The sequence below is a fragment of the Rattus norvegicus genome, chromosome 20, assembly GCF_021556685.1.
Source record: "Rattus norvegicus strain SHRSP/BbbUtx chromosome 20, alternate assembly SHRSP_T2T, whole genome shotgun sequence".
Taxonomy (NCBI): domain Eukaryota; kingdom Metazoa; phylum Chordata; class Mammalia; order Rodentia; family Muridae; genus Rattus; species Rattus norvegicus.
In genome coordinates, this window is record NC_141553.1 from 11944215 (window position 1) to 12230743 (window position 286529).

The window sequence follows — 286529 nt, forward strand, 5'->3', positions numbered from 1 at the left end:
TTAAACCACAGACCCATCTCTTTCTCGGCACTCTCCACTGAATCACTGCCATGGATGATGTTCATGCCAACTTGAATACAGAAATCCCCATGAACGGTGCCTGGTTTCGAATCAGCTGGACTGGTCTCCCCCACCATCACTCAGCCTGTTTTCACCACATCGAGCCCCTCCCAGACCACAGGCCCTGAGCTCATGTACTTCAGCAGCCCTGGGAAGAAAGGACGGTCTTTCAGGTCAATATAGTGCTGCTTCAGGTGATCCTCAGAAGCCTGAAGGAACTTCATGGCCACCAGGCGGAACCCCTTCTGCTCGAACCGCTTGATGATCTCACCCACCAGGCCACGCTGCACGCCATCTGGCTTGATGGCAATGAAGGTACGCTCAAGGTTGGCCATGGTCCGAAAGCTGGTGGGTCGGCTGGTGTCTGCGATGAGCGATGAGAGCAAAGAGCTGACTGACGTATTCTTAACGCCCTAAGGTCAGCTGCCCTCAGCAGTGGCAATCCCAACTCCTGCCTGGCCTGGACTTCATTTTGTCCTTTAGTTCCTTTGAACCTGTAACTAGATTTAGGGTATCCTGAGAGCAAGAATCCTCAACGCCTATGCTTCGGAAAGTGGCAGTTAAGTTCCAGGGTCGGGTTGTGAGCCGATCTCTTGATGATGTCAGGACTAGGGAGCTCAGGAGGTGATGGGAGGGGCAGGCTGACAAGATCTGAATGGGTGCCACCGTGACCCTTGGAGGCTTGGCAGGGTCTGTCTGGGTCTCATCAGAGTGGATCTTCAACCCATGCTCCTCTTTTGAGAGCCCGCCCTGGCTCCTCCCCTCCAGCAGGCTTTGTGTGGGGCTAAATGAGGCGCTCGAGAGCTCAAGAGCTGGAACTAATAGGACAAGGGGTGCTGAGGACAAAGGACAAAGGGGTCTTCAGTGATGTCCCCACCGTAGTGGCTTGTGCTGGCGCTCACCCTGCGGCGGCGGCAGCCTCACGAGGAGGAACCCTGTATTTCCCAGACCTGAGCAAACACGGCCCACGTAGCCCTGCATCAGCTTTACCATAACAGGACTCCGTTTTCACAGAAACATGCTGGTGAGCTCAGCTCACTCTCTGGCCAGTTGTCCCCCGGCCCCACCAGCCTCCCTTGACACTGCCACTTTGGCAAGGCTGCTCTGTGGTCTTGTCTTCTTGCCAAACTAGGCAGTGTCCGACCCTAAGGGCTCCATTGGAAACGGCATCCACTGAACACGGAGCCACCCAAACAGGTGACGTCATAGACGGGGCACAAATGTCAGGGTCTAGTAGTTCACAGTATTCGAGAATGACTTCCCAGTTCCAAAGCATGTCCCATGCCACGGGACTCTCTTCCACCCCCAGTGCTCCTTTCCTTCTCCTTCCAAGGGTATGTCCTCAGAGGATGCTGCATCTTCTCCTGGCTGCCTTCAGATCAAGATGTAGAACTCTCGCTTCTTCTCCAGCACTGTGTCTGCCTGGATGCTGCCATGTTCCCACCATGATGATAATGGACTGGACTTCTGAAACCGTAAGCCAGCCCCAGTTAAATGTTGTCCTTTATAAAAGTTGCCTTGGGGGCTGGGGATTTAGCTCAGTGGTAGAGCGCTTGCCTAGCAAGCGCAAGGCCCTGGGTTCGGTCCCCAGCTCCGAAAAAAAAAAAAAAAAAAAAAAAAAAGAAAAGGAAAAAAAAAAGTTGCCTTGATCATGGTGTCTCTTCTCAGAAATGAAAACCATAACCAAGACACCGAGTAAGGTCAAACTGTGGTCCGCCGTAGCCCTATTCTGGTACCCATGTGTTCTAGTCCCTGAAGCTGGCTCCCCTGGCCCCTGGGGAGGAAGCTTGTATAAAGAAGACGCTGTGGCTAGGAGAGTGGCTGTCACCAGAGACCAAAGGGACAGTCTTAGCACACACCAGCCAACCCCACCGGGCAACACCAGGCAGGACCAGCAGTGGATAGAAATCAGCCTTCTGTAAGGGCTTGGTACATGGTCTCTGCTGGTTGTCTCCAGACCTCAAGAAAATTTGCCAGGAGTCTCGGAAAGGTGCTCCTGCCTCCTAAATCCCGAAAAGTCCATTGAGTGGCCACGTCAGAAGTTGGAGAGCAGACACTGGGACCTCTGTTAAACCTGGAGGAATGGAGAGAGACTGCTCCTAGTAAGTACAGTCTCTGGAACCAGCTCTCCTCAGCCAATGGAGGGGAGTGGGGTGCCCACCCTAAAAGTCCTCCAACGAGGCAACAGCAACTTTTGGGGCACTGAACTCCCTCTTACCCATCCAACCTGCCTTTGTTAAGTGTGCCCAGCTTGGAAAGTAGGCCGCCCTGGGCTGGCCAGGGAGGGCTTGGACCCCACTCCGTGGAGCTGCTGGGCAGACTGACTGCCTGGCTGGAGGCCTTTGATTTTCTGTCTCAGATGTGTATTTATAGCAGGCAGCCGCTCCAAGGACGTACTCTCCTCTGTGGCGGGAGCTCTGCGGGAGCATCAGACAGTGCTGTCCTTTCCCCGCTGCGCTGAGAAGATGCCTGCCCGAGGGAACAGACGGAGGGCTTGAAAATGGGGTCACTCGGGCCTCAGAGGGACAGCCCAGGAGCAGGGACCAACTGTGTATCCCACGTGGGCAGCAGGATGCTACCCTTCCGAGCACCTGCCTGTTGTCCCTCTGCCTGCAAGCCAGTCCTTCCCCACATAGGTCCCCATAGGTCCTCAGGACAGAGTGTCTGAAGACCATGTTGCCCTGTGTTGACAAGGCTGGTCCCTCCTTCTGTGTCCTGGGAACAGATATCTGGGACAGTACTGGTGTCGTTCACTCTGTGTTCGCTCCCCTTGTGGGGATCCTGCTCCTGACGGGAGACGGAAAGTCAATGGGCAAGATTACAGAAGTGCTTGTCTGTCAAGCTTTAGGGTAACCTCATGGGGCTCCCCTCTCCCTCCAGTTGTCCCTCTGTGACCCCAAAGGCAGAGGAGGAGTGTTGACGGCCCCCAGGTGTCAGATATGGATGGGGCAAGCCAATAGTCCCAGCACCTTGGAACTTGAGTGCTTTTGGGGTCGAAAGCTCATTTCTCCTAACCCCAGCCTCTAGCCAGCTGTGTTCAAGGACAAACACCCTACCCCAAGATGAAGGAACAGGCCTCTGTTACTGACCTCCAACCCGACAGGGCATGCCCAAGCACCCCTTTCTGTTCCTTGCACCTGACCCTCATGAAAGCCAGGGCACCTCACTGCAGGCTGAGCCTCTGAGGAGCAGCACAGGACTTTAGGTTTCTCAGTGTCTCCATTGTTTGGCTTTGCCAAAGGAATGGATGCTTCTGCTCTGTTTTCAGGCCATGAGGGGTTTGCGAGTCCTCTCACCCAGACAGATTGGACATCTCAAGGCATGGGGAATACTGGATGTCTTGGTATGAGCCCAAGCCAGTGTTGCCTGTGTCTGGGGAACACCACTGGTCCATGGAGATGCTAGGACACAAGGCAGCCACAGCCCTTTCCTGCATGGCCGTCTGACAGCCCCTTCACAGAGGGATTTGCAGCCACAGAGCTCTTGGCCAGGGCCTTTTCGTCTTAGGAAATGTCGGGTTTTGTGCTTATTTTTAGCTTCAGGAATGTGACGTTTGATAGTATTTGGGTTTTCAAGAGGGACCAGCTTTAAGATAGACTTGTGTCCCTTGACCCCATGCCAGCCCTGGAACGTTCATGACTAAAGGCAAGAGTGGCAGTCCCCCGACTGGAAAATACAAGCAATCCCCATCTATCCCTGACAAGAAGCAGTGCGGGAGCCCCACATCTCTGGCCAGGAGAAGCTGGATTCCGCTTCCCAACAAGCAATGCTCCAGGCTGCTTCTGTGACTGTCTCCCCACCCTGGGGAGCTGCGGCTGCATGCCTACAGACTGGTAGCTTCCTGTTGGGCCCCGGGAAGGTAAGGAGGCCAGCCTGGAGGGAGGCAGCTAAGGACATCTCCAGACGTTTGAGGAAGAGAGAGCAGGATCTGTAACCGTGTGACAGAAAGGACTTCTGGAGGTTTACAGGAAAGCTGGGACATCTGAGGGCTCCCCCCAGGACACTGAAACTCCAGCCATCTCATAGACCTCCCTTCAGTCCTTGACTCTGGCATGTTTTATTTGTGACACCCGGGCGCCACAGCCCCCGACCTTACACTGCCCATCTGTCACGCATCTGTCTCCCACATTGTTTGACAGCTCCTCTCGGTCCCTCAGTACTAGAAGCTCAGCATTTCTTGGCCTGGCACCCATCACAGAAGCAGACTCATAAGAGCCAAACCAAAAATAAGTAAGGAACTAAAAATAAAATATTAAATGCCAAGTGATCAAATAATATAATCAATAAATGGGCAAATGAATTTAAATGACCATGCTTTTTTTTTTAATAAAAAAAAGTACGTAGCTAGTAAATACACTGAAAAGCTTTTATCCATGGCCACCAGGGAAATGCAAATCAAAACCACTCAGCAAGTAGACCTCGCCCATGGGAATGGCTGCCGTTCAGAAAGACTCGGGACAATAATGCTAGGGGGGTGGGGAGAGAGAGAGAGAGAGAGAGAGAGAGAGAGAGAGAGAGAGAGAGAGAAGAGAGGAGAGACAGAGAGACAGCAGAGACAGAGAGACAGAGAGAGACAGAGAGGAGAGAGAGAAGAGACAGAGACAGAGACAGAAAGAGAACACGTGCATTCTGCACACTGCTTTAGCCACTATAGAACTCTCTGGAAACAGAAACGTGATGCACCATCCTACTCCTGGGCCTTTCCTCAGAAAATCAAAGTCAGCACTCAGCCAAGGAATGCACCTGAGCACTCATGTTTAACACAACACCATTCCCAATAGCCAAGCTGTGGAACCAGACCAAGAGCGCACACCACAGAGGTGTGGCCAGGAGAATACCCACGGTGGAATATTAGTCAGCCATGAAGAATGAAGTCATAGCACTTGCAGGAGAACAGACAGAACCAGAGGTCATTGTGCTAAGTGAAATGATCCAGATCTGGGAAGACAAACACCTCATCTCTTCCGTCACAGGTGGAACCTAGATGGAAAATAAAACTGTGGAAGAGGGCTATTCAAGAAGAGGGGGTTTCTGGGAGAAGCGGGGCAAGAGTGAGTGAGTATTGCCAGGTGGGTGATATGCATGACAGAGATATCACAACAAAACCCATTGTTTTCCACGTTTTTTTTTAAATCCAATCAGAGAAAGAAATTTGAAGTCTTTATTGAACCAATTGCATGTTAGGTTACAAAGGTATTTCACTTTTCCAAAATGCTGTTTCTCTTTGTAGACCAATCTGGCCACAAAAGGCTACCTGGCTAAGTATTAGCCAGAAACTTCTAAATCCCAGTGTGATCTTCTTGTGGCATTTTTCCAACAAATAATGCAGACCAAATCACAAGATGGCCACCTCACTGGTCACATGGTCCTTAGGTTAATGAGCAGAGGCTGACAGGCTGTCTCCTCACTCTTCCAAGAACCGCCCAAGTGCACACTGCAGAAGGAAAGTTTGTTGTGAATACCACAGGACAGAAGGACAGACAGCTCATAACTCCAGTGGAAAAACATATAGGAGAGCTGAGTGGCAACAGCAGGCACTGTGATAACCTGGGCTGTCAAAGTCTCTCCGTTACTCTGGCATGCAGTTGTTTTCCACGTTTAATATAATAAAATGTCCCCAAATTAACTACTTGAGTCTTGACTACTATGGCCTGAACGTTTGCGGGTTCCACTCTCGTTATGTTGAGAGGAGGAACATCCCTGACAGGTAGACATCTACAAAACAACCTCCTCACCTAGGGCTCAGGGAATGTTGTGGAAGAGGGGGCAGGACAATTTAAGAGCCAGAGTATCAGGGAGTTTGCCCCGAGACTGTTTTCTAGTGATCTGGGAATCTACAGGCATCCCATAAAATCTCACCAACAAGACTGCCTAAATGTAAGCAAAACAAAGGCAGCAGTGTAGATGTGCCAAAGCAGACAAGGGAAACACCATTCATCCATAACTGTATGTATGTATGTATGTATGTATGCATGTATGTATGTATGTATGTATGTATGTATAGTCTTCCCCAGAGAAGAGTGCACTGATTGGCTATCCAATGCTACATAGTCAGCCCCGAAAACATGTGTATGAGTAACACTATTCAAACCAAGCAGGATGTATTTAGAAATATATATATGGGGGCTGGAGAGATGGCTCAGCGGTTAAGAGCACTGGCTGCTCCTTCAAAGGTCCTGAGTTCAGTTCCCAGCAACCACACAATGGCTCACAACCCTCCGTCATGGGATCCGATGCCCTCTTCTGTCTGATGTGCTCGTCTGTCATGCAGGCATACATGAAACGGGGCGCTCAAACACATAAGTAAATAAATCTGTAAATAAAGGGAAAGAAATATATAAGTGCACACACACACATGTAGGCGTGAAATACCAATGAACTCAGAAAGAGGTCATGAACTTGAAAGAGAGCAAGGAGGGCACATGGGAGGGCTTGAAGGAAGGGAAGAACAGGGGGAAATAAAATGGAAATTTCTGGTTTCTTTGGAGACTTGGTTAGGTGATAATGAGGTTTTGTCTGGCGCACAGGTGAAAGGATGTTTTGCTGAAGCAGACACAGGTGAAAGGATGTTTTGCTATAGAAGATATATGAGAGGACATATGATGCTTCGAAGGGATATAAATATGACTCCACAGACAGTGGGAGCTCACACACTGGTTTGCTTTGCCCTGCCTCCGTAGTCTTCGATACGCATGTATTGGTTTGCCTTACACTGGGTTGCCGAGCTCTGCTTCGGGTGACACCACTAAGAGAAACTCATCAAAGAACTTCTTTGGAGATACCTGTGGTTTCTTGCTGCTTCTGCAAATCCGGGCCAGTTGGTGGGCCTCTCGGTTTCTTCTGGATTGAACTGTCCCTGAAGATTCCTGTATAGTGTCCGCCGAGTGGACTGGACTGCAGCTGCTGATTCGTGTTTGGTGTTTGCTAGTGGACCGGACTGAGAACAGCGAAGGTTGGAATCATCCCCAAAGAACTATTTCTAAACAGGCCTGCTTCCCTCATATTCTAATAGCCTTTCTTTTCCATTACCTCTGGTGGGTGGTGGACTAGAGTGGAGGTTGAACCTTATTAAAGTAGGTTGTGAAAAATATATGTCTACGGGAAATGATGCAATTATGTTCTAATCCCAACAAGTAAATAACACATCAGGTGGACCATCTAGGCAGTACTAGGCCTGAGTACTGCCGTCAGCTAAGAATGGAGCCCTATCTCAGGAGGTTTTACATACCAGGAAAGGGGAGAACCCTGCCCTAGGTGAATTCTCTGGTGAAGGGAAGGGAAGGAAGGCCACAGTCTGCACCACAGCATGGGGGAAGGAGCCTGGGCCTGGCTTCTCTTCCTCATTTGGTTGCACGTCCATTTTCTGCACCGATTGGAGAAACCGGAAGTTACATAACACTTTTGTCCTGTGAGCCAAACAAGAGTTCCAGGAGAGGCACGGGGTAGGTGCACATGCAGCAAGATCAAACCAAGTGTGAAGTGACCTCTGCTCTTGACTTTCACGGGTGGGTCTCAGGCATGTCAGCCAGTGTGTCTGGTCTGCCTCAACCTGTGGACACAACCTCATCAGGAGTGACTGCATAAGAAAGGGGTCCAGGTCTTGGCCCCACTCAGGCTACAAACGCCAGCAGCCTGTGCAAGACGGAGGCTGCATTTCATCTCCTGGCCACAGAACTTGGCACCGTTCTTGGGCCTTTTCGCTACTGCCCACAGCCCAGGCCTGAAGCAAGCCAGCCTGTGGTCTGTTCTGCTTGAGGAAGTGAAGAATGTAAATGGTTGATCCTTAAAGTGCAGGAGGAATGCTACAGCTCAGGGGCTCTGGGAGGACGGGTGATCAGACAGCAGGAGAGGGGCAGTCGAGGAGGGGAGGAGAGGAGAGGGAGGGGAGAGCCATCCTCACTCCGGGTCCTCAGGGAGAGCAGGATGGGGGAACCAGAGCCATCTGAATTCAGGGAAACAGAGGTCTGGAATCCCCATGGATGGTCTAGGGGGCTCAGGGAGGGTAGGAGATGGAAGGCAGAACCATCCCAGAGCCTGGGACTGGGGTCTGGAGTTCCTATGTACTTGGCTGGCTAGGATAGTCCCCTTATTTCCCCCACCCCTGCCAAGGATCAAAATCAACGACAAAGAGGAAGCAGATGTTTAGGCCTCACCATCTGGAAACTGAAGCACCTGTCTGATGCTCTAGACCAAGGGGACAAGGGAACAAGGGGGGAAACCACTGGGAAATTAGTTCATGGAGCAGCTGAGGGGGTCTGAAAAGAGGTTCTAGAATGTGTCACAAAGCAGCAGGATCCAATGGGAGGGCCAGAGAGTTTCTGCAGAGTAGAAAGCCCAGGAGAGGTACACAGGGCACACAATATGGTGGTTCTTAAGAGACGCCTCACGTTGGGGATTTAGCTCAGTGGTAGAGCACTTGCCTAGGAGGCACAAGGCCCTGGGTTCGGTCCCCAGCTCCGGAAAAAAAAAAAAAAAAAAAAAGAGACACCTCACACCTGATAACAGACGGCTCTGGTCAATCTAGTGAGACTCAGCTGTAAAATAGGAACAGAAGGAGGAGAGACCTGAGGAAGTAGCTCAGTGGTTGGGCCTTGGGTTCAGTCAGCAGTGTAAGTTGGGAGAGACAGGCTAGGGCCTGGAGATGGGAGAACAAATATGACCATGACCCAGGAAGAGGCCAGCTCAGGCCAGTCCACCAGGAGACCCCAGAGCTCAGGCCAACTTTCACGATGAGAAAAGACATTCCTTAGGCCTGAGAGATTTCAATCTTGTTCTTTACCCAGCTGGCTGGGTCACTGGGCGGGGGCAGTTCCACTATGGTCACTGGTTAGTCTTGGTAGCCTGTGAACCCTGACCTACGGTATCTGCAGCAGCCGCCAGAGGCACTGTCCCCACAAGAGTCGTGGCTTATATAACAGGGAGAAAGCAACCCTGCAGCTACACACAGAAGGGAAGTAGCAGATGTCTCGGAGCAGGACGCCTGGGATCGGCAGCTTGGGGCAGGTGGGCACTGGCTCCAGGGGCTCACCTAAGCCTCAGAGGCACAGCTGTCAGGGTCCTAGGGAAGCCTAGGTGTAGCCAGCCTGCCAGCCAGCCAGGGCTTCTGCAAAGTGTCCTGATGTTCACTTGTGTGTGTGTGCGCTCTCCTGGCCCAGGCATTGCAAGGCCCCTGTTTCAAGGGTGTGGCTGTTGGGGATTGGGGTTTGTGCCCTGCAGATGTTTATTCCCAGCCTGGAGAGAGATTCATGTTTCACAGTTTAACAGAGCTACTCTAGTATTTGAGTTTATGCGAGGCGACAAATTCTGCACTTGCCACCTTAACAACATCCCCTCCTCAGCTTCGCCCGCTCTGCCCACAGACAAATCAAAACCAGCTCAGACATAAAATGTTGGAAGGGTTTTTTTTTTTTTTTTTTTTTTTTGGTCTGCTCCTCTGGGCCATTTTTGGGAAGAAAAAGAGAAAAAATAACAAAATCACAGGAGATGGGGCAGCCTCTGGCCACAGTCAGTTTGGAATCTCAGAAATGCTGGGAGCTCTGTGCCATGACCCTACCCTGTGACTGAGGCCACCTTCCTTCTAGAAACGCTGTGGCTTCAGGGTGAGAATCTGCCGTTAACTCACACGCCTGCCCCAAATAACACACTCAAAGAGAAAGAGAGCTGAGAACGGCCCAAGCCCTGGGCTTCCAGGGATTGTGAACTCGCCCGATGCTGCCTGGTTCCCACAGCCCCAGGCGTCCTCACAGTACCACGTCATCCAGATATAGTGCAGGAAGCCACAGCGGCTGAGGTGGGCGTCTGCTGTGCGGTGCTGATAGCGCACGCATGGGATAGCAAGTGTGACAAAGGGCAGGCTGTTCTGTGGGTGGGACTTGCACCGCTGAGCAACATGCGAGAAGTTCTTGCTGGCGGCACGACTCTTCAGGGAAGTTGTAAAGACCTGTCTGCTCACCAGCTAGAGAGGCCACACCAACGCACCAAAGGCAGGATTCTACTGAGCCCAGCTGGGCGAGCCAGTGAGTTTATTGGGGTTATTTACAGGAGCAGAGGAGTGAGGAGCTAGCTACACAAGGGGTATAGCCCCCACCCTAATCCATTGTCCATTGTCTACTCTTTTTTTTTTTCAAAGATTTATTCATTCCACGTATGTGGGTACATTGTCACTGTCTTCGGACACATCAGAAGAGAGAATCAGATGGATGTGAGCCACCATGTGGTTGCTGGGATTTGAACTCAGGACCTCTGGAAGAGCAGTCGGTGTTCTTTTTTTTTTTTTTTTTTTTTTTTTTTTTTTTTTAAGATTTATTTATTTATTATATACAAGTACACTGTAGCTGTCCTCAGATACACCAGAAGAGGGCATCAGATCTCTTTACAGATGGTTGTGAGCCACCATGTGGTTGCTGGGAATTGAACTCATGACCTCTGGAAGAGCAGTCGGGTGCTCTTAACCGCTGAGCCATCTCTCCAGCCCGTCGGTGTTCTTAATAATGCTGAGCCACCTCTCCAGCTCCATTGTCTCCTCTTATATGGTGACTGCGATCTGGGGAGAGGAAGGGCCCTGTGAAGACCTGCTGAGGAATGTGAGCCCCAATGGTGAGCCTCCCTCCTCCGTCCACAAGAGAACATTACTACACACTATCCTGTGGGGTCACATGCTGGTGATCACAGCTGCTCTGCTTCAAGAAGATGATGGTCCCATTGACCCGGAGGGGACAGCTACACTTTAGATCCCAGGGACTGGCTGTACAGGGGCTGCTGTCCAAGAGGTGAACTGACTAGGCCAGCAATGGAGGCTTTCCCCAGCTTCTGGGGGCTCTCTGTCTCTCCCCACAATCCAAAGTCCACACGAAGCAGAGAGAGACAGTGATTGATCAAAGGTGACAACGTTTGTGACTAGATTTGCTATAACCCATATTTAACAAAGTTGCAATACCCAGGCAGGAACCTGGAATGCAGACCCCGGGACCAGGGCTCTGGGGCAAGCAGAAGTGCTGTGGTGAGAGGGTTAGGGGAATGGAAAACCACAGGGAGCAATGACTGTTCCAGTGAGGCAGACTCCCCTCAGAGGTGGACAGCAGGTCACCACCGGAAGCCACCTCAGGACTGCCTGTAACACTGTGAGTGTATGTTGTGAGGCCAAGCTCTGCTCAGTCTCTTATCTAGGTCTTGGTGGCTCCTCAGCCTCACCAGGTCCTCTTGGCTCGGGGCATGGGCTGTTGTCTGCCCTTGGGCTGGGTTGGCTGAACTTGGGAGGAGAAGGTGGTTCCGGATCAGACCTGCATCGCACAGCAAGAGCGGCTGAATCTGGATGCTGATACTCAGCTATTGCCAACCTTCTGTGTATCGATAATTGGGATGGAGAAAGATCTAGAATGCACGATGCCTCTCTGGGCTGTAGAAACATGGCAGGTTCTAACATATACTGAGCTACCCTGGGGCAGGGCAAGAAATGACAGCTGAAAGTCCCAAGTCTTGGTGGATTTAAGTCCAGAAAACCCAGAGAATAAATAGGAAGAAAACCAGCCAAGGTGTAGCACAGTGAAAGCTTCAGATTTCAGCAATGGTGTGAGACTTCAGCAGCCGGGCAAACCCTGGTCCCCGGGGACCGGGGGATAATCCGCCAAGACTGGGGCCTGGAGGCGGCAGGCTGGCATGCCGAAGAGGCTGAGAAAGAGGAAGCCCCTGTCCTCCCGTGACCTCCCTGACCTTCCATAGCAGAGAGGAATGTAGCTGCTCTCAGAAACAGTCAGCAGGACTTGTCCATCGTCGACCTGCATGATGGGAACGTATGGAAAGCCTCTAGGAGAAGAGCAGGTCTCTAGCACGATGGGAGAGTCTAAGGGTTACTGAGTGGTGGCCACAAAAAAGATCCTTTCCTACTTCCGTTTACAGGAGCATCTGAAAATAAAGTCTTTTTGTATTTTATTTTATTTATTTCTGAGAGAGGGTCTCACTATGTAACACTGGCTGGCCTACAACTTGCTCTGTAGACCAGGCTGGCCTTGAACTCGGGGAGATTTGCCTGCCTCTGTTTTCCAAGTTTGTCCTGGGACTAAAGGCGGGTGCCACCCTAACCAGTTTGATGATGAAACCTCTGACAGGGCATTGGGTGACTTTCCACACATGCAGGCGTGATTCGTGTATGAGGCTACAACAGGAGGGAAAGGTCACGCCGCTCATGCGACTGCAAAGGTTCTGCATTATCCGTGGACTCTGACAACTGTGACCATGCGAGGAAAGGGTGGGTGTTGTGAAGGCTGGGTGGGGTTCCAATGAAGAGTGATTCGGGGGACACCGCTGTGGGAAGTCACAGGGTGTAGGCTGTATGAGTTTGTAGAAAGGGAGTCAGCCAGGACACCTCAGCACATGGGGACAAACTCAAGACAGTGGCTTCTTTGTGAGACTGGGGGTTACCTGGGAGTGGTATAGGAGGTCCTCCCAGGGAGATGAGCTGTTTCTACACCAAGACAAGTCTGTGACTTACAGGGCTGGATATGTTCACGACAGCTTGTGAGAACAAAGTCGGGGGGACCGGCACGTCCCACCTTCATGGCTTCCCGTGAAGCTACACTCATCAGGATGGTATGGCGTTGTCGAGAGAGCAGAAACATAGACCAGGGGGACAGAACAGCAAGCCCAGAAATAGATCCCCACAGAGAGTGTGAGAGAGCGAGTGAGCGAGCTGACAAACAGAGAAAGGAAGGAGAAACAGCAACGCACAGGGAAGAACGCCCTTGCCACAAACGGTACCACCGGAAGAACCAGACAGGAGAGGAGTGAGTGGAAACACACGGGACAAACCCTTCCCCATACTGTCTCCCAGTGGATCACTGACTTAGATGTAAACTGCAAAACTATAAAACTCCTAGATGACAGGGCAGCGGAAGCCTGGGTGACTCTGTGCTCAGAGAAGACTGTTAGAAAGACGGATGGTGACACAGACAGCACAGAGGTCACCGCCCAACGCTCCACTCACTCAGTAAGGACACTTGATAAGCTATTCTTCAGTGAAACACAAAAACAAATAGGCAGGGGGTGGGGGCTTGCCAGGAGAATGAGAGGATGGTGAGCCAAGACTGAGGCTGAGAGAAGGTATTTCCAAAGGAAAATATCTGAGCAAAGATTACTATCCAAAATATGGAAAGGGCTCCTAGAACTCAAAAAGAAAACAGAGAATGGAATTCAAAGACCCATTTTTTAAAAAAAAAATGTTATTGGGGAATGCAGACTGGAGTCCAGTGGTTCATGGGAGGGATGCTGAACATTGCGTGCCATTGGGGAAATGCAAATTAAAGTTACACTGTATCCCTGCTAAGAGGTCTCAAACCAATGCCCAGCACTGGCAAGACATGGCCCAGCAGGTGCCCTTCTTCATGACTGGCAGGAATGAAAATAGTCCCACTGTGGAAGGCAGCTTGGCAGGGTTGTTTTTTTTTTTTTTTGTTGTTGTTGTTATTTTTGTTGTTTCGTTTTATTTTGTTTCATTTGTTTCCTATTTGTCTTCTTACGAAGCCAAACATGGGCTTGCCATACAACCCAATTTGTGTCCACACAAGCCTCCCTGACCCCATGTTTGTAACATTTATAATTGCCAAAAGCTGAGGGAGATCTATGGCACCTCCATCCAAAAGTGTGTTACTCAGCGCTAAAATTCAATGTGTTTTCAAGCTATATGTAGCTTTGTGCTGCTATACTATTACGGCACACATGGAGCGACTTGTAAACAACAGCATTTTATTTCTTAAAGTATTAGAGGTTGTAGTTCAGGACCAAGGAAAGCACCTGAAGGATGTGTGTCTGGTGGGAGACTCTTTCCAATACAACCCCATGACTTGGCTATTTAGACTATCCTGCCTCCATCCCCTGAACTCCGCCCTTTTGACACATCATTTCCCTATTCATCTCCTAACCTTCCAACACCAGCACCTTGGGATAAGGATTTCAACATCTGGGTTTGGAGGGGTCCGTTCAGCCCACAGCATGATGAAAAGATACAGAGGAGGTATGGGTACCTATGAGGGAGTGAAGGAGACGCTCTAAATGAAAGGCTACACATTGCTTGATCCAAGCATCTTAGAAAGGCCTTCTCAGGGCTCAAGGAAGGGATGGGTGTTCCGGCAGAGTTTAGAGGACTTATTCTGTAGTGAAAATGCTGTGTGATACAGTAGTGGGGCCATATTTTCTTCAACCTCAGCCAAAACTTACAGAGCACACAGAACCTAGGTGAATCAGAGCAGGCTGATGGACTATACTGAGTCATTGGGGTAAGAGATGTAGGTAGTGAGTAACCTGGGGGATAGGAACTACATAGAAAAGTTCTCAACTTCCCACTCGGTTTTATAGTGATCTTAAAACCCCAGAAGGGCGTGAAGGTCAATTTTATACCCAGCTAAGATGCCTATGCAACGGAAGGCAGTGGACAGTTATACTAGGCAAAATTTCAAGGACATTATCATTACTATGAGTTTAAGGATCCCTCCAGCCAACTGAGAATTGAATTTTTAAAAACATCACCACAGGGCTGGAGAGATGGCTCAGCGGCTAAGAACACTGGCTGCTCTTCAGACGTTCTGAGGTCAGTTCCAAGCAACCACATGGTGGCTCACAACCATCTGTCATGGGATATGATGCCCTCTTCTGATGTGTCTGAAGACAGTGACAGTGTACTCCTATAAATGAAATAAGTAAATCGTAAAAAAAAAAAAATCAAATCAACCAAACAAAAACAAAACAAAACAAACAAGCAAACAAACCCTCCACTACAGGAAGCTTTGAGACCATTTGACTCTGGGACTAAGACCGGAACAAAAGTAGCTAAAAATGATTTCTAGAAAATGGGATAAATGTATGACCATAGAGAAGTCATAAAACTGAAAGAGTCTTTGATGAAAGTAGATGGAAAAGGGAGTGACTTACAAAAAGGAAAGTAATTAAGTACAGTTCAAATACACTTGACCATGAGAGGCAAGAACCCAAAAGGGTAAAGGTGAAGGGGATAGAGTTACCAGATCTCCAAGTCACTCACAGAACGTCATACCAGTAGATCCTGCTCAAAGATCAAGCACAATATCATACAGATTAATGAATGCTAGTCATTGAAAATGTAAACTCAAATGCTATGGAAGGTTATTCTTAAAATAGTTGTTTGGTCCATAAAATGTGATGGGGGTGGGAAAGATTGCCAGTGCACCGACATCCCTTTTAGGCTGGTTTTTAAAATTATATATCCAACAGTTACAGCGGTTAAGACTGGTAGCCAGAAGCCGTAGCCAAAAGGCCACTTCCAATTCTGTGATTGCTTAATTCCGTTCTCAGAAGAGTGTAACAAAATAGAATTTGGGAGTTGTTTTCGTCTTCCCTGGAGATGACGTTTCTTAGGCCAAGGTGAGGTTAGATGGTGAATGTTAGATTGTACTGTGGAATACATTCCAATGTTTTTCAGGCCCTAGGCCTGAGGATTTGGCTGTGAGCTACACCAGATCTAAGGCCTGGCTTTCTCAAATTCCAGCTGTGGTCTTCTGGCATTCATTATCTGATTCTTTGCTGTTGTATTTTAAGAGAGGGTCTTACGGTATATCCCAGGCTGGCCAAGAACATGCAACCCTCCTGCCTCAGGATCCGGAGTGCTGTGATTACAGGGCTTCTCCACTATGGATGCTCAGTAGCTGAAGAAAGTAAACACCTGAAATAGACCCCCATCTCTGCAGGTTGTATCCGTTCGCAAGAAGTCCTTACCCAGGAGAATTCCATACTCAGTAGCCGCAGTTCTGAGAGCTTATTCAGGGGCCCTCCATGCAGAAAGTATATTATCGACTAAGAAGGTGATGATCACTCTTGCAAGCTGAATCTGTCAGTGTATGTGTTACCACACGTGGGTCCATGTGTGTACAGGTATGCATGTGTGTGTAGGTGTGTGTAGGTGCACATACGTGCATGTGGAAGCAGAAAGTATATTATCGACTAAGAAGGTCATGATCCCACTTGCAAATTGAATCTATCAGAGTATGTGTTACCACACGTATGTTTATGTGTGTACATGTGTGCGTAGGTGTGACTTGGGCATCATTCCCCAGGCTTTGCACTGGCTTGAATCATGGCCACCGAGAGAGACTCTGGGGTCCAGCCATTTCTGGCTCTCCAAGGCTAGGATTACAAGCGCTCAGACATGCCTAGCTTTTCTATGTTGGCTCTGGGAGTCCAACTCAACGGCCCTTGACAAGCTTGCAGTATGAACATTGAACCAATAGCACCATCTCTCAACCGCAAATTCTATTTATTTATTTGTTTACTTATTGATTGATTGATCAGGATTTCCCACCAGATGTCCTCCAGGCTTGTGATCACTTTGGTGGTGGTGGGGAGGCTATCTTCTCCTCCCAGTAAAAACTTCTCCATTTCCAGAATCAGAGGGCGTGAGGTCTGCTCATCTCACCCCCTGAATGCATTTTTAGGCCTCGGCATAACCAAGTGGGCAGGACCTGGGTGTGTTTTGCTGGGAGCAAAGGCGCCAGGCCATCTGGTGGACATTAGTCTCTGGGCTTCTCGGTCGAGGTAACTTTCACGTCATTTCAGTACGAACAGAAAATACAGTATTCTGTTACAAAAGAACCTAAGAAAATGAATGTGGTCAGGACAAAGTTGCACAGAGGTCAAAAACTTAAAAAAAAGAAACCATAAAAAACACATTGGAAGAAAACAGGAAATTTTCTTTTTTTTTATTTTTATTTTTATTTATATGAGTACACTATAACTGTTCAGACACACCAGAAGAGGGTGTCAGATCAATTACATATGGTTGTGAACCGTAAAGTGGTTGCTGGGAATTGAACTCAGGACCTCTGGAAGAGCAGTCAGTGCTCTTAATCACTGAGCCAGCTCTCCAGCCCAGGAAATTTTCTTAAAAAATTAAAGCCATTGGAAGACATATGATGTTTCCTTAAACCCTCTTCGGCGAAGTAGAAATTTTCATACGGCATTTAAATTAATTGTAGTTGAGAAGGACACATGAATATATCCAGCGAGTGAGTTTTAAAATCAGAATAAAATACGCAGGGGTCAAAAAAATGGCATTTAGCCGAGAGAAACAGAATGGCAAGATGGCACACTGCGTCAGGGGCAGCGCTGATGGTGTTGGCCTCCCTGTGGGCGAGACAGCCCCCTCACAGTTCAGCTGTGTCTGCACACAACCATTGCAAGCATCTGTTAACTATTACATTCCCTCAGAGGAGGTGGTGGGGAGTGTGATCCATTGGTCTCTCCTCTGAGTTTCGGCTGGCCTGAGTCTTTGTGTGCAGTTTTGCCTGAATTGCATGGGGCCTCCCGGAGGAGCCGGAGTACCTAAGGTTTGTGAAGGTTAACTGGGAGGGGAGTGGGGTTTAACAACCGACTTCACCTCTACAGCTGTGGTGAAGTCTTCCATGCTGGGAGAGACTTTCTGGGGATGCAGCTGCTTTGAGGGGGGAGGGGGTCACCCATGCTCCTGTGAGTAACCCCTTACCCTTGCTTTGTAAGCAAGTCCAATAAACTCACGGGCTCCCAAGTTGGACTTTGGTGGAATCAGACTTTGGTTTGCAGTTAGGGAGAGGGCAGGCAAACTCAGAACATCTGAATAGAGAGGGATTGAGGGGCGGTTGTTTTAGAGAGGATCGGGGGCTGGGCAGAACCTGTAGACTGCAAATCTGTTTACTGGGGGGGCTGATTGGGCTCACCCAGCTGAGGGGTGCTGAAAGGCTGGCACCAACTCCAGTTGTCACTGATATTTACTGAAACACTCCTCGGTTGACTTTTAGTGGGTGAGGTGTCCGGCTTCGCTTTGGAGACACAGAGGTTTATTCCCTCATTTTCTTTTTTTCTCCAATGCTAAAATGCAGCAAACAAAAAAGCAAACAAAACCTACCTATATATGCTCATGGAGAAGCAAAGCTTGCTGATAAATGTCAGGTCTGTGGGTCCAGAAATGCCCTGCGCTCTCATGTGCGCGTAGCGGTGTGAAACTTTGAGAGCTGCTGGGTAAACCTAGATCTTGTGGCTTTGCCAAAGTTCAAAGAGAGTCGCCATGTTCCCGAAGCCACAGAGGCTCCTCAGGTACTGAGTCTCTGGAGCACTGTTAAGGTTTGTTGATGCCCTGAGGTCAGGGAGGCCTGCTGTCCTTGAGCCAACCGTGGGTGGGCCGTGTCAAGGGATCAACCAGCAGACCTTGAATAGAAGAACTGCTGACTCCAGATGGGCTCACAGAGTCCTGCTCGCCCCCGGCCAGCAGGCTGCACCAGTGGGAAGCCCTAACCATTAGTGGGCAAAGATAACCTAGCCTGGGTTCCTGTCTCCCCGCCCTCTGCAGTGGGGATATTCCTCCGAGCTTCGTTGTGCATTTTTGTGTGATATTTGTTTTAACACCCTCCCCTAACACACCCAGCAAACTAGGATTGCCCTTCTCGCCTCTGTCCTAAAACGGCGCAGAGCAGAGTGCCGCTTCAGTTCTGTAGCCAGAGCTGCTAGGAAAGTGTTATTCCCGGACACTGGGTTTTGGCGTGTTTTTTGTTCCAAACACCATGTCATTACAGATGCTTTTCCAGCAGTCACGGATGTATGCAGCTCTGGTCAAGCTCTTCTATGATATACTATGGGTCTTTTTTTTTTTTTTTTTTTTTTTTGTCCATCTTGGGATTGGGACAGGGGTGCCTGTGCCAGACCTGCCACTGTGGTTACAGAACATTCTGTCCCAGGATGTCTAAACACATGGCAAGTGCTCAGAGAGGTTAAGTGACCGGCTCAGACTCAGTCAGATGTGCTCAGCAAAGAGCCCAGAATTGACAGTAAACTCCTCCACAGCCCCTCCCTCACTGCAGCAGAGCCAGGAGCAGCCATGAGGCAAGACTCTGGAGGGTTAGCTGTCCTAGTGGCTGAGCAACAATGTGCAGACATTTTTTTTTTTACTTATTTATTTTTTATCCCTTTTGGCAGATACTTTACATATTTGCTATGGGAAAACAAAAGTAAGGAGCAAAAACAGAAAGTGACTCTACCCTACCACACAAGTAACCGTTCATGTATCTGTGCTTATGAGAAGCCCCAAGCAGGCATCCTGGACCCTGTGTACACATTCACTTAGAGGATGGCACCTTGCACTGCACATAGCTGTTGTGTTATGTGTTGGTCTCCTGGGTCTTTCGCTGAGCTGCACAGAGCTGCACAGAGAGCTCTGGCCTGAGCACGTGGCTGGTCTTAAGTAATATTTCGGGGCTGGCCGCTTAGGTCTTCAGACTCTGGTTATGAAAACAGCATCGCAGATGTGTTTTGGGGGGGGGGTGCGTCTCAGGTTACAGTCTCAGGGTACATCCTAAGCTGCAGGAACAAATGACAAGGCCGGCCAACGTCCTCTGCTCCCCACTGGAACGATAGTCTTTTTAGATTTTGTTCCTCTGTTTTTGCTTTTTTTTTTTTTTTTTTTTTTTTTTTTTTTTGGTTCTTTTTTTTTCGGAACTGGGGACCAAACCCAGGGCCTTGCGCTTCCTAGGTAAGCGGTCTACCACTGAGCTAAATCCCCAGCCCCTATTTTTGCTTTTTAATATGCTTATTTGCAGTACTGCTGACTTGATTGCTCTCAAAGTTAGGCAAGACATTAACCTTTTGTTTCCCACACCTGCTGCAAATATTCACACATATGTGCACATTCACACATACACACACATGCACATGTGCATGCACATACATGGTTCCCCACCACACATGCACATATGTGCACATTTGCACACCCGCACATGGTTCCCCACCACATGCATATGCACAGTTCCCCACCACAATACATACATGCATGTACACACACGCACACACACATGCTCATAAATTGTTCCCCACCCCACATGCATTCACACATGCGCGCGCACACACACACACACACACACACACACACATGTGCACTTGTACACACCCCTCTGCTTGTTACTCTACCTTGCCCATTGTGACTTTCCTTCTGTTGGGATCTGTGTCTTTGCCCTCAGTGGTTATGGTCAGGGTACCTGGCTTCCGTACATGCTCACACCTCTGTGTTAACTTTCCCGTGTTGTTCTGTAAAAGGCAGGGTACCTTCCTGGTGGGACAGGAGCACCACAGCAGGTGGAGGTGTAAGTAAATGCCTTTCTCAAGTCAGGCTTCAGGGAGACCAGACATGCTTTGCTGTGTGAAGAATAGCTATGGTGTGGTTTGTATGTGCCTGTTGGTACCGTGAATGTGAGGCTGGACTCCACTCAACCGTCCATAGCTACAACACTCTCTTTGTCTGTAAACCTTCTCACTGGTAAGAGTCACTGCCATACTGCTGGCTTCTGAGGGGACTTACTGCAGTCTCTGGCAGAGTGAGTGGGATTCAGGTGTCATTAAGTGGGATGTAATCCGAGCCCCAAGAAGCCATGTGGTTGATTAATTGCATATAATCATGAGTTAGTGTTTTATAAGTTCTCCAAGTCATTGGGTCCATTAGGCTTTGAAAGACACCACTCAAAGACAACAGCGTGTGCCATTTACCCTCTGATAACCACTGTTCATTCCTCTGAGACCCAGGCCTTGAACAGCTCATGTTGTGGGGTAAGCCACACCTTGGTCTGGCTGCTTCCTGGTCCTGCTGGTGGGAGAATGATTGACAAGGTTCTGTTCTGAGAAAGGAGAAGCCTAGAAGGAAACCAAAGGCCTCCAGAGACTATTAAGTGTACAGTTGCCCTTTGGATGCCAATTTGCCTCTGCAGGCTGGGGCAATAATGGAGCAAGGCTTTAAGCAACTGCAGCACACACAGACAGAGCCTGCCCAGGAGCTTCCAGACATAGTCATGCTTCGAAGCGAGCATATCCCCTTGGCTGAGGCAGACATGTCTTTAAAAAAATAACTTTTAGGATGGAGAGTTAGTATAGTGGTTAAGAGCATTTTCTGTTCTTCCAGAGGACCCAAGTTCAGTTCCTAGCCCCCATGTCAAGAGGTTCACAACTGCTTGTAACTCCAGCTCCAGATGATCTGATGGTATCTTCTGGTATATGTAGGTATTTCACATATGTGCACATGCCAGCTCTCCCCACAATGCCCATCCCTGCTCCTGAAACCTATGTGGATATGGAGGCTGAAGCAAGAGGATCTCTGCTTCAAGACCGACTTGGGCTGTGAAGTAAACTCCTTCCCACCCCCATCTCAGGGGAAACAAGCTGCCAGGAGGATTTGTCATCTTGAAGAAGAGAGGGTGTAAATATTTCCATTCAGGGTGGCCCTCAACTGACTTTAAGGGCAGGCCCATGCCCTTAAAGGACAGCTGTTTCGCGCAGTTCTGCTGAATACCAAAATATCCTAGATGTCTAAGCAGCTATCTGAATGGCAACCTTTTTTTTCTTTTCTTTTCTTTTTTTTGGAGCTGGGGACCGAACCCAGGGCCTTGTGCTTGCTAGGCAAGCGCTCTACCGCTGAGCTAAATCCCCAACCCCGATGGCAACCTTGATAATGGAAATCAACCAGCAAGACAGCTAGCTGCCCACAGACCTCCCATCTGGTTGACTTCTGGACCCTCAAAACATACAAATGAAAGGTGAAGGGCTGCTTCCCCTCCCCACCCTAAGCCTCTCTCCCTACCTTGTCTCTCACCAGCTCTGCCCTAAGCCCTTCTCTCTGCCTGTCCCTTACTAGAATGTGTCTTGTCTGCTCCACCTGAGAAGCATACTTGGAGACCAGCCTCTTATTATTACCCCTTGTGATGGTTTTCGTATGCTTGCCCAGGGAGTGGCACTATTAGAAGGTGTGGCCTTGTTGGAGGAAATGCGTCACTGTGGGGGTAGGCTTGGAGAGCCTCCACCTAGCTGCCTGAGGATGCTCAGCCTATTCCTGGCTTCCTTCAGGTGAGGATGTAGAACTCAGCTCCTCCTGCACCATGCCTGCCTAGATGCTGCCATGTTTCCACCTTGATGATGATGGACTGAACCTCTGAACCTGTAAGCCAGCCCCAAGTAAATGTTGACCCTTACAATACTTGCATTGGTCATGGTGTCTGTTCACAGTGGTAAACCCTAAAAGGCACCCCTGCTCCACAGCACTGTGGCCATCATCCAACTTCCTTGCAGCAACTCCCGGCTAAAGCCATACTTCCCAGGGTTGGGGAGAGAATCCTTGCTGTCTTCATCAGGGTTTAACTGCTGTGAACAGACACCATGACCAAGGCAACTCTTAGAAGGACAACATTTAATTGGTTCTAGCTTACAGGTTCAGTTTATTATCATCAAGGCAGGAGCATGGCAGCATCCAGTCAGGCGTGGGGCTGGAGGAGCTGAGATTTTTCACTTCTTGTTCTGAAGGTAGCTAGAAGACTGACTTCCAGGCAACTAGGATGAGGGTATTAAAGCCCATGCCAATGGTGATACACCTACTCCAACAAGGCCACACTTACTCCAATAAGGCCACACCTTCTAAATAGTGCCATTCCCTGGGCCAAACAAATACAAACCCTTGGTGATAGGGTGTGAAGTGGAATCCCACCTCTGCTTGTCAACAGAATGATCTTCCAGCTATGTTTCTTCCATATGCTTCCACATGGTCTACAAGGGCAAGAGCATACTTCATTCCCTAGATGGACTTTATTCCCATCAGCTGCCCTGGAGGCAGGGTCACAGTCTTCTGCCAGCCATGTTGGTGCTCATCTGCTGAATGAGTGCATTATGAGTTGTAAATGCAGAGCAAAAAGTAGTGTGTGTGACCATCCTTGCTTTTGGAGAGAGAGGTGACTCTCTTGCAGCTTGGTATGAAGTGACTCTCTTGCAGCTTGGCATATGCTTCTGAGCTCTCCAGAAGCTTAGAGTAGAGAAAATCTTGGGGCAGGGGACACTTGCCATTTTTTTCTATGTTGGTCAGTGTTTGATCCAACAATAACACATGCAAGAAAATTAAAATTTTTATAACTAAATGAACAACCAAAGAGATGGGCCCCCACCAAAATGTGTGGAGTCCTGACTGGCAGTACTAGATCATGAAAGATAGGAGGGGAGCTGAAGTGAATCCCTGGTGAAATCCAGCCTGGCTATTAGCTGCTACTCTCAAAACTTCCTGGGGAATGTGGAGGATGGCCTGGGTAGAAACATATCGTTGGGGCCTTTCTCCCTTGAATTTCTGGGATCAGATGTAGACCATGTGGTCAGCTGAGTTCATCTCCAGGCAGCTTCTGAAGGGATCAGCTGACAGCCACAAGAATGAGGTAATCTCAGGGCAGCCTGTCTCAGGTGATGACATTCTACCTGCCTCTCACTGAAAACAGCCAAGGCAGCAGTCCTACAGTATAGTCCTACAGTATAGTTGGGGGAGAGAGAGGGGGTAGACAAGGTATGCCTGTGATGATCTCTGACAGGGACAGGGAGCCAAGCAGGGATGTTAGGTAAGTACACTAGGTAAGCATGAGGAGTGGGCACTGGGGCAGAGCCCTGCAAAACTCTGCTGTATCCAGTGTCACAGCATTGAATCCCACAGCAAGGAAACTGAATTATGTAGGAACAGGCCCAGGCCTGGGGTCTGATTAGACCACTTATTCCTTTGCCCACAAACAAACATTCATATGTCCAGTGTCTTGGGAAGATTATCCATCTCTCTCTTCCCTCTCCAGGGATGCTTTGATGGGAGATTGGGCTGAGCTGTGATAAGATAGATGTCACCTCACCTGGTAGCAAAGACCTCACGGTGTGAAACTCCTCTCCTGAGGATCAGTTCAGAGCTAGGCAAGCCATAGTCCAGGAGCCGTTGAATCCATGCTGAGCACACCAAGGCCATGCTCTGCTGTAGGTCAGAGGACAGCTTCTCATTCACAGAACAAACTAGTCAGCCTGGGTCCTCTGTCTACAGAGATGTTGGGGTCTGAGGAGATTGCTCTGTGGTAAGAGAATATGGAGATGAGATGACCCGAACCAGGGCTTCACTGACAACCCTGATAGAGTAGCAAGGATCATCCCCTCTGAAGAGACCATAAGTAACCAAAAGAGATAAAATACACAGCAATAGCTTTTGAGACCTGGCATCGGACAAGGAAGGACAGATGCTGCTGAGAGATGGGGACAGGCAAGTGACTCCCGAAGGGTTTGCAGGCTGCTACATGGGGAGGGAATGCAGGTGTTTATCCAACACTAGGTTCTCCTGGAAAGCAGGGGTTCCACACCACTGTGAGGGACGCAAGAGCGACCTAAGGACTCTGTGCCCAGCTGCATAGCCTTTTGAGGACACACAGGGAGCTCTCTACATGAAGCCCCTCAAAGCTGTGCTGTCCACATACACCCACCAGCGGTGCCTTCAGACACAGAGCTAGTGTAGGGCAATGGAGTGGACTCTGATCCTGGGGTCTTGGAGTATCCGTCCAAGAACCGAAGTGAGTCTGAGGCACTTTTTGTTTTCCTCACAGACAGGTTTTCTCTGTGTGGCCTTGGCTGTCCTGAAACTCACTCTGTAGATCAGCCTGGCCTCAAACTCAGAGATCCTGCCTCTGTATCCCTGCCTCCCTGCCTCCCTGCTCCCTGCCTCCCTGCCTCCCTGCCTCCCTGCCTCCCTGCCTCCCTGCCTCCCTGCCTCCCAGCCTCCCTGCCTCCCTGCCTCCCTGCCTCCCTGCCTCCCTGCCTCCCTGCCTCCCTGCCTCTGCCTCTGCCTCTGCCTCTGCCTCTGCCTCTGCCTCTGCCTCTGCCTCTGCCTCTGCCTCTGCCTCTGCCTCTGCCTCTGCCTCTGCCTCTGCCTCTGCCTCCTGAGTGCTGAGATTAAAGGCATGCACCACCACTGCCTGGTAAAAGACTCCTTTTAAAGCCGTACTCCCTGCTCCTGAATTGGGCTCTCCTGAGGCAAAGACTGCCCCAGCAGGAACAACGCAGGCCATGAAGCTCTCTAGACCCTGAACATCGTGCCTAGGGGCTTCTCTCTATGCATTGGCCGCAAATCAGAAAGAAGGGTTATTTTGGCATTTTTGTCCTGAAGCCTCTATGCATAACTGGCCAGAATGTAACCAGCCAGCCTGAGGGGGTCATCCCAGGGACCAGATCTGTGGTTATCATCATTCTAATGGCTGTGAAGGTTGGGCAGAGGAATTTCTTCTCTGGTCCTAAGATCCTCGGGCCCACTCTCAGGACTACCCACAAGAATGTTTTCCCCAAATGGAGAAGGTGATCATCCAACAGGGTCAGAGTCCTTACAGACCAGGGACGGAAAGCACAGGCTAGAAAAACTCATTGTCTTTGCAGGGTGCACGGGTCCTAAAGGACAGAAGAGCCCACCTGACAGCTATTGCCAGAAACATAAGACGGTGGGTCCTCTGGCTGTGGGGACAGACTAGGGCAGCCTCATGCTCAGCAGCCTGTCCAGAGGCTGTGCAGCCAGGGGTAGTGGCCTCAGCGCCCAGATGCTCCAAGAACCCTGGGCTCCCTCCAGCAGACAACGGCAAGCTGCGGCTTCTGTCCATTCCGGTGAACAGAAGCTGCTCTGATGGGCAAGCACAGTATTTTTAGACCGAGCGAGCTCCCTGCCACGTGGTCCGGTGTCTGAGCGGCAGCTTCAGGCGTGAGGAGCAAGTTGTGAACAGTCACGCTGGTCCACGCTCTCACAAACTGAGAGGTCTTTTAAGGAAATCCCTCCCCATGGCGGGGCTGAGTCATCTGGCTTCCATCTCTGGCTCCTTAAATAACCGGAATCTCAAATTAGCCACGAGAGGGGAAAAAAAAAAACAATCATGAAACTCTTTCTTTATTATAAAAAGGAAGACAAAAAACCCAGGAGCTGACACGCAGGGCAGAGGGTGCTCCATTTGTCAGCGTTAATCTCACTTCCTGCACTTGCAGGAAGATTTCCTCTCTTCCCGGAAGGTGGCTTGGAGTTGGCGCAGAATGAGAGGAAACCGGGGAAGGAGCCTCTGCCACGGCCCTATTGCTGCCCCAGGAATCCTCAAGTTAAAAAGTCTCTTGAACACTGGCCGGCAGGAGATGCAAATGAGGGGTATTTTTAGGGCAAATTAAAGCACCGAGCTGTAATTTGCCGACGGAACGCTGCCCCTCCCCTCCTCGCGGAAAGCTACGGGAGAGGCGGCTCCGGATTTTAAAAACCCTGCTTTGGGAGTGACTTGGCTGTTCCACCCAGGAGGAAAGTATGCTCATTGTGCAGACAAACAATACCACGAGCTACAAGACAAAGCATCGAGGAGGCAAAAAAACCGTCACTCCTGGTCCTGCCTAGGAATTTTACCCATTCACAAGGGTGAGCCGGGTGTGGCCCAGTACCAAGTACCAGAGGAAGACAGAGGACCAAAGGTCTCTTTTAGTTCCAGAAGAAAAGCAATGGGGAGAAACTAAAGGTCACTGAGCATCCCATCCGTGGATCTTTGCCACGACTCACGGGGTTTACTCTGTGAGATCCTCAGAGACAGCTGGAAAAATCGTGACAAGGTCTGCAGAGGGTGCCAGCTCAGCGGTTCTTCCAGAGGTGACCTTGGTCTTGGGTCAGAACGGGAGAGAACCTGGGATAGAGAAGGGATCCAGAAACAGGCCAAGGACACTGGAATCTACCTAGGACAAAGGGGATGTTGCACATCTCTGGGAAGAGTCCTTGAGGGGTGTACTCTGGGCATGCGTGAAAGTGATGAGACTGACCTCTTTCCCTCACCCTCGGGATCGGATGTGAGACATGAACTCATATCAGTGCTGGGAGAAAGTGGGTGTCTTACCTGGATATTGGAAGTGGTGCTGTCATTGTGGCTCAAAGAAAGGGCCACACACGAGGGCAAAACTTTTTGAACAGTATATATGCAAACATTCATTATATATTTATATATATGTGTGTGTGTATGTATATATATACATATATATGTGTATATATATATATATGTGTGTGTGTGTGTGTGTGTGTGTGTGTGTGTGTGTGTGAATGACAGGCTGGAGAGATGGCTCACTAGTTAAGAGCACCTGTTGCTTTTGCAGAAGACTCAGGTTCAGTGGCCAGCACCCACAGGGTGATTTATACCCAACTGTAACTCCAGTTCCGGGGAATCAGATGCCCTCTTTTAACCCCCACAGGACCAGACCCTCACATGGTACACATGTATGCCTGCAGGTAAAGCATTCGTACACATAAAAATAGAGTAAATAAAATAAATCTAAGAAAAACCATAGACGAGTAGCCAGGCTTTTTAATACTAGCATTAGAGTTGGGGTGGGGGTAGAGGCAGGCCTATTTCTGTGAGAGTTTGAGGCTAGCCTGGGCTACATGGTGAGTTCCAAGATAGCCTGGGCTATGTAGAAAGACCCTGTTTCAAAGAAAGAAAGAAAGAAAGAAAGAAAGAAAGAAAGAAAGAAAGAAAGAGAGAGGGAGAGAGAGAAAGAAAGAAAGAAAGGAAGGAAGAAAAGAAAACCATAAGTGACATTAAAAAAAAACAACTAAAGCAACAGGAGGAAATATTTGTGACATACATGACAAGGTAGGAAGTCATAGAAATCTAGGACAAAGAACAGAAGGGAAATGTTAAGAAAAGAGACAAAGGACATGTTGAAATGAGCTGTCTGCCAGAAGATGTCCTCTTCTGTCAGTATTCTGAGAATGAGAGGGAACCTCAGGAAGAACCCATTCTTCATCTAGTCGGTGCTCAGAGTTCTGAACAGAACACTTCCCTAGTGGGCAGTGGCAAGCAGGCCCCTTCTGCAGCCCTGGGGCCCAAGTCTTGAACTGCCATAGCTTATGGGACTTCCTGGGGTGTCTCAGCCTATCCTCTTGTGCCACTTTCCCATTAACTCTGTCACTGGCTCAGTGCCCCTGCAGAACAGGTCCTAGCCAGGACAGTGAGCTAAGAGCATGAACAAAGAGTCCCACGGGTGCCTGAGAGGCGGGTCTATTCCGCTCACAGACAACACAACTGTGGCCTAAGTCATCAAAAGCATAGCAGTTTCTCCGGACCGAGAAAGGTGAGCGAACACAGCGAAGACCAATATAGAAAGAAGATCAAATTGGGTGTGGTGACACAGGGTTGTATAGTGACAGTTTTGGGGGTCTTGGTTTCTTTTAAAAACACAGAAATATAAGACTATGTTGGGACTGGAGAGATGGCTCAGAGGTTTAGAGCACTGACTGTTCTTCCAGAGGTCCTGAGTTCAATTCCCAGCAAGCACATGGTGGCTCACAACCATCTGTAACGGGGATCCCATGCCCTCTTCTGGTGTGTCTGAAGACAGCGACAGTGTACTCGCATACATGAAATAAATAAATTAATTTTTAAAAAAGAATATGTTTCCGTTTTAATCCCAGGTGTGGGATGTGGAGCCGCTTCAGATTGTCCACAGCAGCTGACTGTGATTTGCCTCGAGCTCTGGGAGGGGTGTGATTTTTACCACCTGCAGATAGTTTGGGCAATTGTGTGACATTTGGAATTCTGGGGACTTTCCAGAGGGTATATAAAAGCTAGAGCTCTGGGGTTGGGGATTTAGCTCAGTGGTAGAGCGCTTGCCTAGGAAGCGCAAGGCCCTGGGTTCGGTCCCCAGCTCCGAAAAAAAGAACCAAAAAAAAAAAAAAAAAAGCTAGAGCTCTAAGAGGTACTGGGTAGCTGTTAAGTATCTGTGTGCAAAGAAGAAACAACAGAAAGAAATTAGATATCCTGATGATGACGTTCAAACTTGCCCCCAAGAAACAACACTCTTAATCAGCAGAAAGTAGTCTAACAGTAGCGTCATCCCCTTTCTGACCCCTGGCTCTATTTGGAGATCTCTTCCCTTTCCCCTCTGTCCCCTTTTCTCTCTTATCTAGTGTTAGGGGGCTGAAAGGGTGGAAGAAAGGGGGTGGGCAAGAGTGAAAGAGAGAAGAACCCACAAAATAACAAAAGCAAGCTACAGGCTTGACATCCCAGCACTTGGAGGGGATGGAGTTTAGAAGGTCAGGGGTTCAAGATCACCCTCGGCCACAGAGACTTCAAGAGCAGCATAGTCTTTCCGAGACAGACTCAGAGACAGTAACAGAGAGTAAAAGAGAAAAGTGCTACCACTTTTCTGCTACCGAGAAACAATTAGAAATGAGTCTTAAGGGTGTCATTTACTGTACCAACAAGTGCATAAGATCCTCCCAGGCTAACTAAAAGATGCGCAGAGCCTCAAAGGTTGGTACCTTCTGCAGCCTTTGTCATGGCTCCCTGGGTGTCTCTGAGGCTCTCACAGAGTGACTCCCATGAATCATGGTCATGATTCATATGTGTGAGGCTCAGTGGCCTTTTATTTCTCTCCTTTGCTTTTCTCCTGTGAAACTGAAGGACACTGGTAAATTGTCCCTCTGTGTCACATTGGGAGTTGGTGCTGGACCGCACTCTGAAAACTGCAAAACAGCTGTGGTGGTTTAAATATGCTTGACCCAGGGAGTGGCACTATTTGGAGGTGTGGCCTTGTTGGAGTAGGTGTGGTCTTATTAGAGTGGGTGTGGTCTTATTGGAGTCGGTGTAGCCTTGTTGGAGTGGGTGTGGCTTTGTTGTACTACGTGTGTCACTGTGGGTATGGGCCTGGAAACCAGTCTTCTCCTAGCAGCCTTCAGATGAAGCTGTAGAACTCTTAGCTCCTGTTGCACTGTGCCTGCCTAGATGCTGCCGTGCTCCCACCTTGCTGATAATGGACTGAACCTCTGGACCTGTAAGACAGTCCCAATTAAATGTTGTCCTTTATAAGACTTGCCTTGGTCATGGTGTCTGTTCACAGCAGCAAAACTTGACTAAGACAATAGGAAATAAATAAAAAAAATGATTATTTTAGAAATTAAAAACAATCTAAGTCTTTGGGGAGTGCAGTGCTGTTTATGTCCACGTTCTTCCAACATTCACATGCTACAATCTTCCAAGTCCCAAGGTAGTAGAATTAGGAGGAGATTTGAACTTGAGGATGGAGCCATCACTAGGGTTAGTGTCTGTATAGAAGGGACCACGGAGAGCCACACAGCCCCCTCTACTACATAAGGTCATGACAGTGAAACAGAAAACAGACAGTCACTAGATACCAGGTCTGTAGTCACCATGACCTTAGACCTCCAGGCTCCTGAACTGGGAGGAGCTCATTTCCGACTGTCATGTCTCCACTTGTATTCTCCCCCTCACACTTTCTCCACAGGAGCTCGTGAAGCAAGGCTCTGGGTGGGTAGCCAAGCAGAGAAGGATCTCTGCTGGACTCCTGGGCTCTCTCTGGGGCTAGTTCCAGGTTGGCTTATTTCTGAAATGTCAGGTTGGTTTAACGTTTGACCCTCAGTCACCTTGACCCAGTCTTTTAATAGAACAAAAAAGAAACATCCAGGCATCCTTCGGAAGGCCGAAGAAAGCAAGGCACAGAATTCAGTATGTGTTTATGAGAAGGAAAGAAAAACCTCCTAGGAAAGTAAGGGTAGGAAGAGACTTCCTTTATTTCACAGAGGACACCTTTCATTAGCCCCCTGACACACACACACTCACACACACACACCCCCCCCACACACACATCCACATATACACCCACCCTCACCCCCCACTTACACACACACACCCTTGCTACATACACACATCCTCACCCCCCACATTCACACACCCACACACATACACATACTCTCACCCCCCACACATACACCTGCCCTTACCCTCCACACACATATACACACACACCCAGACACACACCCAGACACACACACACACACACACACCCTTGCTATATACACACATCCTCACCCCCCACAATCACACACCCACACACATACACATACTCTCACCCACATACATATGTACATACACATACCCCCCCACACACATATACCCACCCTCAATCTCCACACACGCATACACACACACACCCTCACACACACATATATACACACACATACACCCACTCTCACCCCCCCACATACACACACATACCCACACACATACACACAGTTCCTCACACATACATACCTACCCCCATACAGTTGCACATACACACACACTCACCCCACACACACATACATGCAGACAACACACACATATAACCCCATACACGCAACATACAACCACATACACACACACTTACACTCACTCCCATACACAGGCATGCATATAGCACACACATACATACTCACATACACCCCCACCACACACACACACACACACACACACACACACACACTTACACTCACTCCCATACACAGGCATGCATATAGCACACACATACATACTCACATACACCCCCACCACACACACACACACACACACACACTCACCCCCATACACAGGCATGCATACAACACACATACCCACATACACCCCCACCACACACACACACACACACACACACACACACACACAGACACACACAGACACACACACACACACTGAGACAGAAAAATACCATGATCATGGAGTGGAAGGCCTAGCAGTCTTCAAGACATCCAGTCCAGGTCCAGCTGTCCTTATCAAAATCCCAGCAGAACCCGCTCTAGACGCTGCCCAGTGGAGTAAGCGCTAATTAGATGGGAAGGCCTCAGAACAGCCCTGACAGGCCTACAAGATTTAGCAGTTTCATTTGTGCGAGGACTCAAGGCAGTGTGGTACTGGCCCGAAGAGAAACAGATCAATGGGACAGAATGGGAGTGCAGGAATAGACTGGTGAGAAACCCCAAGGATGGCTTCCCTTGGCTGGAGGCCTGACTCGAGTGGAGTTTTCTAGGGTAACAGCTGCTCTGGCTCGAGGATGGGGTTCTAATTCCAGTCTATATGAGGCATTACAACTGAGTTTAGACGCCTGTGTTTAACTGTATGTAAATTGTATGTTAATGAACTGAATTAGTGACTGGTGAGAAGAGGGTCTGGCGGCGTGGGCGGCATGGGCGTGGGCGTGGGCGTGGGCGTGGGTGTGGGCGCGGGCGTGGGCGTGGCGGATAGAGCTGCGCAGTGCTGGGAGACTGGATCGGATGGAGGACCTGGCTTTTCTGGTACGTGGACAGGGAGGAGAGAGTACCACTACAGCTCTGAGCTCTGCTACTCTCTAGGAACAGGTCTCCTTGCGGAGGAGCTCAAACCCTCTTGTTTCACAGACCTGTGACATTAAGCATCGTGGCAGGGGTTTGAGCCACCTGTTCCTGGCTCTTCCTCATTTCCAGCCCCGAGGGGATGGTGGCTGAACTAGGACACCCCTGCCTCCCACACATATGAATCTAGCTGAAGTTCTGATTATTCACTTCATTCCTTCATTCCAACAATCGCTCTTCCAGTCAGTGTCTCCCTTACACCCTATAGTCCATACAAGGAAGGTGGTATCCTCCCCCCTTATCCCCTCCTCTTCCTTCTCCTCCTTTTCCTCCTCCTCCTCCTTCTCCTTCTCCTCCTCCTTCTCCTTCTGCTCTTCCTCCTCCTCTTCCTCCTCCTTCTCCTTCTCCTCCTCTTCTTCCTCCTCCTTCTCCTCCTCCCCCTCCTCCCTCCTCCCTCCCTCCCTCCCTCCCTCCCTTCTTCTTCTTCTTTTATAATAACACTTATTCACCAGCATGTGGTAGATGCTGGAACTAGAGTCCTGGATCCTCATGGAGGGGCTACCTTGGAATGCCTAGCCGAGTGACAGGCACACCTTATTCAAATCCACCAATGGGATCCTGGCAAGCAGGGCTTGAGAACCCCGTCTGTGTGGTGTACCCAGGCAGCTGCCACTTGGGAGAGAGGGAGGGGTTCCACAGAGCTCCCTGTCAGTGCAGACCAAATGCAACGAAGATATTACCAGGCAGTCAAGGGAGGAAATCTGTTTTTCCATTTTGGGAAATAGTCAAAAGATTTTATATTCCACCAAAAATAGAAGTGGAATTCTTGAAAGAAAGAAAAAAAAATAGGTGGGCTGATGTATGTATGTATGGGACTCAGACAGATATGCACAGACTGTAAATGCTCTCATCTCTCTGGAATGGGGCCCTGGAACCAGCGAGCCAGAGGGAAGCTGGCCCTGATCCTGGGCCTGCACAGGCTGCCGCTCTCCAAATCCTCTCCCAGGCAGGCCTGGCTGTCCTCTCCTTCTCATGGGGACATCTGGGGGCTCTCCCTCACTCCCACTTGTGATCTGACCCTCCCCTGCATTGTCTTGTTGATGTACAAGTTAGTAGCTCTAGTGCACGATCCCATGGTTCTCAGCATGGACAGATGGACAGGTGGGGATATTTCCCCCTTTAGATCTGAATCTTTTAAAATACCGACTGCCACATCCCATGGCAGGTAAGAAGGGCCCCTGGGACTCAGTTTAGGTAGAAAGAATGGCTTCCATTTAGAAGTCTGGTTTCGGGGTTGGGGATTTAGCTCAGTGGTAGAGCGCTTGCCTAGCAAGCGCAAGGCCCTGGGTTCGGTCCCCAGCTCCGAAAAAAAGGAAAAAAAAAAAAAAGAAGTCTGGTTTCTATGTTCAGATTTTTTTGAGTACTTTGTTTAAAGTAGTTCATTTTCCTTTGACAAAATGGTACCATCTCTGATGAGGAATCTGAAAACACGAGGAAGGACTCAGGTCCAGCGAGTGACCTATTTTTAGCACTGCCGGAGCTACCTGCAATGGCTTCATAGAAAATGATGCTTGACAGCCTCATCTCCTAAGCCCAGCCACAGCATTCTCAGGACTAGCAGCCAGACCACAGCGGGTCCAGTTGTAGCTCCAAGATGTCTCCGTCACTTTCATGCCTCCACAGTAACCCACGAAGCCAGACTTTGGGTGGGTAGCCAAGCAGAGAGGTCGCTGACCAGAATTCTCTCTTTCTGGCCAGTGTTAAGTTGGCTTATTCCTGAAATGCATGATGGGCTTGACCTTTGAACCTCATCGATAGGACTTACTCGGGCTCAAGGCACTTTTGAAAAACGGGTCATTATCTTTTCTTTCTTTCTTTCTTTCTTTTTTTTTTTCTTCTTTTTTCCGGAGCTGGGGACCTAACCCAGGGCCTTGCGCTTCCTAGGCAAGCGCTCTACCACTGAGCTAAATCCCCAACCCCTATCTTTTATTTCTTACATCTGTAAAATATCTCTGCAGACGTTTATGAACACAACTGAAGAATATTTAAAGAAACGTAGGGATAAACAAGCCAGGCAGTGGTGTGCACGTTTAATCCCAGCATTCGGTAGACAGAGGCAGGCAGATCTTTATGAGTTTAAGGTCAGCCTGGTCTACAGAGCGAGTTCCAGGACAGTCAGGGCTACACAGAGAAACCCTGTCTCTGAAAAGAATAAATAGGGCTGGAGAGATGGCTCAGTGGTTAGAGCACTGACTGCTCTTCCAGAGGTCCTGAGTTTAATTCCCAGCAACCACATGGTGGCTCACAACCATCTGTAAAGAGATCCGATGCCCTCTTCTGGTGTGCCTGAAGACAGCTATAGTGTACTTATATATAATAAATAAATAAATCTTTTTTAAAAAAAAGAATAAACAAACATGAATTAACACCTTAAAAAAGATTTGTTTATTTTATGTATTTTATGTACACTGTCGCTGTCTTCAGACACACCAGAAGAGGGCATCGGATCCCATTACAGATGGTCATGAGCCACTACGTGGTTGCTGGGAATTGAACTCAGGACCTCGGGAAGAGTAGTCAGTGCTCTTAACTACTGAGCCATCTCTCCAGCCCAGACTGAGGATATTCATTGTCCAAAAATTGACCTATTACCTATTAAGTTTTTTGACAGCACTAGAAGTTGATCATAGGACGTCAAGCACGCCCTAGGTTCTACAGAGGCACATCAGAGCCTCTGGGACAGTAGTTACAGAGGATTGTGAGCCACCATGTGGGTGCTGGGGCTGGGACCTGGGTCCTGTGGAAGAGCAGCCAGAGGTCTTCAAGGTTGAGCCATCACTCCAGGCCCCTAATATTTAATTAAAAACATTTAAATTTTGTATTTATGTGTATGTTTTACCCGAATATATATCTGGGTACCACATATGTGCTTGGTGCCCGTGTAGTAAGAAAAGGGTATCAGATCCCCTGAAAACGGAGTTACAGTTGGTTGTGAGCCTCTGTGTGGTGGGTGCTGGGAATGGGACCTGAGTCCTCTTCGAGAGCAGCCACTGCTCCTGACTGCTGAGTCACCTGGGCCCTAATTTTACAATTTTGATACAGGTCTAAGTTGCCCAGGCTGGCTTTAAGCTATCTCAGGCAGTCCTTGATTGCAATCCTCCTGCCTCAGCCTCCTAAGGATCTAGAATTACAGGTTTGTCCATCAGGCCTGGTGATGTCAGTGTAATTAATTCAAAGGAAAATTCTAGCAGGCCTTTTGAGCAACCTGATGGGACCATTAAAAACCAACAACAACAACAACAAAAAAAAAAAAAAGCAAAACAAAACAAAAAACCAGTGGTACTGGGCATAGTGTTGGGAATGTGATCCCAGCACACTGGGATTCCAGTACTGGGGTGAGGGGCAAGACTGGCACGAGTTCAAAGCCAGCCCAGAGTAGTGCAACTTCCAGGCCAACCAGGAATTCATAGTTAGGCTCCATCTCAAAACAAGTAAGTTCCTCGGGAAATATAAAATACCAACAGCAGTCAAGAAAATAATAAAAAAAAACATAACAGAGCTGAATGATGACCCTGTAGTGAAAACATTTACTATAAGCTTCAGTGTTTAAGGAAGCAAGTATTGGTGCAGGGACACATAGGTGACACACTCAAAAAAAAAAAAGTAGCCTTGGTAGGGAGGGTGGGCTGCAACCACCACGTGGCCCTGGACACTTGGTTTACTATGGAGGTACCAGTGCCATAAATATTGGGCTAGCTGGACACTGAACAGAAACAGGCTGCATCTAAACTTCTGCTCTTCGTGGTGCAGAGAGGAAGTCGCAGGTGTTTTATTGCCGTGAAGTTGACTCAGGCGAGGACAGATTCAGAAGCTACTAACCGCACATTTTTATGACCACGCAAGTAGCGAAGATTCCTTAGACAAGACGCAAAAGACAAAAACCACAAGGAACAAGTCAGATAAGTTGGATGACATTAAAATTAGGAACTCCTCTTTAATCAGAGGCCATTAAGATTGTGAAAAAGCAAGCCAGAGAGTGAGAGAAGGTATTTCTAACACAGGCAAATGACAAGAGTCTGTGTCCAGATAGACGAAGAATGGAGTAAGGGGGAAAAACCAACCTTGGAGTTCTTCACAAAGTGTGCACATGGGGAAGGTCAGAGCAGCGACAAGCTGGGCACCGTGGCTGTCAGAGAAGTGCAGTAGACCACAGGCAAGTCAAAATGCAACAAAAAGTAGCCAGAAGTCGGTCTCCCTCCTCCCCCGTAGAAAACACGTGGGAAAATGGCACTGCCTATGGGAGCAGAGGCTTCCTGCTTCCTTTGATGCAAAGATGGACCGTGGGAATGTATGTCCAGAGGCATGAATGGATCCACTCATAGGAGCATTAGACATAACAGGAAAAGGGCAGCAAACTAATCCTCATCAGTGGCCAGGGAATACCTTGTTTCCGCTGGTAGCTTAATGTGATGTGGCTACAAGGTAACCAGCCAGTGTTGTTATATTAGGGAAACTGGCCCTCAGGCAGAATTAAGTGCAAGAAGCAAGACACAGAAGAGCATTTATTGTCGAACTGCATGGAACCCATGGTAGAGTATTTAGAAGGATCCCCCGTGACTCTGATATTGACATCTTAGCCATTAACACAATGTGTGGCTACACATTTACTTTCATTGATTCTTCAAATATGCCTTTTCTTCTCAAAGGTCATATACCATTTAGGCTTATTCTTAACTCATACTTTTGTAGTTACTATAATGTGATATATATATATATATATGTATGTGTGTATGTGTGTGTATATATATGTATACACACACACACACACACACACACACACACACACACACATATATATATATATATATATATATATATATATATATATATATGCTGGAAAGATGGCTCAGTGGATAAAAGCATCCCTTGCAGAGGACTAGAGTTTAGTTCCTAGCATCCACCTGGGTTACTCACAACCTCCTGATACAGGTATTGCATTCATATGTGTATGTACGCAGAGAGACAGACGCATAAGAAAACCAAACTTTATAAATTACATTTACTATTTTTATTTTATGCATGTTTGCCTGCATATGTGTATGTTCATCATAGGCACACTTTCTGCCTGAGAAGGTCAGAAGAGGGCATTGGATTCCCTAGACCTGCAGTTACAGATGTTTGTGAGCCGCCATGTGGGTGTAGGGACTTGAACGCAGGTCCTCTGCATGTGCAACAAGTACTCTGGACCACTAAGCCATCTCTGCAGCCTTCTAAAATTCATCCTTACATTACGTATTTGCTGCTGATTCATAGAAAATCATGTTTGGGTGGCATGTGCCAACTTTAAACTCTGTAATATTGTCTTCTTATTAATTTACTCATAGATTAGATGTAGCCATACCCATTTCTTCCTGTACCTATTTCAATCCATGTCTGTCTGGCTGGGTTGACAGACATGTCTGGTAGCTGCAGACAGTGGCAAGAAGAGCATCATTCATTCCTGTCTTGCGACTAATTCAGAGAATAGCCTTGGCGTTTTGAGTTTGTTTTCGTTGCTAGCTTTTGTGGTGGTTCATCTTGGTTCAGCTTGGACTGGTATAAACTGAGAAATATGCCTGAGTGGGTCTCTATGGGCATTTCTTAGAAAGATTTGAGCGGGGAAGATCTTTCTCAAGTGTGGGCCCCTTCTGGCGGCAGCCCAGACGTAAGGAGGTCAGAGGGAAAAGTTGTTGCGTTTTGCTTGAGCACCTCTGCTTCTTGAGATATTACTGTTGCTATCCTTCACTTTTGTCAGAACCCAGATTCTGCCTTCCAGTGTGAACTTAAGATCAGTGGCTCTCCAGGAATCCTTCAGGTGCCAAATTGAGACCTCTGAGGATACAGATTTGGCTGGTCTTTGCTACTTTTTGGCTTCTTTTTCCCACCTTTTATCCCCCTGGTTTCACCCCCTACTACATAGGAGGGAAAGAAGGATACAAGGGGGAGAGAGATTAGAGATCACTGAATCTAATTTCTCTTGTTTCTTCTTTACTTATAGCTGGCCTTTGTTATTTTGTGGGTTCTTTTTTCCATCCTTTATTCCCACCCCCTTAACCCCTTATCACTAAACAGAAGGTTTGGGGGGGGATCCCTGAATCTTTCTTCTTTGAACATGACCACTAATAAACCAGACTACTAACAAACCATAACCAAGCCCCACTGAATGACCAACAATCATCCATCCCACCTGGGGGGGGGGTGACTCTAGCATTTACATAGCCTCTGGAAAGTTCCCAGAATTCCAAATGTCACACAATCGCAGAAGCTATCTGCAGCTGGCAAAACCACGCTTCTGCTAGAGCACAAGGCTATTCACAGTCACCTTCTGTGGACAGGCTAAAGCAGATGAAAACATATTCTTATACTATTTCTGTGTTGAAACCAAAATTCGAGACTTGTCAGCACATAAGGCCTCTTGGAATAAACATCTAGCAGGTTCTCAGGCACTCCAGTGTGCAACCAGCCCCTGTTGGACTACCCAGTGTGTAGTATGTAAGTCAGTTTAGTGAATTGCCCTTGTAATTGTCTTGGTTTTTTTGTTTGTTTTTCTCATTGTCCAAGTTAATGTAATCTAGAATTACTTGGAAAGAGGGAATTTCAGTAGAAGAATGGTCACAATCCCGTTGACCTGTGAGCATGGTCTGTTGGGCATTACTATGATTGGTCATTTACATAGGCGGGTCCAGCCTACTGTCATAGGTACCATCTCTAGGCAGGGTGTCCTGAGCTGTATAAAAATGGAAGCTATAGGGGTTGGGGATTTAGCTCAGTGGTAGAGCGCTTGCCTAGCAAGCGCAAGGCCCTGGGTTCGGTCCCCAGCTCCGAAAAAAAAAGAAAAGAAAAATGGAAGCTATACATCACAGAGCAAGCCAGTAAGCAGCATTCCGCCATGGTTTCTGCTTCAGATCCTGCCCTGATTTCCTTTAGTGATGTACCCAGAAGTACAGGCTGAAAGTAAAATCTTCTCCTAAGTTGCTTCCTGTCGTGGTGCTTATCATAGCCACAGAAAGCAAACTCAGAAACATATATTCATTCTACCAGCTTCTTCCTTTAGGGCAGTGGCTCTCAACCTCCCTAATGCTGTGACCCTTTAATGCAGTTCCTCATCTTGTGGTGACCTCCAACCATAAAATTATTTCGCTGCTACCTCTTAAGTGTAATTCTGCTACCGTTATGAAGCACAATGTAAACATCTGTATTTTCTGATGGTCTTAGGTGGCCCCTGTGGAAGGATCTTTTGGGATGTTCACCCACAGGTGGAGAACCACGGCTTTAGAGAATCTTCATACAGCTTTCCTACAGAAACAACGCTGGATTTTCTTAGAAGCTTTGTATTCATTTTCCCCCCTTTTTTGAGATAGGGTTTCATTCTGTAGCCCAAGCTATCCTCAGCCTCGAACTGATCCTCCTGCCTTGGGCTATTTAGTGCTAGCATTACAGGCCTGATCCACCAAGGTTGGCTCCTCAGAAATCCTTTGCCGAAGCTCCCGAGATGATGACACGATGCTGCCCCATGCTTTGGTGTGATTAGTAAATGTAAAAAATGTTAACGCAAAGTCATGGTTTAGGAAAAATGTAATTCGAACAGGCTTTGTGGCTGCAGTTTGGTTCGCTGAGCACTTTCCTCTGGCTCTGTAATAATTTTGGATTTTATTGGTGAAGTTAAGTCTATATTTGTGATTCTTCTTAGGTTTTGAAGTCAGAGAGAGTGATTCACTGGTAGAACGCTCTGTGGGGGTCTCAGGGTTTGATCTGCACCACAAAAAATAAAACTTAAGAAAAGAAAATGGGGCATGGGATTTGAAGTTTTTGCTCTTTGTAGTTAACAGCGTCCCCAATACACTGCTGGATCTTCAAGGTCACTATGACCTCCTGTTTTCAAATCCAATGGGGTTTTCATCTTTTCTTCCATTGGTTTGTTTCTGGGGTCCTCCTTTGTCCTAGCTCCTCTTCTCACCTCTCTTCAGGTGGTTGGTGACCTCTTCCATTTCCTTGGGTCTTAAATGGATGTCCTCCTTCTGACTCTGCTCTCTTGTGTTGCTGTCCGCCTTCCTGATACTGTTCGAGCATCTGACAGACTTGCACACTCAACAGAGCCAAAAGGACCTCTATCATGCCCCTGCTGCAACACTCACCACCATCTCCCCCAGCACCAGATGGTGATCCTTTTTGTGAGATTCCCCCCTCAGGCAGTGGCAGTCAGTCCATCCCTCTTAGTCTCACTGAGAGCTATTTCCCAAAAAAACAACTCCTTATAGTCCCACCTGACCTAAGCTCTCTGCATCTAACCTAGGACCCTGTGTTAGCACTAAAGCTGGTACCCATCAGCCATCACTCCTTACTACTGGTGCTGCCTTTTACCTATTCCTTCTGTCGGAGCCCACGCACTTCGATGGTGGCTGATCTAACTCCCAGCTCCAACAGGTAGACCCTACTTGGCTCATTTTTGTTTTTTAATATAATGGGCCAGATGGTGAACACTTTAAGCCTTGTATATCACATAAGCCCGTTGCATACTCTCACCCCTCATTATAATGCTAACTGTAAAGTTATTTCTTAGGTTGCGAAGTGCACAAAAGCGGGCCACAGACCTGTCAATCCCCTGTGGCTTAATCACTCAACTTATTTCAACTCCCTGTAGTTGAGGGAGGGTGTAAGAGCCAAGGGAGGCAGTCAGTGTAACTCCACAGGAACACTGGCAGCGGTTCTAATTCCTGAGGTGAAAATACTCTCTCCTCCACCTTGGGCATTTTCAATACTATCTTCACTCATACTAAAGGTACCGCTCAAATACCACAGACCTCCTATTTCCTTCAATAAGCTAGATAGCCATATATAGATAGATAGACAGATATAGATATATACATATACACACATACATATAGGGATATTGATATTGCTGAGGCCTGCCCCTTAGCATAGCTGCAGCCATTTTGTTCCATGCCCGCCAGCTATCTCATATTGTTGCTGTAATACGCCTGCCGGTAGTTGACACAGAAAAATAATTTGACTCAGGGCAGGGTCATGCTGACCACATACCCCGTTAGGTTCTGCATGTTATGACATTTGTTAATCTTAAGAAATCCCTCAACCGGGGTTGGGGATTTAGCTCAGTGGTAGAGCGCTTGCCTAGGAAGCGCAAGGCCCTGGGTTCGGTCCCCAGCTCCGGAAAAAAAAAAAAAAGAAATCCCTCAACCATAAGCTTCACTCAGGACCCATCGAATTAAAGGCCAGTATGAACTGTCATGCCTAAAATGGCTTGAGTCAGGTCTGACCGCTGGGCAAGCACTTCCAGCACCTGTGTATGAGCTCATTGTGGTTTTTGTGGTTTTAGCCTTTGAAAGCTGGCCCTGAGAAAATATCCAGCGCACAGCTTTTAGCTCTTAAGTCTGAGCACTGCCGTAGTTGATTGGCCTTTAGGTGTGTGTTCAATAAAACATCCTGACTGAAATTGGTGTTCGTGTGGTTTGTGGGGCGACTCCTGGACCGATCACATATATATAAAATCCTAATTCACATTGTATCTGTTATGGTTCCGAAGACTCCACCACCAAGCCTTTATGGCCATCAGTGGTGGACCAGGTTTCAGGTGGATTAACATCTCTCCTACAGAGGGAACGATCTGTCCAGTCTCACGGCTGTGTGTCAGTGGGTTTGCATGGTTCAAGTCCAACATCCCTGCTCCTTTCACCGGACTGTCTCCCAGTTATGCTATTGTCTGGCATCCTGACCTGTTCCACTTCCAGACTATGAGGACGAAGATGTCTTCCTAATCGATGGACCCACCCATGCACATGGCACTGCTAGATACCCGAGAGGCTGTCAAAGTGTCATTTTTCTAGCCTCTGCCGATGCGTCCTGTTGTCCTCACTTCAAGCTAGTTTCTTTTGGCAGTGTACACAGCAGATGAAAAAGGTCATTCTAGTTAGTCCCGGATGAGACACGCAGAGTTCTGTTTTTGCCGTAATGATCTTCAGTGAACCAAAGGCCTATGAAAGCGATGGTCTCCGATGAACATACTTCCTGTGTCCACATCTCTGTCTCTCATATTTATTTGCGCAGGGCAGCATCTTTCAACTTAGTCAATGAGTCACAGGAACACAGGTGATGTGCACAGGGGCTGGAAAGGCCCTGTGTGATGGAACTCGCTCTCTTGTGGTCAAACCACAGCCATTATGAGAAGCAACGTGAGCAGGCTTACTAACAGTGGGTAACACACGACCTACAGGAGTGAGGTCACCCATGGAGCCGAGAGGAACCAAACCCCGCTGAAGACAGTTATAAGCTGCTATCAGCCTTAGCAACCATGACTTTAAGTTCTGGGGTAGTTTGATACCCAGAAAAGAACACGCTTGTCCTTGTGCACAGATTTGTATCTGAAGCTTGGCATCCTGGTAGGCATTCCAAGAGTGATCTTTTCTACTTCCTTGCCAACAAGTACACCCATAGACGCTGCCTGAGGCCCACCTTTTAGGCAGGCTGAAGAACTCACTGGGAGGCTGGCTGGTCCAGGGGACAGGTTTTTGTGATGGAAGCAGACGCAGACCCCTCTACAACACTACTCCTATGGTCAGTTTATGCTTCCTGGACCTCTCCAGACCCCTAGCAACCCAGGGTAAGACCATCTGCTGAGAGGCCACACAAGTTGCTGACCACATCCTGGGTGCTCAACGCGGTACTTGTACCTGCGTCTTTTACCAGGCCCTTTTTTTTCTCTTTTTTTCTTTTTTTTCGGAGCTGGGGACCGAACCCAGGGCCTTGCGATTGCTAGGCAAGCGCTCTACCACTGAGCTAAATCCCCAACCCCTTTTCTTTTTAAACAAATGGAGAAACATGCAGAGCAAGTACAAGACACGTCCGGTACGCCTGAGAGGTGGCAGAGCCGGAACTTGACCCCGGGATCCAGGTTAAACACAGACCGCCATTTCTAGTGACCAACAGTAGACACTCTGCTTCACAAAATCACGTCCCTGCTCCTCTCCCTACTTATTTTCAAGGTCTAAGGAGATGGGTGTGACCAGGGCCAGCTCTCAAAACCGGAGGAAGGCCCAGGAATGATTCTTGCCGGATGCCAGGGTACCACGTACGAGGTGCAGTGGGTCTTCAAGCCGCGGTCCCAGTCGCTCATCAGTGGCACCTCTCCGATTTTTCCCTGCCCTGTTCCCAGCTCCCACAAGGATCTCTGGGGTCCTTGGTCCCACCTGTCCCCTTAGCTCCCATCCCAGGCTCCCGCCCGCTCAGGCCTCCTCAGTGCGGAGTTCGAGAACCCCGCCTCCGTCGATCTTCTCAGTACGTGTCGGAGGCGGCTCCCTTCCGCTTCGAGTCTCCCTAGCGACGCACGACCTGTTTTGGTTCTAACCGCTAACCCTCGCGGTTCCCGCCGCCGCGGGCGAGTCTGGAAAGCGGCTCGGGGGCAGGAGGAGCGGGCGGACTGGCGCGCGCACGTCGGCGTCGGGCGCTGGCTCCACCCCTGCATGCGCGCGCGCGCGCGGCTGCGGCGGCTGGGGCGGGGCGAGCCGAGGGGGCGGAGCCGCCGGCGCTGAGGCTAGAGGCAGAGGCTGAGACAGCGGCTGAGGCTGAGGTGGCTGAGGCTGAGGCGGCGGCGAGGGGCTCCTAGCCGGGGCCGCGGGGCCAGCCGAGGCCGCCGCAGCGCCGGGAGCCAGACGCCGGCATCCCGCGGGCGCAGTGTGAGCTGAGGTAAGGCGGCGGGAACGCGGGCGGCCGCGTTTATGTAAGCGCGGGGCAGGTGGCTGAGGCCGCGCAGCGCCGGCGGCCGCGGACCTGACCACCGACCCCAGACCCTATCGAGCCCGGCTCGGGCCCGCGGCGGGCTGCGGGGTCGCTGGCGCATCCCGGGCGGCGCGCGGAGGGCGGGCCGCGGTCCACTTGGATGCGCTGCGCTGCGGGAGGAGGCTGCGCCCAGGACGGCTCGTCCGCTCCTGGAGGCGCCGCGTCCGCGTGGGATGCGCTGCGCCGCGGCGAGCCGACCGTGCGCCTCTCCGACAGGAGGTTGTGCCCGCGGAGAGGACCCTGTACTCCAGGGAGGAGACCTGTGCCCATCAGAGAGGAGACTGCGCCCGGGGTGGGGAATGGTGTGCCAGGCGGAGGGAACCTGTGCTCTGGGGAGGGGACTCTGTATCCCGGGAAGGGACCTTTGCCCAGCAGAGGGGACACTGCGCACCGAGAGGGGGGACCCTGTGCCCTGCAGAGGGAAAGCTGCACCCGGGGATGGGACCTTGTATCCTAGAGAGGGGACCTGTGCCCAGCAGAAGGGAGTCTGCACCCTGAAAGGAGACACCCTGTGTCACTCTGAAGCTGTGTCCGGGGATTGGGACCCTGTACCCTGCAGAAGGGACCATGTGCTTGGCAGAGGGAAGGTTGAGCTCTGTGTCCTGCAGAAGGGACCAGTGCCTAGCAGAAGGGAGATTAAGCCCGGGTGGGGAGTGGGGGGTGGGAACCCTGTGCTCCGAGGAGGGGAAGCCGCACCAGGGGATGGGGACTTTGTGCCCTGCAGAAGGGACCATGTGCTCCGCAGAGGGGAGACGGCGCCCAGAGGAAGGGCACAGGGAGGGAACCCCGTGCCCTGCAGAGAGTACTCTGAACTCCAAGGAGGGAGACCCTAACCCTGTATCTCACAGAGGGAAGGCTGCGCCCTGTGGAGAGCACCCTGTGTCCTGCAAAGGAGACACTGTGCTCCCACGGACGGGACGCCGTGACCTGGGTGAGGGAGGTTGGTTTTTTGTTTTTTGTTTTTGTTTTTTGTTTTTGTTTTTTTTGTTTTTTTTTTGTTTTTTTTTTTTTTTGTTTTTTTGGTGGTCCGTGTCCCTCCCGAGAGCTCAGAGCCCACATGGGTGTCGTGCGCCCGGATGACGAAGTTCCGTGATCCCGGCACCTCTGCTGCTGTGGGAGCCATCTGGGACGTTAGGGTTTGGAGGTGAATTTTGACGCGCTCACATAGGCAGAAGGAAAATCACTGTGTGGTGGCTGTGTGCAAGGGAAATGTCAGATGGGGCTGTGGACGCTAGACTGTAGTGGCGCCGGAGTCGCCTTTGGAGGACCAGAAATGTGTTCCGTTCGGGATTTATGAGGGGGATATCCGCACTGGAGGTCAGTGTTTTCAGCTAGCAGGTTTGGGTTGTTACTTCTGATGAGGGTATCTTTTTTTTTTCTTCTTCTTCTTGACAACCATTTTTTGCGTTCCATTCTAGAAGTATAAGGAAAAGAAGGCGGATAGCAAACTTGCCTTTTTACTGTTAGGTGCGGTAATTAAGATGATCGCACAGTAGTTTTTACTGAGAAGAGAAATAATGTATTAACCCTCCTTGTCCCTTTGGAAGGAAGCTGCATTTCCCAAAACTGTTTTTGTCTCAAGACAAAACTGTTTGTAAAAGCCAGCTGTTTTTGTTTTTGTTTTTGTTTTGTTTTTTTTTTCTTTTTCTGGGGGGGGGGGGATGTGAAACTACTTTACCCTTTTTGCTTGAGACTTCCCTGGAGGAAAAGAGAAGAAAAAGGTGGCAGAAGGTTGGTTGGTGCAGCTCCTTTTGGAATGAGAGAATTAATGGTCCCTGGGTACAGGTTCCTCCAAGGGGTAGAGTCACAGCATGGAGCATGGGCACCAAAAACAGAAGCTTGCTAAATGTTGGATGAGACACACTGGGCTGGGTGCTCTGATTCCCACAGTGGTGGAGAGGTGGGATCCACAGGCTTTGAAAGGAATGCATTCTCCATGCCCGTTAGATGTCAAGGGGTTTCAGAAACTGGGCACCTTCAGTGCCGTCTACGTCATCTGACGCTCCAGTTGGAAGGAGCAAAGGAGACCTTTCTGCAAGGACAGTGTTGAAGAGAGAAACTGATGACGCGTGTCTCCCATGATGTGTTCTCTCAGTCATTGCTGGTAGGCCAAGGCAGGAAGATTAGCCACCAAGAAATACCACCATCCTGAAAACACATCTTGGCTCGCAGGCAAATTCGCTTCCCTGTAAGTTTATGTGCTGTAAAGCGTTTAAACTGCTTTAGAATTTTGGGAATTAAAAAAAAAAAAACCCTTCAAACCCATCTTGTCCAGTGAATAAACGGTCTCCAGCCGGTCATGTGCTAGACCTTCCCTCTGGAGTTACAGTGTAGAACTCTACAGCACAGTACAAGAACCTGCTGACGGTTCGCCTCCTTTAATCACTTTAATAGCATTAACACTTAAAGATAAAATTATTATTTGCAAGAGTGTAACAGTTTTGCTTGTAGGTTTAAAAAACGTAAGTGTGCACAAAGATACATGCAGAAAGGCAAGCAATGCATGTGTGTGTGCGATGCATTCAAAAGGCACACAGAATAGGTTCAGCCTTATTCTTGTACCCTACTGCTCAGTTATATACTGATGTTACTATGTATGGATTGTCTCAGTAGTGGTGTGTGTGTGTGTGTGTGTGTGTGTGTGTGTGTGTGTAATTGTGGTATATTTCAATATAGTCCCCCCCCCACCCCCGGAGTGAACCAAGAGCCTAGGACATGCAAGGCAAGTGCTTTACTATTGTGGTATATCTCAGCCTTGAGAAATGGTCTCACTAAGTTGCTCAGGCTGGCCTTGAGCTCACTCTGTATGCAGGCCAGAAAGGCTTCAAATTGTCAGTCCTCCCGTTTTAGGCTCCCCAGTATCTGGAATTATGGACCTGTGCCACCAGGCACAGCTTTTAAAATAGAGTGTTCTGAAGTTTCCCTTAACAGGATAACAGCAGGATTCTTATTTATACAAGGGCACAAGGAAGACCTGCTCATAAGTTTTAATCCAAAATTCCTTTATCAGTAAGTTGTACTTAAGAGCTGGATTTTATTGCCTTGAGTGCTATGATTAGCCATGTAAATACAGGACCAGAGAAAACTGTTTAAATAGCTAGGAGATTCTCTGGAAGCAACTTCTGGAGATTATAGAGGGTGAAGTTACGCAGTCCTTAGGGAAACGATCAGAGGGGCAGTTTTCTGTGTCACTTTCTAACATGCATTTCCAAGCCCACAGTTTGCCGTGAGGGAAATGGTTATGCCTAAAACCTTTTATTTAATATGTCCCCAGTATATGAAGTAGGGTAAATAACTACCAGTAATTTCACCTAAAAATTATCTACTAAATCAGTGGGGCTCAACCTTCCTGATGTTGCAACCCTTTAATACAGTTCCTCACGTTGAGGTGACCCCCAACTATATGCTTAGTCCCATTGCTACTTCATAACTTTAATTTTGCTTCTGTTATGAATCATAATTAGAAGTGTGATAGTCAGGATAATCTAATATTCAACCCCCACGGAGGGGGTCTACCCCCAAGAGAGGTCATGACTGACAGGTTGAGAACCGATGCACTAGATTGAGATTCCTTTTTCCTTAGTGTCTTTCTTGAGGGATGCCTTTTGTTTGGAGTGTGGATAAAGAAGGTGCAGGAAGATATTTAACTTGCCTTCTGCTGCAATTAGGACCATTAATATCAAATTGTTGTTACTTGCTTTTAAACAATTTGACAATACTGTCTGCTGTCCTTCCCAGTGTTTTTACTACTATGATGCTCTGGGAACATCCATGCTAGTGGCTTTGGTTTCAGGCGTGACAGGTTAAGTTCAGAGGAAACAGGAGCTTTAGATCAGTGATTTTCTTTTTTTTTTTTTTTTGGGTTTTTTTTTTTTTTTTTCCGGAGCTGGGGACCGAACCCAGGGCCTTGCGCTTCCTAGGTAAGCGCTCTACCACTGAGCTGGGAGCTAAATCCCCAGCCCCATAGATCAGTCAGTGATTTTCAAACTCGATGCTGTTTCCTTTCTCATCAGTGGGACCTGCGTTCCAGGTTCTGTCCTGGTGAATCTGATGAGGTTCTGCCCACCTGAGGGTCTCATTATAGAAACAGTGATTGGGTGAGCAAGACACTAATGTCTGTGTACCCTGAAGGGCAAAGGAAGAAAGGCTAGGAGGAAGCAGACAGAACTAGGTGACCAAGAAGTGTGGGGGTACAGCCTGATGCAGCCTTCCAGGAAGCGGAGACTCTGGGGTAAAGGCCTTGACATGAGTCGTTAACATCAGAGAGCCATTGTGGCCAGGGAGGGAGGGAGAGAGGCAGGAAATGAGGCTGGAGAGATGGGGAGGGCTGCTTCTTGCTGAAGTATAGAAGCTGTGGTGGTGAGGGATTTAAATTTTAATCCTAGAATGGTGGAGGGCTGGCCTGCCCGCTCTTCCCCCTCCCCCTTCCCCTTCTAGAGAGTTTTGAACAGGGCCGGGAAGGATGTGATCTGGTTTATCTTTCAAGAGAATCTGGCTTGTGGGTTTTCAGGAGTTTGACATGTGCTACGCTGTTCTGGTTACTTTGTGTTTGTCAGCTCGACCAACCGAGAGCCCGAAAGATGAACATTATTACCGTTCAGTTTTTTATTAATTTATCTTATCTTTATGTGTATGGAGTGTAGACAGTGTCAGAGGACAAGTTCTCAGATTGTCAGTCCTGTGTGCTGGTGCCTCTCCACCTGGTGGGCCATCTCTGCAGCTTGTGACTGTTGTTATTCCCGTGTTTTAGGGGTTGTCAAAGCGGGGGACTGTGAGGTCTTCTTCAAGGTCACACGGACAGATCCTCTCTGTAGCATGCTACATACTCATCACCCTCACTCCAATACCGCAGGCGGGAGTGCCGGTGGAGACCATGGAGGAAGCCCTGTTAGAAGCCCGATCATTAGGCTGGGGCCCCGGCAAGGGGGAAAGGTAGATTCATCACCATGTAAAATGCTTTCTCTGTGAGGTGCACCATTCTTTAAAATATACCTGACAGAGGAAGATGTGCCAATTAGGGGAGGGCAACCCTTTCCTAGCACTTAGCGTTCATTTACGCTCCTGAAAGGACTGACTCGGAGCGTAGACTATCACGGTGCTTTTGTGCTTTCATAAGAAAAAAAAATGGATGCTGAAGTAAATACACCACAGCATGCTGTTTAGAGCTGAGTCTTCTGACTTCGAGCGTGGGGTCGTGCCGTATTGGTGGAGTAGGAAGCCTGGGGAAGGTTGCGTGTTTAGGGTAGGGATTAGGACTTGAGATCTGGAAAACAAATCCTGAGACCTTGCTCGGTAATCATACCCACACACTGGCCTGGGGGTGGTGTTAAACACTTTGCTGTGTAATTTTTTTTCTGTGCTTCAGTTTTTAGTTCAAGGAGAATAGAATGTGTGTCTTGTGTATTTGTGGTGGTACACGCTTTCAAGCCCAAAATGCAGGAGGCAGTTCTGGGCCAGGGAGGAGGACATAGTGAGATCCAGTCTCAAAAACAACAACAACAACTACTGAAGGAAAGATAATCACAAATGGGCGTTGAGTCGATATGCTGAGCTAATGTAGAGGACCTAGAATAGCACCAGACTAGCAGTATTTAAGACAGTTTGCTTACTGTTTTTTTATGATTAGTCATCTGAAGAGAGATTCGGATAGAAAGGGAAACTCAAGGTCAGGCTCAGAAAAGGTTGGGCCAGATACGCAAATTTAGGTGTCTTTTTGGGGATAGCTGCTGTTCCATTTCATACGCGGGACAGTAGGAAAGGATGCGGAAGAGCAGAGGTAGGTACAGATAGGGGCTCTTGGCAAGGAGTCTGCAGGGGAGGGGATGCCGGACTACAGGGGAGGTGCTGAAGAAGGCAAGCAGGAGGGCCCACTGGTCAGGAGTCTAGGACGTGAGCGATCAGGTGCTTCTTGGTCTTGGGGAGCCTCGAAAATATTTCTTGAGTTTGACGAGAGGCAGGCCGTCAGTGACCTGGGTGGATTTTCGAGCAGTGGGGAGAAGGGACATTTGGGGCATTAATTGTGAATGACTCTAAGGAAGTCTTCTTTAAAGAGAGAAGACTAATGAAACTCAAACTGGGGCCTAGGCTCCTGTGCCTCTTGTTTTGGATGGTGACGGTACTGTGTTCTTGGCCTGGTTGGGATGACCATTGTGGGAAGCAAGTCCTTGAAAAGGTTCCAGGGGGTGAAGGAGAAAGGATGCTCAGTCCTAGCAGGGAGGTGGCTACAGCATTCAGTTCATTCTGATGTATTTGGAAGACTTGCTGCCTGGATTAAGAAGGATTAAGAAGAATGGTATAGAACTTAGAATACTGGTGTTTTGTTTTGTTTGTTTTGTTTTGTTTTACAAGCTAACGTGCCTTGTGGCCTTCTTATGAGAGATTTGTGTTCAATGGAATTTTTCTCGATTAAAAAGTTCCCTTGTCTTTACGTATCCTCCATGAAAGGAGGGTTAACATCCTTATTCATCAGGGGTAGCACTGATGAGTAAATATGCATTCGAAATGTCCCCCAGCCCCAGAGAAAGGCGACATGGAGAATGCCTAAACTTAACAGTGGTGCTCACCGTGTTTAACAGAGCTCCCACTAGGTTGATGACATACCTTGCCTTAGCGGAAGGAGCCATATCATTGTCTAGTTGGAGATTTGAAGGTGGGGCTGGATGGACATGTAGGGACAAGTGGTGTAGGCAGGGCAGGCTTTTAAATCAGAGTTAAAGCTTTCACATAATGCAGGGTCAGTGTTGTAGAGATGGGGAAAGACAGAAGACAGTGGGTACAGGACTGGATTCAGGATGAGGAAAGGTAAAGCAGAAAACACTAACTCAGGCTCAGTTTTTCCTACTATCCCCTCATGACATCATCCTCAGAGGGTGGCAAGATTTCACTGTGCAAGCTACCAGTTCTGCACCAGACACCAGTGGTGTCCTTGGATTCAGTCCAGTTGGATACTGTCTGCCTGGAGATGGGAGAGCCCCTAGGCTAAGTCTGGGCTCTGTCCTTAAGATGGTCTCTTCAGGCCGTTGTCTAGACCTCTAGAACTTCTGACTGATCAGTAATAAGTCAGGATTCTCACAACCTCTCCTCAGAGTGGCTCCCAGAAAGTAACCACTTACAGTTTCTTATTAAGGGTGTTTTGAAGCACACAGACACATAACCTGTGAAGGAGTTCCAGGTAAGTTCTGGAAGGGTACTTACTGTATACAGAACTTTGACCCTGTGGTACTTTGTAGCATGAGAGTGAATTCTTGTTTAGCTTCCCATGAACTGCCACATGCTGAGCTGTCCAGAAGCGCTAACCCTGTCTTGTAGCCACTAGTGTCTACCCGTGGCATAGGTGACTCTAATAGCCTGTTTGGAAGCCCAGATGCTGGTCAGCTTTCTTGGTTGGTCCTCCACCCTTAAAAAAAAACAAAACATAGACAGACATAGTCTCACTATGTAGTCAGGCTGACCTTGAACTCACTGAACCGCCACTGACTCAGCCTCCTGAGTGTTGGAATTAAAGGCATGCACCATGTCCTAGCTGGGGTTGCTATTGCTATGGTAAAACGCCATGACCGAAAGTAACTTGTGGAGGAAAGGGTTTATTTTATTTGGCTTACACTTCTACACCACTGTTCATTGTTGAAGGAAGTTTGGACGGGAACTTAAACAGGGCAGGAACTTGGAGGCAGGAGCTGATACAGAGGCTATGGAGGGGTGCTGCTTACTGGCTTGCTCCCCATGACTTGTTCAGCCTACTTTCGTATAGAACCCAGGACCACCAGCCCAGGAATGGCCCCTCCCACAATGGGCCAGGCCTTCTCATACTGATTACTGACTAAGAATATGCCCTACAGGGTTGCCTACATCCAGATCCTCTAGAGACATTTTTTCAACTGAGGCTTCCTCCTCGCTGATGGACTCCAGATTGTGTCAACTCGACATTAACCACATGCCTGTCTCACATATTTGGATCATATTTACCCAACTCTTCCTTCTAGCTTCTCCAAGATACCTCCCACCTATCTATCCCTATTCCCTCTAACTTCTTGGAACCCCCTCCCACCCCCCAATAACCCAGTGAGTTCAGTTTGTGCTGATCATATATTGGTAGTTATGGGACCATTTACTGGAGTGTGGTTGACCTTCTAGGGTCCCACCACTTAAAAAAAAAAAAAAACAAACTTGTCTTTCTCTATCCCTGAAGCCATTAACTATCAATGGTTTCTCTCCTTTTTAAATTTATTTTATTTAGTTTTCTTTATTTGTATGTGTGTGTGTGTGTGTGTGTGTGTGTGTGTGTGTGAGAGAGAGAGAGAGAGAGAGAGAGAGAGAGAGAGGAGAGGGAGAGGGAGAGAGGTAGAAAGTGAGAAAACATAAACAGAGGTTAAGAAGCTCTTGTAATTTGAGTGGTGATGCTAAGGGCCAGGAGAGTCTGGGATTCTTCGATGGTGGACATTTTGTAACTAGTATATTATGTATAGCATTTGTTTCTACTTATGTTGTCTTTGAAATGTATCATCACATGAACAGTGGGTGGTGGTGGTGCACACCTTTAATCCCAGCACCCAGGAGGCAGAGGTTTTCTGTGAGTTTGGAGGCCAGCATGGTTTGCAGAGCCAGTTCCAGAATGGTCAGGGCTACACAGAGATCTTGACTCAAACAAACAAAAACAAAGTGAGATATCAAATGCTGTCTTTAAGTCACAGAGTGTCCAGGCTTTGAGCTGGTGCTACTCGAGGAGGTCAGATCACTGCCCCTGGATCATGCTCCGTACAGCAGTCAGCCCCTCGTAGGAGATCCCACAGCTGATAATTTTCAGATCAACCATGAAAGTAATGCAAAGAGGCTCGGTGACACCTCGGGAGAGGCAGATGTTACCTAACAGTTCCTAAGCTCCCGTGTGTCTCGCATGGTTAGTTCCATCTGATCCCCGTGCTGATCTTGGGAGGACACAGTTTCGTGGGACTGCCACCGCCCCTTTTCATTGCTGGGAACTTGCTCGCAGGGCTTACCCAAGTGGCTGCCTGCCCAACCTCCCTTTTTCCACTATGTGTCCTTTCCGCATGTACTTGACTAGCAGCCAAGTCTGACCTCTGAATACAAGGCGCTCTCTCCTGCTTGAAACCCTGCACCTGGTCCGTCTCAGGTGCCCCCAGTGCCTCTGTCTCCCAGCCCGGTCCGCCCGTAGCCTCGAGCCAGCTCTCTCATCTTTTTGCACACATCCATGTGTGCATCCTCTGGTCACCCCTCTGGTTATCACTGTCATCTGTCCCTACCCCCCAACTTCCTTCATTCACGTTCAACTTCCCAGGCAGGAGCAGAGGCCCCTGGAGAGCAGGACTGTTACTCTTAACTATCCAGAGGCCAGAACTATGGCTGGCAGATGGCAGGGACTTTTAAATCCATGCTGACTGAGGCGGTGACTTTTCCTCATTCTTTCTGGAGGTGGTAAACGATAGAGCCTAGATGGAGGAAGTCGTCTGCCTCTGCAGACGTATGCCTTTCTGCCTTACGCACTGCCCCGCACACCCTTCTGTACTTGCTGAATCAGTCATATATTTATGCCCATATGTCTGTGTTATCTCCAGACTTCCTTGCTTTTCTTTGTAGAGTAGAAACATTTACAAAACACTCAAGATTGTTATAAAATCACAAAGTACAATCTAGTAAATTAATCTGTTGAAAACAGGGTGCTCACATCCTGAAAAAAAAAAAAAGTTGTGTCCCAACATCATCATCATACACTGCTGGGCGCCGTGTGGTGGAGACCCGTTCCCTCAAGTGATAGCAGCATTGAAAGTTGGATGCTCCTGGAGGCTTTAGAAAAAAAGCAGCCAGACAGAATGAAAAAAAAAAAATCTATGTGATTCAACTGTGCGGGCTTACAGGAATTAACATTGGAGACGGTGCTGCTTATCAGCTCTTGGTGGAGAACCAAGCAGGGGAATGCTCCAGAATTTGAGGACTTGGCGGGAATGATCCGAGCTTGGTTCTGAGTCTGCCCCAGCTTCCTTGAATGTGAAATGAAGATGTCGTAGTGGTGGCTTCCAAAGTTCATTCCCGTTAAGGACGTGTGTAAGTAGGAGTGAAAATGTGCTTTTGGAGAGTCCTTGGGCACTGTTCGGTGTAGAAGTCCCGTGCAAATGTAGTTAACAACACACACCATGACCCTCGAGTCTTGGCTGCTAATGATCATACAGGGCTAGCACCTGACGTGCAGGTGTCCCATTGGGTCATTGGACCAATTACACAAAGGGCGTAGTGTTCTAAGAGGGGTCCGAAGGGTAGAGCAGGGTTGGGGCAGGATTGAAGGAGGTGAAGTAAGGGACTCTGGTTTTGTGTGGAAATAGGAGACAGACCTCGGAGAGCCAGAGTTGGTCAACCCTTTTGCATTTCATTTGCCACAGAGGCATTAGGCTGCCTGTTGTCTTGAACTTAGCAGTTCTGTGAGTTTGGAGTTCATCAAGATAATCAATTAAGGTTGTCCCTTTGATTGTCCCTTATTCTAACATTATAAAGTTATCACATTTACCAAACAAAACCAGAAAGTCACACAGGTCTCCTGTGCTTTTGCGTATGAACAGTGCACGTAAATACAGACTGTTGTTAAAAAGTACAACCCAAGCACACTGACCTCATGATGGCTCGCCTACTTTAGTCAGTTCTGTTGAGGAAAGGGATTTACTCGAGGATGTTGGTAGCCTGACCCCAGAGCCCTTCCAGTCTGATGCCTCTTACGCTTTGTTTTTTTTCTCTCTGTACCAAGCACCTTCCTCCTCAGATTTCCTTTTTTCCTGAGGTAGAATCTTGTGGTGGGTGCCGAGTTGGCAGAGCCTGTCACCTATATGGACCCTGACTGCACATAGCAGGTAGAATTCTGCTGCTGCCTCAGAGAGGGCACTCACTACCTGGGTGACACCCTGTGAGTTTTCTGTGAGTCAGAGGCCAGCATGGTCTGCAGTGCAAGTCCCAAGGTGGTCAGGGCTACACAGAGATCCTGTCTGAGACATGACCCTGGCATGACCACCCCTCTCCCCCAAACATACACCTCACACAAGAATGGGAGAAAGCCTAGGGTTAATCTGTACATGTTGTAGGCCTGGGTACACACCTATCTGTATGAAGGTAAGGGCTCCAAGAGAGTCAAGTACTTGGGCCACAGTTCAAGGTGCAGTGACCTGATTGGTTATGTCCACACTGTCCTAGATAGGAGGAAAATTAGTTACATCAAATGCATGTTTCTCTGTGCCCATGAATACAGATTGATTTCTTTCTGGGGAAATATCCACCCAAAATAACAATAGAGCTAAATTGTTATTCTGGAACCGAATTTATCATTTTGTATTTGGGTTTATTAATTTTTTTTCTGTGTAACATAGTGTTCTTTTGTGGAGTACCCCCAGGGGATTATTTTTCCTTTCATAATACACTGAAAATTTATTTTCATTAAAATGCTATCCAAACTTTTTCAGAGTCTCATGCAGTAAATGTTTGTTGCTGTTTAAATTCCTGGCTCCAAGAGGGTAGTGGCATAATAGTACATGACAGGTAACGGGTGCAGTTGGAAGCTGGTTTGGGGAGTTAGAGCTGCTGTTTGTCCCCTGAGATGTGGAATGGAGAGGGGATGAGTCATAAGGGTGTCAGAGCGGCATGTGGTGCCACAGAGTTCAACCTAGACTTCACCACTGCTGAAACCCTGTGAAAAAAAAACTGGCTTGCATAACCTCTCCATTGGCTTTTGGAAGGGCTCCGAGGAAAACCTCTGTCTGGATTCTGCTAACCAGCTGTCCTTTGGCACTCATGCCACAGAGCCACTAGGAGCCAGAGACATTGACTTCTGCTCCAGGGATTTTTTTTCCCCCTCTGTATTTCTTGGTACCTCATAGTAGATGATTATCGCCCACGTGCAGATGCCTGAGTGACATATTGGATCACTTCACAGAAGCACTTTCTGTTCTTTAATTCCATCCCTCCAGTGAAACTGTATAAGGGAAATGAGTATATTTCCACAGAGAGAGCGGGTGCTGTGGAACCTGCAGGGCAGTGTATGCCCCTTGTGCATGCCTCGTATGTAGTTCCCGGTCTGCTTGCCTGGTTTTCCCTGTGTTGACGAGCTGTAGCTACTCATGGGATGGGTGTGAAGGGCGCACTCTTAGTGGGTTTCTGTTTGTTTATTCCTGGAGACTCTGGTTGGAGCGAAGGGCGGGGGGGTTCTTTTTTTCTCTAAAGCAGTTTTGAATGTGGAGATTCACTGGGCTATGCTAGTCGTGTTTCCTGAAAGCAGGACAGAGCAACACTGTGCAGGCATAAGGTCGCCACCATCCATCCAAGAATTGATCCAGGAATTTCTCCATCTTATTGACTGCTAAAAGAAGCAGTACCCGATGCAAACAGGATCAAATTGTCTGAAGGTTAATTTTCGGAGTGCTCTGGGAAGATGAGGCGGAAAATGGAGTTGCTTATTTTAGTGAAGAGATTTTCTCGCAGGTCTGGGTTGTGGCAGTATTACCGTGGTCTGGTTTTGGAGCATCCTGTTGCCTACAGTGTTCTCCATGTCTGATTTCAGTTATTTCCGTTATGGCTGCTGCCATAGGCTGTCTGCATGCAGTCTCTAGAGTCCCTTTTGCCAACCCTTCATCTTCGTGAAACAGGCCTAGGTAGACTTCTGTGCAGGGTGTAAGGTCACTTCCATGCTTCTGAGGTTCACCCACCCTGCAGGCTTCTGTGCGGATGGAAGGTTATCCCTTACCAGAGACGGGCTTCAGGCTGTGTTCTGCTTTGTAACTACTGCAAATGGTGCTACTTCAAACACGAGTAGAGTGTCTCTGTGTGGACCTGCTTTTCTGTTTCTGTCCGATGGATTGGTTTTCCATTGCTTTCTACAGAGGATTTCTCCAAATTGTGGACCTTGGTTGTTTCCAGGATGAATTATCTTGACCATAATGTTGAATAGAAGCCATGTAGGTTCTTAAAATGGCAGTGTTATGTCAGATTCTTAGCAGTGTGTGTGTGTGTGTGTGTGTGTGTGTGTGTGTGTGTGTGTGTGTGTGTGTGTGTTTTCCTCACTCATCAGAAGAGGAAAAAAACTGTACTGGCTGAACCATGGAACCCACTTAAAAAAAAACCTGTAAAGCCACATAGATGTTTACCGATAGGGATCTCTCTCAAGACACATCTCCAGTAAGTGAAAGTGTGTAGCATGACTTAGATACTCATGTGCATGAGAGGCTTGAAGAACTGGACCATCTCTGTGGACCATCTTGCAGCAATTTCCGGGACGCGCTGAGTATGAGTGTTTGGTGAGCTTCCCTCGTGTAGGAACACACGCTGGCCAGGTGCTTATACAAGACGTGGGGATGGAGGAGTGTGGTCACAGCAGGATACAGAAGTGACAGGGCAAAAAGGATGGGGTCACTGCACTGCTACAGGGTACCTTTGGTACAGCCTGGGCCTTGGAGACACAGATGCTTCATGTACTCAGAATGAAGTAGATAATTAGGATACACGGCAACCCTATATGGAATACAAGTAGAGACCCAGCGAGAACAAGCTAAAGGAAAAACAGTGTGTTGACTGGATCCTTTAAGGGCAAAGCTAGAAGAATCAAATGAAATGCTATTCTATCCTGATAGATTTGTTTCTCAAGGGTCAAGGACTATGTGAGGCTGTACTATGTGTATATGATGTTGACCTTGGGCAGATCGCAGTGGATAACAGAAGCCAGGATTCCCTTGCTCCAGGTTTCAGATAAGGTCAGGAAGGGCTGGAGTGGGCTGTTGTATTGGAGTTGGATAGTCTTTAATGTTACAGGCCAGTGCAGATGTGTGTGATCTCACATAGAGCCTCTGGGAGGGCACAGAAGCAATGGCTCCCAGTATCAATGAGTGCACCACACACCCTGTACTGTTGCTTGCAGATGTCTGTTGGTGCCAGCAAGAGAGGAAAGGTCCAGGAGCCAACCCAAAGGAGCCCCTCGTTAACACAGGAAGAGAATGGTGGTTAATTAGTTCACAGCATAAAGTACAGGTCCCTCTCCACTGCTATTAACAGCTGACCAGATAAGCATGTAAAACTGGGAGAGCAGACAACTCTTCCTCACAGAAAAATGCTCATCATCGTGGAAGGAACAAGGGCCTAGAAGCCCCAGTAGGCAAACACTGTAGTCCCAGGACAGGGGCTACGGAGGTTGGTGCTAAGAATAGCGGGTAAAAGTTGAGAAAAGGGATATTTGCCTTGTAACAGAGCATCTCTACCCCAAGTTGTTTATTTATTAAAAAGGGAAAAATAGTAACTTTAGAGTGGAGAAAGGCAACAGATAGTGTCCCACCAGGTCTGACCTGCCTGCAGTGAGCCTGCCTACCTCGTGTAGTTCTCTGGTGTCCCTGCACAAACAGGCTCACTAATAAGAGGGAACCTGGACTGATCCATCTGGGTCACCTGTCAGTGCTGGGGCTGTGCTCTTATAAAGGAGAACAGGAAAGTGACGGGGCGCGGGGGGGGGAGGGGCACGGGATAGGGGATGGCTCTGCATTGAGGACCTAGAGGAGCCGCAGCAGTGAGATACAAGGTGGAGTGCTGGGTGGGAGCCTGGAGAGACAGGGATAGTGGGAAGCTGTCAGTGAAGTCCATAGTGTGGCTAATGGTACCACACCAGAGTTTGACATGTCCCAGTTTGACAGTTTTCCTACAGCTCACAAACCTATGCTTAGGCTTTAGGGAGAGGGGAGGTGAAGGGCATAAGAACCCTCTCTGTGTTTTCTTCAGTCTCCCTATGAATTAAAAACTCAAAATAAGAAGTTCAGAAAGAAAGCGTGGGGAGAGCACCCCTGAACAGTGCTGATAGAAAGGTGACCGGCGTGCGGGAGAGGCTGGCCTCTGCCTCCTTGCTCAGTGTGTGCTCCTCTGCTGCCCAGAGGGGCTCCAGTGGATTTCAGTAAGGCATCTAACTCCTCCTGGGAATCTCAGGAGTGTGGAGCACTTTGCAGATGTCCCTCCACATATGGGTGGGCTCCACATATGGGTGGGCACTGGTTCTCAGGGGCAGGACTGCTTCTCTCCTACCGCCAGCTGTGGTGCAAGTACTAGATGTGCCATTGAGTGTTTGCTTCCCAGTGTGGAGCGAGTGTTTCCTACATTAGCTGCCTGCCTGCCTGCCTGCCTGCCTGCCTCCCTCCTTCTTTCCCTCCTTCCCTCCCTCCCTTCCTTCTTTATCCAAAAAGATTTTTTGCATTGTTAAGTGTGTTCACTGTTTCCTTTATGTCTTTTGGGCATCATGTCTCATCTAAGAGCATTTTCTCTGTACCATTATTTATTTTCTTCTAGTAGTTTTTTTGCCTTTCACATTTAGCTGATTCATATGAAATTACTTTTTTTTTTTTGTGCCTTGAGATCTGCCTAGTATGTCAGCCTCCATTTAAAAAAAAAAATCATTGTATTGATTCTTTGTGGGTTTCATGTCATGTAGCCCAGTACCACTCATCTGTCCCCTTGTATCTGCCCTCTACCCCGGCAGCCTCTTCCCCCAAATAAAAAACACACAAACAAAATAAATGAAACAGAGCGCCGTAAACACCTCCCGAGGAAGCTGCAGTGAATCACAGTGTGTCACAGTGTGGCCCCTTTGTCCACACACCTTCACTTGCAAATAAATGTTCATTGCAGTGAGTCATTGGTCTGATTCAAGGTCTCTGGCTTCTATGACACCATCAATATTGGAGCCTCACTGGGACTCCTCTTGGTTATCCTGTTGTTCTGTGTCATGGAGATCCTGCAGTTTTGGATTGGCAGGACCGGCCCTTTCACAGGCTCCAACAGTTCACAGATGATATGGATGTTGGGGTAGGCCAACTCAGAGCCCTGGATCTGGCCTGTGGCAGCTGAGCTGCTCCGCCCACCACCCCTCCCTTACCACCAGGGCAAGCTCTCCAGCACCACTTCAGCTAGGTCACCCAATGCTGCCATCAGGAGGAGGCAGGGCAGCTCTTCACTTTCATGCCCTAGGTCAGGCTCACCCACACCCATGCCTCCAATGCCAGCTCTACTGTGCTGCCCAGTAAAGATGCAAGGCCCACTCTCTCGAGTGCTTCAACCAGCCAGGGTGTAGGCCAGCTCTCCCACTCTCCCATCCTCAGGGCTGGCCAGCGCCTCAGTGTTGCCCATTCGAGGTGGAGGGCCCATCCTCCGAGTGCTACAGCTGATGAGAGGCAGGGTGAGCTCTCTGGCTCTCAGCTCTCATGACTCCATGACTTTGGGGCCAACTCCCACTAGGGCAGGCAGCAAGGGGTGAGGTAGTGGGGAGGGCATCACCCTCTCACCCGCTCTACCTTTCAGCAGATGAGTAGTGGGGACCAGTTCTCCCGTGTCCATGCCCTGAGGGCTGACTCACCTGCACCACCTCCCACCAGGGCCATCTATACTGTGCTGCCCAGTCCAGGGGCAGGGCCTGCTCTGCCCAGTGCTTCAGCCAGTAAGGGGGCAGGGCCAGCTTATCCTCTCTCACAACAAACACATACCCCCACTTTCCTCCACCCCTGCAGCACTCTTGACTGCCTCAAATGCCCAAGGGCAAGGGGACAGAGGGCATTTGCCCGGCACACAGGGTTGGCCTCCTTTTTGAGTGGTCTGTCCATGCCCCCAGGCCAAGCATCATTACAGTAGAAGTTTCATCATTTATCCTCGAAGGCTTGTGACTGTGGGTTTTGTACGTGGTTATAGCCACAGCTTGCAGTTATATCTCATGGTGTCTACGTAGAGCATTGTATTGTGAGCACATGACCTACTTGTGGCATCATGATATCTCTCTAATGCTTGGCTGGAGCATTACTGTCTAGAGTCTTGGATACCCTGTGGCTCGTATCGCATGGATAGCAGTGGGGAAGAGCGGGCTGCTTCTTTGACCCTTACCCAAGTCCCCTCATGCTGCCATTAAATGGGGGATCATTGTGGTTGTTCCAAAGATATTATCTGTGGCAAGCTACTCTTTCCCCAGTTTGCTGAGGACTTTTTTTTTTAAGATTTATTTATTTATTTTATGTGACTACACTGTAGCTGTCTTCAAACACATCAGAAGAGGGCATCGAATCCCATTACAGATGGTTGTGAGCCACCGTGTGGTTGCTGGGAATTGGACTCAGGACCTCTGGAAGAGCAGTCAGTGCTCTTAACCACTGAGCCATCTCTCCAGCCCTGCTGAGGACTTTTAAGTTTCATCTTTTTCAAGAGCAGCTGTAGGACTTACCCTCTGTGTCCTCTGCATCTGCCGAGATGGACACTTCAGCAATCTCTATTCAGAAAAGTTCACCATAGGCTTCCTGACCTCCTGCATTCTGTGGAAAACCTGCTTCTCACACAAGTCGTCTATTTACAACCTTCTTCAGGAGAAGGCTCTTCCCACTTCCAGCCCCTGAGCTTTTCCTGATTTTTGAGATGCGGTTTACGGGCTGCACAGTATTCCTAGCGGTGTAAATATCTATCCATCTATTAAGACAAGTGAAAAGGCCTGATTGGAGCATTTGCCAGTTTCGTTATTCTGTATTCTTACTTCAGCTGGTTGGCAGACTTGCTGAACGTGTGGCATTTCTGTGAAGCAGGCAATAGGGTCTCACGTGACCCTCCCCAGAAATAGCCTATGATATCCAGTCAGCACTTCTACCTCTCCAGGTGACCGCTGCTGACCTGTGCCACCATGGCGTCCTCACTCTTGACTCAGATCCCTCTCATGTCTATCTTTAAATAATTCTTGTGTCCTGAGCCTTGGGCCATGACTCCTGTGGTACTGGCTTCATTGGCTGTACAACATGGGTTAATGATATCCGCTCTGCTTAACTGTGAGGGGTGCTGCTGGCTTAAATGTACCCAACTTCTCATCCCTAGCACAAACTAAACCTTCCTCCTTTCATTCGTCTACCCTGTCATTGAACAGGCCTTTTTGAAATCCCTACTGTGTGCCTGGTCTGAGACAGTTTGGATGTTGGATGTACAGCAGAATATACAGGGATCAGCCAGCCTTGTCCTCACGAAACATCTGTCATCCGGGATGCCACATCTATTGGCTGTCCCGGCCGATTTTCTCCTTACGTAGACTTCCACTTATTTTTCCGCCCCTGGTATTATTTTAAGTCAACCTGATTTCTTCCACCGCTTGAGTTTTGAAAATCCCTGCTTTGATGTTAGTTGACATTCCGCCTAGCTATGTGTACAATTGAAGTTGAACTGTGATTTTACATTGGGTCTGTAACAGTATAGTAATTGGAAATTTGGTTCTATTATGGCACGGACTGTCAGCACTGAGTGAGCCGTGGTGGGCCTGGTCTATGTCAGTCACTGTTAAAGGGGGCAGTAGTTGACGCGGGCCTCCGACTTGAGTTTCCTTTGGTTAAGGTGTCTTTGGGCAGCTTGGTGACCATGAGGATTGGGAGCCAGGTCACCTACACATTCACAGTATGGTTAGCATGCTGGGTACAGTGATGAGCTGTGGGTGAGAAGGTGAATACTCTGAGTGGTGAGCTTCCTGGGGGGGGGAGGCACTGGTGAACCCAGATGGTGCATGGATGGTGGCGGGCTGGGCATTTGGATGCCAGCCAGGGGACCCCGGAGGCCCATCTGCTCATCGTTCTGCACACGGGCTTGGGTTTTCTGCTCTTCTAATCCTTTGCAAATTATTTTGTCTTTAGTTTAAACATCATTATTTTATTTTAATAAGAAAGCGTCTCTACTTTATTTATTAGGAGCAACCCACAAAACTCTAGAGATCAGCTTCCTCCTCAGATTTCTTGAAGGCGTGTTCAGAGGAGCAGAGAGCATGATACTAAAGGCCTATAGTTGCTGAGACCAATGGAGGGAGGCCTGGGATGTGGCCTATGGAGGGAGGCCTGGGATGTGGCCTATGGAGGGAGGCATGGGATGTGGCCTATGGAGGGAGGCATGGGATGTGGCCTATGGAGGGAGGCATGGAATGTGGCCTATGGAGAAGGCATGGGATGTGGCCTATGGAGGGAGGCATGGGATATGGCAGGCCTGTGCTGAGATCCCATTTAGCCTCATTCTTTTCCCTTGAGCCTTACAATGGCATCCTCCTTGGTGCCATGTTGGAGTGGACAGTTCTCCCATCCTTTCATTTGTCTGGTGACTTACCTTTCATTATTTTTACAGTGTTATAACTGGTTGGTTATAAACCATGTATGCTCCCAAAACATGAACAAAAGAATGTTTTGGGAATATACATGGTTTCTATTTTTAGTATAGTCATAACTTGGAATTTAGTCCTTAAAGGTAACAATTATGAGACCAAGTCCCAGTCTGACAGTTAATCACTGTTATTTCATCTAGTCTCCCCTCCCCTTGCTTCCCCTCCCTCCCTTCCCTCTTCTGTCTTTTCTCCCATTAGTTTCCCCCCTCTTCTCTTCTTTCTCTTGAGATAGTGCCTTGCCTGTAGCCCAGGCTAGTCTTGAATTCTTGATCTTTCTGCTTTAGCCTTGTAAATACTGGCATCACCTACCTATACCACTGTGCCTGGCCCAAACATTACCTTTTTTTTTTTTTAATTTATTTATTTCATGCATATGGGTACACTGTCAATGTCTTCAGACACACCAGAAGAGGGCATCAGATCTCATTACAGATGGTTGTGAGCCACCATGTGGTTGCTGGGATTTGAACTCAGAATCTCTGGAAGAGCAATCAATGCTCTTAACCACTGAGCCATCTCTCCAGCCCCAAACATTACCTTTAGACATAAGAATTTAAGAGCTCTTGTCTAAAATAGAATTTCTGCTCCATTGTGTTCTGTTAGATAACTATAGAAGGACATGTTGTATTTGTCCCTGTACGTCACCTGATTATGACTAATGCCAATAGCACGTGACACAGGAAAAACGTGGCTTCCTAAATATTAAACCAGGGCTTAAAGTTAGGGACTGTTGTTCCAAAGCCCACTTGACACGAGGGCCATGGTCACTGAAGCTGTTTATAGCATCATGCTTGGACCTAACCCTTCACCTGGATAATTTAAGAAATCGTTTTTAATAACAAAGCCTTCATTTCTATAAAACAAGAGATGTATATTCTATTTTGTGTGTGTGTGTGTGTGTGTGTGGTGTGTATGTATCTGTGCGTGTATCTGTGGACGTGTGAGGATCAGAGGTTATTGTTGGATGTCTTCTGTCACTTTCCATTTATTTTAAAAAACATATTACACTCCTCTCTTTGTGTGTGTGTGTGTGTGTGTGTGTGTGTATCTACCTAGCCCCGTCTCTTTGTGTGTGTGTGTGTGTGCGCGTGTGTGTGCACGTGTATCTACTTAGCCCCCTCTCTTTGTGTGTGTGTGTGTGTGTGTGTATACTTAGCCCACTCTCTCTTTGTGTATATGTGTGTGTATGTATATTTAGCCCCGTCTCTTTGTGTGTGTGTGTGTGTGTGTGTATACTTAGCCCACTCTCTCTTTGTGTATGTGTGTGTGTGTGTGTGTGTGTGTGTGTGGTGTGTATGTATCTGTGCGTGTATCTGTGGACGTGTGAGGATCAGAGGTTATTGTTGGATGTCTTCTGTCACTTTCCATTTATTTTAAAAAACATATTACACTCCTCTCTTTGTGTGTGTGTGTGTGTGTGTACTTAGCCCACTCTCTCTTTGTGTGTGTGTGTGTGTGTGTGTGTACTTAGCCCCGTCTCTTTGTGTGTGTGTGTGTGTACGTACATACGTATGCACGTACGTGGGCACCAGTACCACGACAGGCACGTGGAAGTCAGGGAACAAGTTTCTGGAGCTGCAGGGATCAGATCAGGTTTTCTGCGGGGCAAGTGCCCCCCCCCCCCCCCCCCCCCCCCCCCGCTGCCGAGCCTTCCCTGGCCTTCCATCTTACTTTTCTGAACAGTGTATCTCAGTGAAGCTGGAGCTTGCTTGCTGGAGACTGGTTTTCACACCCACCCTGCACTGGGGTTACGGACAACCCCCACTCACCCCCAAACCCCCTGTGGTTGATGGGGATTGAATTCAGGTTCTCCTCCTTGCATGGCAAACACTTGACTAAGTAAGCCATCTCCCCGGGCTCTCTTTACTTATTTCCGTGAACATAAGAGCCTAGATCCTAAAGATGTCCAAATGGCTATCACTCCTGGTGTTCTGAAGCCAAAGAAAGCTTGGTCTCTGCAGCTGACTGGGCGCTCTGTTAGTCGCCAGTGGATCAGAATAGTTTTGGTGTCTCAGATCACACCCCAAAGCTGACACAATTGGAACAATGAAAACCAGGAAACCAAAGGCTCTAAAATCAGCTCCCAGGCAGGCAGTCTCTGAGGAAGGAAGCAGCCCCAACACTGCCCATGTTGCCTGGGGCTTCACTTAGTCATTTGTCCTCGGCTGGGAGCCAGATCCTGGCTGCTGCGTACCAAGGTATTATAAAGATGGCCTGTGGTTCTGGGGGCTTTCTTCTTTATTTCCAATCAACTCTCAAGGCTGGGAGAACCCTTGAAGACCCAGGTGAGGTGTCAGGTGTGAGCACCCCAGTCTGCTTATGGTTCGCTCTGCAGGCTTCCTGAGACATCCATCTCCTCCTGGGGAGCACAAGGTACAGGCATTGGTGGCTGTCGAGTCCTCTCTCTGGTCAGGTCATTGCTCCTTGTTGGTGCAGAGGTGTTTCTGGAAGTAGGCTTGTCCTGTTTTGGTAAAAGTTCAAGTATTAGAAATTTCTGGCACTTCTGAAGTCTGTCGTTGCACATGCATGGGCATTCTTGACATCTGTCTTTGTGCCTTTTGGTCAGGCCTGGTATTTCTTCCATTTTGCGTGCCTCTCTTCTGCAGAAGAGGCCCTTCCACTGCTGGCCTGGAGGAGCTGCCACATCTGGTCTCAGGGCTCCTCCAAAGAGGAACGGGGGCTTGGTGTGGTGTAGCCCGGAACCCTGGAAACTACTGTTGCCTAGGCTCCTTGTCCACAGTGAAGGCTCTGGTAGGCTTTGAGTTCCCTGGTTGTCCCCTCTAGCTAGCCCTCTTCCACAGCCATGCATGCCTCTGACACACAGGGCAAAGAACAAGTGAGCGCTGGTCCTTGCTGGTGTGGAGATATCTAGTGGCGTAGATGTATCCCACAGACAGTGTGATGAAGGAAAGCCATTGTGAAAAAAGGGGAAAGGTGAAGACCTTGGAACAGGGCAAGGGTCATCCCAAGAGAGAGGCTTCCTGTCCTGCACTGAAGCAAGCGTTTGTTCCCACAAGCTCTCCTGACTTCCTTATGGTGTCCACCTCCTTGGCTCAGGTTTTGGACTCCCACGACTCTGAAGTGGCTCTTCTAATCCTTAGCAACCTGCCATTGGTCAAGGTTGCCAGCCAATGTTTGTGTCACTCTAGGACTTGACAAAGCTGGCCCTGCTTTGGGGCTGTGCCAGCCTAGTGGCTGCTTGGCTTATCTCCTCTGTTTGCTGCTCCTGCTCCCATCCTGAGCCCCTCCCAGCCTCCAAGTCTGCCCTTGACTGCTGCTGTCAGCCTCCTTCCCCTTTCACCCTCCACACATGCTCCAGTGGATACATTTTCGGTGTCTCCCAAAACTACATGCTTTCCCCTGGGTCCCACTACTGACAGGAGAGCATGCTGGGGCTGGGACAGGAGACCACGCTGACAACTTGGCTGCATCAAAGTGCAGTTCTTCATCTCCAGCTTTGGGCTCTGAGTCTGATGATGGCTGTTCTCTCTACAGCATGGTAAGGAAGCAGACCAGAAGGAAGCAAGGTTGTCATCTTCATCAGGAAAGCAAAAGCGTTTCAGGAACCAAAGGGGAGGCACGACATCTAGATTGCTTTGCTCTTTATCCCCAGCCTCCTTAGGAGTGATAACACCAATGAAAATCCAGAAGAGTTCAGAGAAGGGATGGGAGCCCTCTAGAGACTTGGGAGGAGTCTTCCCCTCCTTCTACGCCCTCTTGAAATTTAGTTTCTATGTGAGATGCTCTGCTACAAACTAGAACTGAGGGAAGGTTCCCTGAGCTTAGATTCCCTGAGCTTTCAGCATCTCCCTATAGGCAAGGGCTGAGGGACTGGCCCTCAGTGCCCTACAGAAAAGGGGCCACAGTGCTCCTCTCAGTTAAAGGGAACAAAGGGCACCATCTTGAAGACAGGAGAGGCCAGACACATGAGGACTGCATCATCCCAGCCTAAGAACTAGTCAGGGATGCCCAGGACCCTGGTGACATGGTATGAGGTGACTTGGGTCCTTTTGGAGAGCAAAACTCTCTCTCTCCTGGGGCGGGATAAATTCAAAGCTATGGTTTGGAAAGGTCACTGTGGCAGCACCTGTGGAGTTTCTATGACAGGAGGGTCAGGGACTTTAGACATGCCTGTGAGGTTGTGTGATTGCCTGGGACCATGCCTCATTAGGAACAGCTCAGAGGGCCATGGCAGCTGGGAGGTGCTGGTCACCAGTGCTCTCCCTTCTCAAGCTCCTGGTGTCTTCCGGGGAGCTCTTCTCACCTAGTCTTCCAGATGTGTAACATCTGTAACCGGTGCTTCATTTTCCAGTCTTCCTCTTTACAGCGCCTGCCGCCAACCACTTGATTGCTAGAGATCTGGTGCGTATCCCGGAATCCCTGTTTCCTTTTACCATTCAAGTCCCTTGCGTCTGTGTGCCCACTGTCCTGCAGCCTCCTTACCCAGATGTCCACTGTCCCAGGACCCTCTACCTGCTCAGAGGTTGGCAGGCTATGCACATCTCTCTTGTGCCTCCACAGAAGCCTCCTAACGGAGCTCTACAGCTCTCCCAGGCTCTTGTTGGTGCCCTGCTCACATTGGTCAAAGGTAACTGACTTAGCCCTGTGCCTGTAGCCCTGGCTTCCATCCACCAGCAGTCCCTTAGACTACCCTCTCCATGCCCCTTGCAGCATGGCCTCTTCATACAGCTCTCCCATCTGCTCGGATCCCGCTCTCAGCTGCAGCAAGGATTCATCTGGGTCCCGGAGCCCGACTGCTTGGTAGAATCCTCACTGACTGTGTGATTCCTAATCCGCCAGGCCTGAGTTTCTCAATGTGAACAGTAAGACGGTCATCCCTCACTTCTGTGGTGATTCGGTCATTGGACAGTGTGTTTGTGGCAGGGTCTGGTGAACAGGTCATGCTAAGGAATCAGAAGCAGGTTTTGAGGTGGTATTTGTTGTATGTCCCATCTGTCAGCTTCTTCGAGTGCCTACCCAGCCTCCCACGCTCAGTTGAAGGCTCTCCTGAGGATAGAGGCTTTATCAGTGTGGGCTGGGTCAGCTGGCCTAGCTTCTCTCTGACCCTCACTGCCTCTGTCAGAATTAGCCCTTGAGGTTTTTGGGCCAACTACATGTTCCATGTAGAACAGAAATATACTTGACAAAGGTGCATACCACCCCCAAGAAGATAATATCTGTTTACCAGTCTGTGGTGGGGTAGGGTGAACACTAACTGATAGATGGTGACCCCTCCCAATTGTGGGTGGTGGCCTGGCAGACATCTTTGCTCTCGCCTTCCCCCTGAGGAGTGATTGTAGGTTCAGTATTGCTCCTCCCAGCAGTACAGGGCTGCAGGCCTAAAAACCGTGATTTCCAGTAACACAGCAGTGTCTTACTGTATCTGATAAGTTACAGTTAGTTGTATTATGCATAGTGTAAACCTATTAAAGTCACTTTAAAACTTTTTAAAATCTGTGTTTGTGTATGCAGGGTGGTGGAGGTGGAGGAGGAGGTGGTGGTGGTGGTGATGGTGGTGGTGGTGGTGATGGTGGTGGTGGTGGTGGTGGTGGTGGTGGTGGTGGTAATGGTGGTGGTGGTGGTGGTATGATGGGGATGTATATCCAGAAATCAGAGGACAGCTTGAGGGAGTCACTTCTCTCTTTCCACCATATGTGCCCTCGGAATTGTTAGGCTTGGGGGTAAACATTACCTGTAGAGCCGTTAGCCTGATCATCGGTGTTTTTTGTGTTTTGTTTTTATTTGTTTTGTTTTAAAGTTTAGGAGCACTGGGGGGTCTTTTTTTTCTTTTTTCTTTTTTTCGGAGCTGGGGACCGAACCCAGGGCCTTGCACTTGCTAGGCAAGCGCTCTACCACTGAGCTAAATCCCCAACACCACTGGGGGTCTTTTTAAAAAGAACACTGTGTCATTTCTGTTGGATGCAGATCAGTTGGGGTACTTAAATCTAACCATGTTACTCCACGTGTGCTTATCCTGCAGCTGCATACACCTGTTACCTTCCCGTTGCTTCAGCAAGGTACCCTGACAACAGCAACTTGGTTTTGACTCCCAGGTTGAGGGTACAGTTCATCATGGTGAGGAAGGTCCTAAAAGCAGGAGTTTGAGTTAGCTGGTCACATTGCATGTGTGGTTAAGAAGTAAAGAGCTGGTTCATAAGATAGCTCTGTGGTAAAATGGTTTGCTGTGCAAGAATGACAACCTGAGCTAGGCATGGTGGCACAGGCCTTTAATCCCAGCACTCAGGAGGCAGATGCAGTGATCTCTGTGAGTTCAAGGCCAGCCTGGTCTACACAGAGAGTTACAGGGCAACTAGGGCTGCATAGAGAGAGCCTGTCTTAAAAATGAGTGAATGAATGAACGACAACCTGAGTTCGATTCTTGGAAACTACAGAAGAAGCACCAATTCCTAAAAGTTGTCCTCTGGGGCTGGGGAGATGGCTCAGGGGTTAAGAGTACCGACTACTCTTGAAGAGATCCTGAGTTCAAATCCCAGCAACTGCATGGTGGCTCATAGCTCTCTGTAATGAGATTTTCTGGTGTGTCTGAAGACAGCTGCAGTGTACTTATATATAATAAATAAATAAATCTTTTTTTTTTTTTGGTTCTTTTTTTCGGAGCTGGGGACCGAACCCAGGGCCTTGTGCTTCCTAGGCAAGCGCTCTACCACTGAGCTAAATCCCCAACCCCAAATCGTTTTTTTAAAAAAGTTGTTCTCTGGCCTCCATATGTGCGCTGTGGCATGCATGAACTCACACATGTGTTTGTGCATATACAATAATAAATCAATTTAATTTTTCCCCCTTTTCTTTTGAGATAGAATCTCAAATAAGCAGTCCTGGTGTCCTGGCTGTCTTGGAATTTGCTATGTAAATCAGGCTGGATTCAGATTTACAGAGATCACTTTCCTCTATGTCCCAAGTGTTAGGGTTAAAGGGCGCCCAACTATGTCTAGCAAATTAAAAATTACAGAAAACAAAACTTGTTTTGAGGAAATAGCAGTAAATACCCATGCTTGGCATGCTTTCATTTTTCTGCAACCCAAGACCCAAGCCTAGGGAATGGTGCCACCCACACTTAGGGTGGGTCTTCTTATCCCAGTTAACCTAATCAACCATGGGCATAGCTGGAGGCTTGTCAGACTGCTGAGTCTAGATCTTGTCAAGTTGGTCATCTTTTTTTTCTTTTTTTTTTCTTTTTTTTTTTTTTTGGAGCTGGGGACCAAACCCAGAGCCTTGCGCTCGCTAGGCAAGCGCTCTACCGCTGACCTAAATCCCCAACCCCAAAGTTGGTCATCTTTTTAGCTATCATACTTGCTATTTTGAGGGTGCCTCCTGATAGTCACAGTCTGCAGGTCCTCACGTATCTGCAGGGTGTGAACCTGATGCTACCAGAAAGCTGTTGCATCATGCTTACCTTCCATAACCCTCTTGAGGCTTAGTCCTTTGCCCTCTCAGATTTATACACAAAATAGTCTAAATTTGAGTTTGTAAGACAAAGGTATGCATAGAAAAATATGAACTTTTTGTGAACATGGTGCATGTAAGCTTTTAGCCCTGTTTTTTAGGAATAAAAATTTTGTGTATGCACGCTCATGTGCATGTGTATGTGTTTGTGTTTGTCTGTGTCTGCGTCTATGGTACATGAAAGTACAGGTGTCCACAGAGTCCAAACGAGGGAATTTTGTCCCTTGAAGCTGGAGTTGTGGGCTGTTGTGAGCTGTCTGACGTGGGTGCTGGGAACTGAATTCTTTAAGAGCAGTTAAGTGCTTTTTCCCACTGAGCTGTTTCTCTAGCCTGTATTTTCTTTCTAAATACTTGATTTGCCTTTTTTGTCTTTACTGTTAAAGATTTTAAAAGCTACGTTTAAAAGTTGACCTTTAACTTGTAAAAGCCGTTAAAGGCAGCCCTGAAGGTCCTGTGGGAACAGCTGGAATGGTAACTACAGACTCACGGTGGGTGCTGGACCTGCTGACTGGCTGTCGTGGGGAGCCAGGTAGTGGGTCAGTTTTTGTCCCCAAGTCAAGTCCCCAAACTCTTGGTTCTTGAGAGAACTCTATAGCGGTGACTATAAGGATGACCCTGGAGGATGCCAGACTGCTCCTGCTTCTCTACTGCTCCAACAGCAACCCATTGTCTCATGACCTTGTAAGTTTAAGAGAGGATGGTAAAAGGAAAAGGCAGGCCTTGAGTCCCGAGGTAGAGCAGTAGTCATCTAAGTCCCTAAACAAGTGCTCTAGCCCAGCAGTGCTGCCTGTAGTAAACCACTACGTAGGTTTGGCACCCAGAGACTCGTGTTAGATGCTTGGCCATAGAGAGTGGCGCTACTGAGAGTTGTGGCTTTACTGGAGGAGGCGTGGCCTTGTTGGAGGAGGTGTGTCACTATATAGGTGGGCTTTGGGGCTCCTGCGCTCAGACTCTGCCCAGTGTGGAATAGATCCTCCTCCCGGCTGCTTGTGGAGGACAGTCCCCCTTTTCTGTTAGGATCAAGATGTAGAACTCTCAGCTCCTTCTCTAACACCATGCCTGCCTGCACACTGCCGTGCTTCCTGCCATGATGACAACAGACTGAACCTCTGAAACTATAAACCAGCCCCAATTTAATATTTTCCTTTGTAAGAGTTGTATTAGTCATGGTGTCTGTTCACAGCAATGAAACCCTAACTAAGGCACTGCCTGTCTTCTTCTCTCTCGGAGGCTCCAGCCCCTCTTTTCTGTAGGGTTTGTACTGCCTGCTGTTTGCATGCCATCCCTAAGCCAGGCATATCCAAGCCACAAGCCCTAGTTAAGCAAGAGCCTCAGAGTCCGCACAGCAAGCAGTGTGAGAGAGCTAGGTGCAGGGCGGAAGCTGATGCAGGTATGGAGCCCAATGCTGGCTGGGTTGTGATTTCACAGCTAATCGGGGGCTGCCAGGGGTCAGTTTGGGGTTAGGCATGGTGGCTCAGAGCAGGTCTGCTCAAGCAGCATCAGTAGGGCCAGCATCAGTAAGGCCAGCATCAGTAATACCAAGTCAGGCTAGGCCACCATGGTCCCATAATCCATACTCTGTTCTGCGGTGCTGATATGGGTAGGCACTGCCTGGAGATTCTAGTCAGGGAATTGAGAGTCTTCTCTGGGGCCTGTCTAGTGAGGACTTGCAACAGTACAGTTTATGGTCAGCCACAGACAGGACTTACAGGATATTTCTATGTGAAGGGAGAGAGTCTGGCCTTGCCCCCTTTGAGCCCCGCCTCCCACCTGTACACTGGCCCTCCTAAGCTCTCTTGCCCTGTCCACATTCTGACTCCATTGCAGCTCTGTGACCTTGTAGTTGCCTAGTTGTAGCCTTCGACCAGAGCTTCAAGGCAGTGCTCAGAAGATGCTCAGGACCTAGTCTTTGAAATCAACCAAGATCTGTTGAAATCTTTCCCTGGGAGCCTATGAAGAACTTTTGTATTAAAAGCCTAAGGATGGCGCTGATTTCCACAATGTCTCCATGGCACAACTCAAACACTTTCCCATGCTTTGGAAATGGTACGTTACTTATTTCCTGGGTTAGAGCTTCGAGAATACCTGTTTCCAGCCATCAGCCATCCTTTTGCCTTTAGAAACTGGTTCATATTTCCATCTTCCCTTCTGGCAGAGCACGTGATTTTCCAGGTTGCGACTTTATCATCAGAAGCACAGGCATTCAGATTGAGTACCGGGCACCAGCAAACCTTTTTTTTTTTCTTTTGTTTTTTTTTTGTTTGTTTGTTTGTTTTTTTCTTTTTTGCTGACTGCTTCCTGGAAATAGATACACGTTCAGTGGTAAGCGTGTTTTTGTCAGATATGAATTTATGCTATAGTGAGCTATTTTTTAAAATTGCCAATCAGAATTTTAAGTATTATCTTCCTTACTTTGATTAGGACCTACCTGTTACTGATAGAGAATTTAAGACTTTTTTTTTAATTACTGGAAATATTTATGCATGGTTTAAGCTTCCTCTTCTCTGCGCAGCCAGCTCCTCTTATATACAGGCTTAGGTAGTCATAGCCAGTAGAAAAGCCATTTTCTCAGCATATTTAAGGGTCGTTATCAGAAGAGGAATGTGCCTAAGGTGGCGGAACCTGCTGTCTGCCACAAGTTTGTATTTTCGTTTGTGTAGCTGTGTGCTCCATAAAAATGCAAGTAAGAAATAAAGAACTAGAGCTTCTTGGGGAAAATGCAGCGGCCAGGACTAGGAGACACTCACGGTGAGGAAGAGCTCAGATACAGCAGCTCCACAGCCTGGGAGCAACTGGAGAAGATGCCAGTGACCACTGCTGGACCAAGTCCAGCAACAAAAGTAGAAGTGGGTGATAGTGCAGAGTATACAGGAACGTAAGTCACTGGCTGGTAAGTAAACAGGCAGAAGCGCTCCCGTGCCAGCGGGATGCAGACTCTGCTATGACCGTGTCCTGAGCGGGAGGAGGAACACAGAGGAGCATGGCTGTCCGCCGCCAGCATGGTGGGGCACGGTCGCTTCCTTCCTCACGACACAGGGTTGAAGCAGACAGTGAAGCGCTGCACAGAGAGAACCTTGGAGAATATACCTCTCCGTGGTGGTCCAGGACGGTGCCACAATGATGGGCTGGGTGGGCCGACAGTTGGATGATGTCGTGAAGATGACCCTTGGTCTGTGTGGGCTTCCTCCTGATAACCCAGGCCCCTTCCACCCGTGAGAAAACATAGGGCGCACTCCAGCTGGGGGCAAAAACAAAACAAAACAAAAAAGCTGATTCTTCAGTCTGAGAAACTCATAGTCAGGAGGAGCCTGAAGAGACAGAAGGACAAATGTCAGGTCTTTGGGTGGAAGGGGCACCTGAGGGGGTGTCTGAGGAAATCTGACTAAAGTATGGGTTTCAACTAATATTTAACTAATATTGACTTATTAGTTGTAAGACGTGTACTATATATTAGATAAATGATAGGAGCCTTTGTATGAACTATGAGGATACTTCATGTTTTGCTGATTTAAAAATGATTCTAAATATGTAATATTTCGGGCAAAAACCCTATTTAAGAAAACCCTAAAAATGCCACTAATAATTCCTTAGATATTCCTTTATATTTACATCTTCTGCCTCAACTGAAGATGACCTCGTCCAGACTTCTGTATTGTGATTTTTCTTTGCGTTTGTTGCTCTGAACAGTGTACTTCTAGATTTTAGATCTTGAATACTGAATGGCACGTGAACATACCTAACGAACTAGAAAGACAATTTCTCACACACAGCCCTGCGGCTCTGCTTGCAGGGTCTTCCTGGGAGCACAGTTTTATATTTTCTAAGAGGGAGAACAGTTCTGTCAGCTAAGACCACTGCTGTCTTCTTCCACATGAGCTTCCTGTACTTTTTGTATTTGTTGTGGCTGCTGGCTTTGGGTGGCTTTGGATAACCCTCCATAATCATGGGTGGGATTGAGCAACCTTGGTGTTTTCATTGTCCTTACGTACCTGTGGATGCTTGGACTATGATGACAGGTATGGTGAGTAGCTTTGGAAAGTCATGTATCTATATATGGCCTTGGGCAGCCTTGGCTATCCTTGGATGGCCGTGGCTGACCTTGGGTGTCTTGGATGGTATTGGGCAGTCATGGGTATCCTTCGATGGCACGGGTAAAATGGCATTGGATAGTCATAGGTATCCTTAGGTAGCCTTGGATGGCCTTGGGTAGCCTTGGAAAGTTATGACTGTCTGTGGATGTCTCTGAGAGGTAGTTGTAGTCTGAATATGAAGTGTCCCCTGCAGACTCACATTTTGAGCCCTTGGTCTACTGCTGGTGGTGTTATTCTGGGAAATTCTGGAGGCTTTGAGGAGCGGGACCTAAGTGGTAGATATTGGTTACTGATAATGGGTCTTTGAAGGTTATATGCAGCCTCTGCCTCGTATTTCCACCACAAAGAACTGAACAATTTTGCCATGTCTTCCTGAAATCTGAAACTGTGAACCAAATCAAATCTTTCTTCCCTTGTTTTGGTCACAGTGACACAAAAGTAAATAATGTAGAAAATTGGCACCATAGAAGGGACATCATTTCTGTGACTAAACATGACCCCGTGGGCCTTAGATCTTTGAAACTGGTCTACAGGAATCCTCCACAGGAGTAGGAAGGCTGAGGAGACAGTTGCCCAAGTCCAGCTAACTGACATCCACCCTAGCATAGACCTCTGTTCCAGGAAAGACACTATTTCCAGGAAGACTTCTATTTCAGATTAGTGGAGGCACCATGAGTCAGAGTAGAGATAGAACTCTTCGTAGCTTGGAGATCATCAATGAGGAATGGGCCCAGGCAGACCCAGAAAATCCACAAGGAGAGGATCCTCAGGTATTTCACAGCTGCTGCCATTACTATTGTAGTGACCTAGCAAAAGTTGATGTGTCTGCTGTGACAGAGTGGGACATAATGTCCTAGTTCCATTTTCTCATACTGCGATGAAATACAGACAAAACTAATGCAGGAGCACTCACAGACCTAGGTGACAGTGCATCACAGCAGGGAAGCCAAGACAGCAGGAACCTGGAGCAGATGTCACATCAAAGTCAGGAGCAGAGAGAGAACGAATGCATGCCCGTCTGCTTACCACCCAGCTCACTTCCTCCTCTCTTATACAGTCTAGAACCCAAACCCAGGGAGTGAACAACGGTGTTGCCCACCTCATCAACTAACATACTCAGAAATAATGCAGACAGTTCCCTGCAGACATGCCCACAGGCCAGGGTGCTCTAACCCTCATTGAGACTCTTGTCCTAGGTGATCCTAGATCGTGCTGACATTTAAACTGCCCATTGCATAAGGTATCGCAGGGGCACTGTGAAGGACTCTCATCAGTGACATTTCGGGAGTAGCAAGGAGAGCTTTGGGGAATGGGAGCCTTGTCTAGCATCTCATGGGTAGACATCAGGGATATAGACACTGCCTATTGTCCTGTTGAGCTTACCCATAGCCCATCTGGGGGTCTCACACAAGGTACTGTCTCCTCATGCTCCAGCAGGCTTTTTGCATGACTGTAGTCTTCCGGGGGTTCTGAGCTGTAGTGGCACGAGGGGAAAATCTGTTTTTCCCAAATGAGGTTCTCAGGTGCTGAGTACATCCACTAGAGATGAGCCGAGAAAGCATCCTGTAGCAGGGCTGGGGAGGCCAGTAACGCTTGCAGTGTTTTTGGCTTTTCTTCGTAAGCAGCCTTCCTGTTAGCCTTCGATGTATTATTGATCCTTTGCGTTTTAACGTTTGGCTATTTGGCTTATGTCTTAGAGGAACTTGAGTTTCATTTTGGCCTTTCAAGAATGAGAGAGATGAAGGACCTGGTTTCTCTGTTTCCCTAGTCTGGTCCGTCGAGGAGGTTCTCATCTCACAATTAATTAATTGCATTTAAATGAGGCAACCCATAAGAGCCAGTCCCAGGGAGATACGGAGTTATTTTGATCACTGCAAAGATAAAAGCATTCTAAAATTGTATCCGTATGCTCCCCATTAAATTTCTTTCATACAAGTATAGACTGCGTCCCCCTCACCCACAGCAGATGAGTCTCAGACGTCTGAAACCGTGAAGACTACCAAGCCTTATTGGTGCTGTGTTTCTCCTAACCATGTATACCTGTGAAAAGGTCTTAATAAGCGAGGCCAGTACGAAATTAACAGCAATAAATCAAACAATTATATCGGAATCAAAGCTACCATGCTGTCTCTTAGGCATCTCACTGTGTAGCACCTTCTCCCATAGTGGGGATGTGAGGCGTTGCAGAGCCTGCTTGGCTTGATGGAGTGAGGTGAGGGATGTGGGCAGCGATGTAATGTTGGGCTGGTCAGTAAGAGTCACTTCAGCTATGGCCCAGTGACAGGCTGCCTGATAGCCAAGATGGCTACCGAGTGATTAACAGGCAGTTGGCATCTACAGTGTGTGTATATTAGACATGGTCATGATTCATCTCTTAGGTGAGGGAAAGCCAGACAGTGAGTGATTTCTTTGTGTTACTCAGAAATGCTCAAAATTAACTGGAATTTAAAAAAATATGGTGGTCCTGTGGTTTACTTGAGGTAACTGTAGCCATGCAAAGTCAAAGTGCAGGTAGGGAAGAGGAAGGTTTTGAGTTAGTGTATTTCTCTGCATGTAGCTCTCATTAAGAGCTGGCTTCCTGTATGAAAATGGATTGGGGATTGTGGGCAGACTGAGGACTGGAAATGTGATTCACCTATCTGCAGAAGTGCCAGGAAACCTTTATAAGTCTGAACTTACTGTGTGAGCCTCTTTACAGGATGCCTGTCCCCAGGAATTTCGACTGAAATCAGCTCTTTGCTCTCTCCATCTGTTTTGCTAGTGATACTGTGGTCTTGTTCTGTGCTGTGACTGTAGAGGCCAGTAGCAATCAGGTGGAGACATTTTTTTTTTCTTTTCTTTTTTTTTCAGAGCTGGGGACAAGGTGGAGACATTCTTGTGCGAAGCGTCATTTCACAGGTCAGGACTGTTTGCTTCTCACTCGTTGCTGTTATCGATAGAATTTAGACCTTTCAAAGCCGTTTTCTTTTCCATGGCAGTATTAATTCCTTTCTTTCTCTTTAGTGCAATTGAATCCTGGAACAGGCTTATTAAATTCCATGGGGGGCTTTATAGGTTCCTTTCTCTGCTTGCCTGTGTTGCCTGCTGGGTTTAAAGCCTTTTTATGATTCCCTAACAAAGCTCCCTGTGTCCCATGTGGGTAGAGGCCGTATTCCGCACTGCAACCTAGACTCCTGCGTGAGTGTGAGTGCAGTCTGCCCCTGCCTCCAGTGCTAAGTGTGTCTGTCTGTCATGTTTCTCACGTCCATCAGGGATCACCGACTGAGAGGAGGTGGGCGGAAGTACAAAGACCCGGCGCTGTCACACTTGCACAGATGGCTCGCTCCTTCCTCACAAACCCAAAAGGCCCACGTGCGCTTGCTGCCCTCTCTGACTGTTCTAACGATGAGTGACTTAGAGACTAATCAACAAGTCCTTAAAAGCAGTTTCTCAGCCACTCTGAGCAAGTTTGGCCTACTTTGCATCCACAAAGTTTTGTGCCATTGTGAGAGTCCTTCTAGGGCCTACACAGCTGACGGGGATTGGGTGTTGATGAGGTTGATAGACAGGCTTGTGAGCATCAGAGTGCTGAGGTCATGGTGAGAAAGAGTGTGTTTTCTTCATTAGCTTAAATTCTCATGAAGAATTCTAGAAGTTTAAAATCCATCTTTTTCAGGACCCACAAACACCAGTAATTTAACATGTAGCAGATGGAAGTGGGTTATCGTTTGGTTTTTTGAGACAGTTTCTCTGTGGGTGTAGCCCTGGCTGTCCTCGAACTCAGATCCACCGGCCTCTGCCTCCTGAGTACCGAGATTAAAGGTGTGAGGCACCACCGCCCAGTGCAGAAGGAAGTTTTGTTTTTCTCTGGGAAGCGCTAGAGATTCGTGAATAAACTTGAGAGGCAGGAGGATAAAGAAGAACTATCTGATGGAAGGCAAGATAAGCCGTGGGCTGGTAATTCCTCCTTTTAGGTACTTTCCCCCCAGAGAAGTGGACAGCACTGCAGAACCTGAGGCGGGAAGAATCTGCACCAAGTACACAGGCAGAGGTTCAGTAGAGATGACAGAGAGGTCCTGACGTACCTGCTGCCCAGGCAAGACGAGCCAAGGTCAAGAGAAAACAAAGATGCAAATGAGGAACAGAGAAAGGCAGTGTCTCTTTGCTGGCAGACTGTCCAAAACCCTGCAGCAGACCTGTTCTCTGGACACGCACACACACACACACACACACACACACACACCCCAACCTGGCCGGTGGCTGTGTATCAGATGGCTCTAGGGAACCACGATAAAAATAACTCAGATAATAAAAGGATTTCCCAAGGCGGGAGTATAATATTAATATTCAGACACCGATGATATTTTCATACATACCGAAAAGAGCCAGCTGTGGGATGTTGTGTAAGAGGTAACTGCATCAGCAAAGCCATTACCAAAGCCAAGCTCTGAGAACAGAAACTGTTCCAGACCAGCGGCGCAAGGGATGACAGAGAGGGGCCCTGTGCCTGGTCCGAGGGTTTCGCATCAGCAAGCTGGCCATTCTCAATATTACCTAATTAATTTGGTCGGGTTTTTTTTTTGGTTTTTTTTTTTTAAATTACGTTTGCCAGGCAGTGGCAGCACACGCCTTTAATCTCAGCACTCAAGAGGCAGAGACAAGTGGATCTCTGAGTTCTGGGACAGCCCGGTCTACAGAGCAAGTTCCAAGATTGCCAGGGCTACACAGAGAAACTGTGTCTTGAAAAAAGCAAACAAAAAAATTTACTTTTTAATATTAAGAACTCACAAATAAAAAAACATCACATTGCAAAATTAACTAGACCCAAAATATGTCCATCATAATGAAAGTGCTTGGTGGTTTTTTTGTTTTGGTTTATTTTGGTTTGGTTTGGTTTTGTGATGAGGCCTCACACTGAGTAGCCAAGGATGACCTTGAACTCTTGATTTGCTTCTGCCTTCCAAGTGCTGGGATAGGCATTCACCACCACGAGATGCTGGGGCTTCAGTCGTGCTAGGTAAGCACTTTACCAACCGAGCTACCTCCCTGGCTCTAAGTCAGTTTTTTAACTTAATGTCATGTCAGTACAAATAGGAAAAGAACAAGAGTCACGTTGGTTTTGGTTTTTGGGTTTGGTTTTTTGTTTTTTGTTTTTTGTTTTTTGTTTTTTGTTTTTTGTTTTTTTTGTAGTTTGTTTTTGTTTTGCAGGAAAGGATAGCACGCAATTAATTCTTTTTTTTTTTTTTTGGTTCTTTTTTTCGGAGCTGGGGACCGAACCCAGGGCCTTGCGCTTCCTAGGTAAGCGCTCTACCACTGAGCCAAATCCCCAACCCCTGCAATTAATTCTAAAACTGAATAGAAAGTTAAACAGACTTAGAGAGAGAAAAAAAAAAACTCAGAGAAAAGAAGGATCTCGGAATAGACGACAGCCCAACCAGTTCCAGCACACACCTCCAGCAGACACACACTCACTCCATTGCCGGAATCAGCTCAGCATTCGGTAGCAACCCCAACAGGGGCTCTCTGAAACAGAAGTCCTGCTGAGGCCGTGACCATGCTATATTGTGTTAGTAAGCCCTTGAGGAACGCGCACACAAAGCCCATACAGAAGCTGTAGCTGTGTTCGCAGAAGCCTGCCTGAAGTGCGGTGAAGAGTATTCATGGACACGTGAATTAAACAAATTCAACGGGAGCCCAGATGCAGTGGGAATCTAGCAGATAACAAAGGAACACCTCTCCTTGCTGGGCCAAGGACGGACTTTTTAAATTCATGCTCTTGACACAACCACCCACCATAGCTGTATTATAATACTGCATACCCGAAGAAGCTCAGGATGCTTCAGAGGGAGAAGTACTTTTTTTTAAGGAAAGAAAGTAGGTAGTGTCAAATGAAAACACGGGCAAATAGGAAAGAGAGCCTTTTCAAAAGTGTAACTCAGTTCAAGTTCAACCAAATGAAAGATGGGCGGGTTTGAACACATTAAAGATGCTGCACCAGAAGCTTCTTTCAAAAGACAAGAGAAGGACAAGATCAAGACTCTAGAAGAACAGACAAAAGGCATGACGAGACAGCACGTGCATGCAAGCTTGCTGTTACATGATGACATAACACACATGCAGGCATGCTGTTACATGATGACAGCACACACATGCAAGCATGCTGTTACATGATGAGACAGCACACACATGCAGGCATGCTGTTACATGATGACAGCACACACATGCAAGCATGCTGTTACATGATGACATAACACACACATGCAAGCATGCTGTTACATGATGACAGCACACACATGCAAGCATGCTGTTACATGATGACAGCACACACATGCAAGCATGCTGTTACATGATGACACAACACACACATGCAAGCATGCTGTTACATGATGACACAACACACACATGCAAGCATGCTGTTACATGATGAGACAGCACACACATGCAAGCATGCTGTTACATGATGACATAACACACACATGCAAGCATGCTGTTACATGATGAGGCAGCACACACATGCAAGCATGCTGTTACATGATGACACAACACACATGCAAGCATGCTGTTACATGATGAGGCAGCACACACATGCAAGCATGCTGTTACATGATGACACAACACACATGCAAGCATGCTGTTACATGATGAGGCAGCACACACATGCAGGCATGTTGTTACATGACAAGACAACACACACATGCAAGCATGCTGTTACACAACGAGACAACATGCACATGCAGGTATGCTTTTAGGGTCAGTCTTCATTGCCAGCGTGTCTGAATTCGAATCACCTAAGGGTTGCACCTTTGGGCGTGTCTGGGAGCATGTTCCCAGAGAAGTTACTGAGGAGGGAAGACCCACACTGGTTAAGATCCCCAGGGCTGGGATCCCGTATTAAGATAGGAAAAAGAAGGAAGCTGAGAGCCAGCGGTAATCTCTGTGTGCTTCTGACTGCAGATGGTGTAACCAGCCACGGCACACTCCTCCGCCTCAGCTCTAACTGCTCTTTCCATGAGCCTTCTCTGCTCCACAAACTATGAGCCAACATAAATGCTCCCTCCCTTAAGCTGCCTTTATCAGGGCAAAGGGGAAAGTAATTAATGCAGGCATACATAAAAATGTCTCGGGAACTTCACCAGAACCTCACATGTCCGGTGGCAAGTGTTCTGAAGCATGTACTTTGCCAATTCGCCCATAAGAGCATCATCGAGTAACGTAGACACTGTACCGGAATGATCCGCGAACGAGGAGGAAGGCGCAGGTACCTTTCAGGTTGGAAAATGTGTGGATGTTTGTGAGGCTTACCTGTGAGTTTGAAATGGACCGTGTAACCAGAGCAACAGCAACTACACTATGGCCCTGAATGACTTAGCATGTGGGTACCAGCTGTGGGAAACAAATTCTCACCCAGCAGCAGCACGCACGAGCCGCCAGATGCTTCTCCCCCTTCCGTGCTTACTGCCTACCCTGCCCTGGATGCCTCATGATCGTTTCTTCTTTGCTCTGATTCCTATGCCTGCTAAACTTGGAGTTAGAGATTCAGTTTCTGCTCTCTTTTTCTTAAGGCAGCACTGTTATTATAGGCCTTGCAGTGCTCATAGCTTAGGTGTAGAATCCATCGGAAGGGTGCATTTGCATCTGGGAAGGCTGGGTGCTTGTGATCCTTATCAAGGCCCCCGATGTTCAGTGACCTGTTGGCATGCCAGGGACGTGGGCATCGCTCAGGCTCTGCTCTTGTTTGAACAAGAAGCAAAAAGGTCGGGTCATTTTGTCAAATACTGCACAGCTCCTGCTGTAGCAGATCTGGGACTGGACCGTGTGCCTGAGTGGATGTGCATGCCGGAGTCCATGCATGAATTGCTTGTCTGCGTTGTGCTGTCTTAGTATGACTATACACCTGTATACTCGTATCTTCTGATCACTGCTAATTTGTGTCATGAATTCTTTCATGTATGTGTCCTAAACAGTTCCCTGCATTGTAGAATACCCTTTTCTCTGTTCCAGCCATCTGTTCTTTCCTGTTTGAGCTTTCTGCCCCTACTAGTCCCCGTTTTCCTTTTAAAGCACGTGTTTCTGTTCCCTTTGCCCCACTCCCTTAAAACCTTTTGCTGCCTCATAGTCCCCTTTCTACCTTTGTGATCTATGCCCACACCCACACCTTTGTGTGTATGAGAGAGAACACATGTGGTATCTTGTTATATGCATAAGTGTTTTACCTGCATGCATGTAGGTGCTCCATATGTGTGCCTGATACCTATGGAGGTAGGAAGAGTGTGTTGGATCCCCTGGAACTGAGTGGTTTGGAGCCACTACGTCCATCCTGGGAATTGAACCTGGCTCCTTCTCAGGGACAGTAAGTGCTCTTAATCTCTGAGCCATTGCTCCAGTCCTGACCCATGTGATATTTGCCTTTCTAAGTTAGGATTACTGCACTTAATAATACCAAGCCCAAGTCCATTCATTTTCCAGAAATTTTAATTTTATTTTACAGCTAAAATTCTATTTGTGTGTGTGTGTGTGTGTGTGTGTGTAAAATATCATTTTAAAAATGTCTCTGTTGATGGACATTTAGGCTATGTCATGATTTAGCGGTTGTGAGTGCCTCAGTAAACACTGAAGTACAAGTGTTTCTTGAATATGTTGATTAGCGCCCTTTGGGTAATACCCAGAAGTGGTATATCTGGGTCATATGATAATTCTATGTTTTTTTTTCTTTTCTGAGAAATCTCCATGCTGATTTCCATATTGGCTGCATGAGTTAATACTCCTACCAGCTATAGATTAAGATTTCTCTTTCCTCATATCCTCGACATTTGTTGTCATTTGTGCAGACTCCCCTTTTGTTTTTGTTGTTCCTGGATTTTAGCAGTATTTTTGTATTGTGATAGTCACGTTTTTCTGTCTTCTTTCTTGAAGCAGGGCCTCAGTCTGTAACCCAGGATGACCTAAGACTTATGCTGTTGTTCAGGCTGGCCTCAAACCCACAGCAAGCCTCCCTTCTTTCCAAGTGCTGAGGCTGCAGGCTTGTATCAGCACACTTGTCTATAGGACTCATCATGACGTGTCCCCCAGAAGCTGCTTTGTGGCTTGCACACCTATTCTATTCTGGCTCCTCTAGATAGAGATTTATTTGGGTGTGGCCCACTCTCCTGACAAGAAGGCAAATACAGTTTTTGAGCTCATAGTATGCTTTGGCTTCCCCTGATTCGGGATCAAGTCCAGTGTTTGACATGCTTCTTTCTTGGTTAGGTTGCAGCTGGCAGAAAAGCCACCGAGCTGGGTTTGAGCAACAATTTGCTCCTGAAGTTTTCCTCCATATTCTACCATAGACAGTTCCATTGATGCGTTCAGCTCACTGTGAGGGGGTCGCCTCCCTCCTTCCCTGTCCTCATAGACATTCCACAGAAAGCTCTGTTTCAGTCAGAAGTCACTGTGAGCATGTGTCTGCAGCCCATGCACTCTTCCAGAAAGCTCGGACTTCCTTTACTAGCCTAACCTTCTGCTTTGTGAGCTGCTGTGGAAAGAAAAACCTCAAATTCGTTTGTTTTATGTGTATTTTTACTTCCAAACTTTGAGAAGAAATTGCAAGATTCCTTCCTGTGCACCATTGGCTTCCTGGTTGTGCAGTCTGGACAGAGAAGCTGGCGTCAGCTAAACGGCCACTTGACTGGCCAGTGGCCCCGGGAAACAAGCCTGAAGACGTTACTGCTGATCCTGTGATGGAATTCTGGTTTCCTTGTTTCCAGCTAGTTTGGAAAGGCAAAGGAACTTGTTTTCCAGGCCTAGGGCAGGTTCCAGAGAGGGCTGGGTGAGGTGCTTGTAAGGACCTGCTGGTGGCAGCCTTGGCAGCATTCCTGCACTTTCTCTCTTGTTTGTTTATTCCTCTCGGGAATTAAACCAAATAACCGCTACTGACAGAAAGTTTTAATTCCTGGGAGATTATACTCTTCACCATGGCAGTTTGAGAAAGACTCCTAACTTACTCAAGCACATACCAATCCCTTTGGAGGTTCCAGTATTTGAAGAGGAGCTGTATTTAGTGTTTTTTAGTCACCGTTACTGACAAAGTTAGTTTTATCTTGTCTAGGTCATTGTTGTTGTTGTTTCCTCCTTATTTAAGAGAACAATAGTAGATCGAATCTCATGGAGAGTGTTGGAAGAAGAAAGAGTCCCATGCTGCTTCCTCGAATTACTCAGACTGCTTCTCTCCCGGTCTCTGTTCTTACAGATCCATGAGTGTCTGACTCCTGCCTCTCATAAGCCTCTACCCCCAACCCCGTATGTCCCCTGAGTGTATGTGCTCTAGGAGTCTGTGTGTTTCACGAGTGTGTGCCGAGGTTATCAGGACGCGTAGCTCCAACTCTATCCCTCCCAAGAGACAATGACCTGTGTCTGGGGCCCCTTCCTTCTTCTCGCTCTCCCATCTCATAAGTTTCCCATCAGCAGTTGTTTGAAACAATTGCTGGTTCACCTTCATTGCTGGGAAGCATCACACACACACACACACACAGAGAGAGAGAGAGAGAGAGAGGGGGGGGGGGAGGAAACTGCATGGGCCTTAGTTTGCAATTCAGTTAAGTGCTAGGGAGCAAACTTGTGTATTTACCTCTACCCAGGCCAAATCCTGCCCTCAAAGCCTCCATCAGATTGTTGCTGGCCTCACTAGGGTACACTGGACTCTGACATTGGTTTATAGCTTCTTCTGCCTGCCCACCTGCCTTGAGGCAGGGTCTCCCATAAACCTGAAGCATTCCTATTCAGCTAGAGCGACCCAGGGGTTCTGCTGACTCCTCTCCAGTGCTAGGATTGCAGGCGGCACTGTGTCTGGTCTTTGCGTGTGTTCTTGGGGCTCAAACTCAAGTCCTCATGCTTGCACAGCAAGCATTTTAGCATTTGAACCATCTTTATAGCCCTGTCCTTTCTGTCTGTCTGTAACTTTGCTATAAAGTTTAATTTTTTTTAAGAGTAGTTTTTGTTTCACAGAGAAAATTGTTGCTGAGAGCAAATACCTGACAAGAACCTTTAGAGAGGGAAGAGTTTTATTTCTGTTTGTAGTTCAGGAGGATACAGTCTGCTCTGACCAGTGGGGAGGTGACTGGTTACACTATATCCCCGACAGGAAGAAGAGAAGTAACAGGAGTGGGGCTGGACCATTAAACCTGCTCCCAGGAACTCACTACTTCTACCTCCTAAAAGCACCACAATCCTCCAAACCGCGCTCCCAGCTGCGGACCACATATTCATACACAGGAGCCTACAGAAGATGTTTCACACTCAAAACACAGCAGTCTCCATGTACCCCTTATACCCAACAGTAGTGGAATCTCCTCTACTACCCACACTCCACCGGGCCATACATAGGTGCCATATGCTGATATGTTGTAATGTATCCTGCATAATTTTCATATATATCATGTTATTATAGTCTGTATATCTATACACTCTTTTTAGCCCATGCTTCCTGATTGATTACTCCTTATCCATCGCAGGCCATAGTTTCCCTTCGCTAGGGTGGATCATCAGACGCATCCTCCCTGGGTTAAGTTTCCTGGTCATGAGGCAGGGGAGTCTTAACCTTTTCCCTGAAATAAGGAAGACTGGATCACTGGAGCGGAGGCCCTGCTGAGTTCATTCTGGGCTACTTACAGGTCATGCCTATGCTAGGAAGGTTCCAGAAAACCTAAGGCTAGAGTTGGGAGTGCATTAGGGCTCCCAAGGGTGGTGTCTGGGGAGGGTAGAGGAGCACTAGAGCATCCCTATCCCACGGTGCATCTCTTCATGTAGACCCTGGTAAGCCAGCCATGGGATTAAGTCTTCCCCATGTTCTGCAGGCCTCTCAAACACACAGTTACACCCAAGAATGAGGACTTGAGAAGTTGGGTAAACCAACCTGGAACCTGGATCTGGCATCTAAGGGGCCATCTTGTGAACTGAGCAGGTGATCTGTGGTTTCTGGTGGTCTGCCCTGTAGATTGTGTTAGGACTGAACCAGCAGGCGTGAGTGATGTGGTTGATTGCTTGCGGGTAGGAACCTCTCAACATTGTGGTGTCAGAAGCTTGCCGTGACAGTTTAGTGGTGGAAACTGAGTTAAAGTTTGTTTGCTACAGTTTATCAAAGTTTGATGGTGCACGCTATTACGTCATTACCACCTGCATTTACAGCAGAGTCCTCTCTTGGTATTGGAAATTCTGTAGGCTAGACAGTATGTGATGACATGTGTCCATCTTTATTGTATTGTGGGAAGTAGCTTCACTGCCTTAAAATTCTCTGTATTTTTGTTTCTTCTGCTCAGCACTGAGCGGTGAGGCACATTGGTGTTACTGCTTTTGCAGCAACTCACTCAAACTGCTAGATGGGTCTTCCTGTTTGACCAGATAGCTTTTATTCGCTCATCCTGTTGAGTATAGATACTCAGTGTACAGTTTGGGCAATTAAACCTCATAAAGTAAGTGACCATGAGCTATGTTGCTTACACGTGTTTGATAGCGAAAGAGCCTTCCATTAATAATTACCCCAATAGGACAAGTGTGACCTAGGAGTTGACCCATGAGTCCTGGTCAAGTTAGGTCATGATCCCAAGTTAAAATCCCAAAGGCCAAGAGTGTCCTGAGGGAGACAGAGAATGCATTGTGAGTTGTGGGCCACGTGTATCTGGGAATGCAGCTAGGAGGTGCATGTGTGGCCGTGTGGCAGTGTGAAGAAGACCACAGTTTGGATGAGGGTGCCAATATGGTTCACTCTGCTTTGAATCTACCTCTTTGCTTGAGTGTCTTCTTCTTGGTTATTTGAAGATGAAATATGTTAGTAAATCTTATACTACTTTGTAAGTATTTATCTATAACTTTGTTTGCCTTTGAAAAGGTGCTGAAGAAGTATCTGGAAGCTTCTCTTTGGGAATGACAGCTGAGTATAACAGAGGCTCTTGGCTTGAGTGGGCCATGCTCCTACCCTGTATCCTTGGGCTTCCCCAATATGTGTCCCTGTTTGAGGAGCTTTCATGCTGAGTTAGCCCAGCTTCAACCTCCCAATCCTGTCCCCAGCAAGTGGGGAGGTCAGTTACAGCTTGGGTGCTGCTTACATTTCTCAGGTTTCAGCTTGAAAGTCACTGTTGGCTTCTGTGTGTAAGTAATCCCCTGTCACACATGCCACATAGGAAGCTAACACCCAGTTGACTTAAAGCATTCCCAGTACTCACTAAAGCCATTCCATCCTAAATCAAGGAACACTGTGGGATCCGGTATGCCTGTGACCTAATGTCTGTGCAACACCACAAGGGTACCAGAGCAGTGGGACAACAGTCTGTCTTCCAGGCAGGTTTTGTGATTGCAGTATACACAGGAAGTGAGGCTTGAGCTCGGGGGTTTGGTTTTGTTTGTATCTTATGCGTATGGGTGTTTTGTCTGTATACAAGTCTATGTACCCCCTGTGTGCCCAGGGAGCCCAGAAGAGGGCATCAGACCCCTTGGAACCAGAGTTATAGATGGTTCTGAGCTACTATATGGGTGCTGGGAACCGAACCTAGGACACATATTGGGGTCCTCTTACTGCTGAGACAGCTCTCTGGCAGGAATATGGGCTTTAAAGCTTGGCTGAACTAAAACAAATGGTAAAGCTCTTCAACTTCACCTGACCGGTTGATCAGGACTTTTTCTAGGCTTTGTACTTAACAGTCTGTCACTAGTAGTGTTGAAGTTGTCCTCTCCCCAGGGAGAGCTGGCACTTACTGAGTATTTGCTCTGAGTAGGGGTTGTATGGAGCTCCACCTGGGTCATCCGCCCACACTGTGTAGCTCTTGTGGTAGGCACCACTGCTAATCTCTCCCGCAGGAGGAAGGCTCCAGAGGCTGCGGGGTAAACTATGGGCTCCAGGCCAGGAAGCTGGGGAACTGGGTTCTCAAACAGGCCAGCTTCCAGCTCTGAGCACCAGAGTCATTCTGTCCTGTGCTGAGACCAGTGTGCTAGTTGTTGGGGAGAGTGAGTCAGTGTGCTTTAATTTAGATCACCAGAGACCAAAAAAAAAAAAAAAAAAAAAAGTGTATTTTCTGGGGGCACATTTCCCAGGCTCACTTACCTCCTCACGAGCTGGCTTTGTGCGGCCCCTTGCCTTTTAAAAGGCCCGGGAAATCTTAGGATGACCAAACGTCTGATGGCAAGCTGTTGTGTGGCTTTTCCTGGGGAGACATGAATAAATGTCTATTCACTGCAGATAAGGCACTGATATCTCTCTCTCTCTCTCTCTCTCTCTCTCTCTCTCTCTCTCTCTCACACACACACACACACACACACACACACACAGAGAGAGAGAGAGAGAGAGAGAGAGAGAGAGAGAGAGAGAGAGAGAGAGAGGAAATAAAAAAGATTTCAACCAAGTCTAGCCTGGTGAACTAGTGTATTTATTGAGGCTACTCACAGGAGCGTGGGAGAGGGGTACTTGCAGGAGGTGTCAGTGACTGGGAGGCAGTTGTATCACCAAGAAGCCCCCCTGAGACCCAGTATTCCTAGAGCTGTGTGGGCAACTTGTAGACAACCCCTCCAGCAGTCGTTCACCGCATAGCCTTGAGGACAGACTCTGTGACTCTTCCTGATCTAATCGGCCCCTCCTCCATCCGGGCAATGCTTTGATTAGAAATAGCCGCACACACACAGTACTTGAATTAGTCTGCTCCTTCACCTCGGAGGTGTACGAACAGGGAGTTTCGGGGATTCGATCTCACCTCTTGGTGTTCAAAGGGAGGTGACCCACTTCTGCCCTAGTGAAGATAAGAGGGCTGTCCTGTATGTAGGCTCCTCACTGCATGGGACAAGCAGAGTCTTGAACTTTGGTAGATTCCCCTTGGCACGGGATGGTCACAGTAATTGGCAGTATTTGCGTTGCCTCTGGATGACTGAGTCCACCAAACTCACACCCTCCGGAGAACCCGGAATAAGAAGCACAGTCAGAAATCACCATCTGTTTATAGATATCGTCTCATGCCGTGTTCGATCAAGCCAGCAGTCAGGCCCCTGACTTCAAAGTCTTTGAACATCTTTCCTCATTTTGTACTTTGGCTTTTGAATTTTACATGTCTACTGTATACATTTCGTAAGCCAGACGCCCTTCTTTTAAACTTCTATTAATTATACACCAATCATTTTTCAGAGGTTGTTTGCATTTTCACTTTTATCTGTAGCATGTACAGATCATCCATCCATTCTAAAATCCAGGAGTGCGCTCCAGCATCCCTGTTCCGTATCATGTGGCCGTGTGGTTGTGAGCCTAATAGCATCCACCAGGCTAAGTGTTAGGGACGCCTACTTACCATTTAAAGGCGGAGTGGGGGGTTCGTGCAAGTCTGGAAGCTGAAGAGGTGCTCATTTGCTCATCAGTGTCTCACCTTTATCATCCTCTCTACCTGAGGAGCTGCTGAAGGGCGTTCTCCTTAGGCGGAACTGCTGTCATCTCTCATCAGATCAGCCGTGCCTGCCCTGTTTGCAGGCAGCCATCTCCGTTGTGCCTGCTGACTGCGGGTGTTCTTCAGAGATGGGGGGGATTGGGGAAGAGTCATGGACCCTCATAGGGGAGTCCGTGTGCTCTTTGTAGCCATTTGTATACAGTTCTGCCTGAATCGCACATAGCCTCAGGGTCGTAGGAGGTGGTAAAATATTTAGTCTTGGGGAGAGTAACGGGGGACTCCACGTTTGTGGTTCTGGGGAAACCTTCATCCATGCTGGATGGGGACTTTTCAGTAAGGCAGCTTTGGGATCACCCATGCCGTGTAAGCAAGCTCAATAAACTCCTTGATTCCCTAGGATGCAGTCCGGTAGAATTGTCCTTTGGTCATTCACTGGAACCTTAGAAGGAAGGCGTGAACATTGTTAACATCTTCTCAGGGGAGGAATTCTTGCAGTAGAACTAAATGCTACATTTTTCAATAGGTGGAAGGCAAGTTCTTGAGTGAGGTCGGGTCACGCAGGGTTAAGGATATAAGCGCTTTGAGGGGATGCCCATTAAAACACCACCGCCACTGGTGACTGTGGTGTGCTTTGGGAGGTACCACACTTGCCTAGCAGAATTGGGGCTTTGTTTTCTCCTAGCATCTCATGAAGGGAGGCAGTCGGGGAAGATACCATCTACTGTATCCATCACTGTCCCCAGGAGAAAAGTTGTCAGGGTCAGTGACAGGATCATCTATTTATTCGAGCTTGTCTCATCTTGTTGGAACCTGTTCTGGCTCAGTTGTTCTCCACCCAGGGTCCTAAGGTCACTGTGAGACACTGAACTGTCATCAAAGGTCAACCTGAAACACTGTCTCTTAGTTCATGTCTCAGGTTAGTGGAAATAAAAGACAACTCTTCTGTGCACATACAAAACAGAAGCCAGCTTTAGCAAGCTTTATAGAAAAGGGACAAACTGAAGAAAAGAGTAGTAATTTAAAGAAAAATAAGGAAAACTCCCAAGAACAGGAGGGACATCTAAGAGAGGAAACCCTGCTTAACGTCTTGTGTGTGTTGTTCTGGGATCTGTGTTGTTCTGGGATCTGTGTTGTTCTGGGATCTGTGATGTTCTGGGATCTGTGATGTTCTGGGAATCTGGACATAGGCTGAGGTGATTGCTGTGAGGTTGTCTCTCTCTGGGCTGTCATGGACCAAGTTAATGGCAGACCCCCATCATCCGTGCATGTCCTCCTGAGGAGATGACTGTGCACTGTTGAGAACTCCCCCGTCCATCTCTGACTTGTGTTTTTCTTAGTTGCCAACTTGACTACTAGCAGTTAGTCAGTGGGCCTGTGTTAACCACCCTCTTACTCTGCAGACACTTGTCTCTAGCACTGTTCCGTACATTAAATTAAACCCCCTTAGTCCTCACATCTACGTGGGGAGCTTGCAGCTCCGCCATGGCATTTACTCCATCACCACCACTGAGCTCTAGCTGCGGTCTCCCTTGATTCCTATTTAGCTCTGTATCCGTGAGGTGGTCTTCTGGGTAGACGCTTCATGTTAGAAGACAACCCTTGCTTCCAGCTCAGTCTGCTACAGCTAGCCACATCAGAGTCAAGGAGTAATAATGCTGCCTCACATCTGTTCTTTTGCTATCCTTGGCTCTGAGCCTCACGTAATCTCTCTGGTTTGGTTATCTTATACCCAGCTACAAGCCCTATTATCCATCGGCCTTAGTGCTCTCTTATCCAACAGCCTTTGCTGTTTTAACCCTGTCTTCCTTTTAACCCCAGCCTCTCCTGCCACTGGGAGCAGCCTACAGTCATCACCAGAGGCCCTTTAGCTGCTCTTCTCTGCCTCACTGTCAGCAGGGTTACTGAGATTGGCCTTGCCTCAGGCCTTTCTCTGTCTGGCCAGCCTGGGAAAGGGCCTGAAACCTGTGCTCAGAGTAGCTCTGCCCCAGGGTGTCTCCCTTTGCCTCCACTACTGAGCCTAAAAAGGGAAACTGTCCTGCTTTTCTGAGTGTAGGAGATTTTTCTCATCACACCCATTTGTTCTTTACACCACGATGTGTCCTGTAGAAAGTTCCCCCTTCTTCCTAGAACTGTTTCCACAGTGAGAAATCCCTTCTTGAAAGTTCTGGTTTCAAATGTAGTCAGTCATGCATAACGACGTCTTGTCAGTGGCTGACTGTATGCGTATGATTGCAGAACCTAACATTCTGTGAGAGCTGAAACATCCCCACTGCGTGGCTGCGTGGGTGCGTGGCAGTTGTGGTAATGTGTGTGTTAGAGGTGTGCAGCAGACATATTCTGCTGCCATCGCCTGAGAGCAGCACATACGGCTGGACACCATCGCCTGTGGTTTCAGTTCATGTATTTGTTTAACTGTGCATTCACTGTTAGTTCAGACTGTTCTGCCACTCAAACAGAAAGTTTGCTAGGAAGCAGCATGCCGTGTTGTGCCGCAAGCAGCCTCATTCTGGTGCAGCTCTCCATCACATCATTTCCTCCTGTGCGTGATGTCATCTCGTGTTAGTCGATCACAGCTCTTGGAGCTACTGCCACATGCATACACCGTGCTGTCTCAATTCACGGTGGGCTGTGCCATCTAGACTCAGGTAGATGTAGCGTCTGCACCGTGATGCTGCCACCCAGCCATTCTCTGCTCACAGTATGTTCCCTCCTTTATATGAGAACACGTTATTCTATGATGTATCCTATAGAGTTTGCTAAGTGTCAGGTCCAAAAGAGACTCCACTTCCCCAAATTGTGGTACCCCTTCCCCTCTAACAAAAGAACCGGCAGGAGGAACAAATGGCTACCTGTGGTACCTGTTAGCATACCCAAGTGCATGCTGGACCCCAGGCTCTCTCCTGCTGTAGGTACCTAGCTCTTCTCACCCTCTCCCACCATAAACTACTGCAGCTCAGACTTCCCTTCCCTCAGTTTCTCATTGTCCTCATCCCCTGCTGTTTCAGTGTCTCTGCCCTCTCTCTGTGTCTTCCTCCCAACCCCACCAGGCCCAGTCTGTTGGCTCTGCTGGCTCAGTTTACCAAATCCTCTCTCTGCTCTGGACTCTTCCAGATGCCCCTGGCTGTTCTCTCCCCCATAGCTACAACAAAAACCTCTCACTTACCAGTACCTTCCCGTGGCCATGTCCTCATCTTACACACTAAGCTATTTAACATGTCCTCTCGATCAGTAGTGTCTACTTAATGATTAAAAAACCCAAAGTGATACCAGCAGGTGGTAAAAGACACATTAGCTGTGAAACTCTTTCGGGGGAGAATCCGTTTCTATTCACCCCAGATAAATCAAAGACTGGCCAGAGAAACCCCTCAAGTCTCACTCGGTGTGTCAGTTCACTTATTGGGGTTGCTTACAGTCAAATGCACGACTGGAGCAGCAGCACCACCAAAACGCCCACCCCGCACGAGGGATGCTCATGAAAGCTGCCCCATTGGAGTTCCCAGGCAACTACAGCGCTGGAGTCTGCTCCCTGCAAACAAGAAAGGTATCCATCTATCCCTGGGGAAGGGCATGGGAGTCTTCCTTATGAGTTTCATGAACTCCTCAGCCCTCTCTTCCTTCTAGGAAAGAATGTGTCAGTCCTGCAACAGTATTACAATATCAATAGTTATAAATTAGGGTTAGAAGATTGGAAGGGGCTGGAGAGACTGGGTTAGGTTACTTAGTGTTTGAGGAGGACCTGGGTTCCTTTCCCGGCCCACATAGCCTCTCACAACTGTCTGTAACTGACCTCTGCAGGTTTACCAGGCATGTACATGGTGCACATACATTCATACATACATACATACATACATACATACATGCAGGAAAAACACTCAAACACATAAAATAAATAAATCCGAAACTTTTTTTTTTTTTTAGTGAAGAAGGTTTGATTCCCAAACCCACATTTAAAAAAAATCATCGTGGCCCAGATGCAGTCAGAAACCCTGGGGCTCTCTGGCCAGCCAGCCTAACCTAATCAATGAGTTCCAGGTCAGTGAGCGATCCCATCTCAAAAACCAAGGTGGACGGGGTCTGAGGAATAGCACCTAAGGTTGACCTCTGGCCTCCCCATGCATGTGCCCCCACACGTATTCACACGCAGAAAATTTCCCCGCTCTATCCTCCCCATGGCCAGCACTACACCGCGTGGTTTGTGTTCTTTCTCTTTTAAGTTCTTCTTATGGTCACCATGATCAGTATAGTAACCACCGTGTACGGTTTGTATTTTCTGTGGCTGGATTCCGTGGGCAGTTGTCAATCTCCCAGCTCTCTGTTGTTACAAGTTACGGCTTTATATTGACAAAGTCTGAAACACTTGTAGTCTGTTTCTCATCTATATTTAGACTCTGTACTTTTTTCTACACATTTTCAACCCAAAAATGCTACTATAATAGAAGCAGCATTTGTGGCATTATTATAATGTAAACATATTGTGCGGTAGAACCGGATAGAAAGAAGTGTAAGTCTGAAGCCCAAAACCCTTGCCAATTCAAGAAGGTTCACATGGAAACTCCGACTTGTAGGTTTCTGAGTGCTTCTGGCAGCTTCTGTTGCCATGGATCCGCTATCTCATGATGTCTGTTTCTTGGGTTCTATTTTTCGTTCGCTGGAGCCCCTCCTTAATCATCTGCTTAGTGGAGTCATGACTGACAGGCTTCTTGTGCTCTCCCCCAGTGTTCAAACATGTAATCACCGTATTCTAACAGTCCATCAGTCTCTCACTGGGTCTAGAACCCAGGCTTTGTGTCTGAACTCACAACCCTCTGTTTCCAGCGTCTGATGCTGCCAAGGAGAGATCAGATCATCAGTTCCTTTGCAGGGAAACTTCTTCCCCTTCTTGCACAGTGACGTTTTGATTTTTGATGGAGACATCACCCAGCCAACCTTCCTTTTTCGACCCTGGTGTAGATGGTTAGATCTGCTCTGGGAATCCTCAGAGTTTCTAATTCTTAGTTTCCGTGGAACAAAAACATGGAAACAGTACCTCAGGGACTGCTTCTGAAGATCCCTTCCCCCCTGTGGTCTTTCCACAGTTTCCCTGTCAGGTCACCCGGCTTCCACCTGCTCCTGCTTTCCATCCTTTGGTAAGCTTTCTATTGTTACTGAAGTTCTCTGGTCATTGTCAGCCGTTCTGTGGTTCCTATAGTAAAAGACCCTTTCTGACACTGTGACCATCAGGTGGGCTGAACAGCAGGGAAGTGGAAACCTTGAATCAAAAGCCTTTCAGATCACTCACTCCTTAAAATGCGTGACTCCCTCCACACCTCAGTCCCTTCCACGGGTCGTTCAAGTGCTCAGTGGAACTACTTCAGTGTTGTCAAGGGACTGGGAAGAAACTGGACTAAGCCAGTTCTGTTGAACGTGTAAGACCCATGCCTTTTTCACATGTCATTTTTCCATTGTGTAAGTACACGCCGTAAACTGGAAAATGGCTGGGTGGTTTTGTCTCGATACAACAATGTGATACCTGTCGCAAGTAGGAATTCTCTGTTGCCTTAGTCAGCACAGTTCCCAGCAGACAAGATGTCACAACCTTAGCGAAATGGGAAAATTATGAACATCTGTTTTATAGGGGAAATTGGAAGTCTTCCCAATGGAGAAGTTACTGAATAGTCATGGCTCAGAAGCACTGTAAAACAGCGTATGCAGACCTACTATGGAAATAACCATGCGGAAGAGCCATGCTTCTTGTAAAGTCACTTTATAGGTTACCCTTGACTAACGTTAGTTGTGTTAAGAGAGAGGCGAGTAAGTTTCATTGTTTGGGTCACAGAGGTTGGGTTTGTTTCACATACTTGGGCCTCTTCGTACTACAGTGCATGTCAATGCAGGTCATGAGCTTTGGTGTCTGGAACTTTTCACTTCACCCCCTCCCCGCCCCATGTAGACTGGGGAAGATACTCAGGGCCTGTGCTCTAGGCAGTGCTCTGTCACTGAACTGCGCTCCTACCCTCTAAGGCCGGTTCACGTTTACTAGCTAAGCACACCTGGGCACACAGTGCACCACTTTGTGACCACTTTGACTTCCAGAAGCTCACTGGACCTGTTAATCAAGAGCATCTGTGCTTACTAGACTAAGACAGGGAGTCCTGAGGCCTCCCAGGGACTGAAGTCTGATCACGCCTTGCTCCTGCCTCCCCTCAGCTCTGTTCGTAATGACTCAATGTCTCCTCAGACAGTCCCCAGGTGCTCTGCTGTGCCTTCCAACTTTGCTGTCCTGCCCCAAGGGAGACGTGTGTATACTCAAGCTTCATTTTTTTTTTTTTTGGTTCTTTTTTTTTTTTTTCGGAGCTGGGGACCGAACCCAGGGCCTTGCGCTTCCTAGGTAAGCGCTCTACCACTGAGCTAAATCCCCAGCCCCCTCAAGCTTCATTTTTATGATTAACAAAAGCATTGTCTTCATGGTATCAGCTTCACTATTTCTGTTCCGTGCTTTTCTCCTTCCTTCTTCCTCCCTCTTTATCTTTCTTCTCTTTGAAAATTGTCAGATTTATTGTGTAATAGAAAGTTACGTGAGCACCAACTTGAATTTTTAAGGTCTCTCATTCAAAAATTTTTAATTTTGAAGCACTCTCTTGAAGAACACTTGAATAGAAAGGCGACGCCAGCACACCTCCTTAATTGGTTTCTGAATGTCAAAGCCAACTGTGCGTTTCCAGTGGGCATGCATCCAGTTTGCCGTGATGTTCTATCTTTTATGTATGGCTGGATTTACATGTTCTGGGGACTCTTGTGTTTATCTTCTTAAGAGACACTGGCTACTGATTTGTGGTCCTGGAGCTGAATTATACTGGCCTCCAGAAGACATGGTCCCTCTTAATTGCTGGAAGGGCTTATGCAAGACTTGGTGGTTGTTTTGTTTTGTTTGTTTGTTTCCATTTGTTGGAGTCTCCACACATGGCTTCTTTCTTTTTTGGTCTTCTATAGTGTGCATTCTCTCTCCGGGACCATTTCCCTCGGAAATGTCTTCCCCAAGACATCCTGTGGTAGCAAAATGTCCCAGCAGCATTCTGTCTGAAGCACCTTTGTCCTCACTGTGAAAACTGTGTGGCTACACATATTTAAAATCTCCCATCTCGGGGTTGGGGATTTAGCTCAGTGGTAGAGCGCTTACCTAGGAAGCGCAAGGCCCTGGGTTTGGTCCCCAGCTCCGAAAAAAAGAACCAAAAAAAAAAAAAAAACCAAAAACCTCCCATCTCCATTGTCTTTGTAGCTTTTACGGCTTTGTCTTATTTCTCCATTCTTTTTTTTTTTTTTTTTTTTAATGTAGTGCACTTGGTAGGAGCAGGATGCAGCCCTGAAAATTCCTTTCAGAAGTAATGATAGGGCTTTTCTTGATAGTCAGCTGACCTCCAAGTTTAGCTGTCAGATACAGTGTTGCACATGTGAAATCACATTTGTTATATTGACTTAACCAAACACTTCAAAGCATAACATTACTTATATAAACAGATCACATTCTTAGGATTTTGATAAAGAGGTTGGTAGGCCAGGATCTTGTTAGAGAAGTTGGTGGGACCTCAGGATTGGGAACCTCAGGATGTTTGGAGGGCAAATTGTGAATATGTGGGCAGGAAGTTGCTGTTTGTGGGGATGAAGTTGTGGCTTATGGAGGTGGAGTCGAGGTGTGTAGAGGAGGAGGAGTTGAGGCATGTGGAGGAGGAGTTGAGGTGTGTGGAGGTGGAGGTGAGGTGCGTGGAGGTGGTTATCTGTAAGTGACACGATAGGTGTAGAAGTGAAGCTGGTGGCTATTCTTATCACCATCCTTAAGTTCAGAGGTTAGCTCATCACTTAGACCTTAAATGCATTGCTGTTTTGGTGCGCATCTTCCCAGGACTGGTTTATCGGTCCTCCTGGCTGCACAGGGATTCCGGACCACCTTTCTTCTGCTCTGCTTGACTTAGAGTGGGTCTCAAATCATCATCATCATCATCATCATCATCGCCATCACCATCATCCTCATCATTATCCTGATATGTGTGATGGGAGGTGTATGTGTGTGCCGTGGCTTGCGTGTGGAGGTGAGAGGACAGCTATGTAGAGTCCGTTCTCTTCATTTATCTCTATGTGGGTTCCAGAGATCAAACCCAGGTCTGCAATCTCACTGGACTTTGTTCTTGCACACAATCCATTCCAAGTTCCCTTGGAAAAAGACTGAGTTGACAGATCCATTCAACAGTGTTGTGTCTGCTGGTGCATGGAGAAATAGAGCCAGGGGGGTGTATCTTTGCTTCTGTTTTTTAGTTCACAGAATCTGTGTCTCTTCATCTTTCTGTTTCATACAAGAGAGAGCGAACAAGCTGAAGGGAGAGATTGATAGGTGTAACCAGGGCGGTTGGGCATTCCCTAGCCTGTCTCTGAGCTGAAGTCCTGAAAAAGCCAGGGTATAATCTGCGTGAGTTCGAAAGACTGAGAATGGGAAACAGTTGTGTGAACCCTCACTCTAGGCCCAGAGGAGATATCCTAGGTCAACTAGGCAGGGAGGTAAAAGGATAAATGATTCCTCCAGCCTCCATTTTGGTTCTGCCTAGACCCTCAGTGAGTCAGGTGATATTCAGCAATTAGGGACATTCTGCTGAGGTCCAGGTGCCAACATCTTCTGTGAAAACCCTCACAGACACATCCATCAGCAGGCTGTCATCTGGGGACCTGGGGCTTCTCATGCTAATGAGAAAAGTTCATTTGGCTGGGCACCGCGTCCGACAGGTGCAGCAGGAGTCTCCGTTACTCTGTGTATCTGCGTGTACTCCAGCCTGACTTCAGTCCTTAAAGGGTCCTCTTGCCTTCGTTGATGTGTCAGCTATAACGGGGTGAAAGTACGTTCCTTTACTTTCAAGCCATAAAAATAATTCCCTAAAAGCAAGAAAAGGCCACAATGAAGATGATGTGGCTGGTCATTCTTTTCATTGACAAGGAAAATCAAATCCCCAGGAGGCCTTCCTTAATTACGTAGAAGATCCCCAAGGCTCACCCAGTAAGACACTTATTCCTTCCTAATACCCAGAGAAACAAAGATTGTGGGCACCTAACAATGACAGAGCCTGAGCCCCACGCCTTTTGAGTGAACTTGGGTATATCTGGCCCAGGGGTGGACAGTTCTCCCAAGAGGGTGGGCTTGAAGAGAAAGGTGCCAGCCAACTCTCTCTCACTCACCACCTCCACTCTGTTCCTCAGCATGAGGCCAGCACCCACGATGGCGTGCTGGCTTGCTCCTTAGGCTCTGCTTCTCTGTTTCTCTGTGTATCTCTCTCCATGTCTGCCTTTCCTCTCGCTCTACCTCCAGAAAACACAGAGCCCATTCATGGATCATTAGATTCCTCTTGAATTGATCATAAAGCAGTCAGGTTGGGGGAACCCTGTTTGTTTAGTGAGCCCTTTCAATATTTGCAACAGGCTTTTTAATTTCACATGAATCTTTAGACTGCTGAAAGCTTGAGAGAGTCTTTTCTCTTGTGTCATGAAAATATTTCCAAAAATGTTCACTAACTCATTTAAAAAGCCAGGATGAGGACTGGACCTCTATCTCAATAAAAGAACTGATGTAGCTCAACTGGTAGAGTGCTTGCCCAACATACATGAAGCTCTGTGATTGACGCCCAGTAACATGTAAACCAGGTTCAGTGCACCCATCTGTAATCTCAGGTCTCAGAACACAGAGGCAAAGGATCAGAAGTTTAAGGTCATCTGTGGCCACATACTGGGTTTGAGGCCAGTGTGGGCCATTTAAGACCCCGTCTCCAGAAAGAGAAAAGGTTAAAACATTTTTCATGGAAGCAGAATTGACAAAACAACAGATTGTGCACGTATTTAAAAGCGAATGGTGCTCCCATCACTGTTGAGATCCCGACCCGCTGTGGGGAAGGTGGTTATACTTCCAGATCTGCCCCAGTCTTTGCTGACCCTTGCTTGTCCCAGGGAGCCAAACTGTGTGGGCCATGCGGTCCCCCTTGCATTTCCCAGGAGGCTCGTGTAGGTGGGGCTTTTATATATGGTGAGAACCCTGGTATTTCCCCAGTCCGTTCTCGGGATGCTATAAGGAAAACTTGCTCTCTCTCTACTTGCTGAGAACACGAAACGTGTTTAGTCAGTAAAGCAAATGACAAAGACTCTTCCTTTGGTCTGTTCAGTGAAATACAGAGTCAAGGCCAGGCCAGGTGATGCTTGGTGTCTGAGTGGCCGTGACGATGTTAGTAGAAGGATGCTGGCTTAGTTGGGTCTTCAGAATTGAGATAAATCAGATTCCTTGACTATGATACACACTTACCACCTGAACTACAACTTAGCCTGTGTCAGAGGTGGGGGGAGGAGGGGGGCGGTTTAAATCAAACCCAAACTGGCACGAACTCTTAGAACAGAATATCCATTCATCCTGTTTCAGAACATCCTTGAGTGGAATAAAGAGGTCAGCTGCTAGTGTCGCTCCACGAAGGGTTGTCATTTTTGAGTTTTACCACGTGGTGTTGTACACCAACTAGCGGGGCCTTTGTCCTGGGCTGTAACTGCTAGGCCTAAAGATGCTGTCCTCGTTGAGATGCGAATGGCTACGGACCTGGGCTCTCTGGCCTCCTACTTTAGAACAATTCATAAAACTTCTGAAATTTCCCTTTCCTTTTGACCTTCTCACATCACTGCTTGAAGAGCCCACTGGTTGCTTTTGCAGCCACAGTCCCAGGAGCCAGTGTTGGGCTCCCTTTCCTGCTGGGTGCTGTCACTGAGTCCCTTGTCTTCTGCTGCCAGCTAGCATCCCTGGCTGCCACCTCACACCCTTCAGGCACAGTGTTTGTTGCTGACCTGGCTGGGGATCTTCCTGAGAACACGGATGGGACCTCTCTCTCCTACACCTGCTTGGGGTCTCTGACCTACCCTTTCTCTTATAACACTTGGACAGTCCCATGTGTCTGTCTCAGCTGTGGTAGCATCTGTGTGTCCCTTCACTGTCTACCTGGGTGACTCTCCTCTTCTCTGGGCCTCTGAACCTTCAGTCCTCCTCTGATGGCTGCCAGTACTCAGAACCACACTGGCATTCTATGCAAGGCTGTTGTTCTCTTGTGGTGGGGGTTGCTTCTTGGTCCTGGTGGTCTTATCTTTGTTGCTTATGAGCTGAGTTTGTTATACCTATATAGTCCTGGGATAACAGCTGTCTGGAAACAGGGGCTCTCCCAGTGAGCTTACTGTTTAACCCCACGCTCGCGCATGATGGTGTCGGTTTCATGGCTTTGCGAGATAGAAGATGAGTATTTAGTGTTTAGCAGAGCGAAGTCCTTACTTCCAGAGTCTGATTAAATTATAGTGATAAATACCGCTTTAAGAGGAAATGTAATTGTTTCATTTAATCAATATGATTATTACTGGCACAGCAAATCTATCAAGTGCTAGAGTGATAAATTCACACTAATACAATTTGTACTGCACTGCTGTTGGCATCCGCCTTCCCTGGCATCGGCGGATGAGCTGTTGAAGTCCAGCTCGTTGAGCCTGGAGACACTTGTCAGAGAAGGGGCTTCTGAGACTCAGAGCAGCCACCAGAAGTGGAGAGGGTCCCAGATCCTGGGGTGTCAGTCAGTCGTCTCTTCTTCTGTCCTATGGGTTGCCTGTTCTCGAAATCACATGCATACCTGCACAGGTATGAGAGTCACAGCTCTGCTTAGTATGTGCCTGTGTGATTGTCTGTCTGAGCCCCCCTTAGTTCCTGCCTCCCTCCTCAGTGTCTCTTCTTTCTGAGGAATATAGAGTCTCCTTCGTGCCTTTTCATGTCCCTCTCCCTGACCTACGCAAGGGTTTCTCTATTCTGTTTTGTGCTACAGGTGGTCATCTGGTGTCAGTGTTCGTAAGTGGCCATTAACTAGTCTGATAGCAGCTGCATGTAGTGCTCTGTAAACCCATTGTTGTTGCACTTAGCTGCGTGGCCATGCACCTGTCACCAGCCTAACCTAGATGGACGCTGGCACTCAGTCTGCTCCATACTGCTCTTTGACGCACCCTTCCTTGCACACTGGTAGATACACTACACTTTGAGATTCTGTCATAGCTTTTATCCTCAGTTTTCCCATGAGCTTATGATTTGACCTGCCTGAGAGGAAACTTTAGGCGGTGGTGTTAATGTGTATCTCTCATGTTTCTCCTATGTAGTTAACTTGGTAGATCAGACTTTTTTTTTTTTTTTTTTTTTTTTGGTCTTTTTTTTTTTCAGAGCTGGGGACCGAACCCAGGGCCTTGCGCTTCCTAGGTAAGCGCTCTACCACTGAGCTAAATCCCCAGCCCCCGGTAGATCAGACTTTTACACACACAGCTGTGTGCCCACAGCTTAGCCCACCTGTAGCATGTAGTTTTGACTACCGTGCTTTAAGCTCTGGGCAGACTGCTCTCCCAGGTTCCCCATTCCCCAGGTTCCCTTGGATCTGCAGATGAAAGGCACACATACGTATTAGCTTATTTTTAATTTGCTTTTAACTCATTGGCCGGGCTCTTCTAAGACTCCCTCAGCTACTGTGCCCTTATCTTCACTTCCAGCTCAACACCTCTAAGTCTGCCCCCAGCTTATTCACTCGGTTACCTCCTCCTTGCTCAGCACTTTAAATCTACCTCAGCTTATTAGAGCTTCTAATCTCCCGCCTGCTACCCCAGACCCTGTTGGGGAAGTGGCCAATGGCACCTCCACCAAGATCTCACATGGCTAGCTGATGGCTCCTATTCTCTCTCTCTCTCTCTCTCTCTCTCTCTCTCTCTCTCTCTCTCTCTCTCTCTCTCTCTCTCTCTCAAGCATGGTGAAATACCTTTCCTCCTCTTGCATCTCCTAGCCTGCCTACGGAAACCTGGAAGCCCTGCCTCTTCTGCCCAGCCATTGGCCAGAAGCATCTTTTGTTGACTGATCAAGGGCCAATTGGGGAACAGGACCTTCAGCGTTCTCAGGTAGATTCGTGATCAAAGCACCAGAACCACCCCCTACACCCACCCTGTTGGGTTAAATTTGCTCACCTGTTAGTCAGTGCTTGGATGTCCTTGTGCATGAGCCTGAGGAGTCTTCCCTTTCTCGTTATCTTGACAGATATTTAAATGTTTTGGAGCGATCGTCTAGGCATGGAGAGTTTGTCTAGGGTAGATTTTGTTTCCTCATGCTTTCACCTACGCAGTTTAGTCAGATACTCTGTTCCTCCCGACGTCTTTTTAAGTCTGTAATATTCTTGGGATTTGTTAATCTTACTTAACTTTAAAAAGTTTTGGAGGTGAAACGCATATTTTATGTTTAGTGTTACCATAATTTTATTTTGGCTAGTCCTTGATGCCTGACAATGTATCTTAAAACATCTGGCACATAAAATAGCACCGTGTTTATAATCATCACGACTAGGATCTTGTGCCCAGTGCAACTGGTGCCTTGGGGGTCCACTTCCGTTTGGAGATGGCGTGTGGCTGGAGGTTTTGTTTCAGTTGTTCCCCAGGGTCGTTGGCTCAGTGTCCTGCTGCAGGAGACTTCTGAATGATATGGCTGACAATCTTTCCACTATGTGACCTCAACACATAGCTAGCTCAGGCTTCTTCCCAGTGACTCACGTCCTCAGAGACAATCCAGAAGAAATGTGAAATGGGTCCCACTGCCTCTTTTAGGCACAGGCCTGGTGCTAGGCAGTGCCATGCCCACGGAGTAGTTTGATGGACAGAGCGGTCACCCTGCCTGTGGGACTCACGGGGGGCAAAGGTCTCTTCACTCAGAGTGGTAGGAGCATGGTATTTTATTTCTTGTGGTTCTGTGATGTGTCTGGGTGTCACTGGAGTCACTGGAGAAGCATGGCAGGGCTCACCCCTGTGGTCTGCTCTCCCACTGCTCTCTGGATCTTGGTGGGGCTGGGTTGGAGCAAAGCGAGGCAGCTCTGGGAGGCCCATGCCAGGATCTTTGCATGCCCTTCCTTCTCCCAGGCGTGGTGAGGTGATGAAGGAGCCGTTCTGGGCACTTGGCCCAGATGCCTTTGTGCTGGGCTGGATGGCTCTGCAACCCAGTCCCAAGTCTGTAAGGCATCTGTGAGAAAGCTGTTGACTTTGGTGGCATGAGTGTAGGGCAGGGAGACTTGCAGGCAGACTTTCCTCACCCTGCCCCTCAGAGCACCTACAGCAGTGTCCTGCGCTTGCAAGAGTTAGGAACTGAGCTGACAACACACACTTTAATTTTGCTCCTAGCAAGTATCTACTCAGAAGATTTACTAGTCACCTCTGAGCATGGCTTCCCCTAGCAACTCTGTAGGGAAGGGCCCTGAGTCTACTGTGGTGAAGAAGTACCCTTTCTGGTTCACTAGGTGACAGTTCACTGAGGAGAAATGGGCTGTTGACAGTCTCACAGCCTTCAGCTTCCAGAGGCAGAGTGGCCACCTGGGTAGAGTGAGGGCTGGGCACATGTGTTTGCATGTCTGTATTCTCACACACATGTATTTGCATGTATAATGGATGCATGCATTTTGTTTTAAAGAGAACAAATTTATCCTGAGGCCTCTTTTTTTACCCTGGTGTTCTATTAGGGTATTCTGTTTGGCCAGCAAGATTTAAATGTGGGTGTGATGTGTACATTGACTTGTGGTGGGCAAGTGAACGAAGGCCTGAGTCGTTACCGTGTATCCCCTTGAAAAACTCATAAGAACACAATGTATAAAATGGTATAAGCGGGGCTGGGGATTTAGCTCAGTGGTAGAGCGCTTACCTAGGAAGCGCAAGGCCCTGGGTTCGGTCCCCAGCTCCGAAAAAAAGAACAAAAAAAAAAAAATGGTATAAGCTTGTATAGAGGAAGAAGCCTTTTCCAATTCAGTTGTACATGCCTGTGATCTCAGCTTGGGCAGGTGGGTGCAGATGATCTCAGGAAGGCCAACCTACAAACAAGAATATTAGAGTTCTTTCCTGAGGTGGTAAAGAACAGCCTTTAACCTGGAGTTAAATAAGTGTCAAGTAATTGAATCTTTTATTACAGAGTGAAGTGTGTCAGGCTGGACATGGAGAGCTCAAGGTGTGGCTAAAGGAAACACGCCAGCGCCGTGCATCACGCCTGCTGTTTCCGTACTGCTGAGCAATGAGCTCACTTTGCTCGCCCTGAAAGAGTTTGCCTCAGATTTGAGCCAAAATAAAAACTAAACAAATTTCAAGGTAAGTAAAACCCTTTTAATATCTCATAAAAATCTGACCGAAGGTGACTTTTGTGCCAGATGTGGTGGCAGGGACCTGAATTCCAAGCCCTCCGGAGGCTGAGGCAGGAAGATTAAGAGTTCAAGGTCAGCCTGGGATCCATAACAAAGTCCTGTCTTTTAAAAAAAGTTTTATGAAATGCATTTCCCTGAAAAATTCTAGCACAGATTGTTACCCTGAGTTAGTTCACGAACATCTTCCTGTGGCCACCGATCATCTTTAGACCTCACATCCCTCCAGCCAGAGGGGCCACCTCTGACTCCATCACTGTTGATAAAGCCAGTACTTTGTGCCTGGCACTAGGCAAGGCCTCGTGAGAGCCTTTTACCACTCACCGCCTTTTTCTCTGAATTTCTTTGGTGTTTAGTCTTTATGGCTGACAGTTAGGTCAGCATCTGTTCTTGTTGGGGTGCTTGAAGCCCTTAAAGCACTAGAATGGTGGTAGCTCAGTTATGGCTGTGTTCTAGGATATGAAAGTTAGACGTTTCTTCTCGGCGTGGAGGAAAGGGAAGCTGGGAGGCCTGTGGCAGTCCGAGGGTGCTCTGTGCGTGTTGGCCTGGCATGTTCCTGGCTTTGCTGCTTCCTCAATTACAGGCTGACACTGAGGAGTGCCCCTGTGTGTCAGCTCCCTGTGTGAGCCATCCACTGAAAATCAAGGGCTATCCTGCACTGCGGACCAGCGAGCCTTGGGTAGCAGTTAGAGTCAGGGAAGTAGGTGAAGTTACCGAGGATGTACATGTGGGCAAATCAGAGCAGCTCCTAGACATCACTGTGTTCGGGGAACAGCAGTGGGCTCGCTTCTGACCACTGGGTTTTGAATTTGTGCCAAGAAAGAGAGCTCTAAAAAAGATTCTATTCCATCTACATCTGATGCTGATCTTTTCTCCTTGTGGGACATGGACAGGCAGGAGGTGGCAAGAACAAAATCACAGTTTCCTTCGACGGTGATGTGCCAGCAAGTAGTTTTATTTTCACGGGTAGCCCATCTTGGAGCTCCGTTAGAATGTGAAGTCAGCTTCTCTGTGACCAGGGTTTTCTGAGGGACCCTGAAGATCCCAGAGCTGAGGTGAGTCTGGAGACTCAGGAGGGGTTCATGCCGCCACGTTGAGCTCCGCTAATGACCCCTGATCTTAACATGCCACAGAGGTAAAGCACTGCATCGATTCCGTCGTGTATGGGAAGCAGCAGGATGAGTTATGCATATCCTTTTGCACAGTTGTTCTTAATACAGGAAAGTCAGGCGGCAAGGAGCCCTGTGAAGCACGGCTCACAGAAACAGAAAGCAAAGCTCAAGGCTGGAGAGCTAAACTCTGAGCATTGTCTCCTCCTACTGGCTCTGTGAATAAATGCTAGCAGCCGTGTAGAAACAGTGTATCGCTTTTACCTGGGGTGAAACAGTGTATCGCTTTTACCTGGGGTGACGGGAGCTCATTTTGTCAACAGCTTGGTGTTTTGATTTTCCTTTCTTCATCTGGTTTGAAGTAAACTAAACATGTAAGCTTTTGGCTACAATAGCTCTCTTGGTTACCACATCTACCACTTCATAACAGGTGCCCTCCTCAGACAGGCAGGACACAGGCCAGGGGACTTCCGGCTAGTGCTGGCAGGGCGGCTGTGCTATGGGCTTGGTCCTTAAGAAAGTGGTGGCTCAGGGATTACTTCTGACGGAGGTGTCAAGTACTGGGGTTCCCTGTTGAGGTGGTGCAGTCTTGCGCTCTTTCCACAGTGGTTGCATTGCTGAAAAGCACAGGATAAAGATACGTAAACATCACTGTGCTTGTGTCTAAAGCACCAGTAGGTCTTGGCATGGCTCACGTAGACAGCTTTTTGGTGCGTGTGTTCGTCAGGGTTCTCTAGAGGAACAAGAATAGATAGAATGAACATCTGTATGTTCAAAGGGATTTCTTAGAGTGGTTTGCAGGCTATAGCCTTCCTTGTCAGACTGTGGCTATCTCCTGACAGAAAGGTCAAGCCTCTGGTAGTTGTTCAGAACTGGCCAATCAGAAGTTGGAGGCCTGGGCTTGAGGCTCTGGGGTCAGAACCCTCAGCCATTGGAAGTGACACACCTCACATGGACAGTTTCAGGAGTGGGCTGGCTCCTTGCTCACCAGTGGGAAGAAACCATCACATGAGGGCACACAGATGAATGTTGAGAGTTCCACAGGAGAGGAGTGCATTTTCCTCCAGCCTCGTTAATCCACCCTCATTTACAGAAGACCGTCATGTACCACAGCAGATCAGGAGGGCTGCGGAAGACAGAATTCATTGCTGTCTGCACTGCTGCTTCACAGGGAGCTAGAATAGCTTTCTTCACAGTCCCTGTCACCCCAGGGTTTCAGAATATCTTGTTAGCCATTCTATCTGTAGCCAGGAGCCAAACCCAAGATCCACACCAGGCTTCCCGGAGGGAACTCCTTAGCCTTCCTGTGCTCATCAACCACCTAAGCTAAAATCTTGACCTGGGCCTGTTTCTCCTGGGACCCACTGTGGACTGTGAGTACCGCGGGGGCACCAGGCATCGAAAGCAGAGACAAGGGCAGGTCATCTCACCAGACTCAGCAACTAAATCAAAACAACAGCCGTCGTAGGCGGAGAAACAAAACAGGTCATCTTGGGGGACCCAGGGACATCAGAGGGAAGATGAAACTGAGTAACCTGGAGCAGGTAGTTGCTAATGAGAAAGATTGGGAGAGGCAGGCTCACTGCAGTCACCAGACAGTGGGAGGCTCCGGGAGAGGAAGGCAGGGGACCAGAAAGGCCTTCTGGAGCTTAGGAATTGCTGGTCACAGAGCTTATTGGACAAGTTGGAAAGGTGATGGGTGTGCTAGTCAGACGGGAGCCAGGGGCAGCTGTGCTCTGGAGCTCCGCAGGCCCTCATGGAAGCTGCTGCCCCGTGTTCTCAGGTTGTAGTTATAGAGCTAGAATGAAGGTGAGCACCACCCTAAGGATGTAACACCCACAACTCCTCACCAAACCGCATTACAGCATGGAAGCAGGGCATTTGCTGTCCCATGGAGGCCCCTGTATATAGGGCTGGAGCCAGCGGGGCTACAGTTACCACTCCATGTTGAGAAGGCGTCAGAGCTACCTTCTCCATCCTGTCTATAGATGACTGGTGAACAGCCCTACCGCCATGATTCCAGTGGCCTGACTCTGCTTTCTATCATGATGTATTCCCTGGTGATACATAGACAGGCTCTGTAGCCTCTGACTGTAATCTAAAGGGGGGTGGGGTGGGGACAGAGATCCTCTGTTTGAAATTGTTTGTCCTGAACACTCTCTCCTTAGAGGGCCTGAGTTGAGCACACTCCCTGGATTTGGGGAAGAGACAGCGTTGCTATGTTCACGTATACTGTTGGCTTTGGGTGGGTGTTGCTCTAGAGGGTCACAGTTCTGAAGAGTACTTTTTACACTCTGTGCATTTGTCCCTTTACCCAGAAAACGTGCCTGTCCTGTGGATGGGCCTACCTGCAGGGAGAGTCGGGTAGGACCACGGGGCCTACCTGGGAGCAGAGAGCCCTGGGCCAGCACGACTCCTGCTGTGCAGAGGGCTGAGACTGTGGTGTGGCCTCTGATGTGGCCAGTGCTACCCAGGATTCAGTCCTTGGGACCCTTGGGTAGGTGGCAAGACTAGTCCGTGCTGAAGAGGAAGGGGGTGCAGCTGCTTAAGTCAGTGATCTAAGATTGTTCTCATTTTTTTTTCTTTTCTTTTTATTGGAGCTGGGGACCGAACCCAGGGCCTTGCACTTGCTAGGCAAGCGCTCTACCACTGAGCTAAATCCCCAACCCTAAGATTGTTCTCATTTTAGAAGTTTTTAACTTGTCTGAGTAAAATGTTTTAAAGAACACCAAGTGTGAGGTTTCTAAGTGGTGCATTCCCAGTTTGTCTGTTAGGGCGCTTAAGTTTTCATGACCAAAAAGGGCCCTGGAGATTTGGGAGAGTCTGAACGTACTGATTGGTTCCAGTGGGGGCCTTCACCACATCACCGTATGATACTGAAAAACTTTCTCCTGAGAAACAGCGGGCAGAACTAGAATACTGCAGGCCCTAGGTATCCCCTTCACCCACCATGGCAATTGACCCCCTTCCTGAGTCTCTGGCCTGAAGCAAACTTTATGTGGTCTCTCTGTGACTCCCTAGAGTTGTCAGGCCCGCTGACCACACGGAGAAAGGACAAAGTCAAGGCCAGCCACCTTCTCTCAAGTATGTGTACCCGCTGGTGATTTTTAAGCAGAGACGTGAGCCATGGGAGAAAGTTGGAAGTAGGAAGTGGAACCCAGTGCAGGAGTCTGAATAGGTAATTTAACGATCTGTTCTAGACACCTAGGCAGGAGTAGGGTGAAACAGACAGGAACCAACAACCTAGAAAGAAGCCAGAGAGTGGGACTGGGAGAGCCTGTGGCAAGTGCCCAGGGTAGGGCACAACTCTAAGGAGAGACTTAGAAAGGTTTTGACCCATTCCCCCCCTCCCCAAAAAAAAAAAAAAAGCCACTGCCGTCACTCTGCCACCAAGGGACAGATACCTTCCTCTTGCCCTCTGCAGTCAACACCCATGTCTCAGTAGGTTCCCTGGTCATTCTGGCCTCAGCATACCCTGTCTGAAGGAAATGTTCATAACATCTGACCTGCTGTAGTTCAGGGACCAAGCACACACTGGTTATCATCAGTCCCATCCCTAGAGCAGCTCTTTGGAGTGGCCTCTTCTGGACAGCAGGTGGTGCTGTAGGATCACTCCAGAGAGAGCAGGCCAGCAGCAAGGGGAGCAAACAGACCGAGTTACACTCCCTCCTTTTTAACATGGCAAGTATGGACTTGCTACCCCCAAGAAGGGTGCCTGTGTTGTCGCCACTTACCTTTTACGGAAATTGTGATTTGAAGAGTAAACTCAGTACTTTCACTGTAGTCGGACAGTTGCACATAGACACAGAGCCTCAAGGTTGGCATGCTGGCACGACTCTTCACCTCAGCCAGTACAGCACCCCAGCAGCTGGTGGGCCTGCATGAGCCAGGCCCTGACAGCTGGAGAGCCACCAAAACTGAGACGTACCTGCCAGTGCTGAGCAGGTCCGCACTCCCGGGTAAGCTCAGGATTTGTCCCAGGGCCACCTTCTATGCTCGGCAGACAAAGATTCAGGGGTGTAAGGGAGTGAGCATTTGTGCACAGGCCTGGCCCACTGGAGACAGAGAAGCATTTGATGGAGGTACCATGGTAATGCATGGGCCTGTGCAGATGGTGGACTTATACCTCCATTTTAAACAAGCACGGCATGAATCGCTCGCTGTAAAGCAGTTGATGGGTGTCTGTTTCCCCTCATCCAGCCACCCCAAGGCTTCCTTATTGAGGTCTGGTGAGGTTTAGATGAGCTGGTACACGTGTAGGGACTGGCAGTGTGGGTGAGGACCCACAAAAGCTTGTTCCCTGGGGACCTTTCTGCTATACCTTACCTCATCTAGGCCAGCCTGTGCTCATACCCCAGTGTACCTCTGCAGGTGACTTCCAACCATGTGTCCCCAGTGTAGGCTGATTCCAGACTCAGACCCTGCCTAGCTGCATCCTCCTGCGGATCTGCAGACCCCCAGATCCTCCTCCTCTGTCCCGCACTCTCCCTTATGCTCTCCATTCCACTCCTTTTGGTTCCCACACTCCTACCCAGGAAGCCCCTGGCTGTACTTTTGAGCATCGTGGGATGCTTGCCGCCTACTCCTTGCACTGCTGTCCCCAAGTCCTGACTTGCGCTCCTGCACTAAGCCTTACCCCTGACTGTTCCCTGCCAGCCTCCAGCATTCTTAAAAGTAGGTCAGAACCAGATGAAAACTCTGGGTAACAGTCCTGCTTCAGTCCCCTCTGTTGAGTGGCTGCCCCTTCCCCTAGGAAGTCCCGCATGCTGGGCCCACAGACCCCTTCTTACATCTCTGCTTAGCTGCCCGGAGACACTGCCCGCAGAGCATGCTTGCCTGACGCTCAAGGCTAGCTGCCTAACCAGCTTGAGGCCCACTTCCTCATTGTCTTATCAGTGTGGAGAAACCTTACCCCATGCTGACCACCCAGGCATCTTTTTACCGTCCGCAGGGTGTGCTGTCATTCAGTTGTCTGACGTTCCCGGAGCATCCTTCTTGTCCATGTTTGAACAGGTTTCATGACCGCAGCCATGTGGCTTTTGTTTCCTGATGTCTCTCAAGCACTGAGAGCATGGGGTGTGTAGCGGAAATCCAATAAATATGAGCTAGATAAGGGGATATTTTGTTGGTGTCTTATTAAGAAATACTTGTGAAGTGTTTTAGTATTCTCTGAAGAGATGGCTTAGTGGTTACAGAGGACTCAGTTTGTTCCCGGCACCCATTGAGTGACTCACAACCATCCAGACCCAAAGCTTTGGTATCTCCCTTTGCACCAAGCACACATATGTACAAAACCAAATTTAAACATTGTTTAAAATGCTATATTGAGGAATGCTACATTTTCTCACATGTGGATTTTTATGTAAATAGCCAGACTCTTAAAAGAGTAGACTACTTTGTATGTGTATGTGGGGGGAGGCTGAGTTATTTCACTTGCATTTCCATATCATAGATCATCATGAAAGGCAGTCAGGAGGAACCTGGAGGCAGGAGCTGATGCAGCAGCCATGGAGAACTCTTACTGGCTTGCTCCCCATGGAGTGTGCAGCCTGCTTTCTTATCGGAACCCAGGACCGCCAGCCCAGGGGTGTCCCCCATCAATCACTAACTGAGAAAATGCCCCTTGAGTTTGCCCGCTTACATTTTCTGATGGCATTTTTTCAATTGAGGTTCCCTCCTCTCTGATAGCTCTAGCTTGAGTTTACATAAAACTGGCCAGCACAGCTAGTGAAAATGTGTGCCCAGGAAAGTAGGATAAGATTACGCCTTATTAGACTTGTAATAACTGCAATCCCATGAAAGAGGCTGGAGGGTTTAGCAGTTGTGGTAGACGCCATAAAAAGCTCGAAGAGACCAGGTGTGCTGGCACCCACCCGTAATCCCAGCACTTGGGAGGTGGAGGCAGGAGGATCGGGAATTCACAGCCAGCTTTGGCTACCTAGTGAGTCATCCCGCCAGCTTGAACCACAGGAGACCTGTCTTTTTTTTCTCCAAGAAGGCTCAAGTAGCCTTAGTGGAAGCTCGACTATCTTCTGCTACTGTAGCTAAGGGGAAATCCAAATTTGGAATTTCCATGGCAGGCCTTCAAGCCAGAAAGTGTGGAGCGGGGAAACCGCTGGTCTTATCAGCCCGAATCCTTAGGATCCAGTTAATGTGTGTGTTGGGTGATGAAACTTGATCTCTGCTACACTAGGTAAAACAATACGTAAATGATCCCAAGTAAATAAGGCCATACCTTACAACTTTGGAAAAGGACAGTCCTAGTCCACCTCTATATAAACAAACAATACCCCAAACCCCTCACTCATCCTAGGCAATAGGGCAATAACATTCAAATGTTTTGAAGTTATTTTATGTGTATGGATGTTCTGCCTGTGTGTGCACCGTGTGCATGCCTGGTGCCAGCGTAGAACAGAACACGTTGGGTCTTCTAGAACTGGAGTTATAGATGTTTGTGGGCTACCATGTAGGTGCTGTGAATCAAACCTGAGCCCAGGAAGAACAGCCAAGCACAGAAAATACTTTTAAAAATTAATATTAACCTCTGGCCATGGTGGCACATGCCTTTATTCCCATCCCTTGGGAGACAGGTCTCTGTGAGTTGAGGCCAGTCTGATCTACATAGCAAGTTTCTGGCCAGCCAGGGCTACAAAATGAGACCCTGTTACCAAAGCAAGCAAATGCTACTGATAAGTTAATTTTTGAGAATTAAATATAATAATTACATTATTGCCCCTCCCTCCAACTCTTTTTGTGTACCCTCTACCCCTGCTCTCTCAAATTCATAGCCTCTTTTTCTATATTGTTATTGTCACAGACACACATGTACATGCGCACGTGCACACACACACACATACGTGTGCACACACAAAAACACATAACTACAACCTATAGTGCATTTGGTATTGCTGTACCATGTATGCTGTTTGGGGTGACCACTTGAGATTGGATAACTGAGTGTGGGGCTCATCCCTAGGGGAGTTTGCCCCTCCCTCTCTCAACAGTCATTAATTATGTACAGATCTTCATCTAGTGGTGGGGTCTAGTGAGATGTCCCCTGTCCACGTTGGCATGTCAGCTGATGATGTCACTGTTCAGATCTTGTGGGAAATACTTTAAAGGAGTTTCATCCCAAGTGAATATTCTAGGAACATCCAGTTTTAGTCTTTGCTACGAGGACATAGATTAAAAATAAAATTAGTTACTAGGAATGTCAAATGCTAAATGGTATATGGTTATTTATGACATTCCCCCAAAGGAAAATGGTACCTTGCAAAACACAGCAACTGAAGGTAAAAACGGGATCACTTTTATAGTTGGGAGAAGTTTTGAAGTATTTCTTTATTGAAGTCATAGATTACTTATTTATTTTTGTTCGCTTTTCAACATAGGGCTTCTCTATAGCCCTGGCTGTCCTGGAACTCTCTCTGCAGACCAGGTTGGCCTCAGACTTGGAGATCTGTCTGCCTCTGCTTCCCTAACACTGGGATTAAAGGCGTGTGCCAACACTCCTGGCTTGAAGTATGTTTTAAGTTAAGCCATCGAAGACACATCTGGCTCACTCCATAGCCACATTCTGCAGGAGTCTGTTTTTTATTTTCACGAATCAGACTTCTGTTTTGATATTTCTCTTAACTAACTCTAAAGATAGAAGAAATTGGAAGGCAGAAGAAGAAAGCGGCACACATGGAGTTGAGGTGTATATTCTGCTCTGTAGACCGGGGATGACTCAGCGTAAGTCAGCATGTGCTAATCACACCATCGTGCTTCCTGGCCGTATACCCCAGTTTCCCACAGCTCTCGTGCCATGAGCCTTGTTAACCTGCTACAGTCAAAAGTCACACTCACTCTCAAGAAGGCCAAAGACAGACCAACATGGGCCTGGGGAGAGGGACTGTCTCGTGAGATCCAGATGACCTCTGCGAGAAGACAAACTCACACAGCACCATTTTACCCACTGTTGCCTGAGTGTGGCTCCACATAACTGAGTGGGCCCGACAGCCTTCCCAGCTTCTTATTGCGATAACCCAGAGTCGCTTTCCTATTTCTTTTTTTTTTTTTTTTTTTTGGAGCTGAGGACTGAACCCAGGGCCTTGCGCTTGCTAGGCAAGTGCTCTACCACTGAGCTAAATCCCCAACCCCCGCTTTCCTATTTCTAAACGACTGCCTCTTCTGTGGCTTGGTGCCCATTCCTGTGGTTGCCTTTGACTCCATGACGGGAGCCACACCTTGTACACCTGATCTTCACTGTGGGTTTGGAGCCGGTGGGTATCAAAGCACAGGCATGTGGCACAGTCAGGGCATTTGTCCACAGTGACTTGTGACAGGAAACTATAAAACCTGCCACCTGCCGCCTAAGTTGGAGATGTCTTGACCAGATGTTTTCCAAAGCAAGTCATCTGCTCCCTGGGCCAAACATCCTGGGGGCACAGTAAAAGCACAGACACAGCAGCTCAGGCACCCCTGACCTGCGGCCAGCACTCTCCACAGCCGTGTTTCCACAGGCTCCTTAGAGCTGTGGCATAGGTCTGGATCACCCTGTGCTGGTGTCCAGGCCTATGTGACCACCTGAGCCCTCTATGCCGCCTCTGGGTGGCTCTGCTGTCTTCTTGGCAGCCCCTCTCACACATCCTGACTGCCTGACAGGAGGCCTAGGGGGTGGCAGGTTGACACGCAGCCCTCTTGGACTAACACTGAGACATGCCAGTGTTGCTACCATTTCTGTGAAAGGGTTCCTTTGCTCCCTAGACGCAGGACAACATTAAAGATGCTTCCCTAGTCTGTCTTTAGGGTGTTGATTGTACCCCTTAAGACTGTCCTCTGTTCCCAAGTGCCCACGGCCCCCACGGCCCCCACGGCCTCGGGGAGTATGACACAGTGTAAAGGCATTAAGGCTGAATAAGTGCTTATAGGTATCGGGCTTGCCCGACTGCTCTTGCCTGCTCTAACCGTCATTCGGATCTGTGGGGTGTCTGCCTCCAGTCACGGATTGAAAATGTTTGGGAAAAACTGCATCTGGGCTGAGCTCATACAGGCTTTTCCTTGTCACTTCTCAACCCTATGTTGTTGGGAAATGTATTCATACAGTGCAGTATTCATACGACAGTTGTGTTGTGCTGGCTATGAAGAGTACTTGAGATGTGCGCACAGGTCATCCGGATACCGTGCCACGTAGGTCAGGGACCTGAGCATCTACAGATTCTAGTATGGGGGCTGGTATGTTGGCTCAATCCCCAGAAGATACTGAGGTACAATAGCTCTAGAATGATGGGTAAGAGTCCTGAAAGGTGGGAGCTGCGTCGGGGAGAAGAGGCCATGCTAAAGCCAGCCCCCAGGTGAGTGGGTTCCAGGCTGGGTTCTCCTGTCAGTGTCACTGGAACATGCTAAGGTGGTGTGTGCAGGACCTAGTCAGGAGAGGGGAGTGACAAGGTGGCCATCATCTTCCCACCTGGGCTTAGGAGAATCGTGCTAAGGCCTGTTGTTCTGGGCCCCAGCAGTCAGGGAGTGGAAACAGTGCGGCTTCTGCCTGCAGCAGCTCCCTCTCAGGAGCTGAACTCTGTGTCCTCCAGTGTCCCACCTTCCCCAGGGCCTGCTGTCTGCAGCACCCATCCGTAGCATGGACCTATCGAGGCAGGGCAGAGGCTTGAGGTAAGAGTACCATGAGGCCAACAAATCCTGCATAGGGTTTTAAAGTGCTCGAGTCAATGTACCACAGACATGTTGGTTCTGCTCACTGACAAATGTGCATTCGGAATGCAAAGAGCTGGTGGAAAGATGGGTTTTTATGACTGAAAGTTGGCGAGATAGCAGAGACGTCTGAATCAGCTGCAGCCACACATGTCTGCGCATTCTGTGGAAAGCTTACTCATGTTGGAACGAATGGTGGATCAAGACGTGATGTTTTTGTTGGTAGCACTACCTAAAGGAGTGTTGGCAGCTAGGCCATAGCATATTTTTATCCATTTTAAGAGAGTTTTTAAAGATTAAAACAAGACAAAAAGTGCAGTAGAGACACAGCCTTACTGCCTGTCTGGCCCTTTACAGAAGAAATATGTGGGCTCTTTATCTAAAGGATTAAAAAATAAAATACAAATACAAGGTCTGTACATATCTTTCCAGAGTGCTGTATGTTTAAGCAAAGTAGGATCTTTCACATTTTTTAAAAAATATTTTTAATTGTTAAAAGTTGTAAAATAACTGTTGTGTCAAAATTACTTAAGTAACTTAGGTTTGTCAGGTCAGATGGACAGTTCTGCAAAGACAAAAGCTGCCGGTGGCTCTGTTATGCAGTGTTCGTGTAGCTGCCGTGTAGAGTAGGTGTTTCTCGCATGGAAAACACGGTCATGCGTGTTCAAATCCAGACGGCTCCCATGCGGCTGCCAGTGTCACCCTTAACTCATGTGCCTTGAGACTGACCGGTTGTGAACGGATGCCGAGCTCTGTGGGTGAAGGTTCCTTTTATACCGTGCGAGGTACCAGGAGAGAACAGACACGTGTGTTTTCTCTACCCACATAGTCCACATCAGTAATACTCCTGACAGTTCTTCTGCAAAGCACTCCACGCAGGGACCCGGGGCTGGGAGGCAGTGGCAAGTATCCTGGAGTCTGGCAGCGTCTGTCTGTCTGGAGCAGTGTTAGGGCTGTGGGGTTGCTGGGCCAGCATCACTGTTGGCTCCTGAGCGACAGAGGTGCCATGTGCTGTGTGCTGTGCATGTATACTCATGTGTGTATGTCCCTGTGCATCTGTGTATACTCGTATAAGCTTATACATGCAAGTTGTGGATGTGTGTCTTGTGTATGTGTGTGTGTGTATGTGTGTGTGTGTGTGTATTGTATGTGAGTTATGGATGGGTGACTTTGTGTGTGTGTGTATGTGTATGTATTGTATGTAAGTTATGGACGTGTGACGTGTGTGTGTGTGTGTGTGTGTGTGTGTGTGTGTATTGTATATATTTGTATATATATGTCTGTGGGACATAGGCCTGCCAGTCAGAGTGCTGTTGTAGGCTGGGCTGGTTTTGTGTGTTAGAGCCCAGGGCGTCATGGAACACAAATCCTTGAGCACCCTTCCTCAATGACCATGATCTACACTCTCGAATGAACCAGGTCAGCACTGGTCCCAAGCACATGACAGAAAAGAGGAGGAGGCACCTGAGAGATTGTGTCTGAAGGTGGACTTGTCCTGGGGACTCTCTGGCCAGCTGAGCTCACAGTTCCCTGGCATGTTCGTGACCCCTCATCACCCATGATCACCCCATCCGCATCGCACTTTGCGGCTCCCCATTTTTGTTTGTTTTTCCCCCCAGCTCTTACTCCACAAACCTTCTCTACCATCGGTGCATTCATCCCCAATGTAGTTTTCATTGAGACGGGACTTTGATGTTTGTGGCAGGAGACTGTTTTCCCAGAAAGGTTCGCAGGTGCTGCATTTCTCTCCTTCCCACCCTGTGCTTTGAGGGTTAACTGTCACGTGCCACTCTCTGGGTGGTAAGTGAGGGAATCATTGTGTGTTTGGGTCCCATTCAACCCAGTTCTGCCTAATTCTGAGGCTTGATGAATGAGACAGAGGAGCAGTCGGTCCCTTGCATCCTGCCGGCAGGGGTGGCTGTCGCCTCAGCCTCAGCTTTATGCCCTGAAATAATCCTCTGTGTTATTGCTGAGTGACCAAGGGACGCGGAATGAGCTTGGGACTAGCAGGGGCTGGCAGCCACTTGTCGGTCCCTATGGCATCACCGGGCTTGGGGACTTTGACTTCGGGTGCCTTCTTCAGCATCGTGGGGCGTCGGTATAAGAGGAGGCGCAAGAAGCGCTCGGAAAGGAAAGGTAATTACTTGGACACGTAGGTGGAGTCTGCAAGCCACACCATAGCGCCTTCTGGGGTGGGCTGCCTGTGGCTCAGCCTTCCGGTGCTGGCCGCTTCTCTGTTTCACTGTTGACTTGAATGCCTCTCTCTCGCTGATACTTTATGGAATTTGATAGGACATGCTGACAATGGAAGCTTTGAAGATGCCTTTGTAAGTGTGAGCAGGGGTCCTTTCAGCCTCGGTCTGCAGGGTGCTTTTGGAAGGGTGTTTGTGGAGCTGTGGAAGTTTGATGCATTAGCATTACAAGGCTTCTCTGTACAAAGGTGATTCATAAGGACCGCTGGACCGCTCGCTCTTGCTGCTGCTCGCCATCCGTGCCTCTTTTGCCCTAAATGTGCTTATTGCACTGGGAGGGCAAGACCATAGCTGTTACTGTGGAAATACTTTCCTTCTGCAGAAGCAGGGATAAGCCCTTCACAGTCAGCGCCTGGCTTATTTCAGTACTTAATTCCACTCTGTTTTAAGACATTAAAGTCCATAGATGTTTCTTTTTTTTTTTTAACTAGGATTCAAAAGTTTTCGTAGTAGTAAAAACATCATGTGCCCTCCAGGGCATAGACAGCGTCCACTACTATAAAAATTTTAAACCATTAGCTTTTAGAGGTAAAACATTCCATACAAGCTATCAACAGTCACCGTCTTCATATAATTGGAAATATTATACTACCACTCTGTAGCCAGCAGTGGTAATGCCTCAGGAAACAAAATGAGCTAGAGTTTTTTTTAAAGGATGAAGAAGACATCGGTTTTAGAGCCAGCAGTCTTTGTAGTTTGTTCAGTGTAAAACAAGAGTGCTTGATAGAACGTTGGGGTATATCAGAAGGACATCACGGTCCCTACGCCCTAGTGGGCAAAGTGCGTGTGCTGTTTTTACTACCATATAGATAGAACAAAGGGAAGCTCAAACCCGATTTATTTCCTCCTTGCTGTCCTCTTAGAAGAGTCCAATCCTGCTCGCCTTTGTACCTTCAGTCGAGTTTTGTAAGATAGGAAGTCACAATGCCAGTCAAGAGCACAGAAGCAAAAGTATGGGGAGTGCTGGTCCATTAGCCCAGTTTAGAAATGCCACTTGTTCTGCAGACCCTCAGCCTGAGCCACCTAGCTGGGAGAATGTTGGCACATCCCAGCCTAGTTTTGACCACAGTCTTTGGATTCCCTGCAGTCCCAGCTCGGGAACCTTCCTAAGTACTGTGGAGCTGTGTCAGCTGCAGGGAAAGCTCTGCTGTGAGATGCCTTCTTCGGACTAGCATCTTAAAGAGTAGAGCATCACCCAGCTATAGCTAGGCCTGTATAGGATGGTACTTTACCTCCAGCCAGGCTTCTAAATCAGCTCACTGTCGGTTACTGAGCAGCGTGACTGTGTATAGTAGTAGCACATGCTCTTGGTGGTTTATAATACGTCTGTGAAACTGAAGAAGCAAACACGTCTAAAGCCACGGAGGCTGTGAAGGCTGGACATGTAGTTACACCATAGTTACTTAAGATCGGAAGTGTGAGCTTTTGAAATACTTTAAGATTGTGTGTAATGAATTGTGTTTTTCTAAGACCAGGATAATACATGCTTTTAGAGAGAAGCTGTGGCAGGACAATATGGCAGGTGATGTTAAGAGTCCACATTGTATCTTTATAGGTTGTTACGAGTGTTTTAAAGAGATGGATGTGTATTGGGCTTTGTATGTTTAGGAGGGCAATCATATCTTATCAATTGGGCCAAAAAAAAAAATACATGCTTTTAAATTTTTAGTTCTGTGGTGAAACTGTAGTGACAAGCTGCTTGTTGAACTGTGACAATACATTTTCTGTGATTTTTCTCCCTCCCTCCTTCATTTACTGTGTGGCTGCTCTGCCCCCCACAGGACAAACAGTGGTTAGCTTGTGTGCACTGCAGAAAGTCTCATGAGAAGGAAAGCTGTTTAGTCCTGGTGCTGGCCAGGCAGATGCTTCTGACAAGGCCTGAGAGGAGCCTTTGGCATGGTCAGACTGTAAGACCCATTAACGTCTGATCAGGAGTCAGTTGCCAGCCACCATGTAGGCTGGGGTGAGCCAAAATTCAGAGGTGCTCCTTTGCCAGATTCCCCCACGATCACCACCACATTGTATGCGTAAGGTCCCATGTCTGTGTCCTGTCCTTTTGCTTCCTCTCTGAGTCTTTTGTTTGTCTCAAACGTGAGAGCATCTTTAGTCTGCTCCCAGCTCTTCTGCACATATCCAAAGGCCATCTTCGGGTGCCTCGATCTGAAGCCATCCTCTTCTGCCTGGTTTCCAGGGTGGAGAAATGAGGGGGGGTTGGGCACATCGTAGAGGAGACTCCAGCTCAGCAGAAGCACGTACTCTGAGTGCTGACGGAAAATAATCCCGAGACTCAGAGCATCCTTCCCTGCTCAGTGTGAAGAGGACAGCTGGCCATGAGTGACCCCGAGATGCTGTCAAGGAGCCTTCCCCTTAGCCTCAGCTTGAGTTCAGACAGAGGGGATCTTTTGAGAGATGAAGAACAAGGCAAGGGTTGGGGTGTGGGGTGGAGTGCCACTAACCCGTCTCTGTATCTGCCCACCTATCTTAACAAGGGCCCACAGGGAGCTTCTGCATCCCAGCATCAGAGCTTTATATGTTTCAGTAGTTTCAGTAGTAACAATGGTGCCCTTGACTGTCAGGCTGAAGGCTTGCTCTGGAATGGACCATATGAAATCTTGTGTGTGACGTCAGCTATGAGAGGGCCTCAAGTGTAGAAAGTTGCCACTGACAACTTTCCACACACGTACAAGTACACACACACACACACACACACACACACACACACACACACACAAAAGTGGGTAGATAGCTCAGATTTTCTGGAATGTGCTGTGGCAGATATGATGTATGTCTCATTGCATTTGTGAAGCTGGCAGCTTCAAGGCACAAGGGAGGGCCTTGATGGCAGGGCAAGAGCTCCTCTCAGAGAGGACGCATCCGTGGCAGCAACACATTCCAGTTTAGCAACTGAAATACTGAGTCACACTTGGAATGTTACAGAAATTGGGTCCAGAATAAATCTCAGTAATGCCAATTCCCAGTGTAAATGCTAATATTGAAAATGCAGTTTTAGAAACATTTTCTGTGGCTTTGCTCTGTTTAGTTGTCCCGTGGGAAGGAGAACTAATTAAATATAAGCAGAATATTCTAGATTTCATGTGTCTAATATTCATACTTGTTAAAATTTTTCTGAATATAGCTTTAACTTATTGTGAGGTTTTAAACTACATGTAAAGTATTTTATACTCTGTTTTATCATTTGGTTACGGTAAATGTTCTTCCTAAAGAGAATGGGCTGGATTTGGTTTCTCTAACTACACAGGTGGAACTCGGGTTTATTACCTCATTTTGGGTCATTATGCTCATAAATTTAAGCTCCATTTACATGTGTATCTGGAACATAACCGAAAACAAGTTGAAGTGTGATGCGAATGCATTCATTTAGGGATTATTGGAATTTTCCTGAGATAATCAGCCAGAGTCAGGGATCTTGAGATCACATGGCAGGTACAGCCGTCTGGGTCTGCTGACTGTGGTCAGCACTGTCCAGGGTTCTATCACCATCAATTTCCTAACTCACCAAAAATAGTCACAGGCCAGGGGCATGAAGAAGCGCGACTGCAGGCTCTGCTGGCCTGGCTTCTTGCTGAAATCTATTTAAATTGACAGGAGCACTCACTGTATGCAGGCCATTTGGGCGCTAAATCTCAAGGTCCCACTCAGTGTGGCCTGCAACCCCCCACGCACACTCTCTCCATGAGGAAGGCGTGCCACTGATCAAGCCGGGTCAGACTCCAGCACCCCCACCAGCCACCACCCTGCATACCTCAGACTCCGACTGGTATCTGCTAGAGAGAGACCTGAACAGCAGAGAATTTATGTCCTCCAGCGAAGATAAAGGAAAGGTACCTGGAACACACTGTTTAAACTGTGTCTGACCCTGCCTTGCCCTTTGATCCTTTCCGCTTAGAACCCCTTCCAGGTTAAGGACCTCAGTTTGCAGCCAAACACTGTCAAGTGTGTATAGACTTGGCACACAAGAAGCAGGCGTGACTGATGTGCTCTCCCAAGGCCCCTCGGTCCAGTGAGCACAGATGTGATCAGGAATGAGGGCGCCCTGATTGCAGACCCACCTCGTGTGCCCTGGGAAGTGCTGGGGTTTATGTCACAGACAGAGACCAAGCTCTGAGCTCTTCATGGGGTTTGTGGGCTGGCGGCTGGGCAGGTGCCGCAGATGAGATGCTGCTTACGTGTGCGGATCTGGGGTGCCCAGAGGAGATGCTGGCCCTGGGCTTCCGAGGCCATTAGTACCTGCGGTTCTATCTTGGCAATAAGCATGTGTGGCATCTCCTGGGGAGGGAAGTCACAGGTGTAGATGTCACGCTGAGGAAAGCGGAGCTGGTGGGGCACTGGGACTCTGGTCCTCACTATGGTCACCCCATACTTGCCTGTTCTATACAACGCTATTGACCGTGCTGCTACCCAACGTTCTTGATCAACTCCGCTGGTGCTCAGCCACACTGAGCCACACAGCCCCGCTGCGCGTGTCAAGGCACAGGGGGGAGTGTTTACTTAGTGTGGCCAGTCGGCATTTGGACAAATATTCAGTAAATATTTCAAAATGGGAATAATTGTCGAAACCCGTGTTTTCTCTTTTGGTAAAGGGTGGCGTGTGGCTGTTTTAACCATGAGCCAACGTAAAAGCAGCAGGCACCATCCCAAACACAGCTAAGCACCCCAGGAGTTCCTTGGAGGAGACAGCTGAAGCAGTCACGTGACAGTGGGGAGTTGGGGGTCTCGACTGTGGCTGTGCAGGCTAACAGCTCGCCTCTGTATCTAGCGCACACATTGCGAGGAGTCGAACAGAGCTAGGAAGAGCAGAGCTCAGCCCATCCTCACTGGGCTGGCAGGTACTAGAAGACGGCTAAGGAGGTGAAGCCTGCTTTACCCATGTGGGCTTTAGCCATGCAAGGAGGGAGACAGACAGACAGTCAGCAAGCCACAGACACACCCTGCCTGGAGTGGGAGCAGCACCTGCATGGGATGGTGACGGATGTCTCTCTGAGTAGGTGTTTTGACCTGGCCTTGTTCTGAGAGGAGGCGAGAGCCCTGCAGTAATTTGGGAGAAAGCATTGCGGATCCCCACTTGGAGAAACCACATCCAGGCGTCTAAAGGAACCTGGTATTAAACCAGTGAAAAGGAAGCAGAAGCCATTGATGGGAGGTGCTTGGAGACCAAAGAAAGGTAGATGGGGATGTCAGGCGATGTGGTTTATCAGAGACGGGCAGAAGGAAGTGTGGTGAGGGCGGCCGGAGGGGTGGTGCGTCCCCACTCCTTGAGTATTCATCCAAACAGCTTTCATCCAGAGTGAACCTGTATTTGTATCCAGCTAAAGTCTAAGGTGCCAGCACACCCCTGGTACTGATTGTGAGGAGGAAACAATACAGCAAAATAGGTCAGCGAGGCTCAGAGGCGTCATAGCAGTTGTCACTCAAGATGATACATTAAGTCAGGCTGAGTGGCCCAGCCTGGGACAGCAGCACAGCCAGCAGCCCATGAGGAGAGGCTCTGGTGGGCCATGATGGGGCACACTGGGATGTGTGTGAGCCTGGGGGCTTGTGCTTCAGGGTATTTCTGGTTTACAAAGAGGCCACCCTGGATACTGTGAGGGCAGAGGCCTCTAAGCTGGACTTTGAGGGAACTGGCAGTACAAGATGTGGCAGGCATGAGAAGGAAAAGTCCTGGGTGGACTGTAGATGGTGGTCTGCCTTAAGCATCTGCTGCGTGTGAGAGGTGGGACCCTCAAGATGACGCAGGTTTATACTCATTTGTGTTGGTCCAGTTTCTACCTAAGTGAGCACTTGAGGTCCCTTGGAGAGGCCAGCCCTTGCAGGGTCACTCCTTTCTCAGCATCCTCCTCTGCACTCGCCCCTGTCAGGTTTTACCCACCAGTAGCTGAGCCTCTTCACACAATTGACCTGTGCCTGACCCACCAATGACTCACCTGCTACCTGGGTGGGAGGCTTTTAATGGAAGGAGCGAGACCTGCACCCTACCACTACTCTCCTTCCCATGTTTTCTGTTACCTTTGCTGTTTGTCTCTACCCTTACTGGGTGTCATAACCTGCACCAGGTCCTCCTGAGCTGATGGCGTGTGGTGGTGTGCTCAGCTGCTGCCCTCGGCTCTTTGTCTCCTGCCCCATGGGTTACCAGTGTTGACATTCCACTCAGCATGAGGAATGCTGTGCCTAGCTACCCTGGCTGTAGTTTCTCCCCCGCATTGTACTGTACACACACACCTGCTGAGATGCTGTGTCCAGTCCTTACTCGCTCACACAGCCCGCCACCACCTCCTCAGTACATACGGACTCTGCAGGAATTAGCTGAGCATCATGGTATGTGGGTGGCTTTCTAGAAAGGAAAGCTGAATATTTCTGGAAACCTTAATGGTGTCATTTCGCTAGGTGATATCAAAAGCAAACTACCAGTCACGAAGGGCTTTTCATTTTCTGACGCGTGCTTAACCTGTTGAATTGCCGCTTGTTTCCCTTTAGGCGTTGGGAGACATTTGTATCTCAGGAACCGTTTTAAATAATCAAGTCATCACTTAGGTGCTTTGTTTTGCTGCTACGGCCATAATATTATCCTCGAGTCGTGCTTACTGCTGGCGTATGTGAAGACTCAATGCAAATAGTCTTTCAAAACTCTGGTTTTAAAGTTTTGGTTCATATGAAAACATCACCAACGGTGATGAACACGTAAAGAACACGTGAAGGTCTTCTCAAAATCTGTATTTTCTTGAGGAAAGATGGAAAGTGATTAAATCCATAACAGGTATTAGTAAGTTTATTTGCCACTTAACCTTTATGTGGTGTGTGTGTGTGCGTGTAGAGTCAGGATCCATGGTGTCTTCTTTTATTAGGCTCCACTGTTTTTATTTTTTTGAGACAGGGTCACTCACTGAACTAGAAGCTCATCCATTTAGTTAGGCCGACCGACCGTGAGCTCCAGGAATCCACCCGTCCCCACTCCCCCGGCACTGAAGTTAGGAACTGCTGGATCTAGTTTTTGTGTGTGTGCCAGGGATCCAGACTTGTGCCTCTGAGTGTTTTTACTGACAGAAGTGCTTCCTAGCCCTCACGTTTGCCAGTCACCTTTATCTGTAATTGCTTTAGTATTCTTAGGGATAACATTTTCACTAGCCCAGAAGAAAAATTCAGGTTCTGGAGTGTCTTTGATATAAGGAAGCCATGTAGGCATGTCCCCCCCTGCCCCATCCCCCGCTTTTATCCTAGAATATCTGTTTGTTAAAGGGAGAGGGACCTCCCTTTAACACCACCTCACCTTCCTGGGAAGACAGGCCTGCTTCAGAGGTTAATAGAGATGTTAATACAAACTTTTGTGTTTTTGTTTTGCAACATAAGAGTCTATAAAAAGATACATCACAGGGCTGGACAGATGGCTCAGTGGTTAAGAGCACTGACTGCTCTTCCAGAGGCCCTGAGTTCAATTCCCAGCAACCACATGGTGGCTCACAACCATCTGCAATGAGATCTGATGCCCTCTTCTGGTGTGTCTGAAGACAGCAACAATGTACTCACATACATAATATAAATAATAAATATATCCTTTAACAAAAAGACACATAACAAGAATCATTCATTGCCAATTTAATCACAGTAGTGCTTGTTAAGTGGTAGGGACGGTGCAGACGAGTGCATGTATCGAGGGAAAGCTCACCCGGGCGTGATGGTTAACCCTCCATCTTTGCCAAGCGTTGTTTCTGAACATGTTGTGTTCTAATGCTGGGCTTTTCATTCTATCCTGGGCATTCAGCCCTGTGAGCTGAGGCCCTTTCGGGGGCAGGGCTCTTGTGTCCCACCTGGAATGCTCCCCACAGGTCAAGTTGCACGGCTGTTCTTACCTTCCCTTTTTTTTTTTTTTTTTTTTTTTTTTTTTGGTTCTTTTTTTTCCAGAGCTGGGGACCGAACCCAGGGCCTTGCACTTCCTAGGTAAGCGCTCTACCACTGAGCTAAATCCCCAGCCCCTACCTTCCCTTTTTTTGCACTGCCATTAGAAACACCTTGACTGTAGCTGCTAGAGAAGCAGTCAGAATGGTAGCCGGGGCTCCATTCATGAGTCAAATGCAGATCTCTGCTCTTCTGATGCTGACTGAGTCAAAAGGTCTTCGCACCACTACCTCCTAGCTTTAGCTTACCTCTCCCCCGCCCACCCCTGGAGGCATGATGAAAAATGAGGCAATTATTTTGAGTCAAATAAAGCCCATTTCTGGAATTCTTTTCTGTTGGGATTTTCAGTGGGGTTCTAATTCTTGTTCATAGGTGAAGCCATAAGACCTTCCTTTCGGGCCGCAAGAAGCAGCCGCGTGAAATGCTGAACCACACTTGGCGCCTCCCTCCGTCCACTTTGCTTTATAACCTTTGGTACAAGGGTTGGCATTTGTAGGCGCCGGCTTCCACTCTGCAGGGATTCTAGCTCTTGTTCTTGCCACACAGGTCCCCCACCCACCACCAGGCACAGCACAGTTATTTCTACTGTGAGACATTTTCCGTGTCCTTTACAGAATTTCAGTGAGAGTAGGACCGTAAGGCAGCCTGTGCAAGCCAGGTGACCTCATCGGGCTGCGCTCCCATGTGCCCCGGGTCCATCGCCGCAGAAGACATCTGCAGCAAGCCAGCTCCCACCCATACCAACAACTGGTTCACCATAGAAGGAGTGAAGTTAGACTAACTGTGCCTTTGCCTGACTCTGAGGGAAACATTCCTCTGAGATAGTGTAGATCCCTGTGCAGCGTGAGAATCAGTTGGTTCTCCTCAGCGCAGCTCCTGGGTTGCATGGCCATGTCCTCTTTAGTTATTGGACTCCTGGCTCCTCTGTACTCCCTTCCCAGAAGCGCCTTGCTCTCTGAAGCTACATCTCCTCATAGCCAGGCACGGTGGACATGTTTGCCTGTGTTTCGTTCCCACCCATGTGTCTTTGTGGCAAATGACTTCTTTTTTACTCACATCTATTTTCTTATTGGACATTTGTTTTACCGTTGACCTCATCCTTGACACACACACACACACACACACACACACACACACACACACACACACACACACAGTGTGGTTTTCAGCTGTTTTCTCCTAACTTTTTAAGCAGGGCCTATAAGAGCAGGTTTGTTTCTAAAGTTCAGTGTATAAACTTTCCCTTTCCTGACTTTCCCCTGGCTTTTTGGGTCTGACAATTCTGCTTGGGTCCCAAGCAGTTCCCCTTAAGGTTTTCCCACAAGTTTCATGGTTCTGTGTTTTGCATTTAAGTCCCCGACTCATTTAGAGATCATATTCGAGGGGCTGTGCCAAGGTTCTGGGTTGTCTCCCTCTCTCCTGGCTCACCTCTGTGTGGAAGGGCTGTCCTCCCACTGGCCACTCCTGCACCATTGTCCAGACTGCCAGGCTCTCTGTGACCGTCTGTTCTGAGCTCTCTGAGTCCTGTGCGCTGCTGTCTGCCCCTTGCTGACTCTGCCCTAGCTGTCCTCTACCCCAGAGAGCTGCTTTTGCCTTCCCTCTCACCCCTTTTCCCAGGGCTGAAATCCGTGTTAATTTCTCTTCCTGGCTACTCCACAAGCCTTCATCCCTGTAGACTGACTGTCCTCACTGTTGGAATCCTCCAGATTCTCTGCCCGATGGGTGTTTTGTTGTTTGGTTGGAACTTGCTCACGTGATTATCACGAGACTCAGGATCTTGTCCAGTTCTGCTTACCACACTCTATAAGAGAAAGGAGGACAGTGCCTTACAGCAAGTGTGGACAAGTCCAGCACCCCACTGGGCCTTGCAGCTGCTTCCCACCAAGAAGATATCTTAGTTAGGATTAACGTTGCTGTGATAACAACATGATCAAAAGGGAAAGGGTTAATCACAGTTCCATAGAGCAGTCCATAGTCCTCGGAAAAACAGTGAGGGCAGGGGGTGAGTGGGGCAGGAACCTGGAGGCAGGAGCTGAAGCAGAGGTCATGGAGGGGTGCTGCTAACTGGCTTGCCCCCTGTGTCTTAGTCAGACAGCGTTCTTATAGAACCCAGGACCACCAGGCCAGAGGTGATGCCCTGCCCCATCAATCACTAATTAAGAAAATGCCCTGCAGACTTGCCTACAGCCTTCTTGAGGGTTCTTCCTCACTGATGACTCTAGCTTGTGTCAAGTTGGCATAAAACTCGCCATGGTAGAAGGCCTCTTACTGCCCCTTCTAGGGGCTCCAGTGGCAGCAGTAGATGGTTTCCAGGTGGGGAACACAGTTGTCTCAGCCTGGTGGGAGTGAACCTTGTGACTCCCCCTCAGGCTTGGCTCATTCCACCCCTGCCTGGACTCCAGACTCCTCTTAAGAGACCATCATGGACGGGGTCAGGCTGGGCTCTGCTGGCATAAAGTTTTTCGTGAGTTTTCCTCTCACCAGAGAGAACTGCTTTTGTCAGGATTTGTTTTCTTGTTTGGTTTTCGTTTTTATCTGTGCCCTTTGGTTTAGGCGATATACAACTTCTTCCACCCTGAGTCAGGTTAATGAGGCTTAAGGAAATTTCAGAGCTTCTGGGCACCACCTTGGCTTGTAGGGCACAGCATGCCCTTCCTGGTCTGGTTGTTTTATTCCCCTGGTTCTGAAATCTGGGGCTCTCTGTTGTAGATCCCAGAGCAGGCAGAAAAGGTGAAGTGTATTTCCTCCATCTTCTGCACATCTCGTTGGTCACCTTCCGGTCTGTTCTCCTTTCTTGTCCCCTCCCCTTCCCACTGATGCCCGTCCTCTTCCCAGCTAGCCCTGCTTCTCCTACCTTTTCAGTGTACGTGAACCAAAGAATTTCCTTAGGACTGTTTACAGGAACATAAATGAGTCTGTTTACAGGAACATGAATTCCTTACTAGTGGTTGAAGAAAACCTCTTTCCCTCCACCACCTGCTGTTAACTAACTGCCTGTAAGTCCTTAGGCAGGGGAGACCCCTATGAGCCCCTCTTCATTTCATGATGGTGTTGATGGGGCCTGTCTTGTGCTTGTGAGCACAGCTGCTGTGAGGTTAAGATGTAACAATTGTGTCATGCGTGGAAGCCAGCTTTCTACTCTGCCTGACTCCAGCTCTGATCCTTCCTTTTCAGTGACATTACCTGAGCGTGTATGTGTTTGTGTGTGTGTGAGTGTGTGTGTCTGTGAGTGTGTGTGTCTGTGTCTCTGTGTGTGAGTTTGTATGTCTGTATGTCTTGTGTGAGTGTCTGTATGTGAGTGTGTGAGGGTGTGTGTGTGTTTGTATGTGTGAGCTTATGTGTCTGTATATGAGTATGTCTCTGTGTGTGTCTGTGTGTGAGGGTGTGTGTATGTGTGTGTGTGTGTGTCTGTATGTGAGTGTGTGTATCTGGGTGTGGATGTGTGAGTGTGGGTATAAGTGTGTCTGTGTGTGTGTGTCTGTATGTCTGTGTGTGTGTGAGAGAGAGAGAGAGAGAGTGTGTGTGTGTGTGTGTGTGTGTGTGTGTGTGTGCACGCGTGTGTGTGTGTTGGGGTTGTATTTACTCTTGGTACTTGGAACAGGTATGAATCTCTGAAGTTACCACCAATCGTTGCAAAAAGAAGCCTCTGTGTCCTCTGCCTGCATCAAGCCTCCTTTGAGCAAACAAGAGCTTTCTGAGAGGTTTCCGTTTTACCACATGGCCCTGGTTTCTCAGAGGTGTCTGTGTCCTGTCCTGTTAAGTCACCTACACTTATTTTCTGCCTCTGAAGTGTTATGGTCCAACCTCTGGCCATAACTTGTCTGAATGAACAACGACATCCCTGTTTCCTGAGATTACCCCTTCATTGCTAAGGGTGCCTGCCCACTATGATGTCTTCACACTCGGTACTTCACCAAATGCCCACTTTCTCCTAAAACTTTCCATGGTGGCTTGGGCTGCTGAGATGGCTCAGTAGAGGTGCTTGCTGCACAAACCTGGGGACCTCAGTTTATTTCTGGAATCCACATAAAGGTGAAAGGAGAGAGCCAACTCTGTAAAATTACCTCCTGACCTCCCCACACACACTAAAGTGTTCCACAGTGAGCACACTGTGTCACAATGTAGAGCTGTATAAAGTGTGCACCCAGATACTATTATTTCATCTATAGATACTTCAGCACACACCTCTAACAGATAACCACTGTTTCTACACCCCTAACTATTAGCAAAAGTTCCCTAGCATAGCCAGCTGTCTGGACATCTGGAGTCCTCAACTGCAAAATCTATCTGATTCATTTTAGTTCCTTTAGAACTGTACGCAGTTCTGCTTTCAACATAATAGATACTCTAAAAGTATATCTTAAGATAATGAATTAAGGGGCTGGGGATTTAGCTCAGTGGTAGAGCGCTTACCTAGGAAGCGCAAGGCCCTGGGTTCGGTCCCCAGCTCTGAAAAAAAGAACCAAAAAAAAAAAAAAGATAATGAATTAATGGGCTGGAGCGATGGCTCAGCGATTAAGAGCACTGACTGCTCTTCCAGAGGTCCTGAGTTCAAGTCCCAGCAACCACATGATGGCTCACAACCATCTGTAATGGGATCCGATGCCCTCTTCTGGTGTGTCTGAAGACAGTGACAGTGTACTCATAATAAACAAACAAACAAATAAAAAGATGATGAATTAATATAAAGTGTTATAGCTACCTAGAAAACTTGCACTTTTAAGATTTATATTTGTAGGTGTTTTGCCAGTATGTATGTATGTATGTATGTATGTATGTATATGTACCATGTGCATGTAGTACCCATGGAGGCCACAGAGGGCATCATTTCCCCTCTGGGTGCTGGGAATCAAATCTGGGTGCTCTGAATGTCAGCCAGTGCTTATAACCGTTGATCCATGTCTCCAGTCCCTTGAACAAAAGATTCTATAGAAACTCCATCAGTATCTGACACTGCATTTACCAAGGGGGACAAAGGAGAGCAAAGTTACTAACAAATGATTGTCATGAGGTCCGTATGTATTATACGTGAATGTTTTATGAGATGTATGTACTTTTTAGCATATTTAATCACCATTCTCCTAAAGACGGAATTTACTGACATTGATAAAGCAAATTTTGTTGGCGAAGCAATGTTTGTTTCAAAATTTGAAAATGTTTTTTCTCTAAATTACAACTTATCAGAAATAATCTGGAAGATGAAAACCTTGAGTTTTTTAGTGATTGGGCAGATGAGATTTTTCTCCAGATCTTTTTCGAGTTTCTCCTGCCAGTGAAGCAGGAGTTGTGTGTGGCGAAGCAATCCTGTTGGATTGAATTGTGTTAGATTTAAGCTACTACACACATTTTGCTCTCCTGTGATGTGCTGTTGGGATGCATGGAAGTGTGTGTGAAATACTTGGGTGTCTTGTTATGTGAGGTCACTTTGTCACCCATTCGTAGTTCTGTTAGGAGAGGCTAGATGGCAAATAGCTGGAGTCCTGTTAGGTTCTCTGATTGGCTAGGACGTGGCTGTTGTCAGCAGGCTATTACCTCCTTGTCTCTGTCTTAGACCCCTTAGTAGCCTTTACTCCCTGGGGGTAGAACATGAAGAGCATGAGGTTCCTGGACACTGTCCTAGGCTTCCTTTGTAGTGACCCCTTTCTTACTTTCAGTGTCCCTTTCCACATAAGACAGTTATGTCCGGGGCCCAGACTCTTTGGTGGCCCAGAACATGATGAGAGGAAGTGAAAAAGACTGGGAATTTTCCTTGTCAGATGGCAGGCTCCTTACAGGTTTTTTTTTTTTTAAAGGTTTATTTATTTTGTGTATGTGAGTACACTGTCACTATCTTCAGACACACCAGAAGAGGGCATCAGACCCCATTACAGATGGTCGTGAGCTACCATGAGGTTGCTGGGAATTGAACTCAGGACCTCTGGAAGAGCAGTCAGTACTCTTGACCGCTGAGCCATCTCTCCAGCCCCCGGTTTTTTGTTTATTTTGTTTTTCAGTTGCAGTGATACAGTACAGGAAGACTCCACACCTCATTTTGCTAGGACCACACACTAAACGTTGTTTCTTGCTGTCTTTCAGACAAAAGAGGTCTCCGCCAGTCAAGAAGCCCTCAAAAGCATTTTACCATGGATATAGAAGACGAAGAGAATATGAGTAAGATCTAGGCCTATCACATAGTGCCAAATAGTTCACATCCGTTAAACGTTTAGCGTGTTTGTAAATGTGATCAGTAGAAGCAAACTGTTTGACACTCCCTCCGCTGGGGGCCGTTGCCAGGGGTGGGTTTCTGTGTACTAGGCTTCAGTATTTACTGTGGATATTTTCCTTACAGCCACCTATCTAGAGTTTCCATCCCTCATTCTCATCATGGGACCATCACTTTTATTCCAGAAACATGCCTCTAGGTGCCCGTCTCATAATGCCGTGTGGCTTCATGTGAAGTTGTGGTCCTTGTAATAAAGCTCTGAACTTGCGCCACTCTAAACTCAAGAAAACCTTTCCGATTGACTCAGATGCCCGGTCACTGGGATAACGGTTCATAAAGCTCCCCTCAGACACAGTCGCTGCTCCCGCCTTGGAGGGAAGGGAGTCCACATGATCTTAGTCTGAAGACTGGACCGTGATTGGTGCCCTCACTGGGGCTCTTTGCTCTCCAGCGTCTTCCACGGGGCTGCGGGTATGGGGCCTCGGGCACACCCACCGGCGTTTTCCTCCCTTGGCGTTCTCTGTGAGCCACCAGTCACTTCCGCCCACCCTCAGTCCCAGAGAGGAGCAGGTCTAACTGGGAAGTTGTCTGGAAGAAGGCACTTTTCCAGCTCAGGTGCTCTGGTCTGAAGGAAGAACATGCAGCTGCCCATCAGAACGGCATTTTCCAGGGGGTGGCATGATGGTGAGAACCGGGCTCAGCACACTTTCTGTGACTCAGCCTAGTGGCAGGGGCTGTCACTCTGCCACTGTTAGACACCCGGAGCCTAACAGCACTGTGTGAGGCCAGTCTGCGCCCCACTGCCATGCTGGATCTGGGGTAGGCTGTGCGGCAGACATTATCTACTCTGAGAATGGCCACTGGCTGGCACGAGGCAGCAGTCCAGTGCCATTTTAAGCAGTGTAGCTGGCATGCTTTTGCCTCCACTAATGTGGGTACCGCGCACAGTTCACTGGTTGCTTCTTAGTTCTGCTCTTGCGGTGTTTTAAGCTGTGGAGGAGTTTTGCTGGCAGATCCACCCGTCACTCTCAGCTTTGCCAAGTTTTAAATCTGCATTTCAGTTTTCCAGTGCTGTGCCAAGCCAGTACCCCCTGGGGAGTATGCGAAGGTGTCCCTAGAACTACCCGCTGGCTGGGGACTGGGTTTCGTCTCCAGCTGTGGCTATCACCACTGAGCCTTGGGTAATTCAACTAAGGAAGTGTCCTTCCAAATAATATTCCTATATCAAGAAACGTTGGGGTCCAGTGCAAACTTAAAAGTGTCAGCCTTGTGCATCTCTTGTGATTTTAAAAGCAATTAAGGTTGCACTGTGACTCACCTCACATTCTAAATGCAGCAGCATGGTACACAGAGAGAGTGGCTGCTTCAGCTGACCGTGGGCTCTGTCTCTAATTGGAGTGTTTTATTTTTGTTTCCCCAGGAGCATTTTTTTATACCATGTGATTGGTACCTTTATTTCTGAAGTAAGAGTTGAGAACGATTTCCACTTTCACAGAAAGTGCATTTTTCTCATAGTCTTGACTGTTAACTTAGTTCTGAGAGCGTTTGGCTGTTTGGCCTCACTAACGTTTGGCTAAATGCATATCAGAGTGCCTCGTTGATAACGTGCATTTCTATACTGATAATTCTGTTTACTGAGAAACGTGAACTGTGAGCAGATGTAGCGTGTGATGTTCTCCCTTTTATTAATCTCTGTCCGTCTCTGCTCTGCCTTCTCACCTTTTGTTCCCTGAGTACCGAAAGGAGTAACCTACCGGTCTTTTGCTGGAGGATGTTATAAATGAAAATTTAGTGCCCATTCCATTAGCTTTGTCAGCTGGGAGAAGTGGCGTGTGTGTCAGGAGTCTTCTGAGAAGACTGAGGTGTCTACTGAGAGACCCCTCCCCACCTCACACAGGAGATTTTCCATGGACTGAGCTTGTCTCCGTAGTCTTTGCTGTATCAGCCGAATCAGACTGGCAGCAACGACCAAGATGTCCACCACATTAACCCTGCCCCCGGGCTCACTGAGGAACATTTGCAGAATACTCAACACAGAGAAAATCCACTGGTGTGTTGCGTGGTAGAAACAGACCCCCGAAGCCACCCTAGTTAAGAAGATATTCATCTGTTAGGGTTTACTTTGGGTTTTAGGAGCTGGTTTTAGGAGATAGTGGCTGGGGATGTGCATAAACACTGCGCAGGCCCAGTGCACGGGGCTGTAAAACTGGGCGGTAGAGGGGACTCATCCTTTCAGAAGGCCTAGTAAACCAGGGAGAGCCGAGCACACCCCACGTAGAAAGGACAGTCTTTTTGCTTGGCGGGCGGTTGTAACAAGGCCACGGCCCTGGTAGCCACAAGGGTCTTCTACCCTTCTGAGTGGTAAAAGAGCAGGTGTACACCACCAGGCCTGACAGTTATTTCCCTTAAAGATCAAAGTCGTCTTTTTTATTTTGCCATGTAAAGTACATTTAAAAGGTGTGGCCGCCAAGTTATTCTGGAAGCCTACCAGCTGTTTTTTCAGGAGGGCAGGCTTGCTGGCATGTTGTGAAATTAGGGACCACGGCCTGTCCGCTACTCCAGCACTCGGCCCTATTCTTACGGTTTGTTTTTTTAGCATAAAATTTATTGAAGAATCGGAAGCCAGTAGTGCTGAAATGGAATGAAAAGTCCTCAATGGCCGCTGCATTATTCTTCAGAACTAAGTTCCATAAAGTCACAGTGCTTTACCTTGTTACGTGAGCAGTTTTTCTATGATCGATTCATAAACTAAACCAAATTATCATGTGTCGATCAGGTGTTTGGAACCTCAAGAGCCAAGTCAGTCGGGAATACAGGTTTCTAAACGGCACCTCCTCTCCCGAGAAGTGCTTAAGCTTAAAAACTGCTGTCTGCTAAGGTCAGTAACCTTGTGAAGGAAGCTCAGGCTGAGGGAAATGCCCATGTGCTGGTGAACTCACAGGCCACCTCATCAGACTTAGTGTGAGTCTTGTGGATTAGCCTAACACGTAACATCCTGATAAGCTAGAAAGATTTAGGATGCCCTTGACAGAGAAAATAGTTTAAAATGTTTATCTTCTCGTGCAGAAGACATCGATGAACTAAGTAGGAGAGGCAATAGGTCCGTTAATTTAAAAAAGAAAATCTCAGAGTGGGTTCCAGCCCCCAACACTTGTATCTCTGGTCAGCGTATGGCTCCTCACATTCGCGTTGAGGAAGGAAATATGCACACACACATCACTTACCCAGCTACAAAGAGATAAAGGAATCTATAAATTTTGCATTTACAAGATCCTGCAACGAAGGCGTTGTAAGTTACTCTTTCTGGGCACCACAGGTTCCAGCAGCACTGATGTTAAAGAAAACCGCAATCTGGACAACATGCCCCCCAAGGACAGCAGCACACCCGGGCCTGGCGAGGGTATTCCGCTCTCCAACGGGGGTGGTGGGAGCACCAGCAGGAAGCGGCCCCTGGAGGAGGGCAGCAATGGCCACTCCAAGTACCGCCTGAAGAAGCGAAGGAAAACGCCAGGGCCTGTTCTACCCAAGAATGCCCTGATGCAGCTCAACGAGATCAAACCGGGCTTACAGTACATGCTGCTGTCCCAGACAGGACCCGTGCACGCACCTCTGTTTGTCATGTCTGTGGAGGTAAACGGGCAGGTCTTTGAAGGCTCCGGCCCTACAAAGAAGAAGGCAAAGCTGCATGCTGCTGAAAAGGCCCTGCGGTCTTTTGTCCAGTTTCCCAACGCCTCTGAGGCCCACCTGGCCATGGGAAGGACCCTCTCTGTGAACACAGACTTCACGTCTGACCAGGCGGACTTCCCCGACACGCTCTTCAATGGCTTTGAGACTCCAGACAAGTCGGAGCCACCCTTCTACGTAGGCTCCAATGGGGATGACTCCTTCAGCTCAAGCGGAGACGTTAGCCTGTCAGCCTCCCCAGTGCCTGCCAGCCTTACCCAGCCTCCTCTGCCCATCCCACCACCATTCCCACCCCCAAGTGGGAAGAACCCCGTGATGATCTTGAATGAGCTGCGCCCAGGGCTGAAGTATGACTTCCTCTCCGAGAGTGGGGAGAGCCACGCCAAGAGCTTTGTCATGTCCGTGGTGGTAGATGGCCAGTTCTTTGAGGGCTCAGGGAGAAACAAGAAGCTTGCCAAGGCCCGGGCTGCACAGTCTGCCTTGGCTACTGTCTTCAATTTGCACTTGGACCAAACACCATCTCGCCAGCCTGTCCTCAGTGAGGGTCTCCAGTTGCATTTGCCACAGGTGAGGAGAAATGTGTGCTTGCCGATGAGTGGCCGCTGCCCTTAATGACGTTTCCAAGCAGCCTTTAGTCTTCACTTTTGGTTTTGATGCCTTATGTTACTAAGCCCTGAGCAGGAGCAGTTGCAGGTAAGTCCGGCTATAGAGTAACTCTGCCTCAGTTTCCATGGTCACTTGGTCACTGAGAATCTGAGTTAGTCTCCTGATGCTGGCTAGGGTCATGATAATACAGCAGGGATACCTCAGGAACCTCACCAGGACAGTCACAATTCCCTTTCCATTGAACCATCCCCCAAAGAGACCCTCACCCCACAACAAGCCTTTGCTGGGGAAGGGGCAGGGGGCCCAAATGCTGGAGTTTTGCCTCTGTTCGACAGGTCATTCCTTGAATCTGCATAGAGAACTCATGCCCAGAATTAAGGGCTGCTGGCCAGTCTGCCGCTGAAGTCCCCATTAGGGTCAGGATTTAGATAAAGCACTACCCTAGAGCAGTGGGGAGCTGCTGGCAGGGCAGGGGGTGTGGCGGGGGGAGCTATTTCATAAACACTTTAGAACTGGCCAGTGGCTAGGCATCTCTACATGCCAGATTTCCTATGTGGCACCTCTGTGGGCTTCTCCCTGCTCCAACTGGATGGGGACAGCCACTCAAGTTTGTGTCCTCATAGAAAACTCACAGTAAAGAAGGAGAAATTTAGGGTTGGGGATTTAGCTCAGTGGTAGAGCACTTGCCTAGTAAGTGCAAGGCCCTGGGTTCGGCCCCCAGCTCTGAAAAAAAGAATTAAAAAAAAAAAAAGAAGGGGAAATTTAGGGTAGCTCAGGATGGGTCTCTGAAGGAGGAAGAAGGGAAAGGGACTTCAGTCCTCACCAGGTCCCAGATCATTGGCTGTGCTGGGTCCTGGGAATGCTGATTTCATGCGTCTGTTTTTCAGTCTTCTGTCTTAAGCCCTTTTTGTCAAAATGTTCTTTAGGGTGGAAGCAGTTAAGTTAATAAGTTAGAAAATGTGGTGGATAGGAAAGCCATTCTCCTGGGCCTCAGGTGAGGCCCTTTCTCTCTGGCCTGTCACAGCTAGAGTTGAGGTGACCATAGTTCTTGGTTTTAATTTACTGTTTTCTTTTTAAGGCAAGGTCTCATTATAAACCCTGTCTAGACTGAACGTTGCTATGTAGACAAGGCTGGCCTTGAACTCACAGAGACCCATCTGCCTCTCCCTCCCGAGTGCTGGGGTTAAATCCAAATCTTGGTTTGAAAAGATTTGTTCTGCTTTGCCTAAAGCAGTCAAGTGCATCTCAGGAGTGGACTTAGTGTCTTACTGATATCCTGTGACAAACAAGTATTTGTTTCCTATTAGTCCCTGTTAACATCCCTCCAGAGTAACCAACTGGTTCAGTGGTTATTTTACAAGCCAATGGTCCTAGATCCCAAGTGACTCAATTTCCAGGTGTAGATTTGCTAAAATCTTTTGACCCAAGTTCAACATACCATCTGATGTGACTTGTCTTCCCTTGACGTTGACAATGACTGCCAGACCACTGAAACTATTTCAGATGCCGTAGAGGGATAGCGGACAGATGGTCTGGGGCAGGTGGTCTCAACCCTGCTTTCTGTTTTGTCGTTTGGTTTTGAGACAGGGTAGTCTCTCTATCTACCCCTGATGGTCCTGGAACTCTCTATGTAGAGCAAGCTGGTCTGAAGCTTACAGAGATCTGCTGCCTCAGGCAGTGCTGAGATTAAAGGCTCAAGACACGACAGCAGGCTAGCCCTGCCTTCTTAACTGGCCGCCTCCGTGGCTTTGTATGGAAGGACTGAGCTCCTGACCTGGGAGGCAAGTGGCCTAGTCATGGTGAGGTAGGCTGGGCCCCTCTCCACCTCTTTATGCTGCTTACCGCTGGGTCCTGAAGAGGTCGAGCATCGATTTCTGGACCTCTGATTTGGAGCCATTGTCTGGAAACAGTATCCTCCTCACACCTCTGCTCAGAAACATAACCAGCACTGCCCAGGGTAGCTCAGAAATGTATGCACCACGAAGGATGGAAACAGTAAGGCCTTCTCTGAGGGGACTTCCAGGACCAACCCGAGTGGCTATGTATCAGAGGTGGGGGTGGGAGGATCACGCCCTGTGATCCAGGAAGGATGTAAGTTCTTGCTTTTCCCCTGAAATACTTCTTAAAGGGCTTGGGCCCAGCATCCCTGACCTGAGAACTGTCTGCCTTCCTGATGATTCAAGAGTGGGGTGGGGCTAAAGTCAGATAGTGTTGGCCATACCACAACTGTGGTTCTCTGCTCCAGCAGGCATGCCAGGGTAGTGTATAGCATCAGTATAAAGCAGGTCCTCCCCCTTGTTCATGTCGTTGAAGGTAAGTGGTTGGGATGTAGGATATTTCATTCTATTGTTTGTTTGTTTGTTTACTTATTTACTTGTTTGAGATAAGTAGTTCTGGCTGCCTTGGAACTCTCAATATAGACCAGGTTGAACATGAACTCACAAAGATCCATCCACCTGTCTCTGCCTCCCAAGTGCTGGGATTAAAGGCGCAGGCCGCTGTGCTCCGCTGCAATTAGGATCTTATTCTTTTGTTGTGTACAGCCCCAGACACATGGGTCCATCAGTCCTTCTGGGAGAGTCAGAGCTACACACATCCTTCAGTTGCCTGTGCCTCATGGTATATATCCCATAGGTGCCTGGCTCAAGATTCACAGGCTCAGGCTTCTGCAGGAAAGTCACTTGGAGCATACCCTTATATGAAATAAAAACCTTTAAAACTTATATTTTAAAAATCCATTCTTTCACAATTTCATATATATATATATATATTATCATTTCTTTTTTCCCAGTATCCTCTCTTATGCCTGCCCACTCTCGCTGAACTCCTTCTTAACAACAAGCTCCCCTCCTACCTTCATGGCTTCTTCTCTTTGTGTGTGACCCACTATGTCTAACTGGGGTTGCTTCCGTGGGCGTAGGTGAGGGGTTCTTTATTTGAGGAAGGGCATTTACTAGTAGCTGCAGCACCAAGGAAAATGACTCCCTCTACCCCAGCAACCGTTAACTTCCCATGGTTCTTTAGGGAGCCACAAAACCACGCCCTCCCTCAATACTGTGATCACAATGTAGAGTCACCTGGGAAGGCAGTCTTATCGAAGAGCTGTCTATATGTAGGTTGGTGTAGGGCATGTCTGGGGATGGGGAGTATCTTGATTATATTAATTAATGAGGGGAGAAAACCCTTTCCCTACCAGGGAGCCCTAGATGGTCTAATCATAGAAAAAACAAACCAAGCACTAGAATACATGCATTACTTCCTTGCCCTCTGCTCTTGACTGTGGATATAATGCGGCCAGTTCTCACAAGCTCTTCCTGCTATGACTTCTCTGTGAGCTAAATAAACCCTGTCTCCCTTATGCTGCCTTTGCTAGAGTATTTTATCACAGCAATGAGAAAAGACAGCAATACACCTATCCGTAATAGAATGTTGGTAGACAGAGCCTAGCCATGTTTGCATGCCTTGGGCAGGTAGCCACTAATGCTCTCCCTAAGGCAAGGCAGTGGGTGCAGCCGCCATGTCGCATCCTGAAAAACGGTGTTCCTCCCTTATCACACCTCTGTCTCTACAGTTGTCCGTCCCTTCTCCAGTGTTCCCTTAGTCTGTCTGGGGCTCAGCATTTACCAGGTACTCATCCCTATCACCTTACCTGTCATCACCCTCTACACTCAGCAGTGCAGGCCACACAAAGGCGTGCCTCTCAGATGACAGCAGCACTGGTCCTTAAGTCTAAACAAATATTCACAGAGCGGCTCGACAGCATGTCTTTAGCAGAACATGAGCAACGGTTCCTCTCAAATGGCTATGAGCTTCCTAGCCGTGGGCTTTGGACCAGGTGTACAGGGCCAGGCATGAATTGAATCTGTGGAGTAGGCCTCCAATTCAATTTCAAAGTGGTTGGTCACACCCATAAGTTATGCCATAGTTGCGTTAGTCATCAGGCACAGGGGCCACTGATGACTTTTGTCTCTGCCCACTGCCATTGTGCGTGTGCGCGCGCATGCGCGCGCACTTGCTGGATGTGCCCGTGTGGGTTTTCTAGAGTAGAAGTGGGTCTGTAAGAGTCTTTGAATTAGACAGCACATGTTGGCACTGGGAGACCGGCTCCACCCCTGGCCCTAAATTTGGTCTCTGCTCTCCACCAGGTATTGGCAGATGCTGTCTCACGCCTGGTCCTGGGTAAGTTCAGTGACCTGACAGACAACTTTTCCTCCCCTCACGCACGAAGAAAAGTGCTCTCTGGAGTAGTGATGACCACAGGTAAGCATCGAGCACTCTGTTCAAGCTGTCTGCTGTCAGGTTTGAAAAGCATAATGCCCTCAACCTTGTGATGCCAAACAGAAAGCTCCCCTTTATTCTTTCTGTGTTTATGCATCTGTCATATACAAATATAGGAACTGTCTGTGGAAGCCATTCTTTCCTCCTTAGAGCTGGGAACACAGCTTAACTGGTAAAACACGTGTTTTGCCAGTGAGGTTCCTAAGGTCAACCCCAGCAACCCCCCACCCCCAAAACAAAACAACGTACACAAAACAAAACTCTTTTTCTTCAAAATGTTCAGTTTTTTTTAAAAAAGGATTTGTGTGTGTGTGTGTGTGTGTGTGTGTGTGTGTGTGCACATGCGTGCGTGCCTTGTCTATATGTATGATACACACAGTGCCCTCAGAGGCCAGAAGAAGGCATCAGATTTCCCTTGGTACTGGAGTTACAGATGTTTGTCAGCTGCCGTGTGGGTGTGTGGGTGCTGGGAACTAAACCTGAATCCTTTGTATGAGCAGTGGGCGCCATCTCTTTAGCCCCCCAAAAGTTCAACTTTTTAACGTGTCCTTTTCCTTTGGAGAAAGCATACTGTATTACCATGTGACACCATTTTGACCTGGTGTACTCTGGAAACAACACATTATGATCTCTGACTTCTGTTAAAGCATAGACCTTTTCTGCTCGATAAGTGTCACTGCTGCCACAGCAGAGTGATTTCTATGGAGAGCAGAGGAACTCTTGTCAAATCTGAAACTCTGGAAAGTGGTAAAGCTCACCTCATAGATGAGGCTCTGAGGGCATTCCAGAAAGCAGCAAGGCTGGAAGACCCACCCAGATGTGTCCGGCGGCATCCCATAGGCCAGTGGTTCAGAGGATGGGGAAGCCCATTAGTCTAAGCATATTCATTCCCATCCTCTCTCTCTTCTCCTCTCCCTTCCCTCACCCCCACACCCCACCCTCACACACTCATAAATACACCCCTCTCCTGGTCACCATCATATCTGACCTGTTATGCCACACCCTCCCACCACAATGGACTGAAAACAGAAACACAGCCAAAGTAAGAAGAAAGATCCCAGAGTTTCCTCACGAATTTGTCATACCAGTGACAAACATGACAGGAACTTGGTGCCATCTGGGACATCAGTGGGGTTGTTGCTGTGACTGATAGATGGTGTGGTTCGGAAAAGCCTTTTGGAAGTGGCTTGTGGGAGGAATTGTGGAACCGTTGGAGATGTGGGCCAAAGAGGCCCTAGAGTGCGTAAGCTCATCTTAGTGAGTGATTCTGTGGGGCTCGGAAGACCAGGCTGACCAAGAATGAGGACACATGGAAGGTTCCAGATGGGGACCCAGAGCGTGCTGGAAATTTAGGTTACACTGTAGCAAAAGGCTCATCTACAGTTTGCTAGTCCCCTGTTCTTCCCATTCCAAGTGGGAGGTTTGTTAGCACTGCGTGTTAGGAATGTGTAAAATGTGCTTTAATTGTTACAGGGCTCACAGCTAAGCTTTCTGCCGTGAGTCTCAGTAGACATTGGATTTGGGACTGTTAAGATTATGACACACTTTGAGGATAACTAAAGGCACGTTTCATTAATATCCTTTTGGAGACCAAGGATGAAAGTTGTTTTAGGATGTGTTTGGCTGTTGGGCTGACTCCCAGTGGACTTAGGATAGCTAATCTTGATTGATTTGAGAAATGCCTAGGTGTGTCCGTGAGGGATTTTCCAGAGGGGCCTGGGTGGCGAAGGGCAGCCTGAATGTGGACGGAACTATGCTATAGGCAAGGGGACCGGGGAATAAAAAGGCAAAGAGGAGAAGGCCTCTTTGAACGCATGTATCCTCTGTGCCTCCAGCCACCGTGAGTTAGGCTGTTCTGTCCCATTTTGCCACAACAGAGTAAAACTTCTAATTGTGAGTAAATAAATAAATTCCCCCTTTAAACTGCTCTCCCAGGAATTCTGTTACAGAAAACAGAAAAGTTTAACTACTAGCATTTTGTATCTTTTTCTGACCAAATGTGTGTCTAAAGCCAGTGAACTGGAACTGGGCCCATAGGTTCAGTGCTCTCACTGGTTGAATGGCCTCAGGAAGGTTATTGATCCCTGCTAGCTGCAGTTCTTTTCTTCAAAATGGAAACAAAGCTCTCAGAGGACACTGTGAGGCTAAGCGGTGAGGAAGATTCCCTAACACTCCTGGCACAGTGCCTCCCACATAGCTGTGTCTTAGTTCTTTTCCTGTTGCTATAATCAAATGCCATGATAAAAACAGCTCAGGTGGAGTCATTTCAGCTTATAGTTTGAGAAGTCCGTCAGGGCAGGAAAGTCACCTGGCAAGAGCTTGAGGCAGCTGATCACATCACATCTGTGGTCGAGAAATAGAGAAGAGTGTCTTGTTTAGCTCCTATGTAGCTCAGGGAATGGTGCTGCCCACAGTGGGCAGGTCTTCCCATTTCAGCTAGGCTAATCAAGAAAATCTCTCAGAGGTATTCCCAAAGGCCAGCCTGGCCTAAATAACCCCTTGCAGATAATGCCCAGAGATTTATCTCCTACATGATTCCAGAGCATCAGGTTGACAGGAATACTAACTCTCACAACATGTAGCACACATCTGTCTCCATCATTGTGAGTCTGCTTTGAGGCCATACTCAGGATTGGTTTGTTGATTCTGCTGCTGCTGCTGCTGCTGCTGCTGCTGCTGCTGCTGCTGCTGCTGCTGCTGCTGCTGCTGCTACTGGTGGCGGTGGCGGTGGTGGTGGCGGTGGTGGTGGTTGTCCTCCTAGGGATAAATCCTACGGCCTCACACATGCTGGGTATATGTTCTCCCACAGAAACACATCCCCTTCCGTATTCAGGTCACTGTAGCATGTCTGGGTCAGTGACCTGCTTCACAGGATTTAATCATGACATTCCCTCTCCGTAGGTCACATTGTGTATGATCTCATTCTTGGTGTAGGAAAGTGAGAAAGATTACTAATAAAACAATGGAAGCTGACTCTGTTTTCTGGTACTCTTGAGCCTGTAAGTCGTTTGTCCTCCTTAATATTTTACTTCAGGACGAATTCCAGGCCAGGTAGTAGTTATGTATAGAACTTCGTACCTGTAGTCAAGGGTGAATGTTCAAACACCCATGCGTGCCAGTGGAAATGGCCACATTAAGTTTAGGGTGTAGACTGCACCCATGGATGCCAGTGGAAATGGCCACATTAAGTTTAGGGTGTAGACTACAGGATGAGGAAGTAGCTTCCTGGAATTGGTGCAGACAGCCTCTGGGAGAGGCTCTTTCTGTCGAGTGTCCAGCTGACCCTGAGTGGTCCAGAGCACATGTCAATCAGGACGGATCACTGGCTGCCAGTCACTCTCCTGTCTTTCAGGTACAGATGTCAAAGATGCCAAGGTGATAAGTGTTTCGACAGGGACGAAGTGCATCAACGGCGAATACATGAGTGACCGTGGCCTGGCTCTCAATGACTGCCACGCAGAGATAATCTCCCGAAGGTCCCTGCTCAGGTTTCTATACGCACAGCTCGAGCTTTACTTAAAGTAAGTCTAGGCGCGAACCAGCCAAGGAAGCTATTTAAGATACTTTCTGTCAGAAAGCATTGCCTCACCTTTGCTCCCTTTGAGGAATCCTCGGGACTGAAACCTGAGGGAGGCTGAGCCCAGCCTTGCTGTCCTGTGATGCTGTCTGAGTGGGTCCCACTCTCCCAGGATGCTCAGTCCTGAACTAGAGCGGACTAACTCACACACACACACACACACACACACACACACACACACACACACACACACGCATACTTACATAAGACATAGACACAGAAACACCGCATAGTCGTAAATTCAAGTCCATATTTCAGATGCTGTCTTTTGTCTCATGCACTGTAAATATAAATCTGTCTTCCTAGCTGGCAGGTGGCGGTGCACACCTTTAACCCCAGCCCTGGGAGGCAGGGGAGGTGGATCTCTGCGAGTTCGAAGCCAGACCGGTCTACAGAGCTATTTGTGGACAGCCAGAGCTACACAGGGAAACCATGTCATGAAAAGGAGTGGGGGGAAGCCACAAAATAAGTCAAACAAACCAAAAAGAAAAGATGTCTTTCGGTCACTGGGCATGGGCAAAACTGATCTTGCACCTGCCGGCTTTCCTTGACAGTGCAGTATCTTCCTGAGGTCTTTCTACCTTGTAATCACACCCGAGGAGGAACACTCACTCCCAGTTGATGACATATTGATCACTGAATGGACCTATACTATAAATGTTACCATAAGCATGGGTAACAATGATTCCAGTTCAAGCCAGACAAGGCGGTGCACAGTTGTAAATCCCGGCAGGAAGAGGGAGCTGAGGCAGCAGAATCCCACGTTCCGAGGCCGACCTGGTGTACATAGCAGGATATCGTCTCCAGAAACCTGCCTCTCCCCACTGAAAGCCCCGGCCCCTGATGTCAGTCTGAACCCGTAGACCTTTAACTGCCACGCTTGTAACTTTTCCCTTGCAGTAACAAAGAAGACCAGAAAAAGTCCATATTTCAGAAGTCAGAGCGGGGTGGGTTCCGGCTGAAGGATACCGTGCAGTTCCACCTGTACATCAGCACCTCACCCTGCGGAGACGCCAGAATATTCTCTCCCCATGAGCCCGTGCTAGAGGGTATGGCGCCAGACTCCCACCAGCTGACAGGTTTCTAAGAAAACATAATATACTGTAGTGTTAGAACGCATCCACATCTGTGTTCCTCTTCAGTTCTTTTTTTTTTAAGTTTTTGATTTCTTTAAAATTTCAGCCTTGGGTATGGTTTTGATAAGAGTCCCCGTAGAAGCATAAATTCCTTCTTCCCGATTTAGTTAAAGAATATTAATGAGTGAAAAATGTCAGCTCTAGGAGGAAAGTGCTAAGCGATCCCTGTGTTTGCAGTGAGTCTGACTGGTGAGTGTGTGAACGGTGAGGGGGACACAGGTGGGGCGGCCCCTAGTGTCCTCTCTTCCATCCTCTGGGAGCCACCCTAGCACTGCAACTCGATGACAGTTCATAGTAAATCCCTACTCTCATGCCAACCACCAGGTCTTCCAAATGGATTTCCTGGGTTTTGAAAACAGTGATGGGCTGGAGAGATGGCTCAGTGGTTAGAGCACTGACTGCTCTTCCAGAGGTCATGAGTTCAATTCCCAGCAACCACATGGTGGCTCACAACCATCTGTAATGGGATCCGATGCCCTCTTCTGACCTGCAGTCACATATGCAGGCAGAATGCTGTACATAAAATAAATGAATAAATCTTAAAAAAAAAAAAGAAAGAAAACAGTGATGCTCACTGTAAATAATTACTATTTTCAAAATAATAATAATAATAATAATAATAATAATAATAAAAACTTAGAGTCACCCATGTTCATATTCCTCACTGCTAATCACTGGGAGTATCTGTGCACATTCCCAATGGATTGACTTCCGTATTGAATTTTGAAGAGATGAAAATACAAAGAGTAACATGTCACAAGCACTTTGTTACCCAGAATTAGCAAATCTCAGCATCTTTCTCCATTTGTTTCCACTCATTAATGAGAGCATCATCTCAGCCGATGTAAACGTAAACCACCTTTTCCCACGTTCATAAGTGTGCCGTGTATCGTGTCTTTTCAGTTCAATTTTATATATTTATATATTTATTTATATATTTACTGGGATGTGTTTTTGTAAGTGCTTGCATACATATCTATAAATGACACTTTAAAGTCTGGTATGTTAGATGTGCTTTTCAGTGTGTTATCTGTTTTATTGCCTGTGGGTTTCGAACCCTCTCTTTCTTCTAGAACCGGCTGATAGACATCCGAATCGCAAAGCAAGGGGACAGCTGCGGACTAAAATAGAATCTGGCGAGGGGACAATCCCTGTGCGCTCAAATGCCAGCATCCAGACCTGGGATGGGGTGCTGCAGGGGGAACGGCTGCTCACCATGTCCTGCAGTGACAAGATAGCACGGTAAGGCCACGGGCCGCCCTCACCATACACTGTGCGATTGGCACAAGCCCTTTCCCACTCCACTCAGATTCACTTGTGCTCTACCTCAGCCCTGCTCAGCTGCTGTAAGAGTTAGTTCTCTAGGGACTAAGGTCCTCCTCAGGTGCTTCTGGGGTTATCTGGAGGGACAAGGAAGACCATGGCACAGGACACTCCAGTGTTCATTCCCACGTCACTTGCTTCCTTCCAGACATTCATCTTGCCTTTTATTATGTCTTTTTCAACATCGGTATCAGGGCAAAGCTGATGGTGTTGGGCATTCTACAGGCTGTGTTTTACAGAATTACTCCCTGAGGAAAACACACAAGTGTCTCCTTGTCAGCGGAGAACACAGTGTCCACCCTTGCTGTGCCCATCAGTTAACACTGTGGTAATGGATCTTTACCAGCTAGAACGACGTGAGGCATCCCAGGCCGGGGAGAGAGCTCGGTGAACACAGTGCTCTAGTTATCACGTGCCTGGGAAGCCGCTTCTCTTGGGAGCTTAGATCCAGGTCAGATTTTAGAAATCTCTTTCCTCAGGTGCCAGTACAAGCTCCAGCAGCTCTTCTCTCTCTGTTTCAGCTAACGTAAGTCAACGTGTATAAAATCAAGCCTCTCCCTTCAGAACACGACCCTGTAGCACCAGGGTAAGCAGTTCTGGATTGACTGGCCACCCAGAAGGTTTGGAGTTGACATAGACATAGCGTGCGTGTGCCTTTTGTCTCCTTCACATCAGACGAGTCACATGCCCAACCCGATATGTCCTAACAAGCTCAGGGAGACACATCTCACAGTATAGCATGAAACCTAGTCATCACGTAGAACCACTCATCTTTTCAACTGTCATGAGCACTTTGCCCCGGTTTTTCTCTGAAGCGGATTTCATAGGGAGCTGGGTTCATCATACCTGTGCCTTGGACCATTCTTCCTAAGCATGGTGCAAGTTGGGCAATGCCTAGCTAAAGAGAAGAAAAATGAGGACCAGGAGTGTTTGAGATTTTGGACCAATTGAGCATACCTAGCTGAAACCCACAGCTTACATAAAGCTTACATGCTCCTTCAAACCTCCAGGTTGAGTGGACTGCTGTCTGTGCCTGCTGTGCAATGTTTATTCTTCCTGTTGTCCAGATGGGGTGTGTGTGTGTGTGTGTGTGTGTGTGTGTGTGTGTGTGTGTGTGCCTGTCTGTCTGTGTCTGTGTGTGTGTGTCTCTGTGTGTCTGTGTGTCTGTCTGTGTGTTTGTCCGTCTGTCTCTGTGTGTGTCTGTCTCTGTGTGTCTGACTCTGTGTGTGTGTGTGTGTGTGTGTGTGTGTGTGTATGTGCGTGCGTACGTATGACAGCTTGTCTGTAGACAGTCCCTTCTATTCTGTTGCACTGTACATTTGTAAGCCAGGATCACAGTGCTTTGATTACTAGCCATTTAAACTATTTTGATATCTTTACAATCAGCCAGCAGGACCCTTAAACCTCATTCTTTTTTTTCTCTGAGTTGTTTGCTTTCTGGGCTTCTGGAGATTGCATAAGACTTTGCTTTTGTGTGTTCGCCTTTATTTTCATGCATTGTGTGTTCGCTTTTATTTTCATGCATTGTAAGTTCTCCTGAGACTTTGGTTTGCTGGTGCCTTCGGAGCATGGCATTTCATTTCCATATGTTTAATTTTTCAATCTGCATTTTTATACCAATTTATACCTTTACTCTATAGAAAGATACTTGTACGCTTTAATTTTTCTTGAGTTCTGTAAAGTTTGTTTTGAGGCTGATGTGTGGTCTGCCCTTGAGAATGTTCTCGATGCACTTGGGAAGCCTGTGCATCTGTCACTATGATGGTGGGGTGTTCTGTGTGTCAGGCCCAGACGGTCTACAGTGTTCTAAAGCTATTGCTTCCACTTCGCTCTTCCTTCTGACACGGGTATAGCCAAAGTGGGTGTTGGCATTCCCTAACCTTATTCTGCTGCCGTCCATTCCTCCTCGAGGCCTCACATATCCAGAAGTTGTTCTGTGGCTTGCTGTCTGATGCCGTTGCCATTTTGCACCCTTGTGTGTCTGTCTGGCAGGCGGTGCATGAGGAAGTCAGAGGACTACTCGCAGAAGTTGATTCTCTCCTTCTACTTTGTGGATCCCAGGGGTCAGCTCAGGTTGTAGAGCCCTCGCCCATTGAGCTACTTTGCTGGCCCGTCGATGTGTTGTCTTGCTGGTAAATTGAGCCCTTTATCATCATATTCTATCTTTTGTCTCTTCCGAGAGTTTAATTTAAAAATCTCTGTTATCTAATTATTCCTGCTCACTTGGTTTTCTTGCAGGAATCGTCTCTCATCCACTCACTTTCAGCAATACCCGTGTCCTCCGCGCTGAAGTAAATCTCCTAAGATAGAATTCACCCTTATGTTATTAACCCGTTTGTCACTCTCATTCATCAGGGAAGTCTCGTCCATTAACAGTTAAAACAGTCTGGGTAGGGAAGGCTCACCTTGTTATTTCTGTGTGAGTGTAATTTTATTTCTCCTTTTATTGATTTACTGGTTTGCTCTCTTACTGCCTTTTAAAATAGCCTCATAGGAATATCATTTTTTTTTATTTGCTACAGAGCTTCCTTTGTGGCTTTAAGGTTTTTGTTTAAATATGTATATGTGTGTGGGTGTGGGTATGTGTGCATGCCTCTGTTTGTGTGTGCCTCTGTGTGTGTATGTATGTGTGTGTGTGTGTGTGCCTCTGTGTGTGTGTGAGTGGGTGTGTGTGCCTCTGTGTGTATGTATGCCTCTGTGTATATATGTGTGCCTCTGTGTATGTGTGTGTGTGCTGTGTGTGTGTGCCTCTGTGTGTGTGTGAGTGGGTGTGTGTGCCTCTGTGTGTATGTATGCCTCTGTGTATATATGTGTGCCTCTGTGTATGTGTGTGTGTGCTGTGTGTGTGTGCTGTGTGTGTGTGCCTCTGTGTGTGTGTGTGAGTGGGTGTGTGTGCCTCTGTGTGTATGTATGCCTCTGTGTATATATGTGTGCCTCTGTGTATGTGTGTGTGTGCTGTGTGTGTGTGCTGTGTGTGTGTGCCTCTGTGTGTGTGTGTGTGCCTTTGTGCATGTGTGCCTCTGTGCGTGTGTGTGTGTATGTGTGTGCATGTCTGTGCAGGTGTGTGTGAAGATGTTGAATACAGCTGGAGCTGGAGTTACAGGCAGTTGTGAGCCCCTAGATGTGGATGCTGGGAACCATTCTTAGGCTTTCTAGAACAGCAGTACCTCTTAAACTCCGAGCCATCTCTGCACCCTGGAGCTTATGATTCTGATCACATAAAGCATCGTAACATCATAGCATTCTGTTTTAGACTGACAGTGATGTGACTTCAGATATGTACGAAAACTCCTCCTTTCTAGCTTCACGCCCTCACACTCTCTCACGTAGCACAGATTACGTCTTTGTATATTTTATACCCACTTACATAGATCTGTAGTCAAATTTATTTAAATTCAGTTAATGAAAATTACAAGCCAGGTATGGTGGTGTATACCCAATCCCAGCTGTCAGTAGGCTGAAGTAGGAGAATCCTTCGTTCAAAGCTGAATTGCATAGTGAGACCCTGTCTAAAAATAAATAAGTAGGGGTTGGGGGTTTAGCTCAGCGGTAGAGCGCTTGCCTAGCAACCGCAAGGCCCTGGGTTCGGTCCCCAGCTCCGAAAAAAGAAAAAAAGAAAAATAAATAAATAAATAAGTAAACAAATGACAATTAAATAAATAAATAAATACTATTTTATTTAATTATAAGCATATTAAAACCTGTACTTATTGTATATAATAGTTAATATTTAACATTTATTTTCACTTATGAGTGTGTATGTGTATCTGTATGAAGGAAGACTATAAACTTGACGGTGACTCCGAGGCCAGGAAAGGGCATTGGATCCCCTGGAGGTAGAGTTACAAGAGGTCGTGAGCACTGACGTGAGAGCTGGGACCTGAGCTCCTGTCCCGAGTGAGTGCTCTCAACTGCAGAGCTGTCTCTCCAGCCTAAAGTTACCTTTGCGGGAGAGCCTCCTCACGTTTCTACCCAGCTTCTTTTGCTGTCTACCCCTCTGATGCTTCAGCCTAAAGGACTCCTGCCTGTTCCTTCTTAGATCTAGTGATGGAACTGACTGCTGGTGGTCCCCAAGAAAGTCCTAAGTCCCCGTCATTTATGAGGGATACTTGAGGACGTCTTCCCGGTGCTGTTTAAGACTGTCTGTCTGCACTGTTCGAGCACTGACTTCCCGCTACTGTCTAAGACAAAGGGGCTGTTGCAGATCTGAATGGATGTGCTGGGCAGAGGCCACTTGCTCCTCCTGTAGAAGAGCACAGAGAGCTGGCCTAGGCTGAGGATGGGAAGGAGGCACTAGAGATGACCATAGCGTTCAGCTTGCCAGATGGCGAGGGCAGCCCCAGAAGGGTTGTCCTTAGGACAGTGAGGCCCTGAGAAGAGACCTAAGTCTATGGCCTGCGCTGCCGACCAAGGACACAGGGAAAGTCAGATCCAGGTGCAGGCAGGAGGCTTGTTCGGCACATTCACTTGCTCAGGACAGAGGTAAGCAGGCCAGGGCTGCTTCATGGATGGGGAAGGAGACTTCTGCAGAGGCATGGGAGGCTCCTGGAAGAGCCGCAATGCATGCAGGGTTATTTTGAAGGTTGTAAGTGCCTTTCTCTGAAGGTTACTTGTGACATGGGGGCAGAGAGAAAGGAGACTCACTGAGCAAGGGTTGCGGAAAGTATCACGCACAGGTCAGTGTTCGTCTTGTTGTCTGTCCTCCGGTCAGTGTCCCTGGGTGCTCAGGGCCAGGTTAGGCTCTGCAGTGGACTCAGCTGACAACACTGTAGTCCATCTTCAAACAATAACCTAGGGAGACAAAACAAAAAAGCCACAGACCAGTCCTGAACCCCGCACGACAGGCCTAAAGCCAGGAGGTGGGGCAACCTCCTGGCCTTGTAGTGACAAATGAGTCCCCTTCCCGGGGCCTGAAAAGAGAAGCTCTTCATCCAGCGCCCTGGCCCAGGCAGAAACTGGGCAGGCGTCTGTCTGTAGATGTGTGTTGAGTGTGTGTGTTACTTGGTGCTGCTTTGCCCCCTGGAATCTGGCTGTATCTGTGATGCCCTTGCCCTGTGGTCTGTGGTCTGGGGAAGTGAGAGTAACTATTCTCTGTAAGGCTGATTGGCATGAGCCTGCCTTTCAGGAGAGCTGGCTGAAGGAAGGGCTCTGTCTTCTGCCCAGTGCCTCAGAGCTCCAGAAGCTCCTGGGATCTTCTAGGCAGTGTGTGCTCAGAATTAATGACTCCTGACAGATGCTGGTTTCTGCAAGATTCTGCATTGCTGCCCAGGGGACTAAGTTCTGCTTAAGTTTCTAAATCAGCAGGCCTCTCATCTGCATCCGAAAGGAGCCCTTGGGCCTCCAAGAGCTGAATCATTTCAGAAGTTCTCTAAGGATGGGGAAGGCTGTTTTAATGTCCTTTTTGGAGGGTAGAAAGAATACATCCCAGGAACTACGGGTTGTCCATTCAGCATGTCGGCCTTCTTTGTGGGCTGAGGGAGGTCATAGAAACTAGAAGCTTAAGTTATGTAAAAGGCTTGTGAGGGAGCTCAGTGGGAGGCACCTGTGTGCCCAGTCCTCTAGGCTGAAGCAGGGAGAGCAGCCGACCTGGAGCCTGGGCTGAAGCTTGAGAGGAGCTGGTAAGAAAAGTTGGCCTGTTGGGCATGAGCTGTTTTCTGAGGACCTTTTTGGGGTTTCCTGGAAGGGAGTGGACTAGACCAGCCAACATCTTCCCAGGGCTGTGCCAGCTGCTACAGGGAGAGACTGAGGGCCAGACCTCTGGTTCCCTCAGAAGAGGGCACAAACAGGTAGGGCAAGAGTGGTGTTATTTGCCCCTGGTGTAGCTGAGGTTTTGCCATAAGTCAGAGGTCGATCTGTTCCTAAAGTGGAGTCCTAAGATCTGCTGGGACAGAAGGGAAAAATCAGGTTAATGCTGGGTTGGCCTTGAATGAAAAGAAGAAACCGAAGTCGGACATGGCTGCTCCTGGGTATGGTAGAAGAGAAGGACTATTGTAGATGTGAGGGAGACATAGCCAGAGTCATCTGGGAGAGTCCAGACAGAACATGACCAACTAGCCTACTAGGCAGAACCATATGAGGAGATGGGAAGAAGAGAGGGAGAGAGGGGAACAAGGAACAGTCCAAGAGGGCAAGATGCCAGAAAAGGACCACAGTGCCAAAATGGCTAAGTTACATAGGAAAGAGCAGCTGGGAGAAGGGCAGCCCAGCCAGGAGGACTGTAACAGGTAGGGACTGAGGGATGCTGGGAGAGCCAACAGCCAGCATCTGCTTTGGTATGTTAATAGCTATGTTAGCCCTTAGTCTGGATTTGAGATCTGAGGACCTGAGCAGTGGGGGAAGGGTGGGGAGGCATAGCTAAAGCATGACTGGGTGCAGATCTACCCAAGTGCAGCTCAGCAGTTGCTTATGTGGAGTCCTCCCTGTTGCTTACTAGCTGTGAGCCATGAAGTACCCATCTGCCTTCCATTCCTCCTTCAGTTCAACAGGATGTCACCTGGGCATACGGTGCCCATCCAGTCAGGAGTCTTCCTCTTCCAGTCAGGAGTCCTCCTCTTCCAGTCAGGAGTCCTCCTCTTCCAGTCAGGAGTCCTCCTCTTCCAATCAGGAGTCCTCCTCTTCCAGTCAGGAGTCCTCCTCTTCCTGTCAGGAGTCCTCTTTCAGTCAGGAGTCCTCCTCTTCCAGTCAGGGGTCCTCCTCTTCCAGTCAGGAGTCCTCCTCTTCCAGTCAGGGGTCTTCCTCTTCCCATCAGGAGTCTTCCTCTTCCAGTCAGGGGTCTTCCTCTTCCATCAGGAGTCCTCCTCTTCTCATCAGGAGTCCTCCTCTTCTCATCAGGAGTCCTCTTCCAGTCAGGAGTCCTCCTCTTCCTGTCAGAAGTCCTCCTCTCCCAGTCAGGGGTCCTCCTCTTCCAGTCAGGACTCCTCTTCTTCCCATCAGGAGTCTTCCTCTTCCCATTAGGGGTCCTCCTCTCCCAGTCAGGGGTCTTCCTCTTCCCATCAGGAGTCCTCCTCTTCCAGTCAGGACTCCTCTTCTTCCCATCAGGAGTCTTCCTCTTCCCATCAGGAGTCCTCCTCTTCCAGTCAGGAGTCCTCCTCTTCTCATCAGGAGGCCTCCTCTTCTCATCAGGAGTCCTCTTTCAGTCAGGAGTCCTCCTCTTCCAGTCAGGAGTCCTCCTCTTCTCATCAGGAGTCCTCCTCTTCTCATCAGGAGTCCTCTTTCAGTCAGGAGTCCTCCTATTCCTGTCAGGAGTCCTCCTATTCCAGTCAGGAGTCCTCTTTCAGTCAGGAGTCCTCCTATTCCTGTCAGGAGTCCTCCTCTTCCAGTCAGGGGTCCTCCTCTTCCAGTCAGGGGTCCTCCTCTTCCAGTCAGGGGTCCTCCTCCTCCAGTCAGGAGTCCTCTTCCCATCAGGAGTCCTCTTTCCACATCAGCTGATGATTGCTGCATCACTGCCTCTTACATTGACTCTTGCTTCTGACACATGTACCCCTGTATCTCAGAGGCCCTCTCTCCTTGGGTCTCCTCCCCTGTACTGATGGTATTACTTTCTAAATTGCAGCGCTAGTCAGTGTCTCTCCATAGACACCTGTGTCAGACAGGATTAAATTACTCCAAGCCCTAAGTCCTCCAGAACCTGCCTAGGATCTTACCCTTTCCCTAGTGGCTCCTGGCCACTCACATCAACCCCGCCCTCTGGTTACCCCAACCTCTCCATGGTTACCCCCACCTGTCCCCAGTCCCTCATCCCAAAGGCTAGAGTATATCCTTCTGCACCCCTTCCCTTTGGGGCTCACCTCAGGATCAGTCAGCTCAAGGAACCTTCCCTAAAGTTGGTGCCTCCTCCGTGGGCAGTCTCTCCTACTCCTCATCTCAGAGTTTGTTTGTCGTTTGGCTGCTTTATTGTTTAGCCCCTGGGCTGTGTTTTCTCCCGTCCTCTTCCATCCCATGTGACACACACAAAGGTTGCTCGGTATGCAGTGGTTTCCAGGTTGCCCTGCTTCTCTTGTCTCTGGGTAAAGAGAGCAGACACATAGTAGGTCAGCAGTGTGTCAGAGGGCTGCCCTGCAGATGGCAGACTGTGGTGTGGTAACTGCCAGGTGGTGTCACCGTCTCTGTCTCCAGTGCATGTACCACCATTGTCACACACACACACACACACACACACACACACACACACACACACACACCCTCAGAGGAGCTCCACATGAGGCTGTAGCCCTGGATCAGGATACTTGTTCCCTGACTGAGCAGCCATTTTATTAGAAGTAGGCAAATATATATGTTTACCCTTATGAAATTTCCCTCAAGTGTTTCACAACAAACATGTGGCTTCTTAATACCTCTTAAGGAAAAAAAAACCTCCAGAAAGTATGCTGTCGTGGGGAAATATGCTAGTTTTTGTCCACTTTACACAAACCTAAATATAGCTGGAAAGAGGGAATCGTAATTGAAAGAATGTTGTGGTAAGATTGACCTATGGGCAAGCCTTAGGGCATCTGTTTGATTAAAGGTTGCCATGGGAGGGCCGAGCCTAAAGTGGGCAGTTCCTCTAGGCAGGTGGCCATAGCTGATGTAAGCGAGCATGGAGAGCAAGCCAGTAGGCAGCATTCCTCCATGGCCTCTGCTGCGTTGTGCCTTGATTTCCCTCCCTGCCCTCCCTTAGTGATGGACTGTGACTTCCCCGTGTTTTGAGATGAAATAAACCCTTTCCTCTCCAGGTTGCTTTTAGTCATGACATTTTATCACAGCAATAGAAACTATAAGACTATGACCAGAAATTATTACACTATAAGGTAATTTTTAAATAAAGTTTCGTTTAAACCCTGAGCTGCCGAGTCAGCAGTTTTCACTGCAGGCATCTTCGCCTTTCGCAGTCCGTCCCTCCCAGCGAGCGCAGGCCTTGAGTCTCTGTGCGGTCTGTATGGGATGCCGTAGCCATAGCTCCTGACATGTGCTTCCTTCTCCCGCAGCTGGAACGTGGTGGGCATCCAGGGGGCCCTGCTCAGCATTTTCGTGGAGCCCATCTACTTCTCCAGCATCATCCTGGGCAGCCTGTACCACGGGGACCACCTCTCCAGGGCCATGTACCAGCGGATCTCCAACATAGAGGACCTGCCACCGCTCTACACCCTCAACAAGCCCCTGCTCAGCGGCAAGTACCGTCTTGTCCGTCCGTCCGTCCGTCCATCCGTCACCTCCTACCTCTGTGCCCTGAGCTCACAGGGTCGGTCCTACACGTTAAACGCCCCACCAGGAGCCAGCACATGGCTGCCAGGCAGCAGCAAAGCCCTTGAGAGGGGAACAAGACCTTGTCTGAGCCTCTTGGCCTGGGCTCCAGGGCCTTTTAAGGCAGTCCTTCTCCAAGATAAATGCCTGTCCTCAGTTGTGCTACAGAAGTTGCAGAAGCCTGACACCTCTGTGCTTTCTCATATACCTTGTATTCATTCCTGCCCCAGGGGCAAAGACTTAGGCATTCTTCCCAGACCAGCCAGGCTGGGCGTTGGCAGCTACCCACCCTCACTCAGATGCTATCCCAGTCGCTGCTGGTATCTGTCTGCCTCTGTGACACGTGGGGCAGCTGCGCTGACCACTTGCCTGTCTTCCCTGGTGCCTCTCCTGCCCTTTACACCTTTATTCCTGGTTTCTTTTCTTTTTTAGAGTGTCAGTGGCTAACAGTAAAGTGAACAGGAGCTTTTGAATTCAAAGGTCCTAACTTCTAAGCCCACCCTTATTTAAAAGGACACAGTTAAGGTATTTTTACTCTTTTAAAAAAATAACATTTTACTTACTCCTGTAAGCTCAAAACTAAAATCGTATCCTAAACTAAAAAATGCCCTTTTGTGGGGGGAGGGTGCATGTGTCCTCTGTCTCGGTGCCCTGCTACTCACTTATCTTTAACTTCAAGAAAGCAGTGTGAACTTGTGTTTGACAGCATGTCTGTCAGAGCATTGGAAAGAAAAGGGAAGGGGAAAGATGAAAGGTATCTAGGATCAAATATTGCAGCTCCCTGCTCCCTAAATATTCTTTTTCACTCGTAAGACCGGATGGTTAGATTGAACTTTGGAGTATTGTCAGGGCATGAGTTTCCCATGAGTCGGGAAACGTTCAGTGTGGCGCACGTGGAGGAAGAGTATTTCCTTAGCTACTGCGACAACAAGGTATTTGACGGTAGATGTTTTAAAAAGAGATGTCTGTTTAGCTCACAGCTTTGGAGACTGAAAGTCCAAGCTCAGAGGCCTCATCACTCAGCATCTAGCTCCTATGGGACAGGAAGGCATCACGGCAGAGAGAGGAATGCACGCAGAGCCCACAGTGCGGCTGGAGAGATGGCTTAGCAGTTAAGGGCACCCACAGCACCCACATGGTGGCTCACTGCCTCCTATACCTCCAGGTCTAGATAACCTCATTTCTCTTCTGACTTCCACAGGCACATACACAACCTGTCTGCCTGTCTGCCTGTCTGTCTCCCTCCTTCTCTGTCTCTCTCTGTCTGTCTCTGTCTGCCTACACACACACACACACACACACACACACACACACACACACACACACACACACACACACATTTGAGAGAGAGGGCAGAGAAGCAGAGAAATGAACCCATGACAAGAGAACGAGGTAAGGGTCAGGATCCCTGTTTATAAGAACTTGCTGTCCAGGACCTAAGAGGGCTCTGTGAGAACACTGATCCCTTCTGAGGGTGTGTGCCCAATGACCTAACCTCCTCCCGGGCCTCAGCTCTGAAAGGTCCGTCCACTTTGGCCTGAGCTCAGTCAGCAGGAGCTGCATCTGGGCTGAGCACAGTCCACCCGGATCCGAAGCAGCAAGAGCTTAGCTCTAGGTGTCACTGCCTTATTCATCCACAGATCCAGGGCACACAGATGCCCCAGAGTAGCTGAACAGACCATGTAAGCCACTTTCCCTCAGTCAGTGAAATCTGAAGTAGACCTCATTCATAAAACTCAGATGTGTTTGTTCATGTTTTATACATATGAAATTCATATATGTGTAAAGCTGTAATGACACATATCTGTAGGGTAGAATATCAAGTTACTAACGTGTGCAAAAGGAAATGTTCACCTCTGCCCTCAGTGCCCCTGTGCTCCCCAAGGCCTCTCATAATCCTTCATTTTCCCAGGCCCTGCCCATGGCCTATCTGCCATCCCAGAGACCGCACCTGCAATGCGGTCAACCCAGTTGACTCTGCAGATGGCAAAGGGAGCCTGGGCCACGCCCCTGGTGACTGTCTTGTTGGCAGCTGTGTGCCTCGGTTACTGGGATGGACCAGCTGCCTTTTCTGATCCTCTGGATGAGAAAGACGCAAGTATGGCCCAGCTTCAAGAGGCAGAGTGTGACTCAGAGCTGAACCACCAGACAGCCCCTGGGTCATTGTGAGGTGCAGGCCGCTTGAGATGTTTTCCTTTGGGAATAGCAGTGCAGGGGGCTGCTGCTGCTTTGTTTTAGTAAGGACAGCACAGGACTAGGCCTGTGAGGCTGGCAAGGGACGGCCCACGGAAAGTCGAGTGGCCCAGGGATTGAGTGGAGGGCAGGTAGACACGCCTGCTCCCACAGCCCTTAGCAGTCAAGAAAACGGAAGCAGATACCTCAGTGGGTGTCACCAGAAACAAAAGCAATCAGAGAAGTTGCTATCTTCCCTAATTAATGGGACCCCAGTCTTAGTCTCCGCCCATCATAGCAGAGCCTTTGCAATGAGTTCTCTAGAGTCTTATCTTACGTCTGACAAGTGGCTTGAACAGAGGGACCACTGGGTTATCAGTGGACTTCTGTCAGCCTCTTGCTGAGATGAGCAGATGTGGTGTAATGCTCAGCTCCTACAGTTAGTGTTGTGTTTGAGAGACCCTGCCTCCTCCCCTGTTATCTGTGGAGTAACGGCATACACACACACACACACACACACACACACACACACACACCACACACCACTCACACACACACACACCACACACCACTCACACACTACACACACACCCCACATACACACACACACACCACTCACACATACACACACACACCACACACCACTCACATACACACATACACACCACACACCACTCACACACACACATACACACCACACACCACTCACACACACACATACACACCACACACCACTCACACACACACATACACACCACACACCACTCACACACACACATACACACACCACACAACACTCACACACACACCACACACACACACACTACACACACACCACACAACACTCACACACTACACACACACACCCCACATACACACACACACACACCACTCATACACACACACACCACACACCACTCACATACACTACACACACACCACACACCACTCACACACACACACACACCACACACCACTCACACACACACACACACACACCACACACCACACACACACACACACACCACACACCACTCACACACACACACACACACACCACACACCACTCACACACACACATACACACACACCACACACCACTCACACATACACACATACATACACACACACACCACACATACACACACCACACACACACAGAGCACAGGATAATTGGACTCACTAAGACAAGGTGACCTAAAGTTCAGAATCATGATAGGAGATCTGTCACCGAATGCTGCCTTTGTTTTCTTTTGCTCGTCTGCAGTGCAGTCACATTTGAAGTGAGAGTTAATCTTTACTTCCCTGTGAAAGTGGGTCATTGAGAACGTCCTGGTGCGCTCCGAGCTTCGGTTTTGCAGGCCTCAGCTGCTCCTAGTGGTGGCTTGTGTCTCAGGCATGTGCTGCCACAGCCAGCTTTTCATGTGGGGGCTGAGGATCTGAACTCGGATCTTCACCCTCATGCCTGTGGGACCAGCACCTGACCTCCTGAGCCATCATCTCCCTGGCTTCATTTCTAGTGGTCGGAAACAGAGACCTCGCCAGCTTTCCCAGCAGCTCTTTGCTGCTAGCTGCATAGTGAAACTAGCATTGCGTGCTTCAGGGCAGCCTGGTGTCAGCTCCTGTCCAGTAGCTTCCCCGACTCTGATCCTCCACTGGCCAACACCATTGTCCAAGGCTCATTGAGGTACAAGAGGAAAGGACTCTCCCACGTGAGGGCGCTAGAGCCTGGGTGACAGACAGGCTGCTAGGCCCGTGTTGGTGGACTGGGCTCCCTTGGTGCTAGTTTTAAGGGCAGCATTGTCACAAGAATGGGCAAACAAGGGGGCATGGGTATACGATTCCTAGGAGTGCAGCCTGTGCGTGAGGGACTCTGGGGGAACAGGAGGACGGCCAGGCCCTGGGGAAGCACTACTCCCCCTGCAGCAGGGCAGTGACTGCTCATCCTGACAGGTTCACAAGCAGCAACCAAACCTCTGCTTTGTAAAGAAAGTAAGAGCGGCAGTCCCAGCTCCTCTGCTCCTGCTTAAGGGATTGGACACGGCTACTCCCGTCTGGAGGCTCCCTCCCATGTCTGGAGGCTCTCTGGACTACCATGGGCAGGTACCTGGAACATGGCTTCCCTTACAGTTCGTCCTTAGGGCTAAGCGGGGTAGCTCAGTGGTAGAGCACTTGTCTTCCATGAAGTCCTCAGCTCAGGTCCGCTGGAAGGAAGGGACGGGGTATTCAGTTTGCAGAATAAAGACTAGTGAATTCCCCTTAGTCTACTAATAAGGACTAATAATAATTTCTAAAACACAAACCCATAGTAATATACATATCTGTATTGACCGTTGCATATAGAATCAGTCAGTGGGGGAGGCACCTAGTAGAGCATGCCTTTGAAGTAAAAATGAGAAAGCCTCCAGGGCAGCTCTCCCGAGTTTTTTAGTTGAATCCATTATTAGGCCAATTCACAAGTTTCTCTGCAGTTCTGTGTTAAAAGTTCTTATTTAGCACACTTAATTTACAGCCACTAGGGACTCTCATTACCGCCAAGTCCTTCCCGCTTTTATTTGTCTCCGCGCAGTGGCCTATGATCAGCTCATTACCCTACTTCTCACTTAGCAGCCCCAGAGAGAGAAGCTGCTCATGGGTGTCCGCCCTCACAGTGTGTCAGCCCTGGAGACGGGAAATGCACTTGCATGACCGTGTCCAGCCTTCTGCCCAGATAAAGTGTATGGTTAGATCAGGACCTCGGGCTAGCTGTCTTCTTTTTGCCTTATTTGCTCTGTTTTTGTTAAAGATGGCAATTTACTTAACTTAAAATATAAAGGGAGGAGAGTCTGCCCTTTTAGAGTTTCATGTCTTAGTTAACTGACCATTTTTCTTTAGTGTGAATCTTGCAGGCCCAGTGCACAGGATTCACGCAACAATGACCCTTCCTTCTGGTTTATCACACAATTGGAAGGGAAGATGGTACAGCACAGACAGCCATTCGTACACACACAACCCAACTTCATTCTGGTCAGAGGATTCCCACGAGTTGCAGCTAAGTGGACATTCATACCTCCTCCCTCAGAAAAGGAACCGTCTCGATAGCTTCCATTCAGCAGTGGGTAGCTGAACAACAAACCCAGGGAGAAGCATTTGCAGATCCTGAGATGAGTCAGAAGCAAGGATCCATGTGAGAAAGTGCAAAGGGTGCTGTCCTCGGAGAAGACGATGTGATTAGTGACTAACGTGTAAGCAGGCCAAGAGGCCGAGCTGTCCAGCAGAGCTTGAATGAGATCACTTTCCTCCACACATGTCAGGAAGCCATTTTAGTGGTTAGAATGCTGGGTAGGCTCAGAACTCTTGTCAAGAACCCTGCCCGTGCCCTGTTTACTTACAGCCATGCTGACAGCTGCTGGATAACACCAGGCCAGTTGTACACGCTGACGCCCGTGAGACTTTCCTTTAGAGCAGTGCCCGTTCTTCTGATGTCTCACATCACCTTTTTTTTTTTTTTTTGTATGTAGTCATGTCTGTCTGTGACCAAACTCTGTTTTGAAAAGTTCTAGAGAGTGTGTAAGGGTTCCTCTCTTCCGCTTTTCTCTCTCCCACTCACTCCTCCTCCCGTTACTTTCTTATCAGGCCTTATTGTGTAGCCCGCTCTGACCTGGAACTCTTGCCTTGCTCCTCCAGCCTCAGCCTCCCGAGTGTTGGGATTACTGGTGTACGTTACCACATTGGGCTGCAAGGCTACTGTAGTTAGTGTCTGTCAGGCATAAACTGAGTTGGGATGCAGCTCTTTCCCATCTGTTTTCTGGAAGAGTTATTTTTATTTTATGTGCATTGGTGTTTTGCCTGCACGTGTGTCTGTATGAGGGCGTTGGGTTCTCTGGAACTGAACTTACAGACATTTGCGAGCTGCCATGTAGGGGCTGGGAATTGAACCCAGATCCTTTGGAAGAGCAGGCAGTACCCACGACCACTGAGCCATCTCTCCAGCCACAGGAAATTACAAATTAAATGTCAGTTACTTCTTTAATCTTTGTCTTTGGGTCAGCTTGATGATTTATATCTTCAAGAAATCTGTGCAATTCATCTGATTTGTGAGATGTAGGTGTAAATGTGTTCCTGATATTGATCTCTGTGGCACCTCTAGGTACACTGTGTCCCATTGATGATTGTACTGGCTAGCTTTATGTCAACCTGATACAAGCCTGGGTCATCAGGGAGGAGGGAGCCTCAATTGAGAAAATGCCTCCATAGAATAGGGCTGTAGGCCAGCCTGTAAGGCATTTTCTTAATAAACGTTGATGGAGAAGGCCCAGCCCATTGTGGGTGGAGCCATCTGTAAGAGAGCAGGCTGAGCAAGCCATGGTGAGCAAGCCAGTAAGCAGCGCCCTCCATGGCCTCCGCCTCATGCTCCAGGTTCCTGCCCTGCTTGAGTTCCTGTCCTGACTTCCTCTGACGTGAACAGTGGTGTGGAAGAATAAACCCTTTCCTCCCCAAAGAGGAAAGGTCAGGGTGTTCCGTAGAAACCCTGAGACAGTGGTTCACCTCTTCTTTCTCCCGTCAGCCTAACCAGCAGCACCAATTCTTTTGATCTTCTCTAAAAATAAGTTCTGCTTTCATTGATTTTCCCTGTTACTTTCTGTTTTTCATATTAATTACTTCTGTTCCATCTTCATTATTTTATTTTCTGCACACACACCGTGTTACTTGCTCTTTCTCTAGTCCTTCACGGTGCTAGCAGAGGCCTTTGTCTTGAACTGCTTTTATAGTATTTATAAATATCGTTATGTCGTGTTCTCATTTTCACTTATTTCAAAACTCCTTGTCTACAGGTTATTCACGAGTGTGCTTTTTACTTTAGAGTACTAGAGGGGTTTGCAAAACTGTGTTACCAATTTCAGACTTCTTTTGCAATGCGGTGATGTTCTGTATTGAGCTGGTGGGATGGCTCAGCAGTTAAAGACGCTTGCTGCCCAGCCTGATGGCCTGTGTTGGATCCTCTGAGTAAACATGGTGAAAGGAGAGGACCCATTTGCCACAGGCTGTCCTCTGACCACATGTATGTTCTGTCATGTACATGCGTATACAATATCTACATATATATGTATACATTATTATATATATGCATACACACACATAGTGTTTTCAAGGCACAGTCTCTCTATATATTGTATATCCCTGGCTGTCCTGGAACTTGTTCTGTAGTCCAAACTGTCCTTGAACTCAGATACCCTACTGCCTCTGCCTCCTAAGTTCTGGGATCAAAGGTGTGTACCACTACCACCTGCATAATATACTTTTTAAAAGCTTTCTTTATAAATGTTCTGTGAGAACCGGAAGAGAATGTGTATCGGTTGTTTTTAGGTAGAGTGATCTATAATGTCAGCTCCACCAAGCTGACCAACTTTGTCATGACTGCCATTCTCACTGATGGATCTACCAGACGTGTCCGCTCAGGAGACAAAGACATTGACTGCCTCTTTACTAGGATCATAAGTTGTCTGTCTCTCCTCCTAACTTAAGTCTTTATTTCATGTATTTTAGTTTAGGGTTGCTGGCTTCTCTTAGTGAACAACCTCCTTTATCACTGTAAGGTGACCTTTAACTCTGGGAATGTCCTTCATTCTGTGATCTGCCTGTGACCACAGCTTTCTCCTGATTAGTGATATATCCTGTCTAATGTCTTGTTGTTTGAAATGCGACAATCCCTTCCTTTCCCCGAGGTGTTTGAACATTTACTTTTACCGTGATTACATTAACTCTGTTTTTTTTCTGCTTATTTCCCATCTGATCCAGTGTTCCTTGCTACCCTTTCCCATTTTCTCTTACCACAATAGTAATTGTGTTTAATGATCATATTTTAGCTCCTCTTTACTTTTTCAGCTGTTACTTTGGTTTTATAGATTTAATAAGCTTAAAGGGTTTATAATATTCATCCCGAATGTACCACAGCCTGCCCTCATGTGTTACTCTCCCGCTTCACACAGAGACATCCCCCTGACTCTTACAATAGATGCTCCATTTCCTTTCCCCTCAGCCTTTGTGCTATTATCACAATTTGATTGTTTGTGTGTACTAAAAATGTCACACAGTTACTTTCATTTCATAATTCTTTTAACATTTAAAGGTATTTAAATGATGAGGTGTCCCTCCACCCCCTTCCCTTTTTGTGGGTCTGGATTCCCACTTGCTGTCACCTCCCCTTGGACTAAAGACCTCTCTCACTTCTTTTCAGAGTCTTCTGATGAGGAATTAATTGTTCAGCATCAGGGCATCTGAAAGCGTATTTTCCTTTCATCTTTAAAAGTGCATTTTGCTAAGCTAGTGTTTTTCTGGGTTGGCGGAGGCTTTCTGCTTTTCTAGAGCTCTGAGGCCACTGCCCTGTCGTCTTATCTGCACCGTCCAGCTCATCTCCCGTCTTCCCTGACCGTGCTCATGCTGAGCGGTTTACTGTGGCATGTGTCAGTGGAGTCTCTTTGTATTTCTTCTGCTTGGGCTTTGCTGAGTGTCTCAGCTCTGTAGTTTGTTGGTTTCATAGAATGTATAGAGTTTGTTAATGTTTCTTCATACATATCTTTCTGTGTTCCATCTCTAATTATACATAGATTTGGTGCTTGCCCCATATCTTGATGATTTCCTATTCTCGTGTTGTTTCCCTCCCCCCTTGTTTGTGTGTGTGTGTGTGTGTGTGTGTGTGTGTGTGTGTGTGTGTGAGAGAGAGAGAGAGAGACAGATACCTTTCCCTCTCATTCTCTCAGATGTCTTTAGTCTTAAGAGTCTTGAGTAACAAGCATGCTGTGGTGAATCCTCCTGCTCAGAGATGCCCTCTACGGTCTTCAGATTCCCTTTGCATTTCTGTCCCTGTAACACTTTCCCCTAGTAAGCCTGCCTGCCTGTAAGAGGGCTACAGCACACACATGTCCTATATCATAAGGCATGGCATACAGATCTAAACGTGTGTGCTGTCTCCTCAGTCAAGGCTTTCTACGACGTTCACTCGTCAGATCGAGCCTGGGGTTGGTCACGACTTGCTGACACTCCTCATGTACCTGGAGTGCTGTGTTGTAAAACTGAGTGTCCTGGATATGTGGCCCTTCAGTGGCAGGGCTACATGCTATGCATGAGCAGCCCCACTGACTCCAACTTATAGAACCTGAATGACACTAAGACAGCCTGCCCATCTGTCCCTTGCAAGGCTCTCACTCTGTAGGTCCCCAGGGAGGGCTAATTCGTGCTTGATAGGAAATCCTGTGGATTCAGGACTCTATCAGACTCTTGCCCCTCACAGACAAGCAGACAGGTATATATTTATGTATCAATTCTGACTTCCTAGCCCTGCTCTTTCCTGGGCCATGGAGAGACAGCTGCGTACTGGGAGCTGAGCCTCCTTGTGACTGAGGTTTACCTTGTCCTGGTATGTACTCTCTCAGCTCTGAGCTGTGTGCTGTGCCAGGTCCCTCCTTCTCCTTGGTGGGAAGCAAGGGCTTCTGGTCACTTCGTGTGTCCTCTTGGTTTCAGGTATCAGCAATGCAGAGGCACGGCAGCCAGGGAAGGCGCCCAACTTCAGTGTCAACTGGACGGTGGGCGACACGGCCATTGAGGTCATCAATGCCACAACAGGGAAGGATGAGCTAGGCCGCCCCTCCCGCCTGTGTAAGCACGCGCTGTACTGTCGCTGGATGCGGGTACACGGAAAGGTACTGAGTCTCCCTCACTGGGTGTGGGCCCATCTCCCTCCCTTCCATCCCTCCTGGTTCCCACCGTCGAGTCTTCATTTCAACCTAACAGTGACATCAAAAGAAATCTTATTTCTTCAGACTGTTGTTAGCTTAAGGGTACGGCCCTGGTCCCACAAGCCTCAGAGCTGCCTCAGAGTCAGCCTCCTCCCTTCCCGACAGAGTCTTAGCTGCTGTCCCGGCACTGGGGAAGGAGACCGCTTATCGGAAAGAGGAAGTCGGGCAGTGAGTACTCCTGCACTGGCCTCTGTTCCCTTCATCCAGGGTCAGGAACTCGGCTGCAGAGCCCTTCTACCCACGTAAATCCAGATAATAAGGTGCACAACATTTGTTCTTGTCTAAGCCAGGGTGCTTTCTTATATGAGGCCAGCTCAGAGCAACAGTGTAGGACTCAGACAGACAAAAACTCTCCGGTCGGGCTGGAGAGATGGCTCAGCGGTTAAGAGCACTGACTACTGACTGCTCTTCCAGAGGTCCTGAGTTCAATTCCCAGCAACCACAGGGTGGCTCACAACCATCTGGAATGAGATCTGATGCCCTCTTCTGGTGTGTCTGAAGACAGCGACAGTGTACTCACATACATGAAATAAATAAATCTTAAAAAAAAAAAAAAACCAACTCTCCTCTCCGGTCCTCATGGGGACAGACAAATGCTATCTTGGTGACCCTATCCCCTGGGATCTGCCAGAAGCCGGTCGGTCCTGCAGCCATCTGTCTGACCAGCAAGCCACTGCTTAAGGTTAAACTGTGCCTTAGGCACTCTTCCATCTAGGGGAGAACGTTCTGTCTGCTCCTTCACAAACCAGCCCAGCCCTGAGCCTCGTCTTTGAGCATTCCTCTATTCCTCTAGGTTTCTTCCTCGTCGCTCTGCTCTGGCAGTTGCTTTACGTGACGCGTGTATCCTTCCACAGGTGCCCCCCCACCTGCTGCGCACCAAGATCACCAAGCCCACCACCTACCACGAGTCCAAGCTGGCAGCGAAGGAGTACCAGGCTGCCAAGGCACGTCTGTTCACTGCCTTCATCAAGGCGGGGCTGGGCGCCTGGGTGGAGAAGCCCACAGAGCAGGACCAGTTCTCCTTCACTCCCTGAGCCAGGCGGAGTCGAGAGCACAGAGTGCGAGGCTGTGGTGCCGAACTGTCCCCCAGAGCCTTGCGTCTGACCTGGGACAGGTGTGCACCTCGGGGACGGCACGGGGAGTCTGGGGGAACCACTGGACTTCAAGCATCATCCCCGGCGCCTCTCACCACCCAGCAGGGCAGTGTGGGGATGTGTAGGGTGCTGGGCACCTCACATCTGAGTAGGGATCAGGTGCACAGTGGGGGTGCATGGGGGCACAGGGGCCCATCACCACCCCTTGCCACACATTTCCCCTCTTGAGCTACCCAGTGACCGCTTTATATCTCAGTTTACATTAGACATTGAGTTCTACTGAGTAGGGCTTCCTCAAGTATAGGAAAATAGAAATTTACTTTGTGTGAGATTCTTGAATAAATAATTTATTCAGAGCTAGGAATGAGATTTATAAAATAAGAAGTAATTATGTCAGGTCACTTTTATGCCACATTATTTTAATTGCAAAAGAAAAAAAAAGCGTTTCTATGTGAAAGAACACAGGAATCTAGAGGTAGGAAGTAGAAGAGAGCTACCGCGCACACCTCCGTGCGTGGCTCCTCTCCGTGGGGCCTTCACACTTAGGTTCTCACAGTAGGTTTTAACAGCTCTCCTGGGGTGACCCCAGCATGATATGGTGTGACCTTGGCACACACTGGCCCTGCAGCTGGGATGCTGTGTCCTACAGAGCCGTGACCTAGGCTCTGCTGCCTCTAGAATCGTCCATGCTCCCGGTTAGGCTCAAATCATGGAAAACTCTATTTGCTACCAGGTAACTGAAGACCCAATCTGTCCGTAGCCTGTCCTGGCTGGCCATCATACGGGGGTCCTAACCATCGAGGTTTTGTGATCTAGAGGCACGCAGTAGGACTGCTCCACAGTCAGAGCACAGTCTTCCTTCTGCTCCCCCCTTGGGATCTGGTGGGTAGGAACCACTGACCGCTCAGAGAGCCACACGGGATGGAAAGAGTTATGAGCAGGTACCGTGCTTGGAGCGCGCCACCTAAGGCGGATTATCCGGTACCCCTTCCAGCTTCAGACATGTTTGACAAGTTAAACATTCAGGTTGAAGCTGGTGGGACAGTGTGAACCTTGGAACGCTGCAGACCAGACATTGGTGTCTCGACAGGCAGGCCTGGGTGCTCCTGGTATCTTGGGGCTGAACCCCAAGATGCTGCTGAGCACCCGTGAGGCACAGGGTGGCACCCAGGGCCCTGGAGCGGACACCTGGACCTCCTGTGCTCAGACTCGCCCCAGGTGCCTTGTTGCTTCCACTCAGGATTAGGGAGGAGTAGAGGGGGGGAGGAGGGGCTGTGGCTGTCAGCTCAGTGTGCTAGCCTGGTCCAGCAGGTTGCTCTGAAGAGCCTCAGGGCCTCGAGCAGAGAAGGTGCAGGCTCATCCCACAGCACACATCCACCACGGCTGCATCCAGAGCTCTGACAGCTATGGCCCTGAGCTGTTCACCCAGGTGTGTGTGTGTGTCCTTGACACACTTGAGAAAGAGACAGAATAAGAACATAGCCACTGTGGGTTCCACCTGATTCCCAGCAGACCTCAAGAGGCTGTGTGTCATTGCTTAAGTGAGACCCACTTGTGTCTCCGTGTCAGGAGCCCTGTCGTGTCCTTGTAGGTGTCTCCGTGGTTCTCGTCCTGCGGGGCTTGATCTTCGAGGCATGAAGGTCCTAGCAGAACTCCCTAGTGACACATGCCATCTTGGATCTCCTCAGATCACCACCTGCCCCCCTGAAAGGGAGCCCTCCCAGGCTGCATTGCAGGCCCACCTTCGGGTGAAACGCATTGGGGCTCCTTAGAGAAACGGTCTCATTTTACCCCAGTACCACACCTTCCCCACAGCTCCTGCACTTTCTAGAAAGAAAAACACACATGTTGGTGTGCTCTTACTCTTGTTTTTAAGTCGAATTTTTCCTAATGGAGATGGGGAGATGATTTAGTTTGTTTTTAAGTACATTTTGGTTATAAAGTATAGCAAAAGTATATCCCATATACACCAAAAACCATGCATTACATCTAGCTTTCCATGTCAGATAACAGGCTGCCCAACCAGGAAGTGAAGGTTACATGTATAGATCATCTGAAACTACAGGGGCTGGTCCTGCTTAGACCTGACCTAGGCCCAGAAAGGAGGGGGAGCCTGGAGGCACCCTGTGGTGAGGAGCCGGCATGGGACATGTGCCACCTTCCCCTGCACTCAAGACATGGCAGCTCGAACAGCCCAAATGTGACCAGACAAAAAGGAAACAAATATTGATTTAAGACATAAGCCCGTTGAGCCTCTTCCCAAAGGTCCCCACAATGGTAGTTCATGTCCAGGACCTAAATGTCACAGACTCAGCAGAAAGCTTGACACACCAAGAGCCTGATGGAAATGTCTTGGCTACCTCAGCAGGTGAAGAACATGAGTGTCTGTGTTCAGAGCATGCAGCTAAACCTGAAGTTTTAAGTCCATACCGCAGTATCCCTCAGGATTACTCAGACCGCCGTCACAGGGCTGCAGCTACACAGCAGGAAGACATTGTGGCCGGGAGCCTTGGCTGGGCTATCTTGTTTCTGCAGAGCCGAGACTCTCCACTTAGATGTAGGCAGCGTGAGTGTGGCGTCCACGCCGTTAGCCACTCATGATGTCAGGAGGTAGCACGTCTCCTAGCGAGAGACACCAAAGAACAACTTTAAAGCTGAATCTGAGTCTCTCACCATTCTGTTTCGAAGCTTTTCCTTTAGTAATTAAAACCTGTCTAAGAGCGCAGGCCCCCATCTTGTAAGGCATTGCTCTCTGTTTATTTTATCACCCAGCTCCTCTTGCCTCCAGACTGTACGTGCTGCTTGGTTTTTAAACTTTAGTTTCAGACAGGTGCACCAGGGGCAGGCAGCCACCAGAGGGTCAGGAACGTGGGGTGAGCTGCACGTCACCCTGCCCCAAGAGTAAATACACACAGTGCAGGAGCAGCTTGTCACTTCCAAAAGACTCCAGAAATGTCAGCTCCTCCACTCGGAACTTTGCTCCAGAGAGAGAAGTAAAATGAGCTGAAATTCAAACCTGTCACGTCCTCGAAATCAGGGAACCCCTCAGAAGATCCCTTCATGCTCCCTCATTCCCCAGACTGCACCGGGAGAAGGGCAGAGTGTATGCGTTCAGTGTGCACAGCTTGTATGTGTCCTTGTCTCTCGGCACATCTGTCGTGTGACAGTCTCCCCAAGGCTGAGGGGGTGGCCACCCACTCTGCAGCTGTGAACTGCTCCACACTGGGGCTACTGGGGTCATGTGGCATTGGGAAATTGGAATTAGGAAGCCTCTGACCCGTCAGGGACCATGAATGAGGGAGTTCGTCCCATGGTCTGACCGATCATGGCTGGCTCCTCAGTGCACTTTCCGCTCAGCCGCTGGGGGAATGTCCACGTCTCTGTGGTAGTACCTGTTCGTTCTGTTTGCTGTTTGAATGGCAAGTGCCCAGCCTCAGAAGCACTTAATTGTCGCCACAGCAGGCGCTGATGGTACACAAGGAACTGATGGGCCATTCTACTGAATGGAACGCAGTAGGTTAAAAGCACAGTTTGAGGAATGTTCACGGAATAAGCCCCTAAAAGCTGTTAGCTTTTCCAGGCTTTGGGTTATGTACTTTTAATTTGATTTTAGAGTTTGGACACTTTACATGAATGTAATTCAGCCAAGAAACGTGTTGCTAAGATACAATCCTCAGTGTTCTCTGTATGTATATTTATGTATATACCACATGTTACAGCCTGCATGAGCTTCCTCTCACCGAGCCCAGCCGGAACTGAGCATGAAATGCTGTCACATGTAGACAAAGGACTGAGATGTTCTCAATAAAGACTAAGACGTTTCACTACGACTTGCCTCGGACATTTTCCTTTTCACCGTGTCCTTGCTCCCACCGCTCTTGATCACGATTTGAAAGGTGTGGGCAGCTGCCGCCCGAGAGCTGCCGGCCTTGAGTGTGTCTGGATGTGTAACCTCCTGTACACCGCACCGAGGGCTCGGCGGATTCTTCCACCTCTGCTACAGGGTGCTGTAGAGGAAGGACCTTCATGATCCCGGGAAAGATGGCTCCAAGACTGTTGTAATGTGGTCTTGAGAATGTGTGTGTGTGTGTTCTGTAAGAGAGCAGGGGAGTGAATCTACAAGGACGGAGGTATAGCTGTGGAACCTAGCATGGCTTTTCCTGTCCCGTTGAAAACACCTATTCAGTTGATGTTTCCGTAATTAAATATGAAATAAATATAGGAATGTTTTTAAAGAGTCACAGTCATACGCACCAGGTATCTTTTAAAAACAGCAGCACAGAGACATGACCTGCCCCTCTGTTTTGGAACTGGTCAGGGAGTAAAACCAGTTAGTTCAGCTGAGAGTTTCTCTACGAAGTGAAACACGTGTGCCTTTGGTTGTTTATCTCAGGCTGAAAACAGGGGAGCCAAAGTGGAGGCATACAACGGTTAACCTGGGTGACCTCTCCACTCCTTTCATGCCCTCTCCAGGGTCAGAAGGCTGCTTGGGTAGGTCTCAGGTAACTTGCTTCTCCACTTGTGTCTTTTATTTTGTGTGAACAAACTGAATGTTCTTTATAGTATCAAAGATACGGGGCTGGAGAGATGGCTCAGCAGCTAAGAGCACTGACTGTTCCTCCAGAGGTCCTGAGTTCGATTCCCAGCAAGCATATGGTGGCTCACAACCATCTGTAATGGGATCCGATGCCCTCTTCTGGTGTGTCTGAAGACAGCGACAGTGTACTCATATATATAAGTAAATAATTCTTTTTTAAAAAAGAATACCAGAGATGTACAGCTACTTGACTTAACATTTTAGCAGTCTGTTTACCACTCTAGCTGGCAGTTGAGCCTGGGAGAATGGATCCTAAAAATAAGGTATACTGCAGTCTCAGGCAAGAGCCAACTTTACTCAGAGCACCAGACGGTGCACACTCTCGAGTTAAGAATGGTCACGTGAGCAAAGTTCTCAGGAGTTCAAGCTGAATATAATCACAGTGACACGTGGCAAAAACATGTTCTTTATAATCTGAAGTAAACTCACGCCTCTACGCCTGGGAGGAACACAAAAGAAAGTTCTGTGGTTTTGAAGAAACTGAGGTCACAAGACTCTGGTCTTGGTGTTTTTTTTGTTGTTGTTGTTGTTTGTTTGGTTTTTTTTTTTTTTTGGTTGTTTGGGTTTTTTGTTGTTTTAATTTTCTCACAAGCACTCAGAATTCCCCCTCACACGACTCCATTCTTGGACTGTGTTCGAACAGCAACCCATCCCTTCCTTTTCTGTAAATACGAAGGAGTATTTGATGAGGATGCTAACAGATAAGACAAAGGCTACGATACAGTTAGAGTGCTCGCCTCATGTGGGAGAAGCCCTGAGTACCATCCTCAGTCCCACAGAAACTGGAGGGAGGAGAGAGAACACCCGTGCAAACAAACACCTAGGAGTGGTAAGCGGGAGGACTCGAGTCCTCTTCTCATTCTTCCCGGTGCATAACCTGAACGTTCACCTGTGGGTTTCATGAGGTTGTTACAAATTAAGACTCCTTTCCTTTGGATGAGCCAAGTCGCTGTATTAGATCCACATGTTTAAAAACCTGACCTCCTCACCCTCAGTAATTTCTTTCTTCCAGGCCATCTACTATAATTCATTTCTCATGGTTGTCTTTTCCAGTGTCCCTAGAAAAGCTTGCTAACACCCTTGTTTCTTTCTACTAGGAAAGTAGGTCAGGTTTTTTTCTGATAGAAAATAGGTCTGACTTGGTTCACCGGTGTGACAAGAAGGATTAGGTCACATGGAGGACATGTGCCATAAATAGAAGGTGCTAAGTCTGCAGTCACACAGTTGCAACGAAAGTACATTTGAAATGATGGTGCAAGGGAGGCATCTTATCAATATTAAATTGGCTGGGGATGGGAGGAGCACTGAAATTTGCATCTCAATGTCCCAGACCCCTTCTGAATATATGAGGCTTAACAAGGTGACAGTCACAGGTAATTGGCAGTCCCTTGATAAGTGGTGTCATAAATACCATGACAGATCCTTCAGCCTGCCAAGTGCGTTCTAATCCTTTGCTTTAAAACACTTGAATAAAAAAAACCTCACTGATTTGACAGATGACAAAGCCCTAAAACCGTTCTCATGACTTTAAAAATTTTTAAAGCACCAGATTGGAAGGATATTACGTAGAAATTCAGAACACCATGGAGATCATTGCTCTGGGTTTGTTTGTTTTTTTTAATTAATTCAGTTTTCTTAACACACCCACAACAACAAAGTTAGACTATAACCGAGGCTACACTCTGCCACAGAGAAACGGGGACCTCGTGATCCTTTGCTATAAGTTGGAAAAGCCCGGATCAACCCATTAGGCGGTACTAGGTCAATGAAATTTCATTTCCGCCTTACCTGTGTTTTTGAAAACCTGTGATGTGGGGGCTGGAGAGATGGCTCAGTGGCTAAGAGCACTGACTGCTCCTCCAGGGTCCTGAGTTCAATTCCCTGCAACCACATGGTGGCTCACAGCCATCATAATGGGCTCTCATGTCCTCTTCTGGTGTCTCTAAAGAGAGCGACAGTGTGCTCACATAAATAAAATACATAAATAAATCTTTAAAAAAGAAAAGAAAAAGAAAAACAGCGATGTGTGAAAATAATGTGATTCCAGACTATTATTAACAAAGCCTTTGACCAGACTAAATTTAAGTTTTGATTCATAAGACATTTTATAGTAGAGAAATTAGGATGACTACAACTTTAAGAAGAAAGGGAACATTATATGGTGTCAACTTCTCTGTCCAGGTGAAGTCTCCATTCAAGAAAGTCAGCTTTCTGAAGGGCCAAGAACCTGTTCTCCTGCTAAACAGAGGCAGAAGTGGACAGTGGTGTGGGGAGACGCCCCCTAAATCAGATCCCAGCAGACCAGTCACTCATCCCTCCAACACATGTTTTGAAGCTGTTTCCTAAGCAAGAGCTGGTTGCAAGGAGAGCCAGAGCGGTGACCCCAAAGCCAGGAAGGAGAAGAGGTGCAGGCAGAGAACATGTCCTAGAGCCAGGTAGGGCTGCATAAGAGGAAGAGGCTGGGATGACTCGGAGTAACTACAAATGTAGATTCTAAAGGAGAAATGTAAGGGTTAAGAGATAATGAACAAGGGGGCTGAAGAGATGGCTCAATGGTTAAGAGCACTGACTGCTCTTCCAGAGGTCCTGAGTTCAAATCCCAGCAACCACATGGTGGCTCACAACCATCTGTAATGGGATCTGATGCCCTCTTCTGGTGTGTCTGAAGACAGCTACAGTGTACTCCTATATAACAAATAAATCTTTGAGAGAGAGAGAGAAAGAGAGAGAGAGAGAGAGAGAGAGAGAGAGAGAGAGAGAGAGAGAACAAAAGCAAAGTTTCTGCTGCAAGTTCCTTCTGAGCCTGCCAGGACCTCCCAAGTGTGGGTGGGGGAGAGAGGATTTAAGGTAGATTTCCAGCAGACTCTACTGCTCTAAAGACCCCCAGAGTGCTCCCTGAACCAGGCCATCAGTGAGTGTCTGCTGAGCTGCGGGCTCGAAGTCTTCTAAGGCCAGGGACCCTCTGCTGTGAGTACATCCTGCCCTTCCACCTCAGTCTCCTTAAACTGCAGGAGATGGATTTCTCCTCAGCAAAACCAGACAGAGAAGTTGCATGAGAAGATGCCCGAGGGTTTATGAGGAGATGGGATCGTTTTAAGCCAAGTCAGAGGATGACCTGTGTTTTCTTTTTCACCCTGAATTAAACAACTTAATGCTGATGACCCAGAGAGATACAGAATCCATTCCAGACATGGATTTGCCTCTTGTTATGCATTCCAGAACTTTCCCTATAAACATCGCCTCATCCTCAGCGACCTGTGCAGTAATTTATTTTTTCTGAAAATCGTACAAAAGATATAGTTGAAGGCTGCCTTTTCCTGCCATGTGTCAGATTCCCTTGTATTTAGCTGTTACCAAGCAAAAAAACGCTGTCAGCTGAGTATTGTCACCTGCCAGGCAGGGCGCTGTCAACCCTGTCACTTAGCCCCTCATCTTCTCTGAGTAGATGTGCGGCACACTCCTATCCACTCCCATCACCTGCCCCTGTGAATGGAAGGGAGGGGAATCTCTTTAGAACTACCTCTGTGTGCCCATACTGAAACAGTGGACATAACTGATGTCTAGCGACAAGGATGGTGACGCAGCTATGTTGTTTTGATATTTTTGTTGTTATTGTTTGTTGTTGGATTCAACTTTGTGCTTACTATCTGGTGACAACTAGGAGAGACCACAGAGTGCCACCATCCCCATAGCAGGCTCTCTCACCTGGCCATCCTAATGGCCTGGAAGCCCAGGAGTGTTGCCTTGGGAATTGCTCAGGACATTTGTCACAGGAAGATAAGGAGGCTCTTTGTGGTGATTCAAATATGCCTGGCCCAGAGAGTGGCACTATTAGGAGGTGTGACCTTGTTGGAATAGGTGTGGCTTTGTTGGAATAGGTGAGTCACTGTGGGCATGGGTTTTAAGACCCTCACCCTAGCTGCCAGAAAACCAGGATCTGCTAGCAGCCTTCAGATGAAGATGTAGAACTCTCACCTCCTCCAGACCTATGCCTGCCTGGATGCTGTCATGCCCCTGCCTTGATGATAAGGGACTGAACCTCTGACCTATAAACCAGCTTCTATTAAACGTTGTCCTTCTAAGAGTTGCCTTGGTCATGGTGTCTGTTCACAGTAGTAAAACCCTAAGACACTCTTGAAGCTACAGAACATTGGCACATTAAGACGGTTTGGTGAAAAGGACCCTGTACTGGGTCTGCCTCTTAGAAGGAAGATCAACAGTGGATCAGTCAAAGAATCAAGGGACTTAGGCTGAAAGCTTTTCTCCTCTCTCTCAGTGAGACTGTTACAAGACAGAGTCAAAGCCAGACAGCTAACTCTTTTTTTTAAAGGTTTATTTATTTTATGTGTACACTGTAGCTGTCTTCATGCACACCAGAAGAGGGTGTCGGATCCCATTACAGATGGTTGTGAGCCACCATGTGGTTGCTGGGATTTGAACTCAGGACCTCTGGAAGAGCAGTCAGTGCTCTTAACCACTGAGCCATCTCTCCAGCCCCCAGACAGCTAACTCTTACGTAGTCATCTGGAATCGGAATTCAATTTGTGCTCGTGGCTGAGAGAAAAGTTGGTAGCACACCCATGGGACCTTGAGACATGGAAACTATAGAGATGAGACCATGGCACCCATATGAATAAGACAGGAAGGTAACAATGGTGAGGTGGGGCTGGAGAGATGGCTCAGCAGTTACGAGCACAGACTGCTCTTCCAGAGGTCCTGAGTTCAATTCCCAGCAACCACATGGTGGCTCACAACCATCTGTAATGGGATCTGATGCCCTCTTCTGGTGTGTCTGAAGAAAGCTACAGTGCACTCAAAGAAAGAAAAGGAAAGAAAGAGAAAGGAAAGAAAGAAGGAAAGAAAGAAAGAGGGAAAGAAAGAAAGGAAGAAGGAAGGAAAGAAAGAAAGAAAAAAGGAAGGATGGAAAGAAGGAAGGAAGGAAGACAGGCAGGCAGGCAGGTCAGACCCGAGAAGGTAAGGGAAGAGTCTTAAGTAGCAAGCTGATCTCAAAGGGCTGCACAACACTGCATCACCATGTTATTTCAGGAGAGGCAAAACTATGGGAACAGTAGAAAGATCCGTGTTATTCCAGACAGGACTGGAGAGAGGGAGGGATGACTGTGTAAAGACCTAAACAAGGGTTTTAGGGCACCAAACTGTTCTGTTGTTAGCCCCTGACCATGGCTTGGTTGTGCTGGACACAGGGAGACAGTGCCACATTTTATATATATGGAAAAGGGAATGTATCTATAGTTTTGCAAAACTCGAAGAAACTCCCAGTTTGTTTCTGCCTTGCCCGCAACAGTGTTACAACTTCAGAAAAGTTGAAACAAAAGCCAGACAGCGTGAGTATGCACAGACCTCAGGCCAGTGGGTCCCCAAACCCAGGGGCAGGTCTTTCTAGGAGCCAGGGTTGCCATAATCTTTCCTAAGGTGCAACTAATTCCCTGTTGAGATTCTACCCTAGGTCCCCATTCCTCTCCCCCACCCATTACTTGCCCAGTGTTTTGGAACACTATCTCCTAGTTGTCTATCATTTGAACTTGAGTTCAGAAAAGGAACCACACCCCTGTCCCTCCCAAGACCAAGAGCAGAACAACCCACAAATGGGAAGCGAGGGAGAAAGGGAAGCAACAGCTCCACCTATTGGACAGATAGGAATATGCACCAGCATCTTCATGACCCTCTGGACTCTTGGTTTTGGTAGGGTGTTTTCAGATCTTGCACTTTTCCTGACAGCATTACTGATTACTTACTCCGTGGCGATGGGATGGCCTGAGCTAGGCTGGTCTGATGCCACCTAGGGAGGAAAGGCAGTGTTTAAAAAAGCCCCTCTGCCAAATCTGAGTGTAGAGGACCTGGAGAGATGGCTTAGCGATCAGGAGCATTTGCAGCTCCTGCAGAGGACCCAGGTCCAGTTCCCAGCATACAGTGGTTCACGATCATCTGTGGCTCCAGTTCCAGGGGCTCTCACACCATCTCCTGGCTGCTGTGGATATCAGGCTCATACACGGGGCCCATACACACATGCAGGCAAAACACTCATAACACATTTAAATGAAGACGGAGAGGACCTGTGCACTAAACTTTGATCTAAGAAAATCCCATAGCATCTTTTTGTTACGATTGGCTTAAAACATATATCCTGTACTATGGTTTATAAACAGAATGTTCACAACTTGTTGATATCTTTACTAAGAAAAGCATAATCAGTAGACTGATATAGAATATCCTAGGAATCATAAACTTCTATTAGCACTTTTTAAAGCCATCTGTTACTTCTTTTTACCTATTCAAGGCTTAGGATAAAGAAAAAAATCAGATTTTTTTTCTGGAAATTCAAAATTCTAATAACGTCTTAATACTTAAACTCTTTAGCACTCAGCATGTCTAGGCACATAGCACACAGTCTTATCTGTAAATCTTTAAGTAGATGCCAACTGTATACCAGATAGGGCTGTATACCATCCCAGGTGACAGGCTCTGCAGCCAGACACCAAAAACATGTCTGGGGGATGATAAACCTAAGCTCTTCGTCTCTAAATCCTGTAGTTTTCCTACAAAATCATTTTTCTAATTTTCTAATTTTATTGTGTGCGTGCATGCATGAATCGGTGTGCACCTGCGTGTATTTGGACACACACATACACACACACACACACACACACACACACACACACATACACACGCACATCACAAGCCTGTACATGTGGGACTCAGAAGACAACTTTGTTTGGTTGGTTTGTTTCTTTCCACCCTGCTGTGGGCTCTGGGACTCACGCTTAGCTCAGCGTAGCTCAGCGAGTCCTTTTATACTGGTTTGATAGTTCGTGAAGTGATCCTAATTCCTAGGGCCTCGTTATAAAGCTATTTTCTTTGCTACTGAGAGCAGTTCCCCCTCCAATGTGAATCCATTATTGTCCCTTCTCAGAGGACCTTAGAGGACAACGGTGTTAGCAGGATTATCTCCAACTAACCCTCCTCCCTCACCTCCCCGGACAGGCTACAAGGAGACATGGCTCTCCGGGGAGTCTGGAAGAGGTGGGGAGACAGGAAGAGCCTGTCAAGTTTGCCCCTCAGAGAGCCGTTTGCCGCAGCTGTATCTCTGGTTCTTCAACAGCACTTGGGCCCAACATCCTCTGATGGAGAATTGTATCCCACTCGGGTGGGAACTCAGGTGGCTAAAAGAGCAACTGGGCCTTGACTGTACCAAGGTACCCCGGTCAACTCCCAGGCCAAGTGGCTGGTGGGCCACAGCATGGCCAAGCTAGGGAACCATGGATGTAGGCAAGATTTGTGCAGATATGGGGGGAAGGTGACCTTCCTGCTGTGTGTGGCTGGGGGGAGGGGTTCAGTGTTGTTATAGACTATTGATACCTGGGTGACAGTGAGGTGCTAGGTTTGGATGAAGGTGACCCATCTACATCTTCTGTAACTCTTGTCCTGTACCCCTAGCCCCAGCCCTCAACATCCCAGAACAAAACCATCTAATACAGGGGTACAGAGCTTTACTGGCAGGGACAGGATTGTGTTCTTTTTTTTTTTTTTTTTTCCTTTTTTTTTCTGGAGCTGAGGATCGAACCCAGGGCCTTGTGCTTGCTAGGCAAGCGCTCTACCACTGAGCTAAATCCCCAACCCCAGATTGTGTTCTAAGGAGGAATTCAATGGGCCCCGTGTTTCAGTCTGTGTTGGATGGTAAATGTATCCTAGGGACAGCAGGCCTAGGTTTGTCCCCAAATCAGGGTCACCAATCCTTCACCTTAGAGACTTCTCTCTATGTGGATTGATGCCCAGGTTCCACCTCAGCCTCCACAGGTTCTGAGACGCCTTCCGCACATGTCCGAATCCCTCCTTCCCTGTTGTGAACGTTCTCATGGGTCTTTCGAGGTGTTGCAGGCAAGGCCACCTCAGTGTGTGACTGTCACTGATGCTGTAAGGAGTGTGAACACTGAGCTGGGGTGGGATTGTGGGGGGTGGGGAGAGACTGTGATGAGCACATTGTGTTCTTTCAGAATGCCGGCTGCTCTGAGGAGTCCTTTACAAAAGCTTGTCTCTCATCAGTGTCCCATTAGGCTGTGGCATCAGTGTCCCCTTCCGTGGAGGGCTCTGTCTGAGTCGGGCAAGGCGAACTCCAGATGTGACTCTAAGGAGTCGGGCAGACCCTGAAGTTTCTCGAACCACTTACCTTTGACCTTTGATCTTTGACCAGGCATTTTTAGGATGGCCGGTCAGGAGGCAGACTTGCACTTCAGCATGCAGCCCTCGGCAGCTGCAAGACTCAGTGCCAATGTAGAGTCAGTGTTTGTGGCACCGTGCAAACCCTCCATGGGCTCATGGTGGAGAACTCGCTGAGAACACGCACGTTATGTACAGAAACCTGGATGTGCAGTCGAGCCCCATTCTCCTCGCTAATGGCCGGTGGGGGTAATGGAGTGAACAAGCCAGCCTGCGGCAGCTGGGCTGCCTCCTCCCCGAGGTGCTTTCAGGAACGACGTAGCTAGCAGCAGTTCACCTGTCTGCTCTGCTTAAAGGAGACGCGGCCCCTCGCTGGTCCCAAGCCCTGTTCTGTTCTCTTGTGGGAGAAGGGCCTAACGTTGATGCGTGGTGATCCTGTTTTTTTGTTTTTTTGTTTTTTTTTTTTTTTCCTTTTCTCCTTTTTCGGAGCTGGGGACCGAACCCAGGGCCTTGTGCTTGCTAGGCAAGCGCTCTACCACTGAGCTAAATCCCCAACCCCACTTGGTGATCTTGTAAATGACCTACGAGGGTCATTGTCTGCTGACTTCGTGGGAGGAAAGGTGGCCAGCCCAGGGACAGGGCTGCTTGGTTTGCATGCATCTCTGTATACCCTGGGCTGGGGCAAACAGTGCATTCACCAGAAAGCAGCAAGGTCCTTGTAACAAGCCAAGTCTATGTCGCGTATCGAGGCTTGAGCATCCACACCTCCCAGATGAAACTGCGGGTCCCTTATTACTGATTCGTTTGTTGCGCTAGGGCCTCAAGCCCAAGCTGGCCTTGAAGTTGCTATGTAGCCTAGGATAAGCCTGAACTCTGGATCCTCGAGTCTCTACTGAGATGACAGGCAGGAAGCTAACCGAGTGTTCTTTCTACTTCTATCGAATCATAGTTCTGTGGCTCTTCTTCAAGCCAAATACCTTTCCGTCAATCTCATGATGGCGCCCAGCAAGGCCACTGCCTGACACGTGTGGAAACCGGTAGAAAACTCAGACCCTGGGTTTTAGGGAAACAAAGGGTTTTATTATAGATTGGCCAACAAAGAGACAGAGTGCAGACTTTGGAAGCCCTGGGATACTGAGAGATAGAGTACTGGCTATTTGTGACCCCACGCACTATCTGCTGCACACTGGGGACCAGAAGGAAACTGTGAACACTTTGGAAATAATGGAGACTCTCTATCTCTCTCTTTATTCTGGTCTGTTCTGTCACTGTATATTATACCTCTTGCTTCTTTTTTTTTTTTTAAAGATTTATTTCTTTTACGTTTATGAGTACACTGTAGCTGTCTTCAGACACGTACCAGAAGAGGGCATCGAATCCCATTACAGATGGTTGTGAGCCACCATGTGGTTGCTGGGAATTGAACTTAGGACCTCTCGAAGAGCAGCCAGTGCTCCTAACCGCTGAGCCATCTCTCCAGCCCTGTGGGACAAGTCTTTAAAAGGAGTTTGAGTTACTCACCACTGGACGCACCTCAGAAAAGTAAGTTTCTAGGTAGTGACAGCCCACGCTTTTAATCCCAGCACTCAAAGCAGAGGGCAGAGGCCAGAGGGCAAAGGGCAGAGGCAGAGACAGGTGGATCTCTGAGTTTAATGCTAGCCTGGTCTACAGAGTGAGTTTTAGGACAGCCATGGCCACACAGAGAAACTTTGTCTCAAAAAACAAAACAAGAGTTTCCTTTCTTAGGTGTTAACGATTGGGTGTGGAGCAGGATAAAAAGCAATGGCTGACCACGTGCTGGGCTATGCTGTTCACTGCTCAGCTGTGCTTGTCTTCTCTGATGGTCTGTGATTATCTTCCACCCTGGGTCTGCGAAGGCTGTTCATGGTAAACACCGTAGGGGTTCCTTGTCTTGAGGAACCTTTGTGCTGTCATCTGTGAAGGATACTGCTGGCTGGACACATAAGCCAGGGCCCATGGCAGAATTGTCTGCAGACTTTCTACCCTCTGGTCCCTGGCCCCTGGCCCCTGTGGTGTCAAGAAGCCACTGGCAGCTTCTCTGTGGTTGGAATCGCATTTGCTCCCAGAGCTTGCTTTCCTGCGGCCCTCTAAGGTTGAATTGCATCTCACCTCTCGGTGTCCCTCAGCCTTCTGAACATGAATGGTAATGTCTAGAAAAGTTCCCACCCAACTTCTCTTGAATAGAACTTTCCTACATTCTGTCCTTTCTTTCTAGAACGTTCATTAGATAGCATAGACTGCCAGTTCTGTCTCTTGGTCCTTCCTCCTCTCCTGCCTCGTGAGCCTTTGGCTTTCTGTGTTGTACCCTGTGATCCCCCCAGCTCACCAGCCACTCCTTAGGCACTGAGTTTTCTGTTCGCTATGAAGTCGTCATATTTTCATCCCAGAGGTTGCCTGCTTCAGCACCCTCTGTTACCTCTGTAGACATGGCCATCAAGGGCTCCTTAGTTCTGCGGCAACCTCTCACTTTGTGCAGTGCTGTGCGCGTTTCTGTAAGCCATGCACACAGCCTCCCGATCTCTATGGAATTAGGTTCATGAAAGTGGATTCCCCATGCATTTGAGGGTGAACTCCTCCAGAGGATTTGTGGGGGTTTTTTCTGCCACGGCCTGAGGCCATCCATCTTGGGAATTTATTGATTTGGGGAGGAAGGGCAGGTGAGAGCATCTTTATATTCTACTTCAAAATGCCCTTTGGTTAGAAATTCTCTTGGAGGGGATATAGTTCAGTGGTAGAGTGCTTGCCTAGCACCTGAGGAGGGGGGATTGCAAGCAAGTCTGTCTGTCTGTCTTTCATCTCCCATGCCTCCTCTCTTCTCTCTCGTCTTTTGCCCAGAGGTGAAGTTAACACCCAAAGTACCCCTTTCTTGTGCTCCAGTCCCTCCAACCCCATTCACTGTCCCCCAGAACACTGTCAGCTTGCTTTAGCACACACAGGCATCGTCTCAGGCCACTCCTCTGGAGTTTGCTAAGCTAGAAACCTGTGAGGAATCCACCCTGTCACTATGTGGAGCCTCTTTTTTCGTATTTCCTGCTACAGGGAGTCCTCTCAGCCCTCCCGGCCTTCCCAGCATAGTCTTGTGTCCAAAATGGGTTTCAAATGGCCTCGCTGAGGTTCCCAGGTATGGAGGTCCTCTGTGTGGAGCCCCATCTCCGTGGTCCTAGAGCGGACATTCCCATGTCCACAGTCAATCACTGAAACTTCCAGACCCTTTGAAGTTCATTTCCTACCCAGTGTCCAAAGCACAGGACAAGTGGCCTGGCCCTTTATTTCCAGATGTCTGCATCTGGAACTATGTGCCCTAGGGACTTGCTTGGAGTTCTTCATTGCTTCCCTAGACTGGATCTTCCACAGCCCTGGACCTGGTGACAGAAGCATTGGCCACGCCTCGCCCTGGCCTGTATCCCTACCAGACCTTTGTCTCTCTCAGCCTCACTACCCTTTGCAAAGGCACAAAAGCCACCGGGTGTGTTCATTCGTCCTTGCTGCTCCCTGAGGCAATGGAAGGTCAGACAGGGCAACACATCCCCTCTCCTACCCCATCCTGGACCTGCCACTCCTACAGGACGCATGCATCTATTCTGAGGCCCGTTTTAGGCTTCCTCTGCAAACCTGCTTGCCTTTCTCAAGAGCAGACAGGTGCGTGTTCTAGACAGGACAGGTTGGCAGTGCTGCTGCCCACGGACTCCAAGGGCTTGCCGGACTCGTCCTGTGCTCCTTTTGGGGTGGCGAGAGCTGATGGTGCCATGCGTCCTGCGGGTCTAAAGGCTTACCAGCCCTCTGTGTGGCATGAGAACTAACATCTAGAAGATGAGGGAGCCCTGCTTTGTCCTGTGAAGGCCTTTCTTCAGTGCCAAGGGTTGAATTTGTCACAGGCCATTTACTGCAGCCTCCAGTCTCCCGTTAGTTAGCTGATGTGGCAGCAAGGAGTAATGGCCGCCACAGCAGAGACAGATGGTGCCGACACCAGCCAAGGTGTGACTGGATACAGTCCCCAAGTGTGCCTCCTGCCCATTCTGTCCCTCTCCACTTCTCTCTGAAGCTAGCAACCAGGTCACTGAATTCAGACTGCCTTGGCTCGCTTCTGAAGAGAGGCAGGCCCCAGTACAGCCAGGGTCACACCAGCTCAGCCTCAGCTCCCCATAGACCCCGGCCCTCCCAGTGGATCCTCTCAGAGGGCAGATGGGGAGTGAGAGCCCATGCTCTGGACTGGACAGGGGGTCTCAGAAGTATCTCTGTCCTGCCTTGGTTCATGTCCTGTTACATACTTGTCATACATGACCTGACCAATCTACCCCCGTGACTCTCCCCACCATGTGGGCTCCAGGCCCAGTGGACTGGCTACTCCCTCCTCTAGGGTGAGCTGGCTCTGAGTGCGCTATCTGGGGTCAGCCCTGACTTCTGGAGTCAGGAGTGATATTCAGCCAATGTAAGGGATCAGGGCTCAGTGGTCTCTCAAACTCGAATGCTGAATTCAGCCCTAACCTAGTAAATCTGAACATGGTTCTGCTTGGAAATGGGGCCGATACAGGAGTGACTACAGTAAACCGAGGTCCCCAGGGCAAGCCAAATCCAACAGGACCATGGCCTTATGAAGGAGACTGGACACAGGGACGGCACTGTGAGGAGAGGGAGATGATGCCCCTGCAAGCCAAGGACTGTGCAGAGCGAATGGCACTGCACTCCACGATCTTGGAGCTCCAGTTCCAGATGTAATTTTTGTTTGAGGCTGTGGTCCGTCATCTGCCACGTGTGTCTGTCCCTCTGGCTTCCTGTTGTTCTGGGACCTGTCTTGGTTCTGTGACTGAGTATACTGGGTCCCTGCCCTCCTAAGTCCTACTAGAACAGCTGGCAGCAAGGACACCTACATAGGCCCCTGATGGTGGACACAGCCCCCTGGTCTTGAAGTGTCCCGTTCTGAACCAATGACGGCGGTAGTTCTATGGGGAGCTTGGCTTGCTGTCTGGTGTGGACCTGAGGACGGTGACAAGTTTAGCTCTTGCTGTTCTCGTGCTCACCCACAGTGCCCTTCGCTGTAAAGTTGGCAGTGCCAGTGAGATGTGGTGGAATCGTTTAGTGTTAGGTCCAGCTGGGAGGCCCTCCGGTCTCTCAGCCTCTGTCTGGCGGTTTGTTCCTGTTCCTTTGGCAAGGCTAGTTCCCGTGAGCCACTGCAGCCAAGGTAGAGCCCGTGGAGGTGGCACCGTGACGTTTCCAAAGCTGCAAGCTAAATAGACCCCTTCTCAGAGTGGATGAACAGAACTCCTCAGAGACTGCAGAGCCTCAGTCCCAGATGCCCTGGGCTGTGTGTGTGTGCCTGATTTATAGCCCTTGCTGTCCCAATTAGCTGCTGCCTTGGAACAGATTGCCCTGTGGCAATTCACCGAGGATGGTCACTTGTCTTCTGCATGGTCTCTGCACAGAGAGACCCCCAAGCAGGTTGGTCAGTGCTGTGACCCCCACTTGGATGGCACTGTCAATGCCGGTGAAAGCATTTTGGATTCCATTTGCCTGCAATGCCCTGCTGTTCTGGGTAGGCCCTAGGTGTGACTTCAGGGCGACACCAAAGGCCATATGGTCCTGCTGTTCTGCCCACTGACCTTCCTCCCAGCTTGTGGCTTGTGAGTAGAACTCAGCTTCCCAGATTTAACTTATCCTCAACGTTGCCGTGTTCATTTGAGGCGGGAAGCATTGTCCCCCTGCTACACGTGGGTTATGGTATACTAGGTTCCTCGTTTTCTCTCCTGGCAGTGGACTTCCTGCCTAGGTCATCAAATGCAGGGTACATGGTCAATGCCTGAAGTCTGCTAGCAGATGATACAGTACACACCCAGAAGCCAGAGTCCATAAAAGATCCCTTAACCTGACTGATACAGGGTACTCACAACCTGTAACGGTTCAGGCCACGCATCGAGGGAGACTCTAAACAAGTCCAGTGTGGATGCTGTGTTTCCCTTGCTACATCTGAGAGCAGGGAAGGATGGATGATGGGAGAGTGTGTAAGCCATCCCAGCTGGGCCACCGGAAATTCACAACGGAATCTGAGATGCTAGGGCCGAGTGTAGACTGGTTCCCAGCAGGACATGTCTGTGTGTCCAGCCGTGCCTGCTCTGTTAGTGTCATCTGTACCAGAGGGACTTGGAGGACAGGCTCCACTGTCCACAGTTAAATTCCTGGCAAAGGGAGCATCCTGGCAGGGTGACAGCCGGGGCGGCACGGGGCTGTGGGATGTACCCTGGCACAGGCAGCCATCGCAAGTCCCACCCATCTGGGTTGCAAGTGTCAGTCTCTCCACCCACAGTCAAACAACCCCGACCCAAATGACCCCATCGTCCTTCTGGATAGCTGGGACTGCTGTCCGCTGAGGACCTCTGCGCCCTGGGCTCGCCTGGAGATAGCTGACTCTGGGATCTCCTGTTGAATGTTTTAGAGCCAGCTCTGTTCGTGGTGAACTGCAACCCAATGTTGTACAAAACTGAGCTGCAGACTCACTGCCGTCCCTGTGACGGATGGCTAGCGCAACCAACTGGTCCGGCTACCAGTAGGCTGGTTCAAGACTTCACGAGGCTGCCCAGCTCTGCCTGCAGAGGCTGCTGTCCACGGCACCAGGCGCTGCTGTGTCCCCTGGCTCAGGCTGACCGGGTCCATTGTTCCTTCTTACATCGCCTGAGTCACCTGTTTCATGTGGGCCATGGGGACAGAACCTCTGCGCCACTCTTCATCAATGGCCACATGGCGTGTTGGCTTAGACCCTTGCTACGTGGCTCTCACGCCATCCTCTGAGGTGACCTGGTCCAGCACACTGTTCCATTGCCCTGGTTTGTGTCCCTAGGCTCTTGGTGCTGGCTGCCACTGTAGAGCGGGAGGTTCTGTCCAGGCACCAAGTGCTCTCCCTAACTTGCTGCATCTGCCAGCAGATCAGTCACTCCTCTAGGAAGCATAAATCTCATGCTGAATCGCCATCTCCACCGAGTCCAGAAGATGGGCTTTCCAGACTTTCTAGAGCTGGAGAATGCTCTCCCCTGACAGACAGAGGACTGGCTTATAGTCACCAGTGACAAGGTCATGCTGGTCCCACAAACAAAACCCCAGGCTCCAGGACACACCGCTGTTCTGTCACCTGGCTAAGGTTGCCTTCTGCAGCCTCAACAAGGGTCATTGCTGTACAGTGCCAGGTGGCACACTCCCTCATTCTCCCAAAAGGCACAGCTGTGGACGTCGTCACATCGGATAGCCTCTGACCTAAGAACACAAAGAACTTAAAGGCTCCATTTCTAGGATTGCAGCTTTCTTGAAAAAGTATTTTATTCATACTCTTGGATGTACAAATGGAAAATAAATACGTGATTCTACTTGGTTGGCTGAGTGGGCCACAGGGCCCTGTCTGTGCTCAGGGACTACCTTGGTGCTTGGGATGGAGACCTGGGCAGTAGCTGAGGGGGCAGGGGTGCTCAGTGCACAGCACTGGGGGGAGGGGTGTACTGGTAAGCACCAGGTCAAGGACCTGGGGATGCCCTGGCCAAGGCTGTGCTGACTCTGCCTCCCATGGTGCAGCGTGAGGCCTAGGAAAGGGTTTCATAAAGCAGGGGCATGTCTCAGATGTGGCCTTTTGAAGGCCACTTCTGTTCCCTCTCCATTCTATTTCTCAGCAGTGTGCAACGAGTCTGGGGAATCCACGTGAGGTGAGAGAGTCTATGGCAAGGCTCAAGGGCTGTCCTAAGGTTCCCAGCACTCAGATGACAGCAGTGCCTGAGTCGTTCACTCAGAAGGAACCTCCATACAGGTGGAGGCTGAGGCAAAACCTGGTGTCTGCTCACACTGGCCATGTGTGAAGTGATCTCAGAAGTCAGTCACCCCAACACCTCAGGAGCCCGCATCCACGCCTGTACGGGTTGCCACACACTGGCCATTCTCAACTTGCTCAGGAAGGCGGTTGAAAGGCTTGTGCCGGAGCTGACAAATGTTCTCCCATTTCTGGACTTGCACGCATGTGACATCTGTGATGGGGACATGGGTTCTCAGGTACTGAGAGAAGACACATTTGTGAATCCTGAAGGTGGCAGAGCCTAGACACAGGTAGATGTCAGCCCATGGACACAAGGGAACACGGGCTTCAGATGTGTTGTTACCCAAGTGGGAGCCTCCTCGGGGACCCTGTGACCGAGTGACTGGTGGTGGATAGGTGGCCCTCAGTACGCAATCTTCCAGTGCGTGGGCTGCTCGCACGCTTTCTCCTGGTCTCCACAGAACCGGTTGTATGTCGTCTTGGGGTCCAACCCCAGGATCTCTCTCTCTTCATGAATCCGAAAGGAAAACGTGGAAACGGAGGTACCAATAAAAAACCTGCAGAGCACCGAGACGTTACCAGGGACTGGCACTGGTCACACACACACGCGCACACACACTCACACCCCCCACCAGAGGCTCTGCTGCCCTCAGCACTGGCACCTGCACAGTCAGCCCAAACCTCAGCAGCCACTGTGCCTTGCAGACCTCCACCTGGCTGTGCAACGAACACCAGGGACTTGAGTCCACCTTGGCACACTGACAATGGCAGGTGCCACACACATGCTGTCACAGCCAAGGGAGACCCTTTTCCAGGCTCCTTCAGAGTTCTGGGGTGACAGCCATGCAGTCAGCCCTGACTCCTATACCCCGGCCCTCTGATGGCACTTAAGTAACCAACTGATCCAAGCGGAGCTGTGTCACATGACTATCCTGAAACTCGGGGCCTGAGGCTCGCCCCACCTATGGAGGCATCAGGCGGGTGGTGCCAATGGTGGAGGCGACTACAACCAGCTGTGTGAAGCACTTTGTCTAGCAGGTCCTGGGAAGAACCCCAGGCAGAGAGAAAGGGCCAGCTCGCAGCACTAACAGGGCAAAAAGACAGAAGGGCCTGGCTCTTCTCGTCACTCAGAGTAAACAAGCCATGCCTGGAAGTGGACAGCAGATCAACGATGAGGCCCTCACCTGCCTACCCCTGGTGCTGGCATGGTGTCAGCGGGGACCTCTCGGGCCAGAGCACGGCAGAAAAGCAAAGCAGCAGGGCAAGGCGGCCACACAGCAGCCCTCTAGCCCTGTGTGCACACTCCGAGCACCTCAGCGTCTGGAGCCAGGGGGAAGCTACACTTTCTGCCTCGTTTCCCATTCTACTCAGGACATTCCAACCTGAGCCCACCTTTGAGGCTCCTACAGCTGACACACAGAAGAACGGTACAAGGCCAGCTGCCCTCCTGGTCTCCTGGAGCAGTGGCACTGAGGCCTCTGGCCCCAGGAAGCCCTGTGTTGCTTCAGCGGCACAAACATAGCAAGGAGGCCAGCAGCCTGGGCAGTGCCCCTCTCTTGGACGGACAAAGCAGACGAGGTCTAGGTATGCGGCACGGAGGATGTGTGTGCAAAAGACCTGCAGGGTCTAATCCCACGGTTCCCAGCAACCCAAGGAAACACGGGGTGGGCTGGGTGTTACAGTTTAGAAAGCAACGAAGCTTTCTAAATGGGGACAGAGGTGGGAGACGGTCACAACCACCTGCTCTGGCTGCTGAGTATGGGGTGACAGGAACCTCTGAGAGCACCGTGAGCCCAGGCACCTGGCATGAGCGCAGATCCACTGGTCGATGATGGCGACGCCTCCGTCCTTGTACAGTTCCAGCTCCTCCCACGTGGGCTCAAACCTCACCATTTCCGGCAGCAGCTTCCTCAGTTCTTCCTGTTCTGCGAGGCAAGGGAGAGGCTGCTGACCCTCCAGAAAGAACAGGGACACTGTGGAGGGTCACGAGGAAGGCCAGCGCCTGCCCAGCCATCAACCGGGGGTGAGAGGCCTGACCGAGCCTGGGCTTAGGGTTGCCTACCCTTCCTGATGGCATCTGTGGCCACGAACACCTTGTCCAGCTGGTGAGTCTTCATGAGGCTGCGGATCTTCTTCACGGCACCTTCTAGGCTGGGCACATCCTCCCTGTGGCCCCAGATGAAGTCCTTCCTTCTCAGGTGGACGCCAAGGTAGGGGCCGCCTAGCGCTGAGCCCAGTTTGACCTACAAAAGACAGGGACGCCTTGGAAAGATGCTCAACGGAGTTCACTTGGGCGTCCTGAAACGCAGGGGGATGACCGTGCTCTCTGAAGCTTCCCTCCAGGCTTCACTGAGTCTCACACAGAATTTCCTGAGGGAAACAGATGTCTTGTCAAGAAGACCGTGAAGTAATCAATCATCACAAATACTTTATCTGTGCAAAATAAGAATCAAAAATGAATCACTAAAAAAAAAAGTTATTTAATACATTCTTCTAGGCAGGTGCCTCTGAGCAACTGAATTTATTGCTTAGGCAACGGCACCTGGGACCGGTCTAGCCTGCCACTGGGCAGCTACAGTGGAGTCCTAACATCCTGCACCACAGGGGAGGCGCCCCGAGTGCTGAGCCGGTGATGGGAAAGATGATGCGGGAAACCCAGCTTTGAGGAGAAAAGTACACGCAAAGCCCGGAGAGGAGAGCGCGTGGCTGAAGGCCTGAAGGAGCTCTCAGGCAGGCGGGCTGGCCTGCTTCCTCTGTGCCAGGCAGAGGCCGCAGGAAATGCTGACAGATTCAACTTTCATTGCCCGCTTCTGCTTTGGGGTTCCCCACTCCTTTCCCTTCCTTTCTCTCGTGCCTTTATTTTTTGAGACAGGGTTTTCCTACTTAGCCTGGGCTGACCTGGATCCCACAACTTTCCTGCTCCTACCTCTAAAAACTGGTCCTAGGCATGTGCCACCATGCTGGGCAAGGTCTGAAAACTTACAAAAAAAAAAAAAAAAAAAAAAAAAAAAAGAGGCAACTTTGAGTAATGATCCTAACTCGGCATCAGGACAAGGATTCAGTGAAGCTCGGCTCCCCAAGCCTCCTGCAGGTCAGATAACAAGTGTCACCCACGGGTCAGACATGCTAGATTAAGAGATGAGCCCCATCCCTAGCTCCTTCTTGGGCAAGAGTGGTGTGGCTAGGGGCTGGGGATTTAGCTCAGTGGTAGAGCGCTTACCTAGGAAGCGCAAGGCCCTGGGTTCGGTCCCCAGCTCTGAAAAAAAGAACCAAAAAAAAAAAAAAAAAAAGAGTGGTGTGGCTACCTTCATCCTGGTCCAGTCTTCCTCCAGGACCATCTTATCGGCGGCATCCGTGGAGTTGAGGTGCTGGCTCCTGAATTCGTCTCCCACAGCCCGCAAGTGCTTTGCAAACACCATGCTGCGCCGGGTCTGCACAGACAGGACTGGGCTGAGTGTCTCCAGGTCACAGCCTCACTATCTACCACCTGCCCCTCCTTACTGCAGGTGCCATCTACGAGGCTCCTCAGCCCTCCCAACCCGGTCCTTGGTGACTCCTGCTGCCCATACCACAGCCGGTTATGGGGACCTCTAATTAATTCCTTGCCACTCAGCAAGCAGTGGTGTCAGCCAGAGATCGGGAAAGGCTCGTGTAGAGCCACTTCAGGGAGGGCCACCCCAGCCAGCCCTAGAGCTGGGCCTGTCTAGGCTGCAAGGCTGGCCCGAACCATCTGCCCTTGGCCAGCAACACCATGCGGTCTCAGTGTCTGCCCAGCTCCTAGCTTCATGTTCTGCTCGATTCGGGCTTCATTTGTCCTACGCTGAACTGGATGATTGTCTCTGCTGCAAACAGAGCTGCTGCTCCTGGCCTGATGCCTTCCAGGTTAGCCACTGTCCCCAGAATCACACAGGCTACCACTCCCCTCTCCAAGCCCAAATGGTGCATGGTGTCAGGACTCGCTGCACAAAATGTCCCCTTCCCCAACCCAAAGAAGTGTCCTAGCCACCTACAGATGTGGAGAGGGCTGTGTTTATGAAACACAGCGTCATAAGGCAGCAGTGGGTCCAGCAGCGAAAGCGGACAGCTCACTGTGGGGTGGGGCAAACCACTGGGCACAGCCCACGGTTTCAGTCAGGGAGGCTGAAAGCTACTGTTGACTGCCAAGTTTTCAAAACTGTGTGAGCCCACACAAAGGGCCTGCTGTGAGGTACTCACATCCCAGTACTCTCTGCCTCCATAGTGGTCATGAAGCAGGTTTTCAGCTCGGTCCAGCATCACAGACCTGCATTTAAATAAATAAGGGAAGACAAAGACATCAGCGAGCTAGGTCAGAACGGTTCTTTTTGTATTTTCCAAGAACACAAACTGACAAAAGCCTTGGGCCCCGACGGTTCAAGGGTGCTGGGGACCCTAAATAATAACGCCCAGCATGTCCTTGCAGAGCTCTGAGGAGCAAGAAGAGGACAAAGAAACCACGGACGAGAGCACAAAGCTCGTCAGCAGTAACAGAACACACGGCTAGGGAGGCTGCGTCACCCATCAGACAGGACGGCAAGGCTCACAGCTTTGCCACGAGGCACAAGAACACGTTTGCTCCTGTTTCAAAGGAAACTACCTCGCTCGAGGAAGAGGGCCACCCCCTTGGGTCTCCAAGTGTCAAGCTTATAGTAATATCTTGTTCTGACAGGACTGGGAACTAAGGATGGGAACGTGTCACTATAGCCTGTCCTGTGTCACCACAGCCTGTCCTCTCACGGATTTCTGCTGTGGGGGATGGGGAGACACAGAAAGTGAAATTCCACAGTGGAACATGGAGGACTTTTGGACACCAGGTGACCTGGGGCAGGATGGAAGGAAGTCTTTCCAAAATAGGCTGAGAAATTTAACTGCGCACAAAACATACATTTTATCGGAGCCGGTCACAGAATGTTTGACAGTGACGGGGAAGCTGCGGTATCTAGGCCTGCTGCAACTGGCTGCTGAGGCCAGGCCAAGGCTGGGCATTCTGCAGTGCAGCCTTAGAGGTGACACGGAGCCTGAAGGCGGGAGTGTGCCCTGGAGTGCCCAGGCTATCACAATGCTCACACTAGCTGCTGGAGACGGTGAGGGAACTGAAGGGACAGACAAGGCCTTGTGACATTCCTGGGTCACGGCACTCAGGCACTTCCTCCCAGACGTGAGGACACAAACCTCACAGACCCTTATGCCTGCCGCACCTGCATTTCTGGGTGGACCCCTTCCTTATGCCTATTTCCAGGGAGAGAAGGAACAGCTACTCCCACTGCGGCTGCCCGATTCCAGAAACGGGCCGTGCTGTTTGATCCCCAGTCCTCAGGAAAGAGGACTGAAGCAGCATCAGGCAATACTTTGGAAGCCCTGGAGCTCAAGCCCAAAGGATTCCACCTTCCCGCCAAGCCTCTGAGCCCCACAACTGTTCATGCCTCTACCGCCACTGGACACCCCATCACCTTTCCACAGCCCCCCCATGCACATTCCCAGCGGGCTAGGATCCTCATAGTACCCCAAAGAGGAATGCAGAAGGAAGCCACAAGTGTGTCTACCTCCCATGTCTATAGCGGCTGCTCAGGGCACAGGAGGTGAATGACAGTGGAAGGGTAAAATGGCTTTACTGAGCAGGGAGTTCAGACCACACCCACCAGACCAGGGCACAGGAGACAACCCCAGCCTGGAGTCTCTCTGGGGTTCCTCTTCTCGGACAAGCGGCCTCCTCCAGCCCCTCCTCAGCCTAGTCCTGCCATTGTGGAGGTGGGCATCGATGCCACAGACCGCTGGAGTTCAGGGAGGCGCCTGGCGAGGTACTGGGAAGGTGACGTACGACGCAATCCCAGTGGAAGGCCCGGACACTTACCGAGCAGATGTGTTTTTTAAGAGTACAGGCGCGATGACAGAAGCCGACCCCTGGACGGACAGGCAGGAGACATTCAGACCCCGTGTTTCTTCGTAGCCCCAAAACCAGCCTCTGGAAAACAGAGCCCAGTCATGGCCATCCGTCAGCCTGTGGGCTCTCCCCCAGAGAGTGCAGTCCTGCTGACACCACCCCGTCTCTCTGCGGCTGACAGGCTAGCACCACAGACCACCAGGTTCTTGTAAGAACTCTTGAGAAAACCCACAGAACTCAACACTTCCCAGGTCACTGACAGGAGATGGGGAGTGAGTGAAGGAGGAGCTGACAGAGACGCGCCTCACTAGGCAGCCATAATCTCCAAAAGCTCCTCACGCACGGAGGGTGCTAGGTGACCGCCAGGACCTCAGGCAGGTTTCGGCTAAGACCGCCATGCCCACGCTCAAGTGTACAGCAAGGTGGTATGTGGCTGTAAGCTCAGTACTTCAGAGGCTAAGGCCAAAGACTACACTGGGGTACAGAGTGAGAACTGTGTTGGAACAGGAAGAAACCAGAGAGATATAGCTCAAGTGGGAGAGGGCCTGCTAAGCATGCACTGGGTCCCAGGTTCAAACCCCAGTACCACAAAAAATAAAATAAGTAAAAAAAAAAAAAAAAGGGAGTATCCCAGTTAGGTGTTTTTAAAACTGGCAAGCCTATCTAACAGTGTGAGGTGATCTAATGTACAGAACAGTGTTGAGTTCTGTGGCTCCTCAGGACAGTCTCTGTGAACTATGTGGAGGCCTGCACCCATGGTACTACCTGAAATACTCATGCTTGTCCTGTGAGTACAGCAGAGGGTCTATGCAGGGCCGCTCGTCCACCTTCTCCTCCCAGGTGCCCTCCTTCCAGCCCTCGGCGTAGCCTTGCAGGACGTACACCTGGTCAATAAAGGGCCCGCCGGACTCTGAAAGAGACCCCGGAGAGCGTGCCACAAGACAGTGACCACTGCTGCCTGTGCACTGCAGACGGATAGCTTTCACGGATTTATTTTGAGGCCTCCTTAGCCCAATGAAGGCTTGGAAAAGCTTCCAAGAGCAGACAGTGGAATCCTGTGGTATAAGCATGAGGGCCTGGGAGACAGAGGGAGACTCAGAGGGATCGTTGGCCTCTCCTAATCAACTGCTTTTCCTCACTGTACCCTAACATGTTGGGGCAGGCCTACCCTCACCCCTTCTTCTGTATGCTGCTTTGCACTGTCTCCTGACATATGTTCATGTGTCCCCTCCAAAGCTGTCCCCGCCCCTCAAAACCCCAGCATGTCCTATCAGCTGCCTACTTTACCCTTAACCCCCAACTGAGGGGAGTCCCGGGAAGGTTCCTGTTCCCCTTACTGCCTACTACCACCTACATTTTGGGAGAACCACCGGTCGTACCCAAAGTACCAATGAGGGTTTGTGCAGAAGGCGACCCCAGTTATGGCAAATAGGGAAGTCAACGTATGAGTCTTTAAATTCACACTGCAGGTCTGCACATGGCTGATGGACTCGTGACCCGAGCTAAAGCAGCTCCCCTCACACTCATCATTCATTTAGTGTGGGGCTGGCCCCAGCACCCCTTTATCCTGGCAGTTCTACTCCACGAGTAAAGTCACTCTGTCTTCCCAGGAAGCCCATAGCACAGGCATCATCTTTCCTGTGGGCTTCCTCAGACTTCCTCCAGCTGCAGAGATTCAGCCTATGCCTCCAGATGCCATAACCAATGGCGGGGGCCTCATCTATGCGTTTCCCACAGTGAGAAATCCCCTGGCCTTGCCCCACAGAGAGGCAATGGCAATATCTCCAGGCACCTGAGATCAAGGCTCAGGCAAAGGTCAGGCTATCTTGGGTGAATCCAGCACCCTAAAGACCCACCCCCGGCTCTTATTTTCCAGGACCCACAAGTAAATCCAGGGGAGGCTGTGCTCTAAGCAGGAACTCACAATGCCCTGACTTTGCATCTTTAACATGAATGAAAAAGTAAGGAAAAAAATGCTTCTGGTGTTCCTAGGACCAACTATAATACAGAATGTTCACTAAGGATGCCATGTGATCGGGGTAGAGAACTTTCTGGAAATAGATCCTCCTGAGGCATTAGTCCCGGGCAGGGGTGGAGGTCGTGGTGGGTTAAGTAAGGATCATTGATACCAGCCAGGTTCTAAATGAAACCCTTGCTTCCCGGGGCCTCCAGTGCAGCGGAGAAAAGGATTTGTCTTCCATCCAAAGCCAAACTCAACCCTAAACACCTCTGTGCCCAGGAAAACATGGCTCCTCTCAAAAGGCAGAAGCAGGGAGAGGTCAAGCAAAAGGCCTCTTCTTCAAAGACCCTTCAGCACGGTGATCCTACAAGATGCACACATTGGTGTGTGTCTCTCTGTTAAGATAGCCCTTCAGCTGCTCTCTCGTCGGCACTAACCACACCTGTGACCTTCGCTGACCACACCTGTGACCTTCGCTGACCACACCTGTAGCCTTCGCTGACCACATCTGTAGCCTTCGCTGACCACACCTGTGACCTTCACTGACCACACCTGTGACCTTCGCTGACCACACCTGTGACCTTCACTGACCACACCTGTGACCTTTGCTGACCATACCTACCATGGCTGTTCAGACTGGTTTCCCTAGAGAAAGCATGGAAGCAAGCAAAACAGCAGGGCCAAGTGGAAAGTGTCAGGCAGGCTGGACCAGGCCACCAGCCATCCACATCAGAAAAGCCTCCCAGCCTGATGCCCGCCTCACCTGCAATGAACTGCTCGTACTCTATAACGGGGATGTTTTTATTGAGACTCGGGAGGTCAAAAAACTCAGACCAGGGAATCCGGACCTGATGGATATCAGGGCTTTGCCAGTGGTAGAGGCGGCCCCATGGGGGCAGGACAAGCACCCACTCCTCTGTCTTCAGCAGCGTCTTTAGCAAGGATGCCACCCGGATATAGACATCCCTGCGGAGATTAAAGCCTTCCGGGGGGTTGACATCATACAGAAGGTACCTGAGAAGGGAGCAAGACATAAGCCGTGAGCTGTGAGGACTCTTCACAGGGCAACCCCACTCCCAGCTTACAGAGAGCAGTTACTATGTGACAATGGCCAGCAGAGCTCAAAAGTGCCAACAGCAGACACACACTCTCTCTCTCGACAATTCCGACTGTCAATGGGACCTTAGAGGCCAAAACCAAGCCGGAGAATCAGTACCACAGCCATTCATTCCTACGGTATCAAGTCCAAAGACTATCACAATCAGAGCAAAAGTGTTGAGGTGTTCAAAAGCCAGTTTTTTTTTTTTTCAGGAGTGGGTGTCAAGCCTTTGACACTGAGGCATGATGTTGTCACCAATAATTATGGTCGGCTGCATTCATTGCTATTCTGAGATGTATGTGGCCGATGGGCATAGGTTGGACAAATCTGGTTTATGAATTAAATCTACTGACAGGGGGATTGGGGATTTAGCTCAGTGGTAGAGCGCTTGCCTAGGAAGCGCAAGGCCCTGGGTTCGGTCCCCAGCTCCGAAAAAAAGAACCAAAAAAAAAAAATATATATACTGACAGTTCCTGTGTTGGAAGCTAAAGCTAGAAGTATTCATTCATCCACTGAAAAACAGCAACAGTCTCATTATATTAACAGAGATTATTTTAGATGAGAAATATGCATTTTTTTTGGTTCTTTTTTTTTTTTTCCGGAGCTGGGAACCGAACCCAGGGCCTTGCGCTTCCTAGGTAAGCGCTCTACCACTGAGCTAAATCCCCAGCCGAAATATGCATTTTCAAAATGAAAACAGTGAAGAGGATAGGAAGGTAATTATTTCTGATTTTTGAAATTTTATTTTGGGTCTCGCCATACCTGGGTCTGTTTTTGCATTAAAACCCACTGTGGTATCACGGCTCCGGTTGGCTGGCCGGAGGAAAAACTCCACAGAACACTAATGACACTTGAGAAAGTCAAACCCTGATGTAGAATCTCCGTGAAAACTGCACGACAGCTCACACGAACTTCTGACTCGCTAGGACTTAAGATGGGCCTCGGGACAGCGCGCCTGAGGTGGCCAGAGCCGGGCTCCACCTACGCTCCGGGACCTTCTGGTAGAGATCTCTCAGGAGTAGACAGCCAGCTCAGACCAAGGCCAGGACGACCTTCGCCACACAGCCTTCATTCCTATAGCCTGCGCGCGCAGCTCCGACCCCGCTGCCCCAGGTCCGCTGCTGACCCTGTCCCAGATGCCTTGCCCGGCCCGGGCGGCGTGGACTCTCTTACCGTCTGCGGGATGCCGCCCCCGACAGGATGTCCGCCGCCGACTGGCCAGGCCAGAATTCTTCTCCTGAAGCCGAGACCGGCCGCCAGGATGCTGCTGCCAGCAGCAGACAGACGACGCTGAGCGCCGCCATGGCCCCGGCGGCCACGCACTTCCGGCTGCCGCGCCCCGCTCCGGAAGCGCGCCTGTCTGCCCGGCGGAGCGCGTCTCCAGTAACTACGGCAACGCGACCAGACCCTCGGTGCGCACGCGCCTCACATGGTCCGGAGCATGGGTATGTGGGCGTGGCCTGGGGTGGGGCCTCGGGTGGGGCGGGTCCTCAGCGCAGTCCCGCCCTTCTCGCACTCTCCTAGTTGTACTTTCCGCTGCGAGTGCACCGGTGGCCTGGCCGGGCGGAGTAGCCGGGTCAGCATTGACCCGAAGGCAGGGAGAACTCTCTTGGGTTTCATCCGGGACCTGCTGAGCAGCAGCACTCCAGGCATTCATGTTGCTGGGCGTTGTACGGTCCCGGGGTGCTGGCGGAGCTGGCAGTAGATAATGGTTCTGCAGTACGCTAGGTGAGCGACCTTCCATGGTGAGGAGGACCTGAGAGCGCTCTCCGCTCCGCGTAGGGTTCTAGCGCTGGGCGCAACGAGCAGCTTTGGGGGTGGAGGACCCGGAATGATGGACGTAGCTACTACTGTATGCTATAACAGTCGGATATCTGATAAAAAGAGAGCCTCGGATGGCCACAAAACCAGAAAGTATCGCATTAAAGAGATAAGCTGAGCTTTCTCAAAAAGTAAAACCTAGCCTTTGAAAGGCGGGGGTAGGGGCTGGAGAGATGGCTCAGTGGTTAAGAGCACTGACTGCTCTTCCAGAGGTCCCGAATTCAAATCCCAGCACCTACATGGTGGCTCACAACCATCTTGATGAGATCTGATGCCCTCTTCTGGTGGGTCTGAAGACAGCTACAGTGTATTATAAATAAACATATCTTTAAAAAAAAAAAAAAAAAGAGGGATTGGGGATTTAGCTCAGTGGTTAGAGCACTTGCCTAGGAAGCGCAGCTCCGAAAAAAAGAACCAAAAGAAAGAAAGAAAGAAAGAAAGAAAGAAAGAAAAGAAAAGAAAGGCAGGGGTAGGAAAAAGAAAGGTCAGAGCCTGGGCAAAAGCGTTTGGAATATAATAGTTACGCTAACAGAGGACTGGTGTCTAATCGACTGGTGTCCAATCATAGATCTTTGAAGTTCGAGAGTACCTCGAGATGTAGATGACCCAATGCAGAGGTGGGAGGGGGGAGAGAACAAAGGGACACATAATGGAAAGGCTGGGGTGTCAACATGATAATCTTGGGAGATAGCCCTTGGTGAAGATGTGGGACAACTGGCATTCCCACATAAGTGCCAGTGGGAGTGGCAAGTGGTATACCATTTTGGAATCAGTTTCTGTTGATCGACAGATTCTGTTCTGTTCTGGCTGACCCTGGCTGGTGTTGCCCCAAAAGCTGCAGCAGGGGAGGTAGGTAGACCTGGAGAACTCCCCAAATCATCCCAAGAGGGAGCCAGTTGGGGTGCCGAGTAGTAATGCCAGAGTTGCTATATGCTCCCAAGGCAGAGAGCATGGAGTATAGGATGGTCTTCCTGGTGTATCCTGTGGTCCAGGGTCAGGGGTGTGCTTTGGGTGGAACAAGTTTCTTTCGGTGTTTTTGGGCTGCAACTCGAATCCAAGGAATCATAGAAAGCTGCAGTGGCCTGTCCAGAGTGGTCACATCGCCCGTGCTTCTGGGTCAGAACACAGGGAGAAGGCGCCAGGTGTCCTTACACCTTCTCCTGCAACTAAGACTACACCAGCAGTCCAGTCAGACATCCCATCCTAGGAAACGTGGACATAGCCACACGTGTGAAAGGACATGAGCAGACTCCCCGCCTACCTCGAGCTCCTGGCTCAGACAGTGTTGAAAAGCAGTGGTAGACCCAGCCAGTATGCTCTCTTCACTTGTGTCTGACCAGACGCCTGGCATCCCACCACTCTCCAGCATGGCTCTTAACACTGCTGGGCCTCTGGTGGCTAGCTCTAGAACGGCAGGCTGCAGGGCTGCACCTCCTGTGTGGATGTGGTACCTCTTATTCCACCCTTTAAGAGCTAGCATTTCTCTCCCATGCCGAACAAAAGACCTTTGTGCAAGCGCTCGGGGAACAGGCTATTTAAGCACACCCATGGGATGGTAAGGACTTGGTGCTTTGTTTGGGTTATGCCCACCCCATCTCTTGGAATGATGACCTTTCAGTCCGCCTTCTTTCCCCAGATACACCATTTTTTTTTAAAAGATGTATTTATTTTATGTATGTGAGTACACTGTCACTGTCTTCAAACACACCCAAAGAGGGCAGGCATCTGATGCCATTACAGATGGTTGTGAGCCACCGTGTGGTTGCTGGGAATTGAACTCAGGACCTCTGGAAGAGCAGTCGGTGCTCTTAACTGCTGAGCCATCTCTCCAGCCCCAGATACACTATTCTTGCACACTGTCCTCCAAACAATGCGCCTAGCAACCCCAGACTTCATAAGCAACTGGCTATATACGCAACAGTGGGATACGGTTTTTCTCAGTTTTTCTCAATGACGATCACACATCCTTCGCTCCCCCACCCCCAGCAGTTCCTTTTTGTGGTGGTTTGAGTGAAAATGGGCCCCATATAGCTTAATACCTTGGTCCACAGTTGGTGGGACTCTGAAGGACTAGGAGGTGTGGCCTTGTTGAAGGAGGTTGCTGGGACAGACTTTGAGGTTTTGAAAGCCTACACCATTCAAGTTGCCTCTCTCTCTCTCTCTCTCTCTGCCTTGTCTTTGTGGATGAGATGTAAGCTCTCAGCGGCCATGCCTTTCTGCCTGCTGCCATGTTCCCTGGCTATGATAATCATGGAGTCTAACCCTGTGAGACCATAAGCCCCAAACAGACTCTCGTTTATGAGTTGCCTTGGTTACAGTATCTCATCACAGCAAAAGAAAAACAACCAAGAAGCTATTTCTCTGTATTCCAGTGTAGATCCTGGTGTGATGTGGTTAAGAGCACCAATCTGGCCTGAACTGGATTTGAGTGCATGGGTATCATTTTGTCTTCAGTACTTTTCCTGTTATTTTTGCGAACCAATGTGGGCTTTTATTTCGATAGCTGGACTAAGAGGCCAAGAATCTGGAAATACCAAAATCCAGCCACCAGAAACAGATTGCTTCAAGGTTCTTCAACCGGGGCCTACTCACTGCAGAGAAGCAACCGATCAGAATAGTCACTGCTCTCCGATCTGAGTTAGGGCTGAGGGGCGCCCTGTCCTACTGTCTGGCACTGGTGTGTTGGGAATGACCCACATGGAAGCCAGTCTCTCTTAAGGAGGGCCCCAAAACCAAGACTCGCAACCTGCTGACCACAGTAGGCAGACTGGGAATGGCTCTGCCTCTAATACTTGGGGATCCTGACCCACTGGCTCTACCCAAGGACCCATTTCCATTCCTAGTGGAGTCCTTCATCATTACTGTGGGTGGCTCATGAGACCCCCTTGTGAGAGAGAGCCATGGGCCCCGCCTCACCACTGACAGCCCACTCCAAAGCCCTGTGATTCTGGGGCAGATGGTCTGGCCCTGCCTTGCCCATTCAGGGCCTCTATGTTCCTGTCCGTTTCTTCCCAGAGCAGAGGAGGCATGTAGAGGCCCCATGTTCGTGTGGGTCTCCATTTCCTCTCTTTATGATCCCTGGCCTCCTCTGCCCTAGGACTTGTTTATTGGGTGCCCTGGAGTACGCCGTGAGAAATTTTGAGTTTTCATTGAGACAAAAAGCCCAGGTGTTGTACGGGAAACTGAAGTCCCCTTTTGAGTTCTTAGTCTTGCTAATACAAGTTTTAAAATGGAGGGGGAAGAAGCTTGAGACGGATTTTATTGGGGTTTGAGAAAAATAACAGGGCAGGTAAGCTTAATTCTTGGCAGGTTCCCAGAGGAGGGAGATGGAGAAGAGAGAGGGAGGGCCGTGCCTTCAGCACTGGAGGTTTGGCAAGCGGTTACATGCTGCAAAAGAGGGTCTGGGCTTCAAAGAGAGTAAGAAAGTCCCGGGTGTTAGGGAAAGCATGCGTAAGCATTCGACTGGCGTTTGGAAAAGAGATGGGGAAAAGAAAAGATTTGCTTAGTCCCCAGTCATGAATCTGAGTTCAGAGGTCAGACCCCATTTCAGACACTTGTGTCCCAGAGCAAAGAATTGCAATGGGGACACACGGTTAGAAACAGAAATACAAAGACTGACTAAGAGAGGGAGGTGCTGGAGAGATGGCTCAGCGGTTAGAGCACTGGCTGCTCTTCCAGAGGTCCTGAGTTCAATTCCCAGCAACCACATGATGGCTCACAACCGTCTGTAATGAATCTGATGCCCTCTTCTGGTGTGACTGAAGACAGCAACAATGTATTCATAGACAGAAAATAAATAATTCTTTAAAAAAAAAATCAAAGAAAGGAAAAAGTAATCCTGACACAGGAAGCGGGCAGAGAGCTGAGGAAGGACCTAAGAAAAGCCCTGGGCCATAAACTCTGTGATCTCTTTTTTTTTTTTTTTCCCGGAGCTGGGGACCGAACCCAGGGCCTTGCGCTTGCTAGGCAAGCACTCTACCACTGAGCTAAATCCCCAACCCCAACTCTGTGATCTCTAATAGAGCATTTTTTTGTTTAGTGATTGATGGGGGAGGGCCCTGTCCATGGTGGGTGGCGCCATCCCTGGGCTGGAGGTCCTGGGTTCTATAAGAAAGCAGGCTGAGCAAGCCAGGGGGAGCAAGGACAACCCACTAAACAGCACTCCGCCGGTCTCAGCGCCTGCCTCCAGGTTCCTGCCCTACTTGAGTTCCTGTTCCCGCAGCTTCCTTCAATGATGAACAGTGATGGGAAGAGTAAGCCAGCAAACGCTTTCCTCTCCAAATTGCTTTTGTTCACGGCGTCCCATCACAGCAACAGTAACCAGAAGACAAGGCCCAGGACTCTTTGTAGGCGCTTTACAAAGTGTCTGTCAATCTGTCCGTTCCCTTCTGTCTGTCTGTCTTCCTCACACAGGCTCAGTGCCCATCCCTGGTGCTGCCTAAGACAGGGTGTGGTGGAGCGCACTTGTAACCCTAACGCATTGGGAGACTGAAGCAGGAGAATCAGAAGTTTAAGGTCACCCTTGGTTGTAGAATGAGTTACAGGCCACGACTTGGGATGCATGAGACCCTGTCACAAACAAAACCCACCGAACCACAAAAACCAGAAAAGCCCCAGCAAGGAACAGCCGGAAGCAGCCCCCTCCTCTCCCTGTCTACAGTGAAGGTGACTTCGGTTGTCCGGGGAGCAGGGAGCTCACTGGAATACAGCTGTACCTTACCTCAGCAATGCAGCCACAAGAGGGCGGGCGAGCCTTTCTCTGGAAGCTCTTCTGCTGGAGCTGGGAAGGTTAGCAGGCCCAAAAGGAAGAGTGGGTGGTCAGACCAGGGCTGAGACCAGAAATAGACAAAAGGGTACAGACCACTGGGTCTTGTTCCTAGAGAACTCCAAGATCAGGCCTTGGTCCTCCATGCAGTTGGCGCCTGACTGCTGAGGCTTCCCACAAAGACAGGGCTAAGGGCCTCACCAGAGGAAAGAAGAAGCCTGATTTGATCTCAGTCTTGGCAGGTATATCTTGTTCACAGGGCTGCACTTAGAAATGTCCAAAGTTTTACACACACACACACACACACACACAAACACACACACATACACACACACAGAGACAGAGACAGACAGAGATAGACAGATACACATACACATACACACAGACAGACACACAAGGAGACAGACACACTGAGACAGACAGATACACACACAGAGAGACAGAGACACACACAGAAAGAGACAGACAGAGATAGACACACACACAGACAGACAGAGATAGTCACACACAGACAGAGATAGACACACACAGAAAGAGACAGATAGACAAACAGCAGACACACACATACTAGCACTCAAGGCTTTTTCTGTCATCAGGTATCAGAAGTGTCAGCACAAGTACTCCATTCCCGGAGAGAACAGTGTCCTGAGGCCGGGGCGTAGGTCCCTGGCCCAAACAGCAACGAGGTTCTCCTTTGAAACAGGCAGACCCCCTTGGAAGCTGGGGCTCCGTAATATAGGGATGGGGGTGGGAATGTGGGACTCTTCAGTCAGGGAACAAGTAGGGAGGGGCCCAGAAAGGATCTGGCTCCCTGCCATGCTTGGGGACAGCTATGCTGTCATGTTACAATGTGGAAGCCACATGCATAGGCACCCAGCGGGGCCAATAGAAAGGGTTGAGAGGTATACATTAGGGGCAAACTGGTAGCCACCACGGGTCGACCATAGGAAGGTAAGGGCTGAGGATGGGAAAGTATCGTAGGAACTTCATTGGAGACCACACCACAGTTATGAAGTAGGTCAAGGGTTGAACCGCTGCCCGTAGAGGCAAGGAAGCTTCCCCAGCCACCAAAGGGAGCGGATGGTGGGAGCAGTAGGCTGGCGGCAGACCGAGAGTCCAGACACTGGGAACTGGTGTCTTGGGGCACAGACGTGCACGTCCCAAATAGGGCCTTTCTGTTTACCCAGTCAGTTACCAGGATTCACGTGCTGAAGTTTGGGGCTTTCTTGTGGAATTCCAACCTCTCGCTCATCATAATCCCATGGTCATAAAATCCTGGCTTTGTCTCTGGAAATGTGCTGGGAGGTAAATGCTTGGTGAGTCACCAGCCGGGCAGGGAGTTCCGGTTTTTGTATCTATGGCTAAAGGCCATATTCAAAAGGGTTTCTCAAAGGAGCTTGAGACTATCTGCAAAGGGAGCCCTCAGAGATGGCACAGCTTGAGGAGTGCCCGTGGAACTAAGCCATCAAATGCCTGAGATGTGACCAGGCATGGGGTTCACTTAGAAGTGGGGGTCCGGGGGCTTGCCAAGGTGCAGCATGGAATGCAGATTTGTGCTTCGGGGTAGACCCTGAAGGGTTGGACTAATGTTAACAGTTAAGCCCGTGGATCTAGGGGTTCCCCTGCACTTGGGGTTACCTCTTATCCTAGGGGTCTTCTCCCCAGCTAGAGCAAGACACGGGACAGCATTCCCCACAGAGGAAATCTAGCCTTCCTGTGGGTACTCTCCAGGAGCTGATATGTGGAACCCATTTTCCTGAGGAAGATTGGAGTTGCTCGGGGCTGTGAGAATCCACTCCACAGGCCTATCTGGGACCCAAACATTGGCAAATGTCACAAAGTGCGTAATGTGCCTTATTTAAACAAGCTGCTTGCTGTGTTTGCAGGACTGGGCTCAAGGACAGTCTTCTTCCCCTTGATGGCAATGTAGGGAGATGCAGGCAGGGTGGGTGGAGGCCAGGCTTCCTAGGAATGAGGCATTCGTGGAGCTTTTCTGATTCATGAGAAACCTCTGGTTTTATTACAGGGTCACAGTTGCACGCAACCTGGGGGCTCCATAGCTGAAGGCTGCAGGTTCTGCAAAGACAACAAAGCTTTAAGCAGCATTGCTGAGTTCTCTCTCTCTCTCTCTCTCTCTCTCTCTCTCTCTCTCTCTCTCTCTCTCTCTCTCTCTCTCTGAAAGATCCAGGAACAGGGGAGGGGACAGACTTTACAAGAAGCCTGAAACCCCCTATCTGGGACCCAAAAACATTGACAAACAGGGAAACACAGAGTTCCGGAGCCAACGCTCAAACCTACACAGACTGTAGCCAACTCAGAATGCAGGCCTGGCTGGGGACCCGGAAGGGCTGGGCTCTGCATCTGTCCGGCTTGGGTCTCAGAGCCATCTAAGTGACAACTTCCCAGTTTCATAGAGCTGAACATGAAACAGACAGTGGTCTGTGGTCTGTGGTCTCTGGGCAGATGCTGTGGAGCCCTCTGTAGGAGCCACAGGACTGACACAAGTGTTGGCAGTGGCTGGGTGAGGTTCCGAAGGCACCAGTCACCGAGGTGAGCTGTCCACCTGGTTTTGAGCTTGTCTGTAGTCCGGAACCCAGCAGGGGTTGGCTCAGACGCCACTCTTGCTCCACATGATCCAACTTAATGTCGTCTGTTGATGCTGGACCAGTGCACACCTAAGCCAAGGAAAGGATGGCCACACCCCTATTGTCCCTGGATCTCATAAACATGGCCCATTGCTGTCCAGGGTAGCAGCTGCATTCCACCCAGAATACTGACCTCTCTAGCCCCCCCCCCTCTATCTCTCCTCTCTTCTCTCTCTCTCCTTCCTATCTCCTCCACCCCTCTGTGTGTGTGTGTGTGTGTGTGTGTGTGTGTGTGTGTGTGTGTGTGTGTGTGTGTGGTGTTAGAGATTACAAAAGACAAGTGCCCATGGGTCAGAAAATGCCCTTCATTTATCCCTAGGGCTGTGTGAGGCAAGTTTTATATTCTTTCCAGCACAGCCAGTGCCACATTTATTGGGAAACTGTTCTTTCTTTCTTTGTTTCAGATAGTGTCTCAAGAATCCCAGGCTGGCCTCCAGCTCCTTATGTAGCTGAGAATGACCTTAAATTTCTGATCCTTTCACCTCTGAAATGCTGGGATTACAGGGGCACGCCACCATGCCCAGTTACCGTGGTACAGAGGATAGAGCCTTGTGCATGCTCGACAAGCATTCTACCAACTGAGCCTTCTCTCTACACCCCCACCCCACCCCTCCAGGTCCCCCACTGCCCCCACCCCCACCCTCTTGCCAAAATCCCTTTGAAGTGTAACAATGGAGCTAATAATTGTCTGGGGTTAGGTCCCTCTCTTGAACAACTGGAAAAGACAAAAGACCCAGCAGCAGAGAAACAAAGTAACCAATTTATACAATAGGAATGGGAGAAACCTAAGTCTGGACATCCATTAAACAGCACTTGGCTTGGGCCCCCAGGTGGAGCCTTTCCCCTTTCCGTCCTGTTTAGATACCCTCCCCCATGCCTTCCTGATGGTTTTCCTCAAAATGTTTCCTTCTAGGAATAAGAAACAGCCACCTCAGGAAGCCACTTCCACCTTAACTTCCGTGTCCCTCTTAATTCCACAGTGACACCACCTGCCCTCTTCAGAGCACAGTTGAGCCCCCTGTGAACTTGGTTCTCTGTCCCCCCTCAGTCCTCACCCACAAACACAATGACGTAGGGCAGTGATTACACAGCAAGTCCTTTGCTTGCCCTGTAAGATTTCTCTGCAATACGCCCACCTTTTCCCTCCCATGCAAAGTCTAAAATCAGTTATGGAGTTTCAAAACACGTCTTGGCAGAGATTCTGTTACTACTGTGTTGACAGTTGGGGACAACTGGGACATTGGCTTTGAGATGCTACTGGGTCTTGAGAAGTAGCTCCATCTTGTCCCTTACTGTTGGATCTGCTGGCCGTTCTGTCCCCATAACATTAGTTCCAAGTGTTGGGGTACAACTTCATAGCCTAGCATCACTCTAAGGACAAAGCTGTGACAACTTTCTCAGTCCCCCGTGACATCACACAGACAGCTTTCCTGTTTCTGTCTTGCTGCTGTTAACACCTTTTCTTAGCTTTTCCTGATACGTGAAACTACAAAATCTTCCCCCAAGTGCCAGACTGAGCCAGCAGCTCTGGTCCCTACCAGAATTTGGGAAGGATGCTCTTCCCACGGGGCTGAGCTAGTGATGCAGCCCCACAGTGGCCTCCGCAAAGGAGGCCTCACCCATGAACAGGAAGTAGATAGATACATAGTTTGGGTCCTACATCCCCCTGAGGCTCATGGGAAGAAAGCAGCCTTTGCTTCTGTTGGTGGCTAGCACAAGTGCTTTTCATGCTCAGCCTGGATTGATAATACCAGCCCTGCCAGGCTGATATAGTGGAGTTGAGATAGCACTGGGCTTTGGCCATCCTCATAGGATGCCTCATGGAGGCATGTTCTTGAGAGGAACAGAGTGGATGAACTATACATACATGTGTGTATGTATGTGCGTGTGTGTATGTGCAGGTGTGTATATATGCATGAGTACACACATTACCCATCTCATACACAATAAAAATAATTTTAAGATGAAAATATAACACACACAAACACACACACACACACATATATAATCTTGACACTCACCCAGGGGACCTTAGCACAAGACTGTCTCACATGGGCCATATTTCTAAGGGTTTAGAGCCAAAATTCCAAGACAGACTATCAGGAGTTCCGAACAGGTATACGTTAAATGTGAAATCCTGAAATACCAAGCTTAGAGCAGCATGCCAAGGGTCCGGGCAGAGCAGGGACTTCCGTATGGTGGCCATGTCTGTGTGCCTTCCCAGGCTTCCTGCTGCAACAGTTAAGCTGTGAACTCAAGGGAGTGGGCAGCAACTAGAGTAGGAGAGAAATGAAATCCAGCCCCTCCCCCATGCTTCTCTTCCCCACCCCCTCCATGCTTCTCTTCCCCTCCCCCATGCTTCTCTACACCCCTGTGCTTCTCTTCCCCTCCCCCATGCTTCTCTTCCCCTCCCCCTCCATGCTTCTCTTCCCCTCCCCCATGCTTCTTCCTCCCCATGCTTCTCTTCCCCTCCTGCCTCTTTCTCCATTTCCCAGTCCCCATCTCCCTCCCTCCCTCCCTCTGAGTGTGGGCAGGCCCTGCTCAGGCTGTGTCATCCATCACTTGGTTTAAAGACGCATACATGTGCAAAACAACCAGGCCCTGTTAGCCAAACGGGCTGGAATCCAGACTTCATACCACTGTGTAGTGACCCCAGCAGCACCTGTTGGGAGTTCGGGCCATGAGGCACTGTGGTTCCCATCCCCTTTCTCTGGGCTACAGCACCAGGTCTGAGAGAGATTTTCCACAGCTGGGCTTCCGGGAGCCACACGCAGTTCCCAGGGCTGGAACGTCAATTCATCATCTACCCGGACCGGCTTCGCAGACTGCAGCGTTCCATCTCAGACTGCAGAAGCCAGAAGCCCAGGGCAGGAAAGGGGCCCTGAACTTAGCAAACACCAGGTGGCTGACTGGGGTTGGCCAGTGCCTGGAGCCGCTCTGCACTGGCTGCTCCACCACCCCTCCCCAGTTCCCAATATCTCATCAGCACCTGGTGCCCTGGGGTCGGGACAGTAGCACAACATCCCATCACTTAAGAGATCCCAACCGGCTCTAGTCCCATAGAGTCACCCATTACACATCTGCTCCCTTTGGATTTTACACCTCTACCTTATTTGGATCTCTGTGTCCCGTCCCCCCCCCACCCCCCAAACCCCTGAGCCTTCTCCATCAGGCCTTTAAGCCACTCCTCCCTCAAAAAAGCATTCCAGCACTTTACCGAGAACTGTCACCTTCTCATCAGCCCTGGGGATGGGCTCTGGGTGCTAGTATAAGGTGGCCCCTGGCCAGTCCGGATGGAAACAAGTTGTGGCTTCAATCAGAGGAGGCAGGCGTGTGGCGAAAGTGGGACTCTTGAGGCTGATGGCTTTTCTTTCTGTTCTTGGAACATTCCCCGGATGTCTCTCATCCTGGGGCCTGGCCAAGGTGGATCAGCTGCTGTCCACTCAGCAGCTGGCATGGGTTCAGCCCCCAGCATCCTGCCTCACGGGGTACAGGGCCGGGATTGGACGTCCCCTACAAAGGACAGAGGGAAAGGTATGGAGCTGACTGGCTATAGGGGTGATCCCTCAGCCAGTGTAGCTGTGTGGGACAGTTTTATCTCTACGGTACCTTGTGTCTCTTCCCGCTTCAGGAGATGACCCTATTCCTCCACCCCAGAAGCTTGTGTCCAGGGACAGGGTCCAGACCTAGGGTCCCCAAACTCTTGGAGAAGTCTATGGTGGTTTGACTTCAGGGATGTTTAAGCAGCTACAGGGGAGTCTGAGGGAGCCAGGCTCTCTGCAGATAAGGATGTCCAAACAGCTCCAGGTGTGTGCAAGGTGGCTCCCACACCTACCACACTCACTAGGTAGGAGACAGCTCTGATGGCCACAGCCCCTTGATGTGTCCACACGGGATCAGCTGCAGGCTCCTCGTGGGGGGGCTCGAGTATGGAGTGTCAGCATTGTCCAGGAGGGGCCAACTTAGGTTTGCAGGCATCAAGGTGTAGGCGGGACTACTTCCACTTGGAGATCACGGAGTCCTTGGGTCTAGGGAAGGGTCCTGCATAAGACCCACTGGGGCAATGCTTAGGGAAGCTACGGGTAGACCTCACCCCCACTCAAGGACCCCGGACCTACAGATTCATCAGTATGCAAGGCCAGCCCGGGAATGCCTCTGACATGAGACACTTGCCCGTAAGAGCTTTGGGAGCCCAAATGGGTGAGGAGTCGAACATTCCTCAGCCTTCAGATCCCATGGGGTTGGATGCTGGGCTCTGGCTTACTGAGGACCTGCAGCTCCTTGTTACCTGTTCCTGCCTTCGGGGAAGGGATTGTCTGTCTGTCTGTCCATCTGTCCCACAAACAAGGATAGCATCTCTGACGTCCCAGCTAGTGGAGTTTGCCTTACGGTGAGGTAGGTACCTTGAGCCTCATCTGTTTCTGATCACATGATTCCTTCCATGAGACCTGGCTGGCCCTTATTTATTTATTTATTTATTTATTTACTTATTTACTTATTTACTTATTTACTTATTTATTTATTTACTTATTTACTTATTTACTTATTTACTTATTTACTTATTTACTTATTTACTTATTTACTTATTTACTTATTTATTTACTTATTTATGGTTGTTTGAGGCGGGGTCTCTCTGTGTAGCCCTGAGTGTCCTGGAACTCACTCTCTAAACCAGGTTGGCCTCGAACTCCTAGATCCACCTGCCTCTTCCTTGCCAGTACTGGGGTTAAAGCAAAGGTATGCACTACCACTGCCCAGCCAACCTGACTGACTCTAAAGCTGACACAGGACCAGTGAAGACACAGGACTTCTGAGATGGAGTGGTGCCATTCAAGTTAGCCAGTGTTCTTAAGAACCCCAGAGGCCCTCACCACGATGCGTTATCTGTCTCTTCATCTTGCTCACCGGGGCACCTTCTCAGACTTTCCTAGACAGCAGGAGACCTGGACTACTTGAGCAGTCACACATCCCCTGCTGGGCCTGTCTTGTGATTAGACCCAGATGCTCTGGGTGCTGGCTCCCTTGTGTCAATGTAAGTGTCTGTGACTACCTCTGAATGTGACTCCTTCTGTGTTTGTTTCCTTTATCCAACTGCTCAACTTTGACCCCAGGGGAGATGCTGGAGGCTGTTTTCTGTGTCTTTTCAACCTTTGTTTTTATCTTATGTATTCTGTATTTGGCGGGCATATTTTCTGCACCACATCCATGCAGTACCCACAGAGGCCAGAAGAGGGCAGCATCAGATCTCTTAGAACTGGAGTTTCGTGGTTGGGAGCCGCCATGTGGGTGCTGTGAATGGAACCCATGTTCTCTGGGAGGGCAGCCAGTGCTCTTAATGGCTGAACCATTTCTCCAGCCCCTGCTTTCTGTGTCTTTCAGCACTGCCTTTGTTGTTGTTGTTGTTTTAAGTTACTGTGTTCTTGCTGCAAGGCATTCTGGGCTCATCTCTGACAGCACCCTTTCCCAAACCAGTGGCTTCCCAAGTCCTTGGTCCAGTGGTAGTTGGCGAGAGAGACTTGAGTTCTGGATAGAGGTGAACTATGATAAACAGAGTTTGAGAACACACATATATAACATAGCATATGCACACACACTTCCCCTTTCGAGAACATGCACACATAAGGCACACATCTCCCTCTTTGAGAACACACACATGTATGCATACCTCGTGGACAGACACCTCCCTCCTTGAGGACATATAAATGTACTTCTTTTTTTTTTTTTTTTTTTTTTTTTGGTTCTTTTTTTCGGAGCTGGGGACCGAACCCAGGGCCTTGCGCTTCCTAGGCCAGCGCTCTAACCACTGAGCTAAATCCCCAACCCCATAAATGTACTTTTATCTGCAGATTGTCATGTCTGTTTTCTTTTTGGACTAGTGGTTTCCCACTGATGCCTCCAAACCCTTATCAGCGTCATCCTGGATACAGCATCCCGGCAGGCCACTCCGGGCAGTCTTGCCCATTGGACTTCCTTCCTGGTTCTGTGGGAAGAAGGAGGGGGGCTTTCTTTGAAACCAAAGCAAGGTCTCTCAGGGAGAGGGGACACTTCTAAAAGGAAGGGTGAGGGGCAGTATTGGTTAGTTTGTAGAGAAGACTAAAGGGTCCTTCTACTCCTCAGGGGTCTCAGAACCCCAGTGGGAAAGGCTTTCTGGAAGCCGTGCCGTCTTCAGAGGCCACTAAGGCTCAGGACTCTGCTATTCTGTGTTGCTTTTTGCCTCTTTCCAGCTAAGACACAGGGCTCTGCTCAGCCAGCACCGGCTTCTGTGACCGACCCACTTCTGCTTGTTCCAGTGGCTCTGAGCACTGGTCGCAAGTTATTCTATTTATGAATATGTTGGCCTAAAAACGTTCTATTAGAAGAATGGTCTCCCTTGCAGCCAGTATCCCCTGCCCCCCCCCAACAATCCGGGACAGAGCTCAGGGTATTGGCAGGATAGGACTTGGGCACTGAGGGAGCAAGTGGTAAAGCCTTGTCCTCAGGGGCAGCCAGGCAGCCAGATAACCCATCCGTGAGCCTCAGGCTGCGGCTACAGATGCCCATGTATACAAAGGGTCATTGTGCTTGCCCATCACGTGCCTTCAAGCCCAGTCTTGGCTGCTCTTGGAAATGAGGAAATGTGGGGAACATGTCCCTCGGGCTGCATTTGACATTTGACATTCACTGCAGGGGAAGCGTCTGGACTGGAGAAGTCTCTCCAGACTAACCACTGAGTTGGTTTTAGAAACAGGCAGCCCTCACAAGCCACTAGCCTAGGGCTGGCCCTCATGCTGGCACACACAGCTTTGGCCTTCACGGACTCTCACTGGGAACAGACAAGGCTGGCCTTAGGAGGTTGGTGGGTGAAGGAGACAAAAAGATGGGCACAGTTCATGAACACACACGTGCATGCATACCAATAAACACACGTGAGTGTGCAGGCACACGTCCTCTGGGAACGAACACACGTACAGGCACAGAAACTCCGGGCACACACGAACACTTTAGAGACTAACAGAAGTCCTGTGTAGAATTCTGAGATCTGGGATCGCAATCTTCTATGGGAACTTTTGCACACACTCTCACGGCCAGCCCGCCCCAGAGAGCTGTCAGATCAGGGAGGACCTGGATGTGACTTGGAGAGCTGCTGCTTTTCCTCATAGACACCCTCTGGCCGGCTTAGCTCCTTCTTCCTTGTCTGTAACGGTTTGGAGGCCCAATAAGAGGACAAGCCCATGGCTGCCCCTGACAGGATGAGAACAGAGAAGAGGCTGCTCACGGTTCATCGGCATCACAGACATAGAGGCTTTGGGTGTGCGTTTTTTGGAACTCTCCCCTAAAACCACAATTACGCAGCTGAGAGCCGGGTCCTGTGTGTTTACAGTGCACTGAGGCAACGGAAAGAGACCACTGTAAACACTGGAGAATTGCGAAATCACGTTTCTGACCATTCCCCAACGCGTGGAGTAGACCTGTGTTCTCAGCGGCAGCAAACAGTAAACCCAGTGGGCACGAGCTCTCAGAGGGCAGAGCCTCTGCTCGTGATATCTGCTGGACCACGGCTCACTATGGCTGGGAGGTCTGGAAGAATCCGGGCTCACGGTGAGCGACGGGTTGCAGATCTGTATTCTGAGTTCTCTGATGTCTGCAGATACTGACTCTAGCCTGGGTTCTTCACAGACCTTTGCAGCCCTCTCCAGAGCTCTCTCTGCATGCCTGTGAGCAGAGGAGAGCACCTCTGTGCTCAGCTCTGTGAGTTGAAAGACAGTCTCTTCATACCTGTGTATTCACAAAGATCCACTATGGGGCCCTCCTTATAAAGGAGGCCTTTGTAAACGTCGTCAGTGAGGCTCTGTGGTGATGAGATCCTTGGGAATGCCCAGACAGTACCTACATGACATCACTGTGTTTTTGCAAAGGATACAGGAAGAAATCAGACCAAGAAGCCATGTGATGCCAAAGGCAGAGAACTTAGACTGTATGATCCCAGTATTGGGCCCCTGGGGCTCTGAAAGAGGCAGGGAGGATTCATCCTGTGACAGTGGGGCTCACGTTGACCAAATGGAAGAACCTTGGTCTCTCTCCACCATGTGGCACTTTTTCATGGCAGCCCTGGGACCCCAGGGGCTGCTCTGAATGGTCAGGAAAGATGCTCCCAGGATGCTGGGCTTGCCAGAAGTGACGGTGAGGGAAGAGGCTGGCTGCAGATGGGGATAGGACTGGATGCCCTGTGAGCCACTGGCCTGGGTGATGGCAGTTCTCTAAAAATATTTCCACGCATGGCTTATATCCACTGTCATCTTGACAGAACCTAGAACCACCTAGCGATGGGTCTCTGGGCATGTGGTAGGGAAATTAATTATGCTAATTAAACTGGGAAGGCCTGCCCACTGTGGGTGGCACCACTCCCTATGACCTACATAAACAAATCAAGAGAACTGAATACCAGCACTTCTCCTTCTCTGCCATGTAGCCAGCTGTTTCAGGCTTCTGTCGCCCTTACCTCCCCACCATGATGGTTTGTATCCCTTGAACTATAGGCAGAATAGTCTTTCTCCCTTCAGCTGCTTTTGCCGTGAAGTTTTATCACCACAGTGGGGGTGGGGAACAAACTGAGTCATGGGTCAAGTGATAATATGATCATAAGTGTGCTGGGGGGATAGCCAGCATGTTAGAGATGGGCAAGTAAGGGAAGGCCATGTTTGGCTCAGCCTCAGGATGACAGAAATCATCTGGACATCTGAGTTCCGGGTCCTCCCCAAAGGGAAGGCAGAAGGCCTGTCTTCGGAGCTCAGTGAGTGGCTCCGGGGACAGAGGTTCCCTTCTCACAGCCCACTGACCCTAATTCATTTGTTGGGCACCCTGGCCTTTCCCAGAGCCAGCAGAGAGATAGGAGACTAAACAACCAAGTCCACTTCTCATTTCCCGAAAAACCCTTTTGGCCAAAATAAATAGAGGTCCATCAGCTGCTGGTCGGCTGCGGACACGGGGTCTGCTCAGGGCAGGAGGCTCCAATTTCTGGAGGGTGGAGCAATCCGGAGAGGCTGATTGCTAAGGACCCTGGGAAATCCATACAGCGGGGATGGTTTTCTCTTAAGCCCAGCAGGCAGTAAGAGCCCACTCTGCCCATGAGACATGAACCCCACAGAAGCCCAGAAGTTACACGAGGGCCTGTGCACATCAGTCCATCACGGCCTTCATTCCAAGGCTTAGTATCGATGTTGGCAGTTACCTTAACAAGAGCTGGTAGGGCTGGCGTTGAGATCCTAGATGCTAGCTAGTCCTTGGTGTCCAGTGCTGATCAGGAGCTTACCCAACCCTGAAGTGTATGGGGCAATGTGTCGGTCTCTGCCTACGGGACTCTGCTCCCCACCAACCTACAACTTCGAATCCTGCCTTATTCTGAACCCCAGCGCTGCTTCTGCACTGAGTGACTGTGTTGCCTCCCACCCCCACCCCCAGGCCCTTTCTTGGGTCACTAGGGTGGGGCTAGGAAGAACACAGCACTTGTATGAGTGTCTAGAGGCAACCACACTCCAAACAATGGGGATGTCAGTTCCCCCAGGCTGATCCACACATGACGATGGCCCTCGTCAAGTCCCTAGAGATGTGTAGTTACTTGCAGAAGGGAGAGCTAGTGTGATGAAAATAGTTGAGGAGGCCAGAGCCACAGGGAAGGAGGAAGATTCGTAATGAGGATAGAGTGAGCAGGTAGATCAGGGTGACAAGCCAGAAGCAGGGTCCAGGGGGCTGGCTCTGTGTGTTCACTTGACAGGTCCCTGGGTCTCTGGGAACTGGTTGGACATGACTTTGAGCTACATGTGCGGTGTTTGGATGATGCTTGAGTTTGGTAGGGTGAACATGTTAGGGACCATTTTCCTCACCCAATACCGTGGACTTCATCTAATCCAGAAGGCTGGGGCAGAACCATTATTCCAGTCAGTGACATTGGAACAGGGGGGCTCCATGCATTAAAACACAAAACAAGGGGCTGGGGATTTAGCTCAGTGGTAGAGCGCTTACCTAGGAAGCGCAAGGCCCTGGGTTCGGTCCCCAGCTCCGAAAAAAAGAACCAAAAAAAAAAAAAAAACCCACAAAACAAACAATCCTCAATCTTAGCTGAAAATTAACTTTAGTTGGGTTCCAGATCTAAATGTAAAATGCGAAGCTAACACCCACCCAAACTGTCACACAGAAGTCTCAAGTGGCTTTGGAGAGATTTACAGCTTTTAAGACACAACACGAGGGGTTGGGGATTTAGCTCAGTGGTAGAGCGCTTGCCTAGGAAGTGCAAGGCCCTGGGTTCGATCCCCAGCTCCGAAAAAAAGAACCAAAAAAAAAAGACACAACACGAAAGTCATGCTCTACCCGTGGCCAGCCAAGCCTTGTTCACATTAAAAACTTATGTTCTGAGGATGGAGATGTGGCTACTGCAGAAGACCCCAGTTTGGTTCCCAGCATCTACATGATGGACGTGCTGGCTAGTTTTTTGTCAACCTGCCACAAGCTGGAGTCATCTGAGGAGAGGGAGCCTCAACAGAGAATGCCTCCAACAGACTGACCTGTAGGAAAGTCAGTGGGGGCATCTTCTTGACTGTGGTTGATGTGGGACGGCCCAGATCACTGCGGGCCCCAGAAGGTAGTCCTGGGCTGTATAAGAAAGCAAACTGAGCAAGCCATGGGGAGCAAGCCAGTCAGCAGGATTCCTTCATGGCCTCTGCTTCAATTCCTAACTCCACGTTCCTGCCTTGAGCTCCTGCCTTGACTTCCCTAATTGTAAACCATTACCTGAAAATGTAAGACGATATAAAACCTTTCCTCTCCAGCTTCTTCTGGCTCGATTTAAAAAAAAAATATTTATTTTATGTATATGAGTACACCATCACTGTCTTCAGACACACCAGGAGAAGGCACCAGATCCCATTATAGATGGTTGTGAGCCACCATGTGGTTGCTGGGATTTGAACTCAGGCCCTCTGGAAGAGCAGTCAGTGCTCTTTTTTTTTTTTTTTTTTCCGGAGCTGGGGACCGAACCCAGGGCCTTGTGCTTCCTAGGCAAGCGCTCTACCACTGAGCTAAATCCCCAACCCCCAGTCAGTGCTCTTAACCACTGAGCCATCTCTCCAGCCCCTAGGATTTTATTATAGCAAAAGAAACCAAAACAAGAACAGTGTTTCACAACCACTTATAACCCCAGCTTCCAGGGATCTAGCATCCTCCCCTGGCCTCCTATAGGCACATATGTATACATACCCACAGACACATACATACACACATACATAAATAAAAAATAAAAATAAATCTAAAATAAACAGACTTCTGTTCCATGAAAGATGTTGGTGAGAGAATATGTAGCCATCATGCCAGGCTGGGAGAAAAACATTTTCAAATGACACGTGATACCCCAAGGATGCCACGGATTGTCAAGACCCAACAATAAGGAAAATTAATAACATGATGTTTAAAAGGCACCAAAAGTTGGGTGGTGGTGCATACAGCACATCTTTGATCCGAGCGCTTGGAATGCAGAAGCAGGTATGAGTTCGAGGCCAGCCTGGTCTACATAGCGAGTTCTAGGACAGCCAAGGCTACACAGAAAAACCTTGTAGTGCAGAGGCTTCCAATGAGTGCGAGAAAGGAGGCACCATTTCCAATAACATCAGGGAAATGCAAATTAAGTCAGTGAGATAACACTTTCCGTAATTAGAGGTGCCCAGTTCCCTATGATGCCAAAGTTTGTCAAAGTCACCAAGAGCCGGCCAGGCTGGGGAGCAAAGCTGGCCAGGAGGCAGAATGGCAGAGTGGCCTTGGAAGACAGCTGGGCAGACTCTTGAAAACTCAACAGTTTTCCCAGGCACTCCAGCAAAGCTCCCATGTAATTATCCACAGGGTCATTCGCATGCAGCCTTAGCATAAGTGTGCGCTGCGGCCACATTCCTTAACAGCCAAGCAAGGAAGCAACGGAGCTGTCCTGTAATTGGTGAACGGCTGAATAAGTAGACACACCCAGGTAACAGAACAATGATGGCTGTGCTGGAAAGGAATATGCCACCAGGCCTCAAGAAGACAGGAGAGCCTTAAATGCACAGTATTGAACAAGTCAATCCAAAAGGCTTCAGGCTGTAGGATCCCCACAGTGTGATGCTCTGTAAACCGCAAGATTGTGGGGGCGGTGAGAAGATCTGGGGCTGCTGAGGTCCCGGGGTGGGTTTGTGCACACGGTGTTCAAGAGCCCGGGAGCTGTTATAGCACACAGTAATGGCAGACGGATGTCATTAAACGTCTGTGCAGACCCATAGAACGGGTTCCAGGGAGAGCAAACCTGCTGCCCTCCGGTGACAATGCTGTCAGCCTCTATGGTGGGGCTCTATGTTTACACCACGTCTTGCTGGTTGCCAGCCACAGCCTCTCCCAGCTGCTGGGCCTGTCTCCCTGGGCCTGGAGAGAGAGCAAAGTCCTTCCCCACCCACCTCTGGGTGTTTTCAGAGTATAAAGCACCAGCCCACACAGACCTAGGACACACTGGTAAAGGCTTCGTGCTCTGTGAGGAATAGTCAGATACGCACAGGACCCTGACCCTGTCCCAGGGTCTATCTGATAGCAACCTCCACAGTCCTCAGGTTAGCCTCTTTGTTAAACGGTAGCCCCTGATCTCTAGGTCCAGACTGGGGCCCAATATCTCATTCCAACCCAGAGCCCCAAATGTCTGGGCTACTCTGTGGCCCTCCCCTCACGGCTGTTAAACACTGCCCCCCAAAGTGAGGCCATACAGCGGCACCCAGTATGCCTATGGGAATGGCAGAGTCAGGCTTGTGCCCATGTTGCCCCCGTGACACTCAGTACTAAGGATCTGATGATGTTCAAGAGGAAGGGAGAGGGGTTGGGGATTTAGCTCAGTGGTAGAGCGCTTGCCAACTTGCCTAGGAAGCGCAAGGCCCTGGGTTCGGTCCCCAGCTCCGAAAAAAAGAACCAAAAAAAAAAAAAAAAAAAAAAGAGGAAGGGAGAAACAGTCTCAGGCCTTGTCTCCACCCTCGAGTGGTTTGGGGGAGGGGCACTGTGGACTTCTGTGAGCCGAGAACAATTCTCCCTCCACACTAACTAACTTAGTGTAGCGTCCTCTACACTCTGTGCTCTTCTGTGTTGCCAAGTCAGGCCACTCACCTGTGACATCATGCAGGAGAAATGGAAGAAGTATGCAGAAGGTGACTATCTCAGTCCTGGTGAGGCCAAGACAGCCACCCCCCAACCTGCTCAGGCCAGGATCACAGGCTCCAGGCTAAACCACCATCTACCTCCCTTAAGGTCAGTAGAGAGAGCCCTTCCTTCACTGTTCTCGTCCTGCTAGGGGCATCCATGGGCTGCCCTCTTATTGGACCTCCAGACCATTACAGACATCTGCTTCGGGAGAAGGAGCTGAGCTGGCCAGAGGGTGGCTATGGGGAAGAACACGCAGCTCCCCAAGTCACATCCAGGTCCTCCCTGATCTGACAGCTCGCTGGGGTTGGCTGGCCATGAGGAGGAAACATGCAGGTCTCCACAGCTTTCAAGCCGATCTGTGGGGCCACTACTATGTAAATGCCCAGGCGGGGTGAAGGTGGGGCACGGCCGCAAAAGCATCTCCTGCAGGAGGACCTAATTGAAGACTGCTGGAGAGGCCAAGGACTGCTGGCACAGACAATGCCAGCCAATCGGGAATTGCTGTTAAGAAGAAATGCTTTCTTGAGACCAATGGGGCGCGGGTGGAAGGTATTAAAGGAGCTCACAGCAGCGTTCAGAGCTCACCTGCTCCTGGAGTCTGTGTCATTGACCACCTCACCTCCAACCCCCAAGGGCAGAGAGGGTCAGGTGGCGAGTAGTCTCAGGGCACAGGCAACATGGATCCAGCCCACTTGGATGCTAGAATCACATATCTAGGGTCAAAGGACTTGAACACACGAGAGCAGCAACATTTGGCCCCAGTGATTCTTCCTTCATAAAAACTGCAACCCCATATCTGGGTCCCTAAGTCCCCAGGCCTTCAGGAAAGACCCCGTTCCATTCATCCTTCTCAATAAGGAAAAACACGATCTCTGCTCAGGCATCGGGGTTCTCTACACTGCCCCCACTGTCCCCTGAGCTATCTTCCCATCTCCAGCTCACGCCAAGCGTGGGGACTAACCTTCCCTCAGTGGCTGGACTGTGATTGACTCCAAGGACCACATCCCAGGGAGCAACGTGAGTTTTGTGGTGTCTCACGAAATCACCCTTGCTCACACGCCGAAATTCTCACACCTCGGACTCTGCCCTCTGAGGAGAGCTGACCCAGGACTTGCCTTGAAATAACATGGCCCTGGTGTGAGGAAGAGAGGCTGGACCCCTGCAGCAACACCTCCCTCCCTCCTCTGACTTTCGAGCCTTCCCCATCTTGCCTATGGACTCCTCTGCCTCCTGCTCTGGGACCCAGCAGGCCACACTTACTCTTCCGTATGGGACAACAGGCTCCCATTTTGAGGTGGCTGTCCCCTGCCTGCCAGGGTTATTCGGATGGGAGGTGGCCAGAAGTCCCACAGATTCCAGACAGCGGGGGTTTTAATGACTCATTGATGAGTCAGGTCAGGGTCAAAGGGCACAGTCAGACGCTTAACAGGTCTGGGCACATGAGAGACAAGAAGGAGCTGGATGTGAGTGGGAGGGGCTACCTGTGGCAGGAGGGGAGCGGGGAGAGAGTGAGAATTTCAGAGCGTGAGCAAGGGCGATTGCGCCTGTCGAAGCTGGTCAGCATGGTGTCTGGGGACAGCGTTTGTCCTGCTGTGTGCCCAGCCCCCGGCCTCAGGGAGTCACGCCGGGCAGTCGGCAGTCGGCAGGAAGGAAACCAGGCATCAAGGGCCTGACCAGCCAGTCTGGCTGTCCTGGCGCCCTATTTGGGACCCTGGCGCCGGTCCGACCAAAGGCCAGATGAGGCTATTCTTGGTGCCGATGCCCTGACCAGGGGCTCCTTAAAAGGCCAGGTCCAGCCTTCAAAGCACCAAGGCTAGGTTTGTCCTCTGCCAGCTGAGAACATGGGGCATCTACTTCAACCGAGGTCACGCCCTTTCCTGCTTCCTAGGAATGTCCCTTGGATTTCGACAAAGTTGAGCACACTTTGGCCTGGGATGTGTGGGGAGGAAGGACTGAGCCTAGAGCCTCCTGACCTCACTGTAGAGACAAGTTCTGGCCATACTGGGAGCCAGTGGTGAGGACTTATTTTTAGATGTTCCTAACCCAATATCTGGAGTGTGCCCAAACGATACACTAGTTTCAGTAGAGACAAAAAAATTAAAACATTTTGGTGAGCCACTCAGTGGGAAGAACCGTAGGCGTGCGTCAGCCTTGTACTTGCTAAGATCTGTAGGAATATTTCCTCCTGGTCGTCTGGTGCAGGTACACCCAAGTCACACAGATTCGTAGCCTCTGGTCTGTTCTCTTTGGTGGGTAGCGGGGTCATGGGCACAAGCTAGCAACGGGAGCGCTGACTCTGGCTGGCTGTCCTCTCTCTCCTTGCAACATCGCTGAGCTATGAGAAGCACAGCACAAGGTTAAACAGGCAGTGCAGAAGACAGGACAGGAGGCCCTGGAGCTTCCACGAGCCCTGCTGGCTGCTGGATAGCACCAAGCGCTGGTTCTCTGCTGATGTGGAGGTGGAGAGGCCAGCTGGGCTCAGCCACATCAGGCTTCTGTCTTTCAGGGTCTTCTCCTCTGAAGAGATGTCTACGGAGTTGTGAGGAAAGCACCCAGTCCCCCTAGCCCGCCCCAGCGTTCCCAAGGTCTAAGTGAAAGACCTTATGGGGAGGACCCAAGCCCACAGCTTGAGAACTGCTGGGGTAGTAGTTGCATATAAAAGACCTCCTCCTCTTATCACGCCTTCTCAGACACACCTCTTTTCACTGTGTAGCGCTGGTCTTCTGAGGACATGTGCTGGTGGCCTGAGACCTACAGCTGTCCTAGGATCAAAGTCTCCTGGCTGGCCACTCCAGCTGCACCCCGTCTCCTACCTGGGTTAGTTTGAATTTCCTGTCTGTCCCTGAGCCATCTGCTCCCTTTGAGTTTATCTTTTTCCTTTCCCACTAAAATCTGCACCGCTTGGCATCTCAAGTGCCTTGGGCTGGCTATCTAGCATCGGCTCTGCATTCGAAATACCCTTCCAGCTGGTTCACCTGCCACCTCCCCCTTCTTCACACTGTCAACAGTCTGACCCCTTATCCCTCCAGTTTCAGTCACCATCTGAGTTCCCCCTGTTCCCCTCCTCAGTGCATGGTGCTCCCCTCCTCAGTGCATGGTGCTCCCCCTCCTCAGTGCATGGTGCTCCCCCTCAGTGCATGGTGCTCCCCCTCAGTGCATGGTGCTCCCCTCAGTGCATGGTGCTCCCCCTCAGTGCATGGTGCTCCCCCTCAGTGCATGGTGCTCCCCTCCTCAGTGCATGGTGCTCCCCCTCCTCAGTGCATGGTACTCCCCCTCAGTGCATGGTACTCCCCCTCGGTGCATGGTGCTCCCCCTCGGTGCATGGTGCTCCACCTCGGTGTATGGTGCTCCACCTCGATGCATGGTGCTCCCCTTCCTCGGTTCATGGTGCTCCCTGGGAAAGCCCAGTCATGAAACCGTACCCTCAGATTGCTTCCTTAGTGTTCCCGAGAACATCTCTGTCCACAGTACTCACGGGGGTCCCTCTCTCTGCCACTCAGAGGCCCACCCACTGGGGATGCTCTGTCTGCTCAGCACCACTGCCCTCTGTCAGCACATGACCTCCAACTTCCCGCTCAGCGAGCCATTCCAGACCTCCCATCCTGATCCTGTAGCTCGATCCCGGTTCGTCTTTCTTCTTTGGCCTGAGTCCTATGCACATGGTGTCCCAGTTAGCATTTCTATTGCTGTGATGAAACACTGTGACCAAAGGCAACTCGGGGAGGAAAGGGTTTATTCAGCTTATGCCCCACATCGCTGTTCATCCCTGAAGGAAGCCAGTTCAGGAGCTCAAATAGGACAGGACCCGGGAGGCAGGAGCTGATGCAGAAGCCATAGAGGAATGCGCTTACTGGCTCATTCTACATGACTTGCTCAGCCTGCTTTCTTACTGGACCCAGGACCACCAGCCTAGGGATGGCCCCACCGACAACGGGCTGGGCTCTCCCTCATCAATCGCTAATTTGAAAAAGTGTTCTCAAGCTCCAGGCATTTTCTCAACTGAGGTCCCCTCTTCCCCGATGACTCTATCTAGCTGACCTTAAAACTAGCCAGCATCCACGGTGAGCTTTGCCTCTTTATCTCAACAGCCACTCTGGTCATCTGTGGGAACACAAATCTCCAGAAAGAGTCATGTCTTGGTCTCCAGGGGCTTCACTCACCCATTGAGCCTGAGTACCACAACTGCATCTGGCACATAGTAGGCATATAGTAGGCACACAGTAGGCACACAGTAGGCATGCAGTAGGCGCACAGTAAATCCTCCTGCAGTGAGCAAGGTGTTAAGCCCCCCCAGTGAGTGCCTCAGGCCTGTCTCCCACTGCAGCAGCAGGGATGGATTCAGACTCTCCCTCTCGCTGACTCCAGTCCTACACAGTGCTTCACCTTGAGAGCCTCAGGCATCAGTAAACAAGCTGGGGATCGGACACAGCTGCTCCCCGACCCTGCTGACCCTGCTGACCATGGAAATCGTGTCACTGACAACTCAACCTTGCCATCCAAGTCATCGGAGATTAAGAATGTTCCTGCCTCATTGTTGTATCTCTATGGTGTGACACTATGTATCTGTATGGTGTGACACTATGTATCTGTATGGTGTGACACCATGTATCTCTATGGTGTGACACTATGTATCTGTATGGTGTGACACCATGCAGCCCTGCAACCTTGGGAAGCCTGGGATATTGCCCACCAGACCGCGAAGCTCTGTAGGTCTAGACACAGTAGGGTTGGACTGTTAGCTGGACAAAGGCTGTTCATATTGAAGACCCAGGACAAACACATCTCCTGGGGTATCTAGGAAGGAGGCAGTGGGGAGACCAGCTGCAGAAAGTTTGCAGGACCTTCCCTGTTTCTCAAGGGGGTCCCTGCAGGGCTCTCAGGAACACAGCTACCTGCTTGCTGAGTTCACGGCTCTGGTCATTCCTGGTTGCCCGTATCTTATTCCCAGGGTGCTGCTGTCCTGCATGTAACTATGGTCTGCAGATCTTCTTCACGAGCTCTCTGTCAGAAGATTCTGTACATTCTTTCTCAGGACTTGGGTAGATATCAGCTGAAGGAGTGAGGCATGCTGGTCCTGCCTTTCTCCTGGGAGATAGGGACTTGACATCTACACCATCCTTCCCAAAACCACCTAATGGCTCGTTCCAAATAGCCCCCTAAAACCTGCACTGCCTTACCCCATTCTTTAGTCCATGGGCATCTGCTTCAAGATTACAGACCCAATAGGTACTGAGGGCCTCTTCTAGGAGCCATATCTGAGAACCAGGCAGTTGGACGTGACCCTAAACTTGATCTCTCCAGAGAGTCCAGTGTGACTCAGAAACTGACCCCTACCTCAGTCAGTACCTTTTCTCTGTCTCGTGTCACTGCTAAACATAACTCTTTCCCAGAACCACCCTGGCCACCTTTGTGTCATGCTGTCCCTTTTCTTTAGCTAGAGTCCATTTGCCAGTTCAGCGATGATGCTGCTGGCTGAGGAACTGAGGGGAGGGCAAAGAAAAACAGGAGTCAGGCCCCTGCTCTGGTCTACTCACGCAGAGGACACATTCTTAGGTCCCCTACAACTTACACAGCGGATACAAGTTGGTGGACATCTGACTCTGTGCCAAAGTCTGCTCTTAACGTCTTAGATATGAGATGTCCACCTGATGAGAGCCAAAAGCACATGATTGGCTGAGTGCCTGTCTGTCATATTCCAGGATCAAGGCTGGGGGGTGGGATGTATCCCAGGTTCTCAGCTGACTCCGCCTAGCTGCAGAACCTTGCATTTCCTTTTTTTTTTTTCTCTCTCTTTTTTTTTTTTTCGGAGTTGGGGACCGAACCCAGGGCCTTGCGCTTGCTAAGCAAGCGCTCTACCACTGAGCTAAATCCCCAACCCCCCCAGAACCTTGCATTTCCATAAGCTGTGGTTCCCGTGGGCTGTGTCTTGTGGACCATGATCCTTGTAAGGTTTTGTCTCCATGGGTTTACGGTCCTCATGCGGCTGTGGTCCCCGCTCATTGTGGTCTCCGTGGCCTGTGGTTGTGTGGGCTGCCATCCCTGTAATTACGCTGCGGCCAATCATCTGCCTTCCCAAGTGACTGGCTGTGAACTCATCATTACTTGGCTCAGTTGGCCTGCTCGCTGCCTACGTCTAGTACATTTTGGGCTATCACAACCCTTATCTCTACCCCTGAGGCTCTGACCAGCTCATTCCCGGGCTCCGGGCCCATTCTTTGGAGTCAGAGTTGAGATTAGGTAAAGTCAGTTGAACTTGTCCCCTGGGATTCCCAGCAGCCACGGCCACCTTGCCGGTCATTTTAAATCACCCACTTGCGTCAGTCCCATCAGGGTTGCCCCCATACCCCAAGGCCAAGGCAGCCTTGACTTGGTGGGAGCTGGCTGGCATTGAAAGGGGCTCTGTCCTCCACAAGGGCTTCACCCTGATCAGATACACAGAGCCTTTGTTCTCTTCCAGAGCCCCAGAAGGCCATCCACAGCTGTGGCTCTCAGTGATGTCTGTCTTTCTCTCTCTCTCTCTCTCTCTCTCTCTCTCTCTCTCTCTTTTCTTTTTTTCTTTTTCCTTTTTCTTTTTTTCGGAGCTGGGGACCGAACCCAGGGCCTTGCGCTTCCTAGGCAAGCGCTCTACCACTGAGCTAAATCCCCAACCCCTGTCTTTCTCTCTTTGCAGGACTTGTCTCTCCAGGCCTCACAGAACCTGCTGACAATGCTGTACCCAGTCATATCCACATACAACATGTGTGTGTGTGTGTGTGTGTGTGTGTGTGTGTGTGTGTGTGTGTGTGCGTGTGTGTATGCTATATTCATATACATATATATTTGGTCAAATCAACAAATGCTAGAGACACCTGGGAAGAGGGCCTCTCAGATTGAGAAATGCCTCCATCAGATTGCCTGCAGAGACTTCTGTAGAGAATTTTGTTAATTAATGATTAGTGTGGGATGCCCACCTCACTGTGGGTGATACTGCCTCTGGGCAGGTGGCCCAGGATTTTGTGTGTGTGTGTGTGTGTGTGTGTGTGTGTGTGTGTGTGTGTGTGTGTGTGTGTAAAGTGATTAGCTCTGCTTCGTTCCTGCCTCCAAGTTCCTGATTTGAGATCCCTCCTTTCTGACCTCTCCCACTGATGGGACTCTAAGCTGTAATTTCAAATAAACCCTTTCCTCCTCCGGTTTCTTTTGGCCATGGTATTGATCACAGCATTAGAAAGCACACTAAGATACTTCTCTGCCTGGCCACTGACCTGGACCTGCCCAGCAGGTTTTCCTGACACCCACCACTTCAGAACCAGCATGTTCTAGTCAGGGTGAGGCACGCAGATCTATGGAGCCACCGGAAGCTACTGCTTCAGAAGCACCCTGGCCTCTATTCAGCCTCCCCTGGGTTTTGGTTGGCTTTTATGCCCACCGTCAGTACCCACGAATCTGCTTCAGGATACTCGCTGGGCTTCATAAAAATGGCTGTTACTTAGCATTAACTCTTATGGTCTGCTCTTCCCTCCTCCCTCTGGATCCCGGCCTGGACCTGAAACCCAGCGCTTGCCGCTCAGTTCCTCTGATCGCTCTGGTCAGCCTTAGATATAAGACGGGGTGGTTCTATTCTAGGCCAGGACCCTCTGATTCCCGACTCTCAGCTCGATCCCCACCACAGAGGTATTCCTCAGACACTTCCCACAAATAGGGTGTCTCTGATCATCTCTGGAGACTTCCAAATCCACCCGGGGTGCTGTTGGCTCTTTGTTTCCTGGTCCTAGGTGACAATGGGGACAAGCCTCTGTTGGCTGCTCCACTGCCTCTGGGCTTTTGTGCCCCCTCCTCTCCCTGCTTAGGCCAGTCCTCGAAGTCACTTCCCTGCTAGGGACCGCAGTCCTCTGTGCCTTCGTACAGCGGGAAGACAGTGGAGTCATGAGTAATTTGTCACCCTGTCCAAAAGTGTCTGAAGAGCCCACCGTGGACATGGAGCTTGGTTTGCTGCAGAGAACAGATGGGACCCAGGGCAGAACTGTCCCCAAGACACACACAGGTGTGTGGCGGAATGTTGCCATGTGTTACCCGACTAAGGGCGTTTGACGGCGAGAGCTCTGACCGGCATTTGTCTACAGCTGAAGTGCATTGTGGGATGGATGGGTTGGGGAAAGGCTCAGGCAGAGACAGGAAATCTAAGTGTCCTTGGCAGAAGGGAGGAGCTGTGGAAAGAGGAGCCACTGAGGTAAATAGAGCGCAGGGGAGATGGGGGTACCCCCAGAATACACGTCTTCAGAAGGGTGGGGTCAGGAGGAGCCTAGAGGCATCTGGCTGACCATAACTAGAAGCAGGCGGGGCCAGGGCCGGGTGTAGGCTGTTGCCAACACTCAGGTGTGCAGGGCTGAATCTTGTGGCAGACCTGCACACAGGGCACTGAGCTTAGGGCTGCAAGTGGACGCTGGGGAGAAGGGAAGCGTTTAGCACGTGTGGAGCCCCAGTATGCACTTTAGGGCCTGTGGTGGGGTATAGACCATTATGAAAGAGGTCCTAGGAAAGACACGGATTCCCACCAGGCAGATCCCTGGGGCTGGAGATCAAGTGGAACTCGGTCCTAGGGTGTGTGTGGCAAGGCTCCTTTTTCTCCTAACCTTTCAGGAAGCCTTCTTGCCACCTACGAAATAAGACCGTGATGCTGGATTTATTGGGCATGGAGGTGGAGTGAGGGAAGAAAAAAAGGGGCGTAGGGGAGAGGGAGGGGAAGAGGAGGTTGTGTTTCTATACCATTTTGGGGGCTGCTTTCAGTAGAGGGGAACCCACGCCCACCTGGGCACACCCTACCGGTGCCCTGGAGGCCTTGAAACTGCAGGTGTCCTGCTGGGCAGTCAGCCAGTGGGCACTCATGATAGGTGGCCCCTGGCTATCATGACAGGCACATAGCACAGACAGCCTTAGAGTGGCTAATTTGAGGAGAGCCACTTTGGGGGAGCATGTGGGTCTCCAGGAAATGGAAGCTCAGAGTCCATATCTTGGCTGAAGACAAAGACCTTTCAGTGCCCAGAACCCACAGTGTGGTGTGAAGGATCCTGGAGTGGCACTCCTGTCTGGAAGGAAGGACATTCCTGATACTGGGGGGTGGGCGCTGCTTCAGGGGCCGCCTGATCTGCGGTTGAGGAATAATTGCTTCTTTGTTGTGAAACTCCAGCGGGGAGGAAGGACTTTCAGGTACAGCTGGTAATTGGTGGCTTGCAGCTCTCAGCGTTACAAAATCCTTTCGGATTCGTTTTCAATTGCCTCCGTGGGTACACAGACCTCCCCTTATTGTCTCGGTCCCAACTTCATGGGCCAGCCAACTCCATGAGGTCAGAGACAGTCTCCCTGAACACATGCGGTTTAAGAGATAACTTTTGATTTAGAAAAAGAAAAAAAAATGAAAACACTACAGCATGCCCTTCCAGTCCTGAGTAACCACAGGACATCTTCAAAAACCAGAAATTACAGCTGGGTCGTCTGCACTTAGCAAACCACAGACTCTGAGACGCACAGCATCCCTGACATTTCAGGATGGGGTTCCCCTGCTCCTTCCGTGGGTAGCATTTTCTGTGTGTCTTGAGTCCTTGACAAGGACGTCATGAAGTCTTGACCTTTGACAGGACCCTGTGGCCACACCCCTCAAGGTAGAGTTAGCTGATGGTTTCTCACTGGTAACCTTGAGGTCTGAGCTTTTAAAGGAGAAAGTAAGCAAGGGGGCAAGGAGCCTCCGTCACCTCATGCTGGGAGGGAGCATCGAGCTACTGATTTAACTCAGATGACCTTGACGGTCATTGCTTTCCTTTGCTCTGTTCATCGAGAGTGAAGTTGAGTCCCATGACTCAGGGACACTGTGAGCCTCATCCGAAGGGGCTCAGAACCACAGGAGAACCAGCCGTGCCTTGGAGAGCTACTAGGAGGCTGCTCTGTGATACTGGTTCTTGCTGGAGAGTTCCAAGTCCTTCTGATGAGGAAGACAGACTTGATGATCCAGTCTCAGCACCCGTCTCAGGATCGTCTCGTTGAAAGGGATCATGGCTGCCGACTTTCTTCTTCGAGCATGTGATGGTTTGCATATGCTTGGCCCAGGGAGTGGCACTATTAGAAGCTGTGGCCTTGTTAGAGGAAGTGTGTCACTGTGGTGGGTGGGCTTGGAGACCCTCCTCCTAGCTGCCTGAGGATGCCCAGTCTGTTTCTGGCTTCCTTCGGGTGAAGATGTAGAACTCATCTCCTCCTGCACCATGCCTGCCTGGAGGCTGCCATGTTCCTGCCTTGGTGATAATGGACTGAACCTCTGAACCTGTAAGCCGGCCCCCATTAAATGCTGTCCCTTATAAAACTTACATTGGTCATGGTGTCTGTTCACAGCAATAAGACCCTAAGACAGAGCGTTTACCCTTTAGTTGGTCACAGCCACATTTGGAAAGCCAGTGAGTTTCTGAGAAACACAGAAACGTAGAATCCTTATCCGGGCAAAAGACAAAGACCTTGTAACACCCAGAATCCTCCGTGGTGTGGTGAGGATTATCCTGGACCCACTTTGAGTCGCATGGTCCTTTTCTTGTGGGACGGGTTCTGACACATCATAGATTTGTGTCACCATGCCCGGGCTACCTTTTCTTCCTCCGCTCCCCCTCCCCCATTGGTCTGTAGCATTCACTAGCCTGTCGTCCTCGTGGTGACTCTTATCTGAGTGCTCCTTTCACTGAGCTAATAATTGCTTCTGGGCCTCCAGGCTGGGAGCCCTTTCCCAGTGCTGAGTCACATCTGCCGACAGATGGGCCACAGCTTGCCTGACAGTTTGTCCCAGGGTACCGTCTATTGCTCTGATAAATGCCACGACCAAAAGCGACTTGGGGAGGAAGCGGTTTATTGGTCTTGTTGCAGTCGACTCATCCATCATCAGGGGAAACTGAGGCAGGAGCCAAAGTGGAGAGCGTGGAGGAGCGCTCATTGCTGCCTTGCTCAGCTGGCTCTCTCCATTTTGTTTTTCTTTTTCTTTTCTTTTCTTTTTTTTTTTTTGGTTCTTTTTTTCGGAGCTGGGGACCGAACTCAGGGCCTTGCGCTTCCTAGGTAAGCGCTCTACCACTGAGCTAAATCCCCAGCCCCCCCATTTTGTTTTTCAAGACAGGGTCTCACTCTGTAGCTCTGGCTGGCCTCGAACTCACAGAGGTCTCCCTGCCTTCTGCCTCCCCAGTGCCCACTAGGTGGTGCCGCCCACAGTGGACCGGGCCCTCCCACAGGAATCAAAATCAAGGAAATGCCGCACAGATTCCCATTTGCACACTTGAGAGTCAGTCTTCCAAACGACTCTGGCTTGTACCGGATTGAGAAACCCAGTGAGCAGCACAGTTCGATACCTGAAGACTCTGATGTTTCCTTTCTTCACTGTGACAAAGATACTGCTAGGAGTGATCCATGAAGCCTCTGGGAATGGATATGGGCCAAAGCTCACTGACGCCTACATCTCTTCGGGGTAAACACTTGTACGGACTGTGAGGTACTCAGGGCCGCGTGTCTCTACCTGCTGGTGACCTAGCCGAGACCACGTTGGGAAGAAAGATTCCCTAGGCTTGCAACAGAATACCCACCAGGACTTCTGGGGGATGGCATCACGGATCCCCAGGTTGTGGTTTACTCCGTGGTCACATGATCTCTCACTTTGGAGTCTGGAGTCTAAGAGGATGGTGTCTCGGGGTGGGTCCTTCTGGGCGCGTCTCTCTTTGGCTTGTAGATGATGTCTTCTTGTGTCCTCAGGTGGCTGTCCCCCTTCGTATCTGTGTCCTGATTTCTTTAGGTAAGGACTGAGTCCTGTTGGATTAGGCTGGGACAGGTCCCCAGACCTTACCACGTCCGTGATGGAAGGTACCATTCAGGCTGTATAGCTCAGTGCATAGGTAGACAACATCAGCTTCCGAAACTAAAAGAAAGACCTAATCCATCAAAGTCCACATAGTTCTGGAAAAGCCTCGAAATGCACTAACCTTGCTCTTTGGATTTCATAGCTCTGCTTCTGGCTAACTATTCTTGTTGATCGAAATATGTCAACCTAGAACATGTTCTCTTGTTTGTGCTTTTAGAAGTTCACCCTGAGAAAGGTTCAGGGCTATACTGGGATTCCCGAATACCCAGTAGAATCACTGACAGCCTGATAGAGACTTCTGTTGGCTTCCACCCAACAGAGCTGTCCTCATGGGTGACACAAGGGGCCCATGATGGCCCCTTTATTTTGCCTTAATGATCTCCTTCAGCACCCCATCAATAAATTCATTGTCATCCCCAGGGCCCTGAGAGTTAGGACTTTTAGGAGAAGGCACTCAGCCTATCAGGGCTGTTTCTCTCTGTGCAGCCTCGCCTATGGGACTATGGGACTCTGTGTCACTTGGAGTGAGCTTGCAGTCTGTGGCTAGGTATGGCTTCTATATTCGATGCCCTTTCACAGCTCCCAGCTGTCCTTAGACAAACCCTTGCCTGGCTATGTCCCTGACACAGGCAAGAATCTGCAGCCTGGCCTGGGGTCCTCCTCTCATGGAAACCTGGCTTCAGATGCAGCCTGACTGGGGGCTCATACCCCCCCTTCAGGCATGCACTGGATGATGCCTGTGCCTGTGCCTCATTATGCCAAGGGGCCATGGCAAAGTCCGGGTGGCCCCTTTAGTATTGCAGGGGTTACAGGGAGAAAGTCATTAGATCTCTCCTCCTTCCCTAGAACCTCTCTGGGCTTTTGGTGGAATCGCCTGAGCCCTTGACTGTCACAATTGCTTATCTCTTCCAACCCTAGCAACCGCTAACCATCTCCAGACAACTCTTCGTGCAGCCTGGGATGCCCAATTCTGCCTCTCTCTCTCCCGACCCCACGTTGTCCCATGGTTCCTGACGTCAATTTTCCTTCTGTTCTTTTATTCCCTTTGCTAGGCAGTGAGGTGGAAGCCACAGGCCGCCTCCCAGCTGTCCAAGGAATCTGGGGAGATGTCAGAGCCACAGCTGCCTGTCCCGTGGGCGCTCACTCGCACATCCATTTGCCATCTGTTAGGGGGCCCAAGACTCCTCGTCATGCCTGGCAGGGCGAGCCCCTAAGAACTGCTCCATGCTACCGTCCTCAGACAGCGGTTCCCCAGGAGTGTCTGAGGTACCTGGTGTGGTGGTCACCCTTAAGTCAACTTCATGAGATCTAGAGTCACGGGAGAGATGGGTTTCTGGGCATGCCTGTTGGGGATTGTTTTGATTGGGTTAATTCAAGTGAGAAGACCATTCACTGTGAGTTGGCACAATTCTCTGGGCAGGGAGTCTAGACTATAAAATGGAGAAACCAGGCTGGGCACATACATTCACTGCACACACACAATTTTCTTTTCTTTTTTTTCTTTTTCTTTTTTTTGGGGGGGGCATGGGGGGACTATGGATGTTACGTGACAAGCTGCCCTGCCTCTTGAGGCTGTGACTTTTCCTCCACGATGAGCTCAGACTGTAAGCCAAAATCAACTCTTCCTTACGTTGCTTTTCTCAGCCTCATGGCCTGCAGCCCTGAGGAGGGTGGTTTTGAACTCCAGACTTCCAACTGGATGGGCTTTTCCTCCTTAGTGGTATGGTCTTACCAGGACAAAGGCCATAGAGAACGTCAGTGCCGCTGCGAGATCAGATAAGATATTTTCAGGTTAACATCACCAGGGATATCCTCTTTTATTTTTTTATTTTTATTTATTTATTTATTTATTTTTGGTTCTTTTTTTCGGAGCTGGGGACTGAACCCAGGGCCTTGCGCTTCCTAGGCAAGCGCTCTACCACTGAGCTAAATCCCCAACCCCGATATCCTCTTTTAAAAAAGTGCGGGTCAGAGTGAGCGATTTTCACATGAAGAGCCGTAGATGAGGTCTTCACGGGGGGGTCTTTACGGCAACCATCATGGCTGACCCAAGAGAAGGAGGTCATTCAGAAGCAAACCCGTATGTTCTCTTACACAATGCTCAATAACACCCAGACACACAGCAGCCACCCGGAGGACACCCGAATCGCCAGCCCTCCCAACACTGTGCATGGAACTCTTCAAGCCTGACAGTGAAGGCGACTGATGTTGTCTTAGGAGAAACCTGTAAGGTTTATTAAGGAAGGGGTGCTGTGGTTGGAGTTCTTAGCATTTTTTAAAGTTAGCTTTTAAGGGGCAGTTTCAGGTTTTAAGAAACGCACGCCATTCCGATGACTCCCCGTGTCGCCATCCCACCCATCCACAGAAGGCACAGCGCTGAGCGGATACGGATGCATTCTTATTAATGACCCAGTGGGATACCTTCAGATTTGCCCTCCGTCCGGCACTCTGTGGGGCTGGACAAATGTCTAATGACACATGACCAGTCGATTGGCCCTGTTTAGCAGGTTAATGATCAAACGGGGCCTCGTCAAGATTCAAAATGTAACAGTCATAAGCTTTGTCATATATTTTCTTTCCTTCTGAAAATATTAGCTTTGGAAGGAAGCCTTTTTCATACGCAGCCACTGTTCAAGCTCCAGGCATCGGTCCACAGAGCAGTCTGCCTATCTTATCTGAGTTTACAGACACGTGGTCCAGAACTTCCTCCTCCTCCCGGAGGAAGCTGACACCTGAACGGAATCTTTGACTCAGAACACTGCTCGCTCCAGAGGAGCATGCTGGCGCTATGGGCTGAAGTTTATGGGGAAAGTGAGGGAGGAGGCCGGTGCTTTTCCTGGACACGTATCCGAGTTTGTGCGCTCACTCGCTCACGTCTGCCAGGAAGCCGTCATCTTTCAAACAGAGGTGTCAGCCTTGCCTGCTCTCTTTGGGAGGGAAGGCAAGCTTTGTGGAAAGGAACTGGAGTTGTGCAGAGGCTGCACGGGTGGGACCAGGTGGCCCTCTGTTCTACCCTCCAATACTCCTCAACTATCCCAGGACAGAGGGACGGTATGGAAGGCAGGGGAGAAAGAGGAAGGTGAATGTTGCTGCTTTTTGTAGAGAACGGCTTGCCCAGTTATCCTTGAAGATTTTTAGTCTCATCACTTGAAAGACAGAGGCAGGAGGATAAGAAATCTAAAGCTATCCTTAACTACTCAGGGAATTTGAGGCTAGCCTGGGCTACATGGGACCCTGTCTTCAAAGAAACATTTTTTAAAAATTCTTATTCTGTTGGATATGCCAAATTTTACAAGTGTGCAAACTTTCTTGGGCGAAAGTGTCTATACTGTTGACATGATTTCTCTGTGATATGCTGGGCCTATCTTTCCACATAGATTCTCACCCTTAGTGTATCTCTCACTGATCATCGTCCTGCCTGGCTCCTGGGGTTTGGAGTGGGCTCTCTGCAGAGGGCAGGTGCTTTGCTCTGCACACCAACGGAAGGGCTAACTTGTGATTCACTGCTCTCCATGTGGGCTCCCTGGGCTCTCCTCAGGCTGGGGGAAGAGGGTTGATCAAGGGGACCTGCCGGTCTAGTGGGATTCTGTGGATTACCAAGAGAGGGTGGCCTGCCTACAGCACAGCCTCACTGGCTGTGTCAGCACCACCTTCACAGTAGACACTCTCTGGAGAGGGGAGAAAGAAGTTCCAGAAATACCCTTTAAGATAGACTGACTATGAGTGGGGTTGAAGGAAAGAGCTTAGCGGCTGGAAGCCTTACTGGCTGCTCCTCTAAAGGACCCAGGTTCAATTCTCAGCACCCACTTGGTGGCTCACAAGTGTCTGTAACTCCACTTCCAGAGGATCCATGGGAACAGGCACATGTGTGGTACGCATGTATATGCACACAGGCAAGATGCCCATACACATAAAATAAATCTCTCAACCAAAGTTGGGAAGGCAACTTTGGTTAAAACTTGGACTGTCCACACCCTGTGGCCAATTGTGTCTGGCTTATGTCAGCAAATTTGCAAACTGGCCTTTAAATGCCCACCTCCCCTTCCAGCAGGTCTGGTTTTATCCGACTTTTCCATTGGTCCTTGCAGGCCCCGCAAAAGCAAACCCAGGAATTTGACTGAGTGTGTAGAAAATCCAAAGAATTTGTAGATAAGTCCTTCAGATTAAAGGTGAGTTTAGTGTCAGTGCAGATCTCGCTGCTTTCTCTTGGCGGGCAGTTCAGGCCTTGGCTTTTTCTCCTGTGGGGATAGGGGATGACGTAGCTCTTCTGACGCTGGTCTGTGGATCTGCTCAGCAAACACTTACTTTTTAGTTACAGTAGGTGAATTATATCTCCACAAAGCAGTCAGTTGCTTGCTTTTTTTTTTTTTTTTTAAAAAGTGAGTATGGCAAAGACCTTGGGTGAGGTAAATATAGAAACATCACCTAACAGTTAGACCCGAAGCGAAAGTTTAGAAAATGCCATGATTTCAATAGCATTGAAAACCACCAAATAGCTAGTGTGTGTGTGTGTGTGTGTGTGTGTGTGTGTGTGTGTGTGTGTGAAGTCTATATGCATGAACATAGGAAGTTCCATAGGAGGGTGTCGGTGTCTTCTCTTATCTCTGCCATATTGCCCTTGAGATAGTCTCTCACCAATCAGGGAGTCCGACATTCGGCTAAGCTGACCAGCAAGTGAGCGTCTCGCATCCACCTGTCTTGGTTCCCCAGAGCTAGGGGTACAGACAAAGGCAGCCTGGCTTTCTCTGTAGGGACCAGGAATTTGAACTCAGCTTCTCAGGTCAACAGAGCAAGCACCCTTCCCCACTGACCTGTCTCTCCTCACAAAGAACTTCGAAGACTATAAACTATTTACTAAGGTTGGTGAAGGAAAACTTAGATAGACGAAGGGAGGTCATATTTTCAGGCACTAAAAGACAAATTACAAAAATCATAAAGAAAAAAAATAGATCCCGTGGGTGGGTCATTGAAAATTCCCTGGGATTCCCATATGAGTGTATACGGCCTGGGACACCGTGGGTCCAGCAATGGCACAGAGACAAGAACGCAGGGAGACACTCTTGGTCACCCAAGCAAGGAAAAGGGGGACTCACCACCAGAAGCTAAGGCAGAACACAGTTACAGACACCAGGCAAATGACGTCACTCAGCCGAGGTGGGTGGAGCAACAGACGCCACAGTTCAGGTGATTTAGGGAACCTCTGCAGTGTAGGAAGCCCCGTGAGAAGATAGACGGGAAGAGCTATGTAGCATGCCACACAGAACCAGGTCCAGAGCCAGGACCAGTGACAGATGAACTGGCATGAAGGATGAGACCATGTTGTGTTCAGAAGGGAGCACAGGGTTGTCATAGGGTCTTATTGCTGTGAACAGACACCATGACCAATGCAACTCTTCTTTTTTTTTTTTTTCCTTTGGTTCTTTTTTTTTTTTTTTTGGAGCTGAGGACTGAACCCAGGGCCTTGCGCTTCCTAGGCAAGCGCTCTACCACTGAGCTAAATCCACAACCCCCCAATGCAACTCTTATAAGGACAATGTTTAATTGGGGCTGGCTTACAGGTTCAGAGGTTCAGTCCATTATCACCAAGGCGGGAGCCTGCAGCATCCAGGCAGGCCTGGTGCAGGAGGAACTGAGAGTTCTACATCTTCATTGAAGGCTGCTAGAAGACAGGCTTCCAGGCAGCTAAGAGGAGGGTCTTAAAGCCCACACCCATAGTGACACACCTACTCCAGCATGGCCACGCCCACTCCCATATGCCACGCCCACTCCTACAGGGCCACACCTTCTAATAGTGCCACTCCCTGGGCTGAACATTGACAAATCCTCACGGACAATGTCCTGTCTACATAAAACAGAGGCTTGGAAATGGGTGCTCAAGAGACCTCACTGTCAGGGGCTTGTGTGTATCTAGGGAGGTTAGCTGGGAACCCAACTGGCAGAGCAAAGATTGGTGACATGCCTCCCAACAGGTCAGCTTACCTAGACAATAGGATATCGCCCCACCATTAAAATGAAGGTTCCCTGGGACTGGTACAAGGTGTGGTGTAGATGCTCCTGGGCAGATGTTGGGGATGCTGAAGATTTACACTGTGCCACAGTGAGAGAGGAAGAATTATTTCCCAGATCCATGGGCTCCGTTCATGCTCTGGACCAGCCCAACTCGATACCTGCTGTATGTGTCTGCTGTGATTCTGCCTTAGGGATGACGATTGGATAGAATAACCCCATTATCCAACTGACCGCACCTTCTCCCAAGTCCACAGCAGGGGTGGGGCAGAGTGATGGAGACCCACAGCCCCCTTTCCTTCCTCTACTGCCTCTATGGGCATGCACCCCACAGCTCTTCAAGTCCCCTGAGCCGTTGTAAGCCCAGAACCACTTGATTTCAAGTCCTGTGACCAGCTTGTGAGGCCAGGATAGGAATCCAAAGGCCTCTGGGCTGAAGCCTCAGCTCTGTGCTAGGAGCAGCACTGGCCTCTGCCCTCAGCGGAGGACCCAGTGCATCTCTGGGGACGTCTGTCCACAGTTCACACTCCTGCCTTGTTGTTCCCAGTCATTTCTAGGAAGCAAGCTTCAGGACACTGTCAGGAATGAGCTCTGCAGGCCATACTTCCGCCTCAGTGTGTGTGAATGTGTGTGAGAGAGTGTGCGTGACTGTGTGTGTGAGAGAGTGTGCATGTATTGTGAGTGTGTGTATGTGTGAGTGTGAGTGTGCCTGAGTGTGTGAGCATGCGTGCGTGACTATGTGAGAGAGTATGCATGTATTGTGTGTGTGAGAGTGTGTGTGTGTGAGTGTGTGTGAGTGTATGTGAGTGTGAGTGTGTGAGAGTGTGTGTGAGTGTGTGAGAGCATGTGTGTGAGTGTGAGTGTGTGAGAGAGTGTATGAGTGTGTGAGAGTGTGAGTGTGTGTGTGTGTTCACACACATGTGACGCCAGAGGCCTTCCAGTTGCCAGGATTCATCCATCTTCCCTAAGGAGCCTCTTGGGAACTCCAGAGCCCAGGAGGACAGGCATGGCCAGCCTTGTTCTTCCATTGCTTCAGAACCAGCTGGGAGCAAAGCGCCGGAGCTCCCCTCTCTTCATTTCTGCACCATTCAAGGGTGTGGCTCCCGAACTTGAAAATGCCTGTGTCCGTACATACACATACCCACATACACACACTGCAGATGTGTGCTCAAGCCAAACACACACACACACACACGCACACACACACAGAGTCTCATCACATATACACATGAATTATAATATGAACATACATGAGCTTTTACATGTGTACACATGTGTGTGTTTACATGCATTACCATGTCCATCCATGGCATATGTCTTTACACATACACACGCAAGTGTATACATCTGCCTAGACTTCTTCAGTGCTGGGCCCGACTTGCTTTGGAACCCACTGATTTTTAGCAATGGCAAGTAGGGACCCTTGCTCAACCCAGCATGGGCTGAGGGGTCCACCATACCTCCTAAGCTCCCCAGGAGACCCAAGGCTGGAATTCTGAGACCCAGGTCCTGGGGACAAGGAGGCCTGCCCAAGTCTCCCCTCAAGTCCTAGAGAAGCCAGGCTGGGCTTTTATTCTTCAGTCTTGTCTAATCTGTAGAGATACCAGGCCAGGACAATTTGCCCGGTGATGAATTAGCCGATAACTGCTCTGAGATGACATGGAATTTAAGGGCTTTTATCGGAGACACCAAGAAGCATGCTGGGAAGCGGAAGCCCTTGGAGCCTAGGAGCACAGTTGACTAGGAAATGAACCAGGACCAAGAAAGAGGGGAGACCCACTCCTCCCCAGTTCTGACTTGGTGGCTCTGGCGTGGTCACTTCAAGTTCACATGAGAAGAAGCACATGTTCAGGGCAGGCAACAGACACAAAGGCCAGGGATCATTGGGGTCTCTGCAAAGAGAAGACCCAGAAGAGGCCAGCATGGAGCCTCAGGACACCTGTGGTCTCTCAGGGTTTGGGAGCACCATAGAGATCCAGTGCTGGGTGCTAAGTGGCCAGAGTGTGTCAGAGTGCGCCCATGCGCGCCAGCCCGTGAGTACCTGCCCAGCAGCTCATGCCTCGCGGGTCTAAGATGGGCACCTCCATCTGCTTCCCTGGAAGTTCTAAGTGAGGGGCCCTTGTGTGTGGGGTATATCTGGCTATGTGTGGCCATGATAGGTGGGTCTCCCACAGCCTTCAGGGGTTAACGGGGCCCACAGATGCTGGGGGAAAGGAGGGCTTGGGTGAGTGCAATATTCACCCTTCCTGTGGGGCAGAGGGCTTATCTGCCCCTCCCAGGACCACTTCCTTTCTCCCACGCAGATAATGGATGGAACCCATCCCTGGAAAGTCTGACAGCGTGGCCTCAACCTGACCTCTTTCCATACATCAGGAGGCTGCACATCCTGCTGAGTGCTGGCACCTGGGACCTACTTCCTGCCCCGGGGCTGGCTGGAGGCTATGGGCTAGCCCCGAGGGCAACCTCCTGTGCTAAGACTGTGGCACAGCCCAGATCTCCTTCTCCATCTCGGCTCCAGCTGTAGAGGAGCTGCAGGCCTGCAGGCTAAGATGTGGGATGCTGAGGTCTGATCAAAGCAGGCTGTGTGGAGGGTGCCTGAGAGATGAAAGCCAGAGGTCTGTGCCTCCAGGGGCTTCACAGAGGAAGGCCACCTCCCAGCCCAGCTGCAGGCTGGACAACTGACCATTGCCAACACCCACGCTCTCTGCCCTCAGAGACCGGCTGTCAAGTCCAGTGTGCTCCACCAACAGCTCTCTCTGCCTGCCCCACCGGTTCTCTTACCTGCCTCTCATGGCCCATGGCCTCCCTCAGCCCAGGCTCGCACAGCCCTCATTCTTGCCCCGTCCTGCAGGTGGCTAGAGCGCTGCTGCCGTGGGTAACACTTGGCTCAAGGGCCTCCATATCTCTGTAAGTCACACTCAGAGGGGAAGTGACTGCCAGGTTTCTTGACCTTTGAGGTCCTGTCCTTGTACTGGGTGGACTCCATTTCTTTATCTGTTAGTATTCACTATTACTTGCTATGCTGAGTAATGTCTCACACACACACACATACACACACACACACACACACACACAGAGGACACATATACACAGCATACACAGGGTATGCACATATAAGCACAAATATACCACACACAATACACATGCACACATACCAATCATGTACACACATGATAGATTCACACATGCGCGTGTGTACCTGTATAGGTGAAAACATGCACACATACCAAGCACACACACACATGATACATGCACATATGCTTGTGTGTACATGTATAAACAAAAGCATGCACACATTAATATTGTTGTGGGTTGAGCAGTGTCCTGTGCTGGAGTCATGACACTGGACCTGTGACTGTGACCTTCTCAGGAGATGAGGTCTTTCCAGTCTGCTTCAAGTGAGGACTTTGGATTGGCTCCTTGCGTGTGACTATGTCCTTATGCAAAGAGAAGACACAGACACAGGCAGTCACACAGGAAAAATGCCATGTGAAAGTGGAAGTGGCAATCAGGTGTCCTACAACTCATGGGACAGCAAGATGGCAGGCAATTGGAGAAGTGGGCAGCAGAAGAGATGGGCAGAGCCTTCTCCTTCCCTTCCCTTGCAGTGCAGAGGGGTCAGCCTGTTTGCATCCTCCCAGGTTTCTGACCTAAGGAGCTGAGATGCCGAGTGTGTGTTGTGTAAGCCTGTTTATGATGCCTTACCATGGTGGAGCCAGCGTGTTGACACACCAGTGCGTGTGTGTGTGTGTATGTGTGTGTGTACATGCACACCCGACTGTTACAGGGGTACACACATGCACACACACACATCACACATGCACACACTCACATGCACACACCTGACACCATACACACACACATACACCAGACATTACACATGCACACATACACACCAGACGTCAAACATGCACACACACCTAATATCACACAAGCACACACACGTGCTCACAACTGACACCATATATACACACACACCTGACATCACACATACACACACACACACACCAGAATCACACACACACATGCACACACACCAGACATCACACATGCACACACACCTAACATCACACAAGCACACACACCCGACTATTACATAGGCACGCGTGTGGGCACATACCCAACTATCACACAGGTACACACATACACACCTACCCAACATCACAGGAAAATACACATGCACACACACCAAACTATCACACAGGTGCGTGCACACATACACATTGTTGACACACTGGTTCAGAGATGAGGCTCTAGAGGTGATTTAGAGAAAGTGAAGTCATCATGGTAGACCTTGATCCAGAATGTCAGTGTCCTTATAAGAAGGTAGCAGAACACGGACACACAGGAGGAAAGGCTCAGGAGGAATCTGATCTGTGACAGCTTGCCCAGTATGTATTGGTGGGTTACTTAAGTCCCCGCAGAAGACTTTTGTCATTACAGCATTAGGATGCTCAGAGCCTCCACTTCACTTGGGGGCTGACACGCCCCGATGCCACGCCCCGATGCCACGCCCCCGACGCCATCCCCCCCCATGCCACGCCCCTGATGCCATGCCTGAATTAGGTATTACTAGAGAAGAAAACGAGAAGTAGCAATCTAACACTTGAACACGTACACAAAATGCTTCATAAAGTGCAGGAGAACCGGAACCTAGAAGAGATTTTACATGCCCGCCTGACCAGGAGTCGCTTAGCTCAAGAATGCCAGCTTTGTTAACTACTGAAAAAGAAATATAATTCACGATAGTGGCAGAATGAATCCTACATATATTATATGCATAAATATATATGTGTGCTTATAGAGAATATATATAATCATGGTTGGGGTCGCCACAAGATGAGGGGCTGTATTAAGGGTCACAGCATTAGGAAGGTTGAGAGCCACTGCCTGGGGGAGAGGAGCTGAAGGTAGGACCCTAAGTGCAAAGAATCATCAAGGAAGACCGAGGATTCGGAACGGCCCCTCTTCATCCCTGTAACTTTAATTTTCTTTTTCGTTTTAAGTTATTTTAAAACAAAGCAGTAGCAGTGTTTGGGGCGGGGTAGGTTGAGTAAGAAACGGCCATTTCCTTCCAAGGGAAGTGACCATATGTTCATGATCACAGCAAAGAGGCCCTGAGACCAAGTTCAAGGAGCTGTTTGCCGGCAGTGTGCTGAGGCTGCATATTTTCGAAGCCGACCTTAGCTCCCTCTCGAGTTCTTTTTTTTTTTTTTTTTAAAGATTTATTCATTTATTATATATGAGTACACTGTAGCTGTCTTCAGACACACCAGAAGAGGGGATCGGATCTCTTTACAGATGGTTGTGAGCCACCATGTGGTTGCTGGGAATTGAACTCAGGACCTCTAGAAGAACAGCTAGTGCTCTTAACTGCTAAGCCATATCTCTAGCCCGTTTCTCTTTCTTTTTAAGGTGACTGTCACTGCCACTTGTCACATACTACCCAGGGGACCTATATCCCCCACAATAAGCTCTGTCTGGGCACTAGAGGTCAGATTCACAAGCCAACAGACTCTCCTGTCACAAATGGAAGGCATACTTGACCTCACAGGGTACTATGGTGTCTGAGCCTTCAATCTGAGGTGTCAACACACCTAGGGAGGAAGTATGAAAAGAGACCTGTTTCAGACAGACAGGGAAGATGGCCAAGGACACCCTTTCTTAAGATCCCAGGACTCGGGCTGGAGAGATGGCTCAGTGGTTAAGAGCACTGACTGCTCTTCCAGAGGTCCTGAGTTCAATTCCCAGCAACCACATGGTGGTTCATAACCATCTGTAATGGGATTCGATGCCTTCTTCCGGTGTGTCTGAAGACAATGACAGTGTACACATATACATAAAATAAAATAAATAAATTTTAAAAAAAAGAACCCAGGACTCTCACAGAGACCTATGGAACCTGAGATCCCTGTTGTGCTGGTTTACTCCAGCTTGACACAAGCTAGAGCCATCAGAGAGGAGGGAGCCCTAGTTAAGAAAATGCCCCCATAAGATCTAGCTGTGGGCAAGCCTGTAGGGTATTTTCTTAATCAGTGATTGATGGGGGAGGGCCCAGCCCGTGTGGGAGGGCCCATCCCTGGACTGCTGGCCCTGAGTTCTATAAGAAAGCAGGCTGAGCAAGCCATGGACAGCAAGCCGGTAAGCAGCACTCCTCCATGGCCTCTGCATCAGCTCCTGCCTCCAGATTCCTGCCGCGCTTGAGTTCCTGCCCTGACTTCCATCAATGATGAACTGTTACATAGAACTGTGAGTGAAGTAATCCTTTCCAAGTTTCTTTTGGGATTGGTTTTTTATCATAGCCATAGTAACCCTAAGGTACAGGGATCATGGGTATCACTGTCATGGACCTGGCCATGTTATTTGGGGGATGATCGTGGAAGGATTTTGGAACTTTGGTCCAGAAAAGTCACTGAGGGTTCAAAGCTTGCTGTGTGGAGCTTGGGAGGTAAGACTGTTGGGAGCAGTGTAGAAGGCAGCGTCCTACCAGGCTTGGGAAGTTCTGGAGAGAAGTTTGAGGGTCACTTAATCACTCTCTTGGGGACATGTGCTATTTTGAGTTGAGAATCTTTGGTTCTGGTTAGTAGGGGCTGAAAAATCTGCTGATTAACAAGAGACCAGAACCAATAAAACCTTGTTTTTCTGGAATACTCCATGCTGGTCAGCTGGAGCTAAAAAAAAGTGGTGATTAAGAAAGAGACCAGTGTGAGGGCTGGAGAGATGGCTCAATGGTTAAGAGCACTGACTGCTCTTCCAGAATTGAACCCCAGTTCAATTCCCAGCATCTGGCAGCTCACTACTGTCTGTAACTGCAATTCCAGAGGATCAGACACCCTCACACAGACAGACACGCAGGCAGAACACCAATGCACATAAAAGAAAAACCAATTATTTACAAAAAGAAGAAGAGACCAGCATCACAGACAGGAATCCCACAGTCCAAGATCTGCCCACGGGCCCTATCTTCCTGGTAGACAGAATTTGTCTTGTGAAGAAGCAGGGGTGTCTGTGTGCTCAGGTGGGTTTGTCCCTGCCTGTCCCCAGCAAAGGCCAAGTCAGAATGATTACTCTGAGCCTTTGGCCACAGAGCTACTGCCAGTGTTCATGGGACCAAGTGTTAGGTCAATGCCATGAGCTCTTGTTGGAGTCTGGTCCTTGCCTCCCTGCACCTCGGCTGGCTTCTAGTGTCCTGGTTACCCTAGAGGAATGTGACGGAGAAGGTTCAGTGCAGGTCACATTGATAGTCACCCAGGTCATACTGAAAGGTTCTTGTCGCCAGTCCTCTTGGTGAGACTTAGAAGAAAGAGGTCAACCAGGGATGGGGTCTTTTCTCTGCTTTGGCCTCTGCATGAGACCAAAGCCCTACAGGATTCATGTTGGGGAATCACAGGTGATCCACATGGCTCCGGCAGGCCTTGCCCTTCTCCCATCCCCCTCTGCCTTACTAAACCACTAAATAACATTCCTAAAGCCAGCCACCAAGGTCTGTTCCCTTACTTGTCCACTTCCTCCTCCTGAGGCTGACCACCAAGGTCCAGCCATCAAAGTATTGAAGTCCAGCGATCCAAAAAGTTCTCTTTAGCTCACCTAATTAGCGTGTCCAATTAAAATTAAGCACCTTATCCTAACACTGGGTTTGCCCTTTTACCTTTTTTTAAAAGATTTATTTATTGATTGATTGATTATATGTAAGTACATTGTAACTGTCTTCCAACACACCAGAAGAGGGCATGAGATCTCATTACAGAGGGTTGTGAGCCACCATGTGGTTTCTGGGAATTGAACTCAGGACCTCTGGAAGAGCAGTCAGTGCTCTTAACCGCTGAGCCATCTCTCCAGCCCCCAGCCCTTTTACCTTTATAAACAACCATTTGCCTATGAGCCTAGATGGTCTCCTCTCTATCCAGAGGCAATCCTATATCCCTGCTCTGGGATAAAGACCCCCCTCCCCTCTCCTGTTCACTTTCTCTCCTCCCCCTTCTTCTATCTCCTGTCTTTGTCTTATTTCCTGATCTTTGTCCCTCTGGGGCCAATAAATCTTCTTTGTGCTGAGAACTTGATACTGGTCCTTTCAAGTATGAGACAGCCTTGGGAAGGCAGTCTAGCAAAGAGATTATGCAGTTGAGGAGGGAGGTAGCAGGACAGCAGGGAGCTGGGTCACAGTCCTGCTTGGAAGAGGATCTGTGTGACACCCCCTCATATGTCCCTTGCTCCAATGCTTCCTCTCCTCTTCAAGCCATGGCCGTTAACTCTAAGTGTCACCTTGACACATAGCCTGGAATCACTTGGGGAAGAAAAATCTCAAGGAGGGATTTCCTGGATTAGGTCAATGGGCAAGTCTGTAGGAGATTTTGTCCTGAGTGTGTTAATTGGTATGGGAAGATTGCCCACCGTGGGCAGCACCATTCCCTGAGTCTAGTCCCTGACTACATAGGGTTAAGAAAGCTAGCTTAGTACTAAGCATGTATGTATTCCTTTCTCTCTGCTCTTGACTTTGGAGCAACTGGCTCAGGACAATTGGATCCCTAGGGGAGGGGACTTCACTTGGGGCAGCCATACCCTTGGGTCCTGGACTCCTGGCTGACATCAGGAGACATGGAGAGAAGTTATGATGGGGAGCTGCTCCCCTTGAGAAGCGGGATCACAGGGACACTCAGGTGAGGATACCATCAGGAGAGAGCCACTCGTGGGAACATCCTGCTGGGGACCAAGGAAGCTGCCCTGTGCGAGGCCTGGGGTGCCCTCTACAGAGGCTGAAGTGGGAATGTCCTCATGGGATACACTTTGGCCACAGAATGGTTCACACTGTGACTCCATAGCAGAAATCAGTGTGTGCTATAACATGTCCCCTCCTCCCCTGGGTGACCTATCTTGTGTCAAGTGAAACTTCAGGATTTGTTTGTTTGTTTGAGGTTTTTTTTTCCCCTCTTCATGAAATTTCTATGAACTTATTTTTTTGCTTGATAACCCCAATCTGAGTTCTGATGTAGAGTAAAGCCCTGCCCCTCTTCTGATCTACACTCCATCAGTGACGTTCTGGTTACCTGCACTCGTCCCCTGTCCCTTGTCTCTGTGCTTAATCACTCTGAGGCTGTGATTTGGGCAAATAACGTTATCGTTGCTGTTGTTGCTGATGTCGATGATGGTGGTGGTGGTGGTGGTGGTGGTGGTGATGATGATGATTATGTTCTGTTTCAAGGAAGCCCCTGTGTCCTTGTTTGCTAATGGAAACACTGGCCATGCTCAACTTTCTCAGTCAGCTGGAGGGGGAAGGCTCTGGTTCCTTGCTTGTCCGGCAGACTTCCTGTGAGGAACATTGTCTCCTAAGAGAGATTTGAGAAGACAAAGGCAAATTGCCAAGCCTGAGGAACTCTTCCTCGAGGCCCTGGAAATCAGAGCCTGGGTGAAGAGGGCCTGAGTCAGCAAGCTATGGGCCTCCAGAGGTGCTGGCGTGTAGTCACTGCCTGAGTCATGTTCCTGTGAAGCCTTCAGGGGCCTTCTGAGACGAAGCTCCTCCCTCGTCTTCCTGCTTAAGCTTTGGGAGTTGAGAGCAGACTCTATTTTACACCATGTTTTCTTTATGGGCCACAGAAAGGCAGTAGCTGAAGAAAATGGGGTCAAGGTACCCCTTGGGGGTGTGGTGGCTTCTTCTCCTGAGCCCTGGGCGTGGTTTCCGTCTTGGCTGTTGTCTGGAAACTTGTGAGAAGTCTTGTGCTAATCTTGCTTCACATCCAGGTTGGCACATACCTCAGCCAAGAGACTATCCCTCTCTAGGAAGGAGTACTAACCTTGGTAAAGACAGGCATTGTATTGGTTGTGTGTCCCTGATGGCCAAGGCCATGGTAAGGATTGGGGTCCCAGGATGTGGGGACAGTGGTACTTTCTCCCGCCTCCACTTGCTCTGAAGGACTAGACCGTGTGGCTCTATTCATGCCCTGACGTGCTCCTCACGTACACACATTTGCACATACATACATACTTGTTCAGGGTCGATCATGGGAGCCAAGGGAATGACTCCACCCTGGGTTCTCTCATCTCCGAGAGCACAAGCTTGTACTTTCCTGACAGCCATGGGACAGCTGAACAATTTGGACTAGCTGTCTTCTACCATAAACCAGACCCAGGGGCATTTGGTTTCCTAGTTAAGACCTACATGACATGGCCACACAGATACCCTGAGGTATCTCCTTCACCATGCCTATTAGAAGGCATTTTCTTCATGTCACTTACCTTCCTCTGGCCTCTGTCAAGATAAAAGATCAGCCCTAGAAAGTGTTGGATGAAGAGTCCTCAGAACAGATCAGCCACCCACAACCTGACCTTGGAATCAACGGTCTTCACACACGCCTATATTCACAACACACACATGTGCCCATACCTCCACACACATGCACATATGTTGTCACCTAAAACATGTGCACATGCACACTCGTATATGCATGCACATACTGTATCTGGGATGAGTGGCTGGCACATGGTGCTCTTGGCTGGGCCCTGAAAGTGTAGAGGGTGTTCTGGCTATCAAGTACCTTGGCTGTGCTCAGCTGGAATGATCACAATAGCTTAAAGTGGAAGCCTCCAGAACATTCACAGATGTCTGGGATGGGCAAGGGGTGTGGGCAGGAAGTCAAGCTGGCTGTTGGGCTCTTAGACCTTCTTGCCCATCCCCTAGCTGTGTCCTTCCCCCACTAGCTATCTCTGAGTCACCCCTACCAGGGCCACTCTGTTCCCAGGCCCCACTGACCCTCCTCTCAGCCTGGAGTGCGGCCAGCTGCCTCTAACCTTTCTTCCAGCCTCCTGATCACCACGCCATTACCACTGACCTTCCCCACCCACACGATCCCCTGCTGGCCCAACTGAGGCCGGTGAGGTACCCAGAGGAACGGGGTGGAGTGGGCCTGGCTTTTCTCCTGCTCTCTGTTCCTCATGAACTTTCCTCCACAGTTGGAAACACACTTGAGGGCCTGTGGGCTGTAATGGCCCCCAGCTGGAGGGAACCACCTTAGGAAGCAGGAAGAGGCCTGTGAGAACAGTCTTCCGAAAGAGCATCAAGTGTACGCCTCTTGTCACTTTCCCTAGTCCTGAAGTCTCCTGTCTGAAAGCTGATCTGATCACAGTAGACCTCTCTCCCCTTGGCTGAGCCTTGACCCAGGAGGCACAAGGAGCGAAGTAGAGAAGCAAAACCTGGTTCTGGGTAACCCTCTGTCACGGGTGCCGAGCTTAAAGATTAAATCAGTAAGCTGCCGTGTGCTGCTTGAGAGGCTGCCTCTGGAGTTGCCCCCTCCACCCCATTTCACACTCAAACATGTTGGTCCCATGTCTGGAGATGGCCCCACTCGCTGTGGCATGGAGAGAAGAAAATACCAAAACAAGCCAAGAGCAAAATACAGTGACCTTGAGCACAGCTAGAGGTCAACCGTTTCCAACCAAGGTGACCACTGTTTATCCCGTGGCAATAAACAGTGGTGCTCACAGCGGGAAAGGGAAGCTGGACTGTTACCTGTGGGGAGCTCGGCCACCTGGAGAAAGCTCAATGGGGCTCCCTGGGGATCTCCAGCCGGTGCCCCAACTTCTCCAGTCAGTTTCTGCAGGATGCTGTGAATATCCAGTTCAGCGATGTCGTCTGTGTCAGTTACTATTTGTTATTTTGCTTGGAGGCCCCACTGCGAGGACTCTGTTCTTCTCGGACCTTGGGAGTTAAGGGGAGGGGGACACTCCAGCTATCTGCCCTTATGGGGGCCCAGTCTCCCATTTTTTTTTTTTGCTGTTTTGATTTTTTTTGATGTTTCGGATGTTTTGAGCGTCAAATTTGATGATTTTTTTTGTATACTCTCTATATATTCTTCGACTTTACCTAAATAAACTCATTCTTCCAAAACCGAAAACAGGACTGTCAAAGATCCTCCTCCGTACTCTGGAGAATAGTAGCCAAGTCACAGATGAGCGAAAACCGCCTGGGGGCGGCGTGGGGGGAGACCACAGGCATAGACCGCTGGTGTTTACATGCGTGGGATAAGAGATACAAGCTAGTGCAGTGTGGGCCTCTGCCCTCAGGGAGGGGGAACGGCCTGTTCCTAGGTCCCTGTGGGCTGTAAACTCTAGGAATCTTATCTTCAGATTGTATCTTAAGTGTTGGAAAAAAATGGCCTTTGCTCCAGCCCCAAAAGCTTGTCAGAATGCGGAACAGTTTTCTCTTCTACGTTGTTACCTCACCCCACTGGGGGTGGTCTAGCCCCTCCCACATGAGTATGTGTGTTGGTGCGTGCATGTGTGTGTGAATATGTGTGTACACGTGTGTGTGAATATGTGTGTACACGTGTGAGTGTGTGTATGTGTGTCTGTGCATGCATGTGTAAGTGTGTATATGTGTGAATGTGTATGTATGTATGTGTCCGTGCATGCATGTGTGTGTGAATGTGTGTGTACACGTGAGTGTATGAATGTGTGTATCCATGTGTGCATGTGTGTGTGAGTGTGTATGTGTGTGTATGTATGTGTGTGCGTGTGTATGCATGTGTGCGTGTGCGACTGTGTGTATGTGATGCTGCCTTTCCCTGCACAAGAGGAAAAGGAAACCTAATTCCCAATGGCTGTGTGGTACTTTGGCCCTCCCTCTCCTGTCTCACCGTAGGGAGTTGCCATCAATCTTGGGGTCCCCTGTGTCCCAGCTTTTATGCTCATTGTTGTTAAGGACGCTGCTCTGAGGCCAGGGCAAACTGCAACTCACTTGCACCTCTCAGAAGCTTGTCACAGGCTGGAAATCCCTGATCTCCTTTGTCTTAGACAAGGTTCGCTCTCTTGCCAAGGTTAGAGTGATCCTCCTGCCTCTGCCTCAGCCTCCACAGAGTTGGGGATACAAGTGTGGCACTCCACGCCTGGCACTGACTTCCTTCTTAAACAGCTCTCAGGCGGTTCCACTCCCACCTTCGGATCCTCCTACCTAGCCTTTGCACCTATCTCCTGGTTAGAGAGCCTGGCTGGTCACCCCTCTGTCCCTTCAGACTTCCCTCCCCTGTCTCTACAGGACAGTTGGCCAGCTTCTCCCTGGAATGGGTGCCTGTCCCTCATCTAATTGATTAAAGCACGCGTGGGCGGGTAACTGTGTCAGCCCAACGTCCCAGGTTCTACATGGAAAAGGCAAAGCTAAGTTCAGCCATTGACTCTGTATCCCCCCCCATCCCCGCTCCTCCCACGCCCCCCTCTCCTCACTGCTAGGTTTTAGCCCAGTGGCTTCTCTGCAGCTGAGCAAGAATTGCTGGAGCTTCTCACCCCATCAGGGTTCAGATGGCTGCGTGACTCATATCCCAGCCACTTCCTTCTGGATCTATTTCCCAAATATCCAGAGTTTCACTCGCAACAGCCAAGAAATTTCCATCTGTTCAGAACATACAATTAAAAATAAATCCAAGCCGCCAGAGGAAGCTATGACTCAGCAGGGTCCCAGAGAGCCTCTCGGCAGCCAGCCGCAAACGGGCCCCAAGCTCTGGCTCCACCCCCTTCCTTAACTCACTCTGCAAATGCTGACCCAGCTCCTGCTGTGGGACAAGTTCTAAGTGGACTGGCTTGTGCAGGTGATGAGATACCGCACTCCAGCAATCTTGCTAGGTCCCGCTGGAGCAGGGAAAGGCCAAGTGTGAGAAAAAGAAGAGAGTTTTCTTTCTGGTTGTGGTTTGAACCTCAAATGTCCCGCAGAGGCTCGGGCCTTGAAAGCTGGTTCATTCCAGGTGGTGATGCTATTTGGGATGGAAACCTTAGGAGGTGCGACCTAGCTTCAGGAAGTAAGTCCTTGGCCCCTGCTCTCTCTGTTTCCTGCCTACCATGAGGTGAGCGATGGCCACCACATTCTCTCACTCCCATAATGCTTTGCCCAAGCACAAGGGGACTGAGATGAAACCTCTGAAACCATGAGCAAAATACATCCTCCTCTAAGTAGTTTCTGCCCAGTATTGCATCCTAGTTCAGGACAAGTAACATAAGACCTGCCCCTATTTGCATCAGAGACAGAGATAGGCACGAACAAGAAGAGAGAGAGAGAGAGAGAGAGAGAGAGAGAGAGAGAGAGAGAGAGAGAGAGAGAGAGAGAGAGAAACAGGAAGACAATAACAGAATGCAGGGCTGGAGAAATGGCTCAGTGGTTAAGGGCACTTGCTGGGTTTTAGAGGTTAGAGGACCAGAGTTTACCTCTCACACTGGTGTCAGGCTGCTCCCAACCTCCTGTAACCCCAACTCTGGGGCATTCCAACACCTCTGGTTTCCGTAGGTTCCTGTATTCAATGCACATAACCCATAATGCACACACATACACATAGTTAAAAATAATTTTTGAAAAGGCATTAAGAGAGGGAAGGAGAAAAAGAGAAAGACTTGGGTGGGGGAAGAGGTAGACAGAGACAGAGAGATGGAGAACACACAGAGAGAAGCAGGTAGAGACAGAAAGAGACAGAGAGGAATACAGATACAGAGAGAGAGAGAGAGAGAGAGAGAGAGAGAGAGAGAGAGAGAAAGAGAGAGAGAGAGACAGAGACAGACAGGCAGAGACAGAGACAGAGACAGAGACAGAGAGACAGAGACAGAGAGAGACAGAGACAGAGAGACAGAGAGAGACAGAGAGAGACAGAGAGAGACAGAGACAGAGACAGAGACAGAGAGACAGAGACAGAGAGACAGAGACAGAGAGACAGAGACAGAGAGACAGAGACAGAGAGACAGAGACAGAGAGACAGAGACAGAGAGACAGAGACAGAGAGACAGAGACAGAGAGACAGAGAGACAGAGAGACAGAGACAGACAGAGACAGACAGAGAGACAGAGACAGACAGAGACAGACAGAGAGACCGAGACAGACAGAGACAGAGAGACCGAGACAGACAGAGACAGAGAGACCGAGACAGACAGAGACAGAGAGACAGAGACAGAGACAGAGAGAGACAGACAGAGAGAGGTGGATGGAGATGCTGCCATACTGCAACACATGCATTGTTCTGTTTGCCTGCCGAGCCCAGGTCACTTTGAGACATCTAGGGCCTCCCCTCCTGTCCTATGTCAAAGTGTTTCCAGTCATTGTGAATGATGTGGCTGTGAATGGTCCTGCTATGTCAGCAGCGAGCAAGAGCCCCAGGTCCTTACATCTCTCTGACACTTGGAATCAGGATTTTTCCCTTTGGCCTGACTGCTAGCCAGGTATCTTGTGGTTTAATTTGCAATTTTTGGAGTTGGTGGGGGGAGGTCCGTGAGTTTGAGCCTTTCTGGGGTCCTGACTAGCTAAGCCTGCATCTTGGGTCTGTATGTTAATGACGAAACCATCTACATTCATTTTACACAAAGCATCTGTCCATTCTGGGAATGATGTGCACCCCAATCTCTCTGGGTTTTTTTTTTCATCTTCTTGGTAGGGACCTCTAATGACAAAAGCTATTACCATTCCCCCTGGGGTTCTAGGACAGAACCCACAGTGTCGTGCATGCTAGTCCCACACACTGAGCTGCCTCGTTTTTTCACATGGTCTAATGTGCCCTGCTCGAGGTCTGATGAGAGGTCATGCTTATACCTCTTGTTTGTCTCATTTAAAAAAGTTGTTTACGGGGGCTGGGGATTTAGCTCAGTGGTAGAGCGCTTACCTAGGAAGCGCAAGGCCCTGGGTTCGGTCCCCAGCTCTGAAAAAAAGAAAAAAAAAGTTGTTTACATTGATGTATTGTGTCTATAGGTGTGTGCATGTGCATGTGCACATGCCATAGCACATGTGTGCACACACCATGACGCCCATGTGGAGGTCTGATACATTCAGGAGTCTGGTCTCTCTCTCCACGGCATGGGTCTGTGCCTTGCACAGGTTCCTCTGCCCACTGAGCCACCCTGCCAGTTTCTCTGTTACACTGTCAACTCTTAGTTTCACCCTTTGCTTTCAGAGTGGTCCAGCTGGAAAAGAAGGAGGCATGCTACGGTTCATGGTCTCCCCACAAATGTTCAATCTACTTACCACCCATCAGCCAACTGGCCATGGGGATGTCTTACAGTCAGTCCCCTGACTTCCTCACACAGTTGCCCAGAAGCTGCTCTCCCACCACTCCCTTTAACAGGGCAGGCGCACCTTACAACTCTGTTGTTTCCTCCTTTCTGAATGTTGGCATTTACTTTTGTTTCCTGTTTGAAAACCCAGCCGCCAATCTTTGATGTACGCTGTATCATTTGTCTGATGTAATTCCCAGCATTGGGGTAACTGCTGGTTTCTTGTCTCCCAGTTCTCTTTCCTTTCTTTTATGATCCTCTTTAAAGTTTTGGTTTTTTTTTTTTTTAACTTCATTATTATTCTGCATTCCCACACGGTTTGCTTGCTAACTGCCTCTCATTGTTCTAATAACAGTCGCTTAGACATGACAGGCTTCCCTTGACTTTTAAGAGGCTAACTTTTAAGAATTATTACTTTCTGGTCTGACAATGCCAGGAACTTTAAATGCTAATCTGTTCCCACTGTGGGTAGAAGAACTATGCCCTATGCCCTCATTCTGATTCTTGATGCCTGGAAAACAAAATTTACCCAGGACCCACCCAAACCCATGAGCTCTGGAGGCAGAGTGCTGGCGGCTAGTTTTTTGTTTTTTTTTTCAGGAGCTGGGGACCGAACCCAGGGCCTTGCGTTTGCTAGGCAAGTGCTCTACCACTGAGCTAAATCCCCAACCCCCTGGTGGCTAGTTTTATGTCTACTCGACACAAGCTAGAGTCATCTGAAAGGAGGGAACCTCAATTGAGAAAATACCCCCATAAGATCCTTAATTAGTGATTGATGGGGGAGGGTCCAGCTCATGGTGGGTGGAGCCATCCCTGGGCTGGTGGTTCTGGGTTCTATAAGAAAGCAAGCTGAGCAAGCCAGGGGGAGCAAGCCAGTAAGCAGCATCCCTCCATGGCCTCTGCCTCAGCCCCTGCCTCCAGGTCCCTGCCCTGCTTGAGTCCCTGTCCTGACTTCTTCAACGATGAGCTGTGATCTGCAAATATAGGCCACAGAAGCCCTTTCCTCCCCAACTTGCTTTTTGGTCATGGTGTTTCAGCACAGCAACAGAAATCCTGACTGGGCAGGCACCGCATTTGCTCATCTTGAGCTGGAAGGTTCCACCATGAGGAGGTTCTGTAGGTCTTTTTGGTTGGGAGTTGGAGAGGCTGTGATGAGGAGTGTGGGGTGGCCAGCGAACACCCTAGACAGCCATTTAGGACCACAATGGTGGGGCCTGAAAGAGTCGTGGGGTGACTCTCCCAGGACCTCTAGACCTAGACTGCACAGAATTTGGACTGTGTCTGCAAGAGGCCTCAAGTCGTAGCCCAGACGCCCACATGGACTAACCATATAGGAGCATGAGGGGAGAGGTTTGAACCACGGAACGTGCACAGCAAGGGAGAACTAGAGCACGCCCCTTCCATTCATTCTGCTCGTGAATTTAATTTAGCTTAACAGACAGGGTCTCAAAAAGCTCAGGTTAGCCCCAAACTTTCTATATAGCCAAGGATGACCTTGATCTTCTGATCCTCACGCCTCTACCTCCCAAGTGCTGGATCGTAAGTGTGTCCTACTATGCTTGCCTTAAGCTGAGCTGGAGACTGAATCCAAGACTTCGTGCAAACCGGAGGTCAGGACTTTTTTTTTTTTTTTAAGATTTATTTATTTATTTTATACAAGTACACTGTAGCTGTCTTCAGACACACCAGAAGAGGGCATCAGATCCCATTACAGATGGTTGTGAGCCACCATGTGGTTGCTGGGATTTGAACTCAGGACCTCTAGAAGAGCAGTCAGTGCTCTTAACCGCTGAGCCATCTCTCCAGCCCGAGGTCAGGACTTTTAACCCACATTGGTTTACCTTCTAGACATCTTCAGTGACCTTGGGTAGAACTCATACTTCCTGTCCTCCAACTTATTTATTTATTTAATTTATTTATTCCTTTGTTTATGTGTATTTGTAGAATGAATGCCAGAAGTGGGTATGAGTGCCTGAGGAGGCCAGAAGAGAGCATCTGAGCCTCTGGAGTGGGATTTACAATAGAGTAGGGGGTTCACCCAATGTGGGTGCTGGAAACTGATCTCAGGTCCTCTGCAAGAGCAGAACTCTTAACCACTGAGCCATCTCTCCAGCGATAATTTTTTTGGGGGGTGTATGATTCTCCTGCCTGGGGGTTATCTTTGAGCTTTCTGTAAGAAACACATTGTTTCTGCTTTGGTTTGTCTAAACAGCTCCAGTGCCTTAGTGCCTTCTTTTATGAATGGTTTCTTTTGTGGACAGGAGATACACAGTTGCAGACATAAAGATACTGCTGACTTACAGCCCTCCGAATAAAATAAGCACCTGCAAAGTCCACATTGATTTCATAATAAATTAGGAGAGAGAAATAATGACAATAAAATTTGAATTACTATGTTAAAAGGAGTGAAGGGAAAAGTCTATTCTGTTTCATCACCATTGTGCCAAGATCTGTGGGTGAATGCTCAGGTTAGAGGGTAGAACTTTCCGAGAAAGGCAGGATATTTGCCTGGCTTCAGTATTAATAATATTTCCTGTATAATGTTTAGCATCCTTACCCCTTAATGAACCACTTGACCTAGTGACCCATTTCCCATCAGCAGAATGAAAGGAGAAACAGTGGGAGAAAACCACTTCACCCAAGAGGGCCAAGACCAGTGTTACAATAATAACTCTTGGTGACCTCTGTACCATGTCTAGTGTGATGGGAAAGACACTTGACTCTTCAAGTTCATACCCGAGTCTAACTCTGAGAGGCACTGGACAGTCCATTTGGGCTTTCAGGAGTCTGTCCAGAGAGAGCTCTTCAAGAGTATCAAGGTCATGAAAGATAGCAGAGACTGAGAAACTGTCCCAGGCTTGAGAAATTGAGGGATACTTGAGAAAATACCACCAGGTACCCTGGAATGGAGGACACTGGTAAAGGACTGGGGGATTCCGACAGTGCCATTTGATTGTTAGTTTGTACCAAAGTTAATGTTTTAGTTTGGTGATGCCACAGAGAAAACCTAGTTAAGACTCCATGGTAACTCTTCTTTTAAAGATTTTATTTATTTATTTTATGTATATGAGTACACCATTGATGTCTTCAGATACACCTGAAGAGGGCATCAGATCCCATTACAGATGTTGTGAGCCACCATGTGATTGCTGGGAGTTGAACCCAGGACCTTTGGAAGAGCAGTCAGTGCTCCTAACTGCTGAGCCATCTCTCCAGGCCATCCATGGTAACTCTTGAGTAAATGTGTAACATCAACAGTTGGGTTCAACTATTTAAAATCTTACCAAAATCAAGTTGGACCTTTCTGTACTTTCTACAGATCTGGTTTTGCTAGCTTCTTGTTAAAGCTGGCTATGAGTCCCACCTCCTCTGGGAGCAACTGTTCATTCCTGCTGGAGGATCTGACTGTAGCAGCCAGCTCAGGATGTGTGACATGTCTTTATATTTGTTGGGGTCTTGTCTGGGCTCGTTCACATTCAGAGCTTAGTTAGCTGGTGACTCACATGGCTGTACACATGCTGCTTCTCCTCCCTCAGACTAGCCTGGGCACGGTCTGATGGTTGTGGCCGAGGTATGGGAGGGAGCAGGTTGGCTGCTGGTCTTTGTCAAAACCTGGAGGTTCTACCTGATGTCATTTCAACAAAAAGAGTCACGGTGCTTGGCCAGCATGAGTTAAGTCGATTCTCCCACTGAGATGGGATTCATTGTCTCACATAACCTTGACTGGTCTAAGGGGATGGTTCCACTGTGGTCATTCCCCATGGGCATCTCTCTGATAGATGAATGACTAAGGGGATAGAACTATTCCAGAGTAACAAGATGCTCTAATCAAAGCCATTTGATTCAGTAGGGTCAGGGAAAGGCCCAGATCCTCCCTGGGCAAGGGTATTGTCATTCCTACCCCTCTTCCCCCAAAGGTCTCCTGGATTGAGCCATCATCCTCCTGATGAGGCTCCCTAGTCAGGCCCTACCCCCTCCTACAGAATGGTCCCTGGTCAAGCCTCTATCTTCCCGCTGAGAATCCACAGCTAGCACCCTACCATCTTGCTAAGGGTTTTCTGCTGAAGTTCCCATCCTCCTGCTGGGCCTCTCAGTTGGGTTCCCTTTCTGGCTGTCCCATCATTAGTACATCAGGTCCAGTCACCTGAAGTAGAAAGGGGCCTCAGTGGGCTGCCTTGAGGAGAAAATTTAAGGGTCGCTTCTTACCCAACAGTCTGCCATGAATCCTTGGGTCTTCCCAGAGTAGAAAGAGGTAGGTGTTTGCCCACGAGAGCCCATAGCTCCTGGTGGACACTCTGCTGCAAAAAGCAGACAGGATAAGGTATACCGACCCGCCTCTTCCCTAACAGGGATTTATTTGCTCTCTAGTCCTCCATTCCCTCCTTCACCTCCTGTCTGTATGCCCTCCTCCCACCATCTTGTCCCCACCGCATGTGGAGTCCACCATACTGGAGGAGCACAACACCAGCTTTTTTTTCTTCCCCGTACTTTTTCCATCCTCAAAATGCAAGATGGAAAGAAAGAAAGGAAATCACTTCAGCAGACTTCCCAACGGCAGGCGTGGCTCTGAGCCCTGGCTCAGTCTTCAGCATCAGCAGCTCTCATGATCTGTGAAGACCCGATACCACTAGTGAGTCTCTTGGCTCCCGTTCACTTCCCTAGAGGCGAATTTGACTTTTACAGGGAGCAATGTCGATACTTTTGAATCACTGGTAGCAGCAGAAGGCCAAGAAGTGCCGGCTCTTGGCCTGAGGAGGTCTGGGGATCACATGAGGCTTGGGAGCACTCAGGCCTGACAGGGCAGATGCTGGTGTGGTCACTGTGTGATTCTTTCAAGGCAAAGAAGTGGCTGGGGATGCCACACGTCTGTCAAGCGTGGGTGAGCATATGTGAGGTAGGTAAGCGTGCAGTGCGTGTCTGTGTGAGGTTAAGCCTATGTGGTGTGGGCGAGCAGGCGTGAGGTATTCGTAGAGGGGACATGGGTAGGTATGTATGAAAGGAGTGTGTGTGTGTGTGTGTGAGAGAGAGAGATGTGAGAGCTAAGAGAGGTGTATATGTAAAGTGTGTGTGATATATGTGTGAGGAGTGAGGTGGGCAGGTATGAGACATGTGTTTAAGAGGTAAGTATGTATATGAGAAAGGTATGTATGAAGTAGGTGTGTGACGTACGTGTGGGGCAAGTGTATGTGAGGTAGGCGTGTGTGAGATATGCGTGTGAAGTGGGCATGTATGTGAGGTGTGCCGTGAAAAGTGGGTGTGGATTTGAGGCGTGCGTATGAGGTAGGTGTGTTTGTGTGTGTGACGTACGTGTACGAGACAGGTGAGTTGTGAAGTAGGTGTGAGGTGTGTGAGGTAGGAGCGTGAGGTATGTGTGTGTTACACAGGTGTGTGTGACATGGGTGAGGTCGGTGTGGAACATGAGGTTGCGGGGGACATGAGGCGTCCCTGTGCATACCTGTCATCTGCAGAAGGAACAGGTGCATCCTGGTGCTGTCTGCTGCAAGGAAGGCCACCCTGAGGGCCCATGGTGGATTTGAGGAGCTTAGCACTCATGTTTGTTTCCCACATGCAATGTTGTTACAGGAGTCCTAGTGTCTGAAGCGCGGGGGGGGGGGGGGGATGCTTGTTTTAAGACAATGTGACACACAAGGTCACAGGACCAGGCAGTGGTACGCTCTTTGGAGCCATGGGGCTAGATGAAGCTGTCCAGGAAGTGCCGGGCTAGACAGCAGGGAGGGCTCTGAGTGGTGATGGAAAGGGTGGTGCCATTCACTGACTGGACTTAAGAGGAGGGCATCCTGTTGACTGTGTGGGAGAGCTGGGGCAGGGGAGGTTGACTGGGTCAATGCAGATGGCCAAACTGTATTGACTGGGTAGGAAGTGGGCTAGCCTGTTGACCGATTGCTAAGCAGAATATACCCAATTGACAGACAGGACGGGAAGGGAGAGTGCCGTGTTGATTGGATGGGAGGGAGGGAGGGAGAACTCTCATTGTTGACTGACAGGTTAGGAGTACAGGACACTTGGTTGTCAGACAGGATGGGCACCCCATTAATTGAAAACACCCTGAGGACATATGGACTTTTGTCCTGGGACACCCCTCCCCCCCAGCTCCGTAAGATAACAAACTACAGGACCCCAGGGTTTTTGAGCCTCGTGGGCATAAGAGGAGCCCACTCTACTCTTGTCAACATCAGGGCACAGTGTCCTTGTGTGACTGTGTCCCACTGCTGGGAAAGCAATGAACGCACCAGTAGGAAGGACCTCACGGAAGGGCCTCAGGCCACGGCCCCGAGGAGCCTAACCTCCCTATCCTTTTCCATACTGTGTATCACTTTCTATTAAGACGGCCTGTACAACTGGATTTCTCTGGTTTTTTTTTTTTTTTTTTTTTTTTTGTTCTTTTTTTTGGAGCTGGGGACCGAACCCAGGGCCTTGCGCTTCCTAGGCAAGAGCTCTACCACTGAGCTAAATCCCCAACCCCATCTCTGGGTTTTTCCCTTTCTGTCTGGAAATCATCCAAGTACCTAAGCTTAACGCTAAATTTGTATGCCCTCCTTCCTGGCAGTCTGTCTTTTGGGAGTTAAAGTTTTGGACCTTGGTAATTAATAGACTATGTAGGGGCTGCTCTTCACCACACAGGGGTCCTGGACAGCTGTGCTGGCTAGAAAACGCCACCTTACCTTACCCCTAGGCTGTGTCCCTGGATTGGCGGATGCCACATTTGAGTTGCAAATTACTGCGGTCTTGGGTTGTTTTGTTTTTTAAGACTAGTGTCCTCCCGTTACCCCCGACTCCCACCCCCACTCTCCTAACCCTGACTGTCCTGGAACTCACTCTGTAGCTGATGCTGGTCTTGAACTCACAGAGATCTGCCTGCCTCTACCTCCTGGGTGTTGGAATTAAAGACTTGCAGCAATACTCTGGGCCAGTCTTGTTTTTTGTTGTTTTGTTTTGTTTTTGTTCTAAGCATAGATAACGCACGCAGTACTGGCTTTGTGCAGAGCCCTTCCTTGGGACTGAGAGTGGAGAATCAGACTCCTGATCCCACTTCACTAAGTCTCCTGGCTGAAAACAAAAAACAAAAAAACAAAAAACTGGACCTCACAGAAACCTAGCAGGGGTGTCTTGGTTTTCCGGGGATCCACAGGGAGCCTAAGTTCTGTGACTTAAGTTCCGGGGATCCACAGGGAGCCTAAGTTCTGTGACTAAGCTCCAACCTTCCTTTGGGGAGAGCAAAGGCCACTTCCTCCTGTCTGTCACCGGTATTTGGGTTTATTATTACAGTCTCCTCAGACATGTGTTGGAGCTGGTATTTATTTGTTGAAGGAAAGAAAACATTAAAACATTTGCTTTGTTACAAAATAAAAGCCACATTTCGAGGACCACCCCCCCCACCCCCACCCCCCACCCCCCATCCCCTACCCCTCACCCCCGCCCCCCCCACCCCTAGGACAGAGAACTCCGGAGGAAGCCCCTAAGCTATTATTCTTCTTCCCTCGGTTTGGTAATTAAGCCAAATTCTAAAGCTAACCTCCTGCTGAACCTCTACACTGAGCCCCATAGAGACTCCCAGACCTACGCCCAGCCATTTGTCTAGGCTGGGAAGTCAGTTTTAATGTATACGCTCGCACACACAGCTTGCTCACACACACAGCTTATACACAGCCGCAAGCAGCTGCCTGTCTGACCTCTGTGAGCCTTCCTTACAGAACTGCAGAGTTGGAGTCTCAGACCCAAGGCCTTTAAAGCCTGCCACCAGGCCTCATCCCCCACCGTCACCCCACCCCCAATATGAGTACACCTTAGCTATCTTCAGACACACCAGAAGAGGGCATCGGATCCCATTACAGATGGTTGTGAGCCACCATGTTGTTGCTGGGAATTGAACTCAGGACCTCTGGAGGAGCAGTCAGTGCTCTAAACTGCTGAGCCATCTCTGCAGCCCAGCTCTCCTTTTCTTAGGGACACACATGAAAGGGAAACAACCTGGGTCCCTTTATATCCAGTAGTTGTTTGACTGAAAATGGCCCCCACAGGCTCTCCAGCACCATGTCTGCCTGCGTGTCACCAGGCTTCCCACCATGATGATAATGGTCTGAACCACTGAACCTATAACCTAGCCCCCAAAGAAATGCTGTCCTTTACAGGAGTTGCTTTGGTCATGGGGTCTTTGTATAGCAATAGAAACCTTAACTGAGACATATCTTCAGCAAAGGAATGGGTTCCTTACTGTACCTCTGTAGGTTCAAAGGCCTCACCTGACTCTCTTACCTCCAGACCCAAGGAACAGCTCATTCTGCCTCTCCTCCCTCCCCATTTCTTGTTCAAACTTCCTCACGGTGAGTGTCACTGTCAATTGTTTGACTGGGTGGCTTCCAGGTCCTCCCTAACCAAGACATCACCCATATCCAAGCCTTTGGTCCCCTCTCTACCTGCAGCTCTGTAGCTTCCCTGAGTTCCTGCAACAGCTACAGACCTGGTTTCTCCAGCCAGGTCTTCAAGTCAGAGCTAAACTATACCTCACCTCTATCCCAGTTCAGACACTGGTCTCTGGGGCTGCCTCAGGAACCCACAATCATGGGTCTTACGAAGGGAGAGGAGGAGACTGAGGCTCAGGGACATGAATGAACCCAGCTGAGGTACAGAGCTGGGGTGCGTGCCAGGTGAGCTTATGCTGTGACAGGAATGACACTGCTGTCTTGGAGTGTTTAGACCCTGGGATGGTTTGAATAAGTTGGCAGCCATAGGCTCAAATATTTGAGTGCTTAGTCACCAGGGAGCAGGACTGTTTAAACGGATTAGAAGGATGAGGAGGCATGGCCTTGTTGGAGAAAGTGTGAGGGGGAGGGGTAAGTGGGAGGAGTGGGAGGTGGGGGGTGGGAGATGGGGGTAGGGTTGGGCTTGAGGTTTCAAAATCCTAAACCAGGCCCAGGTTCTACCTTTGCTTGTGAATCAGGATGTAGCTCTCAATGTCTTCTGTAGCACTTGCCTGCCCGCCTGCCTACAATCATACTCTTATAGTGATGCTAATAGATTAAGACTCTGAAACTGTAAGCAGACCCACAGTTAAGTGCTTACTATTATAAAAATCGCCTTGGCCATGATGTCTCTTCATCGCCATAGAACAGGGACCGAGACAGACTCCATCTATCTCAGCCTCTCCTTCTGTTTGTTGGTCTGTCCATCCACCCATCGATGGCTCTCTCTCCCCTCCGCACACTCTGATGCTTAGACACAAACACGTTCCCTTTCTACAGCTGCTGTACCATGTGGGGGCTAGCAGATGCTCTCCCAAGCAAGTCCCAACCTAGCCCATGGGTCACATGGACACCCCAGGATGGCTATGAATGTGGCCCAACATGAAATTGTAAACTTAAAAACATCACAAATTTTAAAAAACACAGTTGTGTGGTCTGTCCTCCTCTGGGAAGACCTCACCTGTAGCTCTTCTAGCTTTCTAGTAGAACCCCAACCTGATTGGACCAAGCCTTCAGTGGATCTCTGCAGGGTCTGGGTAACAATATTCATCCCACAAGATTGAGTGCTGGGAGGCCACAGTCCTCACCGATCCATTTATTCCTTGTAGGGGGTGACCTGTCAATCCTTAGAAGGGGGCAGGGCCATCCCTCAGTTGACAAAAACCCCCTAGGTCTTAATTCTTCTAGCACTGAATTCTGGGAGGCCAAGTTAGCCCTCTACAGAGGATACTGTGGGCCCCCTGAGGTAGGAACAGTGTAGCTCAGGGTGACAGCTAGCTAATAGTGAAATCTGAGACACTCTAGAATCAAGCCCATATCTGAGCCTGAGTTTTGCCCCCAAGGTGTGAGCAATCCAGAGACAGTGTCACATTCTGGAAGGCCTCTGGGGCTAGTGGAGCACTTCGTTCTGTTGTTAAGGACTTTCCTGTGACCCTTGTCCTGTCCTTGCTAGATAAGGGTTCCTGCAGGGACTTTGTCACCTACACTGATTGTCTGTGCCTGTGAGAGGATCCTGTCTGTGATGGAATTCAGCCCCCTGGGTGCCATGAACTAAAATGGCCGCAGTGGCCCATTAAACAGAGAGAAAGGCTGCGTGCAGCCAGATGACCAAGGACCCTCATGAGGGGTGGAAGAGGCAAGAACTTCTCGCAGTCATCCGTCTCCACGGGTGATCAGCTTTCCCGTCCTGATGCTCAGTCTATGAAATAGTCATCTGCCTTGGGGCTCTGGAAGGTCAAGTTGATATAGGATAGAAAGATATTAGGGGTCATGGGATAGGAGAGGGAAATCTCACTCTGGAGTCTGTCTCAAGCCTCTCACCAAACAAGAATTCTAGAATAATTAGCATCAGTTTCTGCTGAAGGGATAATGTTCCTTGTGTAGAAAGAGGAACATGTTAAAGAAGTTCACGTTGAAATAGCAGCACATTAAAATATCCATCTAGGCCTAAGTCCCGAATGTCCTTGGGAAGAACCCCCTGAATTCAGCTGCCACCGGCACTTTCTGGGAACCTCACAAACAAGCCAGTTAGCTTGTTTACATTGGAGCTACTCTGGTTTCCTGCATTCCTGAGACCTAGAGTTTTAACCTATCAATTGTCATCATGTCAGGTGCCCTCCGGAAAGATCCTGCAATGGCCTCATTTAAATTCCTTAGAAACTCTTTGAAGATAATGACTTTAAAACTTAACAAAATCCGCTGCTAGGCCACAGTCAAAGAGGGCTGGGGAAATGGCTGGTCAGCATTGTGTGTGTCAGCATTGTGTGTGCCAGCATTGTGTGTGCCAGCATTGTGTGTGTCAGCATTGTGTGTGCCCTGTAAGCCTGGGGTTCTCAGCTTGAGCCCCCAGAAACCAGGTAGAACAAAACCGGAAAAATTGGACAGGGCCACTTACACCTGTAATCCCAGACTGGGGGAGGTAGAGACAGGAGGATGCCTGGGACTTGATGGCTGGCCAGTGTAGCCGATCGGTGAGCTCTAGGTTCAGTGAGACCCTGTTGAACAACAACCACCACAAAAAAGGTGAAGAGCAATCTGTGACAGCACCCAATGTCAGTCTCTGACCTACACACACATGCACACGCATATGCACACACGCATGCACACACACACACATACAAGCATGTACATGCGTGAGCACACACACAAATAGGCATATGTATAAATAAGTAAAAAGTACTTTTAAAAGTCTCTCTTAAGGGGCTGGAGAGATGGCTCAGAGGTTAAGAGCACTGACTGCTCTTCCAGAGGTCCTGAGTTCAATTCCCAGCAACCACATGGTGGCTCACAGCCATCTGTAATGGGATCCGATGCCCTCTTCTGGTGTGTCTGAGGACAGCTACAGTGTACTTACGTACATAAAATAAATAAATCTTTTAAAAAAAAAAGTCTCTCTTAAAAATGTCTCTCTTAACTCCGTTTCAAACTGGAGTTCTGTGCCAGGGCCAAAAGTTTTGGTTTTATTTTAGTCTCTGTTAAAAAAAAAAAACTTGTCAGGACGCTTGGGTGACCGTGTTGAGCAGTGCCTCATCCCTGCCACCTCAGACAAGGCGAGGGAACGGCATAGAGCATAATGGAAGTTGTGAGAGCTGGGGCGGCCATCTTCATGTCCAAGAGGCAAAATATTTTAGCGAAGCAAAAGCCAAAAGTGGTGATAACATCGTCACGAAATGACTTCTCTGTCCCCATGGGAGTCAGGCCAACAGCACAGTGATGACGTGGGTATCGGGAATCAGCTTAAATGGTGCAAAGTGGAGCCTGTAGGGCTCTGGAGAGGCTGGAAGCTGCCACTTAGATGAATGGCAGGTGTTTGGATGAGCGGACGCCGCCAGATGCGTACAACATGACGTGAAACAACTCCCGTGAGCCTCCACGAAGGGTTCATATGTTGTTGCTTGTTTATTTTTTTTCTAGCCAAAGTGCTTTCTCAGCAATGAGAAAATCGACGTAGGTTTAGAGAGATCAGGACCTGCAGAGAGCAGAAGGCTCTGCTTTTGACTTCCAAGGTCCCTGCTGCTGGGTGAGAGCCTTGTCTTCAGCCGGGAGCCTTTATTTTAGCCCTGTCTGTCTGTTCCCCCACAAGTTCTGCTTCTCATATCCCAGAAGCAGGGACACACTGCAGAACTCGGCATAGAAGCCCGGAGCCAGGGTCTGTCCCTTTGGAGTTTAGTGACCATGTCAAACCCCTCACTATGTAAGGCGAAGTTGAGCCTAGGTTCTGCAACCTTTGTTGCTACTTCATAATTGTAATTTTGCTACTGTTATGAATCGTAATATAAATATTTGATATTTCTGATGGTTTTAGGTGACTCCTGGAAAAGGGCCATTTCACCCCACCCCACCCCTACAAGTTGAGAGCCCCCCTCCCCCCCCCACCAGCTGAGGACGGAACCCAGGGTCTTGCGCTAGGCAAGCACTCTACCACTGAGCTAAATCCCCAACCCCCGAGAACCACTGTTTTAAGGGTGTAGGACCATCTCTTTGTGTCTAGGAAAGAGAAGGATGAAAAGGGAGATCAAGGTAGGTAGGGGTAGGGATGGGGTGCCATTGGGCATAGAGAGACACTGTCGTACCTGAGCTGTGAGGTGCTGGGATGAGGGGAGGCAGAAACAAGTGGAGGGGCAGTGGGGTTGACTAGAGCTTTGGGGCATATCCTGGCTGGTTTTCTTTCACCTTGATACAAGCTAAGGTCCTTTTGGAAAAGGAAACTTTTTTTTTTCTATTCTTTTTTTCGGAGCTGGGAATCGAACCCAGGGCCTTGCGCTTACTAGGCAAGCGCTCTACCACTGAGCCAAATCCCCAACCCCGGAAAAGGAAACTTTAATTAAAAAAAAGGGGGGGGGGTTGGGGATTTAGCTCAGTGGTAGAGCGCTTGCCTAGCAAGCACAAGGCTCTGGGTTCGGTGCCGGGGAGGGGGGTGGGGAGGGACACGGACACCCTCGCCTGATTGATTGTGGGCAAGACTGTGGTTCATCTATTTACTTGATGGTGGATATGGAAGAGCCCAGCTCACCGTGGGCTGCTGGTCCTGGGTGCTGTAAGGGAGCAGGTTGAGCAAGCCAGGAGAACAAGCCAGTAAGCAGCATCCCTCCAAGGTCTCTGCCATCAGCTCCTGCCTCCAGGTTCCTGCCTTGTGTGAGCTTTTGTGCCGACTTCCCACAGTGATGGACCGTGCTGTGGAAGTGTGAGCTGAAATAAGCCCTTCCCTCCCTAACTTGCTTTAGGTCAAGGTTTTATCACAGCAATAGAAACCCTGATTAAGACGGGACAGAATCCTCTAGCAGAACTGTCCCTGCCAGGTGGGAAGAAAGCAGGAGTCACAAGGTCTTGTTTCCTGCACTTTGTTCCAGGAAGGTGACCCTGACGCTAACTCACAGAAAGAGGAAAACAGGTATGGCCGCTCTGCTCTCTCCCAGGGCTGTTTTAAGGCTCGTGCTCCTGGAAACCCTAGGATCGGGCTCCTTCCAGTAGCCAGGAGGGCCGTAGGCCTTGTCACAGACAGCTGGATCGTGCTCCTGCTCTGATGGGTAACAATGTCCGTGACTAAGGGACCTTTGCAGCCTCAGATGGAGAGAAACATCACTTTCTTCTTTTTTTTTTTTTCCGGGGCTGGGGACTGAACCCAGGGCCTTGCGCTTCCTAGGCAAGCGCTCTACCACTGAGCTAAATCCCCAACCCGAAACATCACTTTCTATAGACGCTCCCACCCTCAGATTTCCCCATTTCACTCCAGACTTGATCCATTCCTGAGTCCACCAGAGCTGAGCTGAGCCTCAGGTGGCGAGGGTCAGAGACCGAGGTGGTAGACGCGTGCAGCTCGTGCGGGGTTCTGGGAAGCAGCGAGATTCTAAGTGTCCGGGCTCCAGCCACCCCCGCCTCACCCCCACCCCCCAACCCACCCCCACCTGGGCTCCCAGCTATGTAAGGAATCCGCCTCTTGTGCAGCCCACCAGCATGGGGTGGTTGCCGTGGCAACGGGCATGCAGGGTCAGGCGCATCCCTTCCTTGTGAATTCCCCAGCCAGCAAGCCAGGGCTGGACAGGGCTGCTTAAGTGTCCAAGAAGGTGGGTGGTCCTTCACTACACCCCCCCCCCACACACACACACCTGATCGGTGCTCACAAGAGCCTGCAGGAGAGAGCTTTAGCCGCACTGTTGGAAACTTAATTTGGGAGCGGCAATCCTATTGTGAACACTGTAACCTCCACACCAATTTAATCTGCAAGAAAGCCAGACTGGATAGGGTTCTGTTCTGTGAGGTCCCACGCATGTAACTTAGCACTATTAGCCTGCAGAAGTCACGGTGACCTTAAATAAATCCTGGCTACTTAAAAATGAGCTATCCCAGGAAGAGCAGATGATTCATCCGGGGACAAATCTCATCTTTGTTTTTCTTTGAAAGATAGCAGTTAGCATCAGGCAATGGGGGGTTGGGGGGAGGCTTGAAACAAGTCCTGGCTCGGGGCTCATGAGGTAGGAATAACTTACCTGTTACTTGCAGATAAAAGCTGTCTAGAAGACACTGTGACCTCCCCAGAGGTGGAAGGCTCCTCCCTCCCTGCCCCACACTACTGTGCTTAGTCGCTCAGCATTAGGGCCATTTCCAGGCAAGCATTTAATCCTAGTGCACTGCCCAGCTCAGAAGTCCCTGGAAGGGTCAAAAGGGTCTGGCTTTGCCTCCCAGCCTGGGGACCCTGTGGTAGTAAAAGAGTCTGGTGATGTTGCTTTCCCACAATGCAATGGCCTCTACAGTTCCTTTTAAATAGAATACAGCCAAGTCTCCCGTCTCTCAGACTTACTTGCAAATTCACATTCTGGATAAAACTGACTGGCAATTCCACAATCAATTCCTGTAGTACTATCATGGTTGTTCATAGATAAAGGTCACTTAGCGATGAGAAATGAGACCCCGTGCTCTTGGCGCCACAAGCAATTCTCTGCCTCCTGTGTGTGTGAGAGTTTGTGGTGTGCAAACATGTATGTGTGTGTGTATGTGTGTGTGTGTGTGTGTGTGTGTGTGTGTGAGAGAGAGAGAGAGAGAGAGAGAGAGAGAGAGAGAGAGAGAGAGAGAGAGAGATGGGAGCGTATACATGCAGCTGAGGCAGTTCGGAGCTCCTGCTAGACCAGAAGCTTCCACAGTAAAGGTCTTGCTCCTTTATTAAACTCCAACTGAATACAAAAGGAAAACGGAGACAGCAAACTCTTAAGGGTCCCTGACTCATATACAACCAATGAACAGGAGAGAAGCCAGCTGGTGCCTGGCCAAGCCCCAGCCTCCTTCCCTGGCCTGTTTGGAGATGGTATCTTTCGGGTGATGGATGGTAGGACATTGGTGCCAATGGTTCTTCTCCTGACTCCAATACTGGGCATGGTCTGAGATCTCAGAAAGCGGGGAAGGCCACATCTGCAACCCTGCTCATGGAATGCTGGCTGCTTCCCCCAGAACCGCAGAAGCTGGTTGCTCTGAGAACAGCTCCCAGTCCCAGGGATGATACCCTAAAAGGAGTGTTCCCCTTGAACCCTTGTCTAGGGATTTCCAGGTCAGATGTCACAAGCAGACCCTGCTCAGGAACATCTGTCCAGTCCCCAAAGATCTTGCGGCCCAAGGTCATAGCTTTCTCCAGCTCTGAGGAATTTAAAAGCTATTTTGGACTCGGGCTTTTCCAGGATGGCCCAGCTAGACTGATGTGAGTGCTGGGGTGGGGGAAGGCTGATCTATGCTGTAGTGAAGGGGAGAGAGCGCAAGGATTCCCTCGGCACAAAACTTCCTTCCAACCTTAGGGCTGAGCCTATGAGGCTGGCCGGATACAAGCCCTGAGGGAGGTTTTCCTCTACCTGTCCACAGAAGGAAACTGTATGCTTTTTTAACTTTATTTTCTGTTCTCCTAAATGATGAGGCACAATCGAGATCTTAGTTGTGGCCCGGGCTTGACTTTGGGTCCAACCAGTTTTGCTGCCTCCCCACCAAGGATCCCCTCGGCTATTCTCACCCCACTGGCTCGCTTCTCCCTTTCCAGGTGACTGCACCGATTCTGTGCGTCTCCATTTTGATGTCTTCCACTGGATGGAAGGGGTCACTGGCTCAAGCTGCTTTTGACTGTCTGGCTCCCTTTCACTCCCCTTCACATGGATCTGTAAGGCATCCCTCATGGTCGCCCCTTCTCTGTGTTGATGGCTGTATACTGTCCCATGGTGTGCCTGGGTCCAAAATATCTCTGTGGATTCCTCTCTGAGTCTCATGCATGTGAACAGTGCTGTTACAAACAAATGTATATATACCAAGAAGTCGAATTCAAGCTCATAGGGTTCAGATTTGTGGGGCAATCTCAAAACCATTCCCAAAGTATCAGTTTCCCTTTCTCCCTCCCGCCATCTTCAGTCATGTGACTTTCCTGCTCCGTTTTTTCCCCTTTTCTGAGGTGCCCGCTTGTCGGCCATTTGTAGATATCCCCTACACAACCTTGTGACTTGCCTTTGAGATTAAACATTTCTCCCTGTTGACCGTTTGCCCTCCAAGGACAAACATCCTCCACCTGGAACTCTCTTTCCCACTCTTCCACAGCTGCCCCCTTCCCCTCCCCCGTGCTGTGCAGGACCCTTTAAACCCTGCACCAGCCTTCAACATAATGTCCCCTTCAATACTCCCATAAATGTCCCTCCTGTGTCCTTCAGGACCCTGATCTAAGCTGTGCGTGCTGTGTTTCTAAACCTTTTGCCCCTCCCATCCCTTGAAGGAGAGTTCCCTTGTATTTTCCACTTAGAATGTATCTTTCATCTCTGACACTGAACTTAATCCCTTGGGAGTCGCTTTCGCTTTTCCATACAGTAACCATTTTTTCCTAGCGCCATCATACCGCTTCCGTTTTTCCCGCTGACCCCTTACCATCCGTTCCACCCATGTCCAGGCCCCCTCCAACTTTAGAAGGGAGGGTTGATCTGTCCATTTAAGGTTTAAGGGTAGAGTCCACCATGGTGAGGGAGGTGGGACGGTGAGGCCGCTGGTGACAGGAAAACAGAAAGAGATAAAACAGTCAGGAAACAGAAAGAGATAAATGTTGGCTGGCGCTGACCTCTCATTCTCCTTTTCATTCGGTCAGGGACCCCAGCCCGTGGAATGGTTCCAGACACACACAGCATAGGTCTTTCCACTTCAATGAACCCACTCTAGAAACTCCCTCATAGAACCTTCTTGTAAAGGTGGCCCGCAGTATCAACCATCATAGTGTAATGGAAGGCCTCCCTACTTCAGAGGCATTTGCTGCCCTTGGTCCTTTTCCACCTATGAACGTTTTTTTTTTTTTTTAAAGATTTATTTATTTATTATATATAAGTACACACTGTAGCTGTCTTCATGATACACCAGAAGAGGGCATCGGATCTCTTTACAGATGGTTGTGAGCCACCATGTGGTTGCTGGGAATTGAACTCATAACCTCTGGAAGAGCAGTCGGGTGCTCTTAACCGCTGAGCCATCTCTCCAGCCCCTATGAACGGTTTTTGAAAAGTTCCATCAAGTTCTGGGAAATTTGGGTTGGCAATGCACAGGATCTATGCAGTGTTTTGGGGAGAATTGTTGGATTTATTACAGTTACCCTGTCCTCAGACACACCAGAAGAGGGCATCGGATCCCATTACAGATGGTTGTGAGCCACCGTGTGGTTGCTGGGAATTGAACTCAGGACCTCTGGAAGAGGAGCAGTCAGTGCTCTTAACTGCTGGGCCATCAGCCCCCTATTTGATTAGATTTATTTGAGGATTTGTTGCTGCTGGTGAGTTGCTGTTGGGTAATGAGATTTGAACCCGTGTCCTCTGGAAGAGCAGTCAGTGCCTGAAACCGCTGAGCCATCTCACTACAGCCTTGAGGCTATGACAAATGGGATTATTTCCCCAATTACTTTCTTGGTATGTTTGGTGCTCATGTCCAGCAATGGTTCTCAACCTGTGGGTCTTGACTCCTTTGGTAAGGAGAGTGTTGGGAGGAGTGGTAGGGGTCTTGAGCAATTCTTTCACTAGGGGTTGAGGGGGTGTTGTGTATCATATATCCTTCATATCATATATTCCCATTACAATTTGTAATAGGAGAAAAGATATAGTTATGAGGTAGCAATGAAAATGATTTAATGGTTGGGATCACAGCATTAAGAAGGTTGAGAACCACTGGTATACAGGAAGGCTACTGATTTTTGTGTTAATTTTGTATCTTGTTTCTTTGCTGACTGTGTTTATCAGCAGTAGGGAGAATAGAGAGTGTGTACCCTCATCTCGTTCCTGATGTTTTTGGAAATACTTTGCTTCCCCCCCCCCTCCATTTAGTATAATGGTGGCTGTGGGATTTATTTATTCGTGCATATCGCTTTATTATATTGAGGCTTGCTGCCTAGATTCTTAGATTCTCCAGGACTTTTATCATACAGGGATGTCTCAAAGAGCATCCTAAGGAAGTTTGTAATTCTCACCGCAGAGACTGTCCTGGCTGGTTTTGTGTGTCGACTTGACACCAGCTGGAGTTATCACAGAGAAAGGAGCCTCCCTTGAGGAAATGCCTCCATGAGACCCAGCTGTCAGGCATTTTCTCAACTAGTGATCAAGGGTGGAGGGCCCAGCCCATTGTGGGTGAGGCCATCCCTGGTCTGGTGGTCCTGGGTTCTATAAGAAAGCAAGCTGAGCAAGTCAGGAGAAGCAAGTCAGTAAGTAACATCCCTCCATGGCCTCTGCATCAGCTCCTGCTTCCTGACCTGCTTGAGTTCCAGTCCTGACTTCCTTTGGTGATGAACAGCCATGTGGAAGTGTGAGCTGAATAAACCCTTTCCTCCCCAACTTGCTTCTTGGTCATGATTGTGCAGGAATAGAAACCCTGACTAAGACAGAGACCATATATATCTTGTTCATATTTGATATTCTGTAATACTGATATCCCTGTGTCCTCTATTGTTTATGGGAGAATGCCACTAGCATACATAATATACATACATACATACGTACATACATATGTACTAGCTTTGTATATAAATATTTTCTGTGATGATCTCATTAAGTTCTATGACTTATAATAACATGCCTATATAGTCTTTGGGGTTTTAATGTGAACAAACCATCGAACCTAAAAATGATGACAGCTCTATCTTCTCTTCTTTAATTCCTAATAGATTTTCGACAGGTTTAGGTTCTAGCCACGTGGTAGTGGGTTCAAGTTCAATCAAGAAAGACCTTTCTGGGGGTTGGGGATTTAGCTCAGTGGTAGAGTGCTTGCCTAGCAAGAGCAAGGCCCTAGCAAGGGCCTTGGGTTCAGTCCCCAGCTCCAAAAAAAAGAAAAGAAAAAGAAAGAAAGAAAGAAAGAAAGAAAGAAAGAAAGAGAGAAAGACAGACCTTTCTGGCAAGCACAAGGCAGAGGGAGTACTGCCATCAGTGAATGGTCTTTACAGGAAGGTGCGAGTGTATAGGAGCTGGGCAGCAGGAACGAGCCCAGTGCACATGGGGAGGTGGTCTGGGTGGCATTAACATGCCTTCTAACCAAGCATGATGTTTTTTTTTGTTTTGTTTTGTTTTTTTGTTTTTTTTTTCCCGGAGCTGGGGACCGAACCCAGGGCCTTGCGCTTCCTAGGCAAGCGCTCTACCACTGAGCTAAATTCCCAACCCCTAAGCATGATGTTTTAAGATTCTGGTGTACTCTTGTAAGTCTCAGAAGTGCTTTTAGTAGTCCAGTGTCTAAAGGCTGTGCAAACTGCCTAGCTTCCTGTCGCATTCTAGGTTCCCTGTCTGCTCAAAGTGGGTTGGAAGGCTCAGTTGTCTGGAGACAAGCTCACGGCATCCTCACTCAAAAGCGTGCATTGTTCCTGATCCCTCCCACCTCTTCCTCCCCAAGCTTCATTGCTACCTCACTAAGCTGACCCACCATTGGAACCACACACAATTGGGTCCTATTGCAGATGGTCCCCCAAGGACATGGGTGTCTGAAAGCAGCACCAATGGTTGAGGCTGACCTTCCCCCTCCCCCATTCCATCAATCACAGGGCATCTTGATGGTGCTGGTAGACTCTGCGGCATGCCTCCTATGCTTCAGTGTGAGGCTGAGAGTCCTGGCAGACTTGAGGCAGGACACAAAGTCAGTTTCAGGAGGGAAAAGCCCAGCTGACTGTTGTGTAATAGTTTCCTTCAAAATTGAAACATTCTGTCCTGCAAGAAAGTTCTCTGTACAAGAAAGTAAACAAGCAAAGTAGCTTCAGGAAGTCCCTGAAGCTGAGCAGATTCACTAGGCTCCTCCCTGCCAAGTAAACAATAAGAGCTAAAAGTCCCTCTCAAACAAAGGGAAGCTGAGCTGCAAAGAAGACTCTGAGACCAGACCAAAAACTCCCCAGAAGAGGTTTAAACCAACTGTGACACCTGGAAAGGACCCTCTCCTTCCTGGTGAGCTGCCTGTAAGCTGCGTGGTATGCTCCAGGTTTCTCAGCTTTGTGAGCTGACTTTGGTGATGCAGCTGGCTTTGTGTCATTTCTGCTTCTGTAAGTAACCCCTCACCCATATACCTGTAAGTAATCCCAATAAAATGCATGGTTCACCAAATTAGACTTTGGTTGTATCCATACTTTGGTCTGTTGTGGGTTCACTATCTGGGGTGAATAGACATGGGTGATTCATCTCCCGGGGAAAGTTTGTCACACAACACTGACTTTCTCACATAACCCTGTGCAGGCTCTTTCTGCAAGGGAGAAACATGTCTAGTGGCTTTAGCTCATCTGCAAGTATAGAATCCTTGACTTCCAATTGGACTTCAGGCATAGGCTAGCACCACAGTGGGGTCAGTATATGGAGACACCCCTGGATGAGGTCAGGTTGATTTTGGACATAGTAAACTTAAAATCTTGGAGGTCTCAGGAATAGGGAAGGCTCCATCCATACTCAACCTTTGGCTAAAACAGAACATAAACTCTAGGCACACTTCAAGATTGAAAAATTCTGTCCTGCAAGAAAGTTCTCTGTACAAGAAAGTAAACAAGTCAAATTAGCTTCAGGAAGTCCCTGAAGCTGAGCAGGTTCACTAGGCTCCTCCAGTGTGCAGGCCCACGGGCAAGCCCTGGGAGGGCAGAGGAGACAGCTCCTATAAAAACTTCTATTCTGCAGGTTACTCTGAATAGAACAAGGAAACCAGTGTTGTAGCTCAGTGGTGGAGCACCTACTTAGCCTATGCAAGATCCTAGGTTCTATCCCCAGTGTGATAAAATATACAAACAAGTAAACAAACCCAAGGAATGGGCAAGAAAATGCTAATAATGATTCTGGCCTGACTCTTGTCCCCAGGGGCAGATCACATACCCCTCATCTGTCCTGCTGTCTCCCCCATGCATCTCCAGCTGATCTCACTGACACAGAGAACACCTTTCCTGCTTGCAAGTCGTCGAGTCTCTAATGTATTTAGAGCCCTCAGTAATTCCACCCCCGGATTAAACTCGGACTTCTTGATGAACTGCAGATCCAGACTTTGCCTCTGTGTGCAATCTGCGCAGACTCTGCTTGCTCCCTGGCAGTCTCCAGTCATACACACCTGGGTACGTGGATAGTGGGTAGTTAATAGGGCTGTGTTTGGATAGATCAGTGCCTGTCCCATTTGTAACAATTGCTAGACACGCTCAACCCCGGTACTAGTTGTCCCACGGTATGCTGTGCTTCTGTGTATGTTCATATGTAGGGATATATGGATGGAAGTTCACATATATGTACCTATGCATACATGCAGAAGTTAGAAGACAACATCAGTTGTCATTTCTCAGTCACCATTCATACTGTTCTTTTGAGGCAAAGGCTTTCACTGGCTTGAAACTTGCCAAGTACACTAGGCTAGCTGGCCAGCGAGCTTCAGAGATCTGCTCGGTTTTGCTCCCACTGCCCTAGGGTTACAAGTACATACCACCATGCATCCGGTTTATTTTTATTTTTTATTTGATATGGGTTCTTGGTATTAAACCTTTTGGTCTTTGTGTTTGCTAAGTAGCACTTTCAGGGACTGTGCTCCCAAGTGTAACTGTTTTTTTTTTTTTTTTTACTTCGAGATAGGGTTTCTCTGTGTAGCCCTGGCTGTCCTGGAACTCACTCTGTAGACCAAGCTGGCCTCAAACTCACAGATCCACCTGCCTCTGCCTCTGAGTACTGGGATTAAAGGCGTTCATTACCAGGCCCGGCTACTCTAGTGTAACTTTTCAAAATGCTTCTTGACTCCCAAGTATAGCCCAGTTTAGATGGTAAATTGCATCTCTCTATAACTGTATTATCCCTTGCCCTTCTATTGGGAACTTGTTGGTTGTAGATCCTTCAGTCAGACTCTTAACAGCCACGCCGGGTAGACAGCCACCCCCATCAGTGACTTCTCTTTGGGACAACAAGCCCGGTGGACGATTCTAGATGCTATCTCATGAGACCCACAGCCACAAAACCCCACCTTGGTTAGGGGCTCTGGTTCAGGGGCTTAGCCCCCTTCTACCAAGACAGTAGACCATGTCCTAAGACTAGACAGCAAGGAAGGTGGACAGGCTGTTGGTATCAGGAACTGCTTTCCCCTCCAGCAGTGACATCACCTGCAGGTGACAGGAACCTGCACATCTGTTGCCATGGCAATGGCCATACATTCCCAACATCCATTTGGTCCAGCTCCCACTTTGTCCTGGGATCAGTTACGTCACAGTTGAAATAAAAGGAAGACCCTTCCTACCCCCTTTCTCTTTTCCGTCTTTCTCTCTTCCCCCCCTTCTGTCTCCGATGTCCTCAATAAACCTCTTCCACATGGGACTGTATTGGCCTGGTGAGGTCTGTCTGGATGTGAGCCATGATTCTATCACAACACAGGCAGTGCAGGACTTCCAAACAGTGTCTGTCCAGTGCCACTCAGATGGGTCGTGTGGCTCTCTGCTATTGTATGCCTGTTGAGGTTTGGCCTGTTGCTACATAACTGTAATGCTAGATTCTGTATCCCAAGGTCTAGCTGCCTCAGGACGAGTGAATTTTCCAGCGTACCAGCTTTTGTTGTGCAAACCTTGCTCCTTAATTTAAAACTATTGATTGAACAAAGATGCCTACAGCCCATAACTGGGCGGAAGAGAGGTAGGCAGGGTTTCGGTTCCCCAAGTTTGGGGTCTGAGGCAAAGACCATGGAAGAGAGAGGAGGAGGAAGGAAGAAGGTTCTGTGGAGTGAGTGACTCGTGAGCCATGGCTATGACTGTTGGCCTGGGAGTAGGAGCAACCCAGATGGAACCCAGCAAGTGATATCTCGGGGGGAGGGGGGGTTATTGATAGGGAAAGTAGACGAATTACAGAGGGTTGATATCTGCCCAGCTCTAGTGCTTTAAGGCTTAGTATAAATATAAAGAATTTGTGTCTTTTATTTGGGAACTAAATGATCTAAGATGGGGTAGAAGCCCTCAGATACTATTTACCACAACAGAGCTCAGTAGTCCACCACATGTGGCCGAACTGGCCAGCTTCAGGGGAGGTTCTGCTGTGCTTTAAACACTTATTGGTAGATACAGTGGCTGGGGCTCAGCTCTGAGGCAGAGGAGGGAACATCAGCTTCAGACTCTGAAAGGACTCTTCTCTAGCCATGTCAGGAAATATACAAGCCCCGAGTGAATGACCAGGCCACAGCGACTGAAAGGATATGCCCAGCCAGGTCAGGCTTGGCCAAGGTCACGAGATCAAGCCTGTGCTCTCCTTGGGCTAGATCCTGAGTTTTCCTCTTCCTCCATTCATAGAAACCCCTAGAGGGTGGCAGGGGTGAGGGCTGGACAGAAAACAGGAAAGGGGGAAGCAGATGGGGAGGCCAGGACTGAGCTGGAGGAAAAGGAAACAATGTGAGAGGCGAGGGGAGGAAGGGGAGGAAGGGATGCAGACAGGGCTGAGAACACCTTCAGAGCACAATGAATTGTCTAACAATGCTGCCCCTGGGCTGGCCTGGGCAGGGCACCTGGGCAGTTCCCTAGACTCAACTCATTGAGCCCTGGATTTCACAGTCACTTGTTTTTCTCACCCTATAGCTCCTTCCAGTATCCCCGGGCCTCCTCTTAAGTTGGGGGTAGAAATGGAGCATTCCAGTGTCCTCAGGGCACCCTGGTGACTGAGGGAGCTTTTTTCTTCATGGCCTGTCTTTCACTCAGAATTTTGTGCAAAAGAGTTCAGTTTCGTTTTGATTTTTAACTTTATTTTATATGCATTGGTGTGAGGGTGTCAGATCCCCTGGAGCTGGGGTTGCAGACAGTTGTGAACTTCCAGGTGGTTGCTGGGAATTGAACCTTGAGTCCTCTGGAAGAGCAGCCAGTGCTCTTAACCACGGAGCCATCTCCCCAGCCCCAAGAGTTGAGTTTTATGGGAAAATTCATTCACATTTGCCTTCCTAAGAAATGCTAAGCATTTTTTTACTCCTTTGTTTGTTGTAATGTACTTCACATATCCAGAAGTGATGTTACTGTGCACATGTACCATGCAAAGAGTAGTAACATAAAGATTGCCCTCAAACACACTGCAGCCTCTATACGAGGTGTTCCAGATGTTTGCTGTGGATGAGGTTTTCTGGCCTCTGTCCTGGTCTTCCTTGAAGACCCAGGCAAAGTGGTGAGGTGAGGCAGAGAGGAGCCACCAAGGAGACTGCTATATATTCTGCTGCTACCTGGCCTCTGCAACTTAACCTAGACATAGATTCAGATATCTTATAGACCAAGCTTGGAGAGCCAAGCTGGGAACATCTGTAGACCTGGTAGACCATTCTAAGAGCATCTGTCGACTAGACTGAAAACATGATTCTGGAAACATCTGGTAGACCAAAATGAGGATATCTGCTAGACCAGGCTGGTGCCATCTGGTAGACCGTTCTGGAAACATCTGAGAGACTACTGAGGACACATCTGGTAGATAACTCTGGAGCCATCTGATAGATCGTGCTGGAGCGCTATAGTAAACCACTCTAGATACATCTGGTAGGTCTCATTGGTGCCATCTAAGTATACCAAGGCTGGAACCATCTGGTAGACCATTCTGGAAACATCTGAGAAACTGCTGCAGACACATCTGGTAGACAACTTGGGAGCCATCTTCTAGATCATGCTGGAGAGCTATAGCAAACCACTCTGGAGACATCTATAGAGCACAGTGAAACTATTTGATAGACCACTCTGGGGACATCTGGTAGACCTCATTGGTGCCATCTAAGTATACCAAGGCTGGAGATATCTGGTAGACCTCACTAGAGCCACCTGGTAAACCAGGGCCTTTACATTTTGTTTTCCACTTACAACCTCTATTCATCTGAGCTACTTTTATGCAACCCCATATGTATATACATAACAGGTATACAAATCAAACACTTATTGATAATAAATTATAAAAACGTTTACAAAAATTATTTGCCACACATATACTTTCACAATGTATTAACCTGAAATCAGATTTGTATATCAGTGAGATGGATGTGCTTGTTTATTTTTATATAAATAATTAAGTTTTGACTAAATATTTAATACTCTGGTATGTAGCATCTTTAAAATTTTTCAGAATTGATTGCTATTTTGATTTTATAATTGTCAGTGCTGAGGCTACTATATACATATGTAGAACAAAATGGCAGAAGTAATTTTAGGGCCATTTCAGAAGTTGTTGGACGTTTTGTTTTGAATTGAATTTGATTTCTTTACCCTTCCCTTCTCTCTCCCCTTCCTCTTTATTGATGTTTAGGAAATGTATAGATCGCTTCCTCTGGATAGGACACGATACCTCAATGTATAAGTAAGATATCTTTAGCTTGTGTATGTGTGTGTGCACATACATGTGCTCACACATACACATGGTATGCATGTTTGGTATAGTTCTGGAGGACCTAACTATCTTGTATACTTAATTGGGAGAATTTCCCAGTTTACTGTGATCCACAATAATGCCTTTCAATACTTTTGGCCAGTACGTAATGAAAAACCGTGTCCATGGAATCACTGAGTACGAATTCTCTTGTGTACAGTGTCTGTCCTTCCGTGGTATTTCTGAGTGTCACCCACCTGGCTGTGTGTACTAGTCCTATGCTGAAGCCCTTCTTTTGTGAATTTAACACAGCTTTTTGCATTCTGCTGTGACTATTCCTGTCCATGTCTTTAGGGAATACATGACAGTTATATCTGTTGGATGTATTCCCAAGAGAAGGATTTGGGGATTGGAATGCATGCTTCACTTTGCTCCATATGGCCAGTTTTCCAAAGAAGTTCTGCTAATCTCCTTGCAGCGGGAAGTGAACATCCCAGATGCTCATGTCCTTTTCTAGACTTGGCATCATCTTTCTTGCCCTTTTTGACAGTCCTCCTGATGAGTCAGAAAAAGATGTATCCCTTTCCCATCACTGTGGGGAGTTTTGGTTTGGGAATAACTTTCTCATTCTGTTGCCATGGAAATCTGATAAGAACCGAATTCTAGACAGGGTTGGTGCCCCTGGCAAACACAATTCCTGCGTGGCTCACTGCTCCTGGGATCACAGGCCTCAGCATGTTCTGGAAACACGAAGAGGTGATGCGATGTGAATGGGTGCCCACATGTATGGCCCACACCCTCACTGGCACTTGGCTGGAAATCACTGTGGCCTCAGAGATGCACTCAGGTTGTAGGGTTCTAGGTGGGTGCCGTCACACATCCATGCAGGGCTTGCCCCTCACATCTGAGCTGAAAACAGGTAAAACAGGAAAACCTGGGCATCTTTGTGAAGCTAAGTTGATTATGCACCTGGGGATCCGTCTCTGGGTTTCTAGTCTATTCTCTTTTGCTCACTGGTGTTTCTACTACTTGTCCAATACTGCTGTTTCACTTATCATAGTCAACAACAAAATGTAAATTCATAGTGAAATATTGGAAATAAGTTGGATACAACCCCCAATGTGTTTTTTCTTTTCCTCCAATAGGGTGGGCTACCCTAGTCCATTGTATTTTATACATAGTTTATAAGCAGCATGCTGGTAGTTAGAAAACAAACTTACTTGGGCCCAACATGGGTTTGTGTTCATTTCTACATCAATTTAAAAGAAAACAAAGTTTTAATAGACTGTAACAAAATCAAAAGAGTGAAACAAAATATCCAGTCTTTCAAGTTAAGCACATGCTACAACCACCTTTTTATTTGCAACTTTTTCAAATAGCAGTCAAGTTTTGTAGATTTCTTGGCAAGCAGATCTTCAACATGTTAAGTTCATCTCTGGGTGGTTTGTTAGTTCATTTCAGCTGTCAACAAACCTGGAGTCATCTGGGAGAAGGGAACCTTAATTGAAGGACTGACTCAATCAGAGGGGCCCATGGTCATGTGTGTGAAGCATTGTCTTAATTGCTCATTGATGAAAGAGGGCCAAGCCCACTGTGGGCAGTGCCATCCCTAGGTAGGTAGTCCTGGCCTGTATCAGAAAGTTAATTATGCATTGGTCTGGGAGCAAGCCAATAAGTGGTGTTTCTCCATGGTCTCTGTTATGGCAAACAGAAGAGCAAACTAGGTCAGTGTTTTTATGCTTTTGTGTATGTATAGCTTTAAAAATAAATCAAAACGCTTCCTCTTTTTGACTTCTTTAATCTCTTTGCAACCACCATTCTACCCTCTACAGTAATGGGTTTAGCTTAATGCTGTTTGTATTCTAATGTTAATTTGGGTCCCTAAAAAAATGTTTGCGTGTGATGTCTATATGTAGCTTCTGGGAACCTGCCCTGAGTTGGTTCTGATTGGTAAATAAAGATGCCGGCAGCCAATGGTTGGGCAGGGCAGACAGAGGTGGGACTTTAGGATTCCTGGCTTTGGGACCCTGATAGGTGAGAAGAGGAAGGAGGAGATTTGTGATGCTGGGAGAGTGGGGAAGAGAGGAGAGACACCTTCCCTGAGAAGAGTGCAGGACAGAGAGGCATAGCCATCATGTGAAGGAACCGGGAGAGCATGGTCCAATTGGTCATCCCTCTGGGCCCAGAGCAGCCAAGATAGAACATAGAATTAGTAAGTAATAACTCCGGCTTTGATGTATAACATGTTAATCTAAATTCCCCAGTGGGTGCGCATGTGCTCCTTGCTACCCGCCCAAAGTGTTTTGGATTTGAGAATAAAACACACACACATGCAGCCTTTTTTTTTTAATATGCCCTGAGCAGCTCAATGGCTGGGCCACTCCCAACTTCCACATTGCTAATGCCTCCCCTCCGATATTCCTGAATTATTACTTACTAAAATCTATATTTCATCTCGGCTACCCCAGACCCAATGGGGGCGTGGCCCCGGGAGCCATTTCTCTGCTTTCTCTCCTTCCGCTGTGAGACTTCCTGTTTCCTCTTGCCCGGCAAGGTGATTCTAAAAACTTCTCCTTTGTCTCCCGGCCTAGCCATTTTCCGCCAATCAAAGCCAAGTAGGGGCAGGGACCCTCAGCGTCATGCAGGTTCCCGAATAATTTTGGGAGCCAAATTAACACAAATAGCATCAGAACCAATCTACAATAGGGATTAACCGGGTGGAGGATAGGTAGTGGCTGAGTTATTGTGCTGAGTAAGACATATTATTTGGGATCTTTTTTTATTTTTATACACATGACAAGATTTTACACCAATAGTCAGTTAAATAGTACAAATTTACATTCAGGAGGAATGTTAAAAAAAAATTCAACTAAAAAAAACCACTTCTTCCTGTGACCCATAATCCCAACATTTTACAGTGCAGAAGACATATTAAAATATAAAGACTGTGTGTGTGTGTGTGTGTGTGTGTGTGTGTGTCCTTCATTCATGAACCCAGACTGTTGGGGTGGGTAGCAAACCATATTTGAGTCTACACTCTACTTCTCTGGGTTCAGCTATTCCAGATTCCACAGGTAAGGGAGATAGAGCAGCGTCTGTTATCTGTGCACACAGGAATTCAGACGTCCCCTTGACATACCAAATCTATTCCCTTTGCATGTGTACCCGAGAAGTCGGGTCGTTGAGTTACATGGCGGTTCCCATTGTAGTTTTCTGAGACTTTGTCGCACTGTTCTACAGCGGCTGCGCCAATCGCATTCCCACCAGCGGTATGCGAGAGCTCCCCTCCCCCAACATCCCTTTACTGTCGTGTTTCTGAGAGTGACCATCCTTGCAGGCACGGGGTGATACCTGATTACATGTCCGTGGTGTTTAGTGTTGCTGGCTGTGTCACCAAGGCTTCTTGGTCACTTATACGTCTTCTGCTGAAAAATGGCTGCCTGTTTCTGGCGGGTGGGTTATTTATTTCACTGCTCCCAAGCTGTTGGATTTCTTTCTCTTCCTCAGATTATTACCCTTATCAGCTCTCTGTTGAGTAGGCATTTCTCCACTTCCACACCTGTCTCTTCTCTCTGCCGATTGCTTCCTTGGTTCGGCAGACGTCCTTTAACTGGATAGAATTCACTTGTCCCATTTTAGACTTGTCCAGAAAAATCATTGCCTGAACCCAAGTATAGAGCTCTGTTCAGACTGGTGGATGGATCCTTGTCCTTGCCTTGTCCCCTGTGCCAGGAGGTGGTAGCCCATGCCTTTAAACCCAGCACTCAAGGAGAGAGGTGGTTATCTGTGAGTTCAGGGCTAGCCTGGGCTACAGAGTGAGTTCCAGGATACCTGAGGCTTGTTAGAGAAACCCTGTCTTGAAATAGATAGATAGATACATAATCCCAAAGCAACCATAAACTTGTGGATTTATTTCTGAGCTTACAACTCTGCTTTATTCTAAGTAGCATGGTGTTTTGCTTTCTATAGAGTTGTACTTTTGAGTTAGGCAGTGTGGTGCCCTCAGCTTTCTTCCTCTTCCTCTTCCTCCTCCTCCTCCACCTCCCCCTCCTCCTCCTCTTCTAAAAGATTTATTTATTTATTATATATAAGTACACTGTAGCTGTCTTCAGACACACCAGAAGAGGGCATCTGATCCCATTACAGATGGCTGTGAGCCACCATGTGGTTGCTGGGAATTGAACACAGCACTCTTAACCACTGAGCCATCTCTCCAGCACTCCAGCTTTTTTCTTACTCAGTAGGGCTTCGGCCATTTGGGGTCTTTAATTGCTTATGAAATTTAGCTTTTTTTTTTTCCTAGTCATGTGAAAAAATGCTATTGGGATTTCGATGGGCCTTGTCTTGAACTTGCTGATGACTTTGGGCAGTGGTGGGCGCACTTTTATAATATTAATTTTTCCTCTAGGTGCACATGGGCGACCTTCCTATTCATTTGTGTCTTCAGTTTCTTTGATCTGTGTTTTAGAGGTTGGCATATAGGTCTTTTGTTTCCCCATTAAAGTTTACTCTGAAGAATTTTATCTGGGAGGATGCTGTTGGCAGGTGGGACTTTCTTCATTTCTCTGAGGGGCTATGTCCATTTTATGTCACAACTTTAGTGAGTGGGGCTTTTGGTGGGACTTTAATAGGGGTCTAGGTCATCTGGAAACAAGTTACTTAGTTTCTTTCTTTCTTTTTTTCTTTCTCTCCCCAGTTTAGGTGATGCTTTTCTCTCTCTTACATTCCCCTAACACTGGTTATAAATATTGTTTGGGTTTAAAATTTGAATTATTTGTTATTGGCTTCAAGGACTGCATTTATTTACTTATTTATCTTTGCCCTTATATTTGCAATTTTTGTAACTTATAATGTTTGTGTTTTGTTTTTGTTTTGAGTCAAGTTTTCTCTGTGTAGCCTTGACTATCATAGAACTTGCTCCGTTTGCCAGGCTAGACTTGAACTCAAGATCCTCCTGCCTCTGCCTCCCGAGTGTTGGAACTAATGGTAGGCAGTAGGCCAGACTTAAATTTAATAGCCACATACATATACATACATACACACATATATAGGTATGTATTTTCCATGGAACATGCTACACACAACCCTGTCATATGTGAAAAGACATTCGATTTTCCTTTCTAGCGTAGTCACTATGTTTTTCTTCCCTCATTGCACTCAGTCAAGCCTCTAGGACAATGCCACATACAAATGACATGCTACTGAGACCCCTGTCTTGCTCCTTAGGCTAAGGAGAAGGCACTCAGTTCTTCAACATTAGGCATAAGGATGAGAACTTTCCATGGAGATCCCCCTTAGGCTGGAGGGCAGCCCTTCCATTCACAGCTTGTTGGGAATTTTCGTGTTGTTCAAAGCTCAAGTGGCCAGGCAGTGGTCACCCCAGCACTCAGGAGGCAGAGGCAGGCAGAAGTGATCTCCACAAGTTCGAGGCCAGCCTGGTCTACAGAGTGAGTTTCAGGGCAGCCAGGGCTACACGGAGAAACCCTGTCTTGAAAAACAAAAACAGAAACAATATTAATTTTTAAAATGGGGCAGGGAGAAGGAAGTCCAAATGTTTGATTTTGTCATGTTCTCTATCTAAATATTGGGAAAATTTTCCTAATTAATCCCGATGATGGGTTCGCTCTACAGATTTCCTGGACTCAAAATACCAAGTACTTTCCAGGCATTTGGAATACTTCGGTTGAACAAAACTGACAAATTTTTCATCCTCTTTAGTGTAGTTGGAATGTAGGCAGAAAGCTCAATCAGGAAATCACATGACAGTTTTGAGAGACTAAATGCCACAGACAGCCCCCACCTCCCAGCACTATATTAAGGCAGTAGTTGTGAAAGCCTCTAGCGTACAAGGGACAATTTTGAGTCTGTTTGGTGGCCCCTTGGGAAGGATGCACGTGGATGATTGGCTAGAGTGTTTCTGGGGAAGGGCGCTTGAGTCGGGTCTCCTGTCCGTCTGAATCCACTTAGAAGGCTACAACTTGGTTTGGTGGCTGAAGGATTCTTCCCCATTAAGATGCCAAAAAGGTTTCTTGTGATTTCATGGCCTCGTTTTTCATGGCTGATGCTGATAGAAGCTTTTGTAACCCTCCAGACAGACAGACATTCTCATCCCTCTGTCTTCTCTGGTGAGCTACAAAGTAACAGAGATGCTGGAAGATGGTTCCATACTCCTGACCTTTTGGTTTGGGCACTTTGTGAAATTTTCCCTCACGTGAGGACAATGAAGACGTCATCGTGGTCTTCTTCTTCTTCTTCTTCTTCTTCTTCTTCTTCTTCTTCTTCTTCTTCTTCTTCTTCTTCTTCTTCTTCTTCTTCTTCTTCTTCCTCCTCCTCCTCCTCCTCTTCCTCCTCCTCCTCCTCCTCCTCCTCCTCCTCCTCCTCTTCCTCCTCCTCTTCCTCCTCCTTCTTTTATTTTATTTTTTTTCCGGAGCTGAGGACTGAACCCAGGGCCTTGCACTTGCTAGGCAAGCGCTCTACCACTGAGCTAAATCCCCAACCCCTCTCCTTCTTTACTTCCCTCCTTCCCTTCCTGCCTCCATCCCTCCTTCTTTGTTTCTCTATTTTGGTTTTTTGAGATAATGTTTCTCTTTGTAGACCTGGTTTCCTGGGACTTCCTCTGTTGACCAGGCTGGCCTCAAACTCCCAGGGATCTGTCAGCTTCTGTTTCCCAACTGCTGAGTGCTGAGGTTAAAGGCTCTTTCACCACCATTGCCTAGTGTTTTGTTTTGTTCTCGTTTTTGAGACCAAGTTTCCTTTTCTGGATATCCCTGGCTATCCTAGACCTTGGCATTAGGCTGGCCTCGAACTCAGGAATCTGCCTGTCTCTGCCTCCTGAGTCCTGAGACTAAAGGCATGGGCTGCCACTGACTTGCCCAGCTCCTGTTTCTTGGGGAATCTAGAAGGGTATCCCTGTATCTTTTTCTGTTGAGACTTCTGCTGACCGGACACACTCTCAGAAGTGTGTGCGGGCATGTGGAGGCTACAGGACCTCTTTAGTGTTGTCCCCAGGTACTGTCCCCCCTTTTCTTAGGATCTCTCACTGGCCTGTAACTTTCTGATTATGCTAAGCTGGCTGGCTGAGCCCTGGGGAGATGAGGTGCCTCTGTCTCCTCTCTAGGATTACGAGTGTGTGCTACTATGCCAAGATTTTGGTCTTGTTTTTTCCTTATGTGGGTTCTGGGAATGAACTTGGGTTCTCATGCTACCAACTGAGCTTTCTCCCTAGATCCTTTTGTTCTTGCTTTATGGTCTTATTTATTTTATTTTATTTTATTTTATTTTTGAGACAGTGTTTCCCGTATCCCGAGCTAGCCTTGAAATCCTTATATAGCCAAGGATGACCCTGAATTTCTGCTCTTTCTGCATCTACTTCCTGAATGCTAGGATCACAGGAATGGGGTTGGGGACTGAACCCAAGGTTTTGTGTGTTTGAGGCAAGCACTCTATGAAGTCAGACACATTTCCAGCCCCCTTTACTTCTTTTAAAACCTCAAGAGCTGCCTTAAGATGTATGACAAAGGGGTTGGGGATTTAGCTCAGTGGTAGAGCACTTGCCTAGGAAGTGCAAGGCCCTGGGTTCGGTCCCCAGCTCTGAAAAAAAGAACCAAAAAAAAAAAAAAAGATGTATGACAAAAAATATCTTTTTTTTTTTTTTTTCCGGAGCTGGGGATTGAACCCAGGGCCTTGCGCTTCCTAGGCAAGCGCTCTACCGCTGAGCTAAATCCCCAACCCAACAAAAAATATCTTAATATTTAGGCTTATTTTATTAATTTAATAGTATGAATGTTTTGCCTACGTGTGTG

The 286529-nt window shown here is 49.0% G+C and overlaps 3 protein-coding genes, 3 long non-coding RNA genes, 1 other non-coding gene and 2 pseudogenes across 54 annotated transcripts in view; 3 read left to right on the plus strand and 6 right to left on the minus strand.

The window, feature by feature from the left end:
• Nme2-ps1 (NME/NM23 nucleoside diphosphate kinase 2, pseudogene 1) overlaps positions 1–449 on the minus strand; it is a 620-nt pseudogene extending 171 nt beyond the window's left edge.
• LOC120099069 (small nucleolar RNA SNORA44) lies at positions 5565–5677 on the minus strand (annotated as a pseudogene).
• A 3228-nt stretch (positions 5678–8905) lies between these two features.
• Positions 8906–11997, plus strand: LOC147998573 (uncharacterized). The gene is made up of 3 exons (XR_015645666.1): positions 8906–9063; positions 10190–10313; positions 10532–11997. It is a non-coding gene; the product is annotated as an uncharacterized LOC147998573 (long non-coding RNA).
• A 31607-nt stretch (positions 11998–43604) lies between these two features.
• Adarb1 (adenosine deaminase, RNA-specific, B1) lies at positions 43605–171007 on the plus strand. 38 transcript variants are annotated; one of them, XM_087596923.1, is made up of 14 exons: positions 43613–43756; positions 77426–77473; positions 102783–102894; positions 104936–105108; positions 132190–132264; positions 132443–133000; positions 135633–136567; positions 140752–140866; positions 144237–144405; positions 145362–145510; positions 146671–146839; positions 155884–156065; positions 165812–165990; positions 166941–171007. In XM_087596923.1, exons 6-14 carry the CDS (start codon positions 132955–132957, stop codon positions 167118–167120), a joined length of 2124 nt encoding a protein of 707 aa, XP_087453049.1. In that variant the 5' UTR covers positions 43613–43756; positions 77426–77473; positions 102783–102894; positions 104936–105108; positions 132190–132264; positions 132443–132954; the 3' UTR covers positions 167121–171007.
• A 16234-nt stretch (positions 171008–187241) lies between these two features.
• Pofut2 (protein O-fucosyltransferase 2) lies at positions 187242–198086 on the minus strand. 4 transcript variants are annotated; one of them, XR_015644751.1, is made up of 10 exons: positions 197888–198041; positions 196379–196629; positions 194421–194565; positions 193626–193736; positions 191972–192038; positions 191062–191187; positions 189819–189999; positions 189558–189676; positions 188100–188313; positions 187242–187967 (listed from the first exon to the last, which is right to left on the minus strand). XR_015644751.1 is itself a non-coding variant. In NM_001107621.2 (9 exon segments), coding segments are annotated over 9 exon segments (1290 nt in total). In that variant the 5' UTR covers positions 198019–198086; the 3' UTR covers positions 187242–188159.
• A 7203-nt stretch (positions 198087–205289) lies between these two features.
• On the minus strand, positions 205290–209342 carry LOC102556115 (uncharacterized). 7 transcript variants are annotated; one of them, XR_015645667.1, is made up of 4 exons: positions 209163–209342; positions 208527–208607; positions 208092–208177; positions 205290–205975 (listed from the first exon to the last, which is right to left on the minus strand). It is a non-coding gene; the product is annotated as an uncharacterized LOC102556115 (long non-coding RNA). The 7 variants fall into 7 exon arrangements; XR_015645673.1 differs by lacking the exon at positions 208527–208607 and adding an exon at positions 208608–208728 and having other exon boundaries at positions 208092–208174; positions 209163–209338; XR_015645671.1 differs by lacking the exon at positions 208527–208607 and adding an exon at positions 208608–208790 and having other exon boundaries at positions 208092–208174; positions 209163–209331.
• A 23304-nt stretch (positions 209343–232646) lies between these two features.
• Positions 232647–250429, minus strand: LOC120098894 (uncharacterized). Its single transcript, XR_015645674.1, has 3 exons — positions 250245–250429; positions 248476–248664; positions 232647–232733 (listed from the first exon to the last, which is right to left on the minus strand). It is a non-coding gene; the product is annotated as an uncharacterized LOC120098894 (long non-coding RNA).
• Positions 243082–286529, plus strand: part of Col18a1 (collagen type XVIII alpha 1 chain) — a 159397-nt gene continuing 115949 nt past the window's right edge. For both annotated transcript variants that reach the window (XM_087598405.1, XM_087598406.1), the window contains exon 1: positions 243082–243224. The gene's annotated coding sequence lies outside the window, so the exon portion shown is untranslated. The remainder of the gene's footprint in view (positions 243225–286529) is intronic.
• On the minus strand, positions 265690–265770 carry Trnat-agu26 (transfer RNA threonine (anticodon AGU) 26). The gene has a single exon. It is a non-coding gene; the product is annotated as a tRNA-Thr (tRNA).

Coding starts and splice junctions, on each gene's coding strand:
- Adarb1 (XM_087596906.1), top strand. Junction 146,840..155,883: donor TGCAGTGACAAGATAGCACG/GTAAGGCCACGG, acceptor CTTCTCCCGCAG/CTGGAACGTGGTGGGCATCC. Junction 165,991..166,940: donor GGATGCGGGTACACGGAAAG/GTACTGAGTCTC, acceptor ATCCTTCCACAG/GTGCCCCCCCACCTGCTGCG.